At 34.0% G+C, this 288,358-nt stretch overlaps 1 pseudogene; it reads left to right on the forward strand.

Moving 5' to 3' along the window:
* Positions 1 to 117,765: 117,765 nt before the first annotated feature.
* On the forward strand, positions 117,766 to 118,611 carry LOC141552237 (small ribosomal subunit protein eS1 pseudogene; annotated as a pseudogene).
* The last annotated feature ends 169,747 nt before the right edge of the window (positions 118,612 to 288,358 follow it).

Raw genomic sequence — 288,358 nt, forward strand, 5'->3', positions numbered from 1 at the left:
ATGGCTATATGACCTTGAAACAATCATGACCTCTGTTTGTCCCAGTTTTTTTTTTGTATCTATAAAATAGGGGTAACATAGAATCTACCTCCTAGAATTGTTGTGAGGATCAAATGATAAAATAAGTATAAAGAGCTTTGCATAGTGCCTGGAACATAATAGGTACTACATAAATATTATTTATTACTCTTATGTATTACCTAGGGCCTCTGCCACCTCTCATCTCCCACCCTCTCAGCCTCAGTCAGGTATTTCCTGCATAGTATATAAGCTGCTCTGAATTCAGAATTTGGGGAAAGTGAACAGTTTGAATTAGTTTGCTTTTCCTCCTATGCATTCCCTAATGATAACTCTATAGAAACCTATGATTCTATTCATATCTTCATACTTCAGAAGTTGCAGAATATGAAGGTCATCTTTCTAGGATGATATTAATTAATAGTGGAAATGATGCCATATCCTTGTGTGGCAAGACAATGTCTCCTAAATTATGCTCAAAGGATGGTGCCCTCTATCATTTCCCCATAACAATTAAAACCTCTGATAGAAAAAAAAAACAAAAACAAAAACAAAAACCTCTGGCAGTAGTTCAGCTTTTGCTAAATAATGTATATAGTTCAATTAGAATTGACTTGAATTCAATGAGAGAAGCTTAGATGCTCTCTTACCACCTCCTAATATATCTACCCTTCTCACTCTATTTATCTACTCTTCTCAGAATAAATACACCACAGAACTAACCCTTTTCAATTGTGGTGTTGGAGAAGACTATTGAAAATCCCTTGGACAAAATGGAGATCAAATTAGTCAATGCTTAAAGAAATTAATTCAGGTCATTCACTGGAATATTAAATATAAACCTGACACTTACAAACTTTGGCCATATAATACTCAGAAAATACTCTGAAGCTAGAAAAGATTGAGGGCAAAAGGAAAAGGGAGATGGCAGAAAATGATAGATAGATGGTACAATGGAAATAGTGAATATGAAGTTGGGCAGATTTCTAGACATAGAAGAGGTAGAAGCCTGGAATGTTTTAGTCCAAGGAGTCAGCCAGGCACAAATGAACAATTGTTGATTATCATCCACAATTCAATATAAAGGTCATTTTCTTTGACAGAAAAAACAAACAAAATTAGAATCCAATAGTTTTCCTTTCTCTTCACTATACATATAGTCCTAGCTTTTCAGATTTTTCTTTGCTTACTACATAGTTAAAGAAAGTCTATTGTCCTTTTTTCCTGCTAAGGTGGCATGGATTGCCTCAGGAGACAATAAAAGGTACATATACATACATACACCTGTAGGAAAAATGAATGTGTGGTAATTTGAATTAAGAATATGGGGTATGTGGGAGAAACTATCACCTTGGATTGTAAGGAAAATTTCACAGAAAAGATAGCATTTCAACTAAGTTTTGATGGATGCTAGGAATACTTAAGAGCTGGACATGAGGGGTTACTATATTCCACTCCTGGGAGGATAGTCTATATAAAAGTACAAAAATAAAAGATAATAGTATCCTGGGAAGGGGACAACTAACAAGCAAGGATAACTTAACTACAATATAGTACAGAGAAGAGAGTAAAGTATAATTAATTTAGAAAGGTAGATTATCCTCAGATAGCTGAGGACTTCAGATTCCAACAGAGTATTTTATTTCATTCTAGAAGCAATAAGGAATTGCTAGATTTTCTTAAATGACATGGTCAGATTGGTACTTTAGGAATAACACTTGTGCAGATCATAATGTACAGCTGGGCAAAATGTTCTTAAGTTAGTTCAACAAAATATGTGCATATCTTGAAAAGGGACTACAGAAAGGCAGTGAGCTGGGTTGATTTCAGTAGGAGAAGAAAAAAAAATTTCACATTTCAGAAAATAAATGTCAAGTAAAGGAATTAATAGTCAGCAGAAAATAGGGAACCACTTGAAGAGTTCTGAACAGAGCAGTAGCATAACCTTACCTTTGAGTAAGACACATTATTCTGGAGGTGTTAGGAAGTAAAGAGTGAAGGAAAGGGAAGGGGGAGTGGAAGCTGTTTGAAGGGTAATAGAATCTATCACCCTTTGTAAATAGTTGGATATGAAAACAGAAGGAGAGAGGGCTAAATCCAAGAGAATTCTAAGGTCATTAATAGAAAAGACAGAAAATGACAGAAGCACCTGAACTAGAAGTATATGCAGGATATTTGAAATTGAGGTATTGATAGAATTATCCTGAAAGATATTTTCTGAAGGCAAGTGGAAAGACAGCCTTAAAGCTCAGAAAAAAAGTTGGAACTAGAGAAATAATGAGATTCAATTTAATTCAACACACATTTATTAAGTAATTACAATATGTCAGGCACACGAGCTTTAAAAATATAATAGATCCTCACAACAACCTTGAGAGTAAGAGATGCTATTATTATCCTTATTTTATAATTGAGGAAACTGAGGTAGGAATATCTTATGTAACATGCTGGTAGTCTAGATTTGAACTCGAGTCTATCTAGGGAGTCCTCATTTTTGGTATTGATAAATATGAGAGTGCAATTTACATTCCATCAGTGGAAACAAATGTACATAGAAAAATTAAGTACACTATACATCTAATGTAATCTTCAGGAAGATGATATCAATCTAGAATGAAAAATGATTTTGGTAAAAAAAAAATGGATATGCAAAAGAGCACAAGGAAATGGTATGGTAGAGTATGATAGAGATGAATGAGGAAGAAGTATACAATAGTAGGGAGTGATAGAAAGGTACCAGTGGTCCTCAAACTTTTTAAATAGGGGCCAGTTCACTGTCCCTCAGACTGCTGGAGGGCCGGACTATAGTAAAAACAAAAACTCACACTCTGTCTTTGCCCCTCAGCTCACTGACAAAGGCAGGCCACATAAACGTCCTTAGAAGGTGCATCTGACCCGTGGGCTGTAGTTTGAGAACCTCTGGAATCTTTAGCCTAGGCAATCTATGACTCCAAATCAGAGTTTCTAAAATCCTGAGTTGAATCATTGGGCAGGAGATGATCATATCCTTCATAGCAGTAATGATGAGGTTGATTTGATTAACAATCCTTAGGCTAAGCAATAGATAATGATTCCTTAGTTCTGCATGAAAGTTAAGGGAGTGATTGATGGAATGCTTAGTATTATCTAATTATAAAGAGATGTGTGTTTGAAGGTCTTACCCTCCCATTTTCCACCAAGTTAGTTCTACCCCCAAGGATCACTCAGATGTTGAATAGATTAACTTCCCCCGATAGGGTATTATTGGTTTTTGGAATGTAAGGGGTGGTAAGATAGATGAAGAAGTCATATATACCCTTTGATTTGTGAGTTATCTGCATACAGGGGCTGAGAAGAAACTAGAGAGAGAAGACTAGAAGGCAAAGAGTTCCTTGAGGAATATAGTCATTATGGGGTCTGAAAAAGGCAAAGAGCCAGTAAAAGAGACTAAGAAAGATTGATAAGAGAGATTAGGATAATGGGAAAGGTGAGTGTCTTTAAAGAAAAGAGAAGAGTGCTTAGTAAAAGGATGAAGATTGTCAATGGTGTCAAATGCTACAGAGAGATCCAGAATTACAGACTCAAAGTGTCAAAACCTACTTCTATACTAATTTTACTATATACTTCTAAATCCCATCTTTGATCTTTCTTGCCTTTCAATAAATGCAGAATGTGAAAAAAGATATAGACATATGTACACATAAATATTAAAGTTCCAGAGGAAGGATGTTCTTCTAGAGGCCAAAAGTGCATCTGTCCTGGGTCATTAGAAGGAGAGACAGGTATGTAGAACATTTATTAATATCAAAAGTAGGCTATGTTCCTTTACCCAAAAGCTCTCTAAATTGGAACAATTTATATATGATGATCAGATTGAAGAAAGGACCCCTTCTCAAGATTTTTTGGAAGGAGAAAATCTTCAACTCTGCCTCAGTGAGAGACCCCACCCAAGGGAAACAAGACAAAGAGTTTCATTTTGTTATCTAGGTAGGGTTGGTTTAGTCTTGAGCAAAACAATTCCAACCCTTTTGAATTAAAGAGACTCATTCAATTTTATTCAAATTCCAGCTCAAGCTGAAACCCAGCTTGTAGATGGGCCAACTTGGGACTCCACCCACAAGTCCCCTTCAGTTTGTAGCCAAAAATCCTCTTATAAAAGGGCTATCTAAAATCCTCTCTTTGCAGGGGTTCTAAATATGCCAGGCTATGCCACACTAGATTATGCCGTGCTATGCCAAGGAGGCCTCTATCCATTGGAATATTCTTTTCCAATGTTACCCTCTCTTTACTCTCACCTATTTCCCTTATAAGACTTTATGCCTCTCTGTCAGGATTTCTAACTATACTTCCCAATCCCTATAATAAACCTCTTTTATCAATCTAGGTTTTCCAGTCTGTAAATTCCTTTACAGAGAATCCCTGCATCTTCAGAAAGGGGTTCTCCAAACCTCCCTATCCTTGTGCTGAACCCCAGGGGAGTGTAGGGGAGCCAAACCTCTCCATTTGGTTCACTGAACTCCAAACCTGTCACTAGACTTTATCATTTAACTCCCTAACCACCAGAAACCTTAATCTCAATTTGGTTCCCTAAATCTAGACTTTATCATTTGGTTTTCTACTAAAGGGAACCCCCAAACCTATTGGAGAACCATGTATCCCCCATATGGGGAGCCCCCAAAACTAGACTTCACCTTATCAAGGTGATAATATAAAAAGAAATTACTTTGAAAAACTTCTGTATTCTGATGGAAGTGATGGGTGTTGAAGTCCCTTTAAAATTCCTTTTTGAATTCCAGTGATATCCGGGCTTTCCCTAACCCCCACTGGATCTGAGCTAATTTGAGTTTTCCCAATCTCCACAAACAGTTTCTTCCTTATCTGAAAACTCATTGAATTCTATTCAGTGCTGACCCTGGCTAAAAACTGGCCAGGAGTCTGGGACTCCACCCACCTTCAAGATCACCAAGAGCCCTCATTATAAAAGGGGCAACTTTGGAGTCCATGCTTTGCAGAAGTCCCAAGCATGGCATCCTTATGTCTGTCATGTCAAGAGTTTCTGCCCACTGGACCTATTCCAGTGCCCTTTTATCTCTACCCTCAACTTTACTAATTAAACTTTACTTCTAAACCCCTACAATAAACCTTTTTTTTTTTTTTTTTTTTTTTTTTTTAATCAATCTAGGCTTTCGGGCCTATAAATTCCTTTACAGGGGACTCTACGCCGTCATGGGACTATCCTTGTGCGGACCCAAAAGGGGTTACCTTTTTCTAACTCTCATCAGAAGCAGTGACCAGTTGTGACTTCAAAGTCTGATAATAAAACATACTTTCTATCTCATGGTGGAAAGGGGATAGAGTAAAAGTATAGAATGAGATATGCATTTCCATGGTTAAAGTGTTGATTTGTTGTACTTGATTATGATGAGGTGCTGGATAACTAGGTGGTGTTGGCAGAATAAGACTGAAATACTGATATGATTATAATACTCCCTGAATCAAAGAGGGAAGGGCACTTATGGGGATCAGCTCAACTTTACAATTCCATCTCTGTGGAGGTCTTAGGAAACCCCACCTTACTTGTAGTCAATCAGAAAGCCAAATCAGAAACCCTTGAGGTTAAATTTCCCCTATAAATCTGTCTATGGCCCAAGTCAACTTTGGTTAGCCACCATTGCATTTTGCTTATTAGTGTCTTTCTTCTTACCCCTTATCCATTCCTCATGATGTATTTTCTTTCACTCTCTTCCCTAAGACCCATGATGTCTTTTTACTTGCTATACCCAACTAGCTCTTTTAGGGTGATAAACTCCTCTATGAATTTAGCCTGCAGTTCATGGCATACTCCAATTCTCATGGTATATTCCCTTTCTCCTAATTCTTCTGGTTAATTCTAAGTTCCACTGGAGAACTTGTCTTTTCCATTATTAATTGTTAAAACCCCTTTCCTTGCTAATTATATGCTTTCCCAAATCTATTTCACATTTACCACTTCTGGTGTTTGTTTCACCTTTTCATTCTGTCAGTAACGTCTTTTCATAAATAAAGGTACTTTTTGATAAAGAGAAAGCCATTGTGAATTCTCCACATGTGAATTGTTCCCAAACCCCATCATTTTGTGCCAGACCCCAATCTCATCATTTATGTATATTTATTATAAAAGAAGGCTTTCTATAATTTTTTTGAGGGGGAGAACTAGTGAGATGTGTTAAGAAGTAGGCAGAAGCATAGGGGAGAATTAACATCAAATTTTTAAAAATTAGGTATATACTAAGAAAATGGAAAAGAAACTCACTTCCAGTTGATCAATGATGGACAGAGGTAGCTACACCCAGAGAAGAAACACTGGGAAGTGAATGTAAATTGTTAGCACTAATATCTGTCTGCCCAGGTTGCATGTACCTTCGGATTCTAATGTTTATTGTGCAACAAGAAAATGATATTCACACACATGTATTGTACCTAGACTATATTGTAACACATGTAAAATGTATGGGATTGCCTGTCATCGGGGGGAGGGAATAGAGGGAGGGGGGGATAATTTGGAAAAATGAATACAAGGGATAATATTATAAAAATATATATATAATAAAAAATTAAAAAAAAAAGAAAATGGAAAAGAGATGCAGTTTTCTTGCTACTTTTTAAAAATGCATGTATTTTAAAGAAATAATTCCATTTTAAAGAAACAGAATGATTGATAGCATTTTATACAATCATTTTTCCTTTCCTTCTAAGCACATTAAGTGCTTGTATTTTTTGATGATGTTTGAGTTCATATTTTAAACAGTCATACAATTCTGTCTCTAAATGATGCAAACCCTGCTTTTTAATGATTTTCCTTGCCCCTTGTCTCTGTGTCTTTTCCACACCCACTCCTTTACCTGAAAGAACAAAAGAGACTTAGAATTCAACAACTGAGGCATCTGAAACCCTACAGCTATTTGGTATTAGACAAATACAAATTACTAGGTTCTTAGTATAGTTTTGAGAAATGAAAATTTGAAAAGTGCTGTCTTCAAATTATGATAAGGTGTGTCAGAGAGGGACCTACCATCTCTCACCAGGAAGAGAAGTCTGAAAGAAAACAAAAAGCTAAAGTTATAGGTACTAACAACTTTAAAAGCTTCCTCCTATTTTTTCCTAAGAGCTTGGCACCTGGGACTAAGAAACCCCTGCTGAGGAGATGAGAGACCTCAGGGGCCAAGAACCTGGGGGAAAGAAAGCAGGGGAGGATTTTTGTTTTTGTTTTTTGTTTGTTTTGTTTTGCTTAATTCTCTGGCCACCCATGTTTCCTCAGTGTGCCTCTCTATAGGTGATCCTGCCTGTTTCTACTGTTCCTGCTGTGTGTACTCATGGGAGAATGTACCCTTGGCTTACCAGGAAAAAGATATTGCTAATTTTCTTTCTGTGCTATTTCATTCAATGTCTTTGTTTTGAACTAATTCTATCCTCTGTCTAATAAACAGATTTGCCATGGTGGAGACTTGTGAACCATTGAAACACATATTTGATTATAGGACTTTGGAGTTCTCATCCCTTGAGAGTTGGGACAGCCTCAGATGATACATGAGAATTCCTCTCTACAAAATTTAATAATTTCTTAAATGTAGCTATATAGTTTCTGCTTGAAATACTCATTGGGCAGTATAAGATATATATTATACAATTAAATTACCTCCTTATATAGCTGAATTTATGTTGGACACCATACCTTCAACACCTTCCCCTGCCTAATCTTCCCTTTTCTGTACCAATGGAATAGGAGGAAAGGCCAAGGAATAAGAGAGAAAGAAAGAGATAAGAGGGGAAGAATTAAATTTGTGAGATTAACCACTCCTTTTTATGTATCTCTCAGCCCCTACCAGTTTACCTCAGAAAAAGTCAGGTTTTATTTCATCTTCTTGATACTATTAAGGGTTAATTTAATCACCACAAGATAGATACTCATCAAATATATTCTGAAGAATTTCATATTTGGTATAACAAATGTCTTTCAGCAAAAATTTAAAGCCAATATATTCCAACCTGAAGACTATTTTTATTAAGTTTAGGGTTTCCATGAAGGAAGGGATAATTATCTGATGTTGACAGAGCATTCAATTTTCTGGATCTGAAGTTTACAAACAAAATTTAGCCTCTTTGTGAAGGTACATTAGCAAGTGAAACACCTTCTAAATCACTGTCTCTGTGAATGGTGTGTCTCTGCAATCAATCTTTCTTTTCTTTAAAACTGAATTTAGGAAAATTTGCATAATTGGCTCTGTCTGATAAAAATCTGATGTACAGTGTTGTCTTTAGACAAACTGCTACCTGGGAATCATCATGAAGTGTCAACATACACAATGAAAATATGAAATAAGCATTCACCAGGAGATCAACCTCACAAGTGGAGGAAGGAACGCCGAGGTGTTCCATGTGGTGTCGCACTTGGCTTGGTGACTTTGTGAAAAGAACCTTGAACTTGTGTTTTACTCAGAAATCTTTCATTAATGAATGATGTGACTTTGTCTGTTCACTTTTTCCCTCACCTGTAAAATGAAGAAATGAAGTGAGGCAAATTTGATCATCTCATGAGTCCCTCCCTTTCCTCGATGATACCCTGTTCTCACAGGAACACAGATCTAGAGCTGGAAGACATTATAGTGATCATATGCCCAGTCTCTTTATTTTGTGCTCTCAGAGTAATTTCCCAAGACCACAAAGGTTGTAGCTGGCAGAACCAGGATTGTCACTTAAATTTGTACTTGTGCTCTTTACACTGATCCTCTTTTTTCTTTCTTTCTTTCTTTTTTTTTTTTTTTAATACTAGTGTCATGTAACAAAGTTATATGTATTGATCATAATGAGGATGATAGTAATAACTAGCATTTGTTTAGTGCTTTAAGGCAATGATGTCTCTGCACCAATGACTATGTTTTCATTGTCATCCAACTCTTCATGATTCTTCATGGTTTTCTTGGTAAAGACACTGGAATGGTTTATCATTTCCTTCTCCAGATCATTTTACAGATGAGGAAACTGAGACAAACAGGTGAAGTGACTTGCTCAGGGAGAGTCAACTTGAAGGTATTTGAGTTTGGATTTAAACTCAGAAACATGAGTCTTCCTCTGGATCAGCACTCCATCCACTGTGCCACCCGGGTGCAGCCACAAATTAACATTATCTATATTTTTGTTTGGCAGCGAAGTAAAACAGTGAATAGAGTACCAAACCAGGAGTCAGAAAGACCTGAATTCAAATCTGGCCTCAGATACTAATTAGCTGTATGACCCTTGAGCAAGTCACTTAACCCTGGTTGCCTCAGTTTCTTCCTCTATAAAATGAGCTGGAGAAGAAAAAGACAAACCACTTTGGTATCTTTGACAAAAAAAATCCAAATGGAGTCACAAAGAGACTGAACTGGCTAACTCTACCCTTCTCTAACATTTTTGCATGTAGCCATTAATGGATAAGTAGATATCCCATTCCAAGCCATTCTTTCATGTGGCTAGAAATGATGAGCCTTCTGTGAGTCTGATGGTTTTTGCTAGGACAGTAATCTGTACCACTGAATGCTTATGGTCTCAATCCTAAATATTACCACATCAGCCCAAGGATAGTTCAGCACAAGATGATTGTGATACTTGTAGAAGTTGTGTATAAAATTCTGGGGGATCATAAATCATTACTGTGGAAATCATACTGGACAGGATGGATTTGAATGATAGTGAAATGTCCCAATCATAGTAGCACTACTGAAAAGTGATTCAGAACTCTAGCACTTCTCCATATTCTGTGAATGTTGGCAAGTTAGAGAAGGGTAGATTTTCAGTCTTTCTACTGGTAAAACGTGAAATTGTTTAAAAGGAAAGAGCTAAACTCACATGCCTAAGCAACAGCTCTTACTCTGCCTCCTGCCTTCTTATGAAATTTCATCTAGATTTCAAATTTATGCCTTTGGAATTGCTATAAACCTCAATACATTTACATAAACAAACAAAAGAAAGTCTATATTAAAAATCATGGCACTTCATCTATTGTTCTTGACACAACTAAACTTGAAAGTGTTATAATTAAAATCCAGGATTATTTTCCTTAGATTTCTGGAATGATTAGTATCATCAGACTTTTTGAAAGAAGATTGACAACTGTCTCTTCTCTAGAGAAGAAATGCTCCTAAATTTTGATACCAAAGCATATTTATTTGATTTAAGATTCATCCTGGTATGTAAAAAATTAAAATGAAGAACAAAAAATGTATGGGTTAAAAACTGACAGACATGTGGGTCATGTGATTATGAACAGGTTACTTCTCTTTTAGTTCTCTAAAACTGTAAGAGAAATACTAATTTATATTAGTGAAAGGAGTTCCACATGAGATTCTTTAAAATGGGAAATAGCAATTTTGAACCATTTCTCATCACTGTTACATATTTGGGATGGTGGGGAAGGAAATTCAAGTCTATTGTCATAAACATTCCTGGGAAGGGAAACAGTCTTGTAAATATGTTTATCCTCCTTTTATTCTTATTACCATTCCATTTTCCTTCCCTTTTATTATATTTATTTCTGTTAAATTTTATTAAAAATGTTATGTGTGTGTAAGTGTATGCATAGTTGTACGCTGCTTGTATATAATATACAACCTTATATCTATTATATAGATGTGACTGCAAAAGAGGAAGATTAGATAGTTTTCTATTTCTTCTGCTTTTTCTACTCCATCAGAAGACTTGGATACCTTCAAGGAAGGCAGTAAAAAGTTGGGATCATTAGTCTAGCCATTGTCCCCTCATTTAACCCAGAGGTGGTTTGTTTTATATCTATCACTCACATAAATATAGTTAATTTAGGGGAAATATTTTTTTTTAAGTTTCAAACTATGGTCATTATCACTTAATAAGGGAAAGAGTACGCCTAATCAATATATCCAAGTCTTGATCTATTTTCTACTAAATGTCAATAGCAAATAAACTTATTCAAGCTGATAGCAAAATCAGGAACAATAAAAGGCAAAGAAAAAACCTTGTGTCCTGGATTTAACTTATCTTTGTCCATTTTCCCTGTCTACTCTCTGCCTATGGGAGAAAATGAGTGACCTATCATTTGAGAATTAGGAAACATTGAAGCTCCAGAGTTGTTTAATAGTCAGAAGGTAAATCATCACTACTTGGTTTATACCCTACTCATGAACTTTTGGGAACTATGAGCCAGGGTGAGGACTTTTACTAAGAGTTCCAAGCCCCATATTATTAAGAGAAGTTGAAAGAAAACACAAAAACCTAAAAATGTGTTAGTTGGCTGGGAGAAAACATTCTTTATCATAAATCTACTTTTTATTCTTGATGTCTGGATCTTAAAATAGCCTATTGGGGAGATGATGAGCCAAAGAGCAAAGCCTTTGAGGCAAGAGAGGGGAGGTTTTCTGCTAGTTCTAGTGCTGGCATACTAGTAACCTACCTTTTCTGAAAGAACCAAAACAGCCAGATTTCCAAAAAAATTCCCTAGGAAAGACTTATGTGAACTGATACAAAGTGAAGTGAGTAGAAGCAGAACATTGTATTCAGTACAACAGGAATATTAAATGATGATCAAATGCAAATGACTTAGCTATTTTCAGCAATATATCCAAGAAATTCCAAAGGACTCATAAGGAAAAGAATGCTATTCATCTCCAGAGAAAGAACTGAAGAAGTTTGAATGCAGATTGAAGCATAACATATTTCACTTTCTGTATTCTTTTGTGGGTTTTTTTCCTTTAGGTCTGTGTCTTCTTTCACAAAATGACTAATGTGGTAATATGTTTTGCATGACTGAACACAAATAACCTATATCAAATTGCTTACTCTCTTAGAAAGGAACAAGATGAGGGAGGGAGAGAAAATTTGGAACTTAAAAATTTAAAAGAATGAATGTTTATATTTGCATATAACTGGGGGAAAAACCAATGAAAAATAAATAAAAGAACTAAAAACAACTCTTTGATTATAGATTTTAAGGCAAGGCAATATGCCAGCACATACTCAATGATACCTGGAATCCATTAGTTGAAGATAATGGGATCAAAGTTCAACAGAGAATTGAAATGTTCTACCAGGAGAGCCCTCAGTACCTGTTTAGTGGATCATTAGCTTACAGTTCCAGCAGAGGAACTTCTGGTAAAGATTGGGAAAATTGCATCAGATGAAGACTTTAAAATCAGTGAGAAGCAGCCCCATCCAGCAGACTATGAAGCTAGTGTCAACAGGGGCAGTATGATGACCCTACAAATTATTGACTATAGTTTCCCAGGTGTGAATGCTATCTCTCTGCATGAATCCTGATCACATGTATTATCTACATGTTTCTCTCTGTTACTCCTTCCATGCATTTACTCTTCCTACTGATTCTGCATGTATTTAGGGGACAGTAAATGCCAAGTTGATCAAAAGAAATGGTTTGTTGCTACTTTGCTTATTAAAACATTTCACAAATGCTTTTGCTTTTAATTAATTGTGTTCTTTTGTTGACCACTAAAGATAAATACATTAGTGAGAGCCAATGTTAGCTATAGTTTTAGAGGATATTGACCCACAGAGTATCTTAAACCTGGGATAATCATATTTTAGGACTACAACCCTGCAAGTTGTAGGGTTTTCTCAGGTGCTACATTTATGTATTATTACTAATGTAATGTATGGACTTTCTTTTTTGAAAAAAAATATTTAGTATTTTATTTTCCCCCAGTTAATGTACAAACAATTCTTAAAATTTGTTTTTAAAACTTTGAGTTCCATGTTCTTTCTCTTCCTCCCTCCCCAGGCCCCTTTATTGAGAATGCAAGCAATTCAATATAGGCTATACAGGTGCAGTCATACAAAACATTTTTCATAATAGTCATGTTATGAAAGAAAACAGAATCCCTCTGCCTCCCAAAAATTCCTCAAGAAAAATAATTTTTTAAAAAGTATTTTTCAATCTGCATTCAGAAACCATCATTTCCTTCTGCTGATATGGACAGCACTTTTCATCATTTGTCTCTCAGAGTCTTAGATTGCTGTAGTGTTTAGAATAGTTATGTAATTCATAATTGTATAATATTAAACATTGTACATTTTACTTTGCATCAACTCATGGCAGTCCTTCCAAGTTTTTCTGAGAACATATTGCTCACCATTTTTCACAACACGACAGTATTCCATCACAATTACATGTAACAATTTATTCAGACATTCCTCATTGATGGGCATCCCTTCAATTTCCAATATTTTTAGTAAAGCTTTTTAATTTTCAAAACATAGATAGACAATTTTCATCATTCATCCTGGTATAAAATTGTATTCCAAAATTTTCTCCTCCCTTTTACTCACCTCTTCCCCTAGCTGGCAAGTAATCAAATATATGTTAAATGTACAATTCTTCTATACATATTTCCACAATTGTACTGCACAAGAAAAATCAGATAAAAAAAAAGAAAGAAAATAAAATGCAAGCAAACGAGAATAAAAAGAGTGAAAATACTATGTTGTGATCCACACTTGGTCCCCATAGTCCTCTATCTGGATACAAATGGCTCTCTTTAACACAAGGCCATTGGAACTGGCCTGAATCACCTTGCTTTTGAAAAGAGCCACATCCATCAGAATTGATCACTGTATAATATTGAAGTTACCATGTACAACTATCTGGTTCTGCTCATTTCACTCAGCATCAGATCATGTAAGTTTCTCCAGGCCTTTCTGAAATCATCCTGCTGGTTATTTCTTACAGAACAATAATATTCCATAACATTCATATACCACAATTTACTCAGCCATTCTCCAATTGATGGGCATTCACTCAGTGTCTAGTTTCTAGCCACTACAAAAAGAGCTGCTACAAACATTTTTACCCATGTGGGTCCCTTTCCCTTTTCCATGATCTCTTTGGGGTATATACTCAGTAGGGACATAGTGTGTACATAGTTTGATAGATATTTTCTTTACTACTTTTAATGTATTTCTTTTACTAAGCTGTTGATTTGTTTTTCATGATTTACTTCCATCACTCTCAAGTCCCCTTCCATATTTTCCTCTACCTCTCTTTCTTGATTTAAAAATCTTTTTTGAATTCCCCCATGGTCTGAGACTTTTTTTTTCTGGAGACTTTGGATGTGGGACCTTTGACATCTTATGAGAATGTGTTTTGAGCTTCCTTGTCACCATAGTAACTTTTCATGGTCAGATTTTTTTTTTTTTTCTGTTGTTTGCTCATTTCCCTAGCCTTTACTTGACTTTTACCTCTTTATTAAAGTAGGGTTTGATTCCAGAGCAAAGGATGCACTGTCCCAAGCATGCTAGTGCTCCTCCTTACTTTGGGACTGCTGCCACCCAGCTCTGTGACCCAGACCCAAGTATTTATGAAGCAACAGGGCTGTATTCCTATCTTGGATAAACTATGCTCTACTCTCACAGAGGTGTGAGAAACCTTTCCTGTTACCTTCTAAATTGTCTTTGGTGTCTATTGGCTGAGAAGTCTGAAAACTCCCAGTGCTGTCACTGATTCAGTCATTCCAAGGCCTACTCCTAATTTGCTGGTTTTAGAACCATTTTGCCCAACTGGGCTCCAATCTCATTCTGGTACTGTAGACCCTTCTTGTCAATCTTTCAAGTTCTACGGTGGAAAATTATTTCATCCCACATTTTTGTGGGTTCTGATGGTCTAAAATTTATGTAGAGTTATTTAAAGGTATTGGAAAGTTTGGGGGAGAGCTTGGATAGATCCCTGCCTATGTTTGATAGGCCTCCCTATATGAGAGGGAGGATTGCCTCCTCCCTCTCTCCATAGACTTATTTTTAATGCAGAATTGATCTGAATGTGGTCATTAATGATATCTCTGCTCATAGGTTTTTTTTCTACCTCAAAAGAAAGGACTATTTATTTTTTTCATTTTTAATAGCTACTATAGAAAATCATATCTTCCATAAATAAGATATTCTGAGTGGTAGTAAAAATGTACAGTACTTTGATCAGAAAACTTTATTCACGTGTAATCATAAGACCAAAAATAGATTTTCAACTTAAAAAGCTTATTTTAACTTACTATCTTAAAAGAAATCCATTAACACCTTTATTCAGATGGAATCAATCTATCAGTCACTCAAAAAGCTTTTGTTAAGCATTCAGGCAAATAGCTTTTATTTTCTCAGAATATCTTGAGGTGAGGTCTTTAGCTAGAAGGATAGATGGAAGAAGTGGTATGAGAGAATTAAGAGAAGTTATTATATTTGTTCATGGCAAATGGAGTTTTTATCCATTCATATTTAGAACTATGTTGGTTTTTAAAATAGAAATTGTTTCTGGCAGGTGATTAATAAAAGTGTCTTTACTTTCTATTTGATTTAACAGGGAGATATTGTGTTTTAAAATGAGAAACAAAATGATAAAAATAACATTTTGTAAATACATTTTTCTCTGGAATGGGAAAATAAATGTTGTTTTGTTTTGTTTTGTTTTGTTTTGTTTTGTTTTGCTACAGTATAGAAATAATAATTTATTCTCATATTGTCACACAATTTTGCAAAGAAATTTCACTTTAATGGACTACTTTAAAATTTTTTATTGTTTTATTATAAACACAATCGTTAAAAAGAATGTTTCAAAAAAACTCAGAGGAAGGTGGTCTAAGTGTACCTGATCTAAAGCTATATTATATAGCAGCAGTCACCAAAACAATTTGGTATTGGCTACGAAATAGACCGGTAGATCAGTGGAACAGATTAGATACAAAGGACAAAAAAGGGTACATCTATAGCAATCTAATCTTTGACAAACCCAAAGATTCCAACATTAGGGATAAAAATTCATTATTCGGAAAAAACTGTTGGGAAAACTGGAAATTAGTATGGCAGAAATTAGATATGGATCCACACTTAACACCATATACCAAGATAAGATCAAAATGGGTCCATGATTTAGGCATAAAGAGGGAGATAATAAATAGATTAGAGGAACAGAGGATAATCTACCTCTCAGACTTGTGGAGGAGGAAGGAATTTATGACCAGAGGAGAACTAGAGATCATTATTGATCACAAAATAGAAGATTTTGATTACATCAAACTAAAAAGTTTCTGTACAAATAATACTAATGCAAACAAGATTAGAAGGGAAGTAACAAATTGGGAAAATATTTTTAAAAACAAAGGTTCTGACAAAGGTCTCATTTCCAAAATATATAGAGAACTGACCATAATTTATAAGAAACCGAACCATTCTCCAATTGATAAATGGTCAAAGGATATGAACAGACAATTCTCAGAGGAAGAAATTGAAACTATATCCACTCACATGAAAGAGTGTTCCAAATCACTACTGATCAGAGAAATGCAAATTAAGACCACTCTGAGATACCACTACACCTGTCAGATTGGCTAAGATGACAGGAACAAATAATGACAAATGTTGGAGGGGATGTGGGGAAATTGGGACACTAATACATTGCTGGTGGAGTTGTGAAAGAATCCAGCCATTCTGGAGAGCAATCTGGAATTATGCCCAAAAAGATATCAAACTGTGCATACCCTTTGACCCAGCAGCGCTACTACTGGGATTATATCCCAAAGAAATACTAAAGAGCGGAAAGAGACATATATGTGCCAAAATGTTTGTGGCAGCTCTTTTTGTTGTAGCTAGAAACTGGAAGATGAATGGATGTCCATCAGTTGGAGAATGGTTGGGTAAATTGTGGTATATGAAGGTTATGGAATATTATTGCTCGGTAAGAAATGACCAGCAGGAGGAATATAGAGAGGCTTGGAGAGACTTACATCAACTGATGCTGAGTGAAATGAGCAGAACCAGAAGATCACTGTACACTTCAACAACAATACTGTATGAGGATGTATTCTGATGGAAGTGGAAATCTTCAACATAAAGAAGATCCAACTCACTTCCAGTTGATCAATGATGGACAGAGGTAGCTACACCCAGAGAAGAAACACTGGGAGGGGAATGTAAATTGTTAGCACTAATATCTGTCTGCCCAGGTTGCATGTACCTTCGGATTCTAATGTTTATTGTGCAACAAGAAAATGATATTCGCACACATGTATTGTACCTAGACTATATTGTAACACATGTAAAATGTATGGTATTGCCTGTCGTCGGGGGGAGGGAATGGAGGGAGGGGGGGTAATTTGGAAAAATGAATACAAGGGATAATATTATAAAATATATATATATATATATATAATAAAAAAATATATTCAAAAAAAAAAAAGAATGTTTCCATGTATAAAGTAAAAGAAAAATGAAAATTTTATATGAAAATAGGAATCTTTAGTTATTCAACAATACCTGCCTTAAAAAATAGAATAAAATCAGCCTACTACCCTCAAAACTAATTTTTTTTTTTGTCTGTGATTCCTTCTGAACTTTTTTCTTTCTTTGTGCATTTCAAAATACTTTGATATTTCTCTTCATCTTCCTTTCTCCTCCTCTCCTCTTCCTCCCCCTCCTTCTCCTCTTCCTTTTTCTTTTTCTTCTTTGGCATCATTATCACTGACTCCCTCTTTCTTCACTCACTAGTAAAATCAGGAAAAAATGTGAATAAATAAACTTGGTCATATGGAATTGGTATCAAAGATGCATTATCATTGGTTTTATTTGGTGCCACACCACAGTGTCTTTCCATTTGACTGACTTGCATTTTACCACTTATATGTGTTGTCTACCCCAGTAAAATATAAGCTTCTTGACATCAGTGACTGTTTTTTTTTTCTTTTCATTTCTCAGTATTTAATAAATGATGAGTGATTAAAAATACTTTTTAAAAATACAGAATAGAGGAAGGTGGGGAAGGAAGCATTTATCTTGCACCTCATATATGGTAGGAATAGTAATAAATATATTTATAAATATTGCCCTATCTAATTTTCACAACAACCCTTGTTAGGTCCTGTTACTATCTTGTTTTACAGTTGAAGAAATGGAGATAGACAGATGCTAAGTGACTTGCCCAGGGTCACACAGCTAATAAGTATCTAACACTGGTTTTGAATTCAGGTATATTTAACTCAAGACTCAGAGCTCTATGCAATGAGCCACCTTACTTTTTTTTCATTTATTCATAATTTCTATTTTCAGGTTGTGAGTTATTAGGGCCAATCAGCACATGTATACTCCTTCTGTCAAAAAGAAAGGTTCACTTATCTGTCACCATCACTGGTTCATTCTTTTTAGAAAAAAAAAAAAAAAAGCTTGATTAAATGCTGAATTCTGTGATACAGTCAATAAGAGCTGAGAGTTCATAGCAAGGCATGCCAAAAAATATTGAATGGTTTCCCTTGGGAAACAGGGGAACTTTTAAAGTTCATGCACTCATTGGTTAGGAACCCCTATTTCAATGTTTTTCTTTTAAATCACATTTTAAAAATCACTTTTATTTACAAATGTGTTCTTCTCTGCTTTAATCAAGTGGTTCTTTAAAGATGGTATATGTGGGTGAAAGAAGGAAGGGCATTAGGAGTATGTGTGTGTGTGTATAGCATGATTGCAAATAGCAATTTACTATATGAGTAAATTGTATGTACTTCTGAAAAAAAAATGCCTAAAATTGGAGGCAAATGGGAAATCTGTTTAGCTATGGAAGAATACTCTTTGTCTTTTCTCTACTTCCTTGACTGGTATTCATTTTAAAATGAAGTTTTGAAGATTTCAGGTTAAAGAATAATTAAAGCTATTTAAAGGCTGATTAATTAGATCATCAACATTTCAAAATACTTCAGAGCTTCAGTGATTTTGTGATCTCATAGGTGTGGGTGCTTTAGGGTTTGTATAGGTCATGACTTATCCAGTTTTCTCATCTTGTGCAATTCTTGTCAGTGATCTCATATCATGTAAAATTCTCTATAGATGATCTAGCCAATGAAACAGTTTTCCTTTAGTCCAGAGGGCTAGATATTTTATTATGTTTTTGGTATTATGGACCTCTTTTTGACAGTTTGATAAAGTCTATGGACTTCTATGCTTTTAAATGCATAAAATAAAATACAAAGGAAATGGATTCCATTTAAATAGTTACCATTTTTAAAAGTTCATGAATCCATTGGACCTGTATTTTTTTTTTTTTTTTCCTTTTTCTGAGCCTGACTTGCCCAGGGTCACACAGTTAGGAAGTGTTAAGTGTCTGACACCAGATTAGAACTCAGGTCCTCCTGAATTCAAGGCTGGTGCTCTATCCACTGTGCCACTTAGCTGCCCCCTTATCATTATTATTTTATTCTCCAATGATGGGCATCCATTAAGTTTCCAGTTTCCTGGCATTACAAAAAGGGCTGCCATAAACATTCTTTTACATACAGGTCCCTTTCCCTCTTTGGGATATAAGCCCAGTAGAAACAGTGCTTGGACCTGTATTTCAATGTTTTTTTTTTCTTCTTTGAAATTGAAATCATTTTGATAAATTATGATGGATGTGGCTCTCTTCAACAATGAGATGAACGAAATCAGTTCCAATAGAGCAGTAATGAACTGAACCAGCTACACCCAGTGAAAGAAGTCTGGGAGATGACTATGAACCACTACATAGAATTCCCAGTCCCTCTGTTTTTGTCTGCCTACATTTCTGATTTCCTTCACAGGCTAATTGTACACTATTTCAAAGTCCAATTCTTTTTGAACAGCAAAATAACTTCTTGGACATGTACACATAAATTGTATTTAACTTATATTTTAACATATTTAACATGTATTGTTCAACCTGCCATCTGGGGGAGGGGGTGGGGGGAAGGAGGGGAAAAGTTGGAACAAAAGGTTTTGCAATTATCAATGCTGAAAAATTACCTATGCATATATCTTGTAAAGAAAAAGCTATAATTTAAAAAATGGGAAAAAAAGAAATTGAAATCATTTGATTTTAATAGCATTTATTTACAAACTTGTCTCTGCTTTCTCTAACATAATTTTAAACAAAATTAATCTTAAAAATTTGAAAAGGAAATTAAGCAAAACAAAATACCATTATTGATCAAGAATAACAATGAATGCAATATATTATATACTCAAAATCTTTCATTTTATAATTCTCCACGTCAGGGAGAAAGGTACATTTTCTTAGGTCTTTTCCAAGGTCTTTGGTCATTATAATTATATAAAGCTCAGTTTCAGTTTTTTTTCCCTTTTTACCTTGTTATAATTAATGTTTGTATAATTTTCCTATTTCTGTATATTCCACCATGTATCACTTTATATACATCTTCATCTATCTCATTGATTTTTTAATATTCATCACTTCTTATGATGTTTCTTACAGTCCATTATAGTTAAAGTACAATAATTTGCTTGACTATTACACAAATGGTGGAAACTTTATTTTAGGTTATTTGCCTTCATAAATAGTGCTATGAATACTTGTTATGTATAGGACCTTTCTTACTGTCTTTGACTTACATGGACTATCTGTCTATCTGAAGGTTCTCTAGATCGAGACATGGGATGTTCTTTTTACTAATTTACAAATAGCTTAGACCAGTTCACAGTTCCAACAGTGTTTCAGTGCAGTTCTCCTTCTGCAGCTCTCCAATATTGATTATTCTCATCTTTTTCATATTTACTAATTTTCTACAGGAGGTAAGAAATTAGAGTTGTTTTGATTTGCATATCTATATTGTTGCAATGGTTTTTTGACAATCACTGCTATCAATATTACTACTTTTCACAATAATATCAGTCCATTTCTTTTTCTGGTCATTCTTTTCCTTGATGAATGCATGAAAAAAATTATGAATTAAGTGATTGCTCTATGCAAAACATTAAGCTAAACACAGGAAGGCAAATTGAAACTCAATGTAATCTTGACTTCTAGGAGTTCACATTCTGTGACAAATTGCAAATGAGTCATCTTAGGCACTATATTATGGGCTATTTATAATTACCTGAGTGTCTCTACTGCCATTTTGGCTACCTCTAAATTTTATTCTTTAGGGACTGTGATGTTCTATGAATTATAGTCACAAAGCATTGATAAAATAATAATGTTCAAAAACTGAGTTGGAAAGTTCAAATGTTCCTCCTCTTCCTCCTTGACCTTCCTCTCTATTTCTTTATATACTTATTTTCCCTCTCTGTGGCTTTCTCCTATTATTCTTTGTATTTTTTTCTCTCTCTTTTTCTGCCTCTTCCTTTTTCTCCTTCTTCTGCCTTATTATTTTCCTTCTCTCTTTTTCTATCACTCTGCACTCAGTCAACAGATTTTATATTTGTTGAATAAAGTTTGATGTTCCTTATCCTTTAATCATTGATATAATATTTAGTTATCTTAATTTTCCTTTTCACTAATGGGAACACTCTATTTATTGGATAGGGCTTTGTATTCCAGTAGGTTTGAGCTTAAAAAAAAAAAAAAAGAAATTTAAAAAGAAACAATTTCTTTTCTTGTAAAGTTTACATTCTATCAGGAAAGTAACAAATATGTATGAAATAAAGATAAAATAGATGAAATCAAGGCAATATGGGGGAGAGGATACTAGGAGAGCCAATTAAGAAAAGATTAACTTAGGAGGACTTGGTTTATCTGTATCTTGAAGGAAGAGACATAGTCTTTGAAATAATGATGAGGAAGGAATACATTCCATGCATGGGGAAGATCCAGTACAAAGATACTGAGGAGGGATATGGAGTGTTATACATATTAATTATATAATGTTAAACAATCTTTTAGCTCTCTCTTTCCCCAATACCTCTTTGGGATTGTAAAATGCCAAAAAGTTACTGATCTGCATCAATGGAAGATGTTTTCCCACTCAATCAATCAGTGAGATCAGAGAATCAGGTTTGTTCCTTAAATAACTATATAAAAAAGACAAAAAAACCCAAAATTCATCCTTTGGCTTTAGAAAAGTTTCAGGGTGAAAGAGCCCAAGTTTGTCCACAAACACTATTATTGCCACATTCCATAAATGATAATGATGGATTTAGAATTGTGACAATTGTGTCTACATGAGTTTCAGTAATTGTGCGTTTATTGTAAGTTACAAGCAACAACAGATGACTTTTTTCTGAAAGATTTTTGCCCTTGGTTTTTAATACTAGTGAAAATTCCATCTTATATTCTTTACAGTATGAGATTTAATAAGAAGTATATTTACATACCTCCACGTATTACTAGAGAATCTATTTATCTTTATTGTATTAAGTACTTGATTAAGAGTGGAAAGAATTGTTTGAGATTTTAAAAGAAAATCTCTTTCCTTAGTAGTTAGGCAGTGAAAGTTTCACATATTTTAAAATATAAGAAACTGATCCAGAGAAATGAGCACTTTAACTAATCTTGATGTTAGTCAGAGTGAGTTGGCTGATTAGAACTCCTAGAAGAAAGATATTATCCTCTGAATTGGCACCACTAAATACTAACAGTTTTTAGCACATAAATGTGTGGGTGACCTAGATACCAAAATATTTGTAGCATATTTCATAGCAGTGAAAAACTAGAAATAAAATTGTTGTTTATCAGTTGTGGAGTGACTGAATGAATTCTGTGAAATGAATGTAATGCATACTATTGCACTGTAAGTAATAATGAACATGAGGAAATCAGAGAATCATTGAAGTAAGCAGAACTAGAAGAACAATAGTGGAATGACATATTAGAAAGTGTGTTAGATTTGGAGTCAGAGAATATGTGTTCAGATTTTCGGTCTTCTACTTAGTATCCTTGTGGCCTTTGAGAAATCCCAGTGTGTTAGTCCCAATTTCATTATCTCTAAAAAGGAGGGTTTTCATTAGAAGGTTCTTCATTTTTAAATAAAATAAATAATACTAAGAAGTAGTCTAATTGATCAGTTGTAATGACCAATGTAGGTCCTGGCAACTGCTGATGAAGCACATCTTTGCCATCTCAATGGGGTGGTGGGGGACCATAGGTATGACATACAGTATATACTGTCTGATAAATTTTAGTACTGCTTAGTTTAACTTAAAAGTTTTTCTTTGTTAAAAGAGGATGTTCATGAGGCTGCTAGATGGTCCTGACCTTAGCATTGGCCCAGGAGTTAGAGGACCTGAGTTCAAATCTAGTCTCAGACATTTAATACTTCCTAAGTGTTTTAAAAACACTTGCCCCTGGGTAAGTCACTTAACCCCAATTGCCTTTCTAAAAAACCAGGAAACAAATAAATGAAAAACAAAAGGGGGTTCATGTATGTATGTGCATATTTGTACATATATGCATTTGTGTGTGTGGATTAAGAAGAAATCACTGGGCGTTAAGAATAAAAGGTACCAGGAAAACTGAAAAAATGTGTAGGCAGTTAACTTCAATTCATTAGAAAGATCTATTCTACTTATGAAAGATTTAATATTTGTTAGGTTCACTCTAGTTAATATTGTTGAAGAGGGGACCCCGGAATTCTAAAAATCATTGAAGGAGAACATCTCCTTCAACTCTGTCTTAATAAGGGACCCTGCCACAAGTCCTTTTTCCCTTAAATGAATTTAAGTTTTGACTGCTTGAGTGGGGAATGAAGAGGGGACCCCAAAACTCTGAAAATCCTTAAAGGAGAAAATCTCTTTCAACTCTGCCTCAGCTAGGGACCCTGTCCCAAGGATATCTTTATTATCTGGGTGGGGTTGGCTCAATTCAAATTTCATCTCCAAGCTGAAACCCAGCTAAGAGCCAATTTGGGACTCCATTCACAAGCCCCCTTCAGCTTGTAGCCAAAGCCCCCTATTATAAAAGAGCCAAACTAAAATCCTCTCTTTGCAGAGGTTCCAAACATGCCAGCCCTATGCTAGGCATGCCAAGTGCCTCTACCCACTAGAATACTGTTTCCAGTACAATCTTCTCTTTACTCTCACCTATTTCTCACAAACCCCTCCATTTGATTCCCTAAACCCCAAAACTACCATTAGACCTACTTTAACTCTCTGACCACCAGAAACCGTAATTTCATTTGGGTTCCCCAAATCTAAACCTCATCATTATAGGGACTCCCTAATGTGAACACTGGCTCAACTTTGCACTGCAACCAAAATTCTTTTCTCTAGATACTTCCCTTTTGTGGGTTAGTGGAGGTAAGTGACACGTGATTTATTTTTAGTCTCTATAACAGGGGATGCAAATTTTAAAATATGAAATAATTTGCTCTTGGGAAGCTTGCATTCTAAGAGGATGCAAGAATACATAGACTAAATGTCATAAATACAGTAACACAAAAATTCAGTATTTCTACAAAAATAAATATAAAAAAGCCAATTATAAGAGAGGTTGAAAGAGAGGGCACTAGAAGTAGAGGGAAAAGATGAGAAAAAGTCTTCAAACAGAGAGCTATTTGAGCTGTCTCTTGAAAGAAAAAAGGGATTTTAGGAAGTGGCAGTGAGAAGAGAGTGTATTTCAGACATGGAAGAAAACTGATTCAAAGACACTGAGCTGGGTTTCATAGTTTCAGATGTAATAAGAAACAGGGAAAAAAAAACAATTATTATAGAGGATACAAAGGGCAAAAATTTCCTGTGAGAATGGAAAGATAGTTTAGGGACAGATTTTGAATGATATTAAAAACTAAATAGAGGGGTTTATATTTTGCAACTTGAGGTACTGGGGAACCATTGAAGTTTATTGAGTGAGCCATATGGTAAGATTTGTGTTTAAAGGAAAATAGTTAAATTATAGATTGAGGTGTGTGTGTGCAGCATAGTTACAAATGGAATGACAGATGGTTATGATCAGATAGAGAAATATCAGGGTTTTTGATTAAAAAAACTGTATTTGTAGTTTATGGTGAAATTCCTGTGACTGAAGTGAGAATGAAGGAGATTGAAGAATTAGGAGGTTAGAGAATTTGAAGTAGCCTCTACATTTATATTTTCTCGCATAAGAATGGTTATTGGGGAAGAGGAGAATACAGTGAGCCATTCACTAATTTCCTTGACTAAAAAAGGGATAATGACCTGGAAGTTAGTAGATAGAAACCACTATGAATCAATAGGGTGGAAACTGTTGATGCTGTGAACTTCAAAGGAGGAGAGGTGGTTTAGTGATAATGATAAGGAGATGATCTAGGAAAAAAATCAAGAAAATGTTTTTTCAAAGCTTCATATCTTTTCTCTTGATATAAACTCCTCCGGGGCAATATTGGCCACACGATGATTTTTTTTTAATGACATTTTACTCAGTCACATTAAAATCATCTCTGACAATTTACAGAGTAGGTATATCTTTCTGGCTCATTATTAGCTGGCAATTTAAAAAAAAAAATGTTTCCCTCATTATTCTTATCACTCACAATCATGTTAGGCCAGTGTGGGAATGCTGAATGTGCTTTTGCCTCTTTACCCATCAATTTTCTTCCTTTTTTCACCTGAATAATGTAAGTCAGATAACATTAGGATAGAAAAAGAAAAGTTGGAAACACAAGTTAGGACACATCAGTTGTCACCAAATAAAAGGGAAAAAGCAGCATTGTGAAAGAATATCAGTTTTGCTTAATAAAAGATGATCCTGGAGGAGCTAGAGATATTTCTCCTGTGACCAACTATTATGGTTGAAATAAAATGCATTGTTTTTTAAAAAAGAACCTCAATGATTTGAGTTTTTAAACAGCCTTTTGATAATACCAGGGAAGCTTCTTCCTGCAGCAACTAATCTGAAGGAACATTTTATCCTAAAATTAGTTGAGCTTTTGCATATATATCCAACCACAACATTGGGTAAAGTCCATAAAACCTCTCTCCCTTGCCACTAGATAAGCTTAATTGTCTTTAATTAATTTAATTTACAAAATCAATTAATTAATTAAATTTCAGAATAAATGCTTTTTAAAAGCACGTTTGGCATTTTCAAAATCTTGCTCTTTCTGATACTCCTTCACTCAGATTTTATTTTGTTTTCTTCCTAATCTTAACAATAATAGCTAACATTGGTATAGTGCCTAAAATGTGCTAAGGTTAGTGCAAAGTGCTTTATAAATTTCTTATTTTAGTTTCACATTATCTGTGGAGATAAGTGCTATTATTATCCCTATTTATATATGAGGAAATTGAAGCAAACAGATGTTAAGTGACTTGCCCAATGTCACACAGATGATTAGTGTGATTAGTAGTGATTAAAGCTGAATTTGAATTCAGGTCTTCCTGACATCAGACCTTACACTCTTTCTTCTGTACCCCCTACCTGCTGGAAGCATAAAAGTTCTTTTATCTATCTATCTATCTATCTATCTATCTATTTAATTTTACTTCCTAATTATCTTTTCTCCTCATTAGAAGCATCTCTATACTTATTTCTTGATTTTCAGAATAACTCATGTTTATATAGCACCTTCAGAATTTATGAAACCTTTCCATACAACTGTGCTGATAGCTATGGCAAATGTGATCATCATTTTATAGATGAGAAAAAAAGGGATGTTACACAACTCTCTAATAAACACAAAGTAAGGCTGCTTCAAATGCAGTGTTTCTGACTCAACTTTATTCAAAAGCCTCTTAGATCAATCTGAGAGTTTGCTCTATAACAGAATAGCTAAGTACCATAAGGTGTCAGACCTGGAGTCAGAAAGAGTCTTCCTGAGTTCAAATCCAGTCTCAAATTCTTATTAGCTGTGTGACCCTGAGCAAGTTACTTCATCCAGTTTCCTCATTTGTAAAATGAACAGGAGAAGGAAATGGTAAAGCACTCCTGTATTTTTGCCAAGAAAACCCCAAATGGGGTCATGAAAAGTCAGACATGATTAAAACAACTAGACAACAAATTGCTCCAAGAGACCTACTTCCTCCAGCAGGCAATGTGCTAAAGAGTATTTGTGATTAAATATTCAAAGCATTGAGGTTCTTTTAGAAAAGAATGTGTTTCATTTCAACCCTAAGAGATGGTCACAGAAGAAAAATCTCTAGCCTCCTCTAGGATCATCTTTTATTAAGCAAACTGATATTCTTTTACATTGCTTTTGTTTTCTTCTTTCATTTGCTGACAACAGATGTGTTGTAACTTATGTGTTTCCAACTTTTTCTCTCTTCACATTATCTGAAAAAGATGTTTTTAAGTTCATCCACCAAAACTTAAGGAAAAAGAAAAAGTAGAAACATACAGCTATCTCCTTAATTAGTTCCCCACCAAATATAATGTTGTTACTCATAGCTGGTTTTCTCATACAATTACTCCAAATTTCATTTGGAACCTGAGGTCCTAAGTTCATTTTTTTGGCTTTGTTATTGTGTAAACTTGGACACTTAGTCAACAGGCTTTTTAGCAAGTGTCTGTGCCATGCCCTCAGCACAAAATCAAAAGAACTCTTGCCTTTGAGGAGCATGCATTTTTTTTTTTTTTTTTTTTTTAATTATTTATTTATTTATTTATTTTTTGTCAGTATAGATATATATTTTTTTAATTTTATTTTATAATTATAACATTTTTTTGACAGTACATATGCATGGGTAATTTTTTACAACATTATCCCTTGCACTTACTTCTATTCAGATTTTTTCCCTTCCTCCCCCAACCCCCTCTCCCAGATGGCAAGCAGTCTTATATATGTTAAATATATTACAGTATATTCTAGATACAATATATGTGTGTAGAACTGAATTTTTTGTTGCACAGGAAGAATTGGATTCAGAAGGTAAAAATAACAGTTTACATTCATTTCCCAGTGTTCCTTTTCTGGATGTAGCTGGTTCTGTCCATCATTAATCAATTGGAATTGGATTAGCTCTTCTCTATGTTGAAGAAATCCACTTCCATTAGCATACAGACTCGTACAGTATCATTGTTGAAGTGTATAATGATCTTCTGGTTCTGCTCGTTTCACTCAGCATCAGTTGGTGTAAGTCTCTCCAAGCCTCTCTGTATTTCTCCTGTTGGTCATTTCTTATAGAACAATAATATTCCATAACATTCATATACCATAGTTTACCCAACCATTCTCCAATTGATGGACATCCATTCATCTTCCAGCTTCTAGCCACTATGAAAAGGGCTGCCACAAACATTTTGGCACATACAGGACCCTTTCCCTTCTTTAGTAGTTCCTTGGGGTATAAGCCCAGTAGTAGTATGTCTGGGTCAAAGGGTATGCACATTTTGATAATTTTTGGGGCATAATTCCAGATTGCTCTCCAGAATGGTTGGATTCTTTCACAACTCCACCAACAATGCATCAGTGTCCCAGTTTTCCCACAGCCCCTCCAACATTCATAGTTATTTGTTCCTGTCATCTTAGCCAATCTGACAGGTGTGTAGTGGTATCTCAGAGTTGTCTTAATTTGCATTTCTCTGATCAATAGTGATTTGGAACACTCTTTCATATGAGTGGAAATAGTTTTAATTTCATCATCTGAAAATTGTCTGTTCATATCCTTTGACCATTTATCAATTGGAGAATGGTTTGATTTCTTATAAATTAAAGTCAATTCTCTGTATATTTTGGAGATAAGGCCTTTATCAGAACCTTTAACTGTAAAAAATTTTTCCCAATTTGTTACTTCCCTTCTAATCTTGTTTGCATTAGTTTTGTTTGTGCGGAAACTTTTTAATTTGGTGTAATCAAAATGTTCTATTTTGTGATCAATAATGGTCTCTAGTTCTCCCTTGGACACAAACTCCTTCCTCCTCCACAAGTCTGAGAGGTAAACCATCCCATGTTCCTCCAATTTATTTATGATTTCGTTCTTTATGCCTAAATCTTGGACCCATTTTGATCTAATCTTAGTATGGGGTGTTAAATGTGGGTCCATGCCTAGTTTCTGCCATACTAATGTCCAGTTTTCCCAGCAGTTTTTGTCAAATAATGAATTCTTATCCCAAAATTTGGGATCTTTGGGTTTGTCAAAGATTAGATTGATATTTTTATTCACTATCTTGTCCTGTGAACCTAACCTATGCCACTGATCAACTAGTCTATTTCTTAGCCAATACCAAATGGTTTTGGTGATTGATGCTTTATAATATAGCTTTAAATCAGGTACACTTAGACCACCTTCCTCTGAGTTTTTTTTCATTAGTTCCCTTGCAATTCTCGACCTTTTATTCTTCCATATGAATTTTGTTGTTATTTTTTCTAGGTCATTGAAATAGTTTCTTGGGAGTCTGATTGGTATAGCACTAAATAAATAGATTAGTTTGGGGAGCATTGTCATCTTTATTATATTCGCTCGGCCTATCCAAGAACATTGAATGTCTTTCCAATTATTTAAATCTGACTTTATTTTTGTGGCAAGTGTTTTGTAATTTTGCTCATATAATTCCTGACTCTCTTTTGGTAGATATATTCCCAAATATTTTATACTATCGACTGTTATTTTGAATGGAATTTCTCTTTGTATCTCTTGCTGTTGGATTGTGTTGGTAATGTATAAAAATGCCGAGGATTTATGTGGATTTATTTTGTATCCTGTGACTTTGCTAAAATTCTGAATTATTTCTAATAGCTTTTTAGCAGAGTCTTTGGGGTTCTCTAAGTATACCATCATGTCATCTGCGAAAAGTGACAATTTGATTTCTTCATTTCCTACTCTAATTCCTTGGATCTCTTTCTCGGCTCTTATTGCCAAGGCTAGAGTTTCTAGTACTATATTGAATAGTAATGGTGATAGTGGGCAACCTTGTTTCACTCCTGATCTTACAGGGAAAGGTTCTAGTTTATCACCATTACATATGATGTTTACTGAAGGTTTTAAATATAGGAGCATGCATTTCTTAGGACAATTTAGTTCACCCCTTTGAGCTTTATTTTCATTTGTTACCTGATGACTTCTGATGTTAGGATTCTTACAAGGTGCTAAGTCACTGGAATGGATAGAGAAAATAATTATCTAATTTAGCATGGTTGATCTGATCCTACAAGGAGATGTTATGGACCAGAACTTGAAACAAGGTACTGAGTGGAATTGAGGAGACAATGGTTAAATTTAGTTTGGCATTGATTTAATCTTACAACAAATAATGGTTTCCTAGTGATGCAATGTTTGGTGTGTTTTCAGTGGGCAGCATATAAGCAAGAAGCTCTCAGAGCCAAGGAGGACTTCGGGAGATTCAGAATCAAGATTCATTCCAACTTCCACCTTTATGCTGGGTGGAGACATTGAGAGGATGAGAGGCTGAAGCTGGCTGGAGAGATTCAGAGGGAGCTCTTGGAACCAAGGAGAGAGATAGACCCCTATTAAAGCTAATTGGGCCCAGGATAAGATTCAGGACTTTGAAAGACACAATAAAGGATCTGGACTTTAACTCCTGGCTACAATTGGGATTATTGAACTGAACTGAAACTAAGGCTGCCTCCAGAAACTCCCCAAGAAACCTGCTCCAAGAGAATGATTACAGTTTAAAGAAGAGAACATCACATTCTGAGATCCCAAAAAGCTCTAAATCTGATCCTGTGATTCTTTACAGGCTATAATCAGGTTCTATGTTAAAATTCTGAGTCTGTTACCTACACTCTCTATTTCAATCTCACAGGAACAATTGACAAATTAAAGAAATTTAAATTTAAAAAATTTAAATATTATCATAGATTTTGAATAAATATATCATTCAGTTAGTGAATAAGCATTTATGAAGACTTAATATGTGCCAGATATTGTGCTAAACTTGGGATATAAATAGCCAGAACATTAATTAGTCCTTGAGGAATTTACATTCTAATGAGGAAACAACATGTATATGAATAGGCACATACAAGATACATAAAGTAGAAGTAGACTTAGAGGGCAATGAATCAGCAGCCGGAAGGATGGGGAGGGGAAAGTCTCCTGCAGAAGTCCTATGGAAGTTAGGAAACCAAGTGGCAGAGGCAGAGGGAATACATTCCATGTATGGAGGAAAATCAATGAAAAATCATGGAAACAGAAAAAGAAGATGTGTATGAGGAGTAGCAAGTAGGGAATTGATATTGCTGTCTTGTGGGCATGGGGTATTCAGGGAGGACTAATTTCTAATGTGAGGCGTGTCAAGCCCTTTTCAGGCTGCTTATCTACTTGTCACCCAACTCTCACCAGTGATTCTAACATACCATAGTAGGGGCAGATGGATTAAACCATTTGATAAAGATTAAGGATAACTGATGAGGAGCAAACCTGTCAGTGAGTTAGGGTGAAGTAATATCTATTCTAAACATGGGAAGACTTTTCCTGGTACAATGGTCAAAAAAAGAATAATTTGTTTCAAAGGCCATGAAGGTAGCTGAAGCAGGCTCTATGTAGTGTTTATAACTTGTTTAGACACGGAAGATGTCAAGGTAACCCACTACATCCTGAGCCATCGCTGGTCATCTTGACTTTTGCCCTATCACTGAATTTCGATATTTTTAGGAGAGAGAATGAGGCTGCCTTGTACAACTCTGCCTCAATTAAATCCAATTCACCCAGTGATATCCTTGATCTCCTTTGAAAAAAAGGACAAATAGCAAGTCTTATAGTTGTATAATCATTAGAATATAAGCTCCTGGAGCATAGGGACCAGTTTTTGCTTAGCACTTAGCAGTGACTGGCAGGTATCAAGTGACTAAAAATGCTTCTTGCCTGGCTGATGGACTTTCAGTGCCTCAGGTAAGACTTCAAGTTGCAGAAAAAGTGGAGCTCTTCATTGATAGACTTTCTTCCCTGGGACCTCTCTACATGGATGATATCACAGGTCTAAAACAATTAAAAATAATAAAGTAAGGCTAAATTAAAAGTGAGAAGCAGAAATAAGTAGTTGGAGCGAGACCCTCATTGAAAAGGGTCTATTTTGGCATTCAGTTTGCTTGCTCTACTAGTACTCTTTGGAAAGATGCATTCATCCTCTTGCCGCTAGTGTTTAGGATAATATTAAGGTGGTAAAACCAAAAATGAAAGTACTGTAATATTTATCATTTTGTAATCTCTTTACACTGATACAAGAACTTTGATCAGAAAGGCATCAAGTCTCATGCTCATGCTCATGCTCCACCTTCTCCACTGCCAAACCAAGACAACAAAACTAGACTCCAGTTGGATTTATGACAGGCATCTGCTATTCTACATTTATTGCAAACTCTTGCCATTTTAGAACACAATTCATTAGTTCATAAGATAATATACAGTGTGTAATGCCTGCATGTACTATAACTATTTTATGATGATTAGTTTTGGACTCATTTAGATAGGATTTATTTATCCACTTCTATAAAATCCCCATGGCAATGAATCTGCCAGCATCTGGTCTCTGTATGAGGCAATGGCATGTACTAAGCTAATCAGAACAGAAAGTGATTGGGGACTTTCCTCTTATTTGTTCTATGGGGCTTGAGGGTTTAAAGGGAAAGGTTTTAGAGAGAGAGAGAGAGACATATTCCCAATGGCAGGGCTTTGTCTGATGAACTCTAGTAGATAATATATCACAAGCCCTTTTTACTAATTACAGATCGAAATGAAGATACCAAGACAACCCAATAAATAAAGAACAGATAAGGGGAAAACAACCTTGTTAATGACCTCTATTCAGTGTACAAGTCCTATCAAATCAATGTGTGACTAAACTCTACAGGAAAACCCATTACAAAGCAGATTCCAATGCCATGGATCTGGTTATGCTGCCCGTCACAGCCCATCCCCAATGCCCTCAGTGATATATGGCAAGAAAATAAATATCCTTGTTCATGGACAATAGTGTCAAAATGATTTTTTTTTTTCCTGTGCAAAAAGGGCAGTTACTTGACCTGAGGTTACAAGTAAACTGTGAGGATTTAATTGACTTGGTATTTTCATTACTCTTTGATATTTTACCTGCAAGTAGTTTGTTAATAGTCTGTCCTTGTTGAATGGAGCTGCCTAAAATACAGCTGACGATTCTATTTTGCCCACATCTCTAGACGTCATGGGAGGAAAGAGTTCCTTTTCCCATGTGCAGCTTCATTGATGCCTGTTCTAAAAATATGCCCCATGTCTTCGGACAGGCTCAGCAGGGTGAAAATTCTTGATTAGCTCTCTCCAACCTCAGCAGGCTGGCCAGGGAAAAGGACCAAATGAAGATATATGTGAATGTGAACAAGAGGGACTGCATTTGGAGGAAATACTTAAAACATAAGCCTCAAACAGCTAAGAATTTCCAGGGGGGTGTTTTTCTCCTATATTTAACCAGTTAGGAACAGGAATGATGTGGAAGACTGTCCTAATTATGGATGGTATAATTGATCCACCAAATGCCTCCTGAACTTACAGATAAATTATATGTATTGTTTTCCTTGGCCCTTTATAATTTTCACAGAGGTTTGGATGGAAATGATATTTCACTTATTGACAGGGAATACTCCCTGCTTTATACAATTTACCTACCATACACATCTCACATCTGATTAAGAGATAACCTTTTAGTAGATCTATTGAAATCATCACACAATGAGGAATTCAGGATGATTAGAAAGGTGGCTATGATGGCTGTTTTTGTACTTATCTAAGAAATTATTATGTTTTCTGGAATCTGGCTTTAGAGGAAAATAAACTCCTAGTATTGCCAATTAGCAATGCAATTGGGGGGGGGGACTTGACTGCAGAAAGGTGATGTTGGTGAGGGTGGGTGGTGAGTGTTGTTCCATTTCTGCCTTAGTTAAAAAGACATGTACTGCATAAATCAGATTTGATCAGTCATGTCCAATCTTATTATAGAATATGTTTTCAAAAGTTTTCAGATTTTCTCCCCTGGTAACCCTTATATTTTCCCTTCAAAACTTCCATATAATTAATTACAGAATACACACACAGACAGAGATAGTTATTAATTTAATATTTGTGCTATAGATATGTTTACATATGTACTTGTTATCTCCCCCATTTGAATAAAAACTCCATTTTAGTAAGGATTATCTCTTTCTGTCCTACAACCCAAGATAGTACCTGGGACATCAGAAACACTTGATGAATAATTATTGGTTGTATTATTGTCATATGATTGGTTGATTAATTGACGAACATATAAGAAATCTCTCAAAAATATGATTCTCTTTGTTTTTTTCCCCATGCTATCTTGCCCGAATTATAGAAGATTCCCATTGGCTCTTGCAGAAATGAGAAAGGAGTTCATTACTAGTATATAGTGAGTCAAGTTTATCAGGAGAGGCTTGGAAAAAAGTTCCTTTTGCTCACTGAAGGCACATAGTAAAGTACTTCAGAGCAGAAACAAAGTTCTTTTCTTTATTCTCGAGAACCAGAAAATGGAAACATTTCCAATCAACCAGAATACTCAGTGTCCAATAGGCAGAGAACAGAAACAAAGTAAATTAGAGGACCTAGTTGGTAATCTTCTGCTAGTGAGTAACCATACCAAACTCAACTAGTACACAAAAACCTAAGTGAGTTTCAAGATCTTATAAAGAAAATAATTCATTGAATCTTTCTCTGAATACTGCTTGAAGAGGATAGATTGCCTACTAAGTGTTCTTATAACAGGAAACATATTCATCAGTATCCTTCCAAGCTCATCTTCTCTGTGAAGCTTTTCTTGAGCAACCCACTCCTACTTGATACACAGGGTGTCTCCATGCTTTAAATTCTTATAGCAATTGCTCTCTATGCCTCTGATTTAGCACTAGTAGCTAATTTCTCCATCCACTTTTCAGTTGTTATATTTCAGTCATTTTAGTCTTATCCAAATCTTTCTGAAGATACTAAAATGATTTGTCATTTCCTTCTTCAGTTCATTTTACAGATGAGGAAACTGAGGCAAATGGGGTTAAGAAACTTATCCAGTGACACAAAGCTAGAAGTATCCAGGGTAAGATTTGAATTCACATCCTTCCTGATTCCAAACCTGGCACTCTAGCCACTGCACCATCTAGCTTCCCTTTTCAATTGCATTTCCCAAATCCTTATCTCCAGCTGTTAGGACTCCCTATTCTTCCTTCCCTACCACCTAAACATTCTCTATATTTATTTCATATTATACTGTGTGTGTGTATATGTGTGTGTATGTGTGTGTGTGTATGTAATGAATGGGTTTTGTGTATGTTTGTGTGTTCTCTAGTTCTTGTTGAACTTACTTGCATGGTGCTTATTTCATCAATTCAACTTACAAACCTGCAGAAAAGGGACTTTGTCTTTGATTTTCATTTGGCTTAGCAAACATTGGTTAGTATGATAACTATTACTTCATACAAGGTCCTGTACTAGGTATTATGTCTTAAACTGATTTACCTCCTTCCTTACTCATTCATAGTCATAGGTTGTGTTCTTAGTAGAGAAATTGACAAGAGTACTTAATTTGGGATTTTTTACCTTGTTTGTTATAGTCTTTCATAATCTTCTGTATTTCGACAATGTCCATAGACTTAACTAGACTGATTAGCCCAAAAAAGTTTGAGACTGATTAGCATAAGTCCCTTATAAAAGATACATCTGGGGCCCAGATGTAAAGTCAATTCACCAAGGTCACTCAATGACATAACTAGTGGTAGTGTTAACCCTGACTCTTTTTGTTAGTCAAATAAGCCCTGGAGTGTGTCTAAGCCCTGGAGATGGTCTGCATTAAACTATTTGAGCTGAAAAGCTTAAGCCACCAATGTCAATTTCTCTAATAAGAACATAACCTATGACTATGAATAAATAAAATCTATCAACAAATATAATACGGCATATCCTATAAAAAGCACCATACTTAAGGAATACACAGAGAGACAGAAAAACAGAGTCAGAGATGGAGGAAGGGAAGGGGGGAAAGAGAGAGAGAGAAAGAGACATATAGACACAGAAAATGAGACAGAGACAGAGAACAGTGACAGGAACAGAGAGATAATGGCAGACACACAAGAAAGACACAAAGGGAGACTGATTTATAGATGAAAGACAGAAATAGAACTTAAAAAGACAAAGGTATTTATGAAAGCCGGTCATTGGAATTAAGCAAATAAGAGAACAGATTTAAATGATAAGTTAAACACTAAATATGCTGATTTGCATATATATGTAGCTCAGACCTTCAGATTCATAATATCATAGGATCAAATATTTGCTTAGAGTGAGAAAAGATAAGTCTTAGAAACCATCAACTATTTTATTTTTCAAAAGAAGAAATTGAAGTTGAGAGAGATTAAATGATGATAGGCCACATAACCAGCAAGCATCTGAGGCAGAATTTAAACCCAGAATCTCTTAAAATTAAGTCATGGATTCTATCGACTACACTATGAACTAAAGATTTATAGTAGATTTTGTCAGATGTTTAATGTTTCTTTTTTTTTATTAATTTTATAATTATACATTTTTTGACAGTATATACGCATGAGTAATTTTTTTTTTATAATATTATCCCTTGTATTCATTTTTCCAGATTTTCCCCTCCCTCCCTCTACTCCCTCCCCCCGATGACAGGCAATCCCATACATTTTACATGTGTTACAGTATAACCTAGATACAATATATGTGTGTAAATCCAATTTTCTTGTTGCACGTTAAGTATTGGATTCCGAAGGTATAAGTAACCTGGGTAGATAGACAGTAGTGCTAACAATTTACATTCGCTTCCCAGTGTTCCTTCTCTGGGTGTAGTTATTTCTGTCCATCATTGATCAGCTGGAAGTGAGTTGGATCTTCTTTATGTTGAAGATTTCCACTTCCATCAGAATACATCTTCATACAAGATGTTAATGTTTCAGTGAATCACTTTGGAGGGGTAATATTGGAGTGAATAATGGGAAGGTTATGATCTAAAGAGCAAAATCTTGGCTGTCCATTAAGAAGTGTCTACAGATAATGTTAGCAGCATATGTGGGCAGTACTTAGTTTTAGGGAATCTTGCATCTTTGGTTCACAGCCAGGTACAAATTTAGAATGGATATGAACATCTCTCTTCCCAATTTATACCAATTTCATTCATTGTTGATGTGGCCTACAAATAATTTCAAGAGGTCCAGATGTCAAGATTCATGCAGAATACCACTATTTGATTATTAACAAATACAAAAGAATAGTGTTCAACATTGTACAAAAATCATACAGGATTTTCTCTTAAGATAGATACATCGGCTATAAATCTATAGTTAGGGAATATGTATGAGGTATCTCAAAATGGGGGCAAACTATACTCACCATTGCAAGGTCACATTTTTCAGAACTGCTTAGAAATCTGCACATTCTCTTGTCTTATTTCACTTTTGATCAGTACTACATATATAATAAATGAGTGGATTGGTGATAATAGGTATAAATCTCCTGCCATGAAAACAAAATAAATTCCATATTCCTATTTGAACCCATTGTTATTATCATTGTATTTGAACTCCCTGAGCCGATTTTATCAGGAGGATAGAAACATTTTCTTGATTCTTGTAGGGATTATAAGGTGTTTATTTTCTTTTGAGTCTAGTCCCTTAGTTTACTAACATTTGAAGGAAGAATATACAAGAGGGAACACATAATTGTGTTAAAGATAAAGGTTAGCTGAGATAATGTTGAAACCTTTAAGAGTCAGCCGTTCTTAGATCTTCTTAGAAAGAGCTCCTAGAAGAAATCAGATCTCAGGAGCAGAGCACAAGTATCTGAACAGCTATGCTGATATCATAATACACTTAAGATGATTTTCCAAAGGAACAATTTGGGCGAACGCTTAGACTTCATGGGACTTACTCAGCACTTCCCCCAAACCACAAGCTGGAACAATGGTAAGATTAAAAAAAGAGGAGGCTATTCATTGAAGTAATAAGGCTAATGATGTGATAATTTGTAAAAGGGCATTTAAAATTTTTTTCAACTGTAGTTTGGGTTAAGTAAAAGGGTGTCCTAAGATTGGAGACATTTATTTCAACAAGAATAATGAGTTTCATTGTAGTTAAAATGAGCATAATTGTAAGTGCTGACACTTACTGTCACTTTGCAGATTTTTTTTTTTTCCCAAGGAAACTTTACAAAATGCCAGAAATGTCTCTTGCTATATTTCCCTCCAGGAGTAAAGGGCACCTCTCTCATTTCAGGATCAGTTGCCAGACCCTGAGATTAGCCCATAGAGCTGTGTCTGTCAAAGACCTGTTACTCTCTCCTCTTTTCCAAACTTTATTAAAACATATGACTTCTAGCCTTTTAGCTTTGAGCCAGATGCACTAAATTAAAAAGCATCAAATAAACCAAGATTGAATTCTTTAACAATGCTTACAAGAGGTCAATAGACTTCTATGATGAGAGCCTTCACAAATCAGTCATTCATATTCCTTCCCCAAATCATGAGAAGCAGATGATCATTCTCCTTTAATTTAACCCCTCAACTCATTCCATTCACTCACTATCCAGCTCAGCAAGTGTCTATAAAACAAAAATCCAACTGTCTAATGGTCAAAATATCAATTAGATTTCTTATATTTTTACTATTCTATAGGATTAATTATTATGTTTTTTCCTTATTAAATTGATTAATAGTTTTGTTACCATAAGATATAATCTAAGTCCATAAATAGAACCATAGCTAGATTTTTCTTGAATCTGGAGCAAGGACCACAAACTGTGCTCAGAGAAAGTAGTTCAAAATATGCCCTCAGTTTAGGAGGCTGGCCAGGATATCATTCTGTGGGTATATGCACAGGAAATGGAGACCCCAAGACACTGATATCATTCCACTGGTGAGTGAAGCAGCTTGATAGGGTTTAAAAAGAACCACTGAAGCTTATTGTAGCTAGTTTCCTAAGTTGGTTCATCATTATTACCAACCACATGCTATTTTTTTTTTTTTTTGTTTTGTTTTGTTTCTATTACTGAAGGATTGGAAATGAAATTGGTAACATCTAAATTAGGTGCCCTAGAATAAGGCCCTTATTGCCCCACATTAAATTTAGCTCTTTGTAAATATGAGTTGCTAAATTTGGTTTAAGTGCTTATGGTATGCAGAACACTGTGCTAGGAACTGGGTGAGATAAAATATAGTTTCCAACCTCACAGAGTTCATAGAGAATATGGCATGTGCTCAAATAACTATACTCTTCCAGTCCCTTGTTATTATTACTGATAATGTGATCTCTAAAGTTTTGTCAAATTTTCATGAGTGATGTAAAATTTGAAACAAGGAAAAAAAATTATCTTAAAAAGTTCATCTAAATGTTACATCCACCACAGATGAATAATAGTTTATTCATCTGTGATAAAGTTTATACACAAAAGCAAAAAGTTTATACAAAAAAAAGCCATAAAGTTTTTACATATATTGTTTCATGTAGCACTCACCACAACCTTTCTAATTAGGTAGAAGGTGCATTTTATTTTCATTTTATAGTTGAATAAACAAAATCTCAGAGTAGTTAAAAAATTTGGCCGAAGTCATATGACAAGCAGATGACATAATTGGTACTAGATGCATACTGTTAATCTAGTGATCATTTTGCCATATTATGCCATTGATTAATTGGTTTCTAAAGTTGACTTTTGTACCTATATTTATAAAACATATTTGTAAGTCAGAAAACCTGAAGTAGTTTATTGACTTTGGTTCCAATAATATCTTATTTATTCTTTTACTATACAGGTTCTATGGTGAAAGTAGATTCATTTTAAAATTGATTCATGGTTCTGCCTTTTTTTTAAAGTTGTTATATAAAATTGATTTATTTTATTAGACAAACCTGTATTTGAAAATGGATAAGAAGCCTAATAATAAGAAGAAACTAATTCTATAGAATAATGTTTTAAACTTACTATTAAATTACTGAAGGAAAGAATAAAATTGAAATGAGAGTATAACATAGATATATTGTGTGGTACTCAGATTTTACATCTTTCATTGTCTAGTTTTCTTCCACCTTTTATTGTGATTCATAGACAAAGTGTTTGTAGTTTATTTTTGAACATATCCAAATAATTTGCATGTCTTGTCAGTGGTGTTTCTAGTATCTCATAGTTCAGCATTATAAGAAATATATAATTGCTAGGATCTAAACTCAAAAATTGAAAATAAAGGTAATTCAGGGCAACTAGGTGGTGCAGTGGATAGAACAGCAGTCCTGAAGTCAGGAGGAAGAACTGCGTTCAAATCTGGCCTCAGACACTTAATGCTTTCTAGCTATATAACCTTGGGCAAGTCATTAACTCCAATTGCTTCATGGAAAAAAGTAATTCTGTTCTGATTTGAAAAGATTTCTTTACTTCATATTTATTAAAGCATAATATTTATTATATTATTATTATCATATTATAAGTATTATATTATTATTATATTAGAAATATTACTTCATATTTATTAAAGCAAATTGTTTTCAGTTTTCACAAGGACATGGAAAGCCATAAAGGCAATGTGTTAGAAACCTTTTCCTGATTCTCTATATTTTATAGATAACAATATAACATTTGACCCATGCCTCTGTCATTCTTCATTGTCTTCATTATCATTGAATGATCAAACAACTTTCTTGCTAATCTACATAGAAGTGATTATTGAAACTATGAAAATCAATGAGGAAGCCGTAAAGAACTAAAGGTCCTAAAGGAAGCCTTAGAGAACATAGTCATAAAAACTTGGGAGAATAATTATCAGCTACACTAGGAGAGAGGAGAGTGTGGGAGGTTAAGGAGTCAAAAAAAGAGAAAGGAGGAGATTTTGAGATGTAATCAATAAAGTTTGCTCACATCTTTGTAACAAGGGCAAAGTAAACATCTAGTAGGAGAGAATCACTATGAAATGTATATAGAGACTAAGAATGATGAATGCTGAAAACAATAAGACCAATGCGTTTGGTGATTAAAAGGTGATTAGTGACTTTTAAGAGAATAATTTCAGGACAGTGTGATCAGAAGCTAGAACTTAATAGGTTGAAGAGAGTAGGATATGGAAATGTGTTTATCAGATGTATTGAACTTTTTGAAGAAACTTAACAGTGAAGTTTATGTCTATACATATATAGGCATAAGTAATATATGCATATTTGCCTATGTTAATAGGTATATACATGTTATTTATAAATATGCATCTATCAAATAGAAACCATTATATATACATGTCTATCATCATGCATCTATCCATTTATCTCCATTCATTTGTCTGTCTATTTATTTATCTAGAGAGCTATGTGGAATCACGGGAAGGCATCTTTTTAAAAGAGGGCTGAGATATTTCAGGAACTCTTAGCGAGGTAGTGGTGTTTGAGGCAGAAATGAGGTAGAAATGTTGGAAGAGTACCAGATAGCCTGAAAGAGCCAAAGGAGGGTGAATATGTGCATTGGCCTTAGCATAGGTAAGTAATAACCATGCCTTTGAGATAGAAAGGAAAAAAAGAATGGATGATGCTTCTGAGAATTTTTGAGGAGTGGCAGAAGGGAACTGAGGGAACACTTGTCAGGGATGGCTTCATTCTTCGCAATGAATAGAAAGCTGTCATCTAGAAATTCAAGTAATAGGATGTGGTTGGTGGCTTGAGGAGAGGAAATACTTTGCAAATATGCTCTAATTTATCTCTCAAAGTGATATTAAGAATATTTAAAGCAACGAAAAATATTTCTTTTTAATTCCAAAAGTATTTATTGGGGACTTGAAAACATACACAAACACACATGCACATACGTATGTGTCTAATATTGAATATCTATCTAATAATGGCTTAAATATTCTATTTATAAAGAATTTCATTCATGGGGGAACTTGCATATGGGGAAACCATCTACTTGATAATTAGAAGTTAGTAATTTTTTTGTTGGTTTATCAGTTCATAATGATGATGATGATGACAATGATGTTAATAATAATAACAATAACAATAATTATAATTATAAAATGTTAGGTAATGCATATTCATTAAATGTCTACTATGTGCTAAACATTATGCTAAGCACTTGGAAAATGGAAAAAGGTTAAAACAAACACCTAATAATACTAATAGTTAACATTTATATAGCTCTTTAAAGTTTGTAAAGTATTTAACACACATATGTATATATCTATATATGTATTATGTGCATGTATTTAATGCAAATATATTCACACATGTGTATTGTGTGCATGTGCATTTTTACATACACATGTCTCACTGATAGTCTTAGGGACTACTCATATCTCTGAGAAAGTTAAATACCTTGCCTAGGATCCTATAGACAACATGTGGTGATTTCACTTTACAACATTGTTTCTCTATACCTACGTCAGCTTTATCTTTATCTCTGTCACCACCTTTATTGTCATCTCTGCCTATTTCTTTATTATCACATTTGTTACTGGATACCTGTAAGAACTAAATTATAAGTAATATAAGGAAGAGAATATTGCTGGAATAGATAGAAACCTAACTCTACCTCATGCTTCTAATACAAACTAACTGTGTAACTGTGGATAAATCACTTAACCACATTGTTCTCCTAGATAATTTTCTAAAAACTTTAAGTTACAGGTGACTTGATGATCTGCATCATTTAAGGCGGTTTCTACTTGGGGATTTATTTATCCTCATGGAATTATAAGCCCAAACCAAAAATGAAAATATTATAAGAAAAAGCTTACTAAAATCAGAATTCTACCAATGTGGTATTGAGAAGCTATCCCTTGCTCTGCAGATAGGCTTACAGAACTTCTTGAAGCATTGGAAAAATACTTCTCATGTAGTATTATTTGGCAAATATTCTTCCAGTCTGATTGTGTCTCTCTAGGTCAGTTCTCAGACAAGAATGACCATGTAAATAATACTGGATTCCAATTTTTTTTTTTTTTTTTTTAATCTCTGGAGACACACTTAGCTTTGGATTATTAAGGATTCATGCAAGATAATCATTGGCTGAACACCACTAAGCTATTATCCTTTAGGGCAGGGCAACACCTAATTAGTTCTTTCAAACATTATTTTTTGTTCATTTGTTGACACAATTCTTACCATGTTTGTTAGAATATCTGTTAAAGAACATCAACTGAGTGAATAGTCATGGCCGAGGGAGTTGAGAGGGAGAGAATAAAAATTCCCAAATGCACTGATTAAATTGGGAATTTCAATAGTATAAGCACAATAGCAGTAGAATGTATGTACTAGCATTTGAACATATTGTAGCCTATTTAATTTATCTCATGAGTGCAAACAATTAGTGTGGGAAGTATAATAGTATTGTGAAATAACAGCAAGAACCCATTTGAACTTGTATATAAAAATTTTATAGTGGATATAATCTGTACTGGAATGACTTTTTATTCAGTGGCATGCAGCAACTGGGACCCAGGAAGTGAGGGATTAAATGGTTAGATTTTTCTAGAGAAAAGTATTAGAAGGTAAGAAAAAGTAGAAAATAGTAGAGGTAAGAGATTTCTGAGAATGCAGCTAGTAACTCATTAAAATGGCAGACCATTAGGTTGAATGTGGTTATGGAGATTAATGAAGCCAAAGAGGATAATGAATTCAGAAAATAGGAAGGATTCAAGAGATAAAATGTGGCAAAGAGGGTAAAGAATCAATTTAGTGTCGATGAAAACTTGTGGAGTGGTAGAGGAATAAAAGATTGGTTTTAGAAAGTGCATTTTCAGAGTTTGGCATTCCAAGAATGGTAGAGTCTGATCTAATGTATGGTCATTCTGGGAGCTAAATTGGAGTGGAAAAGAATGTTATTATAGTTGAGTAGGCATAGGAATTGTTTGGTTCAAGTGTTAGAGATGCTGGTGTAAGTGTTAGTGTATTACATGAATTAATATGAATATCATTCCTAAGGATAGTAACAAAAGATGATTTGGAGGTAAAGACTGTAGACTATTTGCATAGATTACATCGCTCAAATCACAACAGAACAATGGAGAGACGATATAAATGAAACAGTAAGTACAATGGGAAAGAGAATTAAATTGGAAGTCAAAAAACTAGGTTTGATCTAGTTCCATCAAAGACTATTTGTTTGACTTTGGGCAGAGTTGTGTAACCTCAATTCTTCATCTGTTAAAGGAGAGGGGTTGGACAAGAGACCCTAGTCTCTTCTAACCCTGAATCTGAAATCCTGTAAATTCAATTTACCAAGTATTTACTTTGTTTTAGATGTGGGAGATACAAAGACAAAAGTAAAATAGTTCCTTCCCTCAAGGAGCTTCCATTCTACTATCAGGATACAATCTCCATACAGATAAATAAATGCATAACACTGTCCTGATGGAGAGAACATAAGTAAGTAAGAAGGGATGAAGATCAAAGTATATTTAATAGAGGTGAAACCTGGGCTGAGTCTTGGAGGAAGATAAGACTTCCAGGTATAGAGAATGTCAAATGAAGGGAAATAAGAGACAGAATATTATATTCAAGGACTAGCTAGGAGTCCAACTTGGCTGGAGTATAGACTATGTGAAAGTCGATTGGGTGAAATCAAGGTAGAAAGGGAGGGTAAAACCAGATGGAAAGGTTCCCTAGAAGTCAAAGTAGAGAAACAAACCAAAAGCAGAGGGGGTGGGGTAAGGATTGTGGCACCTGTACTCTCTTGCCAGAAATAGAATCATTCCATCTCATGGGTTTAGAGAGAAATAATGTGTTCTGGATCACCTCGGCTTTAGTTTAAACGAAGAGAGGGAAGTCATGTTGACAGAATATTTTGAGTCAACTTACTCATGTAAAAATCTTCACAGATTCTCTTTTTAGGAAACTGGAAATAACATGTTCATGATTAAAGAGGAGTTGAATTAATTATGGCATGTTACTGTAATGGTATATTGTGGTGCTGCACAAAAAATATGAAATATACAAAGAAATATGGGAAGACCCACATGAAGTGGTGCAAAGTAAAATTGGTAGGAGCAAAAATGTTTACATATTGATCATAATTTTATAAGTATACATGCCCACATATATACCCACATGTACACATACATGCATATATAATTCTATATGGATAGATAGATGGAATATCCCGAGAGTCTCAGTGCAGTTTAAAGTTATTGGAGAATATATATATGTGAGTTTGTATGTGTGTGTGTTTCTGTCCAAGCTCATTCCAAGCTGAACTTTAGCCATTAACTTTATCTTCCTTATTGACCTTTCTCTAAAACTTTGGGTCCTGCCCCTGGAACACTGGGTTGCATGGGTGATCTGCCTTGTTTTTATTGCAAAGAGGCCCCTTTGCATCCAATTCCTCTCCTCTGTCACCACACACTTCCCTTGTAACCCCTCTTATTGTGTCGTCTTCTCTAATTGAAAAGTAAGCTTCTTGAGGCCATAGGCTGTCTAATTTATATATTTTGTAATTCCACGTATTGAGAAAGTGTTTAATAAGCATGTTGGAGAATTGCTTAGTTAGTGTACTGAAGATGTTAACATCTAGGTTATTAAAAGAATTCATGTCAATACTGTGTTTTAGGATTATTTAAAAGAATTGGATAGGGAAGAAAACTGTGAGCCATATGCACTTATTATCTTGGTAAAGAGAGCAATAAAGATGGGGAATGAAGCACATACACATATGTATATATACACATTCACACATGTATGACGAAAGAAAAGTCAAAAGTAGTAGAACTTTAGACAGACCTAGAGAGAAACAAAAAAACTTTTCTTTGTTTTCAGGGCCATAACTTTGCTGAGCAAGTAGTATTAAAAGTGGGCTCAAATAATTGATATTTTAATTGAATATAAATTCAAGTTGAGTTGGAATTATCATTGTGGATACTCTACTAAGGAATTTCTGCTCTAAATTTTGGTATCTTGATAGGGGAGCTGGTAAAAATAGCCCTGCCTTATTTAAGTCTCCAATGAGTAGTTTATATAAGATTTCATTCTTTGGATTGATTGTCTGTTTGTTTTATTATTTGTTTTTGTTTTCTATTGTCAGGAATCTAGTCTTAGTCATAGGTTCAAGACATGTAAATTGGAACTAGGTACTAATTTGAATGGCAGTGTTGGTATATACAGAAATAATTCAACAATTTTCTTATTAAGTGCCTATTTTTATTGTGCATTTTTTTAGCACTTTTATTGTGCTAAGCAATGACTCTCAATTAGATTTCTAGAGACTTAAGAAGAATATGAACATATTTTCATTTCTGGGCTCTTCAAGTCTTCTAATAAACTCTGATACTCTACTCAAAATCCCTATATATAGAAGGCTTTGAATGTTACCTCTTTCTTGAAGGCATCGCTGATTCACACAACTAAAATTTCTTCTTTTTTCTGCACTTTTGTGACATTTCATACCACTCAAATTACCTCTGATAGATATGTTTTGTATGGAGTGATTCTCCATCATAACAGGTCCCCTGCTACCTGTGGTAGTGGGAGAACTAGACAGAATTCAAGAAGTGGTCTAAGTTAGGAATTGGATATTTGATTGGAATTGGCAACCTCTCTAAGATTTCTGTGTCATATCAAGCTTACACTGGATAAATGATGAATTCAGTGTATATGGTGGGAGTAGAGTAAGGTAGGGTGTTAAAGAAGGAAATTTGGTTGGTCCAGAGAGTTGGTAATGGAATTAGATCATGGATTTCATTTGTATTAGGTGCATGTATAATTCTACAGAGAATAATCTTAGTGTTAAAATCAGACAGAACTTGTCAACATTTTTCCTTTCTTGTTTTTGTTGATATCTATTTTTATACCTTCTTTGTTTCCTAATACATTCATATCTCTCTCTTTTCTTTCCCTCCCCAATGAGCCATTCCTTGTAGGTTAAGGTAAGAGATAGGTATATAAGGATAGTGATAATGATGAATCTTTGATTTCACTGGTATAAGTATTTCCTACATGAAAATATATATATATATTTTTTTTACCAAGTTAGCAACTTTTCCTGCAACTTATAGTCTGAAAGAATTGTCTATAGTACTGAAAAGTTAAGTGAGTTGCCCAGGGTTATATGGCTGTGTTGAAACAATGTCTAAAGTCAGACTGTCCTGAATTCAAGACCAATTGTCTTGCTATCACATGATGGTTTCCCTTATAGTCACAAAGATTAAAAAAATTCCACCCAAACTAACAAACCCATTGAATCTAACAATTGATTTAATATTCCATCTATGGTTTCCAACCTTTGTAAAAATATAGAGGGAAATGTCTTTTTTCATCTCATAAGCTTTACTATTATCATTTTACAGCATTCATTTTCATTTTTTTAAAAAAGAAACTTTGACATATATTATTGTAATCAAAGTACATATTGTTTTACTGGTTCTACTTACTTCATTCTGTATCAATTCATATGTATCCCCAAGTTTCTCTGAATTAATTTTCCTTATTTCTTACTGAGAAACACCATTTCATTAATATTTCATTACATCTATGTTCATTTGTTTAGCCATTCCCCACTGTTTTCTAGTTTTCTGCTATCACATACAAATATCTTGGTGTTTATGGAGCCTTTCATTCCATCTTTGATTTCCTTGTGGGAATGTGCTTAGCAGTAAGATGTCTAGGTTAAAAGGTATTTTGAGAATAGTTACAATTTACTTTCCAGGGTGTGAATCTGATAATGTCAACCAGATCTGCAGATAAAAGTCATTTTGTGTCACTCACCCACACTAAAAAGAAAAAAAAAAAGAAAGAAAAAAAAAAGAAAAAGAAAAGAAAGAAATTATGTGGAGGGACTTCTCCCATAAAGGAAAATATGCCTTTTATTCTTCCTTATTTGTTTACAACTGGTTCTCTCAGAAGGCTTTTATGATGTGCATTAAGGGACTTCTTTAAGAGTCAATAATATTTTCCAGCATGAGTCTTCCCCAGTGAATCATTTTTTTGCATATTGCCCAAATAATCAAGCCTGGCTCATGTTATCCCAGTGGGGAGGAGACAACAGATATCCCTCCCCCTTCAACAGTATAAGATATTAGAGCAGCTGAGGTTGTTCCGTCTTCATAATTTTTGCCCCATATATCTGCAGAGTCTGCTTAATCCTTAGAAAAAGATAATATAGTTTAAAGGAACATGGAAAATTTCACGATAAATACCACATTGAAAATCTTCCAGGAACAAGCTGAGAGTCCATTTTGCATAATACTATGACTTTCTGCATTTTTTTCCCCCCCAAACTAATTTAAACTATGGAACTTCTTTTTTGGCAGTCATTCTTTCTATTGATGAAGTTGGGCTGCTGTTCTCAGGAGAGCCCCATGTTATTAGAGCTCTTCACCCAGCACCGTGGTGGCTATCAATTATACACTTCATTTACACTGTGCAGGGCTGACGGCTCCATTGAAGTTCAAGAGTTTTTTTTTTTTTTTTTTTTTTAATGAGATGTTAATTGAGTACACCTGCATTTGGTAAAAATTTTCATGGACTATTAAGTGCAATCATTTCACTTCCAAAAAATTTCTGTTTTTTTGAGATTTCCCCCTCAAATCTATTGGAAGCAGTTGAAGAGGACACCTGTAAATGTTTGGGTATGGGCTAAGACAGGTTCCTATGTGCAGAATTATTATTAGAGAGATTTAGCAATGGCAACTTCATATCTTCTTGATGGTTCTTTAAAGTAGTTCTGAACCCATGAAGCTATATCAATGTAGTGTTAGCTAGCAGGTCAACCAACCAATCAATCAATTACTCAATAAGCACTTATTAAGCACTCAATATCATGCATTACTAAATGTCAGAATTAGATGGTGAAGAAACAAAGAAAGAAATGAAATAGTCTCTGCCCTCAATGATTTTACATTCTATTGAAAAGGGACACTTATGTATAATGATAAATATTTATATAATTTCAGTGAGGAGACACTAGTTGCAGGGGAGAGGGATCTAGAAAGATCTTATTTGGGAGATAAACTAAACTTTGGAGAAAGATAGGAACTAGCACGATGATAGGGTGGATGGTCTTGGAATCTTTAAAGCAGTGGTGAAATTCAAACAAACAGGTGTCAAACAAAGCATGTGTCAAACTCAAATTGGAACAGTTGCTTAAACTGTACATATGGATCTCTGAGGGTCACAAGTTAACTTAGACAATTTAAAACATTTACCCTTTTCTATGTTTAAAATTGTTTTGTGTTAATTTTGTTAAATATTTTCCATTTATATTTTTAGATGGTTCTAGATGTACTTGGAAGTGTGGATGATGATAGGCTTTGTATTTAAAATTTCTGGTTTAGAACTAGAAGGGAAGTCGAAAGTCAGAGACCATATAGTCTAAAGTGAAAATCCTAAAACTGTTTAGGAAAAACTAAAAATAACAATAATGCTATACGCATTAGATTTGAAAGCAAAAACCAATACAGAAGTAAATGGGGGAGATGCAACAGTAGTTCTGAATGGTTCAAGAGAGAACACACACACACACACACACACATTTCTCTTTACCAATAAATTTAACCATGCTTAATTGCAGCCTGCTTGGGAGAAATGGGGAAAGGAAAGGAGAAAAAAGAATAAGATAAAACATGCACAGCAAAGAACAAAAGAAAACATACAAAGAAGCAAAGAAAAAATGGACAGATATGAATATGGTGTTTATTATTATTATATATTCTTTCTTACAGTGGAAATTTGTTTTTAAATATTTTGAATCCTCCCCATATCTTTTGGGAATATGACAATTTTTTTGTTTTGTTTTGTTTTCCTGTTTTTCTTTCTCTATTTTGTCTCTTCTTATTTTGCATTTAACTTTGTAGATGTATAATAATGAATTTTTTGGCCATAACAACCCTCGAAGACTATTAACCTATAAAATAAAAACATGAAGTCACCAAAATAATTATGAAACAAATACAAATGATATCACAAAATCTTTATTGATATTATTGCTCTTAGGGTCATTATTATGGGTTTTGAGTTAGAAGGAAGTGCATATGACACCTAATCACATAAAACGGATTCACAGAGTGATAGAATCTTAGAGTTGGAAGAGAACTAAACAGCCATCTGGCCATATTTATGAAAGAATATACTTGGTATTTCATAATATGCTAGGTAAATAGTTATATGACCTCAATTAAAAAAATCTTCAAGGAAGAAACATGTTAGCCCACTTCTGGGTGGCTTTAATTATTGGGAAGTTTTCTCTGACATGGCACCTTAATTTTCCTCTGCTTTAATTTTCACTACATTGATATTATTTATACTTTCTGAAGATAAACATAACAAGTCTAATCTCTTGCACAAATTATGAATCTTCAAATCTTGGACAAAGCTATCAACTATCCCCTTGTCTTCTCTTTTCCAAGCTAAACATGCCAGTTACTTCAATCAGTTATCATAATGACACAGATTCAAGACTCTTTATTAAAGTAACTGACTTTCTCTAGATATTCTCCAATTAATCACTAAACTTTTCTGTCCTTTTAGCCAATCAAGTAGGCATGAAATAGTAACACAAATTTGTTTTAATTTGCCTTTCTCTAATTATTACTGATTTAGAGTTTTTTCACATTACTTATATATACATACATACATATATATATATATATATATATATTAGTTTTGATTTCTTCCTATGAAAAATGCCTATTCATAACTTTTGAATCTTTATCAATTGGGGAATAATTCTTATTCTCATAAATTTGGCTTCAGTTCCTTATAAATTTGTGAAATGAGAATTTTATATGAATAGCTCCAGTGTGTATCTTGGCAAATAGTCTCCTAAGTATTATTTACTATCTGTAGTTATTTTGAATTGATTTTCTTTCTGGGTTTGTTGGCAAAATACAGAAGTTAAAATGATTCATGTAAGCTTCTTTTTTTGTAATATATTGCAACTTTGCTGAAATTGCTAATTATTTCAATTATTTGTTAGCCAACTACCTTGGGTTCTGTAAAAACCACCATATCAATTTCAGTTTGTTTAAAAAAAAACCCTTACAATTTTTGTTTCTCCCTGATTTAAGTACTAGAACCATATTTTTATTATAAAAAAGAATTCAGAAAGACTTTTTTCTTTACCTGTATTGGAATTAACTGTTCTTTAAATGTTGGGCAGAGTTTACTTTTAAATCCATCAGGTCCTTCACCTTTGATTCTTAGAGATCTAATTTATAGTTTGTCCAATTTCTTTTTCTGAGACAGTATTATTTAAATATTCGATTTCTTTTTCTTTTAACTAAGGAAATTTATATTTTCTAGCTAGTCATTTATTTCACCTAGATTGTCAGTTTAGATTCACCTAGATTTGCCTGTTAGATGATAACCCCTACTAATTGTTTTTATTTCATCTTCACTAGTTGCAAATACAGCATTTTCATTTTTTAAACTGGTGATTTTGCTTTATTTTTTATTTTAAAAATCAAACTAGCCAATGGTTTGTCTATTTTATTGTTTTTTTTTTTAGTTTTATTTTTTTGCTCAATTAAAAATATGAATCTTTTGACTTTTAGAATTTTATATTTTTGTGTTTAATTGGGTTTTAAAATTTGTAAGTTTTTTTGTATTGTTATGCTTAATTCATTAAGTTGATCTTTTTCTTTTATATTGATGTTCTTAGAGATATGAAATTTCCACTCAGCACTGCTTTGGTTACACCCCCAAATTTTGATATGTTGTTTATTGGTATCACTATTTTTAATAAACTTATTGATTGTTTCTGTAATTTGTTTCTTTACTCATTCTTGAGGATTAAATTATTTAGTTTATGATTAATTATTAGTGTATTCTTTAAGTTGTTTCATTGAATGTAATTTTTATTGTATTATGGTCTGGAAAAGATGCACATGATATTTCTGCTTCTTCATTTCTGAGTTTTATTCTCTAACACATGATCAATTTATTGAAAATTACATGCACAAATGAGAAATTGCTAATTCCTTTTTATTCCCTTACATTTTTCTAGAGGTCTGTTTTATTTAACATCTAATATTCTATTCATATCCTTAACTTCTTTCTTGTTTATTTTATGCTTAAATTCATGTAGGTCTTAGAGTTAGAGATCAAGTTCCCCCATTGTTATAATTTTACTATTTCCTCTTGTAATTTTAAGTTTTTCCTAAAAATTTGAATGTCATTTGATGCATTATTATTAACAATAATTTTATAACAATATAATAATTTTATAACAAATAAATCATTTTACTAATGACATTTTGGTATTGGTATTAAGTCATTGTTTATTGTATCTTTTAGCAAAACATAACTTCCCTGATTACCTCTTTTAATTAGTTCTATTTTTGCTTTTGCTTTTTTTAAGACTATGATTGCTACCACACTTTAAATTTTTTTTTAACTACAACTGCAATATAAAAGATTACTTCTTTCTCTTATTTTAACTTTGTTTTTATCTTGCAATTTCAAGTGTATTTCATATAAGCTGTACAAATTATTGTTGCATTCTGATTTCTAAATCCCATTTTATATTCTTCAATTTATGGGTAATTCACAATTGTGAATGTTAAAGCAGTTTCCCCTTGTATTTTATTTTCTTATATTTTTCTTTCTTTCTTTCTTTCTTTCTTTCTTTCTTTCTTTCTTTCTTTCTTTCTTTCTTTCTTTCTTTCTTTCTTTCTTTCTTTCTTTCTTTCTTTCTTTCTTTCCATTTTTCATCATCCTTCAGAAGAGTATTGGATAATTGTAATGGTGAGAAATAGCAAAGCCATTCATAGCTGATCATGCCATAACATTGCTATTACTTTGTACAAAGTTCAGTTCAACTTACATGAGCTCATAGAAGACTTTCTGGGTTTTTCTGAGAGCATCCTGCACTTTTATTTTCTTGTAAAACATTTCTTAAAAAACTATAGTATTCCATCATAATCAAACACCACAATTTATTCGGCCATTCCCCAATTGATGGGCAACCCCTCAATTTCCAATTCTTTTCCCTGAGAAAAGAGCTACAATAAATATTTTTATACCCATAAATCTTTTTCCTTTTTTTTTTTTTTTTTTTTTTTTGTTTTAAAATCTTTTTTGGGATCCATGTGTAATAGTAGTATTGTTAGGTCAAGTATGTGTGTGATTTTTATAGTCCTTTGGACATAGTTCCAAACTACTCTATAGTATAGAGTAATATAGAATAGTAAAATTCCATGCATTAATGTCTCATTTTTTTTCCCTCACATTCCCTCTAACATTATGTTATCTCTTGATCTATATTCTGGGTCAGCTTTTTAAAAAAGAAATTTCACATTTTATTCTTTTTTCAGTATTTTGATGTCACATATAGTTATTTACTTTTACCTGGATAAATCAAATTTTAAAGATATACTGTCTTCAGTGAGATGTTGTACCTCTTTTAGCATTTGACCAATTTTAATTTTAAAGGAATTATTTTCTTTGTATTTTTTAACCTCTTTTACCAATATATTAATTCTCTTGCTTTATAAAATATTTTTTGGCAGTTTGATTGGTATGGCATTGAAGAAGTAGACAAATTTAGATAGAATTTTTCAGCTTACCCATGAGTAATTAATATTTTTCCAATTGTTTAGATCAGACTTTATTTATGTGAGAAGTGTTTTATAATTGTGTTCATATAATTCCTGGGTTTATCTTGGAGGTAGACACCCAAATATTTGTATTTGTGTATACACACACACACACACACACACACACACACACACACACACACACACATTTAAATGCTGAAGATTTGTGTGGGTTTATTTCTATATCCTACCATTTTGCTAAAGGTGTTAATAACTTCAAGTAGGTTTTTAGATGATTATTTAAATATATCCACATATCATCCACAAAGAGTGATAGTTTTATCTCCTCATAACCTATTCTAATTTCTTTAATTTATTTTTCTTTTCTTTTTGCTAAAGTCAATACTTCTAGTACTATATTGTATAATGATGATGATAATGGACATCCTTGTTTCATCCCTGATCTTATTGGGAATGTATCCAGGTTTTCTACATTGCAAATAATGTTTGCTGATAGTTTTAAATACATGCTGCTTATCATTTTAAGGAAAACTCCCTTTATCTCTATATTCTCTAGTGCTTTTAATAGGAATAGATGCTATCTTTTGTCAAAAGCTTTTTCTGCATCTATTGAGATTATTGTATGATTTCTGTTAATTTTGTAATTTCTATGAACAATTATGGCAATAGTTTTCCTGATATTGAATTAGTCTTGCATTCCTGGTATAAATCCCACTCAGCTCTTTAATCTGGCGTTCTTCACCCTGGCTCCCTAGCCTGGGTGGCCAAGCCAAGATGGGTAGCCAAAAGAGGGTGTGGTGTTACAGCAGGATAGCTACATTGAAGACCAAAAGTTGATGCTTAGTGAGAGGGCAATAACCCGGAGTTCCTCCAGACCCAACTCTCTAATTGAGCAAGAAAAGCAGAGGAGCCTAGAAAAGCAGCGACAGGATCTAGCCAATCTACAGAAGCAGCAGGCCCAGCACCTGGAGGAGAAACGCAGACGAGAGAAAGAATGGGAGGCCCGAGAGAAAGAACTATTGGAACGGGAAACACGACTAGTCCAGTGGGAGGAGAAAGTACACGGGGGGCAGCAAGACCTTGATAAGGATCGAGAAGAGCTTCAGCAAAGGAAAGCAGCGTATCAGTCTGACCTAGAACGGCTCCGAGCTGCCCAGAAGCAGCTTGAGAGGGAACAAGAACAAGTGAAAAGGGAGATGGAAAGGTTAACCCAAAGGCAGGCAGAGCATGATGCTAATCAGGTCTCACATCAACACAGTAAATTGATGCGGACCCATCCTTTTTCCCCAATCCCGAGGAACCCCCCAGCTACCAGCACCTTCCATATCGCAATCAGGATCTTTGGACTCAGAACTTTCAATATCCCCCAAAAGAAATAGCATCTCTTGGACTCACAAAGACAAAGGTCCTTTCCACTTACTCACTTCCACCAGCCAAGCAAGTAAGGTGTCAGAGGGGCAGAGCCAGATCCCGGTCTCCACCTCTACCTCCACACGCCTCTTTGGTTTAGCAAAGCCAAAGGAAAAGAAGGAGAAGAAGAAGAAGAGCAAGGGAGGCCGTTCTCAGCCGGGTGATGGTCATTCACCTGAAACACAGGCAGAGGGTGAAGAGATCTTCTGCTGATGGTTGGATTTTTTGTTCTACCAAGATAGAAATTATTGGAATCTGACACATCATCACCAGCTTTGCCTTCTCCACTGCTAGCACGTGGGCTTTACATGATGAGAACTTTCCTTATCGTTGTTGTTAAGAAACACATTGCAGTGCTCTCCTAGATCCTGGACTTGATGGAAATAAATGAGTATTGGGGCAGGGAAGAACCCAGTCTGCTTTGGCCATGACAAGTGAATACCAAGGACTTGAGAGTGGAGGGGGTAGGGGTACTTGGCACAGGGTGTAAACAGCCAGCATCAGCATCTTGGAGTGCAGGAGGGTTTACCAGGTCACAAATCCCTTCCTTGGATGTTAAAGATATGAAAGCAAAAAAAAAAAAAAATAAATCCCACTCAGCCACAGTGTATTGTCCTGCTGATAAGTTATTGTAATATTTTTGCTAATATTTTACTTTAAAATTTTGCATCAATATTCATTAGGGTGATCGGTCTATAATTTTCTTTCTCTATTTTGGTCCTTCCTGGTTTAGGTATCACTATCATATTTGTATCATAGAAGGAATTTGGCAGGACTCCTTCTTTGCCTATTTTTTCCAAATAGTTTACATTGTATTGTAATTAATTGTTTTTTAAATATATGGTAGAATTCACTTGTGAATCCATTTATTCCTGGATTTTTTTTTCTTAGGGAGTTTGTTGAAGGCTTGTTCAATTTCTTTTTCTAAAATGGGGCTATTTAAGTAATTTTTAATTTGGGCAATATTTATCCATTTCAGCTAGATTGTCAGATTAACTGGCAATACAGATGGGCAAAATAACCCTTAATTATTGCTTTAATTTCCTTTTCATTGGTCGTAAGTTTATTCTCTATCTTAAGGAGTTTATAGTCTAATTGAGGAGACAATATGAAAAAATAAATAGATACAAACAGGACATATTAAAGCCAAATTAAAGATGATCAAAGGAAGGAATGTACTAGCATTAAAGGCATTAGGTTATTAAGGTTGGTTTCTTATACAACAGATAATTTTAGCTAGGATATGAGTATGTACATGTAAATGTATATGTATATTTGTATGTGTGTATGTATTTACATATTCAAGTCTATGTTTATATCTACATCTCTCATCTCTATGTATACATTTCTATTCATATACAGATATAGTAAAATGCATATTTCTTTAAATCTATGTATATATATGCACATACATCTTTATAACATATATTTTCAGATTCAGGAGAAGAAAAATATCTGAAATGCTGTTTTTTATTTCAAGAAGAGATACCTTCCTGGAGTGGACAGCATTAGCCAAAGCAAACAAATGTCTGTTCAGTAAAATCTAAGATACATGGGAAGAATTTTTAAAGACTCCAACAAAAACTACTATTGGCAGAGTATGGCCTGAACCTCCATCTGTTTCTTTTTCAATAGCAACTCAGATAGCTCAAGCAATTTCTTTGTGTGTTCAACACATGTTGTTTGAAGAATCTTTTGATTTCAGTTTCTGTGGCTGCTAGAAGTCTGGTGATGTGTTTATTGTTACTGAATTCATGAAGGGGTAAAAAGAGGGTATGCTATAGATGGGCTACTCAAGACTAATTAGAAGCAGAAATAATGGGTGGTGATTGACTGGGCTCCAGGCTTACTTAATTACTTGACCTGTGAAACTCTGCCAGGATGAGTGCTGGAACAGCCTTCTTCCTAGGATAATGACTACATCCTCCCCCAGACTTCTTGTATGCTGTTAATGGGCCAAGACAGCTGTTTTACTAACAATGATTGTCTGAGGATTAAGATACTTAGAAACAAGGGTAGCCTATAGAGTTTCTGGGGGGCAGATACCTCCCTGAATGGAATGGATGGACCTAGGGAAGAATCAGTCCGTGATAAATATAAGAGAAGGAGGGAGATGGATAGTATTTTCTGACTTCCTGATCTAGCCAGATAAAATTTCAGTGTTCAATAAGTTGGCTTATAGTTTCAAGTCTGTGATTTCATTAACTTATAGATACTTTGGGTGGCATTTCCACAATTTCATGGTGGGGAGGCAAGTGCCCCTGGAATCTCTTCCCTAGCTCTCTTCCAATAGAGTGCCCTGGATTTCCTCCCCAGGTGTACAAAAGCTGAAGAGATTAAATTTTGTCCCCTGAAGAAAAGTGAAATAACTTTGTTTTTAATTATCCCTGGGACTTCCATCCAGGGCCCCATGGAAGCTTTTTTTTTTTTTTTTTTTTTTTTTTTTTTTCTGAGTCCTGCCTAGCAATCAGGATCATAAATCTTAGGTTTTAGAATGAAAATGGACCCTAGAGAACATGTAGTTTAAGCCCTCATTTCACAGATGAAGAAACTAAAGCTCAGAGGAGAGGTAAAGTCACTTGCCTATGGTCACTCATGTAGTAAGTGGCTAAAATAGAATTTTAATCCAGGTCCTCTGACCTCAAATCCACAAGTCTTTCCATTTTCCTCTGATTCCTGCGATCTGCTGGATTGAGTGCAGTTTGAGATGGAGTTCAATTGTGAAGGGAGTACACACAAGCTATTGAATACCATCCATAGTCACACAGCATAAATATCCTCAATCAAAAAAGAATTATTGAGAACCAAACCTATTCAATCCATTGTAAGCTCATCCCTATTCTTTTCTAATTCCTACCCTCCTCTGATATCTCTGTTCTCCATGGCCTCTGGAATATTCTAACATTACCAAATTCCTTATATTCCCAGATTTTTTTCAGTCATATCCTTCCCATCTTTTGGTCCTCACTGAAACCTAGCTTTTTCTTGAAGATAACACATCCCTTGCTACTATCTCCAAGTCTAGCTTCCCCTATCATAACTAATCACACACAGTCAAGGAATAGGAGCTCTCCAATTGCCATTATCTTACATAAAATACTTTTAATCCTTTACTTTTCACTACATTTGGTCTAGATCTTTGTTATTATCATCTCCAGTCACATTCTTTCCTTTCAAACAAGTTCAGCCCTTCTCTAAAAAATTTCCTCTCCTATAATTCTTTTACCTTCAAAAAAGGCCCTCACTTACCTCAGTGTACACAATCTGTTTCTGCTCTATTTCAACCAAATAGAGTTTCTATATTCCTCTATCTCAGCCCCAACTCAACCTAATGTTCCATAGATGCACAAATTCTAAGGTATGGCTTTAGTCCAAATTTACTTACAGATTCTCCCTTCAGTACATGGATTCCTTATAATTTTTTTTATTATTACACCTTTTTATTTAAAAGATATATGCATAGGTAATTTTTCAGCATTGACAATTACAAAACCTTTTGTTCCAACTTTTCCCCTCCTTCCCTCCACCCCTTCCCCCAGATGGCAGGTTGACCAATACATGTTAAATATGTTAAAGTATAAATTAAATACAATATATGTTTACATGTCCAAACAGTTGTTTTGCTGTACAAAAATAATTGGACTTTGAAATAGTATAAAATTAGCCTGTGAAGGAAATAAAAAATGCAGACGAACAAAAATAAGAGTATTGGGAATTCTATGTAGTGGTTCCTAGTCATCTCCCAGAGTTCTTTTGCTGGGTGTAGCTGGTTCAGTTCATTACTGCTCTATTGGAACTGATTTCGTTCATCTCATTGTTGAAGAGGGCCACGTCCATCAGAATTGCTCATCATATAGTATTGTTGTTGAAGTATTCCTTATAAAAAATTGCAATGAGTTTGAATTTAGTTGAATAATATTTATTGAGTACCTACTATATGTCCAGCATTATAAGGGGAATAAATATTGGCATAAAGAACACATGACTTAGAACCATGCAAAATCTTGGTTTCAATTTAATATTGAATACATTATAATTGTATTATCATGAACAAATCATTTAATTTTCCTGGGGTTCAGCTTCCTAATCTGTAGAAAATAATATCTGTATTATAGCACCTAGATCAAATGGCTATTATAAAGATATGTAATATATAATAATAATAGATAATATCTAGGAAAGCCCTTTGAAAAATTTAAGGGATATATAAATGTAACTTATAAACTGAGGATGATAATGATGATGATGATGATGATGATGATGATGATGATGATGATGATGACGATGACGACAATAATGATGACTCAAACCCATGCCATAGAAACTTAAATCCTGGTTCATGGGAACTCAGTTCAATATAACTTATATTTTTAATGCTTATACAAAAACTCACAGATATTTCCCAAGTATTATGGCAAGAGGAGGTTATTTACCAAGACTTCAAGAATATTGACTTGTCCATCTATATTAAAAAAAAGGGAATAGGGTGAATAGTGACAATCACAGAAGAGTTCTTTTCTTAATCACTGTTGATGAGATTTTCACCGGAGTTCTTCTTAATAGGCTTATCTTTAACCTTAGAGATAGTCATTCAGTTGAGAGCCAGTGTGGTTTTAGAAAGGATCAAGGAATAACTGTTATGATGTTTGCTGACAATTACAGAAGAAATGCCAGGAGTAGACCAGAGGTCTGTACCCAACTTTTGTTGATCTAAGGCCTTTAATGCTATCAATCATGAGTTCTTGTGGAATATAATGGCAAAATTTGACTACCTAGAAAAGTTCTCCAATTTTGCATGTCAATTTTGTGATGGCATACTTGTATGAATTCTGGATAAAGGATAATGCACTCATGTTTTCCCAATCACCACAAGAGTAAATCAGGAATATATACTAGCTGCCATACTTTTATCATAATGTTTTCATTGACACAGTTGGATGGCTTAAATGAGGACAGAAATGGCATCAAGCTCAGCTACTATACTGATAGTAAATTATTTAACTTGAAAAGGCCACAAGCATATAATCTTTTGTTGTTAGATGAGTGTGCATTCAATTCAGCCTCTGCAGCTAAGATCAGCAAAGTATGGGTCACTTCTCCATTGTTTGTGCTATTTTTCCCTTAACAATTAATACCAAGAAAATAGAGATTCTCCACCAGCCAGCACTACACCATCCATTTGTGGAACCATCAGTTACAGCAAATGGAGAAATTCTGAATGCTGGAAATAAGTTCACTTACCCTGGCAGTATGCTTTTCAGGGATGTACGTTTAAATTAAAAATTTGACAAATATATTGCCAGAGCAGATCAATGTTTAAGAGGCTCTGAAGGAAAGTATGGTAGAGAAGAGTCATTAGGCTTCCTTCTTAAATGAAGTTCTCCAGAGGCGGTGTGTTGATTTCATTATTTTATTCCTATAAAATCTAGGCAGTATACCAGCCCCATGTTAAGTGTCAAAAAGGTGAACTGCTTCCTTTTAAATTGTCTTAGGAAGATTCACCTGGCAATATAAGGTATGGGACACTGAGGACCTTTCTTAAGTTGAATTGCCAAGCCTTTAAATGCTATTGCAGAGAGTGCAGCTCTAAGGGACTGACCACACTGTTCAAATGCCAACCACACGTTGTCCTAGGCTTGTTTCATGGGAACTCACATAAGGTAAGTGCTCACATTGAGGTTGGAAGAAGCAATCCAAAAATACTCTCAAGATCTCTCTAGAGTTTCTTGTAATCAGTTGTGAAATATGGGAGATGACAAAAGACCACCTAAAATACTGGGCTCTCCTCAAAGAAGGTGCTGTGTTTTATGAGGAAAGAAAATTTACAGTAGCTCAAAAAAAGAGGGTTGGGGGTCAAAATAAAAATGGACTCATTTAAACTCTCTTCCAAACCCCTTCAGGTACCTTTAAATAATGACTAAATAAATTATAGGGCACCAGAAACCACAAAACAAATGGAAAAATTTTCAACATAAGACAATTTAGAAGGTGAGGAGGAAAAGTCTGTTGCACCAGGGTGAGAGAGGAAACAATTCAGTGCAGCCTACATTAGCATAGATGAGGTTAATGTTGGTTAGATCTCAGAAAACCAGGAGCAGGCCTCAGAGTGACTGAATCAGTGATAATACTGGTAGGCTCCAGAAAGAATTCAAAAAATTCAAAAATCGTATGAGAGACATTGATGAAAAACACAAGGAAAAAAAAAACCATCCAAGATTATGAAAAAAAAAAAGTTAACCAATTAGAAAAGGAGGTACAGAGTTTCAAAGATGAAAATAACTTTTTGAGTCATCAAACTGTGAATACCCTTTGATCCAGCAGTGCTACTACTGGGCTTATATCCCAAAGAAATACTAAAGAGGGGAAAGGGACCTGTATGTGCCAAAATGTTTGTGGCAGCCCTTTTTGTAGTGGCTAGAAACTGGAAGATGAATGGATGTCCATCAGTTGGAGAATGGTTGGGTAAATTGTGGTATAAGAAGGTTATGGAATATTATTGCTCTGTAAGAAATGACCAGCAGGAGGAATACAGAGAGGTTTGGAGAGACTTACTTACATCAACTGATGCTGAGTGAAACGAGCAGAACCAGGAGATCACTATACACTTCAACAACAATACTGTATGAAGAAGTATTCTGATGGAAGTGGACATCTTCAACATAAAGAAGATCCAACTCACTTCCAGTTGATCAATGATGGACAGAAACAACTACACCCAGAGAAGGAACACTGGGAAGTGAATGCAAAATATTAGCACTACTGTCTATCTACCCAGGTTACTTATACCTTCGGAATCCAATTCTTAATGTTCAACAAGAAAACTGGATTTCCACACATATATTGTATCTAGGTTATACTGTAACACATGTAAAATGTATGGGATTGTCTGTCATCTAGGGGAGGGAGTAGAGGGAGGGAGGGGAAAATTTGGAAAAATGAATACAAGGGATAATGTTATAAAAAAATTACTCATGCATATGTACTGTCAAAAATTTTTTTATAATTATAAAATTAATAAAAAAAAGGAAATAACTTTTTGAAAATTAGAATCAGGTAAGGGGAAGCCAGTGAAGCTATGAAAGAAAAAGAAATAACAAAACAGATTATAAAGAATGATAAAGTAGAACAGAATGTAAAATAGCTCACAAGAAAAATAACCAATAGAGAATAGAACAAGAAAACATAAGAATAATTGGAATGCCAAAAAGTTGTGAACAAATAAGAGAATCTTGACACAATAATACAAGAAATAATTCTAGAAAAATTTCCTGGAATTATAGAACATGAGGGCATAATAGAAATAGAAAAAAAAATCCACTGATCACCACCTCAAAGAGATCATTTGTGGAAAACACATCGGAATATTATTGCCAAATTTCAAAACCTCCAAACCAATGAGAAAATTTTGCAAGAAACAAGAAAAAAGAATTCAGAAATACTGGAGCTACAATTAGAATTGCACAAGACTTATCAGCAACTACAATAAAAGATCACAGGTTTTAGAATTATATCTATAGACAAGCAAAAGAACAGGGCCTGCAGCCAAAAATATCACATCCAACAAAATTATTAGTAATATTCAATGAGAAAAAAATGGACATTCAATATTCAAATTCAATTTTCAGGACTTTCTATCAAACAAACCCAAATTTAACACAATATTTAACATATAAAAGCCAATATTAAAGATCAATTTTAAGGAACTCAACATTGACAAATTGTTTTTGTTTTTTTAACATGGGAAATGTATGTTTAAGATTCACATAGACAATAGGGTAACTCAAAAGAAAGAGTGGCAGAATTAAGGTAAAAATAATAATCATATTATACAAATGAGGTCCACAGGAAGAATAGACACAAAAGTATTAGATGGGGGAGGAGGGCTCATAATTGAAAAATCTACTCACACCAGGAATAGGTTCAATAGGCAATACTACATATACACCATGAAGGTTGTAGCACCCTCCAAAATCTATAAAGAAATAAATAAGTGGGGAGGTATAGCTTAATGGGGAAACAAAAGGTGAGGGAAGAAGACAAGGGAGGGGTCCCTGGTAGGGAAATATTAAGTAATAGTATCTCAATAGACACAGAAAAAAATGACAAAATACAGCACCCCTTTCTATTAAAAATAGACAGCATAGGATTAAATGGAGTTTTCTTTAGCATGATAAGCAACTTCTATCTAAAATAATTCCAGATAAGATCAGGAATAAGTAAGAATGCCCATTATCACCACAATTATTCAATATTGCATTAGAAATGTTATATATAGAAATAAGAGAAGAAAAAGAAATGGAAGGAATTGGAGTAAGCAATGAGGAAACAAAACTATCAGTCTTTGCAGAAGATATGATGACATACTTAGAGAATCCTAGAGTACCAACTGAAACCTACTTGTAACAATTAACAGCTTTAGCAAAGTTGCAGAGTATGAAATAAATCCATACAAATCATCAGCTTTTCTATATAATGCTGACAAAGCCCAGTAGTAAGAGATAGAAAGAAAAATCCCACTTAAAATAACTGTAGAACATATTAAAAATTCTGAGTGTACCTTCCCAGAGAAACCAAGGAACCATATGAAGAAAATTACAAAACTCTTCACACAAATAAGGTCAGATCTAAAGAATTGGAAAAATAGTAATTGTTCATAAGTAGGCTGAGCTAATATGTTAAAATGACAATTCTACCTATATTAATTTATTTGTACAATGTCATACCAATCAAACTGCCAAAATATTGTATAGAGGTAGAAAAATAATAACAAAATTAATCTGGAAAAAAAAAGTCAACAACATCAAGGGGATTAATGAAAAAAATGCAAAGGATGGTTGTTTACCAGTACTAAGCCTAAAACAGGGCATTATAAAGGAACAATCTTTAAAACCTTTTGGAATTGGCTAAAAAATAGAGTGTTAGATCAGTAAAATAAGTTAAATAAACAAGATACAATAGTCAATAACTATAGTAATACTCTGTTTGGCAAAGACTTTAACTTCTGAGATAAGAACTTATTATTTGACAAAAATTGCTGGGAAAACTGGAAGACAATATGGCAGAAACTAGGCCGAGACCAACACCTCACATCATTTACCAATATAAGGTCAAATGGATATATAATTTTTGATAAAGGGCTAATTTCTAAAATATATAGAGAACTGATTCAACTTATGAAAATGCCTCATTACTCATTTGTAAATGTTCGAAGGATATGAATAGACAATTTTCAGATGAAAAAATTATAACTACTTTTAGTCATTTGAAAAAAATGCTCTAAATCATGTTGAATAGAGAAATACAAATTAAGACAAATCTGAGACATTATTTAATTGGCTAAGATGACAAGAAAAGATAATGGTAAATATGGATAGGATGTGGGAAACATTATGTATTGTTGGTGGAGCAGTGGAATGATTCAACCAATTTGGAGAGAGCAATTGGCACTATCCACAAAGAGCTATTAAACTGTGCATACTCTTTGATTCAGCAGTCCAATTTGGGTCTATATCTCAGAGGTCATAAAGGAGAGAAAAGGATCAATATGTGCAAAAATGTTTGTTGAATCTCTATATTGTTCATAATACATTGTGACTGGATGGATCCAGATTACTCCTGGATCCCAACAACATGACTTACTCAATATATCTCCATGATCTTTGTTTTCCTTCATGTCTACATTTGGAAATAACTTTTTCTCCTCACTTTTTCTTTGGTCTAGTGACAATTTCATCTCTCCTTTTGGATCTCCACCCGAAAACAATTTCTCTTTGAAGTATCATGGATCTTTAGGAAGTCAATTTTACATGGAACAAAGTCCATGCCTAATCATAGCATATCTGTCTCTGTTTCTCTTTCTTTTTATGTCTCTCTTTGTCTATGTCTTTCTCTGTCCCTGTCTCTGTCTCTCTGCCTCTGACTTTCTGTCTCTTTCTATCTCTCTCTGTCTCTGTTTCTGTCTGTCTCTGTGTGTGTTTGTCTATTTTCCATTCTTTGTAATAATGTGTTGCCCGATTTTTTTCTTTTTTTATAGCTTTATATTTACAAGACATATGCATAGATAATTTTTCAGCATTGACAATTGCAAAACCTTTTGTTCCAACTTTTCCCCTCCTTCCCCCAGATGGCAGGTTGACCATACAGTTAAATATGTTAAAGTATAAGTTAAATACAATGTATACATGTCCAAACAGTTATTTTGCTATACAAAAAAGACTCAGACTTTTAAATAGTGTACAATTAGCCTGTGAAGTAAATCGAAAATGTGTTGCCCAATTTTTAATATTAAAACCTAAGAGCTTAGTAGGAGATAAAATGACCCAACAACATGATCTGGGGTCATGTAGAAAAAGACAGATTAATTGGTTATTAATGGTCTTTACTACTCATCAGAAATGGTCTCCTATTGAAAACATCTTTGCCAAAAGAAATATGAAATTCAGAGTAACCCAATATGGTGGAGAGAGGTAATTGTGATGCAAATATGAGTTTTAGAAATGCTAATGTTTGTATTAAAGTAGAATTGTTTGATAGGCAGCCTATGCCAGAGACATACCAACTGAGAACAGATGTTTGAACTATATTGGGCAAGGATGAAAAGAAAAAGAATGATTTTAGACAAATGGGAAGATTAAAAAGGCAAAGATATCAAAGAGTAATAAGATCCATTTTAGAGTAAATGGGACTGAGAATATATTATATTCTTCAATATTTCATAGATTCACAGATTTTAAACTTGAAGAGACCCTAGAGATCATTTAATTTAACTTTTTAATTTTATAGATAAAGTGATTTAGGTCCAATAAAGATAAATGATTTGCTTAGGATAATATAGCTAGGAAGTATCTGAGGTGGGATTTGAACCCAGATTTTCCTGATTATAAATCTAGTGTCAAACCAGTATACCAGATTGGTATGTCAAATTTGTGACCGAATATTCAAAGTTATAGTGGTTGGTCATAATAAAAGGCATGAGAGAAAACAAAATCAGATGAACTGACTGGGTTTATAAATCTAGAAAAGGGAGCAATCCATTTATGGATATTCTTTTATTTGTAGGACAAATGAAATAATCTCACTGATTAAAAGTTCATGGAGTTTATTGGCTTAGCATGGTGCTTGGTAATAGCCAGTGCTTAATGAATGCATATTGAGTGAATGTTGAACCTGAGGATGCTAAGGAATCCAGACAGGAATGATTCTACTTGCTTAATGATTCAGAAGACTCATGGTGAAAATAGGTGTAGTTTGGGTTAAGAATAAAAGCTATGAAAAAACTGGAATGGTAAATAAAATAGATATGAGACATTAGAAGAAAAGGTATCTGACAGAAAAAATCCAGTGAAAGGTATAGCTTCTAATTTGGAGTCTAGTGGTATTTAAAGGGAGAATGATGATCTGCATCCTCCTGAGGTCTAGCATGAAAAATGTAAATAATTCTAAAATTTAGTTTTAATTTAGCCAGATACTCACCTACCTTATCACTTATCTAATGTGTTGTGTTGCCTAAATATTCTTCCTTTTTTAGCTTGAATTGGGGACAAATTCATTTCCCCCCTACAGCTTATAGATATGAAATTTAATGATGATTCTTTATTAAAAACATTAATTTCTATTAATAATGGTGATAGCTAAATTTATATAGTTGCTTTAAAATTTAAAAATATTTTACATGTAATCTCATTTGATCCTCATTATAACATTGAAAGATAGGTTAGTTATTATTCTCTATTTTTCAGATGAAAAAAGTGAGCCAAAGAGAGATTAAGAGATATGACCACAGTTAGTATCTAAAATAGAATTTTAGCTAAGGTCTCTCTGATTTAAAAATCTGAATTCTACAAATAGTGGCAATTAATTGATTGTTGTAATTCTTAAACAAAGCTGACTTCAGTGGACCCAGTTGCAACCCATCTACACCTTCTCATCTTTCAATATTTCCTCTAGATAAATTTTATGCTGAAGATGTGTATAATCCTGTCACCACATACAACTAATCCAACTCAATGAGATCCAAAACCACTTAAAAAGTTTAACCTAAAAACATGCATAAGAAAAAAAATAGATAATATCTACTATCTAGTCCATTGAGATGGTTGTCCATAACATATGTACCAGGAAAACAATGACAACAGCAACAACAGCAAGATTCCAGATGGAGAGTGAGCTGGTTTTAGAGTTAGTTGCATGAGACATAAATTAGTTCTTTTAGCATTTTCCTAGTTCTTTTAATAATTTGTGAATACTAAGCACCATTTGGGCTATCCATCTGTCACCTTAACTTTCACAGCATTTCTGGGCCATCTTCTTTTCTAATAATCCAGTGGTGCTTATGACAACTTTTGTGACTCAGTCATCACTGCTAAAACATTGTAGCGTGAGCATCACCACTATATGTCTTTTTATTGACATATATTACCTGAAAGTTTGTATTATTCTAAGTTTGTTCTAATTCATTATTTCCCTAGAGAAATAGTGAGTAAATATAGATGTTAGCAACACTAACAGCAATGACAATCATAAAGAAAATATTAGCGTAACTATACTTTAAAGTTTTTCTAATTTTTATGTTTATTTACTATTTTACTTTATAAGTTTGGAATGCAATTCAGAGGATAGAGAGAACTCCCACTGAAAGATGATATGGAAAATTTTTGGTTATCCTTCTTATTGCAAGAAGTCCAACATCATGGAAAAGCAAATTGTTCCCAATGAGAAAAATAAAAGGTTGTTTACAACTAATATTATCAACAATACAGCAGTTAGGTCAAAGCTGATATCTGAAATTATAAATGTTACACAATACTATAAAGCAGTTGACTTGGATAAGATTCATAGTTATTATTCAAAATGCTTCACAATGTTGGATGGATTTTGACAATGAATTTTACTAGCTTTCCCTCAGATACAAATTCTGATCCTACCTTTCTCATCAGGAAGCATTTCATACTTGTTACCAAAATAAATGAAGGCCAGCAATCCTTTCCAAAATAGGCTTATTATGTACTCATGTGGTTTATGAAAAACATTCACAGTTTCTATCATTTAGGGAAAAAAATCTATAAATATTTATAAAAAATCAGGATTGGCTAAGGAGCATTAAGGGTGTTCCAAAGATGTAATGAGTCACTTGTTGTCAGTTTAGTCACTGATGATTAAACTAACTGAAAATTCTTTAAGATATATATTCCGTTTGCTGATTATTTCAAAGCTTTTGACTCACTTTTTTTGATTCATTACAAATAAAATGGGTCAGAAATGGAGAAAGTCAAAGTGTCCATTACCTTAGCAAAAGAGTCAGCCTTGTGAATAACTGCTACATTCCTAGGTGAGAGGAAACCTATTGTAAACAAATAAAATATTTGGTGTCCTCCAGGCAAGACATATCAAGCATGAAGTTATCAAGGAGAAAACTATGGCTAAACATAGTGATTTTTTCGCATTCTGAAATTAAAACTCAATGGAAAGAACACATTTAAAGCAATTAATACCTATGTAGAACCATTTTTAATATATGCTTTGGGAATTAGACAATAAACCATAATAGACTTAGAAAAAAACCACATTAAAAAGTCATGCAATATTACTGAAACACAGACTCCATTACTCTAAAGTAGTTTTTTTTAGAAAAACTGATATTTGAAGGAGCAAGATGTATTCTTGGGAGTACATGACACACCAGTCAAAATCCTCGAAAAATGCTTCTGGAACAAATAGAAATCACTGATAAATAGGGAAGGCTTACATTCCCCTGGATTTATTTAATGGAATTAAAATACTCTTCACTTTGTTCTGATTTCAATTCACTCTCTGGACTTTTCAACCTTTTTTTTTTCAGCAGTCCTTCTACCTTGGAGATACTTCAATTCTTAGACCTATTCTGATAAGTAAATCTCTAGCCTGGGACAGCATTTCATGATGAATCTCAACTGTGCTCATTTCACTGTTATTCAACTCAGTTCCCATACTTATCTATCTCCTCTCTACTGACTTTCCATTCTCTTTCTTACTCCTGCACTCTAGTTCTTTTTTGCTGACCTTATTTCCCTATGGGCATGTAGGCACAGTGCCTGACACATTTTAAACATTTAAATGATCTATTTCTGGATCTATTTTTTTCTGTATCTTCCTCTTTCCATCTTCCTTTGTTATATTTTTTACTTTTTTGTCTCTGTCTTCTTGTCTCTGTCTCACTTCCCAAAATACAAACACACACAAAGATAACATCTGCAAGAAGTCAGGCAACAATATGTTGATAGGAAAACACCTACCAAATAATTGAGTAAATGAAAGAGTTCATGATGATAATTTGTGATTAGATCATTACTATCATAAATTACAGAAGGGTTATTATTAAGGAATTTGAACTTAATGAAATGGTAAAAACTATAACACAGAAATTTATCACTTGCAAAATAGTCAACAAGATATAGCCTAGTGTCTTGATTTATGTATCAAAACTCACTATCATTTATGGACGGACAGATGACAAAAATCTCCATACAAATATAGTTTTCAAAGTATTTTGAGATTTCAACCATTAAACTGTATTAACCTGTACAATTATTCTAGGCAGAACTGTTATACATAATCATGCAGATATAATACTGATCCATTATAATTTTGGGGCAATCTTTTAAAATAGAATACAAAATGGTCAAATTTCTAAGTTTCAAAGAATAAAAAGCCTTGAAAATATAGAGACTTAGTGGAAGAAATCAAATTCATTTGGGAATAGAATGAGGTGTATATTATTTTTATCATTCTCTTAGTTATTGGAGCTGTCCCAAAAATGCTTTCAGTGAGCCTACAGCAGATGAGTTTAGATCATAATACTTTCATTCAGTTATGAAAAAATATTATTTTACCCACTAGTCTGCAGAATGTTATATATAAAAAACATATGAGGGTAGCAATTTGTAATATCTGAACTCTATTGAACAAGATGAGACAAATGATTTTATGTTATCATTACTGTTAATGTTATTATCAGTAACAATAATGATAAACTGGTTAAAAATAAACAAAAAAAATCCTTCAGGAAAAAACACCATCTCCTCCCTGGCCAGATAAATAGTAAAGAATGACAATAGGTGCACAACAGTATAACTAAATATATAACCCAGACATCTCCATGTGGGACCTAAAAAATGGCTAAGATATTAGGTGAAATATAAAGGCCCATTGTGGGTGAGGTTCAGTAGAATATAACCAAGAATATGCTGATAAAGAATTATTGAACAAATATATGAGTAATTTGGAGATGTCGAAGGAAATGGGAAGGTGAAGTGCTACCAACCAAGTAACTAAGAGCAAAAACTATAGAAAGCTTAGCCTTATGGAACACAGATTTTTGTGTTTACTGCAGAAAATGCAAATAAATGGCAGAAACTGCATAACATCACCATAAACTATGAAAAGTGAAGACCTACTCAATACCTAGCAAGACATGACCAGATGGTCAGAATTGTTCCCTTCTTGAAGCAATTCTGATGAGAGTGAGATTCAAGTGTTGCTTGCTTCCCCCATTGTCTTCCCCTTCATTGTATAAATTCCTTGGATGCCTCATTTATATGAAAAAAAATTCCCCATTTTCTCTCTCCCCTTCCTCTCTCTTCTTTCTTACTCTTCCCTTCTTTTTTTTTATTAAAGTTTTTTTTATTTTCAAAACATATGCATAGATAATTTTCAACAATCACCCTTGAAAAACCTTGTGTTCCAATTTTTCCCTCCCTTCTAAATATATACTTAGACATACATATACAAGTATACACACACACACACACACACACACACACACACACATATATACAGATTGACATATACATATACAAGTATATACATATAGATTTATATTGACATATACATATGTAAGTATATATATACATGTGTGTGTGGTGTGTGTGTATATATATATAATTATTCTAGCCTATTTCTTGACTTTGGACTTTATGTTAGTTTTGGACTCTGGTCACTAGTGGTCAGGGCAATCTGGTATGAGTTTCTCTGTCTTTTTTGTCTTTCTGCTATTTTCACAACTCAGTGTAAGGTCTGTGAGCTTTCATCGCTTCCAAAATGCTGTGATGTGGGGAGGTCTGTCACTGACTTCCTGGTCTGTATATTCCTGAAATGATTTGGGTATATTCACTTGTGTGTGGTTGATTTTCTGTAGATTGCAACTGAATTTAGTTACACTGAGAAATTCTACAAGTTCACAGTCACTGAACTGCTGATTATTCCTTGGATTGCTCTGCTGAGCAGGCTTATTTTAAATCAGACTTATGTGTGTAACTAAAGGCTGGAACTGAATCCCCATCTGTTCTTTTGCTCTTTGCCACCCAGCCATGGTGTTAGAATTTGTCTTTGCTCCTTATACAAGTAGGGCCCATTTACCCTGATGATTGTGGCAGCTCTCCTCTGCCCTAGAACTGTGATCTGGAACAATAATGGACAACAGAGCTTCCTAATGGCATCTGATTTTGCATCTACTCTTAGTCTAGGGATTCCCTGGGATTTTTTTCTGACCAGGTGTGCTTGGCTGCCTCCTACCACTGCTTTTGCTGTAGTGCACTCCTGCTCAGCACTCACTCTAGCATTTCTGTCTTTCTCTTAAACTGCCCTGGGCTGGAAAAACACCTTTTATTGTATTTCTAAATCAAAATTAAGTCTGGTGGTTTTTTTTTTTTTTAATTAGTTATAATACTAAATGATGTGAATGAGCTAAGGCAAAACTGCTAGCTCTTTCTTTCTGCCCTATTCATTCCTTATCAATTTCTTTCTTAGCAGCTTCAAGTTAAGGTTTGCCAATAACAGAGGGTGGCCTTATGTTTGAAGAATGTGTAAGTCAATGAATCCTTATTGTTGCATTTAAAAAGAACATCTGACAAGGGGACACAATAGCTGCCTTCAAAATTTTTAGAGGCATTCATAGGGAAGAGAGAGTTAGACTTATTGTTTGGATTCAGGGACCAGAATGAGGAACAATGAGTAGAAATTATAGAGTAAGAAATGAGGTAGAACTGTTATTGCTGTTCAGTCATGTTCTACTTGACCTTTTTTTGGAGTTTTCTTGGCACAGATGCTGGTTTGCCATTTTCTTCTTCAGCTCATTTTACAAATGAGGAAAATGAGGCAAAGAGAGATAATTGACTTGCCCACAATCACATAGCTATTAAATGTTTAAAACTGGATTTAAACTCAGGTCATCCTGACTCCAGGCCCAGTAAACTATCCACTGTACCACTGAGCTTTCAACAATTAGAACCATTCAAAAGTACATTGGTCTATCCTGAGAGATTGTGAGTTCCTTATCTCTTAAAATATTTTTTAAAAAAGGCAGAATGATTGTATGAATATTCATTGGAGGAGTGTTGGGGGTAGAGGTGTGGGTTTGGGTTAGAATATAGTAGTTCTAAATCTCATATTCTGTGATTCTGTAACAACTGCCCTGGAAGCTTATGTGATTGAAATGGTAACAACTGAGAAATTACTCTTCAGAATTAAAAGTTTATAGATATTTAATATAAGGATCTAAAAAGTCACATATTTTAAAATAGAACTAGTTGCATCTCCCAGTAGTCTCAAACTAAAATTGTTTAAAACTAATAATACAGATTTATCTGTATCAAGACATCCCAAATCTGTATTTCTCTTTACAATGAATCTTATGAAATATTTTTCTAAATGAAGTGTTGAAGGACTTCCAGGCAGCTCAGTGCTTGAGATTCCTCATGTAATTTAGAGGAAGTATAGTGAAAGAATACTGGTCAAGAAGTCAGGAGACCAAGACTAGGCTACCAACTAGCTATGTAGACTTGAAGAAATCATTTGACCTCTCTAAGGAACTTCAGTTTCTTCTTCTTAAAAAAGTTTGCACTAGGTCCCTCCTTCTTCCAGTATTCTCTGACTCCAAGTGAATGATATTGATCTCTTGACAAGGCTCCTAATTCACAAAGGAACTGTGTATTCTACTCTGTGAGTCAAAGAAAGTGCTTAGAAGAGTTAATGGGACTAAAATGTTAGAGAGAGAAAAATGCACTTGCTGATTTTTTATTGACAGGCAAAACCCTTATTTTAAAAGCTTTTTGGTCTTAAACTTTTTTCCCCTCAGAAGTGTAGCTGGTAATTGACAAATAGTAGAAAAGCTGAAGGAAGGGGGAATCATCATTACAGGAATATATACACTTACACAAAGTCACATGTAACCTGTATTTTGGGAACTGACTGTTTGTCAGATAGGCTGTTTGGAGGGGCCATAGTCTTGAACTCTATAACTCTTAATAGCACAGGTGCCTAAATTGTAGGGTTGTGCCACTCAGTCCTAACCCTAGTATCTCTCCTTAGAGCTAGAGCATACACTTTCAAATTTGATGATTTTCTTTCTTCAGAGGAAGAGGATGGTGCTGTTTCTATAAGCTAGAAAAAAAAAAATGAGTTAATGAGCAAGCACAGGGGAAATAAAAGATTTCCCTTAAAATGATCTCATGGTTAGTGTGCCAGAGCTTCCGGAGATCCAGAATAATTTTCTTGTTCCATTCTCTTGATCAGGGTGGGTTTTCAGCAAAAGTGTGAAGTAGATACTACTTCTTCTCTTGTCCCTTCCTCTCCTTTTTCTTTTTCTCTTTTAATCTTTCAATTTTTTTCTTTCTCTTTCTCCTTTCCCCCTTCCCTCCTTCACTCCCTCCTTCCCTCTCTCTTTCTCTTCTTCCCTCCCTCCCTCCCCCCCCCCTCTCTCTCTTTCTCTCTCTCTCACACACACACACACACACACACACACAGACACACACACACACACACACACAGTGCTCATGTGTGTATTTAACTTTTGATTAGCTATTAAGACTAAGTTGACTTTGGAAGCATAGGTATTTTCCAAATCATATCATCTATTTTTTCTGCTTATTCAGAAGTCAGACAATGCTCAATGTTTCCTTGCATTTGGCCTTGCTTCCTCCCTCACCTACATTACCTCTCACTTCAGATTAGTCCAATGAACCGGGGGGGGGGGGGGGGGGGGGGAGTGGAGGAGCCAAGATGGCCTAGAGTAGAGAGATTTCAATTGGGCATGGGAAGACAACAGATTGCAAGTGCATTGCAGAGATCCAGAGTGGTGTGACATCCCTGTGCTGGAGAATTTACCAGGAGGCTCTTAGCCAAAATACAGTAGCACTGGATACTCTGGCCTGGTTACAAGCCAGTGAACCAACAGATTAGTTGTGAGACATGCACAGCAAATACAAAAGACAGTGAGCTTTGAACCTCAGAATAAAGCAAGACTTGGCTATGCCCACTCAGCACTGGAAGGAAGTCAGCAACACCAACCCAGGGCAGTTTAAAAGCACTGTTGTCTGTAGAGGTAGTTTGGGACAATCTCCCCTTTGCCCTAAGAGCAGACCTTAACCTTTAAAACAAATGAGCAAAAAAAGCAAAAAGAACTCTGACCAAGGAAAGCTTTTTAAGGAAAAAAAGCACAGACTTAAACTCTGATTATCTTAAAGGCAAATCATCTCCAGATAAAGGCCCAAAGAGTGGTATGGGTTGGTTCCCATCTCACAAGGCTCTCTTGAAAGAATTAAAAAAGAATTTCAAAAGAGAGTCAGAAGAAAAATGGGAAAAGGAAATGATATCTTTGCACGAGTTTGGAAAAGGAAACACAGAAATTATCTGAAGAAAACTCCCCAAAAATAGATTTAGTGAAATGGAAAAAAAAACAAATAACTCATTACAAAATAGATTTGATGAAATAGAAAAAGCATATAACCTCTTACAAAATAGATTTGAAGAAAAAAAAAACAATTTGTAAAAAAACACCATTATGAAAAAAATCCAATGATCAAAATATTCATTTAAAAGTTTAATTGGGCAAATGCAAAAGGAGATAACAACACTAACTGAAGAAAATAATTCACTAAAAATTGGAATTGAACAAATGGCAGTGAATGATTCAATGAGACTTCAAGAATTAGTCAAACAAAAACAAACAAAAAAAAAAAAGAAAGAAAGAAAGAAAAGCAAGTGTAAAATAACTCATTGGAAAAACATCTGACCTGGAAAATAGATAGAAGAAACTATCTAAGAATTATTGGAATTCCTGAAAACCATGATGACAAAAAGAGCCTAGACATCATCTTCCAGGAAATCATCAGGGAAAACTTCCTGGATGTCCTAGAATCAAAAGGTAAAATAGCCATTGAAAGAATTTGCAGATCATCTCCTGAAAGAGACGCTAAAATAAGAACTCCAAGGAACATTGTAGCTAAATTTCAGAATTATCAAATCAAGGAGAAAATATTGCAAGTAGCCAGAAGGAAACAATTCAAATATCGAGGAGCCTCAATCAGGATTATCCAAGACCTAGCAGCTTGCATTTAAAAAAATTAAAGGTTCTGGCTTCTGATATTCTGAAAGGCAAAGGCACTTGGATTGCAGCCAAGAATAAACTTTCTAGCAAAAGTGAGCATTATCTTTCAGGGAGAAAATATGGATATTCAATGAAACAGGTGAATTTCATTTATTTCTGATGGAAAGACCAGAGCTGAATAGAAAATCTGATCTTCAAAAAAGAACTCAAAAGAAGCAAAAAAGGAAAAAGGGATAGAAAAAAATAACTTTCTTTTAAAAATTAAAAAGCTTATATCCCTATATAGGAAAATGTTTTGTTTAACTCTTGAGATTTGTCTTTCTATTATGTATATACTTAGAAGGTGCAGGTATAATTTGATTTTATTGTGGTGACACAAAAAAGAAACTAGAGTGGGAAAGGGAATTCTACTGAAAGAAGAAGAAAATGGAGTTAAAATGGGGTAAATTACATCTCATGAAGAGGCAAGACATTTTACAATTGAATGAAAGAAGAGAGGGGAGAGAGCATTGTGTGAATCTTTCTCTCATCACATTTGGGTCAAAGAGAGAATAGCTTTACGGAGAAATTTGTCTCACCCTTTAAGGAGATAGGAGGGGAAGGGGCAAAGGAAGGGAGTAGGCTAATAAAAAGAAGAACAGAAGTAGAAAGGGAAAGGGGGAAGGATTGTAAAAGGGAAAGAATGTTTGAGAGAGGTAGCAGTCAGAAGCAAAATACTGGAGAGGAGGGAAGGGGGAAAAGAAAGAGAAAAGCATATCTTGGGGTAAATAAGATGGCACAAAATATAGAATTAGTCATTTTAACTGTGAATGTGAATGGAATGAACTCTCCCATAAAATAGAAGTGGATAGCACACTGGATTAAAAGCCAGAATCCTACAAAATGCTGTTTATAAGAAACATGTTTAAAGCACAGTGATACATAGAGAGTAAAGGTCAAAGGCTGGAGCAGAATCTATTATGCTTTAGTTGAAATTAAAAAAAAAAAAAAGCAGGGGTATCAATCCTGATCTCAGATCAAGCAAAGGCAAAAATAGATCTAATTAGAAGAAATAAGAAAGAAAATTACATCTTCTAAAGAGTACCATAGATAATGAATTAATATCAATTCTTAAACATATATGCACCAAGTGGTATAGAATCCAAATTCCTAGAAGAAAAGGTAAGAGAACTGCAAGAAGAATGAGACAGCAAAACTATACTAAGGGGGGTATCAGCTTTGCTTTCTCAGAACTCGTTAAGTTGAACCACAAAATAAATAAGAAAGATGTTAAGAAGGTAATTAGAAATCTAGAAAAATTAAATATGATAGACCTTTGGAGAAAGTTGAAAGGAATATACTTTTTACTCAGCAGTACATAGAGCCTACATAAAAATTGACCATGTATTAAGGCATAAACCCTCAAAATCAAATTCAGAAAGGCAGAAATAGTAAATGAATTTTTTTCAGATCATGACACAACAAAAATTACATGCAAAAAAGGGTCAGGGAAAAATTGACCAAAATTAATTGGAAACTAAAAAACCTAATCCAAAGAATGATTAGATGAAACAATAAATCATAAGTGCAATTGATAATTTCATCCAAAAGAATTTCAATGAGACAATATACCAAAATTTAAAGGATGCCACCAAAGCAATTCTTAGGGGAAGTTTTATATTTCTAGATACTTACTTGCATAAAACAGAGAAAGAGAAGATCAATGACTTGGGCATGTAACTCAAAAAATTAGAAAAAGAACAAATTAAAAACACCCAATTAAATACCAAATTGGAAATTATGAAAATAAAAGGAGAAATTAATAAAATTGAAAATAAGAAAACTATTGAATTAATAAACAAAACTAAAAGTTGGAATTATCAGCCAAATAAATAAACCTTTAGTTAATTTGATTAGAAAAAGGAAAGAAGAAAACCAAATTGCTAGTATCAAAATGAAAAGGGAACTTTCTACCAGTGAAGAAGAAATTAGAGCAATAATTAGGAGTTATTATGATCAACTATATGCCAATAAACCTGATAATCTAAGTCAAATGGAGTAATACTTTCAAAAATATAGATTTCCCAGATTAATCCAACAGGAAAAGCCATTTCTACATAGCTATTTGAAAAAAGTCTCTAAGATACCAGGCTACTGGATCTAGTTTACAAGAGAGAAAACCACAGTTGCTTACCACGCCCATAAAAATATCAGCAAATACTACAATAACAACAACAAATGGAAGTTATGATATTGATAAATAAATATATATATGTATATATATATATATCACATATGTATTGTATTTTTCAACTTGCAAAACTCCACTCAACCTTTTATCAAAAGCATATGGGATGCATGCTCATTTATGTGTCTATCTGCTTGACCTGGGTCTATATTTTCTTCATTGTGGGAAATTCCTAATATAATATCTAGTAGCAACACTGATACAGATGGCAGTGGATAAAATTCTGGACTTGGAGTCAATAAGATTTAGATTCAAAATCCACCTCTGTAGAATACTTAATCAAATATAACCTTTAAGTTTAGGGTTCTTCACCCATAAAATGAAGGGGATCAGAGTAGAATGCCTCTAAGTTCTCTTTTGTCTTGAACTCTATGCCCCATGAATTTGTCTGTACCTTCTAGTCTTAAGGAGTTGCCAGGTACACTAAGAAGTTAAATGATTTAGCCATGGTCACTTGAGTGGTATGTGGCAGAGGCACAATTATAACACAGGTCTTTCTATCTAAGGCTAGCCCCCTATTGTTTAAATATTATTATATCTGTCTATTGATTAAGGCAGCTAAATATCAGTGAAGATACACAGAGTTACACAGGTAGTAATACCAATCTATAGCCCTTTGATTTGCTTTTAAATTAGACAAATACCAAATCTTATCAGGAAAACAGTTTTGTGTATTGGCAAGAAAGAAGATTTAGAGGTAAACAATTTGGTTTATAGAACTGGTTTCTCTATCTCTGGAGACAAATTACTTCACCTCTATGACCTTCTGTTTGCTTATCTGTTAGATGGAAAAATAATTCTTGACTACGTTCTTACAAGGCTAAGGTGAGGGAAATATTTTATAAAACATTAAATGCTGTACACAATCAATCAATCATACATTAATCAGCAAGGATTTATTAAACTCTTTGTTGTGCATTGCCATTTGGGGAGATGTTGAGGATTAAAGTGAAAAGAGTAAGATAGTTCCTGTCCTCAATGTGTTACATACTAATGGTATGGGGAGAGGGTGGGTTTTATAGCACATATAGTAGAACATTGAGCAAAGAAGGAGGGTTTGGGTAGCCAATGACAGGGCAGGAGATTATCATTCTCTCTTCCAAAGCAATGGCAATATTAATTTGGTTTCTGTTTCCAAAGCAGGACCAGGAAATCATGGTTGGAAGAGATGAAAATCATGGATGGTACCAAACATAGTGGTAGGAAGGCACTACCTTTGTGTGTAGACCCTGGTGTCCTGATTGACATCTGAATATCAAATGAGCTAGTATACAATGATACATTTTGAAAACATAATCTCCCTAAATCTTAGTTTACCCATATGCAAAATGTGAGCTTGAACTAAATCCTTTCTAAAGACTCAACTCAAAGAAGAATTGCAGTAACTAAAAAGTAACATGAGATGTACAAACTTTTTAGACATTTTTATTCCAAATGTTTGTGTGCAAACTGATCTATGGTAGAGCCTTTCAAGTCTGTTTCCAAATGATTTCCCCACAATAGGACAAACTGTACCTAGACTCCAACACAATGATGTCATTTTGGTCTTCTTTGAGAATTAATAACAACAATCAAACAACAAAATCCATAATTCTATAAATCCAAACCAAGCTATGATAAAGATTTATAGAGTAAACTCTCAGATGAAGAAACATTTCTACCAATGCAGTTCAGCAAACTTTTCTTCAACCTATAATAGTCTCAGAGAGTTGTCCAGACTAATGTAGTCAAGAGTCAAGAGTTGCTTGCCCAGTATCAGAATTGAAACTTGAACACAGTTGTTTCTGGCTTTGAGATTGGTTCTTTGTTCACTGTATTAGGTTACTTCTCTAAATGTGACTATACAGTGATCAAATGAGTATTTTACATATGTATAGATGTTGCTCTGTATCAAACTAAGATTACTGCTTTAAAAAAAAATTTGCAAAGTCATTAAAAAAAATCAAATTAAATCAAGTGGAAGTAGTCAGTATTTGCATCCAGAATAAAAAGGGCAGCAAAAGAAGTTATATGAATGCTTAATAAAATAAGAATAATCAAAAACATTATTGCATGGATGTGGTGTAAAGGGAAATTTTCTCTACTTCAATTTGCTATAGAAACCCAACTCACTGAGAAATTCAAAGGGAAAGATGTGCTGTAGAAAAAAGAACCAAAGGAAAATTTGAAATGTATCTATTTATTCACTTACTATTGTAATTACTATTATATATAAAGCACCGCGAGAGAAAACAGTGGACAATAAGATTTGGTTCCTGCCCTCTAGAAGCTTAAGTTTACAATTTAGTAAAAAATGTAAAGCAAAAAGAAAAGACATATTTAAAAGAATATAGTTCAAGAATGTTTATGAAACATTTTTTCTTTGGGCAGGGAGTTATTTCATAGTAAATCTCTGAAAATGAGTTGGAGCAAAGTCAATTTCTTAAAAGCACATTGCTTTCATGTAGGATTAGTTTTTCTGTTCTTTTTTATATTTTGATATTACTTTATGATGGGGAGACTGATTAATGAAAGTCCAGGTATTAGACTATGTGTAATATCAGCTTACTGTAAATTCACATGGAAGCTTGGTAAGCCTGCTTCTGAAAGTCTGTAATAAAGTGGCCTTTCCCTCCCCTGCTTCAGACTATGTATAAAATACCTATGTGTACAGGTATTTTATATGGTGCATGTATGTGAACCCACTGCATAGTGACCTAAAACCTCTTAATAGTCTGTTAAAATAGGTTTGAGTTTGCATGCAAAAGAAACAAAGAGATGAAATCTCTCTTTCCTCTTAAAGATTTTCCAAAAGGAGGAAGAAATATTGTAAGCATCTTAGTGAAGGGGCATTTTTTCTACCAGGTTGACATGTGACCAAGGACACATACATTGTGCTGCTGATATTTTCTTTGTTGCGTTTCTTTTTTCCTGATTTTAAGTGAAGAAATATCGGAGATGGATTATATTATGACATTGTGAGTTTCAAAACACTGAGAGTCAGTAGGGTTGCAGCAACAGGAATAGTTAGCAAAATCTCCTGGAAGCCCAGTAGTTGAACCTGGTGATGAGACCATGCTGAGGAGCAATCTGCTTGATTCCAGCAGGAAAGCAACAGCAAAGGAGAGAATTGTCCATTAGCCATGTTCACAGAAGTGAACTTGATGGAGTGAATATTAGATAGTCATTATTTTAAGTTTGGATCCATTCTTCCCAGAGACTGAATCAGTTTCCTATATCAGAAGTTTGTTTTTGTTTTTGTGTTTTCTTGGATCATGCTATAACTTAGTAAATAACCATTCATAAAAGCTAATTAATCTTAGCTGGCTAATTTATATCAGGAGGAATCAACTAGTCAAAATGATATTAAAGCAATAATTGCTGGTTAGATAATATCAACTGATCTCTGAGCAAAAGTAGGAGCTATTGATACAAGAATCAGCAGCAAAGGAGTGGGTAATGACAAACCAAAAGGAGAAGCTTTGGAAGAATTTCTGGGACTAAACTTCTTTAATATAAAGGAAGAAATCACAGAACATTGTTGATTTCTGGAACAAGCTAATGTATTTGAAGACCAAGAAGAAGCTCAATCCCAGGAGTACTACGTAAATTTTAGGGGAAATTGGTTACTCTATATTAGAATTCGTGGTAGAAAAGAGGCATAATTTATCATGTGCCCTAGACTCCGTGAGAGCAGTTATCAGAGTTCAAAGAGAAGAGAAACAAAGATCCCACCCTAAAATTGTTCAAGGAATATTATCTTTGGAGGGATAGAAAGAACTAAATATGAAAATTTAAAGACACAGAAATTATTCTGAGGAAGAAGAAAAAAAGTAAAACTGTCAAAAGAGACAAATGTAGACATACAGGAAACTCATCAATCAACCTGGATTTAAAAACATATTTTTTTTACAAATATACTAAATAAAATTATCCTTACCTAAAAGTAGCTTACATTCTAAGGTGGGGATAATCAGATTATATGTGAATATACAAAATAAATGTGAAGAAAATACACACAAATATTAATAATAACAACAATAATACTAACATTTATATTGTGCTTTAAGGTTTGCAAGCATTTTTTATACTTATCTTATTTTGTCCCTACAACTCTGTGAGATAAATGTTGTAATTTTTAAAATAATAGCTTTTTCTTTTTTAAAAGTATAATTCAATACATTTATTATTTTTTCTTTATTATTAGCTTTTTATTTTTCAAAACATATGCAAAGACATTAACTTAGGGTTTCAAAAGACATATTGAAAAGGAAAGCAAAGAAAGGCAAAAAGATGAATAAACATCCCAGCTCTACAAGAATGGAGTAAAGACTGCTAAAATTCGCAATGTGCTAAAGTTGACAAAAAATATCAACTGGTACAGAGTGAAGTGAATAGAACCAGGAAAACAATTTGCACAATGATAATAGTATTGCAAAAGAAAACAATTCTAAAAGACTTCAGAACTCCTTCAATGGTCAATTATGGCACCATAAGATTGATAATGAAGCATCTTTTCTCTTCTTGTCAGAGAGACATTATGGGATTGAAGATATAGAAGAGATAAACATTTTCATGTACAACCATTGTGTAGGTTTTATCTCTTGGATTTATTTGTTTCAAGAGAAGGCTTTCATTTTGAGGGGCAGACAGAGTTGTGAGTGATGTAGAGAGATAGTGATTATGATGTTAAAAAAAGAAGAAGAAAAACAAGAAAAAAGCATTGATGAACTACTTAAAATGATACAGAAGATATGAAAAGAAAGATCAGTAAGGTACACCAATAAGCAAGACAGTGTTGGCTTGTAGTTGCATAGTCATTTCAGTCATGTCTAGTCCATGTTTGTGATACTATTTGGTGTTTTCATGGCAAAGATATTAGGGTGGTTCGCTATTTTATTCTTTTGTTCATTTAACCAATGAGCAAACTGAGACAAACAGTTTACTTGACTTGCCCACGTTCACCCAGCTAGTAAGTGTATGAAATCAGAGTTGAACTCATAAAGTTTTATACATGACCCTCAATTTTCTGTTTTCTTTGATATGGAAATGTCCATATTTGTTGATTTTTATATTCATAATAATTTTTTTTGTTTCATTTGTTTTTTTTGTGTGAAGCAATTAGGATTGAGTGATTTGCCCAGGATCACACAACTAAGAAGTGTTAAGTATCTGAGGTCAGATTTGAACTCAAGACTTTTTCTCCAGGGGCAATGCTCTATCTACTATACCATCTAGTTGCCCCTTAATAAAATATTTTAAAGCATTTAATTATAAAATGTTTGACTGTTTCTCTATACTTCCCCTTGTGGAAGTCCCATAGAACATAATGGTTCTGGATGATGGATCTGGAGACCTTGTACCTTGTATGACATTGGGAAGGTTACATTCTCTTTTCTGTAAAATAAGAAGATTGAATTGAATGATATCTGATGTTTCTTCTAGTCCTAAAATTCATGGTTCTCTTTAAAAGCATTTTTAAAGTACTATGCTATGTGAGACAAGAAGTAATATATTTAGAACTAAGATCAAATTTCCTGCTTTGACATATGTTGATCATGTGAGTGGTCAAGTAGGTTAACTTCTTTGTATTCTGGGTAACTCTCTGTCCTATAAGCAGGGATGGTATAGTGATTAGAGCACTGGTCCTGGGGCCAGGAAGATTGGAGTCTAAACTGGCCTTAGGTACTCACTAGTGTATGATGCTAGGCAAGTCACTTAACCTTTTCCTTGGTTTCCTTAACTGTAAAATGAGAATAACAACAATGACACACTTTTAAGTTCATTCTGTATTATTAATATTTTCTCAATTATTTTTTAAAGCCTAGATAATCAACAAAATAATAAATCATTTTCTGATTTGGAGCTTTCTTTTTTCTTTTTTTTTTTTCAATTTTGCATTTCTGAAGTATACATTTAATAAGTTTGAAATGGCTTTGGGATGCTGATCTTGTGCCATTCTGCTCCTCTCTCTCCTAATCGATAAACTTTAGTAACTCTCCCTCACCTCGAGGATCAAGTACAAAATACTTTATTTAGCATTCAAAGCTCTTTATAAGCTCAACCTTTCCCATTTTCCAGTCTTCTTATTCTTCATTCCTTTCCATATTTTCTGGTGATCCAGTGACACTGTTGTTTGTGATGTTTTTAAAACAAGACACTCCATCTCTGGGCTGTGGACATTTTCTCTGGCTTTCCCCTAATGCTTGGAATACTCCCTCTCCATATGTTTGCCCTATCTTCTGTGGCTTCTTTTAAATCTCCAAGTAAAGTCTCATCTTTTTCAGGTAGCAATTCAAAATTCTAGTGCCTTCCTTTTTTTAATTGTTTCTATTTTTCTTATACATAGCTTATTTGTATATATTTGTTTGCATGTGGTCTCTTCCATTAAAATTCTTTGAAGTTAGGAACTATTTTTGCCTTTTATCCCTTTGGTATTCCCCAATGCTTAAGATAGTTCCTGGTACATAGTAGGTGCTTAATAAATATTTATTGACTGACTCTCTGACTTTGGCTAATACCTAAAATTGTAGTACATAGGTGGGGCTTACTATGCAACCTGTATATCAGTCCAACTCTTATTAACACTTTGTGAAGTTTCTGTAGGATAGATTTAGTTGTAGTTAACTTTCATAATGACCTAAGGTTTGGAAAACCCTTTACATATTTCATTTCATTTGACTCTTCCAATAACCTATCCAAATAGGTACTATTATTATTATTATTATTCCAATTTTACAAATGAAATTGAGGATAAAGGAAATGAAGTGACCTGTATAGAGTCCCAAAGTTAATAATAGACTGAGATAGGATTTTAAATAATAATAGCAATAACATAACAATAATAATATTTAGCATTCATCTAGCTCATTAAGGTTTGAAAAACTGTTTAAAATATTATTTCACTTTATCCTCACAACAAAAGTATTATTATTATTCCCATTTTATAGATGAAGAAATAGAAGCAGAGGCTAAATAGCTTTCCCAGAGTCATTACTACTAATAATAACAAACTTCTACATAGCAATTACTGTGTGTCACACACTGTGCTAGTGACTTTACAGTATTTAACTCATTTGATCCTCAAAATAATCTGTGGGAGAAAAGTGTTATTATTATTCTCATTTTACAACTGAGGAAACTGAGGTAAACAGATGTTAAGTGAGTTGCCCAGATTTGCAAAGCAAGTAAATGTCTGAGGCCAGGTCTTCCTGACTATAGGTCTAGTTCTTTATCTATTATAATACCTTACTGCCTCCAGACAGGGATAATGATGTACCACAAAGGATAAATTCATGGGTAGTATTTTTAATGTAGATTCTCATGAGTATTTACCAGCACACTGGAATTTCTGAGCTTTGGTTTGTAGGATTCTCTAAGAGTCCATTTTCATTCATCATGTCCAAATTAATGGGCACTCAAAGCTTCTTAATGATGATCATCATAATGCTAATTGTCCATGTATGGGTCACAAGGTTTTTATGAGACAGAGATCTGAAGTGTATGAAATGTATGTTTTTGTTGGATGAGACCTGTGATTTCACTGATATATAGGGAACTCCTGGGAAGGAAATTTCCTCTACCAGTGCAGGTTAATAACTTATAGTCTTAGAGACTTGTCTGAAGCACTGAAAAATTAAAGAACTTCCCCAGTGTCATACAACCATTTTTTTTTCAGAGCCAGGCTTGAACTCAGGTTTTACAAACTTTGAGGCAAGCTCTCAATCCACTGTGGCATGGTGCCTATGTTGTGCATTACAATGAAAAATCTTACACAATGGCCAAGATTGCAACCCACTGTGCCTTCTGTAGGCTTTATTTTTTCTTTGGATTATAACTTGGGATCATATAAATTTTTCTTTCTGCAGTCAAAAAGAAAAGAAAATGGATGAAGTTGTGGGTGACCAATTCCCTCAGCAAGCTGCCGGACAATGCTGTGAACCTCACCCCATTTGGGGGCTAAATTTGTTATCAAGTTTCAAGAAGGATATTGTTCTTCTTTCTGATTTCCTTTTAGGGGAGTCTTTACAAAGGACTCTGAATGCTCCCATGTGTTTCTGTAAACTAAAGGTAATAGAACTACACTAACATCTTTCAAGGATGGCACTTATATTAAGAGGACAAACATCATAGTTCTGAGGGTGTGGAGATAAGTGGCCATCTTCTCTACTGCTATTCTGAGGGCTGTTTCTGCCAAGGGAAATTGTTTTCACCGCCAGCAGCCCTAGGTCATCCTTATTTCACAGATGCTAGGGCTGCTTGTTTCTGCAGACCACTACTTACTCTTTGGAACACTAAATCAATATTTCCTGGCAGAGCCATAGCTAACAAATTTGGGACTGAGGGTAAAAACTACCCCAAGGCTACCTGAGGAAAATAGTGCTAAACATATCCTCAAATCAACCATAGAATAGAGGGACACTTCAAACACCAGCCCTGTGGGAGGAAAAGACATGCCAGGATAGAACTCTGTGATGAGGAAACAGAGCTCTGCTATAATGAGATGTATATGTTTTCCTCCAAAGCACTAATTGTTCAATGTGGCATAGCTCAATAAAAAACCCAAAGCTTATAGGGAAAATGGAGTTGGGAGCATGAGTTTCAAAAACTTCAACTTTGATGTTATAGCAACTTAATAAAAATGGTAGCATAGTTTTATACATGTTAAAGGCTACAAATTACATAAATATTATAATAAATACTGTTATAAATGAGCCAGGTAAGCTGCCAGCTCAGGCAGAATCAGGAAGTTAGGCAAATCTTTAATCCAGATTTTGGATAAGGATGAGGGGCAGTTCAGACCTGCACTTCTTTGCTTTTTTGCTCTTTTTGCACTAAAAGAGATACAATAAATATGGCATTTTGCCTTAACAAAGAGTTGGAGTTTGATTGTGGAAGTGGGTGTCTAAAAGGTTGTAGCTTATGAGATATTCTAAAATGGTGCTGTTTTCTACATTTTCACTATTTTTTGGAAAAAAATCACTTCAAAAAAATTTGAAATTTTCTCTTTTTTAAATTAAAGCTTTTTATTTCAAAACAAATGCATAGATAATTCAATTTTGTTTTAAATGTTGTGTTCCAAATTTTTTCCCTTTCTTCCCCTCATTCCCTCCCCAAATGGCAAGTAATCTAATATATGTTAAATATGTGCATTTCTTCTGTAAATATTTTAATAATTATTAATAATTATATTAATAGTATATAATTATATATAATATATTGATAAAATATAATATATAAATATATAATAATATAATATATAAATAATAATAAATAATAATTATTAAAATAATTACCATGCTACACAAAAAAAAAAATCAGAACAAGAAGGAAAAAAATGAGAAAGAAAACAAAATGCAAACAAATAACAACAAAAAGAGGGAAAATACTATGTTGTGATCCACGCTGAGTCCCCACAGTCCTCTTTCGGAATGCAGATGACTCTCTCCATCACAAGATCATTGAACTGGCCTGAATCATCTAGGTGTTGAAAAGAACCACGACCATCAGAATTGAGCACTTGATGTTGCTGTGTACAATGTTCTCCTAGTTCTTCTCACTTCCCTCAAAATCAGTTCATGCAAGTCTTTCCAGGCCTCCCTGAAATCATCCTGCTGATCATTTCTTAAGGACCAATAATATTCCTTAACATTCATATACCATTACTTATTCAGCCATTTTCCAACTGATGGGCAACCACTCAATTTCTAGTTTCTTGACACTACAAAAAATGGCTGCCACAAATGTTTTTGCACATGTGGGTTTCTTTCCCTCCTTTATGATCTCTTTGGGATATAGATCTCTTTTCTCTTCCCTTTGCCTCCAATTTATTTCATTCCCAGTTCACAAGAAACACCTATGTCAGTAAAGGCTGCTTTGCAACTCCTTCAGATGTTATGATCCATAGCTGTGGAGGCTCTACGAGAATTGAGCTGCCCTTCACTTAGGTATGGTACTTAACAATTCCCCTTTTGTTATTTTATGGATATTTCACAGAATGGTCAGTAAGTTTGTGCATTTGCTGTTCTCTGAGTCTGCACACAGGAATGCAAGCAGCACTATCACCTCTGGATGGTTGTAGAGTGAAACACTATAGCAGGTGTTGATCTTGTGAGATGTCATGGAGGCAAACTTTCAAATGGAGAAGAGAATTATAGTCAGAAAAGACATTTAAATCTCTCATCAGTCTTCTGGCTCAGCCCTTTGATGTGTTAACCCATTTAATTACCCCAAGTAAAAAAGTCTTACCGGGCTCTTTTCCCTTTCCTTCCCTGAGGGTTACCAAAGGAAGTCTGGGAGGATCCTACTCACAAACAGCTCTTGAACACTGCTGCTTCTTCTTGTAACTATTATGCTTCTTATGCCCCATGTTGGGCGCCAAAATATAGTGTCCAGACTAGCTTTCTGGAGGATCTCTGGACAAGCTTTGGTCTTAGGTGGAGAAGTGATGAAAGCAGAAGAGCCACCATGAGGATGGTCAAGGATGGATCTGGAATCTGGAGTCTGTGCCTGAGTCTCTGAATCTGAGATCAAGCTCAAGCACACTCTCTTTTCTCTAGTTTTCTCAGCCCTTAAATACCTTAGTACAATTACATCACTACATCACACTGAGCATGTGCCAACTATATAACATTATCATATTACATTAAGTATATGCCAAATAGAGTGATTACATCATTACATCACACTTAGTATATGAGAACTAAAGAACCATTATCTCATCAATCATACCAAGTAAACACCCTGCTATAAGTATCCTTGCTTCATGTAGAACACAGGTGGTCACACCCTCCTTGACTTCTCAGGAAATGTGTGAAAACTAAGAGAAATGAGGAGCCAAATCAGATATTGTCAGTGGGTCCTCTGGACTGAAAGGTCTTACACTTATCCAGAGTTCCCCCACTAGAGTTCCCCCACTATCTGCAGCCCTCTACACTTAGCTAGCTAATAATTCTTGCTAACTATATTGCTAGAGAAATAAAAGTACTCTAAAAATAAGTATGTACACTTGTGTATAAAATATATTTTAAAACTATATTATCTCTGTAAACGATTATTTTGCCTTTTGTACCTTCTGAATTTTGATGCTCTGGTCATAGGTCTGCTTACTCCAATCTAGTTATATCTCTCTTAACCGTGTCCACAAATCCCCTAAGGTTTCTATACTGTTCAAAGAGGAACTGAAATTTCTTGGCATTAGCAGTGCAAGGGTCATGGAATCCTCAAAAATGGGTTTTTTTCAGAGCTAGTTTGCATGCTTTAATAAACCCTGAACTGGTCCAGATCTGAATTAAAGAGACTTAGCTTGGCAGCAATTTGTGTAAAAAGGACCTGGGGGGTTTATTTGACCACAACTTCCACATAAGTGCCTGCCAAAACAGATAAAACAAACTTGGAGTGAATTAGTGGAAACATAGTTTCCTGATCATTGGAGGTAATAAACTCACTCTATCTTGTTGGTTCTGTATTTGAAAATTACTGATACATGCCAAATTGATCAGGGTAAATGGATTTATTGTCGTTATCTTCTTGAGGATAACAATATTGCTAACCATTTTCCTAAAAAGTTTGCCTTTATTATCTGTATAAATTTGGACAAGTCACCCAAACTCTAAGGGCTTCATTGTCCTTTTGCTAAAATGAGGCATTTAATTTAGAGGGCCTCTCTGAGGTCCCGTCTGGCCCCAAATCTAAATTATGCTGCAGAAAAAGCACATTTCAGGTGCTGTGTTCAACTTGTGCAGACACTATGTTTCCAAAGGAATATTGGCAAAGTATGATTCAGTAAAAGCTATAATGAAAATAGTTGGAGGAAGTGGAAGCATTTACTCTGAAGAACATGAAACTAAATCATCTCTGAATATTTTTGGAATTGTAATGTGAAAGAAGGGTAGTAATGTGGCTTGAGTATGAAATTAGGAAATACAGGTAAATGTTAAAGGGAAGCAAAATCTTAACATAAAATACCTTTAAGGACAACTAGAGCTTCAAGAATAGAATATTCTGTTATAGTGGAAATGGTGGAAGGTGAATGAAGGATAGAGAATGGAGATAGAAAAATTGGCAGTCCAGTCTGCTGGAATACAGAGTGTGTGAAGAGTATTAGAGTCAAATATACTTGCCAAGGTAAACTAGAACTAGCAGTACAGCAGATTCCATGAAAGGCTAGGGCATCTACATGAAATAGAATCTGGTCTTTTAGAAGTATCTAGTTTGGACTTCTTTTGTCTCAGTGTTTACATACCCATAAAATGAGACCAAGGAAGACTAGAACCAGGCTGTGTATAAAATTTTAATTCCTAGGTAAATAGTTTGGGAGGCAGCATGGTAATAGTAAAGGGAAAAAAGCCAAAGGCTATAAATTCAGAAGACTTGAACTCAAATCTTATCATTGGTATGTACCTACATCTGGGATAAAGTACTTAGCATCCTAGAGACTCAGTTTCCTTATCTACATAAAATATACATATATATGTTTACATATACATATGTATCTATATAAATGAGGTAGATGGAATATATAAAGATTAATATCTCAGTTTATTTTTTATCCTCTAGGCAACAAGGGAGTCATGAAAAACTTCTGAATAGTATAATGATATGATCAGTCCTGTGATTTAAGAAAATTATTTTGGCAGATGAAGGGCAGATAGACATATAGAGAGAAGAAACACTGGAGATAGATAAGTCCATCTCAACAGTCCAGGTAACTGTGTGACCTTTAATAAGGACAAAACACTTAACCTCTGTTACAGTTTCCTCAACTGTAAAATGAGGATAATGATAGAACCTATTTTGAAGATCAAATGAGACAATAATTAGAAAGCACTTAGCACAGTGCACATAGTGGGCACTATATAAATATTTTGTTTCTTTCCCTTCCTTTGATAATGTCACCATCATAGAGTCTTTGGGAGAAGAGATACATTTAGGGGAGAAAATGGTGAGTTAAGTTCTGGGCATGTCTGAATTTGATAAACCGGAATATCATCATCATCATCATCATCACCATCACCATCAACACGACAGCAATAACAATATTTAGTTATATAGTACCTATCCCATACCAGGCACTGTTCTGAACATCCAGGTGGAGCTGTTCATTGGGCAGAAAAAAAAGTTGAATTAGACATCAAGGGAGAGATTGGGGCTGAGTAAGATATTTATTACCATGGGAACAAGTAAGTGAAATCACCTTTGAAAAGATCATAGAATAGAAAAGAGAGACAAGCCTATAAGAGACAGCAATTATTAAATTTTGGGGAGAAGAAAGAGAATAGTTGGAGAGAGAATAGGAAAAAAATTGAAGAAGACCAAGAAAAAGAAAAAGTCAGACTGACTGAGGGAGAAGCAGCAGAGAGCAGCACAATAGATTCCAAAAGAAGAGAGGACATTTATTCAGAAAGAATGTTAATAAATAGTGTCAAATCCTGCAAGAAGATTATGGAAGATGAAATTGATGGTCTATAAGATTCTTTCTACCCTTATATCCCTAAAATATCCCAGTCCTATTTTGTAACTTTGTGATATGAGGTCCAACAGAAAAAAATAAATGAAGGGGAAAAAAAGAGCACAGCAGAAAACAAGAATAACCTACAAGGAAGTCAAGAAAAGATGGAAACTCATGAATATAATTTATTTTACTATCATCTATTCTTTCTTGAACTAGAAATTCATTATTATATTATTCTCCATGATATTTTGCTGGGCACACGACAATGTTCTGCTTTGTTTTGTTTTTTTATTTACTGTTTTTCTGTTTTTTAGCAAATTAAAAAGTAATAAATAAATTTTAAGAAGACAAACAGAAAAAATTTGATGAAATTTGAGTCCAAAAAAACAATCTACGACTATATAAATCTTTTGCTGGGTCTTCCTCATTATCAGTAGCCTATGAAATGGAGTTTGGCCCTTTAGAAGTATCTGATTTAAACTTTTTTTTTTTGTCTGAACATTTCAGTGCCCATAAAATGAGACATCTTTGGTGAACTACAGGCCAAATGCATACTGCTGAATACTCTAGAGTCTGTTTTTTTCCCCTTGCCTTTCTGACACATTATAAAAAGCTTCCTTGTTAGGCACATCAAAGCATGTTCACGGACAGCAACACGAAGTGCTTGTTAGCCTTAGGAGACATCTGTGTGATGAAGACAGGAGGTGTCTTGGACCATCCTTTGACGTCCTGATGTGTTATCAGCCAGGAAAATATAAAGGTCAAGTTTTTGACAGCATGAAAGGAAGCTGGCAAAACAAACACGCCGAGGTCAAGGGAAAAAACAAATCAAAACAAAAACAGTCTATTTTGTGTAATCGCCAAGATGCACAGTTCTTTCCACCTACTGGGAGTGGCTGCTTAAAGCAGCTCCAAGTGGAGCCAAGCTGTGCAGAGACCCAAGGAAGGTGGCTCTTCCCTGCTTTGGCAGAAGTCATTCTAATGAAAGCATTCTCATACAGGAAGGAGTGAGCATCTGCAGCTGCTGTGGGCTCCAACCTGAACTATTAAAAATGTGTCATTTGAGAGGTTGCATGGCAACAAAAGTCTTTGTTTTTGACTTGTTGTAGTTAGGTCCTGAGATCTTGCTATTTATTATCACTTTGAAGATGACAGTATGTTCTGAAGGATTTAGTGAGATGCTTATTCCTTTAATAGCACTTCCCACCCTGTGGAGCCATATTTTCCTGTGAACTACAGAACTTTAATATATTTTTAAAATCTCTTAATTAGAGACTTCTAAGGATGAATTATTCTACAGTACTTTGTACATAGTCATATTCAATAAATATTTGTTGAATGAAATTCCTGAATTGAATTGGGATGGTCCAGAGAAGAACATTGAAGTATGGAGCTATTTAGAGATAAAACATGCATGACAAACATTCAGTTTTAATTCAATAATTCAACTTTAAAGTTTTCTAAATATTTGAACTTCAAGCTTAAATTTAAGCTTAAAAATTTAAAGCTTAAAGAATTTTAAGGTTACCATTGAAGTATAAAGGACAGGTCATGCTATTTTGTTGTTATTGATAGTCACTTGTTTCAGCACTGTCAGATTCCTTGTGAACCCATTTGGGGTTTTCTTGGCAAAGATATTTCAATGTTTTTCTTCTCCAGTTCATTTTACAGATGAAGAATATGAGGCAAAGAGGATAAGTGACTTGCCCAGCATCACACAGCTAGTAAGTTACTGAGGCTAGATTTGAACTCTTGAAATGGATTCTTCTTGATTCTAGACCCACTCAGCTGTCCTTATCCTATTTTAAACATGAAAACAGACTCCAAGTTGTGACTTGCTTGTGATCACATATGTGACTTAGCACATTCTAAATCCAGTGCTTTATCTACAACACTGAAAGAAATTTCTAAAACAATTACTAGTTGCTAACAAGGGACTAATCTTTGAAAGGTACTAAACAGTGGGGTGCTAGCTTGCCTAGTCCATTCTGTAATATTATGCAGAGGCAGGTAAGATGCATGGATTTAGAAGAGGAGGAAATTTAATTAATTTTGAAAATAGTCAAGTAGAAAAAAAAGTCATACAAACCTGGCTTTAGTGCTAGAGGAGGACCTGGGAGGCTACTTCATTTTGTAGCTGAGAAAAAGGAGGCCCAGAGAAGCTAAGAACACAGTGTCTGACATATAGTAGGTATTTGCTGATTAATTATCCAAGCCACTTGTCCAAGGTAACAAAAGTAGTGATGGCAGGATTTGAATCTAGATCCAATTCTAAATCATCAATGTTATTACACTCTCTCCTGAACAGAATGCTTAATATGGCAAACATGATAATCTCATTAGGAGAAAAAAAAAACCTGTGAGAAAAATGACATGCAGATGCTTTTGGAACACAAGGGAATATATTGCACCAAAAGTGAATCAACCCCTCCTTCTCATCCAAGATTTTTTCATTGCAGCAAAGACAGATGATTAAAAGCAATATATTGGTTATTAACTTTCACCTCCTTTGGGTACAGGTTGAAGTGACTTGTGTGTTCTTTATTTTCTTTTTTTTTAAAAATGAGTTTTAATTGATATTTTCCATTCCTTACATTGCCATAATTATCTTTCCCTCTCTCCTTTTCAGAGCACATGACAAATAGTATTTTTAGACAGGAAAAACTCCCCAGTATAACTAATTAATACATTGAAAATATCTGAACACATGTGAAATAGATGCACCTCTCATCCCTCTGAAGGGATAAGTTGAGAATATCTTCTTATATCTTTTCAAGTATGCTTGAGCTTTATAATTTTTTACATTTACTTTTAATTGGTATGCAATGGCTCTTTCCATTTACATTATCACAGTTGTTGTTTATATTATTTTCTTGGTTTTTCCTTCCTTATTTTGAATCGGTTCATATAGATCTTTTTATGCTTCTCTATATTCATCAAACCAACCTTTCTTCCAGCAATATAATATTCCACTACATTCATGTATCACACTTTAAGCCATTCCCCAATTGAAGAGCATCTATTTTATTTACAGTTCTCATCTCTCACAAAGAAATGCTGTTATAAATATGCCTTCTTTATTTTCAGTGAACTCATGTTTCTAGTTCTGATGATCTGGTCTTTTTAATTGTGGCCTGCTCATGTTGGTCAGTGTCACCATAACATGACAATTATTGGCCAATAAACCTTTTGAGGGAGACTGTATAATAATAGAAGACTAAAACAAATATTTGTGGGAGTGACCTAAAGATTTTTTAAAAATTGATTTAAATAGATAGAATCTGCTGTTATCATATCAAGTACCTAGAAATATGTCCAGGAAAAATAAGAAACAATGGGTCCTCAAATCAATTTAAGACTAATTCATTTGGGACTTGAGAGTAGACCAGACTTGGGAATATTAGATATTTTTAATAAGATTGGGAACTTGGAGGAAGAGTCAAGAATTCTACCCACAGGGTCACAGCAGAAATTCAAAAAAATGGGCAGAAACCCTGAGACTCCAAGAGACCTTTATTAAAGAGACTAGCCTTAGACAAGGGTGCTGGGTAGGACAAGCTGCATAGGATATAACCGTTCTGATGGGAAAGGGAAGATAGAAATATATAATCTGATAGCTTCTTGTTTAAGTTTTTTTCTTCTTGCTAATCAGTTGCTCAATCCAGTTGTTTCTGCCTGTAAAAAAATTGCTAGAATATTCTAAATTTCAGAACCTAGGGTAATACCCTAATTATAACTTAGCTAATAGGACATAACCAGGCGATGTAAAAATGTGGTGAATTCAATAAGGAAGACAGGATATGGGCTAATTGGAACACATGGTGACTAATGCAAATGCTTCTGTCTAAGAAGCCAGGAGCTCTTCTAGAATGGGTGGTACTGACTTCTATAACTTTTTCCCATTATATAAAAGCACAGGAAAACTCTTCAAGCCCAAGCCTAATTTTGGCAGCTCATATGTCATGTTTATGCTGCTGTAAAAATGTGAAAATTCAACTAGGCTATGTTATGGTTTTGTCTTCTAGGGTAAAGTTCAGTGACAAACAGATGTCTGACTCCTCTAAGGACAAACTGTTCCCTGTGGGATGGCGTGGAAAGAGAGCTGAGGGGGAGGATGTTGACAATAGTGCAAATAATAGAGAAATAGTATTCATCCCAACCTCACCAATTTGCGAATTGTGATCATTCAAATATAGATAGGGTGATTTTATACTGGCATTTGTATATGTAAGAAAAGTTTTCTAAATTAAAAAGCACAAAATCTTAGTTGGAATATTTCCATTTTTTTTAAAAAGTAGGATAATTACAAGCCAAATCTATATTAAACATTAGCACATGTTATGGTAGGTACTTGTGATAGAACTGTAGCTGTAAAAAACTCTTCCATTTGACTTCCCCTCTCTTAAACCTTACATTTCCCTTTAGTACAATTGAACAAGGTTTAATTTTGGGGTTTCTTCTATATAGTTTTGATTTGTTGACTCTTTCATTAAAATATGAGCTTCTGAGGGAAAAGACCATGGTTTTTTCTTTCCTTGTATCTCCAGCACTTAGCATGATGCTCGATACATGTAAGGACTTATAAGTGCTCCTTAGCCATCTAGGGTGATATAAGCCTATAAATTCCACAAGCCTGTAACAGGTTGATAGAGCTCACGAGCCAGAAAATGTGAACTAAGTTAGGACTGTATTAATTTATGGTCTATACTAAGTCAGACATCAAAATAAAAAAATACCCTGGCAGGAGGGGAGAAAGTACAGGGCTGTCAAAGGAGGGATAAACTAATCAAAGTCAGAAATAGTTTTAGTTTCCATGACAATCATCAGTAAGATCAGGTTTATGTGTAGCCCCTACACTTTTAATACTTTTGAGATCCTGACTCAAAAAAAAATGCTTGCTAATTGATTATCATTTAGTAGGGATTGTAGTTTTATTGAAGATAGAAATCTGCCTACTATAGATTGGCAATTCAGTAACTTTTAGAGTTAGAGTTGTTGGGGCCATTGACAAGTTGTCACTTGGTCACAGAGGCTAATATATGCCACAAGAGGGATTCTAGCCCAGCTTTTTCTGATCCTAAAATCAATAAATTCACTAGATGTCTCACCTCTTTGCCATTATAGTCTGTTCAAGGAAACATGTCCATTTGCTTGGAGTTTGTAAATGCATTAACCAACCTATCCCGAATATAGAGATTCTTTTGAACCATTCAAACCATTAGGTTTATTTATTCAGACTTCAGGTAAGCAGATTAAGCAACTCCTAGATAAAGTGGGGCATAGCAGCTATATTCTATAAATTCTATAAATCTTAATGCTTCTTAAGTCTTTTATAATAAGTTTCACAATTTTATTCATTGTCCTTATTACAGAAACTAGTTACTTTCAATTTGCAGACTTCTTTTAATGTGCATTGACCTTTGTTTTGAATGAGGACAGATATACTTTTGCACTACCTAATTGGGTCAAATCTGCCGCTGAGTAGCTTTTTTAAGGCCTGAAATGGAGTATTATTAAAGCCATATATATTATCATGGATCCAAGTCTCCAGGATTACATAACAGAAAATATATCTTCAAAGTTATGCTATGTCTAAAAAATAATAATTAAGTTTAATTAAACTTCAATTTAACAAACATTTATTAATTAATGCTCAGATGAGGCTATATCTTAATAGGAATATTTTTGAGTAACTATTAATGGATAGTTTGTGAATAGTACTATTCTTTAGTTATATTGTTAGTGTTGAGGTTATAGCATATAGACTCTTCCCATACCAGACTGCCAAAATGATAGGATTCAGCCATCAAATGATAGGGTATGAGGTGATACCCTAAATTTATATTGGGGTTATAGGCCAGTGTCACATTATTTCAAAAGAATTTGTAAACTTAGATATCCTTTAAATCAAGGGCCAAAGATTTTATCACACTACTAAGAACAAGCTAAATCCTTAAGAATTTTTAGTAAGAAAAGTTTTTTTTTTTTTGTTTTTTTTGTTTTTTTTTTTTAAGCAATTAATGAAAGGGGAGACAGGAAGTAACTAGGAACTATGCTTGCTATTGAAATCATAACCTGGCTTTCTGAATAAAAAAAAAAAAAGTGAAGTTTCACGGGAAACTGAATGGATGCCCATCAATTGGAGAATGGCTGAATAAATTACGGTGTAAGAATGTTTTGGAATATTATTGTTCTGTAAGAAACGACCAGCAGGATGATTTCAGAGAAGCCTGGAGAGACTTACATGAACTGATGCTAAGTGAAATGAGCAGAACCAGGAGATCATTATACACGGCAACAAGAAGACTATACGATGATCAATTCTGGTAGACGTGCCTCTCTTCAACAATGAGATGAACCAAATCAATTCCAACTGTTCAGTGATGAAGAGAGCCATCTTCACCCAGAGAGAAGACTGTGGAAACTGAGTGTATATCACAGTATAGTATTCTTACTCTCTTTGTTGTTGTTTGCCTGCATTTTGTTTTCTTTCTCAGTTTTTTTCTTCCTTCTTGATCTGAATTTTTTTGTGCAGCAAGATAACTGTATAAATATGTAAACATATATTGGATTTAGCATATATTTTAACATATTTAACATGTATTGGACTCCCTGCCATCTAGGGGAGGGGATGAGGAAGAGGGGGTAATTTGGAACAGAAAGCTTTTCAAGGGCTAATGTTGAAAAATTGCCCATGCATATGTTTTGTAAATAAAAAGCTTTAATAAAAAATAAAAAAAGAAAAGTGAAGTTTCAGAGTCCTTTACCTGAGGTAGGACTGTAACCAAAATTTATTTGGATAAAAGACCAACTTAAGGACAAAAGGCCTCTTTAAGGCTGAGATGATCTTATCACTGTTCTTTCCTGCTTGTCTCATGGAGTATTATACTCCTCTCTGTGCTTTCTTAGCTAATGTCCTGTTGTATACTCAGGAACACATCATTAGGAAGAGGACATTTAAATGACTAAAGAGGAAAATTCATAATTTGTGGATTAAAACTTTTTTATTTTAAAAAAGGTATTCTTTGTTGTTATTGTGATTTTCTTAGAATATAACTTCTTAAAATACCTATAGTATTTTATACTATAAATACAAGATGTCTTTAATCAGTATTTACCTAACTGAGTCAACTCTGTACATAATCTTAGGCTGAGAGGACTACAGGAACAGTGACCTTGACTCCCCAGACCTTCAGAGACCACTCTTTCTTCACACCGCCTCTAGGGAAATTAATTTATTCAGATTTGGCATTTTACCCTTGGGGTTAAATTAACCTGATTTGTGGTTGAATCTACTCTCACTCGAGTTATTATAGCCAGTTGGTTCTAGAATATATATTTCACATCTCATTTAGCTACCCACTAGGACTTTGGGGTATACCTAGTGTGAGTATCTTGCCATCTGCCTTGATGACCCATGCTATCATGTACCACCACAAGCCTGTGTCCTTTCCCTCTTTTCTCTCTACCTTACTCTTGCTTTGGGAACAATAACCAAATGAATAGCTGGAAAATGTGGATGGTAACCCTCTGCTCTGTGACTTCTCAGATCAAAATCCTATTCCTTGACCTCCTTATACTTCTTAAAAGGAAGAAGGAGGAAGACATTTCATTAGCAAGAAATCGAAAGTAACTTAGTAGGAAGATTTGCTAAATTAAGGAAGCTCAAATTGGGGCTTATCAGTGCATGTGCAATATTTTGTACAATGAAGAAAGTTCTAAATGTGAACTATACTCAAGGATTAAACCTAGTTTATGAGATCTTTATTCATTAATGAGATTTGACAGAGACAGAAACGTAGTTTATTTTATTTGAAAAGATATATGACTTTGTATCTGAAAAGTTACATATATGACTCGCAGAGCAACATGTGTCCTATGAGCCGCTGGTTGCAAAATCTTAGCCCATGGGCACATGGTATATTCTTTTCCAGAGAAGTGAATGACACCCCAGGGGCCCGGCGCTATTAAGTAGTTTACTCTCAAAGAGAAAGCAATTTAGGGATGACTTGTGTGGGATCAGTGGGAAATCATTATCACTTTGATCGGCTAGGGGTAACTGAATTGAAACTGGTAGGAGTCATTTAGTGATCCGAGTTTTCTACTTTGCTGCCTCAGGCCAGGTCAACAGAACACATGCTGGATAATAATTGTGTGTTCAAGTCACGGCACATTTGGTGGGCCTTTATTATTTGTATTTTTCTCAGTATACAAAATTGACATTATTGACTTAGTGTCAGAAGAACTCATGTTTTGATATGTTTTTATTTCTTTAATAAAAATGCTTTTTTTGGATACCTTTTGTTTTCAGTTTCATATGATCACAATTTTAGTAATGGGAGGGATTTTAATTGCTATCTAGTCCAGCCCCTAATTTTGTAAATGAGGAGACTGAGGCTGAGATAAATTAAGAGTGTGTCCAACATCACATTGTACAGCTGGATGTTTCAATGGATAGAGTGCTGAGCCTGGAATCAAGAATTCCCAAGTTCATATCTGGTCTCTGATACTTACTGTGTGACCTTGGGTAAGTCAGTTTTTTGTTTTTTTTTAATCTATAAAATGGGGGAAGAGTAGTTCCTACCTCTCATGATTGTTGTCAGGATCAAATAAGATAATAAATGTAAAGTGCTTCACACACAGTAGACACTATATGAATGTTAACTATTTATTATTATTATTATTATTATTATTATTAAATTACTCAAAGGTTGATTTTCTTTAAATATTCTTTTTCTTTATCATTGTGGTAGAGGGACATTTCAGATAAAATGTCAGATGTGGAGTTAGAAAGATTTATGTTCAACTCTTACTTCAGCTATTTATTTGATAGGTGATCCCAGGCAAATTACTTAACTTCTCTGAGCCTCAGTTTCTTCATCTGTAAAATGGGAATAATGATAGCCCTTGCCTCACAGGGGTTAAGTAATATACAATCCATATATCCATCCATTAATCAACAAGCATTTAAATTTCAATTAATTATTATTATTATTATATATGCCAATTAACATACTAATCAATGGGGATACAAAGATAAATGTGGAACAATCCCTCACCATACATTTTAATGGAGAGCATATACATGTAGATGCCTGTGCATGTATGTGTACACATATAGCACATGCAAAAGAAAATTCAGGGTAATGAGAGGCAAAGGCTAGATGAGAGACAGTCCATATATAAAGTGGCTTTTGAGCTGAGTCTTGAGGGAAACTAGGAATCCCAACAGAGAGAAAAAAGGAGGAAAAACATTTTAGGCAAGGGGACAGGCAGTTCAAATAAAATGTTTTGCCAAATTGGAAAGCTCTCCCTTCCCCTTCTCTGCTTTTCTTTCTGTCTCTGTCTGCCTCTGTCCTTCTCTGTCTCTGTCTATATCTGTCTGTCTATCTCTGTTCTCTCTGTCCATATACCATAGTTTGTCCGGCCATTCTTCAATTCATGTTCACTGATTTTGGTTTCTTTCTTGCTTTTGTTTGTCCAACATAAAAAATTGATGTTCCCCCTCAATGGTTGAAATGGGCTTAAGCTGTTCAATCCAATAATGTTTCTGAATGTTCTTGTGACCCATAGCACACTTCTTGAGATTCTGACTGGCCAAAGTTATGAATGTAGTCTGGATATAAGGAATAAAGCCTCTTTTAAAGAGATTTTTATAGGAACTGGGACTTTAGCCTAATTAACACCAAACTCCAAACAGCTGAGCTAACAGTATTTTGGTAGTGTGCACAGAATACAGAGACATTATTGGCATAGAGAACCAGTGAGAGGCTGACCAATTAGGTGCAGAGACCTTATGGCAAATTCCGTAATCCAGTCACTGAGATTCCATCGGCTTTTCAGTAACTTACACGATGCCCTTGGGCTTTCTTTGGGCAGTTATTGATGCCAACTGTGTCAGTGGGTTTGGGTGATGCACCAAGATCCATGAAAGAATTTTACCCTACGGTTTCTAATTCCCTATCATTACATTTTAATGAGCTATGGAGAGAAATGGAATTCAGCAAAGGAACTGCATAATTTCAGCAACCTCCTCTCATCATCACAGTGGGGTGTCAACGGCTAATAAGGCATATTTTGAGAAGGGAAGAAAAGCTTTGTGATGGCTGAGTTAGAAAAGGGTTATGGTCTGGTGTGCTCCAAGCTGACTGGGCTAAATTAGTCTTGGGCATTAACTGGAATTGTCAACTGCCTTTGGCAAATCTAATTTTATTTGTTCCATTCCTTCTTGCCTTCTTCGTTGCCTGTTTTGTATTAGAAAACAAAGACTTCCCCACTTTCTTGTTAAGTGTACATAAGCAAAATATTAAACACATACAAATAATGTATTAACAATATATTGTATTTAAATTTTAATTTATGAAATAAAATAAGCATTTCCATAAAATAGGAGAATAAAAGAGATTGCACAGCAAACTGCAAATCTATTATATACAACTTGCTATTCCTTTTAAATGTATAATGAAGTTATCATATAAGTTTCTTTTCCTCTCTTTCCCCCTTTACCTGCCCATCCTAGAGGTGGCTATCATTAAATACAAATATATATATATATATATATATATATATATATGTATATATGAGTGTATATAAATAAATGTTAACATATAATAAAAGGTATTAATGTATTATATGTTAATACATTTTATATGTATTATAGATAATATATGTAGGGATTTCTGTCTTTTCCTTCTTTTCTCTCTCTATGTAAGTATATAGATTATATTTGCATATATATGTATATATATATACACACACATATATATTACTAAATCTATGATTTTCTTGGTAGAGGAAATTACTGATGAGAAAATTGAGGAAATTTCTTTGGAGAATTACCTAGGATACTGACTTATCTTCTTAGTTCCTTAGGTAACCCTTTAAATAACACACATATCTTGTGTAAACAAATATATATATATACGTATATATATGCATATATGTGTATATGTTATGTACATATGCAAACAATTAGATCTAATAAAGAGGACTGCATCTAGAGATAGTAAATTTTAGAAATGGATTCTTCTTACTAGAATTCTTCAAGCGAAATCTAGATGTCCAGTTATCAGGCACAATATAAAGGGAATAGTTATTTAGGTAAGAGTTAAATTTCATAGGTTCTGAGACCTTTCCTAACTCAATGATAACCATGAGCTTTCATGACTTTGTAGGATGGACCTCTGTAAATAGTCACATAGTATGCATTTGCTGATCAATGTTCTGTTAAGCAGAAGCTTTTATAAAGCTAAATAAAGACAGGTTGTATTTCTTAGGAGTATACATCAACTTATATGTAAAAATGATTTGCAGATGATATTATGCTGATAGAGGGGGAAAAGTACTAGGATCAAAAAGACCTGGATTCAAATTCTACCTATATTTCTTTGAGTAAATTACTTAAACTCTCCATCTCAGTTTCTGCCTTTGTTAAATGGAAGGGTTGAAGTTGAGGATCTCCAAGATTCCTTTTAGCATTAAACTATACTGCAATGATTTTTGGCTCAGAGAGATATAGAATTCTATGGGCTCAGCCTGAATCGGTTTGCCTATGAAGATCTTATATTTAGAGCAAGAAAGGAGCCCCTCATCTTACAAATGAAATACAAATCATATGAAATAATTGACTTAGCCATAGTCAGTCACAGAGGTAGTAAATGATAGAGAAAAAAATTTGCTCTCAAGTTTTTTGACTCTAAATCCAGCACTTTTAACAATTAAATCATGCTATATGGTTATTTCATCACTTTCCTGGACCTCAGTTTCCATTTCTGTAAAATAAAAGGATTAGATTAGATGATTGCTAAGTTTTCTGCAAATTTTAGTTTCTATGACTGATTCTCAGTGTCCTTAGTGAAAGCTACTTCTTTTTATTTCTAAGACTGTTCTTTATTAGAAAAGTCTGAGTTGGATAAATAACAAGATATACTTCCATTGTACTCATAGATCATTTTGTGAATCTATTGTATTTTTTTTGGGGGGGAACCATATAAACAATATAATATTTGTTGGTTAGACTCTCAAGCCAGTCCACAGATATCTTTTAATTCATGCTAATGTTAAAATGTACTATTACCATAAGACTGTTTCAGCTACATTTAACCACATTCCATATTATAAATATGTTATCTCTCTTGGAATACATACTCTGAGGTCAGTTGATGATGGGGAGAACTGAGACCCATAGTTTTGAACTTTCACAGTTTATTAACTCTTTTCATTTTGGCAACAGAGAAATGATTTCTCTTAGCTTCTCCCGAAACAATCTATATTGGAAACAAAGAACAGATCCTCCCATAAGTTTCAAAGAGGGGTCTCTGGTTTTGTATGTTTGAAGCTCATATTTTGTAGAAGATGTGATCATGATAATAACAATATCAGTAATGGACATAATATTTAGGATATAGTAGAAAAACTTAAATGTCACATAGCCCAACTAAAGATAAGAAAGAAACATGTAGGAAGGAATTTGGAAAATAGAAGCATATTAGAAAGCCTAGATTACTTTAATCATCAAGGGAAAGAAAAAGTTGATTGGTTAAGATGATATGTCAAAGGAATACAAAGGATAACTTAAAAAGCAGAACATCAATTAACAACTTTATAACAGAGGCATGAGAAAGAAAAAAGTGTAGAAGTAAAAGACATCTTTCCAAACAGGAGGCTGTAGAAATGCTCTTGTTGCCTTTATATTACCAAGAAATTGAACACAATGAAAATGCAAGTGGTTTTAATGAACAATGGAATAATTACATAAAGGGAGGTAAGTGAAACTATTGTCTCTAAAACAGAGGAAAGTGATATCCAAAATTATTGACTGGAATGCTTTACAATGGCATATGAATGACTAGTATTGTATTTTCCCAGTTGTCTCTTAGACAGAAATCTAATGTCTCTTTACAAAAGGTACCATATAGTTGTTATCAAAGGGTGAGACCACCATAGTGATTTATTAGGCCAATTATTCATTTACATGTTACCAAAAGAAAAGATACTAAATAAACAAATTCCAAAATAAATTGTACACTCAACAGGAAAACAGTATATCACCTGGGAGTGGGGGGTAGGAGGTATATAAAAAGACCCAATGGCTTTAAGAACAACCATTTAAAATTATGATAATTTAAGAATATTTTAATAGCTGCCACCATGCCAAATTTCAAAATGGGATACCTAAGCCAATGAGATGAAAATCACATGGGAACTGGTACAAATCATTCTTATCATCCCAATTGCTACTGGAGTTGTATCAAGGATGCTTTCAATGAGTCATCAGTAGATGGGCTTAAATGAAAATACTTAATTCCAACTATCAAATCCCCCCCCCCCCAGTTATTTTATGCACTTATGCAGTAATTTATAAAACTTTGAGAATAAAGGAACAAAAGCATAATGACAACTTGTTGAAGGACTTTCTATTTAAATCTAATGAAAGAAATGAGAATGAGATAATTAATAATACCAAAAACAATGATAAAAAAATATTCGAGTAGAATAAATGGACAACATCTTTGTTAACCCAACCAACAGCAGAGTGAAAATAAATGTTTGAAAAAAATGTTTCTTATGCTGATTTGTTTATAGAAATAGTTATTTATGATGGCAATTTAGGACCAGGTTATTGTGACCCGGAATAATAGATTTGTTATCCTTGAGGAGCCCAGACTTATGGATCAATGCAGATTAAGCAAGGTAATTGCAGAAATTGCAACATAACATTGCAGGCTACAAAAATTTCACAATAAATAGCTAGAAAGACATGATCTGATGACTAGAACAAATATCAGTCGGTCTCTATAGTTTATAAACACAAATCCCTATAGTATAGTCATAAGATGACTTTGAAAATATGAACAATAAATTATCTTGGTAACTGAGCATTGTCATAGACAGATTGTTGTCTACAAATGCCTTAGATAAAACATTGATATGTAAAACCTTAAGAACAATGTTTTTTAATAGTGATTATTGCAAGGAAAGAAAGAAAGAATTTTCAAAATATAAAGACCTATGAGGGTAAATCAAAACATCATGGGAATTTCACTAGGTCCATATTATGCCCATCATCATGTTTGCTATATTACATTATCTCAAAAATGTTTTTAGTGCTTCTTATAGAAGATGAGCTTATGTCCCTAATATTTGTGTTCAGTTACAAAAAGCAGTTATCCAAATCCAGCTTTGCAATGGTCCACAGACCATTAAGTAAAAGAATACTAGCAAAGATAGCAATTTTGTTCTAGGATTGTTTTGAGACTTAAATAATGAGATACTAACAAATTGAGATAATGATAATAAAATCAAAGACAATGTGACTCTTAACAAATGCTTAAAAGTGTAAATTGGTGGAACTATGCCCAAAGAGCTGTAAAATTATACATATCCTTTGATCCAATAGTGGTTCTACTGGTCTGTATCCCAAAGAGATCATAAAAAAGAGAAAAGGACCAATGTTAGCAAAAATGTTTGTAGCAGTGGATCGTTTTGAGCAAATTGAGTGGATGCCCCTCAGTTGGAGAATGGCTGACTAAATTTTGGCATATGAATGTAATGAAATATTGTTTTACAAGAAATGATGAGTAGGCTGATTTCAAAAAGGCCTGGAAAGACTTAGATGAACTGATTTAAAATAAAGTGAGCAGAACTAAGAGAACATTGTACACAGTACAAGATTATATGGATTTGGCTCTTTTCAACAATGAGCTGATTCAAGACACTTCCAATAGAGTTTATTTATTTTTTTTTAAACACACATTGCTTTATGAATCATGTTGGGAGAGAACAATCAGACCAAAAGGGAAAAACCATGGGAGAAATATAAAAACAGAAAAAAGCAGTGAAAATAGCATATGTTGATTTACATTCAGTCTCCATATTCCATTTTTGGCATGGAGATGGCTTTTTCTGTCCAAAGTCCATTGGAATTACTTTCAATCATTGAACCATTGAGAAAAACCAAGTGTTTCATAGTTGATTATCCCACACCCTTGCTGTTAATGTGTACAATGTATTCCTGGTTCTACTTGTTTTGCTCAGCATTAGTTCATGTAAATCTTTCCAGGCCTTTCTATTATCAGCTTATTCATCATTTTTATAGAACAATAATATTTCTTTACCTTCATGTACCACAACTTGTTCAACCATTCCTCAAATGATGGACATCCACTCCTTTTCCAATTACTTCCTATCACAAAAAGAGCTGCTATAAACATTTATGATCTTTTTTATGATCTTCTTGGGATACAGACCCAGTAATGGCCCTGATAGGTCAAAGGGTATGCACAGCCCATTGGGTATAGTTCCAGATTGCTCTCCAGAATGATTGGGTCATTTTACAACTCCACCAAAAATGCATTAGTGTTCAAGTTTTCCCACATCCGCTCCAACATTTATCATTATTTTTTCCTATCATCTTAGCCAATGTAAGAGGTGTGAGGTGGTACATCAGAATTGTTTTAATTTGTATTTCTCTAATCAACAATGATTTATAGCCTTTTTCTCATAAAAACATTGATGTATTTAATTTGTTATCTGAAAATTGTCTGTTCATATCCTTCAACCATTTATGAATTGGGGAATAACTTGTATTCTTATAAATTTCACACAGTTTTCTATATATTTTAGAAATGAGAATTTTATCAGAAATACTGCTGAAAAGATTTTTTCCCCTCAGCTTTGTTCTTCCCTTTTAATCTTATTTCTGTTGGTTTTGTTTGTGAAAAATCTTTTTAAATTTAATGTAATCAAAGTTGTGCATTTTTTTTATAATGTTCTCTAGTTCTTCTTTGATCATAATTTCCTCCCTTCTCCAAAGTTTTAATAGGTAAGTTATCCCTTGTTCTCCTAATTTGTTAATGGTATCATCCTTTATGCCCAAATAATATATCCATTTTGACCTTATTTTGATATGGGCTATGAGATATAGGTAGGTCTATACCAAACTTCCAATAGACTTGTGATGGAAAATACAAAAAAGGCTAAAATGAGATAGTGCATATAAATTCTTTGTACACTTTAAAGCAGTATATAAAGTTTAGTTATTGTTATTATTATCCTTACTATTATTATCCTCTTTTTTGTACATGAAGCTAAGATGTAGGAAAACTCACACTTGTTCATTAGCATGTAAATATCTGTTAGGTTCTTACTAAGTGTTAATGAGATAATGAGATATTAGGTTCTTATTAAGTGCTAAGTTGGTACTTAACAATTCTCTAGTTCTGGCCTTTAAGGGGAGTTTTACCCCTTCGAACTCCTGGGGAGGAGCTTACATGTTTAAGAGGAGCAAGTTCTTTGGTTGAAGTATTTTTTTCCCAGAAGCCCCTGAGTTATTCCACGCTCATTCTCTGGGAGGATAAAAGAAGCCACATTGAGCAAGTTGAAGAGAGTCTCTACTCTAGGTCAGACTTGGCGGCCAAGAGATTGAGTTGAGACAGTAGATCTCCTCCCAGAGAGTGGATTGGCAGTTTCTGGAGACAACAGAACATTACAAATATCCACAATCACTATGGGTCAGAGGTGATTCAAAATCATATCTTTCTTGTTTCCAAGACTAACACTTTTTTTCTGTTATATTTTGTTGCTTATTTGAAAAAAAAATATGTTACTGACAACTCATATCAATATATTTTTGCATGCTAATAATTATTCATTTCTGTAATGCTTTTTTGGGTGGGGAAAGATAATCAGAATAAGTTGACTTGCTCAAGTCACACAGCTAGTAAGTATCTAAGGTCACATTTGAACTCAGGTCCTCCTGATTCCTGCGCCAGTGCTCTGTTTAGAAAGTATAGAGCACTATACTACAGTATCTAACTGCTCCTGTGTAGTGCTTTAAGATTTAAAAAAAAATACTTATAAAATCACTCGAGGTAGTTTCTGTAAATATTATTATTCTAGTTCATAGACCTATAAAACAGAGGCTTAAGGAGGTTAATTGAACTAATCAAGAATAAGTGTCAGAGTCAGAAATCGAATGCAGGTTTTTTTCTGTACTCAAATCTAGATTTCTTTCTACTAGTCAAGGAGGTAAGAAGTATGCATCAGGCATTGGTGCAATACTTAAAGGGCAGGACTTGAAGTCAGGAAGGTCCTTGAATTCTATTTCACTTAAGTATTTAACACTGGACAAATCATTTAATCTCTCTGCACTTTAATTTTCTCATGTGTAACATGAGGATTATGTTATCCCCTACTTCCCAGGGTTTTTCTTAGGATCAAATAAGAAAACATATATCACATTGTGCAAACCTTGTTTATTCTATTTCCTAAGTGCCTGCAATGTGTAAGACATTAGGCCAAGACTGTATACCAAGATAAGGTCAAAATGGGTTCATGATCTAGGCATAAAGAATGAGATTGTAAATAAATTAGAGGAACATAGGATTGTTTACTTCTCAGACCTGTGGAGGAGGAAGGAATTTGTGACCAAAGAAGAACTAGAGATCATAATTGATCACAAAATAGAAAATTTTGATTATATCAAAATAAAAAGCTTTTGTACAAACAAAACTAATGCAGACAAAATTAGAAGGGAAGCAATAAACTGGGAAAACATCTTTACAGTTAAAGGTTCTGATAAAGGCCTCATTTCCAAAATATATAGAGATTTGACTCTAATTTATATGAAATCAAGCCATTCTCCAATTGATAAATGGTCAAAGGATATGAACAGATAATTTTCAGATGAAGAAATTGAAACTATTTCTAGTCATGTGAAAAGATGCTCCAAATCATTATTAATCAGAGAAATGCAAATTAAGACAACTCTGAGATACCACTACACATCTCTCAGATTGGCTAGGACAGGGGTTCTCAAACTATGGCCCATGGGCCAGATGCCGCCCACTGAGGACATTTATGCAGCCTGCTGGTTATGGCAAATGGGCTGAGGGGCGGAGACAGAGTGTGAGTTTTTGTTTTTACTACAGTCCGGCCCTCCAACAGTCTGAGGGACAGTGAACTGGCCCCCATTTAAAAAGTTTGAGGACCACTGTGCTAGGATGACAGGAAAAGAATGTTGGAGGGGATGTGGGAAAACTGGGGTTGGTGGAATTGTGAATACATCCAACCATTCTGGAGAGCAATTTGGAACTATGCTCAAAAAGTTACCAAACTAAACATACTCTTTGATCCAGCAGTCTTACTACTGGGCTTATATCCCAAAGAGATCTTAAAGGAGAGAAAGGGACCCGCATGTGCAAAAATGTTTGTAGTAGCCCTTTTTGTAGTGGCTAGAAACTGGAAATTGAATGGATGCCCATAAATTGGAGAATGGCTGAATGAGTTGTGGTATATGAATGTTATGGAATATTATTGTTCTGTATGAAATGACCAGCAGGATGATTTCAGAAAAGCATGGAGAGACTTACATGAATTGATGCTAAGTGAAATGAGCAGGACCAGGAGATTGTTATATACTTCAACAACAATACTATATGATGATCAATTCTGATGGATATGGCTCTCTTAACAATGAGATGAACCAAATCAGTTCCATTTGTTCAATAATGAAGAGAACTAGCTACACCTAGCGAAAGAACTGTGGGAAATGAGTGTGAAGCACAACATAGCATTTCCACTCCCTTTGCTTTTGTCTGCTTGCAATTTTGATTTCCTTCTCAGGTTATTTTTACCTTATGTCTAAATCTGATTTTTCTTGTGCAACATAATAACTGTATGGATATGTATACATATATTGTATTTAACATATATTTTAATATATTTAACATGTATGGGACTACCTGCCATCTAGGAGAAGAGATGGAGGGAAGCAGGGGAAAAGTTGGAACAGAAAGTTTTGCAAGGGTCAATGCTGAAAAATTACCCATGCATATATCTTGTAAATAAAATGCTATATAAAAAAGACACTAGGCCAGGTACAATTTTTGTTATATTGGTGAGTTGGTGACTAGCTGTAAAGTCACAACCTAGGGCACAAAAACGAAGCCCCATTTGAGGGTGGGTGGCCATAATCCCACAAAAAAGAGCCACAGGATGCTTGTTTCTCAATGTTTTTGCAGGATGATAGGGGTAATGAGCATCTAGCTTTATGAACCACGCAAAAATAAGTTTTTTAAAATTCCATTTTAATGGAGTTTTTATTGGTGATGAAATTGCTTTGTGTTGATTGACAGCAACAACCTTCCTATTTGGGCTATTCCTTCATGGACAGTGAGGGCAGCACAGCATGAACAATTATTGCTCACAATAGTTGGTTTGGGGACTTGCATTATAAAAACACTTTTCTTCCACATCAGTTTTTCCCATATGGACCAAGCCTCTACATAAACACCTTTTGTATTTGTTATTAGCCTTCACTGAGATGGTTTAAAAAATGATTTCTTATAATTGACGCTCTTCTAAGGGCAAAAGACATTTTCTGTTCATCCCAAAGATTGAAACATACTATTCTATTACTTGTTGTTGTGGAGCCCAAAGTGTTATGATTGTTCTGGTCTGTGCTGCTTGCATCCCAGAGCAAGTGCTTGAATCAAGAGAAATGGAAATCTGTATAAGGCTTTAATTGGGTAATTAAAGAAAAAGATTAATCTATCCTTCACTTTAAAAACTATTGTAATAATTCTTGGAAGCCAAGTGGCAGAGAAAATAGAGAGCCAGGCCTAGAATAAAATTAAGCTTTAGATATTAAATGTGTAATCCTGAGTAAGTCACTTAACTTCTGTCTGCCTCAGTTTCCTCATCTACAAAATGAGGATAAAAATAGGACCTACCCTACAGTATGGTTGTGAGAATCTGATGAGATAATTTTTTGTAAATAAATTTTTAAAAGGCCTTGGTACTGTGTCTTGCACATAGGAGACACCATATAAATGTTTATCCCCTTCCTTTCATAGAGATAGTGAAATTCAGAAATCATAAAATCTAAGACTTACATTTTACATATGAGAAAACTGAGGCACATAGAACCCAAGTCCTTTGATTTCAGATCCAGCATCCTTTCCACTCTATCACATTCCCTCTCTGTATAAGTTGCTGATAGATTATTCCTTTTGATACTCATAGAAATAATGGCAAATAAACAATACTAGTCTTATCCCTAGTTTGAAAATGAGGGAAATTAAGACACAGAAAAGTTACTTAAGATCTTAGTATTCATATGTATCAGAAGCAGGATTTGAATCCAGGTCTTCTCATGCCAATGTGAGAATTCTTCTAGATCAGGAATGACTGTATACCCCCCCCCCCCCACACACAGACATACATATTTGTGTTTAATGGTATCCATATTTAGGATGGGGGGAGAAAAAGGGGGAAAAAGAGTTACATGATAATTTTATTATATATTTAAAATGAATACCAACTTGTACATATAATAGATTTCAGTTTTATTTGCAATCATGTTTTTCCCTTTTTCTACTGTTATGAAAATGCTTGTTTTATTTCTTAAATTCAAAATAAAATAAATTAAGTTTCAAGAAAGAATTCTGATCAATATAATGGTCATTTATAATTCCAGAGGATTAAGGATGATACAAGCAACTCACATCCTAACAGCAGAATGCAGAATAAGATATATATTTTTTGAACATAGACAATTAAAGAATTTATTTCTTACAAGGAATTTGTTGTTTTTTTCTTTCCATTTTTCTCAATGGGTTAGAAGATGGAAGTTTGAGAAAACCTATTTATGTGGATTATAAAAATAAAATTCATTTGTAAAAAAATACTTCTATAACCAACTATAGATGATGTTTCTGAAAAATATGTCTTGTAGTAAATTCAATACCTGAATTTTCCCAGTTAAAGAATAAGCTGGATGAAGGGGAAACATAAAAAACAAAAAAATACCTTCCCAAAATCAGAGAAACCAAAAAACAAAAACAGTTTGGTGCAGTGGTTAAAGCCCTGGTTTGTTCACAAATGGCCTGAGTTTGAATCCTGACTGACCAGCTATGCAAATTTGAAGAACTCAATGACCTGTAAGAGGCTTCTCTTTCCTCACCTGTATAATGAAGGGGTTGGTTGTAGAGATCTTTCAGCTCTACATCTGATATTAGAAAACAAGAGCCATAGACAAAGCTTAGAACAAAGGAACTCTGAAATCCCCAAATAGCTTGGCCAGCCCTTTAATCCATCCTATCAAACATTAACTGTTAATAGGTAATTACCTAACTTCACTGCCAGTGATTAACTCCAATTAGCTGGAAATTTCAAAGTGCATATAACAGAAATATAAGTATCACCATGAAAATCTTGTCGGCTGTGGAATTATCCTAAATCAGATTGATTTTTTTCCAGATATGGAACCCACAGAGAAGGTGTAAAACACATACACACACACACACACACACACACACACACACACACACACACACACACCATGAAGGCAGGTTATAGGAAATCTTTGTAATTGCAGATTGTCTCTTCCCTTTTGCATCATTATATGATTGGAGTACCTAGCATGAGAGCCAGAAGTGGAGGCTTCTAATCTGAGCTCTGCCATCTTGTCACAATTACCTGCCCTCTTTGGGCTTCTATTTTCTTCTCTATAAAATGAGGTCCTTATGCAAAATAATCTTTTTGCTATTCCTAGCTCTAATATTTTCTAATATTACTTTGAGCAAAATGCTCTATGGTGACCCATATTTTAAGGCTAGAAGGAACTGACTTGGACAGTATAAGAATACTTTTCTTTTTCAAAGAATCTACTTTCCCAAGGTACTTTGAAAAATAGTACAGTAGAAAGAACACAGAACAAATCTCACCTCAGAGAATGTGTTACTGTGGGCAAGTGACTTAACCTGCGTGGGCCTCATTTTCTCATTTATTAAATGAGGAAGTTGAATTAGAGAGGCCCAAGGGTTGTGATTTTACAATAATAATAACAATGATTTATGTGCCCATTCATTAGTGGCAGGATTTAATCTCAATTTTTCCTTGTTTTGGATCAAAGTTCTACAGAAGATTTTATTGAATTAATTAAGGCAACACAAACACTGAGCTTTTTCTCAATAAGTTTATAATTACTACTTTAAATTTTATATTATTACTACTATATGATAATAAAATTTGGCATTTATATTAGTCTTTAAAGTTTGCAAAAATGTTTTATATACATTATTTCCTCATAACAATCCTACAAAGTTAATATTACAATTTGTGGCTTCCCTTTAGGCATATCCTCTCAAATCATTCCAAGCAGGCTGTCACCCACTCTGCCTACACACAAGGCTATCCATGAGTTCAGAAAAAATATAGAACATTTTATATTACCCTGTAGTCATTTTAAAAATGAATGTCAAAAGTCTTGCCAATATGAGACTCCAAAGTTCATTGACTTCCATTCTGGTTTGCATCTCTTGGGCCTATTTAGCCATAGTTATAGAACGTTGGAATAGGAATCATCTCTAGGGATCATCTAGACCCTCTCATTTTATGGATGGAGAAATTGGGGAAGTGGCTTGATAAGGTCATAAAGCAAGGCCAGAACTCCTGACTCCTGGGCCAATGTTCTTTCTATTACTTCAGGCTGCACACAAAGAGTTTTGAAGGCAAATTTAATTATAGTGCTAACTAAAGGGACTCATTACTGTCACTCAAAAGCTGGATGAAGTTGAATTTCCTGTGTTCACAGAAATTTGGCTCTTCATAAACTTGTCCTTAGAAAAGTCTGCACTGTGAGCCTTCAGATCATGACTAATTTTAACAAAAAGTCACCAAGTTTTACCTCATAATGTACTAAGTTGAATTTCATCTGTCAGAAACAGTTTTGGTTGGGACTAGTATACCTGCAGTTTGTAAGAGCAAAAAGAGTCTCTGTTTAATGCTTCTTCCTGCTTGATGAGCCAAATGTCCCCAAGTTCAAGGTCTCTGTAACACAATCATCCACAGTTTTTCCAGCATCTGTTACTTTTATACCCTGGATCCTTATGCAACATGATTCTCCTGGTTTAATTAGTCTATGGTATGGTCAAAATATTATCCACATGTTGCCCAGGCTGGAAGAAATAAGAATCTGATGCATAAGGCCTAGTTGTACCTTCTCATTTTTTGTTGTTGAGTCTTTGTGATCCCATTTGGCATTTTCTTGGCAGAGATACTAGAATGGTTTTCCATTTCCTTTTCCAGCTTATTTTACAGATGTGGAAACTGAGTAAACAAGGGTTACAGTGACTTGTCTAGAGTAACACAGCTAGGAAGTATTTGGGGTCAGATTTGAACTCACAAAGATGACTCTTCCTGGTTCTGGGTCTGACACTCTATCCACTGTGCCACCTAGCTGCCTTCCCATCTTTAATTATCAATAATTAAGAATAGTCCTCTATCTTTCCTTTTATGGTTTCCAAAGTGCTTCTTTTACATTATCTCATTTGGTCCTAAAAATAGCCACATGAGAAAAATATTAAACAGTAAGAAAACCTTTATATATGAGGAAACAGAGATTTGGAAACTTTAAATGACTTATTCAGAGTTATAGAGAACCAATGGCAGAATTATGACTAGATCTCTGGTTTTCTGACTGTTAACCTCAGTCTCTATATACTAAACTCTCTTGCTTTTCCATTTAAAAATTCCTATTAAGTCATGTCTATTAGAAGGAGGATTTCTACCAAGAAAAGCATTTAGTTATAAATGTCAGGCCAAGATGATCAGATATCTTAGATACCAAAGATACCAACAAAAATATGGCTGAAATGGAGATGTATGCTAAAGGCAGAGTATGCAAGAGAAACTTTGCTTCCTTCTTGATATTGGTTAGCATCTGTTCTGGGACCAGCTGCCAAAAAATGGGTTCAAATGTAACACTAGGAACTTGAGTAAGCAATAAAATCTTGAAGGTAAAGACTCTGGGTCCCTCCAGGACATTTTAGACCTCTCATCATGCACGCTACACTTCAACAAAACTGGCCTTCCTGCTGTTCCTCACACATGGCATTCTATCTTTGGTCTCCATTCTTTTGCTTAAACTATTCCCAATGCCTAGTCTCATATTTCCACAGCTGGAAGGTATCTCAGAGGTTAGCACATTCAGCCCTCTGATTTTAAGGTAGAAGAAATTCAGGGCTGTGGACTTAAGATGATGACCCAATGATTGAAGGTGACGATTGTGGAGCTCTAACTCAAATCTTCTTACTGTAAACTCAGTTCTTTCCTGTGAAAAAACTCCAGCACTGAGAATTCTTAGCTGGTTTCATTTTAAACTCCAATGCAGTTTTTTACATGGTCTTCTTGGATCCTTTCTCATTATCCAGCTATAAGCAATTCATAGCTTTTACCTCCTTCACCCTTAGAAATTATCTTTTATTTATTTTCTATATATTTGGTATCAACTTCAGTGTCTAGCTGTTGTGTCCTCCTTCAGAAGAATGTAAGGTCCTTCAAAGAAGGAACTGTTTGGTAACCCCAGTATGTTCTACAGTGTCTGACCCATAGCAGATTTTTAATCAATGGGTTTGCTGACAAATTGATAATTTGATTACTCGACTGAGATCATTGTGGATGAGGATAAACTTGAGATAGGCTAGAAAAGAAAGAGAGAATTCAAGGAGAATAAGGTAGAATAATCTTTCTTATTGGTTTGTTGAAGGTGAGAACTTTAATATTTTCCTTAAAATATATTATTTATTTATTTTGCTGGGGCAATTGGGGTTAAGTGACTTGCCCAGGGTCATACAGCTAGAAAGTGTTAAGTGTCTGAGGCCAGATTTGAATTCAGGTCCTCCTAACTTCAGGACTGGTGCTCTATCCACTGTACCATCTTGCAGCCCTAAATAATTTATTAATTCATTTATGATTAATTATTAATTAAAATTAAAATAATTATATTGATATTATTAATTCAATAAATTATCCTTTGCTATAACAAATTTTTCATTAGTTCTGGTTAAAGTTTCTGGAGTAAGTCAGTGAGGGATTTATTTAGGAATAATATGTGAGTGACATTCATAGGATGGTTAGAGAGGACTAATGCTTCTGATGTGAGGTCTTGCCAAGAGTTCTTTTCAGAGCCACTTATCTACCCTTGATGTTCACCTGTCACCCACTCTCACCTGTGATTCCATTGCCACACTGTGGTAAAACCATCCCAGCAGATGGACTAAACCAGGTTGAGGATAATCAACAGGCCTCAAATTTATTAATAATAGTGAACTCTACCCCAAGTATGTGAAGACTTCCTCCCAGCAGAATGGATTGATGAGAACAATATGTTCCAATGGCCATGAAGGTGGCCGAAGCATGTGGTGGAATGCTTCAAGCTTGGCCAGAAAAGATGTTAAGATGATCCACTGCATTCTGGGGAATTGCCGGCTGTCCAGACTTTTATCTTCTCATTAGACATATCTGACTCTAGAAGAGAGAGTGAAGCTGACTTCAGTACAACTTTCCTTACTTAAATCCAGTTCATGTTTGAGTCATCTCACAACCTCCTGATGTCACTGATCCTCTAAGAAAACAAACAAGGGAATAGGAAAAGAGAGACAGTGTGTTGTAATATATAGAGAACTGAACTCAGAGTCAGGAAGATAAAGGTTTAGCTCTTATATCTTGATGGCTGTGAGACCCTGAATGAGTCAGTAATCTTCTGCCTAATGACCTTGGGAAACCTCTGAGCCTCTAGAAGACATAGAACTCATTTATCACATAGATGAAATCAAAGATCTGGGGGGGGGGGGAGAGCAGATGGTTATGGATGGATTTTACTGTCACTTAAACCAAGTTTGAGTGAACTTAACAGAACTTCTTTTATACTTGTTAGTTACCTAAAACAAAATAATTTTTAAACTTCTATAAATATTTAGAAAGTTCTTCCTTTACTGAGAACAGAAATTTAAAAACAAAAACAAATCACAGTAATCACAAGAATCCTTTTTGAATAATAAATCAAGAGCAATAAAGGACCTTAGAAACCAGATAAATTCATCCTTTTCATTTTAGCTGATGAAGAAACTGAGGTTAAGGGATGATAGTTGTAAGCATCAACAATAAGATGTAAACTTGTATTCTTTGACACCAGAATGAACAGTTTTCACTGGACCAAACTACTTTCTGTGGGCCTTTACAAAGACTAAATTTAAAAGAGAAAACTTTTGTGTTTTCAGAGGAATAGATTTTTTTAAGAGTCTAGTCTCTGTCTCTGTCTCTGTCTCTGTCTCTCTCTCTCTCTCTCTCTCTCTCTCTCTCTCTCTCTGTCAATTTCTCTCTGTCTCTGTCTTTCTCTCTCAGTCTCTCTCTGTCTCTGTCTTTTTCTTTCTCTCCATATACTTACATATGTTTGTATGTATATGCATCTATTTATGTTATGCATTTCCTCCCTAAACAAGGCACTGAAGAGAATTGTTATAGTTGTGTTTTGGTTTCACTTTTCCCTACCCCATTTATCTTCAGAAAGGCAATCTTTCACTATGGTGAAGATAAAATGTAGGCAGCTTTCCTAGAATGGCTTTGTTCAAGCCTGGCCAGGTACTAAGGACCAGCAAAGTGGGTCTTATGACCCTCTTCCCTTTCAATTCTTTTCCCTAAGCCCTTTCCCTTTCCCTCCCCCTTCACCTCTTGCCTTGCAACACACCTGGAGACAAAGGCAAGTTGGAAGCTATAAAAAACTGTCAGCCTTAATTATCTTTTAAATATTTCAAATCTCGGATCTTTGGCTCCATTTTGATTTTCTTGACTTTTGGACCTATTTTCCATTTCAGGTCTTTCTTATCTTTGTAGACCTTGGGTTCTCCAGTCTTTTCCTCTTTGTTTGATCTCATAGATAATGGAGTAAGGCCTCAACTTTGATTCTGTCTGGTCTCTGATCTATACTCATATCAGGTAAGTGTACTTTTCTTCTGCCTGTTTCATTTTGCCACATTAGCAAGAGTACTGATGATCTCAATTTTGGAACATTCTCTGGTCATAGATCAATCTCTAATCCCTAAATAGTAATACCAGAATAGGATCCTTTAGTATCAATTAACCTCTCCTGTACCAGAATCCTTTGGATCAAGAATTAATGAAACCTAGGATTTCTACATATGATAAATCCACCTCACTAATGTTTTTAAACTTTGTATTGGGAAGCAAGCAAACTTTTGTCACTTCTCTTAGGAGCCAAAGATGGTAGATTATTAAGATATGCTTCATTACCCAGCTAAGAAATAGAAGCTTACACTTTATTCTCAATAAAATTTCAAACTTCAGTCACAGAACAATGACCACAGATTCTTCAAGATCAAAAATAATTCTAATGGAGGGAGTAAAAGAGCAGTGTAAGCTTCTGAAACTTAACTGTTTAAGTACATAGTATGTTCCTGGGCAATGCCAGTCAGGGGTTGTTTAATTCAAGAAAAACTAAGAAGAGAAGGGATGGCAGAAATAAGTATGTTTTTTATATTGCAAAAAAGGAGGCAAAAAAAGAAAAAAAGAAGAAAGTTGTTGAACCATTTTCTAACAAAGATTGGTGTAATGCAAAAGCACCAGCTATGTTCAACATTCGCAATATTGGGAAGACACTGGTTATAAGGACTCAAAGAACAAAAATTGCCTCTACTGTCTCAAGGGTCAAGTATTTGAAGTGAGCTTTGCTGCTTTGCAGAACAATGAGGTTGCTTTTCGTAAGGTCGAGTTAATTACTGAAGACATTCAGGATAAAAATTGTTTGACCAATTTCCATGGAATGGATCTTACCTAGGACAAGATGTACTCTATGATAAAAAAAGGGGGGCAGACATGAATGAAGCCCATGTTGATATCAAAACCACTAATGGCTACTTGCTCTGCCTCTTTTGTGTTGGTTTTATCAAAAAGTGCAACAATCAGATCCATAACACCTTTCATGCCCAGCACCAATAGGTTCACCAGATTTCTAAGAAAATGATGGAAATCATGAAAATAACTTGAAAGAATCTGTCAATAAGTTAATTTCAAACAGCAATTGAAAAGTCACAGAAAAGGCTTGCCAATCCATTTATCCTCTCCATGATGTATTGGTTTGAAAAGTCAAGATGCTCAAGAAGCCCAAATTTGAATTGTGAAAACTAATGGAACTTCATGGTGAAGGTGGTGGCTCTGGAAAATCTTGAGGAAATGAAACAGGCACAAAAGTTGAAAGGATTGATGGCTATGAACCACCAGTTCAAGAAACTGTCTAAAATAAGAACTTTTAAAGTTTAAAAAATAAAAATAATTGTGGAAAAATGCATTGAAGCATTAGCCAATAAAACATTGAAAGTCAAATGAATTTGAGAATGTTTGGGAAAATGAGACTTTCAATGTCTTTCTAGTAGTTCTAGAAAACATAGCCTCTAACTGAAATGAAAGTTATACATATGTAGCTTTACAACAGTCAATGTATTGTGTAATAACAAGAAATTAAAGGAATCTAGGATTCTTATTGAGCAAAAGATTTGAAAAATCAACAAATCAAGGGATAGAATTCTAAAAAGCAATTGTAACTGCTATTATAGAATAAAGAAAAGCCTTCATAGTTGTTCAGGCTGAAAAAGACCATGGATTGTGCATTGATAATTCATCCACCTTAAACAGACAGTCCATAATTCCCAAGAACAGAAATATTGATGTCTATGAAGGTCAGCAAAATCTGTACAGAGAATTATCTCCTCCTAAAAATAGACATTGTGACAAATAAACTTTTTTTAAAAATCATTTTGGAATTGATCTGGCATATACAGTTCATGCTACCAATAAATGTAATGCTTCTGAAATCACAAACTTTTACATCATTTTGAGGGATGTTTCAGAACTATCCAAAAATAGAATGGGTTCCATTTCATTGGAGGTTTTCAAACATAATCTGAATAACTACTCACCTGATAAATTACACTAAATGGTGCTGAGGCATAATCCAACTTAAATTCTGTGTTTCTGTGACTGTGATTATTTTGTGATTTGACTTGACCAAAGTCACACTGATCTACTTAATGAATCAGAACTTAGGATACTGGAGAAAACTTCATCAACACACTGAAAATTTAATTCAAATTTACGATTGCCTGCTACCATGCAAAACACATGAGGAAAATAGTTCGTTCCCATTCCTCATTTAGTCTTTTATCTTTGGTCATGAGAATCACTAGTTGCCCAACAAGAAGAAAACATGGTACCTCAGAGAATGCTTTCAGTTTATTAAGGCTTAAGGTAAACTATAATTCTGGCATGAATAGTACTGGTTGATCACTCATACTTAACAATATGGCTGTACTTACTTTCCCAAATTTTTTTTATAGTTCTCCCCTTGGCAAACTCTGCTAAGCCAAAATGGATGATTGGCCATTTCTTCATCTTGTTTTGTACTCTCCCTACACCAGGCATGTATAGAATGTACACACATTAGATTTTAGCTTGTGAAAATATCCATCTCTTTCTCCAAGGCTGAGCACAGGCACTACATTCTATATAAAGACTTAATCCTCCTTCAAAAAAATTTAAGGCAATTTGTCTAAATAAGTCATTTGCCCTGTGTACATTTTTACTTATATCTTGTGTAGTAGAATGAGACCTGGGTTTAAATTCTGCCTCTGACATTTATCAGCTATATGACTATTAGAAAACCACTTAAACTCTCAGAACCTCAATTTCCTTGTCCATAAAATGGAGATAATAATGCCTATTTACCTACTTCACTAGAGTGTTACAAGGATCAAATAAGATACAGTGTTTTGTATATCTTAAAGTGCTATAAAAATGTCAAGAATTATTATTATATATATGTGTGTACAGCTTATCCCCTACATTAGTTTGTAAGCTCCTTGAGTGCTGGGACTGAGTTATTTTTTATTTTGGTATCCCCAGAGTCTAACATAGTGCCTTGCTCATAATAAGTACTTTAAAAATGCCTGTTAAATTGAATGAAATATATGTAGGACTTTTAAATTGGAGAATAGCTGTATTTGGTTAACTAAAGAACTCCCAATGCCTGCCTATGCTTAATGTAACAGAGAGTTTATGATATACCCAACCCTGCATAGTAATCAAGCACATTATAAGAAGATTGTAGTGCATTTTGAGTTCTTTTTACTCATGTCTTGCAATTCAGCACTTTACAAGTGGTTTCCTCCTTTTAAGAGATTATAGTCTATAACCACTCCACCAAACATCCCATAATCTGAAATGGACCTCTTCTCAAAAGCAAGAGGTAACTGTGTCCTTAGTAGTCAGCCACTTGCTATTCATTTAGAGCTGAGATTTCTGCTGGAGCTACCCACCTCTCCAAATAGAAGCAGTGATCTATTGTTAAACTACTGAGAAATGAAGTATGGTGGCTTGCCGTTAATCATAGGGCTCAGAGCCAATTTCCACATCAGTTTGATGAATTGTGTATACTAGCTTCTGATGAGTATTACTGCCTTTTATTCCCTAAGTGTATTTGAATCCTCAGGATAGCCTCCAGACTGACAACCCCAGAGTCTGAATTCTGTTCAGCAGTTAAAACTCCAAAAGAAATCCGGGAAATCAGTTTCCCCTCTCTGTTCTCTACTTTCAGGATAAATTTTCTCCTCTCTTGAAGTCTCCTCTTTATCAAGATTTAATTCAAGTAGATGACATCGTGAGAAAGGACCCACATAATGCTGCTAATAATTTCCATGTTTGAAATAAATTGCAAATTCAATCTAAGTACTACCTAGTACTTGAAATCTAATTACAGAAATTCACTTGAGAGAGGTGAGTTCCTTTGCCACTTGAGTGAGGAAAATGAAAAACTAGAAATGACCTGTTTTTGCTTACAATAGGTACTCTGGTTCCATTCATTATCCAGATCCATAAAGCAAAGCCAAGTTGACATTGGAGTAGTGCTTTAGACTAATGTATTCCTTAGTGTTTTATTTTATTAAGCTTTTATCTAATTGAAATTTAGGTAAATAAAGTTATTTTTACTATTGTGTCACAAACTTGAATTTCAACTAATACATGAAGTATAGAAAAATAATTAGCAAAATTAAGACTCTACATACACTTTTAAAGGGTAATTATTTATTAACCAACATAACCTAGATCTCAATTATATGTACATAACCTAGATCTCAAATATATGTACAATTATACCCTATGAAATTTGAGTACTTCACAAATGTGAAATTCACATACTTTGTTAAATTCAATACTTTTATTATTCATAGTCATCAATAACTTTAATAAAGGTAGAATATTACATATAACACAAGTAGATCACTAATCTTGTCAATAAAAATATAAATAGGACATCAGTTGTTAAATTTGCTACTCATTCTTCCTCACTATGGACATTAACTGCAAATGGAATTCATGCCATAAAATGCATAAATATTTAGGTGATGTAGATTCTTTTCCCTTATGATCTTAGACTCTAGTTTTTTCAAGCCAAAACACTAACCCCTTTTCATGATTTGAAAGAAACTTTATTGGGTTTGGTTTTGAATGGGATAAGAACTTTATTTGCTGATATTCTAATCTTATGAAAGAACAGTGACTTGTTTTCTTAGGTGACTGATTTATACTGAAAAGAATGTAGCTTATTACCCATCAGCTGTTGCTAGGATTAAGGATTCTAAGTAAAAGACAAGGGATAACTGATGAGTCAATGGGAAGCACCTATTAGAGGTGCCAGATTTCCTTGGGAAACAAGTAAACAGAAGTTTTTATTAAGTTCTGAGCTCTCTGATTCCAGGCATAAAGCTAAAGAATTTCAAAATTAATTCTACAAAAGAGGAGAATTAAATTTAACTTTAAGGATTTGAACCTTTTTATTTTTTTTAAATTTTTTTGAGTTCCAAAATCTTTCCTTCCCTTGTACCCCTTTTCTACTCAATGAGAAGGGAAGTAATATGATTCTCATTACATATGTGAAGGAGTGAAAAAAAAATTTTCTCCCCTCACTATTTACTTATTCATTCATGCATTTATTTACTTGTTTAATTTATTTTGAACTTGAACCTTATTAAAATAATTAAACTTAAAAAAAAAATTAAAATAATTGAAATAAATAAAATAATAAAATAATTAAAAATTAAAATTAAAATAATTAAAATTAAAATAAACTAATTAAAATAAGAATATTAAAATAAAATGCAATAAAAATATTAAAATAAATTTAAAATAAAATTTAAAAAATAAAATTAAAATAATTTAAAAATAAAATAATTTTAAGGACTGAACAGTACAGCATCAAGATAATTGTCACAATTTGAATTATTATTTTAAATCACACTACCACTTGAGTTACAATTTCATGCCTAGTCTAAGTTCTCATGACCACTGACAAGGATTTCTGCAATAGTCTTCTAATTGGTTTCCCTGATTCTAGCCCTTCCTTCCTTCAATCCATTCTTCAGCTGCTAAAACTATATTCATTTAGTTCAGTTTCAATCATGTCATTCTTTTCCCATGAAGCTCCATTGTTTTTCCAATGACTTTAGGGTCAAATACAAAATACTTTGTTTGGTATTTAAAACACTTTCTGATTTAGATGTACTATTTGATATCATACATGTAACTCCAGCCACATTTGTTGTTTCTTATATATAGTCTCCCTTCTCTGAACTTAAGTGCATATTTCTTTTATTATATGACCTATTTATTTTATATGTGATATTATACATGATTTAAAGGTGCATTTATGTAATTAGCTGAAAAAAGACTTGTACAAATGCTAAGCCATTTTGGAATCCTTATAAATCATATAATATTAAAATAGAAATGTACTTAAAATGATGATCTAATTTTATTCTATCATATACTAGATGAGAACATGGAGAGTCACAAAGGAAATGACTTCCCCAAAATCACATAGTCAATAAATGGAAGAGTCATTCTTTAAACACAGAATCCTGGATATCAAATCCTATTTTCTTTCTCTTATTAGTATTTGACTCCCCATCTATACCAAGCTACATTGAAATTTCTATAGAGGGATTTGTGGTAGATGAGATCATTTATTTCTTCTTAGAAGTGGAGAATAATAATTCAGTGATTTATAAAGGAAAAATATAGTATATACAGATAATAGACTCATTTTCCACATCTGTATGTATGCACATATGTATGCATATGTGTGTGTATATATACATCCTCATATACATATATGTGTGTGTATATATGTCTATGTATATATATTGGTGTGAGGGGAAACCAATTGTTGAAGAGAGCTATGAAATGAATTCTTTCTTGATTTTGAATGAAGAGCTCTGTCTGGGTGCTAACATGTTCCCTTAGCTACATTATAAATGAAGATTTCCTCTCTCAAAATTATATTATCTAAGAAGCTAGGCCAAGTCAAGCATTTATTAAATACTCTAATGATCCAGGCACTGTGATAAAGTGCTGGGGATACAAAGAAAATAAAAACAAACAAACAAAACAAAACAACAACAAAACCAGAAGCTTTGTTCTCAGGGACTGCTGTGTGGGTACAAAGAATTTTGGTTCTTCTAAGCAAATGAATCTGAAAGAGCAAAAATGGTAAGTCCAAATGATAGCCAGTTAACATTATAATTAGGAAGCAGCAAACAAACACTTAAGTAAATGTGATATACAGTGTAAACAGTAGGTGAGATAAAAAGGAATGCATTAGCAGTGGAAGGGAGTGGTAAATGTCTCTGATAGAAGTGAGATTTTGTATTTTGTCCAAATAAATCTCTTCCCCTTATCATTTTTGTAAAACTTTGAAGGGACATTCCTTTCCACATATCACTAGGTGTTTTTTGTTTGTTTGTTTATTTTTTTATTTTTATTTTTTATTTTTTTGTAAACGAAGGGAAAAATATGTGGACATTCCATTAACTTAAATTGTAAGTTAAAGCAAAGTAGCTTCATTTCTCTGGGCCTCAATTTCTTATTCTGTAAAATTAGAATGTTGAACTAGTGGATTCAAAAGTCCCTTTCAGCTATGATATTTTATAGTTGTACCTGTTGATGGATATAATTGAAATATTATGTGCCCTGTATTTGCTATTTATTTCTGAAAAGAGATGATTCATGCATATTTTATTCCAGAGACAATGAAAATAATACTTCAATTAGTGTGTTGGGAATGCACAGGTTGATTGTAAATGAAATCTAAATGGGAACTGAGCTCTGAACCATAATTGCCTTAAGTCTTCAGAATAGAAATTACTTTATAAAAGTTGATGTGATTTAGAGAGAAGGGTTTGCTAATGTTTCTTGGAATGAAGACTGTTATTTTATTGCTTTTTAATAGACTTTATTACAAATGTATATCACATGATCCATCATGTTATAATACTATAGCAACTTGTTTCATTGGTTTTGCAATATATAACATTTCTGGAATCAGTGTTTCCATTATAGGTTTAAATAAGAGACGAAACTAAAAAGAAATTGCCCTACTTATTGATCAAAGTGATTTTATATAGATTTAAAACACACCTGAAAGTTTTGCTTATTGATAAAAAAAAAAGAAAAATTGAGTGTGTTAATTAAAAATCAGAAATAACATAATAATGACATTATTGTCTTTGATCCAAATCTTAGAATGATGTAGTATTTTATAACTTTTTAGTATTCTTTTCTTTTATGAGATGGTTAAGTTCCTTGAGGGAAGGAATTTGGCTTGTTTAAATTTTCTTTCTCTAGAGCCTAACACAGTGCTCTATGTCCAATAGGTGCTTAATGAGTGCTGTATTGTATTGTGCTATATCAGAAAATAATAATAATAATAATAATTATTATTATTATTATTATTGTTAATTCTTCCCTCTGCTACTTGCTCCCCACCATGGCATTCATTTCTCTATTGAATCAATTGTTTCCAGTGGAGCTACAGGGAGGTTACACTGTCCTATTCTAAATTGCATACCATTATAGGTTCAGAGATTTAGAGCTATAAGAGAGGTTTGAGACCATTTTATAGAAAAAAGAAACTGAGGTACAGAGAGTTTAAAAGATTTATCTAGGTAGGACTTGAACCTTGATCTTTTTATGTCTTTTTTAATACTTTCTCACCCCAAAAACCAACCATCACAGAATGAAATTATTTCATATACCCCTTCACATACTCTACATTGGATTTTATCTTACTTCTTCACATGCATAATAACGCCAACCTAGCAGTTAATTGCTACATGAAAAAAGTGGAAGCCATCTTGTCATTAACTTATAAACTAAAACAAAAATTGCCAAAGACAATTAGTTGACTAGATGACTCTCTCCCTTCCTCCCTCGCCCCACATATAATAAACAGATTGATTCTGTGTCTTTTTTCTAATTGATCTTAGTTATGATTAACTAATTTCTTCTGATTACTGCCAAAGTCATAGCAATTTTTACTGCCAAAGATAAAAGTCTTTATCTCGCAACTTAGTTCAGAAATTCAGCTAATCTGTAATAAGTTAAGTTTGGAAATCAAGATTTCCTACCAATCACTGTACTATTCTTGTCTCAAGGAAATCTATTATCTTTGAAAGATGCTGAAGAACACCAGGGGAAAAAAACAGTATTCTTTATATCATCAAGCTTTCCTTCAAGGACATCGGGTTTGCTATCCAAAGAAATCTGGCCTACTATCTCTAACTTTGAACGTGGACTCAAACAATTAACATTTCTTAGTCACTGGATGTAAAGAGGGGGTAATAATTGATCATTATCAAATTTCCAAATTTCCAAATAATCATATTGTTCTCTATGTTTTAGTTATGTAAACAATCATATTGATTTCACCATTCATAATGTCAAGCTATTCTAATGAATTGTAGCTTCTTCCCATATATGAAGTCATGTTCTTTGTTTTTTGCTCCTCAAAACTGTAAAAGAAAGCTGCCCCCCCTTATTTGGGGTTATTTTTGCTGAGCAAGACAAGATCCTATTTATTGGTAAATTTATGCTTTACTAATAAATTGATCATGCTGGGAACTTTTTACTTCAAGCTACCTTAATTTTAAGTCTACCTTAATTTTAACTGATGCAACTATATCTATCTATTTGCATATTATACTTTATTTTATAATATAGTTATATAATTAATAGATTGCACATGCAAAATACCAATACTTACTAGTCTACATATAAACTACACGTGTGTTCCTAATTATCATTACCAATGTAAAAGTTCTATACTTACCCTCCAAGAAAATCAGGTAGTGGAAATATCAATCCTTTCCTGATAATTCAAATAATCAGCCTAGTTTAAATCTTCTTGGCATCCTGCAGACCCAATTTCAGAAAAGTCTGCAAAAATTTAGGTCTCTACTATGCCTGGCAATTAGTGATCAAATGATTCGTGGTTAAGAAAAATTTGAGGTAGGGGGCAATTAAATGGTACAGTGGATAGAGCACCAACCTTGAGGTAAGAAGGACCTGAATTTAAATATGGCCTAAGAAATTTAACACTTCCTAGCTGTGTGACTCTGGGCAAATCACTTAATCCCAATTGTGAAAGAAAGAAGAAAGAAAAAGAAAGAAAGAAAGAAAGAAAGAAAGAAAGAAAGAAAGAAAGAAAGAAAGAAAGAAAGAAAGAAAGAAAGAAAGAAAGAAAGAAAGAAAGAAAGTAAGAAAGAAAGAAAGAAAGAAAGAAAGAAAGAAAGAAAGAAAGAAAGAAAGAAAGAAAGAAAGAAAGAAAGAAAGAAAGAAAGAATTAGGGTAATAAGGGAAATTCCAAGGGTTAACATTTAGAGAGAATCATTTGCTTTAAAAATTTTAGTTAGGACCTAGAAAAACTTCCAAACCTCTTACTTTTCAGCATTATTCCATGCATAGATAGCAACAGCAAGATATAATTCCTAGAAGAGTGATAATGTGTGAAAACCAAGTTAGCACCTTGGATACCTTAGAATCAGCCTGAGGCAGGATAAGCAAAAGTCCTTGGTCTTTATTCTTGGACTTTAGGAGTAGAAGTGAAGGGAATGAACACAGGATGTCCATGATCTCTCCATTCTTCCTCTACTGCCAAAAAGTGACTCTGGCTAGTCTTACTCCACCCCCTAATCCCTCCTACAATTCTCTGTATACACCAATTATTGAGCCAGCACAGAATAGTGGGAAAGGCTATTTTCCAAGTATAAGCTAATAAAGTATTGTCCAATCGGTAATTAGCCGTAAGTGCTCCGTTGTCCTACCCCAGTGCATCAACTCAAAGAGTTTCAGCCCTTAACAATAATGTTTAAGGTGCTAGTGTAGTTAAAGTATAGTACTGGAGGGTTGTAAGTATTTCAAGTGCATAAGAACATTTTGAGGGTTAAAGTTAGTGAGAGCAAAAGTTCAGTCAATCCACCATGACAACTTTGAATTTTATTTCTGTGTTTTAAACTCTCTGTGTATGACAGGAAAAAATAATTTTTAAAGAGTCTATTTTTAATTCCTTTAGTGGATCCACTCACTAAAATAGAATCAAGGCCAGGAAATATTTCAATTTTGTATCTATGTTTGATTGCCTGTGTCACAATTTTTTCTACTTATCATCATTTCCAGAACTATATCTAATAATTTCTTCATCTAAAGCATGTGATGGTGAGGATAAGGGAATAGTTTAGCTTCAGTTTTCCAGTTTTCAAAAAATTGTTTACTTGCTCTTTCTTGCTGAAAATGTGGCATGAGTTAGTTCATTGTGGAAAGATTTTAGCAAGATTCATTCTTACTGTTCTAATGTAGTGATATCTAAAATACTTCATTTTTATTATGTTCAAATACTATCAAACTGTGCATACTCTTGGATCCAGCAGTGTCTCTATTGTATCCCAAAGAGATCATGAAAAAGGGAAAGAGATCCACATGTGCAAAAATGTTTGTGGCAGACCTCTTTGTACTGGCAAGGAACTGGAAACTGAGTGGATGCTCATCAATTGGAGAATGGGTGAATAAGTTATGATATATTAATGTTTATAATATTATTGTTCTATAAGAAATGATCAGCAGGATGATTTCAGAGAGGCTTAGAAAGACTTACATGAACTGATGCTGAGTGAAATGAGCAGGACCAGGAGATCATTGCACATGACAACAACAAGATTATGTAGTGATCAACTGATGGATGAATCTCTTTTTAAAAAGTGAGATGATTCAATGATTCAGGCCAATTCCAATAGACTTGTAATGGAGAGAGCCATCTGCACCCAGACAGAGGACTGTGGGAATGGAGTGTGGATCACAACATAGTGTTTTCACCTTTTTGGTGTTGTTTGCTTCCTTTTTTTGTTTTCTTTCTCATTTTTTTTTCCTTTTTGATCTGATTTTTCTTGTGCTGCATGATAATTGTGGAAATATGTATAGAAAATTACTCATGTTTAACATAGATTATTTGCTATATAGGGGAGATGGTAGCAGCAAGGGAGGGAGAAAAATTTTGAAACACAAGTTTTTGCAAGGGTGAATGCTTAAAATTATCATTGCATATATTTTTAAACAAAAAAAAAGCTATTATTTAAAAAAAATCACAGAACTTTGCAAAAAAAATTTAGAATTCTATCTTTAAGAAAGATACCTCAATTCCTTCCTTTTAAATGGGTTTTCCTGATCTTCCCTGAAGTTTTTTTTCTTCTCAAGATTAATTTATATATTTTATATGTATATACATATGTATTTATGTATACACACATATATACATGCAAATATATATATATATACACAAATCAATAGGTAGGTAAGTAGGTTAGTATGTAAACAGATAGATAAAAAATCACTTACATAACTTTGTTGCTTTTAGTGTTTGAATAAAAACATTCTTTGAGGGCAAAGCTTGTATTTTGGTTTTATATTTACCACCCCTAAATGCAATGTTTGGTAGATATTAGAGAATTTAATAAAATTTTGTCAATTGGTTATAAAAATATTCCACTTAAAATATATATTTTATTTTTAATTAATGGAATAAAACAAGCTTCTCTACAAATGTATTAAAATGATTGCAGATGAAATTGCAAGTCTATTGTATACAATTTGCTATTTCTTTTAAATATATAATAAAATTGTTGTGCAAATTTCTTTTTCTCCCTTTTTTCTTCCCCTTTCCTCACCCTTAGCACCCTACAAATGGCTATCATTGCACACACACACACACACACACACACACACACACACACACACACACACATGAACACATTCATTTTCTGGTCACCATATTTTGGGAGAGACATTGAGTTACTGGAAAACTTCAAGTGCAAGGCAGACAGGATAGTAAAGGGCCTTGGCTTCATGCCATATAAGTATCATTTAAAAGAATTGGTAATGTTTAGACTGTAGAAGGAAAAACTTATGACATATATGGTCTTTTAGTAACTGAAGGGTTGTCATATGGAAGGGAGATTTGACTTTTCTGTTTGGCTGCAAAGGTAAAAACTACAATCTGTACATGAAATTTATAAAAATATTAATTTAGGTTTCACATAAGGAAAGCAATTAAAACTATCCCTAAGTGGAATTGACTATCTTAAAGTGGTGAGGATTGGGCTCCCCCTTACTATAAATGAGGAAACAACAATCAAATGACCATTTTGACAGGATGTTATAGGTGAAATCCTTGTTTAGGTACAGATTAAGAGTAGATGGCTTCTGAGTTTCCCTTCAACTCTGAAATTCTATGATTATTTGATGTTAGATCCTTAATTCACACTGCTCAGTTAAAAGTGATTTTCATAGATGGACTATACTGATGAAAATAGCAGTACTGTTCTTGTCAATTGGCAGATGGAGCATTTCACTGACTATACAAGTTTCTTGAAAGGAGAGTAAAGGAAAAGAGAGAGAGAGATAGTCTCATATCCCAAGGCAGTAATTCCTGTAAGAAGCAGCTTTCTACCATGAACAGTATTTATTTTTAAATTAGGCTAATGTGCATTTAATGTTTATCATAATAACATTTTTGGTAGGGGCTGGGAGCAGGATATCCATTAGACTAAAGAGAATATTTCTAGCATCTGTTTTTCCTTTTGATATAATAATGAAAAATGAATGCAACAAGCCTGTCTCTTAGGCAGTACAGTTGAGTGAATAAGTCTTCTAACTTTGTACAGGTAAACTTGGGTAAAGGGTTTAGATACTGGAATGATCTTGATATTTTCCTATATCAGTATTTGTTCATAATTTTTTTTTAACCACAGAGGCCCTAGAGATCATCAAATTCATTTTCTTTAAAAATTTTTAGTTCAACCTCCTTAAAAAAGTTTTATTGATAACTATTTTTCATTTCACATTCTTTTCTATGTGCAGTACCCCCTTTGTCTCTTTTCTATTAGTTCCTCCATGTTAAGAAAGAAGAAATAATGAGTCAAAACCCAAGGATAGAGTGATCATATCTTCCAATATATGCAACAATTTACACCTATAGTTCCCAATCTTTCTCCTGAAAGGAGGGAGATATATTTCATTATCTATTTTCTGGGTTATTACAATAATGCAAAATTTGGTTTCTTTTAAGTGTTCTTTTCATTTGCATTGTTATACAAATTGTATTATATATTGTTTTCTTGACTTGGGAATGATTCTTTCACTTTTTATTTTTAATTAAGAGAAGACAAAAAATAGGGAAAGAAATTAGACTGTTGAAAGAAAATCATAAAAAAAAATGATTGTTGTGTTGTGAACTAACAGAAAATGATTCAGCTCTGCTAAAAAGGTTTGGGCACATCTCCTTAGTGACTCAAAGTAACTGTGAGGTATGAGTTTTATATAATTACTATTGTTCCCCCTACTTTTATTCAAATTATTGACCCAGAGAGGAAAGACTCTATGATCTCATTATAATTCTCTTGAACTCTTTACTTTATTTTTCATGTCAAAATGACATTGGATTAAATAGCACTAAGCCTGAATTGGCAACACAACAGTCAGGAGGTCTCCTAAGGTCCTCAGCTGGAAACAAACCATAGATTTTAAGCAAAAGTACAGGTTGGTTAACCACTTCAAGCTCAATGATTCAAAGAGCCACAGGTGTTTCAGAATGGTGCAGGTGGGGCTGGAGTTTTGCCATAATGGAAAGCCTTGGAAGGCATCAATAATTCATGATTTCTTAGGTGCTAACTAATTTAGTGCTAACATCAAATAATCATAGAATTTTAGAGTGAAGGGAAACTCAGAAGCCATTTACTCTAACCTGTACCTAAACAAGGATTTCACCTATAACATCCTGTCAAAATGGTCATCTATTTTTGCTTCCTCACTTACACTGAGAGGGAGCTAATCCTCACCATTTTAAGGCAGTCAATTCCACTTAGGGATAGTTTTGATTGCTTTCCTTATGTGAAACCTAAATTAATATTTTTGAAATTTTCATGTATTGATTCTAGTTTTTATCTCTGGAGCTAAACAGGAAAGTCAAATCCTTCCATATAACAACTCTTCAATTACTAAAAGACAACTACTATATATGACACAACTTTTTTCTTCTACAATCTAAACATTATCAATTCTTTAAAATGATACTTATATAGCATGAAATCAAGGCCCTCTACCTTATTATATGCCTTCTATTTGAAGTTTTCTAAGTGTCTCTCCAAAATATGGTGACTAGAAATGGATGTGTTCATGTGTGTGTGTGTGTGTGTGTGTGTGTGTGTGTGTGTGTGTGTAATGATAGCCATTTGTAGGGTACTAAGAGTAAGGAAAGGGGAAGAAAAAAGGGGAAGAAAGTTACACAACAAATTTATTATATATTTAAAAGAAACAGCAAATTGTACACAATAGACTTGCAATTTCATCTGCAATCATTTTTAGTAGTATTATAGAAAAGCTTGTTAAAAAATTAAATTATTTATTAACTAACAACATTAAAATGTCACACTCATCAGAATTGGTTGAAAGAAGAAATAGCATATATGGTCCATTAAATATCTTAGCAATAGGGAAGTAGGAGGGGAAAGAAATCAGAGAATTGGGTTATTATAATAAAAAGGAGGGCAGATTAAGGGAAGCAGTGATTAAAAGCAAAGCAGATTTTTGAGGAAGCCCGGAATAAAAATAATAAAGAAGATTAAACACAAGAATATAAGATGAGGAAAAATATATTTGGTAATCATAAAAATAAAATAAATAAAATCATAAAAAATGATTCACATTACCCTGAAGAGTACCTGAGTTCAAATCTAGCCTCAGTCACTTAACACTTCCTAGTTGTGTGACTCTGAGCAAGTCGCTTAACCCCAATTGCCTCAGGAAAAAAAAAAAAAGAAAGAAAGAAAAAGATTTGTATGATACACATTATTTGCAAATGGATTCACTTATGCATAAAACAGGAAGTAGATAACAGTAAATAGCAGATTGGATTAGAAACAAGAACTTACATCAGAGGTGGAGCCAATATGGCTGAGTAAAAGCAGGCACTTGCCCAACCTCTCCCCGAAACTTGTCCAAATTCCTTTAATTACTCTAAGCAAATTTAAAAACATCAGAATATCCAAAAAGATGGAGTAGAATATTTTCCAGCTGAAGACAACTCAGAAACTCAATAGAAAAGTCTATAACACCAGTGTGGGAATTCCATGTCGACACCCCATGCTGGGTTCTTGGTGCAGTCCCAGACCCAACCATAACCCTGGCCAGGGTTGACCTTTAAAATCAGTGATAGTATTGGTGGCTTCCAGATCTCTCAGCCCAGAGACACCAAAGAGGGCTTGAAAAATCAACAGAAAAGGTCTTGGAATCAGAGTGGGAGCCCAGTGCAGAAGCTCATGCAGGCTCAGGCTGGGTACAGCTCCCACCCAGATTCCAGTGTCACTGAGGTGGACCTCTGAATCATCAGCACTGCTGAAGGCTTCTGGACCTCTCAGCCTAGGGACCAGAGAGGACTTAGAAGGTCAGTGGAGATGGTCTCTGGAAATGAAATGGGAGTCTGGTATGCAAATCCAGGACAATCTAGGTCAGTAGAACTCCAGCCCAGGTCAGCACAACCAGATATTACAGGTACAGTGGGACCGGGACATAGCTAACAGCTCCAGAGCAAAAAAGATAGTTTGTGTCAGATTCCTAGAAGGAATTCTGAAAACAGCTGCACAAAACCCATGAAGCTTGGGACAATGTACCCTCCATTCTGAAAACAGAGTCCTACTTTAATAAAGAGTTCAAAGCTGAGTAATAGGCTAGGAAAGTGAGCAGACAAAAAAAAAAGTTTCTGACCACTGAAAGTTATTATGGTGACAAGGAAGATCAAAACACATACTCAAAAGATTATAAACTCAAAGCTCCTACATCCAAAGCTTCCAAGAAAAATAAGAATTGGGCTCAGCCCATAGAAGAGCTCAAAAGGGACTTTGAAAATCAGTAAGAGGACAGATTAGGAAAAGAATTGAGAGAGATACAAAAGGAAATACAAAAATCTAATGAGGAGAAAATTAATTAAAAAGCAAAATTGGCCAATTGTGAAAGGAGATTCAAAAGGTCACTGAGGAAAATAATTCCTTAAAAAATAGATTTAAGCTAATGGAAGCTATTGACTTCATGAGAAATCATAACTAAACTAAACTAAAACTAAATGCAAAAACTTTGCATTACCTGAAAATCATGATTAAAAAAAATACCCTGGACATTATCTTTCCAGAAATTATCGAGGAAAACTGTCCTGATACTCTAGAACCAGAAGCAAAAAGAGAAATTGAAAGAATCTCATTAATAATCTCCTGAAGGAGATACCAAAATAAAAATTCCCAGGAATATTATAGCCAAAATCTGGAACTCCTAGATCAAGGAGAAAATATTGCAGGCACCCAGAAAGAAACAAATCAAGTATAGTGGAGCCACAGTCAGCATAGGATAAGATTTAGCAGCTTTTACATTAAAGGACAAGAGGGCTTGTAATATGATATTTCATACAGCAGTAGAGCTAGGATTGCAACCAAAAACCCCAGAAAAACTGAGTATAATCCTTCAGAGGAAAAGGTGGTCATTCAAGGAAATAGAGAATTTTCAACCATTCATGATGACACTTGACTTTTATGGAAATCTTTTCCATAACTTCACATGTGGTTTCTTAATTGTGGGTAGGGATAAGAGAGAGAGCCTAGAACTCATAAATCTTAAAAATAAATGTAAAAAAATTGTTTTGTATTTAACTGGGTGAAAATATTAAATTAATTAATTAATTAAAAAAAAGAAGCAAGAACTTTACAATATTTTGTTAACAAGAAACACACTTAAAGGAGAAAGACACACAAAAATATCAGGGACTAGAGAAGAATCTCTTATGCTTCATCTGAGGTTAAAAGGCAGACAAAGAAATTGTGATCTCAGACCAATCAAAAGTTAAAATATAGTTAATTAAAATAATTTATTAAGGAAACTACCTTTTGTTAAATGGCAAGATAGACAATGAAGTTATATCAATGCTAAACATATATGCACAAATATCAGAGCATTAAGTTTTTAAAGAAAAATTAAATGAGTTATAGTAGGAAATACAGTAGTACTATATTAGCAGATGACCTCAATTGCCCCCTAACTGAACTAAACAAATCTAACCATAAAATAAATAACAAGGAAAGTAAGAATTGAATAATATTTCTGAAAATTTATATGTTAAAGACTTCTAGAGAAAGGAATATACCTTTGTCTCAGCTGTACTTTGCACCTTCACAAAAATTGAGCAAGTGTTAGAACAAAAAACCTCACAAACAAATGCAGAAAATTAGGAATAAGTGCATTCTTTTCAGACCATAATGCAATACAATTATACTCACTAAAAGGACATGAAAACATAGAATAGGAATTAATTGGAAACTAAACAATCTGATCCTATTGAATGAATGAGTCAAAGACCAAAATATAGAAACAATCATTTCACCAAAAAGAATGACAAATAGTGAGCTAACATACTAAAATTCATAGGAAGCAACCTAAATAGTAGTAGAATAAAATTTTATATCTCTAAATGCTTTTATCAATATAGTGAAGAGTAAATCAATGAATTGGTCATGCAATTAAAAAAAAAAGTAGAGAAGCAATTAGGTGGCACAGTGAATAGAGCACTGCCACTGGAATCAAGAAAATCTGTGTTCAAATCTAATCTTAGACACTTCAGGTATGAATTATACCTCTTATTTCCTGTTATTTCTCATAACAAACAAAACAAAGTACTGTCATGTGCCCAGTAGAGCTGGAGAATAATGTCAAATACTTACTGGGAAAATCTATAGACCTGGAAAATAGATCTAGGAGAGATAATCTGCGGATCATTGGACTTCCCGAAAACTATGACCAAAAAAAGAGCCTAGATTCTATTTTACAGGAAATTATCAAAGAGAACTGTCTAGAGATAATAGAAACAGAGGGGAAAGTAGATGTTGAAAGAATTCATCGAACTCCTTCTGAAATAGACCCTAAAAAAAGAACACCACGGAATATTGTGGCTAAACTGCAGAATTACCACACAAAGGAGAAAATCCTGCAAGCAGCTAGGAAAAAATAATTTAAATACCATGGTGCCACAATAAGGGTCACACAAGATCTGGCTGCCTCCACATTAAAAGATAGAAGGGCCTGGAACCTGATATTCCGAAAGGCAAAAAGATCAAGGATTGCAACCAAGAATAAACTACCCAGCTAAGTTTAGCATCTTTTTCCATGGAAGAAGATGGTCATTCAATGAAATAGAGGAATTCCATATGTTTCTAAGAAAAAAACCAGACTTAAACAAAAAATTTGATCTACATCCACAAGACTGAAGAGAAACAGAAAAAGGTACACAGAACCCTTGAGAACTATATCTCTGTTGTGGGTATATAGAAAGTACGCATGGATAATTTGATTTTACTGATATAAAAGAAAAAAAAGGAGGGGGTGTTGTAAAGGGAAGGGGGTAGTATCAGAAAAAGGGGAGGGAGTGATAAAAAGAGGGAAACTACATCCCAGGAAGAGGCATAGAAAATACACCATATCTGAGGGAATTTAGAGAGGGGGAGAATCATTGTGTAAATCTTACTCTCATCAGAAGAGGCTCAAAAAGTAAAAAATTGTCATATTTGTTTTTCAGAGAATTCTCTCTCACCTCATTAAAAGGGGGAAGAGGAAAAGGGAAAAGGAAAAGGAGAATAAGGGAAGGGACATGGAGGGAGGGGGGAGGGATACTAAAAAAAAAGGGAGGGCTGCACGTCACAAGGGGGGTCTATAAATTAAATATTGGGGAAGGGGTTCAGGGGGGTCAAGGGAAAAAGCATAATCTGGGGATAATATGATGGCAGGAAATGCAGAATTAGTAATTTTAACTGTAAATGTGAATGGGATGAATGCTCCCATCAAATGGAGACGGATAGCAGACTGGATCAAAAATCAGAACCCTACAATATGTTGTTTACAGGAAACACACTTAAAGCAGGGAGATACATATAGAGTAAAGGTAAAAGGTTGGAGCAGAATCTATTATGCTTCAGGTAAAGCCAAAAAAGCAGGGGTAGCTATCCTTATCTCAGATCAAGCAAAAGCAGAAGTTGATCTAATTAAAAGAGATAAGGAAGGAAACCATATCCTGCTGAAAGGTAGCATAAATAATGAAGCCATATCGATACTAAACATATATGCACCAAGTGGTATAGCATCTAACTTTCTAAAGGAAAAGTTAATAGAGTTGCAAGAAGAAATAGACAGTAAAACTATAATAGTGGGAGATCTCAACCTTGCACTCTCAGAATTAGACAAATCAAACCACAAAACAAACAAGAAAGAAATTTAAAAAGTAAATGGAACATTAGAAAAACTAGGTATGATAGACCTTTGGAGAAAACTGAATGGCAATAGAAAGGAATATACTTTCTTCTCAGCAGTTCATGGATCCTATACAAAAATTGACCATATATTAGGACATAAAGATCTCAAAATTAAATGTAGGAAGGCAGAAATAATAAATACCTTCTTCTCAGACCACGATGCAATAAAAGCTACATTCAGTAAAAAGTTAGGGATAAATAGACCAAAAAGTAATTGGAAACTGAATAATCTCATCTTAAAGAATGACTGGGTGAAAGAGCAAATTATAGAAACAATTAATAATTTCACCCAAGATAATGACAATGATGAGACATCATACCAAAATCTGTGGGATGCAGCTAAAGCAGTAATAAGGGGAAATTTTATATCTTTAGAGGCTTATTTGAAGAAAATAGAGAAAGAGAAGATTAACAAATTGGGCTTGCAACTTAAAAGGCTAGAAAAAGACCAAATTAAAAACCCCCAACCAAAAATTAAACTTGAAATACAAAAATTAAAAGGAGAAATCAATAATATTGAAAGTAAAAAAAAACTATTGAATTAATAAATAAAACCAAGAGTTGGTTTTATGAAAAAGCCAATAAAATAGATAAACCTTTGGTAAATCTGATCAGAAAAAAGAAAGAGGAAAATCAAATTGTTAGTCTTATAAATGAAAAGGGGGATCTTTCCACCAATGAAGAGGAAATTAGAGAAATAATAAGGAGTTACTTTGCCCAACTTTATGCCAATAAATTTGATAACTTAAGTGAAATGGGTGGCTTCCTCCAAAAATATAGGCTTCCTAGATTAACAGAGGAGGAGATAAATTGCTTAAATAGTCCCATTTCAGAAAAAGAAATAGAGCAAGCTATTAATCAACTCCCCAGGAAAAAATCCCCAGGACCAGATGGATTTACATGTGAATTCTACCAAAGATTTAAAGAACAATTAGCCCCAATGCTATATAAACTATTTGAAAAACTAGGGAATGAAGGAGTCCTACCAAACTCCTTTTATGACACAGACATGGTACTGATACCTAAACCAGGTCGATTGAAAACTGAGAAAGAAAATTATAGACCAATTTCCTTAATGAATATTGATGCTAAAATCTTAAATAAGATATTATCAAAAAGACTTCAGAAATATCAATATCAATATCTCTAGGATAAAATTGGGGCCAGCAGGAAAGAGAATTTGGAACTCAAAATTTAAAAAAATAAATGTTAAAAAAAATTTTACAGGTTATAGAGAAAAAAGAAATATATACAAACATACTGAAATTTTTCCTATTCTATAATTCTTAGGTTTCAGATTGTGGGACCAACTTAAATAGGATGTGCCCTTACGGCAATTATTTTAGTAACTTAGACTTGAGCCAAAATTGAACACAAATTCTGGTGGCAGACCAGAGATAGTTCTGGGACTACCATCCACTGTTTTCCCACTCCATCCCCCCTCCTCCAAGTAGGGTTATATTTATTGCATAATAAAAAAAAAATCTCTATCCAAATTTCTACCAACTCCAGAAGTCAAAATGAGATGAAAACCTAAATATAATCTAAACCTATCTTGCTTCAACTCAAATCAATTTCCTTTGATTTTTCTCTCAAGTGTCACTGCAGTCAGTTTGCTCTTTATTAGTTATGTTTCAGATGTAGTAGTACTGAAAGTTTATTATCAGGTCCATCTCAGCTTTTTCTTTTCCTCTCACCTAACTGATGCCAAGTCTTTAAACTTTCCTATTTAGCCTTTATGTCTTAGAATATTCTCCTATATAGTCTGGGTTACAAACATCACCAGAATGATGTTAGTATTGCCATCTTCTCATTCTTCTTCAGAAGGAAAAGACTGGGGCTATGCTCATCAGAATAGACAACAAAGACAGACATTCTAAATGAAAGCTTTTTGTGGTTGTCACCTGGGACCACAAGAAGAGGGGCTGATGGAAAATTTTTATGTTATGCTTCATTCATTACAGCATTCCAAATGTGGTTTTCAGGAAGAGAATCCAGAGTGATTGACAACTTATTAGATTTCCAAGAGTGTTTGTTTGCAAATAGAGGTTCCCCCTCCAAACATTAACTCCATGTTTCCATAATAATGCTCAATGTACAACCTGTTGAATAGAAGAAGAAACCAGAGGAGTCATTAACATTGCAAATACGTTAGACAGAGCATGGCTCCTTGGTAGATAAAAAAGATTTTCTTCCATTCTATATAACATATATAGGAGTCATGGAAATCCATGGACTTTCCAAGAAAAAAAAGAAGAAATTCTCTTTTTCTTCATGCTTCTCCTCCTATCTTTCTATCTGTCTCCTTCCTATCTTTCTTCCTTTCTCTTTTTGCTCATTTGAACTCTTACTCTACCTCTTCCCATGTTTGTTGCTTTTTCTCCATTTTTCTCTTACTTCACCTCTTTTTTCTAGTTTATCTCTTTTGCTCTCTTTGTTTATGTCTCCCTTCCTCTGTTCCTTCAAATATCTGAAACTGTCTTTTTTTTCTCTGACTTTGTCACTGCCTCTTTCTTATCTTTTGAAAAGTAATTAATTAATTTGGTTATGCAAGTTTTTATTTTTTAAACATATGTCCTTATAAATCATTTTGGGAGAGAAAAATCAGAACAAAAGGGAAAAAACACAAAAGAAAAATTAAACAAGAAAAAAAAATTGAACAAAGCATTTGTTGATTTACATTAAATCTTCATAATTCTCTCACATGATGCAGATGGCCTTTTCTATCCACAGTTTATTGGGATTGCTTTGGATGACTCAACAGCTGAGAAGAACTAATTGATCATCTCGCAATCTTGCTGTTACTGTGTACAATATATCCCTAGTTCTGTTTGCTTCACTTTGCATCAGTTCATGTAAATAATTTCAGGCCTTTCTAAAATCAGCTTTTTCATCATTTTTATGATGATGTAAAATATTTTACAGAGCAATAATACTTTCACAAATCATAACTTATTCAGCCCTTCTATTTGATGGGCATTTACTTATTTTCTATTCTTTGCCACTACAAAAGAACTGCTGCAAACATTTTTGCACATATAGGTCCTTTTTCCTCATATATGAGTTATTTGCAATAGAGTCATTGCTAGTTCAAAGGGTATGGACTGTTTTATTGCCATTTGTTCATAGTTCCAAATTGCTCTCCAGAATTGCATCATTTTGCAACTCCACCAACAATGCATTAGTGTCCCAATTTTCCCACATCCCTTCCAACATTTATCATTCATTATCTTTTCTTGTCATCTTAGCCAATCTGTGAAGTGTGACCACAGAGTTGTTTCAATTTGCACTTCTCTAATCAATAGTGATTTGGAGCATTTTTATATGACTTTATATATATATATATATATATATATATATATATATATATATATATATATACATATATATATACATACATATATATATACATATATATATATATATACATACATATATATATATATATATATCTTTAATTTCTTCATCTGAAAATTGTATGATCATATCTTTTGAACCTTTATAAATTAGGGAATGATTTATATTCTTAAAAATATGACACAGTTCTTTCTATATTTTAGAAATGAGGTCTTTATCAGAAACACTGATTGTAAAATTTTTCCCCAATTTGTGCTTCCCTTTTAAACTTGGCTATGTTGGCTTTGTGCAAAACCTTTTTTAATTCAATGCAATCAAAATTATCCACTTTGCATTTCATAATGTCCTTTAGTTCTTCTTTGGTCATAAATTTCTCCCTTCACCAAAGATCTGAGAAGTAAACTATCCTTGCTTTCCTAATTTGCTTAGAGTATCACCCTTTATGCATAAATGTTATACCTATTTTGACTTTATTTTGGTATGGAGTGTAATTTCTATGCTGAACTTCTGATATATTATTTTCCAATTTTCCAAGCAATTTTTGTGAAATTTAGTGAAATTTAGTGAATTGTTAACCCAGAAGCTGGAGTTTTGGGGTTTATCAAATAATAGAGTACTTTAATCATTGCTTATTGTGTCATGTGTATCTAACTAATACTGATCCACCACTCTATTTCTTAACCAATACCATATATTTTTGATGTCTACTGTTTTAATAATAAAGTTTTAGATCTGATAATGCTAGGCCACCATCCTTTGTAATTTTTCCCATTAATTCCCTTTATATTCTTGATCTTTTGTTCCATTTTCTTGTTCATTTATCAATGAGAAAACAACAGATAAGGAAAACGCCTATGCCAAAGCAACTATTCTACAATGTATAATCTTAAGAGAGTTGCCTGGGGCAGTGAGTGGATAAGTGATTTGCTCTGGTTGACAGAGAAAGAAGAGATCAGAAGTGGAACTTCAGACCAAGAGGTAGACAAGTTTGGAAAACTGATCAATTTTCCAAATCAATCCAAGAACCCAAGTGATGCAGGGAATGACCAAAGCAGGGTCACCTAAAAGTAGTATAAGGGGAAGGAGTCTGGTGTCAGCCCAAATTTCAATTCAGGAATTAAAAGATGAAGAGTTAGTTAAATTGAATGAAACATGAACCAATGTAGAAAAAAAATTGGTTTTCTTAAAAAGAAGGAATCATTCCACAACAAGGGTAGAAACACAAAGGACCAAAAATTAGTTTCCCACAAGAACTATCTAAATATACAGAAAAATACATTATAATGGAGAGAAGAAACAAGTGTCCCTTTAGAACCTGAATACATCTTCTAAAGATATTGAGATAGTTAATTTTAAATTAGTAAATTAGGTACAATGTCCTCCCTTGGATCTTTCAATTCTGAGGGTTCAAGAAGGGAACATGAAAGGAGGAAAAAAGGAAGAACACATTAATGGAGTGAAGAGGAAGAAAAATGTGATACTTCTTATTTCTTATAATTGGGATATGTTAGAAGAAGAGTATCTAAAAACAAATGGAAAAAGGTGTAGGGATAAAAGTCATCTAACAGATGTCACTCTTATCTCATATGGATAAAGCATGGTTGAATACATTAACAATTTGGGGTAGAAACTCATCAATCTCAATAGGAAAAAAATAGATATCAGGAGGGTGTATGGGTAGGAGAGAAAATAATAACCTAGAGGAAATAATCAAAAGCAAAATGAATTTTCAGATCTGAGGTTAAAAGTTAAGGAAAAAGAAAGATAAAAAATTAGAACATGACAGTTCCTGAGAATTCCTTTTAGAAAATTGGAAAATGAATGAACAAATTGTGGAATATGAATGTATTGGAATATTATTGTGCTGTAAGAAATGAAGGAAGAGATTTCAAAGAATCCCAAACAGTATGTATTGATGCAGGATAAATTGAAAAGAACCAGGAGAAAAATTCATACAAGCACAGCAACATTTTTTAAAAATAGCTTTAAAAAAATTAAGAATTTTGATCAATGTAATGATCAAGTATCTCTTCTGGGAACCTATGAGGAAGCATGTTAACTGCCTCTTTATAGAGAGATGATAGACACAAGGTGAGAAAATAAAATATTTTTGAAATGGTCTACTTTATAGATTTGTTTTTCCTTCCTTATAATTATTTGTTCTTCTTCCTTTTGTTATTAATTGATGGAAGGGAAGTGCATAGGTAAGGGGAGGTTAGCAATAGAGATGCCAAAAAATAAGGAAAGGACATTGAATTATATATACACCCATAAGAACTGAAAGAAATCCAGAAAGAGACAGATAAATAGGATAGTTTTGAAGGTAACATGTAAAATATATTTATGTATGTGTATACACATACACATATATGTGTATGTGTACACACATACATATATACACAAATGAATAAATGTATGTAGAACACACATATATTCAAGTGTTATAAAATGTAATTTTTTGTGTGTTCTGTTGTGAGTATAGATTTCTGTGTGTATGTTATGGACGTGTTTAACTTCAGAATGGAGAGAGAGAGAGAGAGAGAGAGAGAGAGAGAGAGAGAGAGAGACAGAGAGACACAGAGAGAGACACAGAGAGACACAGAGAGACAGAGAGAGAGAGAGACAGAGAGAGAGAGAAAGACAGAGAGACACAGAGAGAGAGAGAGAGACAGAGACAGAGAGAGACAAGAGAGAGAGAGAGAGAGAGAGAGAGAGAGAGAGAGAGAGAGAAAGAGAGAGAGAGAGAGAGAGGTACGAGAGACAGAGAGAGATAGAGAAGGGGGGAAGAGACGGAGAGACAAAACAGCAAAAAGAACCTTAGAATCAAGATAAGGGCATAAATTTCCAGAATTCTTTTCTCCCTGCTCCCTCATCTCAAAAAAATTTTAATGTCATATTCTCCTCTTCCTCTCTACCTCTTCCAGTCTGTCACTGTTATCATCCAACTCATCCTAACATTTATGTCTCTTTTTTTTTGGGGGGGGGACAGCAAACTTTGTTTTACATAATTGCTTAACACTAGAGTGACCAATTGACACAAAAATATAATTTTACTTTGGAACAAAATAATTCATCCTACTATCTTTTTGCTTTCTGGATTAAAAAAAATGTGTTTAAACATAAATAGGTGTTGTTCCTTCAAATTTTTCTTAATTTTGGGACCTTTTAGTTTTTAAATAAGGAAGATGAAGGGTGGAGTGAGATAAAGAATTGAATATTCCAGTGCTGCATTAGCAATCTTTGTCTTAATGTTAAAAAAACTGAGGATTTAAAATAGCTCCTTGAACTGATGAAATAAAGCATCATGGGGAAAAAAGAGAAAATTCTAAGACCACTATTTCTTCAAAGACAAAATGTCTAAATAATTGAAATGGCTTTCTAGAAAATAGGATCCAAACAATTGGTAACCAATTAAAGATAAGGATAATTCATGTCCTTCCTTCCTTTTTTGTTCTTGTTTTTGTTTTAATGGCAGTTTGGAAGCTGAATTATTTGTGAGAAATTACCCAAATATCCATTCCAGTTGACCTCTGGTGTTATAATTTAGGAAGCCATCTGTAATTAGAAGCAAAGTGCTATTAGATTCAGGTTTCCTATATTATTAAACTACCTAACCATAGGATAATTCATAGTGCTATAGAATATTTGACCTGGAATACAACTTGGTAACCAGTGTCTTCACTTTATAGATAAAAAAACAAAACAAAACAAAACAAAAATCTAGAGAAATAAAATGAATTATTTAAGGTCACACATTGCACAGTAACATAAGTGAAGTGCAGATGCAACCCTCATTGAAAATGCTGCATCTTTGCATTTTAGCAATTCAATCCTTGAAAAATACTTTTTAAGAAAGTAGAAAAGAAGCTGAGTTCAAATCTGTTTGCGGACACTTACTATCTATGCAACTCTTAATCTCTGCTTGTCTGCTTGTATCTTTGCCAAGAAAACTCCATGAACAGTATGGCCCATTGAGTCATGAAGAGTCAGACACAACCCAATAACAATAACAGTACTTAGCACTGTCCTAGGAGCTGAGAAAGCAAAGACAAAAATGAAAAGTCCTTGCCATTGTGGAGCTTATATTTGCTAGGAACTTAATACAACACACATGTAAGTAAACCCAAGATATACTCAAAATAAATGCAGAGAAATTTGAAAGAGTGTGCCAGGGGTAGGGTGGGAGTAACAGTTGTAAGGATCATGAAGCAGGTGGCACTTGAATTGACCTTAAGAGGAAACTGGGAATCCTAAGAAGCAGAGGTAAGGAGGGAGTGCATTCCAATCATGGTACACTTGGGTCAAAAGCACAAGTATGGAAATGGAATGCCACAAGTGAGGGAGAACATGCTGGTCACTTTGACTTGACTATATGATACATATGTAATAAGTTTGGAAATGTAATGAGTTTGGGGAAGCCAGATTTAAATGCCAAATAGTATAATTTATATTTGATTTTAGAGATATAAGTGAGCTACTAGAGTTTCTTGAGCAGGAGGGGAAAAGTGGTCAGAAATGAGTTTTATACCAATTTAGCAACATTGCAGATTGTACTTTAGAACTATGAAAGGCAAAACATAGCCTTCAGGCCAGATTCTGCCTGAAACCTGATTTGGTAGAATTATTTTTACTATATATAATTTATCATTTAAAACTTATGTTTTCCATTTATATGATGGATTTAACTTGCAGTCTATATAAAAATAGGAATCTGACAGGAATAGGGTCATAGGTTGTTGTTTTCCCATCCTTGGAAAGGAGAATGAAAGGGTTGAAAGCATTGGTGATTAGTTATGAGTACTGAAAAAGTACTTTAAAGGGTTAAATAGTTAAATGTGGGAGTGTAATGAAAAGTGAAATGTAAAATAAAGATTCTATTTCTTAGATCAAGCTTCCTGTAATTCCTGTTTTTCCTCTTTTTTAGCACAAGGAGATTGTCAAGACTATTCATTCTTTTCTTTTGTGAAACCAGAGGCTCCATCAAATCCCCATTCAACCTCATGGTTGTGTTTATTAGCAATATAACTTGTTGGTCCCATTTTCACTTTTTGGCAGGTTTTAATAGTTTTAGAATATAATTTCAGAGAAGTCATGTAGTCAAATACATTGTTCCTTATTGTTTTCAAAACTGGCATATCTTGTTTTCAAAACTGGCAATTTCAAGGCAGCAGCATGGTGTCAGTTTGAGCCCTGTAGTTTTTTGTCATTTTTTTCCTTTCTCAGATGTGAGGAGAAGCATATCATACCCTCCTCAGTGTACAATAAAATCAACACTATATCCAGTAAGTTCATATTTGATATCTTGTAAAATGCAGTGAAATAAACATGCCCCAATAAACATACTTTCCTAACAACAAGAACATAAATCCAAGACTGACATGATTCATTCTGTTCTTCAAGGGATGGTTTTGTTTCAAAAGGGGTATGAAAGGGGTATGACAGGAGACACTGCCCCAGCAAATAACATAAAGTATTTCTTCTAAGGATTGTTTTATCTATGAGTAGGGCTTGTGGTGGCCTATTTAGCTGGATTTGAGAGTCACTAAGAAGGAGCTGTCCTTTCTCCCAAACTTGCTATCTCTTGTGTGTTAACTGCCACCTTTATCCATTGGGTCTTTTTTTAAGATGATAGTACCCTCCCAGGAAAAAAGTATTTTGAAGCCTCAATTGTCTTATGAAGAATGACTTTTCATTAAGTTTTTTTTTCCCAAAATCGAGGAAAATAAGGCAAAATGAGGTCTCTAGACATCTGGTTGGAAGAAAGGGAAAGAAGATAGAAACCATTTCTCACTTTTATCCTCCTTTCCCCAACAAAAGCAAACTTTTAAGGTTTTCAATTTTTGTCAGCCTTTGTTCTTATTGGAATGGGAGATAGAAAAGGTGAACATGTTGATCCCATGTCATGTCGTTCAATTCCATAAATATGGTTAAGCAACTGATTCATGTTTTTACATATAAAGATTCATGTTTAAGATATAAAGACAATGCAAGTAGAGAATGAAGAGGCAAAGAGACATCTGGACAAAAGAGTCTAGGAAAATTTCAAGATGGAGATTGTTTTTTGGGTAGGGATAGAGATGGAGAATAACTCATCAAGAAGGCAAGAGCTGAATTGAATTTTGAAGGAAGAACAGAAATGAGGAAGAAATGCATTCTAAGTTGTTAATGAAGATACTGGAGAGAACAGGGGAGGGAAAAAAGGAAAAGGAAGGTAAGGGAATAAACAAAGAAACAAAGTAAAAAACATGTTCAGATCTGTATTCAGATAAAATCAATTCTTTCTCTGGAGATGGATAGCATTTTTCATCAAGAGTCCTTTGGGATTGTCTTAGATCACTGTACTGATGATAATAGTCAAGTCATACAGTTTTTCATCATGCAGTATTGCTGTTAATAAGTACAAAGTTCTGGTTGTGCTCACTTTACTTTGTATCAGTTCATGTAAGTCTTTCCAGATTTTTTGAAATCGTTCTGCTTGTCATTTCTTATACACAATAATAATGTTGTATTAATAATAATACTATTAATAACATTGTAATATTTTATTACAATCATATCCCACAATTTGTTCAGCTTTTCCTCAATTAATATACATCTCCTCAATTCCAATTCTTGGCCACTACAGAAAGAGTTGCTATAAATATTTTGTACAATTAAGTTCATTTCTTTTCTAAAAATATCTTCAGAATATAGACCCAACATTATTGCAGATTCAGTTTTCTAACTCTTTGAGCCTAGTTACAAATTGCTTTCCAGAATGGTTGGATCAGTTCACCAACAGAGTACCTCACGTTCTTCTTTTAAAATTTTATAGCTTTTTATTTACAAAACATATGCATGGGTAATTTTTCAACATTGACCACTACAAAACCTTCTGTTCCAATTTTCCCCCTTCTTGTCCCCTCCCCTTCCCCTAGATGGCAGGTAGTAGAATACATGTTAAATATGTTAAAGTATATGTTAAATAGAAAAACAAAAATGCAAGCAAACAGTAACAGAGTGAAAATGCTATGTTGTGGTCCACGCTCAGCTCCCACAGTCCTCTCTTTGGGTATATATGTTTTTCTTCATCACTGAACAATTGGAACTAGTTTGAATCATCTCCATCAGAATTGAACATCATATAGGTTTGTTGCAGTGTATAATGATCTCTTGGCTCTGCTTGTTTCACTTGGCGTTAATTCATGTAGGTCTCTCTAGGCCTCTCTGAAATCATCCTGTTGGTCATTTCTTACAGAATAATAATACATTCACATACCACAATTTATTCTCCAATTGATGGACATTCATTCAATTTCCAGTTTCTAGCCACTACAAAAGCACCTCACCTTCTTAATGAAACTGGAAAGAAGGTCATTCAGGAGATCATTCATAGTTGACCGTTTTATTCTAAAATGTCAAGTCCTGTGCCACCACAAGTCCAGAAGAAGCTTTTGTATCCCACAAAAGCTGGAGTATTCAGGAACTTCTGTGCACAGTTTTTTACCTTAGAGGAAATAGGGAGCCACTGAAGTTTTTTGAGGCATAGGATGATAATACAAGAATATGATTGTTTTTGGTTTGCACTACAAGGCTTCAATTCCAGACATTTAGATGGAAATTCCCACCCCTGCTCATTTGATGAAATTTGGGAAAAGCTTTGATTAAAATGCAAATAGAGCAGCTTCAACTGTTCCCTGATTAAATGGAAGGCTGGTTACTTAGCACTCATTGAAGTCAAATGTAATCAAGATAGAATTGATTTTATATTCAATTCATGTAAACACTGCTCACTCTCACTCTTAAAAATCCATAAAGTAGGAGAAAAAAAATCACAAGTTTAATTTTTCAGAAGAATGTACCATAAAAGTACAAAACTACTAATTTAGTTTTTATGTGTGTGATAGAAATTATGCATAAATGAAGAGTGCAGTTCTTCCCTATTATAACTTTGAATTCAAAATTTCAGTTGTAAATGTTAACCCAGAAACTTCCCTATTGCCTCTTCTCTTCAAATGAAGGGTTTTACAGGGGAAAAGAAGGCTCTTATTCCTCACCTGCAAAGTTCCCTTCTGTTCACTGGAAACAACTATTCTAAAACTGTGTTTTATAACAGATGAATGAAGTCACTCTTTCCTGCATTACTTCATTTGCTCAGTTTTATTTCTTCTCTTCTTTATTCCTCTGCTAAAGCCCTCTTTTTTTTTCTCAAAGAAATGCCTTGTGATAGATTTTCTATGATTTAGAAGAGATAAATAGGGCTTTTAAAAAACATATCATTTTAGCTGGACACGATAGCACAGATTTTTTATGTTAGGTACCAGAGAGGATGAAGCTAATGGATCTTTTGAATTCAAGAGTTCTGAGTTATATTAGGTTATGCACATCAAGTGTTAGATTAATTTTAATATTAATGTGGTAGGTCTCCAACATTTGGGGGCCATTGGATTGCTTAAGGATTTGTTGGAAAGATGCCAAGATGGGAACAGAGCAAGTCACAACTCACACACTGATTAATATTGGGATTAAGCCCTTGAGTAGCTCCTACTTATCTAGTCTAGAAGAGATGTGGAAACTCAGTCATTTAAAAATAAATAAATAAAGATACCATTGTAGATTACAGAAAAATCACAGATACTAGATATTAGCATTGGGACATTAGAAAATATCTAGTTAACTTCCTACTCCTATTCCAATGCCACAAATTTATAACTGAGGAAGCAGTCACAAAAGAGCTGAGATGGCTAATAAACATACTCCTTTTCAGAAATTTTCTTGTATTAAAAAACTGATATCTTAAATTTAACACTGTTAATAGACATATCCAATAATGAACTCATAAATAGGATAGGAGGATTTGCTAAGATTTCAATTAATAAAAAAATAAAATGGATTTTTGTCCAGCATCAAATAATTGAATGTAATACTTGAGGAACTGAATCATATCAATTTTGACATTCTTAGTATTAATGAAATACAAACGGAACTTAGAGCATAAAAGGAAGTATGACTCAAGGATCTTCTTAGAGAGATATATGTGGTTATATCACATGTGCAGGAAACAGATAGAGTAAGCAAATTGTCAAATCTAATTGAATCTATTTTAAAATGGAAAAAAAAAGCAGTAAGTGGATAAAAGAATGACTACTCATTTTTTAAAGAAAGTTTAGTTGATATGAGTCATTTACCATCATTAAGAGATCAAAAAAAAAAAAACAACAAACAAACAACAATAGCAAACTCAAGCCTAGGAACAGCTTTACCTAGTTAACATTATATCTCCTTGTCCCATTGAGTGATAATAAAGATCTTTTAATAAATTTGCATTTAAGACCTTATTGAGCAGGAAGGTAGAATATTAGTTGTAATATGTACTCAGAAAACAGTGAGAAACAGTCGAAGTAAAAACAGACTTACAAAAAACTTAGAAACCCAAGTAGATAAAATCATCTTTAGGATATTTAATTAATTAATCCATCAACAAGTTTTTATTAAATTTCTCCTTCTATGCAGGTATTATACTAGATGCTGTAGATATAAATACAAAGGTACCAATTGGAGTTGGAAGTAAGATAACAAATGATTAGGACTGTGATCTCTTTATAATTGGCAGAGTCCAAAATGAGAAATCTATGAATAGTTCAGTTCATTGTCATAGTATTTTAAAATCTTGATATCCTTTCATTAGCATGAAGAAGGAAATAACAAACCACTGCAATATCTTCCTAAGAAAATCTCATTTACAGTATGGTCCACAGAGTCACAAAGAGTTGGATATGACTGAATAAGTGAATAGTAACATCAAATTTCCTTAAATACATCTTAGAGATACTTATTCCCCTTGTATTTCAAGTATCTTGCCTAAGAAATACTTGGAACTCTAGGAGTTCTATTAGATTCTCACTGGCATCAGTCACTGTTCCTTTATAAGATCTCTGTTTCTTTATCTGAAAAAGGGATTATATTTATTTCATTTATAGCAAAAGTGATGGGCATTGGAATTTGACAAAAGAGGATTCACTCTTTATACACTTTGTTTCAGTATGGAGCAAGATCAATTTATTGAGAAGGAGCTCTCTTACTGGCAGCCATATGGAGCAATGGCTCATTTAGCTGAGATCTCCACTAGTAAGATTTTTTTTTTCCATGGGGTGTGCAAATCATTTATTTAAAGTGGTGTAGATTGTTAACCATGTGCTAAATAGCATTTGAAGCAACAGCTTTGTTTTTGATTCTCTTGTAAATGTTTCCAAGAAAAATCTGTATCTCTGAGAGCTCACAAGATATATGCCAGAATTAAAGACAGTTCATTGAATAAATTAGCACAGGATTTGGGGAGTGTTAGATTTCATATTATCACCTAGTACTTAGGATAATACATAAGGACTATAAATACTACTCAGTTCCATTCAGGTTTTTTCCCTTGGGAAAAAAAAATATAAAAAGACTGAATCAGTGAGAAAATTTTGCTTTTTGACCCCCGAACTTTACCCACAGGGCTCCAAAATAGGGAAGCTGAATTATAAGGAATTAGCTGTCAACTAGTATTGGGGGGGAGGCTGATGTCCTATCTTTAGCTAGATGTGGGGAAATCTAGTCCCTTGCATTCTTTCTATCTTTTTTGGAGGCAGGAATATGAGAATTATGTTTTGGAGCCATATGAACACAAGTGAATCTCATTTTCCTTTTCCCCACTCATAAATGTCTTTTCTTCCTTCAAAACTACATTCTAAACTTGTCACATTCGAGAAGCATTTTTAAAAAATACTCAGTTATGAACAATTCATATCCCTATGTCATGAAGAATGAGATGTGGATCTAGATAGAGATTACCTATTCCAACCCCCTCAGTAAACTGAATTATAGGGAGATTGAGACTTGCTTAAAGGCATCTATAGTCAGGGTGTGCTGGGAAATATTTAAAAACTGATTGCCTGAAAGAAAAAGTACACATAACATTCTTTTAAATTTAATTTGCAGTACTAACATTTTCGCCATCACTTTCTTACGTTTAGACAATCAACAACAATAAAAAAAACCAAGTCCATCTTTGTAGCATTTGCCAATTTCTAAGGTGTAAATGCTCACATTAAAAATTTAATAATTGGTTATCACTGGTTTGTAGGAACTGGCCTCAGCAAAACCTTTCTTGACATGTTATAGTTAAAAGGAGAGGTAGAACTTTATCCCATGTGCTGTGATACAAAATTCAGTTTTCAGTTCACTATGTCAGAGTATTGATACATAGTTCATTTGTCAGTTCAGTATACCAGAGTAGATAGTTAAAGGGAGAGATAGGATTTTATCCCAGGTATAGTAAAATACAATACAATACAATACAACACAAAATTCAGTTTTCAGTTCACTATATCAGAGTCAGTTCAGTATATTAGAGTATCAAATATGTAGACCTTAGGCTTCTACTCGCTTGAGTGGAGCTACCAAATTAAAATATAATTAGAAAATCTCTACCAAATAATTAAAAATAGCAACACAATATAAATAATGTTAATATGTAGTTTTCTAAATCAGTATGTGTTCCAAAAGGATACTTTTGCATAGTTTACTTATACTATTTCTTTTTTTATTTTAATTTAGAATTTTTTTATTTTCAATTTAATATTTTCTCTTTCATTCCACTTCCCTACTCATTGAAAAGGCAAGAAATATAATATTCATTATACAAATGAAGTAATGCAAATTATATTTCTGTATAAAGCATATTGCAAATGGGGAAGAAAAAAAAGAAGAAAAAGAAGAGGAAGAAGAAGAAAAGGAGGAGGAGGAGGAGAAATAAAAGAGACAGATGAAACTTACAATCCATCAATTGTCTTTTTGCAGATGGATAGCATTTTTCATCATGAATACTTTGAGCCTGACATAGATCATTTGTTGATCAAAGTTTTCATGTCTTTCACAGCTCATTAGTATTATAATATTGCATGTTATATGCATATTATTCTGGTCTGCTCACTTCATTTTGCATTGGTTCATATAAGTCTATACAGATTTTTAGGAAACCACCCTTTTCATCATTTCCTATAATACAATGGTATTCCATCACAATCATATCCTATAACTTGCTTAGTTATTACCCAATTCATGAGTATACCCTGTTTATAATTCTTTGCTTCCTCAAAAGGAGCTGCTATAAATAATTTTGTACATATGTATCTTTTTCTTTTCCTCTGGTCTCTTTGGCTAATTGCCCCAGTCATGGTCTGGATTAAAGGCTATAGAGTTTTATAGCCGTAAAGGCATAGTTCTAAATGTTCTCCAGAATATATTCACAGGGGCAGCTAGGTGGTGCAGTGGTTAGAGCACCAGCCTTGAAGTCAGGAGGACCTAAGTTCAGTCTGACCTCAGACATTTAACACTTCCTAGCTGTGTGACCCTGGGCAAGTCACTTAACCCCAATTGCCTCAGAAAAAAAGAGAGAGAGAGAGAGAGAGAGAGAGAGAGAGAGAGAAAGAGAGAGAGAGAGAGAGACAGACAGACAGACAGACAGACAGAGACAGACAGAGAGAGACAGAGAGAGAGGGAGAGAGAGAGAGAGAGAGAGAGAGAGAGAGAGAGAGAGAGAGAGAGAGAGAGAGAGAGAGAGAGAGAGAGATTCCATTCTTTCTGTATTATTGCCACTGGATGAATACATGATTACATGATTCTGAGCTAATTATTTGAAATTTATTTAAAATTCATAGAAAAAGACTTTTCTGGCCAGGGCAGAGTTATGGATTTAAAGGTGGGTGAGATCTTAGAAGTCATAAAGTCTAACATCCTCATTTTATAGATGAATAAAGTGAAGCTCTGAAACATCATAGAATCATAGTAGTGTTGGAAAAGACTTGGACAATCATCTAATTTCCTCCCTCTCCCCTAATTTTATAGAAAAAACTAAAGCTCAAAGATGCTAAGTTATTTTCCCAATGTTACTCATGACATAAGAGGTCCATGATTTGAAATTAAATCTTCTGACTTCAAATTCAGTATTACACCCCTTCTCTACCATTGAACCACAAGGAACAAACAGAAACAGAGATGATAGTCACTGTGATATTTATTTTTAACAATTGCAATATGATCTAGATAGTCTACTTCCCTATCCAGAATTCTTATCTTTAAGCTATTCAGTTTTTCTTCTCCCAGATATCTCCTCAATGTCTAGCCCAGAACTGGGCAAAAATCAAGCATCTCACCAATGTCTACTGAATTGAATTAGACAAGCTTAGTTTGACATTTCCCTTTGTAATATTTGTCCAAATTAAACAATTTGCTTCTCTTGGTCCTTTGGAATCAATGATAGAGGCAAGTTTGCAGTATTAATGCAAGGCCTTGATAGCATATTAATAATCTCCATCTTTCTGCAAATCCATATAAATGACATCTTGCACCTACATGACAAAACTGGCTGAATACTAGATAGCCCCAGAAGCTCCTAACTCACATACATGAATTTGAGGCCAAATAAGTTTTGATTCCAGAGATCCCCAGGGATGAATGAACCTCTAGTGACTTTCTAAGCTCTCTAGACACCCGAAGAAATTCTAACTGTCCTTCTGGCTAAATGGGATTTCAGTTTATCTCTTATTAGAAATAACCTTGCATTACAGGTAACCCCAATTGCACTGGAGATAGAAATAGGCAATGAATCCTAGTTATTTTATAGGCTGAGGAGAGGGACTCAAAGAAATCATTTCAGAGATGGAAGAAAAATGCAATTTTCCTCCACTGTTTAATTTAGCCCAAGGATGTGGCCCAGGCACAGCAGCAGAGTTATAGAAAGTACTGGCTATTTATGCTGATAGTTTGAGGCAGCTATGAACAGCCTTGGGTTCATCCTCTAGGAAAAAAAAAAGATCAATTTGTATTGAAATTTCCTCCTCAATATATAAATCCCATGAATTTTCCTAGATCTGCTTAGGAATGGGCCATGTGAGATATGCAAATTGATTTTCTATGTAAAACTGGATGTATCCATTATTATACACATTGAATTGGTTGGATCTAGATATTGAAAAAGTTATTAAAATTTACATTACTCTTGGCTTTGATTTCAAATAAGCAGGCTAAACTAGCCTATAAAAAACTAGATCTGGTATTATCTTTTGCCTTCCTAATTTGTCCAAGTCCAGTTATCTAAGCTAGGATGCGTCTCAATTTTTTTATGAGTTTTATTATATCTAAAAATGAAAAACAATAGCAGTAGCAGCAGCTTCAAGTTATGGAAAAATAGGCAGAAGATCAGATTTGACAAGAGGGTCAAAACTCTGGAGAAGTATACTTAAAACAAGGTATTAACTCAGTGGAATTGATGAGATGATGATTCTCTAGTTTACAAGCATACTTAGTACTTAGTATGGTGATGGAATGGTTCTCTAGTTCACACATACTCAGTATATTGTAATGATGCAATTGTAATAGGATATTTAAAGTGGGGACAAAGTCAGACTCAGATGGAGAATGAGACTGGCAGACTGCTGGGAGAGCCTGGCTCAGACTGAGACTGTGTCATACTATGACAGAAAGCTAGCTTGAACATTATATTTTGATGCCCAATGTGGGGTTCCATATGTTGTAATATAGGAGCCACCTGACAATGCTAGTGGAGATCCAGTCCAGACCTGCAGAACCAATAATTCCTACTTTGCAGCTCCTTCATCAGAGAAATTAGGTTCAACAATTCAGACAGTTTTTTGGTTTCAAAAGCATGAAAGTCACAACATGAAGTTCTGCAGAGTTTTTTCTTTTGTGATACACACTGTTTAGCATACCAGCATGGCTGATAGAAAGGCAGGGAAACTATGTTCAAATGAAGCAGAACTATGTCCTTGTATAATATCTTTTTATACTATTTCTAAGTAAACTTCTTTTTATTAATTGTTAAATTGAGTAACAATATAAATTCTTACAATGAGTGTTTCATTTTATTTAAATCTTGAATCTAAAACAACTAGATTGTAATGAGTCAGTCTTGGCCTTTTACAATATGACCTTTTCATTTTTGTATTTTTATCTCTGGCTCCTATGCAATGCTAGGAATATAGTAAATGATCAATAAGTTCTTCTTTGTAATTAATTATAGAGCACTTTCTCTTCTCTTCTCTCTCTCTCTCTCTCTCTCTCTCTCTCTCTCTCTCTCTCACTCTCTCTTTCTTTCTCTCTCTCTCTCAAACAAATCCAAATTTAACTATAGAACCATTAACTTCTTTGTTGTATTTATTTTCACTTACATCATTATAAGCTTTGTATATATCATTTACCTAGTTTGTCTTACTTTATGATGCATTATTTACAAGAATTTTCTATATACTATATTTTTTAAATTCATCATTTCTTATGACATAGTAATATTGCATTATATCCATATTTTGCAATTTAGTTAGCCATTCTCCTAATGAAAATCTACTGTTTCCAGTACTTTACTTTTTAATTAAGATTTTCAAAATTATGCATAGATAATTTTCAACATTCATCCTTGCAAAAACTCGTGTTCCAAATTTTTTCCTTACCTCCCTTCTAGCCCCTCCTGTGTATGTTAAATATGTGCAAATCTTTTAAACATATTTCCACAATTATCATGCTTCACAAGAAAAATCAGATCAAAGAGAAAAAAGTGAGAAAAAATGCAAGCAAACAACAACAAAAAGAGTGAAAATGCTATGTTATGATCCACACTCAGTCCTTACAGTCCTCTCTCTGGGTGCAAATGGCTCTCTTCATCACAAGACCACTGGAATTGATCTGTATCAACTCATTATTGAAAAGAGACACATTTATCAGAATTGATCATTGTATAATCTTGTTGCTGTGTACAATGATCTCCTGGTTCTGCTCACTTCACTTAGTATCAGTTCATGTAAGTCTCTCCAGGCCTTTCTAAAATCATCCTGATCATTTCTTACAGAACAATAGTATTCTATAGCATTCATATATCATAACTTATTCATCCATTCCCCAACTGATGGGCATCCACTCAGTTTCCAGTTTCTTGCTATTACAAAAGGGCTGCGACAAACATTTTTGCATGTGGGGGTCCCTTTCCCTGCTTTATGATCTCTTTGGGATATAGGCCCAGTGGAGACACTGCTGGATCAAAGGGTATGCACAATTGATAGCCCTTTGGGCATAGTTACAAATTACTTTCCAGAATGGTTGAATCAGTTCACAACTCCACCAACAATATATTAGTGTCCAAGTTTTCCCCCATACTCTCCAAAATTCATCATTATCTTTTTCTGTCATCTTAGCCTATCTGAGAGGTGTGTAGTAGTATCCTAGAGTTGTCTTAATTTGTATTTATTTGATCAATAGTGACTTAGAGAATCTTTTCACATGACTAAACATGGTTTTAGTTTCTTCATCTCAAAATTGTCTGTTCATATCATTTGACTATTAATCAAATGCCTTGAATTTTTATAAATTTGAGTCAATTCTCTATATATTTTAGAAATGAGGTTTTTATCAGAACCTTTGAATGTAAATTTTCCCCCAGTTTATTGCTTCCTTTCTAATCTTGTCTGAATTGGTTTTGTTTGTACAAAAACTTTTTAACTTAATACAATCAAAATTATTCATTTCACATTCCATAATATGCTCCAGTTCTTCTTTGGCCACAAATTCATTCCTTCTCCAGAGATATTAGAGGTAGAGCATATTTTTTTATTCTAATTTGTTTTTAATATCACTCTTTATGTCTAAATCATGAACCCATTTCAACCTTATCTTAGCCTATGGTGTTAGGTGTGTGTCAATGCCTAGTTTCTGCTAAACTAATTTCCAATTTTCCAAGTAATTTTTATCAAATAGTGAGTTCTTATCCCAGAAGCTGGGGTATTTGGGATTACCAAACACTAGATTACTATAGTCATTGACTATTGTGTCTTAAGAAACTAATCTATTCCACTTATCAACTACTCTATTTCTTAGTTGCTACCAAATAGTTTTTTGTGGTGACCATGTTAGCACCCTGGGTACCTTAGAATCAGCTAGAGTCAGGAAAAGCAAAAGTCTTTATTCTTGGTTTTTAACAGTAGAAGTGAAGAGAGTGGATGCATAGGATCTCTGCAACTTCACCTTTTTGTCTCTCTTGCAGAAGTGACCCTGGCTAGTCTCACTGCACCTCCTAGTCCCTTCCACAATTTTCTGTATACACCAACGATTGGATAGTGAGAAGGGCCATTTCCAAGCATATTCCTATAGAGTATTGTCCAATCAGTAATTAGCCTCAAGTGCTCGATTGTCCAACCCCAGTGCATTGACTCAAGAGTTTCAGCCCTTTACAGTTTTTGATGATCCCTGCTTTATAATATAGTTTTAGATCTGGTACAGTTAGGCCATCTTCATTTGTATTTTTTCATTAATTTCCTTGAAATTCTTGAGCTTTGTTTCCTCCAAATGAAGTATGTTATTATTATTTTTTTCTAGCTCTATAAAATAATTCTTTGGAAGTTTGACTGGTATGATATTGAATAAGTAGATTAATTTAAGTAGTATTGTCATTTTTATTATGTTAGTTTGGCTTACTCATGAGTACTTGACATTTTTCAAATTGATTAAATCTGACTTTATTTGTGTGGAAGGCATTTTATAATTGTGATTACTTCCTGACTTTGCCTTGGCAGGTAGACTCCCAAATAGTTTATATTATCTACAAATATTTTAAATGGAATTTCTCTTTGTATCTCTTGATGCTGGACTTTGTTGGTAATACATAAAAATATATGTGGATTTACCAATTCTTATCATGCAACAAGAAATTTGGTTTTACACATATATATTGTATCTAGGATATACTGTAACACATTTACCATGTATGGGATTGCCTGTCATGTAGGGGAGGAGGTAGAGGGAGGGAGGGGAAAATTTGGAAAAGAAGTGAATACAAGGGATAATGTAAAAAAATTACCCATGCATATGTACTGTCAAAAATTATAATTATAAAATTAATAAAAAAGATATATGTGGATTTATTTTGTATACTGCAACTTTGCTAAAGTTGTGAATTGTTTCTAATAGTTTTTTAATTCTCTAAGTATACCATCATATAATCTACAAAGAGTGATAATTTGGTTTCCTCATTAATTTCTTTTTCTTCCCTTATTGCCAAACCTAACATTTCTAATACAATATTGAATAGTAATGGCAATAGTGGGCAACCTTGTTTCACCCCTGAACTTAATGGGAATGGTTCTAGTTTATCCCTACTGCATTTAATGCTTGCTGATAGTTTTAAATAGATGCTTTTGATCATTTTAAGGAAGACTCCATTTATTTCTGTACTCTCTACTTTTTTGTTTTTGTTTTTAATAGGAATGGGTGTTGGATTTTGTCAAATGATTTTTCTGCATCTATTGAGATAATCATATGATTTTTTGTTTGGTTATTGATAGAGTCAATCATGGTAATAGTTTTCCTAATATTACAGTTCCTTAGTTCTAAAAATATTTCAATGCATATGAAACCTTGTTATGTAGAAGATAAGAAGAGTAATACTTGAGCTCTTTGGAACATATGCCAAGCAGGGGCATCTTATAAATCAAATGGTATAGATGCTTCAGACATTTTGATTGTCATTTCAAATTGTTTTCTACAATGGTTATGCTAATACAAAACTACACTGATAGTAAACTACTGAACCCAATTTTTTCCAACTTCTCCAATATTGACTATTTATCATTCTTTGTTAATTTTTGCCAATTTTTTGGGTATTAAGTGAAATTTCAGAGATGTTTGATTTTTATTTCTTTTATTATTAGTGATCTGGAATAATATTTTATATATTTCTGGTTTATAATTCTTTTGAGAACCATCTCTTCAAATTTTCATGTCAAATTAAATAGTATTTATTAAATGCTTAGCACAGTGCCTGGCAAATACTAGCTATTATTTAATGTTAGCTATTATTATTATTTTCATCATCTTTGTTGTCATTCATATATATATATATATATATATATATATATCCTTATCCTTTGGGAAATGGTTCTTGACTTAATACATTTGTATTAATTCCCTATATATCAGGAGCCTGTAAGAAAATACTTTTCACAAAGATTTTTTTCCAGTCAGCAATTTTTTCTATTGTTGCTAAATTGATTTTATTAATGAAAAAGTTTCAGTGTCACATCACTGACATTACAAATGTAGCTAACATAATAAAAATACTAATTGCAAGCCTTTATATAATACTTTAAGATTTGGAAAACTCTTTAAATATGTTTTCTCATTCAATCTTCATAATAACTTTATGAGTGAGATGCTACCATTATTCCCATTTTATCGAAGGGGCGAAAAATTGAGACTGAGAGATGTTAAGTGATTTGCTCATAATCACAATGCTAGTAAGTCTGAAAGACAAGATTTGAATTCAGGTTTTCATGACTCCCAAAGCAACTTTTAGTGTTTTATTTTTTGTATCATTTAGTCGATAATAAATGGATATTATATACCTTTTCTTTTTGTGATCATCTCTACAGTTTATTTAAGAATTTTTTCTTAATTATAGATGTGATATACCTGATTTGATGATACCTTTTAATTTTTAAAAATTATGTGACCTAATATTTAGGTTCTTACCTTTTTCTCATATGTGGTATTAAATGTTGGTCTAAACCTGGTTTCTGCAAACTTTACCTACTAGTCTTTAATTATACCCCTTTAAAGCTTGATATTTCTTTTTATTTTAAAATTTATAATTTTTGTTTTAACATCAACTTTATTTCCAACTATATCCTCCTTCTTTCCTTGATCAGCAAGCCATTAGAGTAAGAGGACTCTAAATCCGGCACTCAAAATCTGTCTATTTATGTGTATATGAATTTAACTAGAATATTTCTGCAGGCCTAGACTTATGAATGTTGCTGTATTTCAAGATATTGCTGCAAGTCACAGCTTGCCTTATGCAGATGGAAAAATCCAACAACAATAGCAACAATGTGGTACTGACAATTTGTTCCACTCTGAATACAACCAAAATCTGTCCCTTGATTGGCATCTTTCATCACTATCCAAAGATTTAGTCTTTTACACTCTCTGTTAGCAATGAAAATATAACTCCATCCCTAATTGCTCCCCTAAGGGCTGACCTATTGGGTGCAGCTGTTTACCAGAATATCTATAGCTGTGATGCATGATTTGGAGCTGGGCTTTAGTGAATCCCTGAAGTCATTTTTTTGTCCTTTCTCCACAAAACTCTAATCCTTGTGCTACCAAAAAATATAAAGTGGACAGATTTTCCATGTCAGCTGGTCAAAACAGTAATGGCTTCAGTAATAATAGATGTACTTTACATGTTAAATTTTATAAAGTACTTAACATATCATTTAATACTCAAAACAACTCTTAGAGGTAGTAGAGCCTCATTTTATAGATAAGGAATTTAGACTGAGAAAGATTATGATTTGCTCAAGGTCACACATCTAATTAATGTGTGAGGTGGGATTTCATCCCAGATTCTTTGGAATATGGCCTTCTTTTTATTAAATCATACAGCATATAGCAACTGAAAAAGAGAAACAGAATTTCAGATCTGGAAGGATTTTTAAAGATCATTTAATCTAACCTTCCTTTCCTCCATATTGTTGATGAAGAAAATGAAGCTGAGAGACTGTCCTTAATCACACAGCTGGTTAGTGGTGAGACTGAGACTAGAAGTCAGATTTCTTGACTCTCAATTCAATAATCTTTTTATTATGTCCTATTGTCTCATCATCCCATTCTTTTGGGTCCTTTCCTTCTTGCAAGGAATGCTAATGGGTTAATTAGATAAACCAATCCTCATTAATGCTAGTATATTACATCTAAGAAATAATGCAGGATTCTTTGCAGACATAAAATTAGACATAAAACAACAATAAAATACAGTCACAATCATAACAACAATAAAAACTCCTCATTTGGAAGAAGAAGGAACAGAGGTCCAGAGAGAATTTATAGTAGGCAGGATCTATACAAATCAGTTCAAATCAACTAAAAACAGCTATCTTCAGAGCCTATTGTTAAATACTTAATGTATGCAACTATATCTTGTAAAGGATGAAAACTAAAAAAAAAAATCAGTATTTGGTTTATTGTTTTATTGCCTAGAATTAAGAAAGCAATGGGGAATTATTTTTCCCTGAGGCAACTAGGATTAAGTGACTTGCTCAGGGTCCACAGCTAGGACATGTTGGATGTCTGAGGCTAGATTTGAACTCAGATCCTTCTGACTTCAGGGCTGGTGATCTATCCACCACACCACCTAGATGCCCCCTGGAAAACATATTATCAAAGAAGATTTACCTTTAAAAGTATGTATTATGTTCATGTTACCTCACTCCTATCCAATCCACTCTGAAGACACAGCTTTTAAGCATTTACCAGCACAACCAAGCCAAGGCAAAAATTTATGAAAGTGAATTTTAGTACTCAGCTTTTCCACTTGAGTTTTTAGTTCCCATGGTCAGTGATATGTTCATTTATTTTTTTTTCTTTCCAGTTTCCAAAACCCAGTTATATAGTTTAAATGCAATTCAGTCTTCAGAAACTTTCAACAATAATTAGATTTCCAGGAGCCAAAATGGGGGAATAAGAGGTAAATTGTGGTAACTCCCATATTCAATTTTAAACAACCATAAACTAGCATCCAAAAGCAAATCTTAGAACAGTAGAAGCAGCAAAAAGATAAGTGATACAATCCTTGAACCCAAGAAAGTTGGAAGACTGACAGAAAAGTTCTCTCACTTAGGCAAAAGGAAAGCTCAGTGCAGGAAAGGAAAGATCATAGCAAGCCAGCAGCAAGGTACACTTCAGTAAACTAGTGGGAGATCCTGAGCACTAGTGCAATGGAACAGGCAAAGACTAACAATAGAAACTGCCACATGTCCTACCATAGCCAGGGAACCAGACAACACCTATCAGCCTCAGCATAATCTAAACACCCAGCACTAGGACTCCCTTTCAGCACCAGGTAACCTGTCAGACTCTATGACTTCCAAGAACACCAGCCAGCTCCACCTCCCCCCAACCATCTCCTCAATACAGCACCAGACAAGAGGGGAGTCTATGGATCTCAGGAGAACATCAGCACATCACCAGGTAAATATCCAGGGCCTAGTTTCTGACACAAGAAGCCTGAGACAGTACCACTCACCAAAGAATAAAGTTCAAATTTAAATGAAAGGAAACATGTCCCAAAAGATGAGCCTAAAACAACAACAAAAGAATTTGACCATGGAAAGTTATGGTGACAGAGAAGATCAAGATATAAACTTAGAAGAGGACAACAAATTAATTTTGATTAGAGAAAAGCAAATTTAGATTCTCTGAAGTATCACTTTCCACATGTCAGATTGGCTAATATGACAAATAGACAAAAATAATAAATGTTGGAGAGAATGTGGGGAAAACTGGGACACCAATCCATTGCTGGTAGAGTTGTGAATTGATCCCTACCATTCTGGAGAACAATTTGGAAATATTCCCAAAGGGCAAACAAACTGTATGTACCTTTTAATTCAGCAATACTCATTACTAGGTCTGTATTCCAAAGAAATCATAAAAATGGAGAAAGGACCTACACGTGCAAAAATATAATAGCCCTTGTGGAAAAATACTGGAAATTGAGGGGATGCCTATCATTTGGGGAATGGCTACACAAGTTGTGGTATATGAAAGCAATGGAATATTATTGTGCAATAAGAAATAATGAATAGGCAGATATCAGAAAAACCTGGGAAGACTTGCATGAACTGATGCAAAGTGAAATGAGCAGAACCAGAAAATCATTGTTCACATTATCAGCATGTGTGATAATCAACTATGGATGACTCAGTTCTTTTCATCCAACTAATGATCAAAACAAGTGCAAAGGACTCATGAATGAAAATTCTATGGACACTCAGAGAAAGAACTAATGGACTCTGAATACAGATCAAAGCATTTTTTTCACTAACTTTGTTTTTTCATATTTTTCCCTTTTGACCTGATAACATACATATAATCTATGTCAAATTGCCTCTCAATTTAGGAAAAGAGGATAGGAAGTAAATAGGAAGGGTAAAAAAATGGAACTCAAAATCTTGTAAAAATGAATGTGAAAAATTCTTTTTACATATATTAGGGAGAATAAAATATTATTTAAAAAGAAACTGTCTTTTCCTCTTTTTATTAAAGCTTTTTATTTTTAAAATCTATGTATGGATAATTTTTTAACATTGACCCTTGCAAAACCTTGTGTTCCAAATTTTTTCCCTTAATCCCACCCTCCTCCTCTAGCTGGCAAGTAATCCAATATATATTAAACATGTTAAAATATATATTAAATACAATATATGTATACATATTTATACAGTTATCTTGCTGCATAAGAAAAATCAGATCAAAAAGGAAAAAAAATGAGAAAGAAAACAAAAAGCAAGCAAACAACAAAAAGAATGAAAATACTATGTTGTAATCTACACTCAGTTCCCCCAGTCCTGGGTGTAGGTGGCTCTCTTCATCACAAGATCATTGGAACTGGCCTTAATCTCATTGTTGAAAAGATCCATGTCTAATAGAGTTGATTATTGTATAATCTTATTGTTGCTGTGTACAATGATCTCCTGATCGTCTCATTTCATTTAGCATCAGTTCATGTAAGATTCTCCAGGCCTCTCTGAAATCTGCTGATTGTTTCTTATAACATTCATATAACATAATTTATTCAGCCATTCCCCAGCTGATGGGCATTCATTCAGTTTCCAGTTTCTCCACACTACAAAAAGGGCTGCCACAAACATTTTTGCACATTGGTCCCTTTCCCTCCTTTAAGATCTCTTTGGGATACAAGCCCAGTAGAAACACTGATAACTAGGCATATTTTGATATATCCCTTTGGACATAGTTCCAAATTGCTCTCCAGAATGGCTGGATCTCTTCACAGTTCCACCAACAATGTATCAGTGTCCCAGTTTTCTTGCATCCCCACAAATATTCATCATTATCTTTTCCTATCATCTTAACCAATCTGACAGGTGTGTAGTGGTACTTCAGAGTTGCCTTAATTTGCATTTATCTAATCAATAGTGATTTAGAGCACCTTTTCATATGGCTAGAAGTGGTTTCCATTTCTTCATCAGAAAATTGTCTGTTCATATCTTTTGATCATTTACCAAATGGAGAATGACTTGAATGAAAAAGAAAAGAAAAGAAAAGATACCTGCATTCTATTCTTGAGCATTGAGGAAAGTCTTTGTTGAGTCATATCTTACTTCAAAAAATATTCATTTTTGATTAATAGATTGATTGAACTTAACTCTCTTAAATGTTAGAGCTGGGACTCAAGCTCTCACAATAATATATATTTCTTTTCCTACTAGACTCCACTACTTTCAGGCCAACATCTATGATTTATAGATATTATATGCTATAGTTAGGTCCTTTTTGGCTCCTGTAATAAGGAAATTTTCAATATGGTAAATTTAAAGAGAAATAAGATCTTACCCTTTTAAAAATCTTCTTTACTTTATCTACCATTGTTACTTAAAATTCTATCATTAAAGTTTCAATCATTTGAATTAAGACTATGTCTTGATTTTAAATAAAGATACTCCTGGGAAAGGTAAATGTGTTAAAGATCATCTATCATTTATATATTAATGTGAATTATTTTATCAAATCTTTTCCCAGACAGTTACTAAGAGAGAACAAGTTTTAAAAGGAGTGAGGAGAAAGTAAATTAGACCACTGAGCATTTGAAGGTAAATGGGTAGAATAGACTCCATGGTAATACATGAAGAAGTGGGAGACCATGAAATAAAGTATCATTTCCTAATTTTGCTAAGGTCTAACTCATCAGTGGTTATTGCTCTCATGTCCAAAATGCAAACCAGCAGTGCAACAATGGAAAGAATGTTGTACTATGAGCTAGAAGAATTAAGTTCACATCTTAATTTTGCTGCTGGTCACTTATAATATTCTTGGCAATTCATTGCGCCTCAATGTACCCCAGTTTTCTAATTAGTAAAATGAAGTGCTTAGACTGTATGACTGCCGTGGGCTTTCCACTTCTAACTCTGTGATTCTATGATCTACATTTTACCTTTCCCCCCATCTCCTTAACCTTAACACTCAATTCTCATATGGGCTAGTTTTCCAGTTAAGGGAAGTTTTTTTCTCCCTCCTCCTAGTTGCTTTGACAAAAGCATTTCATTGGGCTATATGTTTTCCTTTAAACAAAACCTTCCTTCTCTGTCTAATTGACTACTAGACAGGAAGTGATAGTGAAGTACTGAGTGACTTGGGTAACAGTACTGTCAAGTAGACTCAATAGCATTTAATAGAATATCTAATTTCCATTTTCAAAAAGCAGTAACCTTTGAAATCCATTTTAAAAAGTGAAATTTAGGATGCCATTGACACAAAATCTGATTAACTCTGATAATAACTAATGAAATAGGAAGTAGAGTGGTTAGGTTTAAATTGGGAGAAAAAATACATACATACATACATATACATATTTATACATATATATACATACACACACACACACATATATATATATATATATATATATATATATATATATATATATGAAGGAAAATGGGAGAAAATGGGAGGGAATGGGAATGCTCATTCTATATGCTGATGATATTTTTACTTTCTAATCTGGGCATTCAAGCACAAAAAATCCCAGAACAATCTATTAGAACTATCTTTGACTTCTAATGTGCTCATTAACTAAGCAGCCTTTCCAGAATGTGTATCTAGATTAAAAATAACATTATTCAGGAGTAGAAAAATAACCATTTCTAATAAATAATATCTTATCTTTGTGTTTTACTCTCTTACTTCAAAGTTCTTTCACAGTTATGACCTTATTCTTTCCTTAACATGACAAGGAAATTGAGATTCATAAAAGGAAAGATATTCACCTAGAATGCATAGCAAACTACTATCAAGGTCAAAATTGGTACTCTGATCTTTCAGCCATACCTTCTTCCCATGAAGTGACTGGAATCTGTTCTTTGAACTTTGGATTGCAATTTATCTTCAAGCACTTCTTTAGTGTAACCAGGGGGCCTAGTATTCATTGGAAATAAGAAACATGTCTTTGTTGTAAGGAGAACCTTGGTTCAAATTCTATCTTAGGCATATGCTTTGTGATTCTGGGCATGTTAAAACTATGAGACTTTAAGACTATTTGCTTAGCAGGTACTATTTACATTGGAAAGAGTTCTCTTAAGGGGATTCCCCTATAATAACAAAATCAAAGCTCGTCTAAAAACAATAAAAAGAGAATGTCAATTCTCTTGCTGGAATATTGCTGAAATACATTTTCCTGAAATAATTTAAGTGGTAAGATTGATTTTTTTTATTGAATTGTTCATCTATTCATCTTAATTGTTAGGCCAAATGTGCCCATAGACCCAGATGGATAGCTTCTATTTTCTTGTTGTTGTTGTTGTTGTTTTAAGTGAAGTTATGTCCCTGGAATCTTGCCTAAGGCAGATATTTGGTGGGATAAAATTCATCCTCAAAGCCTTTAGTTCTCCACTTCATTAAGGTACTTGCCCAATTCCCACCCACTTCAAAAACTTCTCTTTTGTCATCTACTCTTTTGCTTCTTAGACATTCAGTTTGGCTGCCTGAGGAACCTTATTCTGTTTCTTGCTTGAATCTGTCATTCCTGGGCAATATCTCATGGTCCAGACTTTTCTTTTTCTCTGATCCTCTTACCCCATCTTCTTTCTGCCAAATAACTTCTTGTTTCAATTTTTCCCCCATGCAACTGCCAACGTGTCAAAAAAGTCTGAGAGACAGATGCAATGTAGTGAAATTCAGGAAGAATAGGGAACTTCTCCCACTCTCACACATAAAATTTTTTCCACCAGATTTGGAGAAGCACAAAACTAAATTGTGATTGAGAAATCCAAGAAGTAGTTTCAGGGAATTATTTTTGCAGGTCATATTGACATATAAAGATAAACAGAGGTCTGTAAATAATGGGCTCTGGATTTGGCCAGGAGGACACCTTAAAAAACATTCCAGGACCTGGGGACTGAAAGAGATCTGAGGCTGTATGTTGGGATGAGATGAAGTCTCAGAGCATCCCATGGCACTATGACTTCATGAAGAATGTGAGAACAGATATCAACAAAGCCACTGCTTTGTCACTTTCTATATAGCTCCAGGTCAGAAATGTAGGACTGACTGAGAAGAGTACCTGAACTAAGGAATGACTTTGTGAGGAAAAGAGTGGTTACAGGATTTAGTCCGTGTATTTAGCAAGGAACAAAGTAAAAAGAAAGCAACATCTTTGTGGTTCTGATCCTAGGAACAGAAGCAGTTCCAATCTCCAAGCCAGTCTAACATTTATAGAGGGATATTCAGAGCAGGAATTATAGACCAAAAGTAGTTCTATCACCCTGAATTATCACTTAAACTTTTTCATATCCCTTATAGAAGCTAAGTCCTGAAGTAGTTCTCTGAAAGTTCCAAAGGAAGCAACCTTGGAAACCCATTGTTCAGACAAAATCCCAGGTTTTGGAACTTGCAAAATTCAGTCCAAGAAATCAGTGATCATACTTACTCTGGATCAGAATTACTTGGGGATTACTGAAAACTTGCAAATCTCTATCAGTTCTGTGCCTGAGCTCCTGGAATGCTACTTAGAGATTTTCGAAACCTTGCAAATCTCCATCAATTTAGTGTCTGAGCTTTCAAAATACTCAAAGAACAACGCTAAATATCTCCAAGAAAGCAACAATGGGATCGATCAGTTCACTTTCCTTGAAGAAATGTGGAAAATCTAGCCCTAAAGTCAGGAAGTAGCATGAGAAAAGGAGCAAACAACAGCAAAAAAACAAAAAATTACATCATAAAAAGTGATTATGATAATACTACAATACAGTGAGAGAAATTATGACTTCTCACATATGTTAATAACCAATTTTGAATTAGGACTAGGATTATTTACCTCTCTATTTCCTAATTCAGGAACCAGTCCCTTATAGTTATTCATTCAGCATCTGAAGAATAGTGCTGATGAGATTTAATTAACTTTCATCTCAATGTTCTTCATACTTAACTCAAAATGGAGAAGCCCATTGTGTTTTACTCAGCTCAGATGGGGAGGGTATGGATCCTTTGCCTAAATTTGTTTTAGACATGACCAGCATAGAATTTTTTTTGTGATTATGCAGGTTTATAAAGGAGTTTTTTTTTTTTTTTTTCTTTCTGAGTGAAGAAAATGGAAGAAAGAAAAGGATTTTGCTGATTGGGAAAAATATTGATTTTTTTTAAAAAGATAAGTCTTACCACGTTACCCCTTCAATAAGCTCAATTGGCTCTTTTATGACCCTATTTCAATAAAAAAAACATAAAATCCTTTAATTGTTATGTGAAACTCTTCTTAACCTCACTTCTTCATAACCTCAATTTTTTATCTTTTTAAACTTATTTCATCTAACTTCCCTCTGAACTCTATGACTTAGAAATACTGGCTTCCTTGCAGTTCTCAAATCAGACATTCTATTTCTTTCTTTTTTTTTTTTTTTTTTTTTTTTTTAACCATTAGTCACTGGCTGTTTTCTTTGAGAATAGGGACTGAATTTGAGATAACACTGGTGTAAGGGACTTTTAGGTGAGGAAATTAATGCGAGTCAGAAACTTCTCCTATGACTTATAATCTTGATGTTAGAGGGTTGAACATCACATAATCAGAATGTATTAGAGGAATGACTTTGAATCCAGGTCTTGACTTTGAGACTAGCTTTCTCTTTATTACACTACACTGCCTATGTACTTCAGAGAAATATAAGAAGAAATAAGAAAAGAATAAGGATACTGTTGAAGGTTGCAGAGAAGCTTCAGAAGTGTATGGAAAAAAAGTAAAAAGGACAGGCCATGAACTAGCAGGGAAAAAGTACTAGTTTTTGGGATAGTAGAGTCTCAAAATCATGAGAAGCAGAGGGAGGAACTGCTGCAAAAAAATATCTCCAAAGGAGGTGAATAGATTTTCTAAGAAGGAGGGCAAATTTTGTCATTTGTGGTATATCTGAATCACAATTTGGAGCCTCGGGTATTCTTTGCCTGAGTGAAGATGAGGTGTGAAGGTGTCCCTTAAGCAGAGGCAGAGAAAGAATGTTAATATGATGGGCTCTGGGAGAAGCAGCCATTTTTCATTAATCATAGAGTAGCTTTAATAGGAATTGCTTTGTAAAGTCGTCAAGGTTCTTATATTTTCCTTCACTCCCAGTCATATCAGGAGCTACCTTCCTCTAAGCCTCATTTTCATCCACTGGGGATTCCCATATTCATTGCTTGTTTTCTCATTTGTCCAGATTATATTTATTAAGCATCAACTATGTGCAAAGTATTGTGCTAGATCCTGAGGAAGGAATTTCTATTTTATTTTATTTTTTCTATTTTTCTCTCTGGGCATAGAATATCAGGGAATTTTTTCTTGATAATTTCTTGAAACACAATAAGAATTTAAAGCCCTGTATTGCCATTTATTAATTATATGATCAATGGCAAGCCTTCTTATAATTCTCATTTGTTGGTTGATTGATTTCTTCTCCAAGATGATCAAAAACAAAATCACTATATTAGTTAGGTTACAGTGTGTCCAATAGTGGCTGAACAGATCAAAATGAGCTCAGAATACTCTGTTGTAGGTCAGACACAAATAGTCCCTATGAATGTTTGGAGTAGATTCTCTACTTTTGCATTTCACATTACTTTTGAATTAATTCCATTCTGCTTTACTTATAGAAAATAGCACTTTCTCTGATAAGGACTTGCCATGTTAAGTGGAAATAACAGGGACAGCTATATGGTGAAGTGGATAAAGCTCCAGCTCTGCAAGGAGCACGTGAGTTCAAATTTGATCTCAGAAATTTAGTAATTACTAGCTGTGTAACTCTGGTTGTCACTTAATCCCAATTGCCTCACAAAAGAAAAGAAATTTGAAATAATTATATAGGTACCTATGTCCAAATAAACAAAATTATATTGAAATTTGTTTGTTTTCTTAATTTTTATACTGAAAAGTTTAAAAAAAACAAAAAAGATGAAAGAGGAGTTAAGTAATAGTTAGAATTCTGGTCTTATGATATTTTTCTTTTTTGACTATGGGTATGTGAAGTGAGAAAGGAGTAAAGAATAGCTCTGAGAGTGCAAACAGAGAGCACTAGAAAGTTGGTGTTGCCCTTGCCTACAATAGGGAAGTTAAGAAAGGTGTAGGTTTGGTAGGAAAAATGATGAATTCTGGTTCATAAATGCCGAGTTTGAGATATTCAAAAATTTCACTGCTGCCACTTATTGCCACAAATCAACAATAACCAACAGGTATGTATCAATCACTTATACTATAGAATGCATTGAACTAAGACAAAAGTGAGCTAAATGATCAAATATGGACTAAGGAAAATAGATTTAAAAAGGATGGAATTTTTAAACTTAACCATTTGGAGTTTGGAGGCAATCTGTGAATTCTTTATTGCAAATTTCACATTCTATCTTGAGAAGTCCTAAGCAGCTCCTTATTATTTTCTTCATTATTGTAAGTTTTTCTGTCCTGAAATGTTCTTTTTCTTTTCTTTGGATAAACATTTAAAATTTGTTTTAAATTTAAATACTAAATGAGAAAAGAAAAACAAAACAATTTCATATACACAGCAGAACATAAGATAAGATTCAATATAAAACAATAAATTTCCATTTCAAGAAAGCCTATATGATAAATAATATACATTATATTAAGCTGCCCAGCATTTCTTTCTTGTCAGTTTTCTTTTAGTATCTGCTATGCACTTTTTACTTTAATTTTTCCCCTTCCCTTTTTCCTTCTATAAATACACTTATATTACATACATATACACTTATATACATATATGTAAGAACTATCATACCTATTTCCCCTTATCATGTTTCTCTGAATGTTGATAGCATTCCTTCATAAGTCCAAGCCTTTCCATGTTTTGCTAAATCTATCAGCTCATCATTTGCTACACCACAGCAATATTCCAAGCCAATCATGTTATGAGTAAGTTTTTTCCAAATCTCTTGTATTCCTTCTATTCTTGGTTGTATAACTTTTTTTTTATTTATACAAGAAAATTGTAATTTAAAGTAAACAAAATTATCCATTTTATACTTCAACAATGCTCCCACTCGTTAATATAGTTGTAGAGTCTGATGCTACTCAATCCATTTCCTTTATATAGTTTCCCCCTGATTTCTTTGAAGTTGCTAATTTTTATTTTTCCAAATGAATTTTGTTATTTTTTTCTGAAAAAAAATTTTGTAATTTAATCTATATGATATTAAACAGTTTAGTGAGGCATAGTTGTCTATTTTTTATCTTAATTTTACCTACCCATGAACAATAAACATTAATTCAATGATTCAGATCTGACTTTATTTGTATAAAAAAATTTTATTTATGTATAAAATTTTTATTTTCAAATATTTATATGTTTTGTCAGGTACTCTCAGTTATTTTATCCCACCTAGTTATTTTAAATAGTATAAAGCAATATTTAATAAAATTGCTGATAGAACAGTTTCCCTATTTTTTTTCTTTTTTGATTAAATTTATTTAACATTTAACTTGGTCTGAGATCATTTTTACTACCATTACTTTTTTTACATAATACATTCTTCCCCTGACATTTTATCTTTTTATGTATGTCTCATTTTTATAACATTTTTTCAAAGCAACATATATTGAATTCAATTTTTTCATCTGTTTTCAGTTATCATTTTATGGATAAATTCATTCCATTCCCCTTTTAAGCTCTAATTACTTCTTGTGTATTTTTCACTGTCTTATTTTTCCTCCCTATCCTTTTCACCCTATTCCTATTTCTCTTCACTCTTTTACTCTATTTCTACTGGTTACCTTATGCTCTTATTCCTTAATCTATCCATCTATCCAAGAGTCTCTCCTCTTATCCTTTTCTTCTCCTCCCCTTTTTCATGTCCTTGTCCTCTTATTTCTTCCTGACTTTAGGAGACTTTTACACTCTTTTATGTATATATATATATATATATATATATATATATATATATATCTTTTCCTTTTTTAACCCCTTCCCAAAGTAAGTTTCCAGCATGCCTGTCCTCTCCTCTTCTAGTTTTTTCTGTTATCAATTTTTCCTTTTATGGCTCATTTATATGACATAATTACTCCTTTTTATCTCTCCCTGCAAAGTTTTACATTTTTAGAATGACCCCATCATACTCAGCTTAGCACTATCTTTTCATTCAAACTACCTAAATAATGACAGTCATACAATTTTCAGATGATGAAATTGTAACTATTTCCACTCATATGAAAAAGGTGTTACAAATCATTATTGATGAGAGAAATGCAAATTAAGACAACTCTGAGATACCACTACACACCTCTCAGATTGTCTAAGATGATAGGAAAAGATACTGATGAATGTTAGAGGGGATGTGGGGAAACTGGGACACTGATGCATTGTTAGTGGAGTTGTGAACGGATCCAACCATTCTGGAGAGAAGTTTGGAACTATGCTCAAAAAGTTGTCAAACTGTGCAAACCATTTGATCCAGCAGTGTTACTACTGGCTTATATCCCAAAGAAATACTAAAAAAAGGAAAGGAACCTCTATGTGCCAAAATGTTTGTGGCAACGCTTTTTGTAGCATCCAGAAACTGGAAACGGAGTGGATGCCCATCAATTGGAGAATGGCTGAATAAATTGTGGCACATGAATATTATGGAATATTATTGTTCTGTAAGAAATGACCAGCAGGATGAATACAGAGAGACTTGGAGAGACTTACATGAACTGATGCTGAGTGAAATGAGCAGAACCAGGATATCATACATTTCAACAACAATTCTGTATGAGGATGTATTCTAATGGATGTGACTCTCTTCAACAATGAAAGGATCCAAATCAGTTCCAATTAAACAGTAATGAACAGAATCAGCTACACCCAGTGAAAGAATACTGGGAAATGAATGTGGACCACAACATATCTTTAGACTCTGTTATTATTTGCTTGCATTTTTGTTTTTCTTCTTAGGTTATTTTTATCTTCTTTCTAAATCCGATTTTTCTTGTGTAGCAAGACAACTGTATAAATATGTATACATATATTGTATTTAACATATACTTCAACATATTTAACACGTATGGACTATCTTCCATTTAGGGGAGGAGGTGGAGGGAAGGAGGAGAAAAGTTGGAACAGAAATTTTTGCAAGGGCCAATGTTGAAAAAATATCCATGCATAAGTTTTATCAATAAAAAGCTATAATTAAAAATAATGACAGTCATAAAAGTGCTGATATTTTTACATGTAAAAATTAAACAATTTGATTTTATTGAGTCCCTTCCAATTTGTTCTTATTGTTTACCTTATATGTCTACTGGCTGTTATATTTCTTTCAGTTTGTTAAGTTTTTTTGTTTTATTTTTCTACTGGAGGATTATACTTTGCTTGATAATACAAACAAATACTTTTGCTCTATGTATTACAAGACTTATGGTTCTTCAAAATAGTACTTACTAAGTGTTAAGCAATTATTTTTGTAGCTCCATAATATTACTTTTTTTTTTCTTGTTGCTTCCAACAGTTTTTCCTGTACCTGGAAACTTTGAAACTTGGTTATGATATTTTGGTAAGTTTTCTTCCTGGGATCTCCTTTAGGTGATGATTAGTGGATTTTTTCCATATCTTCTTTGCTTTCCTATTCTAGAACTTCAGGGTAATTTTCCTTAATAATGTATTTTTCTTTCTCTTTTAAATTTAATTAATTAATTTTAGATGCCCATTGCATTTTGAATCATATTGGGAGAGAAAATTCAGAACAAAAGGGAAAAAAACAACTATTGGGAGAGAAAAAAAACAGAAAAAAAGAAATGAACATAGCACGTTTTGATTTATTTTGAATCTATATAGTTCTTTTTGGATATAGATGGCATTTTCTATGGAAAGTCTATTAGAATTGTCTTGGATCACTGAATTACTGAGAAGAACAAAGTCTTTCATAGTCCTGGTTCTGCTTGTTTTACTCAGAATCAGTTTGTGTAATTATTTCCAGGTCTTTCTAAAATCAGCTTGTTCTTTGCTTTTACAGAACAATAACATTTCATTACCTTCATATACAGCAACTTATTCAACAATCTCCTAATTGATGGCACTGCTGGGTCAAAGGTATGCACAATTTTATAGCCCTTTGAGCATAGTTCTAGATTGCTCTCCAGAATGGTTGTATCATTTCATAATTCCACCAACAATGCATTAATGTCCCAGTTTTCCCACATCCCCTCCAACATTTATCATTATCTTTCCTGTTATGTTGGCCAATCTGAGAGGTATGACATGGTATATCAGAGCTGTTTTAATTTGCATTTCTCTGACCAATAATTATTTAGAGCATCTTTTCATATGACTATAGATAGCTTTAATTTCATCATCTGAAAATTTTCTGTTCATATCTTTTGATCATTTATTAATTGGGGAATAACTTATATTCTTCTAAATTTGCCCCAATTCTTTATATATTTTAGAAATAAGACCTTTATCAGAAACACTGGCTGTACTTTTTTTGTACTTCGTGCTTCTCTTTTAATCTTTTTTGTGTTGGTTTTGTTTGTGTAAAAACATTTTAATTTAACATAATCATAGTTGTCTATTTTACCTGTCAAAATGTTTTCTAGTTCTTCTTTGGTCTTAAATTCCTCCCTTCTCCAAAAAATCTGATAGGTAAATTATCCCTTGCTCTCCTAATTTACTTATGGTATCACCCTTTATACACAAATCATGAACCCTATTTTGACATTATTTTGCTATGTAGTGTGAGATTCAGGTGTATGCTGAGTTTCTGACATATTATTTTCCAGTTTTCCCAGAAATTTTTGTCAATTAGATAGTTCTTATCCCAAAAGTTGGAGTTTGGGGTATATTAAATACTAGGTTACTATAGTCAATGATTATTGTGTCACATGTCTCTAATCTATTCCACTGATCTACCACTTTATTTCTTAACTAGTACTAAATTATTTTGCTGACTGTTGCTTTATAATATGGTTTTAAATATGCTATGTTAAGCCACCATACTTTGTATTTTTTTCATTAATTCCCTTGATATTCTTGACCTTTTGTTCATCCAGATAAATTTTGTTATTATTTTTTTCTAGTTCTATAAATTTTTTTGGCAGTTTTGCCACTGAACAAGTAGACCAATTATGCAGAATTGTCATTTTTATTATATTAGCTCAACCCAGCCATGAACAATTGATAGTTTTCCAGTTGTTTAGATCTGAATTTATTTCTGTGAGAAGTATTTTGTAATTGTATTTATATAGTTTCCTTGATAATTTGTTATAATAATCTATGAAGATTCTTTTTTTTAATCATAATTTTCAGGTGATCTGACTATTCTTATATTATGTTTCCTTGATTTTGTTCTCTTTATCAATTTTTTTCTTATGAGATGTTTCACATTATTTTCTATTTTTTCTTTTGATTTTATTTTATTATTTCTTGGAGTTTTAGAATGTTGGTTAGAACCCCTTTAGCCAATTTTAGTTTTCAAGGAATTATTTTCTTCTATAATTTTTTGATACTATATTTCAAGTTGGATGACTTTATTTTCATAATTTTCTTGGAAAGCTTTTAGTTTCTAATTGTTCTTCCAGCTCTATTTGATTTTTGAAGTTCTTTTAAAAGTTCTTCCAAAGTGGATATCTTCAACATTAAGAAGATCCAATTCACTTCCCGTTGATCAATGATGGACAGAGACAACTACACTCAGAGAAGGAACACTGGGAAGTGAATGTAAACTGTTAGAATTACTGTCTATCTATCCAGGTTACTTATACCTTCGGAATCCAATACTTAACGTGCAACAAGAAAATTGGATTTACACACATATATTGTATCTAGATTATACTGTAACACATGTAAAATGTATGGGATTGCCTGTCATCTAGGGGAGGGAGTAGAGGGAGGAAGGGGAAAATTTGGAAAAATGAATACAAGGGATAATGTTATAAAAAATTACTCATGCATATATAATGTCAAAAAAATTTATAAATAAAAAAATAAAAGTTCTTCCAACAACTCTTTTTTAGACTTGGTATCATTTGACATTTGTTATTTTAAAATAATATTTTTTAGTTCCTTTAGCTTCCTCTGAATACGAACCCAGGTCTCTCTATCCACTTTGTTACTATCCATTCTTGTTTTTTTTCCTCCTTTTTTCTCCTTATTTTGTTTTTATCAGCTAGTATTATAATCAAGTTTTAGGTCCAAGGTAAGAGGAATGATGTCACAATCCTTAGTCTACTTTAATTTTCTAGAGCTTGTCCTAGGGTTCAGCCTTAGGCTCTCCATTCCTAAGTTTAGCTAGGGTCCCAGCACACTGTCCTGAAAGTAATCTTGCTTCTTGTGGTCACTCCAGTGACTGCTAAGTACTGTTGTTGTCCTTTCTGCCCTAGAACTGAAACCAGGAATTCGACTGTCCTGAATGTGTCCAGCAAGCAGTGTCCCCACTCTGCGATACTGCACTTACCAGGTGTATGCTAGCTTCTTTGTTTTCTTCTTTGGTAGCCCAGCCCCGATGCATCTGGCCAGAACAACTGGGCAAGGTTTCCTTTAACAATGGAAAGTGGGAATCTCCTACTCAGCTATCAACCCCACACTGTTGGTAAGAGGAAAGTGTTTAAGATTGAGGCTGCCTCCCAGCCCAGCTAACCTCAGGACTTATTTCTTCTTTATGAACTTGGCCAACAAGATGAGGGTCTTTTCTGGTGTCTTCTTAAGTTGTCTTAGAACTACTTTATCCTGACTTTTGTCTATTTCTGATGCTCTACATTCCCTCTGAGATGATGTTTTGTCTTTTTTGTGAAGGAAATGTGGAAAACCAAAAGTTTTCAATCTATATGCCATCTTTCTAGAATCTTCTCCCATTTGCCATGTTCTTCTGGGAGACATATGATCCTTAGGTTGTCTATACATCCTGTCTTTGAGTTCAGAAGGTTTTGCTTGTATAATGAGCATATTTTCTTTTAATATTCTTGGTTTTTGCTTCTCTTCTTCTAGGCAGGATTTTATTTCTATATATTAGCATGCATTTCACATCTTTTGATCCCTCTTTTGTTTTTTTGCCATTACAGATTCGAGTTTTTTTATTCTGTTCATATCTGTTCATAATTTTTGCTGTGCAGGACATAAATTTTGCTCTCATAATTCTCATTTTTCTTTTAAACCACTCAGAAACTGTATTGTGATTCCATTTTCTTCTCAAATTCCACAGGGTCCTCTAACTCATCAAGAGTTGAATCATTTTCCTTCATTTTTCAGTATTTATTCTTAGAAACCTGAACCAATTTACTAGATCCGGGGGCCATTTTCTTCTGTTGTTACTGTTTTTTTCTATTGATTTATCTGTTTATGTCCATTTTTAAAAAAATTTCTTCTTTTTGAAAAGTTTCAGAAAGTCTCTCCTCAACCCTCATTTACTTTCTGAATCACTTTTCTCTGATTGCAGTTTCCTGAGGAGAGGAAGGAGGTGGTCACATCTCAAAGCATTTCAGTTTCCTTTGACACTGAGAAATTTATAGCGTCTCCCTGCTTTAGCTGATTCTTGGATGGTCAGAACAAGCCTCATCTGGACATTGAATTTCTTCCCTCAGCCCTAATGGAGTGCTGTATTTCTCCCCACATGTACCATGTCCTGTCATAGTGACCTATCTCACTCTATTTGTCAGTTCTCTGGCCCAGCATCAGCAGTTCAGAGTCTGCTTTTTTTGGCACTGGCAGTTCAAAACTTTCTGCAACTTCCAAGTTGCTCCCCTCATCCTATTCTCCACAGTAGGTTTTGGCTCATGAAGTATTGTAGTCAAACCAGTGGTAGAATCATAAGCAAGCTTTAATAGCACAGAACTAGGGTCTCTATGGTACTAGAAAGAGGGAAGAGGGAGACAAAAATGCAGAGATGGGTTTTGATGGAAGCCTGTGTTGTGTCCTTAGGTTTCTTAGAGCAGAGTTCAACATTTGCTACTAACTTGGAAAGTGGAAGGTGGAGGATATGTACTGACTTAGAGTCAGTGAGTATTAATTCATGCATTTTTGTTTGTTTTGAGGAAGGGTTCCTTCTTTTGGACAATGGATGTTCTAGACCATGGATTCAGCTAAAATTGCTTTATCTTTCATGCCTGATATCTGATTTGGAGAATCAATTTTGTCATTTTGAGAGGCAATGGGGATCAGAGAAAATGTCTGGACTTCCATCTTGTTGCTCCAATATAGTTTATAGGGATGATCTTTTTGTTCTTATGTATTCAACATTCCAGTCACCTGTTGATTCTCACACATGATAACGTCTTCTCCCATTTCTATGACTTTACATTTTTCCTGACTATGATGCATTCCCACTTAATTTCTGTTTCTTGTAATCTCTGGCTTCCCTCAAATCATTTTCCTGACTTCTTTTCCATTTCTCACCTTTGGCCGCTAGTATATTCCTCTCTAATGTTATTGTGTATCTCTGTAATATCCGGGATAGCTTTCTCAAAGATCTTTGGACAGGCCTTAGTCTGGAGAGTCACCATGAGGATGGTCAGCGATAGTGTCTGGAGCCTGGAGTCTGGAGTCTGGAGTCTGAAGTTTAGTGTCTGAGCTCAAGTACATTCTCTCACTCCCACTCTCAAGTCTGCTTACTTCAAGTCCTCTCAGCCCTTAAATACCTTAGTACAATTACATCACTACAGCACACTGAGCATGTACCAAATGTAGAACCATTACATCACCATACTAAGTACACGTGAACTAGAGAACCATTATCTCATCAATCACTTTGAGCAAACGCTTTGTTATAAGTATCTTTGCTTCAAGTATACTTTTCCAGAGTTCCCCAATATCTGTGGTCCTCTACATATCTCCTTTGCATGTATCTTGCCCATACTATGTATGTATATGATATACCATACATTAGAATGTAAACCTCTTGATAACAGAGACTATTTTTGATTTTACTTTTTATTCTTAGTGCTCAGCATAGTGTCAGCAAGCTTTTGATATCTATTTGTTTATCTGTTCATTAAATACTGTTATACACACATGCCCCTTGTCACAAAGAGAGAAGGGAAAAATCTGTTTCATATCATCCTTTACTTTGGTATTTAGGAGGGAGCTCCTATTTTGCTTCATCAATGTATTTTGAAACCTATCCAGGCTTTCCTTTCTTGTGGAATTAATAAATGTTTTTACATAAATCCTCAGTAGAAGATTATGCCATCTATCCCATCATATCCCTCCAAACTGGAGATTTTCATTTAGTTTTCTTGACGTGGTATGGATAATTATAACATATATGGGCTATCTGTCAGTTAACATTTGCTCTTGGAGTATGATATTTATTCCTCTATTAGAATCATAGTTAAAATGAATGGCTTCTGAACAACAGGACACTAATGTCACTTTTACTTTCACCACCAGCATCTCAGAGGGAAATGTCATTTGGGACCATACAGTAACCAAAATGTAATGACTTTGCAAGATTTCTTGATGTTGAATTTTATTCTTTAATGTTTGGGAAGGTGCCTAAGAATCATGAAATCTATAATTTCATATCAGAGCTACAAGGAACCTTAGAAGTCTTAGCTGACCCCTTCATTTTTGAAAGAAATAGTCCCAGAAGAGAGATCATGATATTCAAGATCATTTTGTCAATCAAAAAATCAAAATAATATAATTACCAAATAAAAAAAATATTAACAATCAATGCTTTTGTTTTTAAAATGTTTTATTGAAGTTTTTTATTTCAAAACACATACAAGATTAAATTTTCAACACTGATCCTTGAAAAATCTTATATTCTAATCCCCCTTCCACTTACTCTTAAATAGCATGTTATCAAATATATGTAAAATATGGCAAAAATATATGTTAAATCCAATACAGACATAGATATTTATACAATTATCTTGTTGCACAATAAAAAATCAAATCAAAAAGTAAAAAAAAAAATGAGAAAGAAAATGAAATTCAAGCAAACCACAGCAAAAAGAGTGAAAAAGCTGTGTTGTGATCCACCTTCAGTTCCCAGTCTTTTCTCAAGTGTAAATGGCTCTCATCATCACAAAATCATTGGAATTGGCCTGAATCATCTCATTGTTGAAGTCACATCCATCAGAACTGATTATAATATAATTTTGTTTTGCCGTGTACAATGATCTACTGGTCCTACTCATGACACTTAGCATCTATTCATATAAGTTTCTCCAGGCCTCTCTGAAATCATCCTGCTGATCATTTCTTATAGAACCACAATATCCCATGCCATTCATATGCAAAACCTATTCAGCCATTCTCCTCTAAGTGGGCATCCACTGTATCTTGTTGAGATACAGACCCAGTAGAAACACTGCTGGATCAAAGTCTATGCACAGGTTGATAACCTTTGGACATAATTTCAAATTGCTCTCCAGAATGGTTAGATCTATTCACAATTCCAGCAACAATGTATTAGTATCTCAATTTTCTCACATCCCTCCAAAATTTGTCATTATTTTTTCCTGATATTTTAGTCAATCTGAGAGGTTTGTAATGGTACCTCAGAGTTATCTTGATTTTTATTTCTCTGATCAATAGTGATTTAGAGCACCTTTTCGTCTGACTAAAAATGTTTTCAATATCTTCATCTGAAAATCGTCTCTTCATATCCTTTGACCATTTATCAGTTGGAGAATGAATGGCTTGAATTCTTATAAATTTAAGTCAATTTTATGTATATATTTTAGAAATGAGGCCTTTATCAGAACCCTTGAATGTAAAAATGTTTTCCCAGTTTATTGTTCCCCTTCTATTCTTGTCTGCATTAATTTTGTTTGTACAATTTTTTTACCTTAATATAATCAAAATTATCTCTTTTTATTTAGTAATATACTCCAGTTCTTCTTTGGTCACAACTTTCTTCCTTTTCCACAGATCTGAGAGGTAAACATAGGATACTATGTTCTGTTAATTTGCTTATAATATCACTCTCTATATCTAAATCATGAACACATTTTGACCTTATCTTGGTATATGGTGTTAGGTGTGGGTCAATGCCTATTTTCTGCCATATTAGTTTCCAATTTTCCCAGCAGTTTTTGACAAATAATGAGTTCTTATCCCCAAATCTGGGATCTTTGTGTTTGTCAAACAATAGATTACTATAGTCATTGACTATTTTGTCTTGTGAACCTAACATTCCACTGATACTCTATTTCTTAGCCAGTAACAAATAGTTCTAATGACTGCTGCTTTATAATATAGTTTTAGGTCTGGCACAGATAGGCCTTCACTGGCATTTTTTTTCATTAATTCCCTTGAATTTCTTGACTTTTTATTCTTCCAGATGAACTTTGTTATTATTTTTTCTAGATCTGTAAAATAATTTCTTTGGAATTTGATTGGTATAGCACTAAATAAATAGATTAATTTGGGTAGTATTGTCAATTTTATTATATTTTCTCGGCCTACCTATGAGCACTTGATATTTTTCCAATTGTTTAGATCTGATTTTATGTGTGTAAAACATGTTTTGTAGTTGTGTTCATATAGTTCCTGACTTTCTCTTGGCAGGTAGACTTCCAAATATTTTATATTACCAACAGTTATTTTAAATGGAATTTATCTTTGTATCTCTTGCTTCCTGTTCTCTCTAGTGTTCTTGATAGGAATAAGTGTTGGATTTTATCTATAGAGATATTCTGTTAGGATTCTTACAAGGTGCTAAATCAGTAGAATGGATATAATTATCTAATTTAGCATAGTACTTAACAATTCTCTAGTTCAGAGTTTACACCTTTAAAGGAGTTCGTTCATTGGTCCTTTAAGGAGATCCCACAAGCCCAGTGAGTACCCACAAGCCCATTCTCTGGGAGGATAAAAGGAGCCAAGATTCAGTGGGAACAATCAGTCTGGATTGGGCAAGGAGAGGACTTCCCAGGAGAACTTCAGGGAACCTTGAGGAGATTCAGAGCCATAATTCAGTGGATTTGCAAGTCCAGCAGATTCACAAGTCTAAAGGAAAAGCCTACTCATAGACTTCCGGGAGATTCACAACTAGGATTGAATTCTGGGAAACCCACAATTCCACAGTCTTGGAGGCAGAGTCTGATTCATTCCCATGTCTACCTTCATGCTGGCTGGAGGCTTTGGATTCAGAGGGAGCTAGAGACAGAAGCTGGCTGGAGACATTCTGACAAAAGTTCATCGGGGAACCAAGGAGAAAGATAGGCCTCAACTAAAGCCAACCAGACCCCAGGAAAAGAATTAGGATTTTGAAGGACACAATAGAGTGTCTGGACTTTAACTCCTGGCTGCATTTTGAGGTGATTATTGAACTGAACTGAAACTAAAGCCAAGGCTGTCTCCAGAAGGTCCCCAAGAAATCTGCTCCCCAGAGAATGATTATGATTTAGAGAAACAGAATATTATAATATTCATATGACTTTTGTTAGTTTGGTTATTGTCAAATATGCTAATATTGAACCAATTCTGCATTCCTGGTACAAATCCTACTTGATCATGGGGTATTATCCTTGGGATGACTTTCTGTAATCTCTTTGCTAATATTCTATTTAAGATTTTTGCATCAATATCCATTAGGGAAATTGGTCTATAATTTTTTTTTTCCTCTATTTTCATCTTACCTGGTTTCAGTATCAGCACCACATCTGTGTCATAAAAGGAATTTGTTAGAACTCCTTTTCCTATGTTTTTCAAATAGCTTGCATAATATTGTCATTAATTGTTCTTTAAATGTTTGATTGAATTCCTATGTAAATGCATCTGGCCCTAGGGATTATTTTCTTAGGGAGTTCATTAATAGCTTGTTCAATTTCTTTTTCTAAAAAGGGACATTCAAATAATTTATTTCCTATACTGCTACTCTAGGCAATCTATATCTTTATTGGTAATCCTCCATTTCACTTAGATTATCAAATTCATTGACATATAGTTGGGCAAAATAACACCTAATTATTGTTCTAATTTCCTTTTCATTGATGGAAAGTTCTCCCTTTTAATTTTTGAGACTAATAATTTGATTTTCTTCTTTCCTTTTTCTAATCAAATGAACAAGGTGCATCTATTTTGTTTTTTGTTTTTTATAAAACCAACTCAGTTTTATTTACTAATTCAATAGTTTTCTTACTTTCAATTTTATTAATCTCCTTTATTTTCAGAATTTCAAATTTGGAATTTAATTCAGGATTTTAAAATTGTTCTTTTTCTAGTTTTTTTTTTTAGTTGCATGCCTAATTCATTGATCTTCCCTTTCTCTCTTTTATACAAATAAGGATCTAGAAAAAATAAAATTTTTCCTAATAACTGCTTTGGCTGCATCCCACAAATGTTGGCATATTGTCTTATTGTTATCATTCTTTTGGATGATATTATTTATTTAATTTTCTTCTTTTTCCAGTACAATCCCCTTTCCATCTTTAGTTTCTTTTTCATATTATCACAATAAAATCAAATTATACCCATATTCTCTAAGTATACCCATAGCAGAGATATAGGAGTTCTTTCCTTTTTACATTTTTATGCTTCTCTTGAGTTCTGTATTTGAATATCAAATTTTTTGTTCATCTCTGGTCTTTTCATCATAAATAAATTAAATTCACCTGTATCCTTGATTGTCCATTTTCTTCCCTGAAAGATAATGCTCAATTTAGCTAGCAGGTTGATTCTTGGCTGAAATCTAAATTAATCAGAATGCAGTTTGAATCAGAATGTAATCAGAATATTAGATTCCAGGCTCTTCAATCCTTTAAGATGGAAGCTGCTAGGTTCTGGGTAATCCTGATTGTGGCTCCTCGATATTAGAATTGTTTCTTTCTGGCTACTCGCAGTATTTTTGCTTAATCTGATCATTCTGAAATTTAGCTACAATATTCCTCAATGTATTCTTTCAATGGTTATTTTACTTTCTGGTTCTAGTATATCAGGGCAGTTTTCCTTGATAATTTCCTGAAATTTGATGTTTAGGTTCTTTTTTTTTTTCTCATTATGGTTTTCAGAAAGTCTAATAATTTTTAGATTTTCTCTCTTAGGTCTATTTTCCAGGTCAGTTGTTTGTCCAATGAGGTATTTTACATTTTCTTCAATTTTTTTTTCTTTTTTTGGTTTTGTTTGACTGATTCTTGATGTCTCATTGAGTTATTCATTTCCATTTGTTCAATTTTAATTCTTAGTGAATTATTTTCTTCAGTTATCTTTTTTAGCTCTTTTTTCATTTGGCCAATTGATTTTCAAAATGAGTTGTTTTGTTCAATGCATTTTTTTTTCCATTTCACAAATTCTGTTTTTCAATGAATTGGTTTCTTTTTCATATCTGTTTTGTAAGGAGTTACATATTTTTTCCATTTCATCAAATCTATTTTGTGGGGAGTTATCTGTTTTCCCTATTCCATCATTTAAGGAGTTTTCTTCAGATTATTTCTGTTTTTCCTTTTTCCTACCCTCTTGCAAAGGTCTCATTTCCTTTCCCCATTTTTCTTCTCTCTTTTAAGATCCTTTTTGGACTTCTTCCAAGAGAACCTTGTAAAATGGGGATCAAACTCATATCACCTTTTAGGGCTTCCTCTGGAGTTATTTGCCTTTAGGAATCTCAGGGTTTGAGGTTTGTTCTCTCCATAAAAGCTGTCTACTATCAGAGTTCTTTTTTGGATTTTTGCTCATTCTTTTGACAGTTGAGGTCTACTCTTAAGGCAAAGGGTGGAAGTTGCTTTTGTTTGCCCTGGGGCCAATATTTCTGACTGATTTCTGGTGCTCGGTAGGCCTGGATAAACCCCATGTTTTGGGGTTTAGGGGTCACAATTTGCTTTTTGTATTTTCTTTGTGTGTCTCACAACAAATCTGCTGAACTACTGGGTTATAACCAGAACAGAGTAGCCAAAGAGCCTCACAGTAGTTTTCTTGGTCTGTGGATGCTGCAACACCCTGGCTCCCCACCCCAATTTTTTGTCCTGAGCTCCCTGGACTGTGTTCTGGGCTTGGGATCCTCTTTCCCTGATCGATTGAAACAGACCTATTATGAAATTCTTCCAAAGTATCTTCTTCTGAAAATTTGTTGTATGCCAAATATTTGTGTATTCTGTCACTCTAAAACCAGTTCAGAGCCTTAACCTACTGTTGATTTCAGGGAAGCTCAGATAAGCTCATATAGAAATACATCTACTCTCTGCCCTCTTGGTTCTTTCTCCAATCAAAGCTTTTCTTATGAAGCTCTGAAGACTTCTTTCAAGTATTTGAGAATAGAACAAATTCTGAAATCCCCTTTTAGCATTTAGTTGAACAAAGATACAAAGTTAGTCTGACTATTATAAGAAAACTCTCTCTAGAGTGTGGTATCATCTTGTACCTTGAAGGCCTATTCCATCCTTATTTCTATTGTAGCAATCAGGCAACCAGTCCTGACTGGAGACTAAGATAATGGGAGGAGGGAAAAAAGAATGCAATTATGAAATATAAATGCAGTATCCTTTTCCCTTCCCTGTTTTATGTATCCCTCTTTTGTGAATATCTGTAGAATCTTGAGGCAACATTGTTCAAAGGAAAGAGTTTTGTCTCTAGTGTTAGAAGCTGTAGTTTCATATTCTGTCTCTAAAAATCTCTTTTGTAATGTAAGAGAAATCACTTCAAATTCCTGGATCTCAGTTTCCCCATCTGTAAGCCCCAAAAGGTGAAATGAGTTGGTAGGGTTGGATTAGGTGTCATTTGAGGTCATCCCACCTACCTCTAATGCTATGACAATGATTGTTACTATGACTTGGTCTTCATGTTTTTAAAAATATATGTCCCTTTCAAAATTCTGTTATAACCCATTCCTTATTGTAAAAAGTGAAGACACACAGAGAGAGTGAGAAAAAAAGGAAGAATAAAGAAGAAAGAGGGACAGAGAGAGACAAACAGAGTCAGAGAGACAGATTCAGACATTGACAGAGAGACAGAGAGAGACACAAAAATAGAAAGAAGAAGGGAGGAAGGAAAAGAGACAAAGAGAACAACAAAACCAATCAGCTGCATCATTTGGTTTGGCAGCACAGGTAACATTCACACCCACCATTCTCTACCTAAGCAAAGAAGGAAGAGAGGAACATTTTCTCACATTGTTTCATCTCTTCTTAGTAGTCCTCTTCTTTTCAAGTTAATGGCATTAGGCAGACTCTTGCCTTTCCTTTTATCACATGATTTTCCAATTTCTTTACCCACTGCTACTTTTGATGACCATTTTAAACAGATTTTTGCTGCATCAAAATATTGGGGTAAGGGAAAAGGATCTGTCTTTGTCCATTATCTCTCTTAGAAGAGCTTTGTATGTTGTCTTTCCCTATTTCAGTAAGAAAGGCAATTGCTGAATGAATGGATGACTGTGTAAGAAAAAAGATTGACATTGCATACCTAAGGGAATCATATTGAATAATTGTCTCAACTTATCAAGGAGAAAGAATCTTATCACAGAAGAATGAACATGGAATATTGTTTTTATCACCTTTCTCCAAGTATCTTTCCCCTCTGCACAATCATCCTAATATGAAGTATACCTTGGTCCCAGAGGGTCTTGAACAATTTCTCCTGAAATCCATATGAAATTCCTATTATCAATGAAGATTCTTATATCCTTCTCCTTTCCTTCTCCCTTTCTCTCCAGTTATATTGTTTTTTTTTTTTTATCATATGCTTTATATCTTCTTCAAAAACTCTCAGAATCATGCCTTTGTGTCAAGATGAAAGCTCTTGTTCCATTAAGGATTGTTCCAATATAATTTTATGCCATTTTATGGAGCTTCAATTAGGGAACAGAGTTTTTTAAGAAGCAAAAATGGTCTGACACTCGTACAGAATTCTCTCAACATCCATTGACTGAAAAGAGTCCAATAATTAAAAATGTCTATAGATACAGAAAAATACACTCTCCCAGACTCTCCTAGTGCATGTTTTTCTTTATAAATTCTAGTATGTGTCCCTCAGTAATGGAAAGGTTTGATTTTTGTGTAATGGATAATGCGTTTTACACATGGATTAGCACAGTAGAGGTAGATAAGAGGTTAAGTTTGAAAAGTTGTACATGACTTCACACTAAGGAAAGCCCATTTTAAAGTCTCAACTTTTTTTTTTTTTTTGACTGAGGTGCAGAGATCTGTGAAGTTTGAGGCCACACAGGGGGGAAAACCTCAAACAAACAGAATGTGATGGGAGTGGAGATCATTACCTGTCAACAGCTAGGGATAGTAGAATACAGAGTCAGAAACCACACATTTTGAACAACTATAGCTATCTTACATTTTGTCTGTGCTTCCAAAGCAAGAGATAATAGCAAAGCTTTACTTCATTAGAGGAGTTCTTAAGCTTTTATCAATTTTTAAATTACTATATAGGACAAAAATATTCCCAACCACTTATTCCATCTGGCTGTTTTTGACATTGCTAGACTTTATAATAAATAGGATGAGCAGTTCTGCTTTTTTTTAAATATAAAATTTATTTTGCATATGGGTTCTCTATTTCATTTAAAATTTTTTTACATGTCAAAATACTTTATTTTTAATTTTTAATTTTAATAGTATTTTATTTTCCCCAATTAATGTTGACAATTTTTAGCATTCATTGCTATAAAATGTTCAGTTCCAATTTTCTCTCTCTTTCTCTCTCTACTCTCTTCCAAAAATGTTAGGCAGTTTGATAAAGGTTATACATTGCTATCATATACAGCATATTTCTATATTAATCACGGTAGTAAAAGAAGAATCAGATAAAAAGGAAAAGAAAGTATGAAAAAGAATAAAGTCATTCAGAGTCCATCAATTCTTTATCTGAGTATCTATAGCATTTTCCTTCATGAGTCCTTTGTACTTGTCTTGAATCAATTTTTTGTTGAGAAGAGCTGAGTCATTCAAAGCTGATCATCATTCAATGTTCCTGATATTGTATACATTTATGCCTAGTTCTTTTCATTTTACTTTGCCCCATTGTATGTATCTTCCCAGATTTTTCTAAAGTCTGCTTGTTCATCATGTCTTATTGCACAAAGTATTCCATTATATACATATACCACAGTTTATTCAACCATTCCCCAATTGATGGGCATCTCCTCGATTTTTTTATATTTTGCCACCAAGAAAAGGCTGTTATCCATATTTTTGCACACATACATCCTTTCCTCATTGTCATCATCTTTTTGGGCTATAGACCAAGTGTTAGATTCTTACTAAGTGCTAATGAGATAATGAGATATTAGGTTCTTACTAAGTGCTAAGTTGGTACTTGGCAATTCTTTAGTTCCGGCTTTTACTGGGAGTTTTTACTTGTGAATTCCTGGGGAAGAGCTTGCATGCTTAGGAGGAGCAAGTTCATTGGTTGAAGTAATTTTTCCCAGAAGCCCTTGCATTATCCCATGCCCATTCTCTGGGAGGATAAAAGAGGAAAGTCACTACTCTGGACCAGAGTTAATGGCAACTGTCTGGAGACAATGGTTCTCTACAGGAAGAAAAATCTGTCTGAGAGATTTGAGTTGACACAGCAGATCTCCTCCCAGAGAGCAATCGGCAGCTTTTGGAGACAACAGCACATTACAAATTGGAGTCCACAATGTGGGGCAAGGACTTTGGCTTATCCTGACAAGGACTTATTCTGAGCCCTTCATAGGAGCTAGACTGGACTATTGCAATTTGGCGCCCAAACAGGGACAGGCATGATCCTGATTCCAGTGGAAAAGCCTCCGATCTGGCTCTCTGACCCAGAACTGTGAGTAACAAGGAAACTTTGTTAAAGATTAAGTGAGTGTTCTAATAGATAAATAAGGAACTTAACTTGTTAAGGGCTAAACCAGCAATCTCTTATAGTGAAATGGGGCAAATACCTTCTGTTCAAGGAAAATGTTTAGAGAGCATCATCAAGGTTATGAAAAGCCAAGGATTGATTATAATTTTGGAAGAGATTACTGAATTTTTAAAAATTGTGAAGGTCATATGTCCTTGTTTTTCTCTGGAAGAAGAATTGGATCTAGATGAATGGGAATTAGTAGGAAAGTAATTAGATGAACACTACAATTACAGACAAAACCCCACGTTAGGTGCCAATTTGTAATGTGCTGTTGTCTCCAGAAGCTAACGATCGCTCTTTGGGAGGAGATCTGCTGTGTCAACTCAAATCTATCAGACAGATTCTTCTTCCTGTAGAGAGCCGACTTCCCTTCCTGCAGAGAGCAGCCTCGTCTCGTCCAGACAAAACTCCCTCTTTCCTCCAGAGCTGCTCTCTTTTATCCTCCCAGAGAATGGGCATGGGATAATGCAAGGGCTTCTGGGAAAAATTACATCAACCAATGAATTTGCTCCTCCTAAGCATGCAAGCTCTTCCCTAGGAATTCACAAGTAAAAACTCCCAGTAAAGGCTGGAACTAGAGAATTGTCAAGTACCAATCTAGCACTTAGTAAGAACCTAATATCTCATTATCTCATTAGCACTTAGTAAGAACCTAACAACCAAGTAGTAGTATTGCTGGATCAGAGGGTAGTCACAGTTTGATTGCCCTAAGGACATAATTCTATGTAGCTCTTCAGAATGGTTGGATCAGTTCACAACTTCACCAAGAATGCAATTTTCCCACATTTTCTCCAAAATTTATAATTTTCCTTTGTTGAAAGGACAAACATTATTAGCCATTCTGATAGGTGTGAGATGGCAATTTGGGGTCATTTTAATTTGCAATTCTCTGATCCAAAATGATTTAAAGGACTTTTTCATATGCTTACAGATAGCTTTGATTTCTTCATCTGAAAACTGCCTGTTTATTATTATTATTATTATTTTATTATTTAATTTAATATTATTTAATATTATTATTATTATTAATAATATGTTTATATTATTATTATTTCCTTTGGCCAACTTATCAACTGAGAAATGCTTGGATTCCTATACATTTGATTCAGTTGTATATATATTTGAGAAATGAAGCCTTTATGTTACACACTTGCTATAAAGATTATTTCTCAATTTTCTGCTTTTCTTCTGATCTTGGTTGCATTGATTTTGTTTGTGGAAAACCTTTTAATTTAACATAATCAAAATGATCTGTTTTACATTTCATAATATTCTCAATTTCTTGTTTAATCATGATTTTTTCCTTCCTCATAAATTTGTCAGATATATTATTTCTTCCTCTTCTAATTTTATTACATTGTCATCTTTCTGTCTAAATCATGTATCCATTTTGAGCTTTATATATATATATATATATATATATATATATATATATATATATATATATATATATATATATATATATATATATATATATATATATATATATATGGTGAGATATTGATCTGTATTTAATTTGTGTTTTACTGTTTTCCAGGTTTCCCAGCAGCTTTTGTCAATAGTGAGTTATTATCTGTAAAGTGAGAATATATGGGTTTATCAAGTACTAGATTACTATAGTCATTGATTTTTGTGTTTTATGTACCAAATCTACTATGGATGTAGCACTTTATTTCTTAGCCAGTACCTTATAGTTTTGATGATTTCTTTTTTATAATACAGTTTGAGATCTAGTATTGCCAGGATACTTTTCTTGTATTTTTTCATTAATTCTCTGTTTATTCTTTACCTTTGGTTCTTCCAGATGAATTTTGTTATTTTTTTCTAGCTCTATTGGATTTTTGGATAATTTGTAAGTAAATGAATTCAGGTGGAATTTTTATTATATTGGCTTGACATTTTTTTCCAATTGTTTAAATCTGACTTTATTAGTAAAAAAAAAAAAAAAAAAAGTTTTATAATTCCTGCATTTGTCTTATCAGGTAGATTCCCAAATATTTTATATTGTTTAAAGTTATTTTAAGTGGAATTTCTCTTTTTATCTTTTGCTTCTGGGCTTTGTTGATAATATAAAAAAATCCTGATGATTTATGTGAGTTTATGCTATATCCTCTAGTTTATGCTAAAGTTGTTATCTTTCTAGGGAATCTAGTTGATTCTCTAGAGTTCTCTAAGCATATCATCAAATTATCTGCAGAGTGATACTTTTGTTTCCTAATTGCCTATTTGAATTACTTCAATTCCATTTTCTTTTATTGCAATAGTTAACATTTCTAGTACTACATTGGATAATCATTGTAATGATGGACATTGCTTCGTCCCTGATTTTATTGAGAAGGTTTCTAGCTTGTCATAAATCCAGGTAGTGTTTGCTGACAGTATTTTCTTCAAATTTATTGCATCAGTATTCAATAGGGAAATTGGATTATAAATTTTTTTTCTATTTTAGCTTTTCCTGGTTTAGATATCAGTACCATATTTGTGTCATAAAAGGAGTTTGCTAGAAATTCTTCTTCACTTATTTTCCCAAATAGTTTATGTAGTATTGGAAGCAATCTTTAAATATTTAGTGTAATTAACTCATGAATCCATCTGGCCCCGGAAATTTTTTCTTACAGATGTCATTAATAGCTTGTTCAACTTCTTTTTTTGCAATAGGATTATTTAGGTATTCTATTTCCTGACCTGTTAATCTAGGTAATTTATACTTTAATTAATATTCATCAATTTCCCTGAAGTTATCAGCTTTATTAGCATGTAATTGTGCAAAATATTTCCTAATGATTTCTTTATTTCTTCATTGCTGGTAATTTTACTCTTTTCATTTTCAATATTGGATACTTCTTTCTTAGTCAAATTAACCAATGCCTTTTTTTTTTTAAATAAAACAAAATCCCTAACTTTTGTGTGACTGTGTGTTTATGTTTTTTTCATTCTTATTAATGTCACCATTGACTTTAAAATTTCTAATTTGGTGCTCAATTGGGGATTATTGTATTTTGTTTTGTTTTGCTTTTTTTGAGTACAATTCATTGATCTGTTCTTTTTCCATTTTCTGGATATAAGAATATAGAGAAATAAAATTTCTCCTGAGTACTGCTTTGGTTATAATCCATAAATTTTGATATATTGTCTCATTGTTGTTATTCTCTTTAATGAAATTATAGAATTGTTCATATGATTTGTTCTTTAACTGAATTATTCATTAGGCTTAGATTATTTAAATTTCCAATTAATTTTATTCTATCTTTCCACTGTCCTTTGCTGAAAAAATACATTGAATATTTTTGCCTTTCTACATTTGATCTTGAAGTTTTTAGTTTTTAGTTTGTGGTTTTTTTTTTGTTGTTGTTGTTCTTTTTGGTTTTTTATAGGTGCCATGTGCTGCTAAGCTGATAGCATATTACTTTCTCTGTCCATTCAGTTTTCTCCATGTCTAATTTTTTTTTAATATTCTATTTACCGTCTCATTTTCTTTCTTGTTTATTTTGGTTGGATTTATTGAGTTCTGAGAGGGGACAGTTGAGGCCCCCCCACTAATATTATTTTGTTGTCTATTTCTTAACTTTTCCTTTAAGAATTTGGAAGCTTTATCACTTTATCACTTGGAAGCTTTATCAGCTTTATCATATATCATATATATGTTTTTGTTAATATTATTTTATTGTCTATGGTGCCTTTTAGCAAGATATAGTTTCCTTCATTATCTCTATTAATTATGGCTATTTTTTTCTTTTACTTTGTCTCAGATACAGACTACTACCTCTGCTTTTTTTTTTTTTTTTTTTTTAGCTGAAGCATAACAGATTCTGCTTGAGTTCCTTACCCTTATTCTCTGTGTGCCTGTCTGCTTCAAGTGGGTTTCTTGTAAACAATATATTGTAGCATTCTGGTTTTTGATCTACTCTGATATCAGTTACCATTTTATTGGGAGAGTTCATCCTTTTCACAGCTATGATTAATACCTGTGAATTTCCCTCTATCCTATTTTTCCTCCTGTTTGTCTTCTGTCTGATTTAATTCTTTTTCTGTTCATCATTGTTTTGTTTCTTTCTACCACATCCTTCAGTTTTTTTTTTTAATCAGTTCCCATCTCACCCCTTTTACTTTATCTCCTTCTTCCCTACTTCCCTGTTAGATAAGGTAGATTTCTATGTTCAACTGATTTATGCACATTATTACTTCTTTGAGCCAATACTGATTAGAATAAAGTTTAAATGATGCTCATTGGTCCCCCTTTTCCCTCCCCTATAATAGGGAAATGTAATTTCATGCCTCCTCATATGAAATAATTCATACCATTCTACTTCTCTCTTTGTTCTGCACCCAATGTGCTGTTTCTTAATTAATTTTTGTGTCACTCCCTCAAATTCCTATATACTATTGTATATATGGTATGGTATAGTATATCTATATCTATATCTATATTCGTAGTAGCTTTGTGCTACTAATGGTACAATTTTTAGAATTTCATGCATTATCTTTCTTTGTAGAGATGTAAATAATAAAGCTCCATCGATTCCCTTATGTTTTTTTCTCCCCTTTCACTTGTTTATGTTTCTCTTGGGTCTTGATATTAGATTGCACATTTTTGGCTTAATTCTGGTCTTTTAATGAAAGTTTGGAATCCCTCTATTTCACAGAATGACCATTTTTCCCCTTGATGCATTATGCTTGCTTTTTCCAGATAAGCGATTCGTCATTGTAGTTCTAGCTTCTTTTTCTTCCAAAATATCATGTTCCATGACCTCTGATCTTTTAATTTTGCAGCTTCCGAGTCCTATGTAATCCTTACTGTAGCTCCCTGATATTTGAATTGTTTCTTTCTGGCCACTTGTAATATTTTTCCTTGAACTGATAGTTCTGAAATTTGATTGAAGAGTTACTTGGAATTTTTGTTTTGTAATCTCTTTTCTGAGATGATCAATAGATTCTTTCAATGTCTCTTTTGCCCCAAAGTTCCAGGATATCAGGGCAGTTTCCTTTGATAATTTCTTGAAACCTGTTGATTATGGTTTTCAGGTACTTCTGATGTCTCCTGCATCTATCTTCCAGGCCAGTTGTTTCTCCCGTAAGATATTTTATGTTTTCTTCTATATTTTTCAATTTTTGATTGTCTCTTGATATATCATAGAATCATTAACTTTCACTTGCCCAATTCTAACTTTTATGAGTCATTACCCTCAAATTGATTTTGTATCTTATTTTCTATTTAGCCAAATGTACTATTTAAGGAGATATTTTTCCCCCAATGAATTTTTTAAATCACCTTTTCCATTTAGCCAATTATACTTTTGAAGCAGTTGTTTTCTTTTTCCTAGCTGCTGGTCCTCTCCTTCTCCCTTTCCCTCTCCTTCCCTTTTCCCCTCCCTCCTTCCCTCTATTCCTTCCTTCTTTTCCTTCTCTCTCTCTCTCTCTTTAATAACTCTTTTGCATAAGTCTCATTTCTTTTTCCATTTTTTTTTCTATCTGTTTTGTATGATTTTAAGCTCCTTTTTGAGCTCTTCCATGAATTTTTCTGGTCTTAAGACTACTTCCCATTTTTCTTTGAGGTTTTGTCCATAGGTGTTTTGGCACTGTTGCCCTCTTCTGAGTTTATGTCTTGATCTTCCCTGTCAGCATAATAACTTTCTATGATCAGATTCTTTTGTTGTTATTTTTTGTTCATCTTTTTTGACCTTTTCCCTTTCTTTTAAATTTGAGCTCATTCCTGGAGTGTAAAAGTTCTTGTCTCAGGCTTCTTATGCTAGGTCTTCAGATGTTAGCTATTTACCTGGTGCTGCATTGATTTTGCTCTGAAGCCCATGGAGCACCCTCATGTCTTTTACTACACCCATGGAAGTGGTGGTAGATTACTGGCAGTGCTGAATGTGTAGGAATATGGAAGTTTACTGGTGCAGAGTCAGAGTCTTAGTGGGAGTGTTTGATATGTGCTGAAGCCAGTGGGATGTTTCTGTATTTTTCTGCAACTACATAGAAGCACATGGTAGTTTGGCTACTGGCTGCTTGTTTGTCCAGGATTATACTGAAACTTGTGGCTGAGGCCTATGCTACCTGCTTGCTTAGATACCTGTATCTAAGGATTGGCTCTTACCTGTTCACTCAGGGGTCTCACTGAAGCAGGCAGTGATCTGGCCATTAGAGTGTTTTTGCTTGCCTTGGGCTGTGCTGTAGCACTTCCTTATGCTTAAGTACTCAGAGCTATAGTCGCTTCACTTCCTTGGCTATATTAAGGCATGTGGAATAAAACTGGGGGGTTAGGGACTTGGAGATAGGAGTGGGGGTCCCACTGCTGGTATTTGTCACCTCACTGTGACTCAGAAACTACTGCTGATTTGTTGACATGGGACTTGCTGGTGGCTTTTTGGGATGCTTCCTATCTCAGGCTGTCCTCTTTTTTTACCTAAGACAGACCTTTTCTACCAATCTTCCAAGTTTCTTTGGTTCAAAGTGTTTCATCTACAATTTTTGCTGGTTCAATTGTTCTCTGATTTGTTTTGGGGAGTTTGGAAATGAACATAGGGGAGTTTGTGATGATTTACTGATTGGTTTACAATATTGGCTCCTGGAAGTTGTAATTTGTATTTCATAAAAAAAGGAGTTTCAGTTTTACCACCCTCTCTCCTCCATTAAGAAAGCAAACAATATAATACCCATTATACAAATGAAGTCATGTAAAACATTTCTATATTAGCCTTGATGCAAATTAAAAAAAAAAACTGGAAAGTAAATTTTTTTTTCAATTTGCACTCCAGAGTTCATCAGTTCAAGATGGTGGATATCATACTTCCTCATAAGTCTGTTGACATTGTCATGGATCATTGTATTAGATCCAAGTATCTATCTTTCATAGTTGATTACTGTTACAATATTGCTATGCTATGTACAATGTTCTTTTGATGCTACTTATTAGTGTTCTGCTTTTGATAATACTACTATTACTACTACTAGCTATGGATGTGCTAGATATGCAACTACTTTTAAATTTAATCTGGATCACTAACACTCTTAAATATTGATAATCAACAATTACAACAAAATTAAGTAAACCCTAATTTGTAGCTGATTGCTGCTATTTGAAATATAAATGCTCACACTAAAAATTTAACAATTGGCTCTTACAAACCAGTTAGAGCTGATTTTAGCATAAACTTGGCAACAGTTCATATTCACAAATCATTTCACAGTTTATACAAATCTAAAAATATAATATTTAGTATGCAATAAATGAATTATATTAATCTAGCTCATTCATAAATTCCCAACTTCTTCAGGTTTTATTAAAGATTCTTTGATGAAACTTTGAGAACTATTTTCTGTGAAGAAACTGAAGAACTAAGCTTATTCACATCAGGAAATTCTCATTCTCAAAATGCACAGTAGAGACAACTCTCTATTTACTTAGTGCTCCCCCAAACCCTTCCTTTTGCATGGAAAATTCATTTTGCCAACCATCTGAAGGACTGTTAGATTTGACAAGGTTTGCTATTGAAGCTGATCTCTAGCTACAAGATATTTAAAAATTGTTATTATAGTGTTGTTTCTGTGTTGTCATTTTTGTTGCTATTCCTTTATTGGGGGCAGTAGAATGACAGATTTTGAGTCAGGAAGTCCTGATTTCAAATCTAGCCTCACCCACCTACTCTCTGGGCAAGTCCCTTCACTTCTGTTTGCCTTAGTTTTCTCATCTGCAAAATGATGAAAAAAATAGTAAATAGTTCCAAGAGTTGTAAATAGGATCAAATAAGGTAATTATTGTGAAGCATTTAGTACAGTGCCTGGAACATTATAAGTATGTAAATGTGTGTGCATTTTAGTTTTCATCTTTTTTCCAAGGGAGTTTGGATAGAAGTAGTTTTGTGACAAATTACTATATAAGTTGTTTACTTAATTCTGAGTTAAGTGGATGGAAAAATTGATTTTTGAAGTTTGGTCAAAGTTTTGGGGTTTGATTTCATCTTTGAGTTCATTCAAAACATCTATGAGACAAATATAATAGCAAATAACATGATGTGGATGATATGCATATCATTTTATTCCCACATGATTTTAACTTCTTCTGGTAGGCCTATGTTCAAAAAAATAGAACTTTTTGTTCCACTTAACTTGGAGATTGAAAATATTTAACTTTGCAATTATTTAAAATTGTAATTTTTTACATCAATACTAGGTCAGGGTGACATTTCTATCTGTGAGAATAGTTTAACTATACCCTTTCTGTTGAATTCTCCAGGATACTTTGTCATCAGTATTATAGTGTGGCTCAGCTAATGAAAGACAGAAAGCTTCTTTTGTATAATTCTAGCTACCTGATCATGCCTAACTAGTTATTAAGTGTATTGTTCAGTTATTTTCAGACCTGTCCAATTCTTCATGATCCCATTTGGGATTTTCTTGGAAAAAATACTGGAGTGGTTTCTCCAGCTCATTTTATAGATGAGGAAACAGAGTCAAACAGATTTAAGTGACTTGCTCACAGTCACACAACTAGTAGGTGTGGTAAAGCCAGATTTGAATTCAGAAAAATGAATCTTCTTTACTCCCGGTCAGGTATTGTATCTACAATGCCACCTATCTGCCCAGGTATTAAGCAGGTATTAAATTTTCACAAACTGTAGTAAACAGTTTTATAGTTCTACCATTATCTTATTTCTATTGATTAATGAGTATAGGCTGCTTAAGGATTGCCTATTTATAATTTCTGGTAATATTAACCTAGTTCTGAATTGCTATTTCACAAAGCCTTTAATTTCTACAAATAAATTCTCAAAAATCACCCATTTGTTTTGGGATTCCTTGACAACATAATATTGATTGCTTTCATGTGTATTGTTGCTGTTATTTTCATCTTTTCCAGTAGAATTCATTTAGAATTAGTTTTGGGATGGGTTAGTATACTTATATTATTTTGTATTTAATTTTTATAGGCTATTATACAAACTGATACAATTATTTTTGTAATTGAAAAAATATATATTAGAACATAAAATTATCTTCAATAGACTCACCGCATCTTCTGAACTAGTACAGCATGGATGATATATACCCCAATCTGTTTCCACATGAGTGTAATTTCTTCTTCTATATCTATATATTTGAAAAACTTCAACTCCAGGTTGTTTGGTAACTATGAAAATTTGGAATGACACAATACAACAACAGTAGCAATATACTCAAATGATATCATACCAAATATTCATAATCTCCAACCTACATGGAATGAAAAACTTTGGAAAAATATTTTCCCCCACTATTCACAAAATTACAGCAGTATAGAGAAGCTCACAAAATTCTATTCATATGTCTTATTTTCTCATGATGGTTTTGAAATGTTAAGCCAGTAGGTGTTAAGTTCAGGCAGGTTCTATATGGTAGAAAGAGTTTCCTGATTTTTTTTAAAATCTCAGTAACCCAGGAAATAGAAATAAAATATGGGCTTTAGGTTGATGTGCCCCTTTCTCTCATGGACAGTAACAGTAGCAGAATAAACAGTAGGGGAAAAAGAACAGCTTTGTAAGAATCAGATAATTTTCAGACCATTAATACATTTTAATTTAGCTATTAGTATCCTAAATATAAGAATCTTGTCCAGTGGTTAGTGAGAAGATATATTGCTGAAAGAGCTGAATGACATTAATCTTGGCATTCTTGTTATAAGTAAAAGTAGAAAGAAATAGGAAATTGTAGTTTACTGGAAGGATAGCTCAGAGGTTCTTCTTGGAAACAGAAAATGAGGAGTTTTTGATGAAGTGGACTTTCTCATAGAACCAAAAACTTTAAGACATTATTTCATGAGCTTTGTGTTAATCATGTATAGCACAGTTGGTTGATGAGAAATAAGAGATAGAAAAATTCTATAAAAATCTTGACAAATTAAATCAACATGTCCCCTGGTACACGAAGTGTTAACTTTTAATTGAAGATGGGAAAAACTGAGGAAGGGGACAAATATACAGGAAACCATGGTTCAGGAAATGGGAGAGACCAAATTTTTAAGATTATCCAAAAGCATCATGCTTCTGTATCATGAACACTTTCTTGGGAAAAAAAGACTCTTGATATGAGAAGCACCAAATAATACCACAAAGAATGAAATAGACTTTGAAGAACTAGGATGGCAAAGTAAACATTAAATTGTTGTAACTCTTCCATATTCTCATGCATAGAACCATAAAATAGTGCCTCAAAACAAATGCTGGAACAGTAGAATAGAACAGCAAAAAGATAATCTCCTAGCCCAGAAAACTTGAAAGATTAGCAAGAAAGGTCTCTCTCATTCAGGTAAAAGAGAAAAGCAATCTAGGACAGGAATCTTTCAAGCAAACCACCAGCAAACCCCACCTCAGGAAACCAGTGGAAAACCCTGTGCCCCAGTGTGGTAAAATAGGCTAACCTCAAGCAGCAGGATTTCCATCTGTTTCAATGTGGCTCCAGGGAAATTCAAAAGGACTCTATCACACTCAAATTTTTGGGACATCAACATTAGGATCCTGGTCCAATGCTAGATAATCTGCCCATATAGGAAGAGTTCCAGTGGACTTCAGGGCAACATCAGTGTAGCTCCAGATAAATAGCCAGGGCCAGCAGCCCCTTGCAGAAAAAAGGCTGAAATAGAACCCCTTCCATTCCTGAAGCAAATCTGTGAAGAAGAAATAAATTTGTAGCTAAAGAAGTAGAATACATTACTGAATACAAAAGAGATAATTTTGATTATATTAACTTAATTTTTTTTTGTACAAACAAAACTAATGCAGGCAATATTAGATAGGAAAAATTAACTAGGAAAACTTTTTTACATTCAAGATTTCTGGTAAAGTTCTAATTTCTAAAATATATAAAGAGTTGACTCAAATTTATAAGAATTCAAGCCATTCATCCATATATAACATCATTGACACCAAGATAAGATCAAAATGGGTTCATGATTTAGGCATGAACAAGATGACAAATAAATTAGAGTAAAATAGGACAGTTTACATCTCAAACTTATGGAGGAGAAAGGAATTTGTGACCAAAGGAGAACCAGAGATCATTATTGATCACAAAATAGAAAAAATTTGATTATATCAAATTAAAAAAACTTTTGTACAAACAAAACTAATGCAAACAAGATTAGAAGGAGCAATAAATTGGGAAAACATTTTTATAGTTAAAGGTTCTGATAAAGGCCTCATTTCCAAAATACATAGAGAATTAACTCTAATTTATAAGAAATCAAGCCATTCTCCAGTTGATAAATGGTCAAAGGATATGAACAGATAATTTTCAGATGATGAAATTGAAACTATTTCTACTCATATGAAAGAGTGTTCCAAATCATTATTGATCAGAGAAATGCAAATTAAGACAACTCTGAGATACCACTACACACCTGTCAGATTGGCTAAGATGACAGGAAAATATAGTGACAAATGTTGGAGAGGATGCAGGAAAATTGAGATACTGATGCATTGTTGGTGGAGTTGTGAATGAATCCAACAATTCTGGAGAGCAATCTAGAATTATGCTCAAAAAGTTATCAAACTGTGCATATCCTTTGATGCAGCAGTGTTACTACTGGGCTTATATCCCAAAGAGATATTAAAGAAGGGAAAAGATGTGCAAAAATGTATGTGGCAGCCCTTTTTTAGTGGCCAGAAACTGGAAAATGAATGGATGCCCATCAAGAGAATGGTTGGGTAAATTGTGGTATATGAATGTTATGGAATATTATTGTTCTGTAAGAAATGACCAGCAGGATAAATACAGAGAGGCTTGCAGAGACTTACATGAACTGATGCTAAGTGAAATGAGCAGAACCAGGAGATCATTATACACTTCAACAACAATACTTTATGAGGATGTATTCTGATGAAAGTGTATATCTTCAACAAAGAGAAGATCCAATTAAGTTCCAATTGATAATGATGGACAGAATCAGCTATGCCCTGAGAAGAAACACTGGGAAATGAATGTGGACTACTTGCATTTTTGTTTTTCTTCTCAGGTTATTTTTACCTTCTGAATCCAATTATTCTTGTGCAACAGATCTGCATACATATATTGTATCTAAAATATACTATAACATATTTAACATGTATGGGACTGCCTGCCATATAGGGGAGGGAGTGGAGGGAGGAAAGGGAAATGTTGGAACAGAAGAGAGTGTAAGGGACAATCTTGTAAAAATTATCCATGCATATGTTCTGTCAAAATGCTATAATAAAAAAAAAATAATTCAAGCCATTCTCCAGCTCATAAATGGTTAACTGATATGAACAATTTTCAGAAATTGAAGAAATTGAAACCATTTCTAGTCTTATGAAGAAATGCTTTAAATTACTATTCATCAGAGAAATGCAGATTAAGACGACTCTGAGATACCATTACATACATCTCAGATTGGCCAAAATGATAGGAAAAGTTACTAATGAGTGTTGGAGGGAATGTGGGAAAACTGGGACACTGATACATTGTTGGTGGATGATTCAGTCATTTTGGAGAGCTATATGAAACTATGCCCAAAGGGCTATCAAACTGTTCCTTTAATGCAGCAATGTTTCTACTGGGCTTGTATCCCAAAGACATCGTAAAGGAGGGAAAGGGACTCACATGTGCAAAAATATTTGTGGCAGTCCTTTTTATATTGGCAAGAAACTAAAAACTCAGTGGATGTCCATCAGTTGCAGAATAGCTGAATCAGTTATGGTATATGAATGTTATGGGATATTATTCTTCTATAAGAAATGATCAGCAGGATGATTTCAGAGAGGCCTGGAGAGACTTACATGAACTGAACATGAGTGAAATGAGCAGAACTAGGAGATCATTGTACATGGTAACAACAAGATTATATGATGCTCAATTCTGATGGACATGACTCTTTTCAACAATAAAATGATTCGGGCTAGTTCCAATGGCCTTTTTATGAAGAGAGCCATCTGTACCTCGAGAGAGGACTGTGGGAATTAAGTATGGATCACAACATTGGATTTTCACATTTTTTTTTTTTTTTACTATTGCTTACTTGAATATTGTTTTCTTTCTTATTTTTTTGTCCTTTTTGATCTGATTTTGCTTGTACAGCACAGTGATTGTGAAAATATTTATAGAAAAATTACACATGTTTAACATATATTGGATTATTTATCATCTAGGTGAGGGGGTGGTGGAAGCGAGGGAATAAATTTGGAACACAAGGTTTTGCAAGAGTGAATGTTGAAAATTATCCATGTTTTGAAAATAAAAGACTTTAATAAAAATAGAAGCTAAAAACCCTATGAAACATGAGGAATCAAAACATTAAAAAGAATGAAAAATAGTAGAAAATATAAAATACTAAATTGAAAAACAATTGACCTGAAAAATAGTTCCAGGAGAGAGTATATCAGTATCATTGGACAGCCTGGAAGCCATAATCAAAAGGAGGACCTAGAGTGTATCTTTCAAGAAATTATCAAAAAAAATTGCCTATTTTAGTTTGAGAAAAACATAAATGTCTGCTATCTTAGACCACCAGGCGATCTTCAGAATTCTTTCTAAGACAATTAAAATGGAAGGTATTTAGTTTCTTGGCATAGTGTTGTTATATTGTCCAAGTTTCACAGGCATGTGACAATAAGGTCAGCACAATGGCTGTGTAAACTTTCAGCTTTGTTGGAAAAAATGTTAAAAAGCTAGGACACAACACACTGTTGGTGGAGTTGTGAACTGACCCAACCATTCTGGAGAACAATTTAGTATTTTGCTCAAAGGGCTATAAAACTGCATCCAGCATTTCCTGATATATGCAGAAGTATTTATAATGGTCCTTTTAATGCTGGTAAAATATTGGAAATTGAGGGGTAATCAATTTTGGAATGAATATATAAGCTCTGGTATATGAACGTAATGAAATACTATTGTGCATTAAGAAATGATGAACAGTTAAGATTGCAGAAAAACTTGAAAATGCTTATATGAACTGATGCAAAATGAAATGAACAAAACCAGGAAACCATAGTATATAGTATCAGCAACACTGTATATTGATCACCTATGAATGACTCAGCTCTTAGCAACACAGTGATCCAAAACAAATGCAGTATTCTAATGAAGGAAAATTCTATCCACATCTGATGGCCTCCAAACACACATTGAAACATTTTTTCACTTATTTTATTTCTTTTTATGTTTTTTTTCCTCCTTTGTTTTTTTCTCCTTTTACAGTAGTGACTGGACCTTCACAAGTGACTAACATGGAAATATGCTTAATATGATATCACCTATATCAAATTCCTTAACTTTTTAGGAAGAAGGGAGAACATTCTGGAGTTCAAAATCTTGTAAAAATGAATGCTAAAAACTGTCTTGACATGTAATTGGAAAAAATACTCTTTATAAAAAAGAAAAAGGATGAAATAAATTGCACTTTTTGCAGTTGGGGAAAAGATTTGTTATTCTCATAGGAGTCATCAGGAGTGTTAACTATCTATCTGTATTTAATCAGATTGTCAACTCATTAGAGATCAGGTTGGAATAAGTATGAAACAAAAAGAATAACAATGAGAAAAAAGAATTGACATACAAGTGAAACAGCTTAACCCTAACCTACTTAAATAAGTGAAAACATCAGATTAATTGGGTTCTTGTTTAATAGAACATATTTACAGCCAATTTATTTTGTCCTGTAACTAAATCATGGTTTTTTTGTTTCTGAACCTAGTGCAGAAATTTAGAGAGCTATAAGTGATCTTTAGAAATCCACTTTGTCTATTAATTACTATCCTATTCTTATCTCAAGGAAATATGTTTTCCTTGAAGGATGCAAGTGGACACCAGGGAGTTTGATCTATTATCTTTAAACCACCAAGCTATCCTTTAATGATGTCTGATTTGTTTTACACAAAACTCTGGTCTAGTGGGGTGGAGTTAAGATGGTGGAGTAAAGACTGGGACTTGCCCAAACTCTCCCCCAAATTGCTCCAAATTCCTTTTAACAATGACTCTAAAATGTTTAGAACATCAGAACATCTCAAAAGATAGAGTGGAACATTTTCCAACAGAAAGCAACTTAGAAGCACAGCAGAGTCAGTGACATGGGGGTGAGAATCCAGTCTACAGTCCAGGTGCAGAGAGCACTGGTGAAGCTCTGGACCCAGCCCCAGTTGGTCCAGTCTGATCCCTGAATTAGTAGCAGTACTGGTATTTTACAGACCTTTCAGCCCAGAGACACTAAAGATGACCTGGAAGGTCAGTAGAAAAGTTCTGTGAAACCAGAATGCGACCCAATACGCAATCCAAATGCAAACCTGGCTCTGACCCCAGCATCATGGAGGTGGGACATCTGAATCAGCAGCAGCGCTGGAGGCTTCTGGACTTCTGAGCCACAGCGGATTCAGAACATCAGGGGAGAGGGTCTATGGCAATGAGGTGAAAATCTGGTGTGCAGCCCCAGCCAGTGGAGCCCCAATCCAGGCCAGCACACTAGATTTTAGTAGGACAGGTATATAGCTAAAAGCTCCAGGGCAGAAAAGAATGCTTGTGATCAGATTCCTAGAAGGATTGCTGAAAACAGCTGCACAAAATGCGTAAAGCTTGGGACAATGCACCCTCCATTCTGGAAACAGATTCCTACTTTAACAAAGAGTTAAAAGCAGAGTAATAGGCTAGGAAAATGAACAGAACAGAAAAGAAGTTTCTGACCATTGAAAGTTATTATGTTGACAAGGAAGATCAAACACACACTTAGAAGATGATAACAAAGTCAAAGCTCCTACATCCAAAGCCTCCAAGAAAAATAAGAATTGGGCTCAGGTCATGGAAGAGCTCAAAAGGGACTTTGAAAATCAAGTTCTTTCTTGGTGTGCCTAGGTGACTCAGTGGATAGAGCACCAGCCTTGGAGTCAGAAGAACCTGGGTTCAAATCTGGCCTCAGGCATTTAACACTTCCTAGCTGTGTGATCCCTGGGTATGTGACTTTTCACTCCAATTGCCTCAGCAAAAAAAAAAAAAAAAAAAAAAAAAAAAAAATTAAGGAAAGAATTGAGAGAGGTACAAAAAGATGAACACAAAAATAGCTAATGAGGAGAAAAATGCCTTATACAGCAAAATTGGCCAAATGGGAAAGGAGGTACAAAAGCTTACTGAAGAAATAATTCTTTAAAAAAATAGAATTGAGCAAATGGAAGGTAATGATTTTATGAGAAATCAAGATAAAATAAAGGAAAATCAAAAAAAGTAAAAAAAAAATAGAAAAATGTGAAATATTTGATTGGAAAATAGATCAAGGAAAGATAATTTAAAAATTATTTGTCTACTTGAAAGTCATTATAAAAAAGAACCTGGACATCATCTTTCAAGAAATTATCAAGGAAAACTATCTTGATATTCTAGAACCAGAGGGTAAAAAAAGAAATTGAAAGAATTCACCAATCATCTCCTGAAAGAGATCCCACAATAAAAAAACCCGCAGGAATGTTATAGCCAAATTCTGGAACTCCCAGGTCAAGGAGAAAATATTGCAAACATCCAGAAAAATAACAATTCAAGTAGAGTGGAACCCCAGTCAAGATAACACAAGATTTAGCAACTTCTGCATAAAAGAACAAGAGTGCTTAGAATATGATATTTGGGAGAGCAATGGAGCTATTGCAACCAAGAATCACCTACCCAGCAAAACTGGATATAATCCTTCAGAAAAAAAAGTGTCTATTCAATGAAACAGAAGATTTTAAAGAATTTGTGATGAAAAGACAAGAACTGAATGGAAAATCTGATTTTCAAATGCATAACTCTGGAGAAGCATAAGGAGATAATTAGCAAAGTGTTATTAGAAAGGACACTAAAAAGGTGTATCAGTTTACATTCCTACATGGAAGGATGATATTTGTAACTCATTAGAATATTCTTATTATTATGGTATTAGGAGTATATATAGACAGAGGACATGGATGTGAATTGAATATGAATGGATAATATCTTTTTAAAAAGATGATGAAATTAAAGGGTGACAGAGCAATATACAGGGAGAAAGGGAAAGAGAGATGTGGAATGGTGCAAATTATATGCCATAAAAAAAGAGACAAGAAAAACTTTTACAGTGGAGGGGAATAGGGGGAACAGAGAGTGAGTGAGTGAATCTTACTCTCATCAGAATTATCTGAAATACTCAATAGGGGCATAGAAATTTCTTTTACATTGCATAAAAATAAGAGAAGAATGTATATGAGAAGGGGGGAGTAATACAAGAGAGGGCATATTGGGAGAGGGAGTGGTCATTAACAATACAATTTTGAGGAGGGACACGGTTAAAGGAGAGAGATAATAAAAGAGAATATAGGGAGGAAATAAAATTAATATTAGTAATAGTAAAAACTAATGTTTTTCAAAGCAAGTTTTCTGTGATGCAATATTATTGTTTTCTGGCAAATGATTAACAGGATGCTCTCAGGAAAAAAAACAACCTAAAAAGTACTCTATGAATAAAATGAAATGCACCATATATAAAATATCAGCAATATTTTGGGATGACCAGTTCTAAATGACTGGTATTCTCAGAGGTACAATGATCAACAACTACTTGATTTCCTAACCATACCCAAAAAAATAACTGATTGTGTCTGAATTTAGATCAAAGCATTCTGTTTCTTTCTCTATCTTGTTTGACTTTTTAAACTTAATTTTTCTTGAGAATTTTTATTTTCATTAGGATAGGATACACACACACACACACACACACACACACACACACACACACAATCTGGTCTATAACCTTTCAGGTAGACTCAAACATTAAACATTTCTAAGTCACAGAAAAAGAAGAAGAGGTTAGCTAGTCTGTTACGCCTAATTTCCAACCAAATATATTCTCCCCAATACCAAAACTCTGTAACTAATCATATTGATTTTGCCATGTATAATGTTGAGCTCTTTTAACCAATGATAACCACCTTCAAAGTCCTGTTCTTTGTTCTATAGTCCCCAAAACTTTAGAATATAGATGTCCTCTCATTCAGGGCCTTAGTTTTGCTGAGGAAGCTGAGATCCTGTTTATTGACAAATTTGTGTTTTACAATAAATTAATTATGCTCAGAACTTCGTGCCTCAGTTTGCTTTAATTTTAATTATTAAATAAATAATAATTAAAGTTAACAACTAGATAGGAATAGCAATAATAATAGCTAGCATTTATACAACACTTTAAGCATTTCAAAGTGTGAAGCAGAACTTAGCACAATGCCTGGCAAATAATTGATGCTTAATACATATTTATTTGATTTGATTGAAGGAAACAATTGGATTGAAGAAACAATATTTTTTTGTTCTCAAAAAGGACTAAAATGTTATTACCATGCTAGAGTCAGACCAATAGGAGCTTGGCATTTTTTACACAGGTCAGGACAAATAGTCTATGTGAACATCTGAGATGGATTCTCTAAATTTCCACATCTCACATTTCTTTTGGGCTTTGAATTCTGCTTTGCTCACAGAACACAGCACTTTCTCTGATAAGGCATGCTGGGCAGTACTATGTCTCCCATGTCATACAATCAATCCTAAAGTTTTTCAGAGAGAGAAGCAATGTTGTAGTTATTTAAAGGAGGGTAAAATAAAAAGTGCATAGAAAAAAAGGCTTAGACTTTATCAGTATGGAAAAATTGACCCAATAACTGAGAAAACATCAATTACTGAGTAATATATGGCTTCCTCAATCTATACAAAATTTTTCTGAGTGTCATCTAAATATGTTTCAAGGACATCATTGATGAGGGTGTAATTAGGCAATAGACTTTCTCAAGTGACATACTTTCTATTTCACAATTTTAAGAAATAGAAAATATAAGATTTCATGATGTTTAAGGTATGTTGACTATGAAAAAAAGGATTTTGATTTGCTAGAACAAAATATTGTTTTATAATCTCTTTCAATGTCTTATATTCATATAAGAACATCATTAAAAGTCCCTTAAAAATAGAGCAATAGAAATAACCCCTTTGATAATAAATATCAAATGAAGTATGAAATAAAGATGTATCCTGAATAAAAATATTCTACAATAATAGAGACTTAGTGTGGAGTTCAAATTGAGAAGACATTCCTTGTGGATGGTGGGATCCTCCAGTTTTTCCTTTTTTCTTGTTTGGAGATTACATTGTACTGATTGTATCAAGCTACACAGAGAATGTTGCAGAGATTCCTAAAAGAGAAGTGTAATCACTCATGGGAATTTGGCCTGACCCATGTAAGAACAAATGGATGAAGATTGCTTATTGCCTGGATTTCAGTGTATGTTGAGATCATCACACTCCAGAGCTCATTCATCTTTATGTATTTCGGAGAGACACAGTAGAGATGGAGAATGAGTTGACAAGAGCTGTATTACTTTGAGGAAACTCCAAAGGTGTTTTAGCCACCTAAGGTTTCCATCCATGAAACCAAAGGATTTCCCTAGTGCTACCAAAAAAAAAAAAAAACAAAAAAACAAAAAAAAAACGAGACATGAAATGCCACTATATCCAAAGACTTGAAATTAAGTATCACATAATGCAAAGGTCCATGACAGATGTGAGCAGGCTGAAAAAAATAACCAATGAGAAACTCTGAAAATGGAAGTAAATGATGTTATCAAGGAACTACATAGGAGGAAGAAAAGATGGCCTGCTTCTATAGTGAGAGCAATGGATGACAGATGGATAGCCAGTGTGCTCTACTTATCTCCTCTCAGTATCAAGAGAAAGCAAGGAAGGCCTCCAGCAGGTTGGACAAACCCCAGTCATTAATTTACAGATAAATATGGACAATAATTATGCAGGATGGGCAGGCAAGAATAGATTATAATCACCTGCTTTGAATGGAATCCCCATTCTATTAAATCAGTCATTTGGGAATTTGCTGATGAGGATGGTGAAGATGCTGCATGTAAGGCACTCCTAGCTACTTGTTCTCCAGAACAAGACAGTGGAATTAATTTTTTTTAGTACCATAGGTGTGCACTATTTGAAAGATTCTTGCAAAACCTACATAATTCTGTTAACATATAAACTGCATGTTATTTTTTTTAATCAGACCCATTTATTTCATTGGCACAAAAAATCCATATACCAATGCAGACTGATATCTGCTCAAAAAATTACAGTTTTAGCGTTACCTTGAGCACTGAGAGGTTAAGTAACTGGTCAAGAAACACCAAGCCAGTAATTACAGGCTATGTTTGAACCAGTCTCCCAATCTAAGATTGGCTCTCTGCTTAGTGTGTCATGCTCTCTCCCACATGTGCAGTATGTTTTAATTAATTAATTTTTTAAAGTTTTTTTTTATCATTTTCAAAACATTTGCATGGATAAATTTTCAACATTAACTCTCGCAAAACCTTGTGTTCCAATTTAACCCTTTTCCCTAAATCCCTCCTCTAAATGGCAAGTAATCCAATATATGTTAAACTTGATATACATATATATATATATATATATATGTTAAATCCAATCTATATAAATATACTGTACACACTATACACACTGCACACGAAAAATCAAAAGAAAAAGGAAAAAATGAGAAAGAAAATAAAATGCAAGCTAACAACAACAAAAAGTGAAAACAGCTATGTTGTGATCTACACTCAATTCCCACAGTCCTCTCTGGTCTGGATTATCTCATTTTTGAAAAGAGCTATCTATGTTCATCATAATTGATCATCACATAGTCTTGTTGTTGCCGTGTATAGTGTTCTCCTGGCTCTGCTTATTTCACTTAGCATCAGTTCATGTAAGTCTTTCCAGGCTTCTTTGAAATCATCCTGCTGGTTGTTTCTTACAGAACAATAATATTCCACAACATTCATGTACCATAACTTACTCAATCATTCTCCAACTGATGGAAATCCACTCAGTTTTTAGTTTCTTGCCACTACAAAAAGGGCTGCCACAAACATTTGCACACATGTGGTTCCCTTTCGCTTCTTTAAGATCTCTTTGGGATATAGGCCCAGTAGAGACACTGCAGGATCATACTGTGGGTATGCCCAGATTGATAGCTCATTGGGCCTACTTCCAAATTGTTCTCCAGAATGGTTAGATCAATTCATATCTCCACCAAAAATGTATCAGTGTCCCAGTTTTCCTGCATCTCCTCCTACATTCGTCAATATCTTTTCCTGTAATATTAGCCAATCTCACAGGTGTATAGTGGTACCTCAGAGCTGCTTAATTTGCATTTCTCTGATCAATAGTGATTTGGAGCACTTTTTCATATGATTAAAATTGGTTTCAGTTTCTTCATCTGAAAATTGTCTGTTCATATCCTTTGACCATTTATCAATTGGAGAATGGCTTGATTATTTTATAAATTTGAGTCAGTCTCCAAATATTTTAGAAATGAGGTCTTTATCAGAACCTTTGAGTGTAAAATGTTTTCCAAATTTACTGCTTCCCTTATAATCTTGTATGCATTAGTTTTGTTTGTACAAAAACTTAAAAAAAATAAAAATGATCTATTTTGCATTCAATAATGAACTCCAATTCTTCTTTGGCCACAAATTCCTTTCTTCTCCACAGATCTGAAAGGTAATAATCCTTTGTTCTTCTAATTTGCTTATAATAATACTTTTTTTTTGTCTCCCTTTTGACCTTATCTTGAAATATGGTGTTAGGTGTAGGTCAATGCCTATTTTCTGCCATGCATTCCAATTTTCCCAGCAGTTTTTGCCATATAGTGAGTTTTTATCCCAAAAGCTAGGGTCTTTGAGTTTGTCAAACACTAGATTACTATAGTCTATTCCACCTAACTATTCCACCGACTGACTACTCTATTTTTTAGCCAGTACCAAATGGTTTTGATGACCACTGCTTTGTAATACAGTTTCAGGTCTGGCACAGCATCTTGATTATGCAGTATATTTTAACGAATTATGTTTATATTTAACTTGCACAATCCTTTATTTCCAATCATAAAAGTCTATTATCCTTAGCAAGAAGCTTTTTAAAAACAATTATCACTACCTTAAAGATCCAAGTCCTGATGGAATTATCATGAAGATAACTAGAATCTTCTAAGTCCAAGTGTCTCTGGGTTCTAAGTAATCCCATAATTCTGTTCTGTTTATGTGTACATTGTCACTTCTTGTCTTGACCATTCCAGCTTTTCTGTAGAATTGATGGCTTCCTCCAAACAGGTTGTGTCTTCAAAAGCAGCATCTTACTTTCCCTGTTTCATTTCTGTGAGTAAACTAGTAATGACTTTCCCAAAATTAGTACTGAACTTAACAGCATCAAGAAGAATAACTTTTTTTATAAGAAATTAAAGTCACTAACAGAGATCACTGTTGAATTAAAAATAGATGTTAAAATAACAATAGGATGTAGGAATAAAAAGCTACCCAGATCCATTACCACAGTTGTAGTGGGCCAAGTAAAGAATAATGTAATCAATATAGTAACACTGCTACAGAAGCTTACTATGCCCCTAAATTGTATAAAAATAAGTGTTGACAGAACCAGTGGTTTTCATTAGTGAGAGTTATGAAATGAGACAACCACAAAAATACCTCTGTGCAGAGAATGCTGTCAATTTTGATGCATCTGTCTAGCACCATTCTCCTAGGCTTTGTATAATCATGAAGTGCAGGAGCTAAATGACAACCAATCTTAACCTTGAGAGATATGATAAATGGGAGGGGGTAGAGCTCCTTAACCCCCCCAAAAATGGTAAGTACAGATTGTTTATATTTGAGTAAAGTTAAGATTACAGTATATAAAACCAAATGTAAAAGAAAAATCCAGCACAAAAAGTTCTATAAAACAACAAACCTTACTGTAAACAGGAATTATTTCATCTAGGATAAATGGATCATGAGAGAGGAAGAAGCAGAGAGATAGAGTTGGACAAGTAGGAACAGCAGTAGGAGAGAGGACATTATAAAGAGTTTCAGTCATTTTGAAAGGAAAGGAGGCCCAATATAACAAAAATCTGGCCTTTATCCCACTAAGGTTAAGAGTAGGAATTTTAGGGAGGTTGAACCTTGGGAAAAATCAATTTAAAAGACCCTGGAAATAACAGCCTAAGGGCAAATGATCAAACTGTTGAACCTTGCCAGATGAGTGGGACACTAGAAAATGTGGGGATATCATGGTGGTATCTTTCATCATGGAGAGAAAGCTCTGTCCCCCAATAGAGATGTTGGTACCAAGGGCAAGTCTCAATGGAATGCCATTAACAAACACAGCATTAGACCTAATTGTCCTAATAGTCTCCTAAATATAAGAATTTTTCTTCCATCTTTTATAAACCTGCATTTGAAAAAAAGTTTCTATATTCTTAAACTTCCCTATTGAATTGAATCTGAAAATGTCTAAGTCTCATTGGGCTCAGTTTATTTATTTATTTCTGAGATTCCTCTATGTTGATTATTTGTGAATTAAAAACACTTTTCCTGACTCAGTAGAATAAATGGAGCTTTAAAGTCCTCAAAGTGTCTGCATACCAAATGTGAAAATCATACAAGATTTTATAACATTCTTACATGAAGCTTTCTTCTTAAATGTTATCAAAATCTTTTGTCTTTGTATCATAGTGCATTCTGAAAACATCACCCTTCAATTTCAATCCAGAGGGAATCCTTTGTTATAATGAAACAAAGCTAAAAATTAAGCAAAAATGGCCTATACAGAGACTGTCTGAAAATGCATATAATATTATGTCCTAATGTTCCATTTCCTTTCTGAGAAGAGGATGGAGACCAGAAAATTATATAGAAAGAGATAAAAAATTTTCTTAAAGATCATTTTGTCCAACCCTTTCAGACTGAAAAAAAACTTAGGCCCAGGAAACTTCAGTAATGATGGACAAATTCAAAGAATTGAAATGTTTCCAGAAGCTGAATATGACCTTAGATGCTATTTCTCTAGAACCCTATTTTATCCATTTACTTCTATTATTTATTCATTGGGATCATTATTGATTTTTTATTTACTTGCATTCATTTTCCTTTTAGAGATTTTTAAAAATTTACATTGACCTAAATACCTTTCTAAATTCAAATTTGGTTTTAGAGACTTAGTAGCTGTATGATCCTGGGCAAGTCATGTAACTCTGCTAGCTTCAGTTCCTCTTCTGAAATAATGAAATAGAGAAGGAAATAGCAGACAACTCCAGAATCTTTGTCAAGAAAACCCCATATGTGATCAGCACTCAAAAATGACTGAACAAGTCATTGCCTAAATGGTTTCAATACTTCCTGGTAAATCAGATGCTAAAATCATTGAGAATTTTGAGTTTTGTGTATGCACTCTGCATTCAATTCAGTGCAGATAGACTTCTTCATAGGTATAAGTGGCTGATGAACATTGCATATAAAAGTACAGTTTCCTTCCACTTCATGACTCTTCCCATTGTAGTTTAGATATATTGTGGTTCACATGTGGTTATATGCAAGTGGAAATTTTGTGGGAGTTCTTGTAGAAATCCCAAGTGACACATGAAGCCTAGCAAAAGGAACAGGAAAAGATTAGAAATTCAAAAATGCATAAAATAAAGGTATAATGTTATATAATATCAACATATTTTATCTTTTAATACCATAACAGCTAGGCCTTTTTATGGTATGGAAGGCTAAAACATTTTATGTGGATTTCCTAGATTGTCAGGATGCCATGCCCCTAACTTGTATGGTGGAAAGTATAACTATGCAGAAAAAACAGTTATTATGAAGATCAAAATGATTTTGTTAGGGAATTGTTTAGTGAGGTAGGGAGTACCCTTTTGAAGCAGGTGCTATAGTTACTAAAAAAATTGAGGATGACTCAGATTGGTGAATGAATATTTTAAAAAAATGGAAGGGACTGGTATAAATGGATTTACCTTCAGTTTTAAAGAGAGAGGTTACTGAAGGGGAAGGTAGAAGAACAGTGATGAGGCTGAAGGGTAACTTCTTCTCCTGGTACTATGCACTGCGGTATCAATCTAGGATCATAGATTAGAAATGGAATAGGCCTTTAGAGAACAAGTAAGTCCACTCCCATCATTGTATAGATGAGGAAATTAAGTACCAGGTAGATAAAGACATTTGCCAAGAATTATGAAGTCAATAAGGATGTAAGACAGAATTTAAACCAGGGTCCTTCTGACTTAAAATCTAGCCCTCTACTCTCTACTCCTCTAATAAGTTTTTAAAGAAAAAGGTTATTGAGATATGGTCTTAGACAAGAGCCGTGTTTTATTTCAATCTGAGAGGATGAATGAATGTTGGTTAGGATTAGGGGTTCCTGAAGACACAGTAAAATGGGTTGAAAGAAAGGTAACAGGTCAAAATAGACTTAGGAGAAAAATAGAATTGGAGGTTATTGGAGTATGAGACTGGCATTTAAGAATGAAAGAAGACTTTTAGTGTTGGAAAAAGGCAAATGACAACAATTTTTAAAAAAAAATTGGAAGGATTGTCCAATGAATTATTTTTGGCAATATTTTAAAATATATTAGTAAAGGGATGGCTTGGAAATATCTGGAAAAGGAAGAGGTGTCACTGAATGCCAAAATAGTTTCATCAAGAGCAGGTTATGCTAACCTAACCTAATTTCTTTTTTTTCAAAGGATCAACAAATTTGTAGATCGGGAAAATGATATAGATGCAATTTTTTTAGGTATTAAAAAAATCGTTAAGGACAGAAGTTAAGTGGTTCACACATGTTCTCATAGGTATTTATACATTAGCACTTTCATTTTCACTTAAAGTCCCTTTTTGCTATCTCTGTGAAAAAGATGAAGAAAAGTTAAATAAATTAGAATATAATTAAATGGAGTGATGACTAGTAGAATATCAAAAAATAGGGTTAATTAAGAGTTAAATATCAACATTGAAATCATATCTCTAGTGTAGATTCTCAAAGATCTGACCTTGACTCTTTAACCTCTTTATTCAGCGCCCTAAAGGGAGGAATTTTTGTCACATTCTAAAAAGTATAGATATCCTCACTCTGGTGGGAGTGATTAAGTTTCATTGCTAATTGTTGGAACCTTAGAGCAACTCCATTAAGATGAAAATTAATAAAGATATGTAATATATATATATATATATATATATGTATATCCTTAAAATAAAAATCCTGTTTTATACCTTCAAGATGACAGTTTGGAAAGGAACTTAATTTGATTGAAAACTCAGTATGAGCCATTGGAATAATAGGGTAGCCAGCAAAAGTTCATAAAATTGCTAAATTGCTTAAGAAGAGCATAGTTTTTATTCCCAAAGGGCTATCAAACTGTGTATATCCTTTGATTCAGAATTATCTCTATTGGGCTTCTATCCCAAAGAGATCATTAAAAAAGGGAAAATGAACCACATGTGCAAAAATGTTTGTGTCAGCCCTTTTTGTAGTAGCAGGGAACTAGAAACTGAGTGGATGCCTATCAGTTGGAGAATGGCTGAATAACTTATAGTATATGAATGTTATGGAATATTATTGTTCTGTAAGAAATGATCAGGAGAAAGATTTCAGAAAGGCCTGGAGAGACTTACATGAACTGATGCTGAGTGAAATGAGCAAAACCAGGAGAATATTGTACATGGCAACAACGATATTATACAATGATCAATTCTGGTAGTTCTTTTCAACAACGAGGTGATTCAGGACAATTCCAGTGATCTTGTGATGGAGAGAGTCATCTGCACCAGAGAGAGGACTGTGGAAACTCAGTATGGATCATAATATAGTATTTTCACTTTTTTGTTGTTGTTTGCTTGTATTTTGTTTTTTTTTTTTTTCATTTTCTTTCCTTTTTGATCTGATTTTTCTTGTGCAGCATGATAATTATGGAAATATGTAGGGAATAGTTGTACATGTTTAATCTATATTGGATTACTTGCTGTTTAAAGGAGGAAATGAGGGAAAGGGAGGGAGAAAAAATTTTGGAACACAAGGTTTTTGCAAGAGTGAATGTTGAAAATTATCTATGCATATGTTTTGAAAATAAAAAGCTTTAATTAAAAATAAAGTTATAAAAGAGTACTATAAAAATGAAAACATAGTTCTCTCTGCCCATATATTCTATATGCCATGTGCTCTGTCCTAGACAGGCCTCAATGTGCTCTGAAACATTAAGGACACTGAATGGACTAGATTCTAGATCTTTTGGTGAGTATGTTTAGAAACTCAGGATGTTTAACTTAGAAAAGAGAAGACTTTACAAATATCGTATTGGCTAAAATGAAGAAAAGGAAAATGATAAATCTTGAGGGAAAATTAGAACATTAATGCACTGCTGGTGGAGTTGTGAACTGACCCAACCATTCTGGAGAACAATTTGTAACTATGCCCAAAGGGCAGCCAAGTTGTGTGTAATCTTTTATCCAGCAATGCCACTACTATGTCTGTAGTCCAAAGAGATCATAAAAAATGGGAAAAGGAATTATATGTACAAAAATGTACATAAAACCTTTTTGTGGTGGCAAAATATTGAAAATTGAAGGGTTATGCATCAGTTAAGGAATGACTGAACAAACTGTGGTACATGAATGTATTGGAATACTATTGTGCAATAAGAAATTATGAATGGGCAAATTTCAGAAAAACCTGGAGAGATTTATATGACAACCAGGAAAAGATTGTACATAGTATTAACAATATTGTATGATGATCAAGTATGAATGATTTAGCTCTTCTCAGCAATACAAAGTACAAAAGACAGACTTTTGTACTTTGTGTTGCTGAGAAGAGCTAAAGGAAAATGCTATCTATATCCAGATAAAGAACTGATGGACTCTGAAAGCAGATTGCAGTATATTTTTTCACTTATCTTATTCTTTCTCATGTTTTTTCCCTTTTGATCTGTTTCTTCTTTCACAACTGTAACCAATGTGGAAAATATGTTCCACTTGATATCACATGTAAAAACTATATCAAACTGCCTACCACCTTCAGAAGAGAGGAGAGAGAGAGAAAAATTGGGAATTCAAAATCTTTTAAAAATCAATGCTAAAAATGTCCTTAATATGTAACTGAGAAAAAAAAAACATACTATTTAATAATGAGAGAAAGGAAGGAAGGAATGAAAAAAGAAAGAATGAAGGAAGGAAGGGAAAAAGGAAGGAAGGAAAAAAGGAAGGAAGAAGGGAAGGAAGGAAGGAAGAGAGAGAGAGTTAGGGAAGGGAGAGAGGGAGGGAAAGAAAGAAAGGAAGGGAAGGAATTGGAAGGAGGGAGGGAAGGAAAACAAAAGAGAAAACTTAATGGGGACCTGATAGATTTCTACAAGTATTTGGAAAAACATCATGGAGTGATAGGATTAGGTATTTCCTACTTGGTCCCAAAAGGTAAACATGAAAGATACTAGGGATAAAATAGGCATATTAATGCACTGTTAAATAGGACTGAACACTGATCCAGTCATTCTGGAAAGCAATTTGGAATTAATCCCCTAAAGTCTCTCAGTTGTACATGGTCTTTGATCCTGAGGCTTCTGAAGCCATCAGATCATTCTCAAAGAAGGAGATGGAAGTTGCAGTGACAGATTTAGAAGCGATATTTGTAAAAACTTCAAGTAATCTCAGTTATTTCTTAAATATAATGTACTGCTTCAGGAAGTGGTGGGCACACCCTCACTAGAGATTTTCAAATGAAGAGTGAATATAAGGAATGATATAAAGAAGATTCCTGTTTATATATGATATGGACTCTGGGAGTTCTTCTAAATTTGATTTATGCGGTTTCATTCTTTATTAGTTATGTGAATCATATAATGATAATACAATAACAATAGCTGGCATCTAGATACACAACACTTTACACATATTAACTCATTTAATCACAATCTCACTGAAATTCAATTTCATTATTTGTAAAATATGAATAATATTTGCATTAGGTAGTTTACCTGTTCATTATGGAGAAGAATTTTTTAAGCCATAAAGCACCATATAAATGAGGTATATAAAGTACCACATAAATCTTAGTGCTAACCTCCTTAAGCAAGGGGATTTTTTTTTGTATCCCTTTCAGTGTATGCCACAAGACCTTGCATATGGTATATATTCAATGATTACTAAATCAATTAATTAAGATAAGAATTCAAGAGATGTTATAAGGCAATACATGATTAATTGTCAGATATGTAAAATAGATTAGTTATTTCCAAAGCAGAGACTCAGGCACTCTGTGGAATTTGGGGTAGGTGAGACATTAAAGTAGAAAGAGAATGGGTAGCATTGGATTGATTCTAAGAAATATGTAATCAACCAATTATATAGTGGAAGATGCGTTGTATTTTATCCTCATGAAAGACAATCATGGAGCTTGTCTCCATCATTATTCATCTACAATTCCCCAACAATTCTGTCCCTTACACACTTCGTTGCTATATAGGACTCCAATCGTCTCCCTTGGAAGGAAGCAGTAGGTAATGTTTGGAAAATTTTGCCTTTCCTCCTTATCTCAAAGTTCACCACACAGCAGTTGAAGATGACCTCAGAGGGTGGTACTCAGGGACAGTAACTTGAGAATAAAAATCATTTTTCTTCCATTTTTATTTTATGTTGTTATAGTTAATTATATAGCCTGAAAATCATAATGCTTTCCGATTTGGTTCATAATCTATTTACATCATCTTTTCCTTGAAACTCAACTCTGATGGATCAGCCTATAAATGCCTACAGAGAAGAGAGAGAGAGAGAGAGAGAGAGAGAGAGAGAGAGAGAGAGAGAGAGAGAGAGAGAGAGAGACAGAAAGAGTGAGAGAAACAGAGACAGAGAAGGAGAAAGGAGAAATAAAGAAGATGAAGAAGATGATGAAAATGATGATGACAACAATAAAGAAGACAATAAAGAGAAGGAGGAGGAGAAGGAGGAGGAGGAAGAGGAGAAAGAGAAGGAGGAAGAGGAGGAGGGAGAAAAAGCGATAAACAGAGAAATAGACAGAATGAACTAGATTTATTCATCTCTAATTGCTCTTCTGCCTAGGTACACTTCTCTAGCTTATTTCTCTCTAAATTTTCTCCTTCCTTTTTTCCAGTTTTTCTTTCCTCTTCTCTTAAACCCCCTCTCCTTTCCTTTCCATTTTCAGCATGAAATCCGTATGTGTGTGTGTGTGTATGTATTTCTATTTCCCAATTAACAGACTCTATGTAGCAGAAACAGCCAGAAGCTGTTACTAAAAGACTTGTCACTAGCATCAAGAAGCTTATAATCTTTCTAAGTTGATTCATTACAACAATCAGCTTAGAAACAACAGCAGGTAAATGAGAGTGAGTCTAAGTCTCAAATCTGGGATATCTTGAGTCACAGATTCAGTGTAGCAAGAAATTGTGGGAAAACTTGAGAACATCAAGAGCCTACCCTCTTTTCTTGATAAGTGGATCACAAAATTTGAGCTTATTAGTATTAAAATTGAGGAGGGGAAAGGAATTGTCAGTACTCTAATGATAATTTGAATTTATTTAATATTTGCAAAAAGTTTACATATGCTCTCTTGTTTTTCATAAGTACCCTATGAAGGAAGTACTATTGTTATTTCCATCTTACAGATGAGGAAACTGAAGATCAGAGAAACTAAATGACTTGCTGAGGATTAAATAGCCTGTAAGAATCTGAGGAGACAATTTGAACTTAGGTTTTCCTGGTTCCAACTTCAGAATTTCTATGTATTATAACACATTATTTTTAGTCAACAGGGATTTTTTCAAAAATTCTGATCACCATTAAAAAGTAATAGCTTTTTATTTCAAAATATATACAAAGATAATTTTCAACATTCAACCTTGGAAAGTCTTGTGTTCCAAAATTTTCTCCCTCTTTTCCCATTACCCCTTTCCTTAAATAGTAAGTAAACCAATATAGATTAAACATGTGCACTTATTCTATACATATTTCCACATCTATCATGCTACACAAGAAAAATCAGATCAAAAAGGAAAAAAAAATTAGAAAAAAAGAAAAAAGCAAACGACAACAAAATAGGTGAAAATAGTATAGTGTGATCCACATTCAGTCCCCATAAACCCCTTTCTTGATGCAGATGGATCTCTACATCCCAATTCTACTGGAAATGGCTTGAATCACCTCATTATTGAAAAGAACCATGTCTCATGGCTATTTTATAAAAGAGAATTTAGGACTGAGTAACTTAAGAAGGATATTTGTATTTTTGTTTTTTCAAACATATCAAATATATTCTTTCTACTTCCTCTCCTAAAAGATATCTTCTCCTATATGAATTTTTCCAGACACTTGTTCCTCTCCACTCCATGCCCGCTATTACCACTCTTTTTCCTCAAGAACTTACATTGTTTTTTTGTTTGTTTGGTTGTGTTTTTTTTTTTTTTTTTGGTTTTGTTTTGTTTTGTTTTGTTATATATTTTAAATTGCCTTGATTGTGCATTTAGGTGGCTTGGAAGACAGACCTAAGATCAAATCCTTGACTAAATGTGGGACTCTGATTAAATAATTTATTCTATTTCAATCTCAGTTTTCCCATCTGTAAACTAAGGATTATAAAAGTACCTGTCTCATATGGTTGTTAAGAGGATCAAATGAGACAACAAATATAAAGTGTTTTGCAAACGATAAAGATCTGTATGAATAATAGCAAGCTATTACAGGTAATTTTCAATAGAAAGTGGTGTTTGAAATAGGATATTTGTTCTTTTCTTTGCTTGCCCAGTGCTTATTATAATGTCTTAAATATTATGGACATTCTGTGTTTATTGAAATTAAGTGAAGTGAAGTTAAATGAGAAATGAAGTGAAGTGATACAAAGTCAAACATAGTGAGTTGAAATGAAGAGACATGAAATAAAATATAGTGAAGAAAAATGAAGTGAAATGAAGAGAGGGGAAGTGAAATTATGTGAAGTGAGATGAATTGAAGATAAATAAAGTACGATAAGGTGAATTGAAGTGAGGGGAAGTGAAGAGAGATGAATTGAAATGAAATGAAGTAAAGTGAAGTGAAGGGGTGTGAAATGAAGGCCTCCATCCTCACAGTTATCTGTGGGGGACAGGATTAGAATTTCTGTTATATTTTAGAAATCCCTCCCCTAGAGTTTCCCCTAAGGGCCTTGCCTATCAATCACTCCTATGAGCCCGATATTCAATGTCCTAAACTTCAAATATTGTGTCAGAGAAGAGCAATAATACTATGATTATCAGTCAGTAACTGCTGACAAGCTGAGCAGCTTTTGGCAACTAGTCACTGCCCAGCCTTCCCTTCCTAGGCATTGATGTGACTCTCTCAAGCTAATTCAAGAACTGCCAGCACCTCTCTATTACTTAATGTCAAACCCATTAGTCTAGAATTCTCAACTATCTACACATCTAGATTCCCCTCTCCTTGTTCTTTACTCATCAAAATGAATAGCTTTTATTTGACTCCCCCAAACCTCCATATTTTGCTTGTGATTTTGATCAGACATTGTGTTATCTCTGGAATGTCCATCCTCTCCCTCTTCTCCCACTACAATTTCCCACCTAGCCTAGTAAGCCAAATTCCAAATGTCACCTCTTTCATGATCATCTTCTGATGGTTCCTGTCACTAAAGACATTTATTTCCCTTGGACTCCATATAGGTCTTTGTTTTGAAGTTCTATAATGCACTTACTATGTGATTCTGAGTATTAAAATTGTGTATTTACATCTTATAGTGTAAGCTTCTTGAGAAAAGAGATCTTATTAAAACTTTGCATCCCCCCCTCAACTTAATAAGGTGTTTTGTTCATAGTAGGAGCTTAATAATGTTTATCAAATTTTAATCTGAACACTATATATCTGGCTATAAAGGAAATACAAAGATTAATATATTCCATTGCTTTTCTTCCAGGATTGTACAACCTATCCATCACCTCATTTGTTTTTTTTTTCAGGGATTGGGACTCAAGTATATATGAGACAAGTTTTAATAGTACAAAGGCATGAAGAGAAACATTACAAAATGGGACACGAGTGGACAGGAGAGTTGAACTCCTGCTTCTAGCACTGTGGAGAGAGGGGAAGATATGTGCAGCAGGAAGAAGGAGATCAAAAAGGAGATTTAATCACTCCCAAATAAACTTTATTCATCTCACAATCTGGCTAGAGTTGATGCTGACAGTGTATACAGTGAAGAAAAAATCCTAAGGAATATAATATTTGATCCTCTGTCTATGAGATATTTCTGATTTTCAAAGTTTTGGAAAATTTTTCTGAGTAATAGAGAGATCCCAAGTCAGAGGACAGGGCCATCAATGTTTTAAACAGGAAAGGAGGATCTATTGGTCTGAGTGTTCATTTTCTGCACACAAGAAAATGCTAGAAAAACTAATCAAAGAATCATTTGCAATACAGCTAGAGGGAAGAAAGTAGAGTAAAAGAACTTGCATATGACTTCTAATCCTTGCTTCAAGCATGTCTAGCAAAGCATCATTGTCAACCTGAGGGTACACTTCATAAGGTATCCTTCAGAAAGTTGGCAATAAAGTTGTTAAGCTGGCATTTGGATGTCTGAGAAAAGCCCAGGCTTAATCTTCTTTGGAAGATCTTAAACAAAGGTTGGAGTTACACCCACAGAGTAAGGGTTAGGTGTAATAGCATTTTTTTTTTGGCAGCAGAGAGATGATTCAAATGACCTGAGAGCCTCACTTTTGACAATATAGTTTTATGACTCATGGGCCAACTCTCAAGGATGGCAAATAGACTGAGATTGCTCAGTCACAGTGACTGGAAAAATGGAAGACAGGCTCATCCAGCCTTTCTATCAAAAGCAAGTGATGTTGGTATAGCTTTTCTTGCTTAGAACAAATGACTACTTTGTGATACAGGTTTCCCTAGTAACCTTTCACGCTAGATATGTGTGGGATGGAATCCTAATGGAGTGTATCCAGGAAAGGGTCTTTATAAGAAAAAAATACCAGAAGTTAATGAGGCAGTTTGTTTTCCTGGACAGCAGGGTGTAAAGAACTTTGACAAGGGAGAGCACTTTTTCCCCCCAGGAAAATAAAATAAAAAAAAAATTTCCTATGTGATAACTAAAAAGAACTTGCTGGTAGCTATTTTAAGTATGATAGACTCTCTTTCTTTCTACTGACTTTCTACTTTCCACTTTCTCTTCCCCCCTCTGCTCCCTCCTTCTACCATTCTGCCCCAGGTAAATTGTACAGTAATTGAAGCTCTGTTTTTGGCACCTTCCTGTCTCCTTTTTCAATATCTTCCTAAAGGTCTTACCTTGTAACAAACTTCATCCTTAAGCTCCTTTTATCTTCATGTCTGATTCCTGGCTACCTAGGAATCTCTCCCCAAACCTCCACAGATTCAGCCTTGCTCTTTCTGCCAACATTACACATTGTTGATTGCCCAATTACTTTTTCCATAGATAGCTTCTCTGAATCATTGGAACAGGTGTGCAGTGATGCTAAGATCTTAAAAACCTATTATAATAGCTCATTGGAATATCCTCATGAAGGGCATTTATATCTTAACCTAAAGGAATAAAGCTCTATTGATATAATTTAAGATAATAGGGACAGACCAATGGTGAAAAATTTTAGGAAGAGGACTTTCTGGTTTTCCTTAAATCATATTCTTATGACAATAATGAATATGTGAACCACCATGTGACAGAGGGATGATACACTTAGGGTGTAGAAAAAGTTAAATCTATATATCTATACCTATAACCACATGTATGTTTATGTCTAGCTCTATGTTTGTCTCTACAGCTATCTCTATGTCAATCTCTCTCTCTATATATCTTTATTTTTATCTATAGCTATAGCGATATCTATGCTTATATTTATGTGCACATTCATATCCATATCTACATCTATATCTATATCTAAAACCTCTATGCATATCTGTATTTATCATTTATATAGCTTCTCTATTTCTTGTTTATTTCTACTGGATATATCTACTATGGGCATTTGTGAGTACTGTGGCTATCTATGCATATCTGTTATATTTTTTCTTATTAATTTTTTTAAAAATTCCTTATAATATTTTCATTATTAATTATAACCAGCAGGGAGTTACTCATTCTACCTATAGACCACACTTCTCTTCCATTTTTGTCCCTTTCCAACTTGCTTGATATGTAGCTCTGTTCTCATGAAGTTGGTGTGCCTATCAGTACAAAGTTGATTTAAGTCTCTGAAGGCAGAGAGAAGAGGAGGGAGATAAAAGTAGATATCTCTCATCATTCTATAAGAAAATAATATCTAAGCAGGCTAATAAACTCACTATTGCTCAAGCAGATTCCTACATCCCCAATTCTATAATTTGATTCATGCATTCCCTGACCATAAGTCTATCTTCCAATTTTAGATTCTCTGCACTTTTCTCTGCAAGTTTAGATTCAAAGATCAATATAAATTTATACTATCTTATGCTTGCCTTGGCATGGGAAGACCTGGGTTCAAATCCTGTCTCTGACAAATACTGGCTGTGTAGCCCTGGGTACATCCTTTGATTTTCCATTTTCATATGGGACTTTCTAAGAACTATGAAGTGTGACCTGCATTGGTAGAGAGAGTTTCATTAGTTAGAATTTCCTATACCAATGAAATCTAGGCTTAGACCTTATCCTACCTCAGTTAGACTCTCAATGCTATATAATATTTAATATTCTGCTCTGATTGAGTCTATCTCCCTCCCTATAGTAGCTATTCCAAAGTTCCTTTTCTTTTCTCAGAGAGCACATTGTCCCCTATTTATATAAGAAAATAGAGGCCATTAGTAATGAATTCAATCTCCTCCTCCTCAAAACCCTAATATATTAGTTCTTAGTTTTTCCTCTTCTTGGTTCAGTTACTTAGGAAGAAGAGACCCTCCTTTTTGATAAGGCTCTTCTTATTTTTGCCTTTAATCCCATCCTTTTCTCTCTCTCACAGGAACTTATCATTTCTACTATCCCTTTTACCTCATTATGAATCCTTCCTCATCTACTAGATTTTTCAAAATTACTTAGAAACATATCCTGGACTCCCAAAATAAACAAACTTATATTTGAGTCTCCACTCCCTATAAGTTATCATTTTATAGCTCTCTTTCATTTCATGGTTAAACTCTTCTCCTTCACTTCCTGTTTATTGTTTAACCCTCTACAGTATGACTTTCAACTTTACTACTTAACTAAAACTGTTCTCTCCAACATTACCAAAGATTCTTAATTGTTAAATTCAATGTCTTTTTTTCTGTTCTGTTTTCTTGACTCAGTGATGTTTTTTTTTTTTTTAAACATGAATGACCATGCCCCTTTCCTGGATATTATCATCCCCTCAATTGTCTTCACCCTGTTCTTTCTTAGTTATATTTGCCTGGCTCCTTCTTCTCAGTCCCCCCCTTTTTTTGTATCTTGCTCCTTAACTGTAGGTGTTCCTGAAGTATTAATTCTGGGCTGATATCTCTCTGTACATTTTCTATTATAACCTCTGTGAAACTGATTCCCACATAATCTATATCTCTCCTACCAATATCCTTAAATCCACAACAGCCTTACAAATTTATCCAAACTTAACATGTCCTAACCAAAACTCATCATCATCCAATCTTCTGCTTTTCTAGATTTCCTTCTTTAATTATTTTTAATTTTTGGAGGCAATTGGGGTTAAGTGATTTGCTCATGGTCCTACAGCTAGTAAGTGTCTAAGATCAAATTTGAAATCAGGTCTTTCTGACTCAGGTTCATGCTCTATTCACTGTACCACCCCTACCTGTCCCCAAACTTCCCTGTTTTAGACAAAGTCATCACCAAACTTCTAGTCAAATAGATTCACATCCTTAGTCATCTTTAATTTCTTCCTCTAGTTCAACATCTATATACTATATTACTAAGTCTGATCAATTCTTTCTCCACAACAATTCTCCCATAAGATCCCTTCTTCTTATTCATTCAGCTACCAGTATCATTCAGGTCCTCATCCTTTTTTTTTTTTTTTTTTTTTTTTTTTTTTTTTTTTTTTTTTTTGTCTGAACTACTTATATAGCTTCCATTTTTTTCTCCCAAAGACTTTTTTTTTTCTGTTTGCAATACCAAAATTATCTTACTAAAAGATAAAAAGCCCCTAAAAGGGCTTCTTTAATCTTGCCATTTCTCTGCTCAAGAATCCTTAGTGACTCCTATTTGCTTTTGGAATAAAAATAATAGTCAAACAAATAAGCTCTTTCATTTGAAATTTAAAAAAAAAATCTTTCATAATTTACCTCCAATCTACCTTTCCACATTTGTTTCATTCTACTTCCTTATGCACATTCTGTGCTCTAGACAAAATGGCTTATTTACTGTTCTATGGGATTGAAATTCTATTTTCCTTCATATCTTTGCACAAATTGTCCTTACATTCCTATAATATGCTCCTACAAGATAAATCAATCAATAAACATTTATTAAGCACCTCATATATGCCAAGCACCCAAAGGATCTCTGCCCTCAAACACTTGAAGATAAGGCAATTAGTCATCAAATATTCATTAAATGCTTATTGCTTTCTTCTGTTTCTCTTTCTATCTATCTGATAAGTGGAGGATGGAGTTCTGGGTCTAGAATCAGGAAGGTCTCTTACATTCCTATTTCTGTACTCTACTTTCTTTTACCTACTCCATGATTTAGCTATATTAGTCTACTTGCAGCTCTTTGAACTCAACATCTGCTATCACTGAAGCTTGTTGCCTATGCCTGAGACAGCTGCATTATCTTCTCAATAAATTATAAAATGTTTAAGTATAGAATTCCTGTCATATATTACTTTGATGCACCAGAGAATTTAGCATATAATCTTTCACATAGTTGCAAATGATACAAAATTTGTAAGGATGACTAACATGGTAGATGATAGAATCAAGATCCCAGAAGACAATGATAAAACTAGAATTCTATGCTGAGTTTAATAAGATAAAATTTGTTAGGGACAAACTTACATTAAAAAATATCACAAGAATCAAATGAACAAAGTTCAGTGGCAGATTTTTTTTTAATTGGTGAGTTTTAGTGGTTTGCTACATCAAATTGATGCCAAGACACAAAATATAAAAGCCAAGAAAGTTAATACCGTTTTAGTTTGCATTAAGAAAGCAATCATGTCCAGAATGAATAAAGCAATCATTCTGATTCAAAAAGATCAACTGAGAGTTGCTGAGCACCTTTTGGTCATAGCTATAGGAGATTCTGACTTAGGTAGATTAGAATAGGAAGCCTTTGAAGCTATTTCTAGTTCTGAGATGCTGTGACTCAAATATACATGTGTTTGTGCTTTACAGTTAAAAAGTAGGTATTAACAATCCAACTCCTCTCATGCATGAGAGTAGTTAGAGATATGGGTGATCAACTTTTTTTTTTTTTTTTCTTCTCTGCTTAGACTTAGAATCATTGGATTATAGATTTAGAGCTCAGAGATCATTTATTCCAATTTCTCCATTGTTACTTTTTGCAAGATTTATTGCTTGCATGAAGTCCCACAGATTACTATTTTTGTATGCAAATGAAATGTTTGGACTTGAAATCAAGTCCTCTGCTTTCAAATTCAGAATTCTTCCCACTGTAACCTGTTGATTCTTCTAAACACTTATGCATTATGTTAAAGCTAAATGAGGACAGTTCATTTTGCTTCTCCAATAGAGACATGGAATGTCAGGATTTCATGAGCATTTTCAGAACAAATGCACAAAATCAGAGTTTCTGGTTCCTATCCTTTTCAGCCACTATCTGCCTTCCATCACCCTAGGCTTAAATAATAAAAACACATCCACAACAAAAACAAAAGTTCTGAACATTTTTTTAATTTTGGAATGAAAATATTTTCTCCCTAACTTCAAATCAATAGTCCTTCATCCAGGAGGTAGAATATGTTAAAAATAAAGACATGTTGGGATCCTCTTTTCTGACATCACCACTTTAGATCTTCATTAATGAAAAAGCAAATCAAAGGCCTTTCTTAAATTCATTTTTCTCATTCTCTGTAAAAAAAAAAGGCCATATATTTGGGATCTTCTGACTGTAGAACAGATGCAGTCAGTTTGGGACAAGAGAAATCTATTAGAAAAGTGGGGCAGCTTTGAAAACAATGTATACTATTTATTATATGTTTTCTTGAAATGGAAATTCACTGTTTTATATTGAATCCTTCTTGTGATCTCCTATATATTTTTTCTTTTCTCATTTTGCATTTAAGTTTAAAATATAAAAATTTACAAAAAATAGAGAAAATCTATTGCTGTGGTTATGTTGTCTGAAGAGATGACAGTGATTTATGTGGGGTGGGTATGTATAGAAAGTTGGCAGAAACTAATTAATTCTCTACATAATGAAGCTGACACTGTGTGCTATGGAGTTAAGTAAAGCATGAGGCTCAGGTAATGGGCTTGGGGAACAATGAATTACTCTGATGATTAGAGGTTTAGGCCTGCTAAGAAGAGGCACTCTCGCAGAATGTGCATTAAGGAAAAAATAGGATGTAACTAGCACAGTGGGCACAGAATACACTTTTCTTTATAGGGTGGTCTATTTCCTTTGTGATCACTCTTTCCACAACTTATATTTTTCTGGGGGAAGGTGAGGCAATTTTTGTCAGGACTATCGACCATGGACCAGATCCTATTCATTTTTCTCTCTCTTTCTCTCTCTCTCTCTCTCTCTCTCTCTCTCTCTCTCTCTCTCTCTCTCTCTCTCTCTCTCTCTCTCTCTCTCTCTCTCTCTTCTCTCTCTCTCTCTCTTCTCTTTTTCTCTCTGTCTCTGTCTATCTGTCTGTCTGTCTGCATCTTCATTTCTGCCTCTCTCTCAGTATACTTGAATCTATAATTTGTTTTTTCTTTGGTTGGATGAACTGTAGAATTTTAAAATATTTCTGAAAAGTGCTAAGAGAAATAGGAATTTGTGAAAATATTTTTCTTGATATTTGTAAATGGTATGAGATATTAGTCTATACCAAGTTTTTGCTATACTGTTTTCCAGTTTTCTCAATAATTTTAGCAAATAATGAATTCTTGCCCCAAATCTTAATCTTTGCATTTGTCAAAATACAAGGTTATTAAGTTGATTTGATACTGTAAATTTGTATGTCTACTCTGTTCCATTGACCTAACCTTTCTATTTCTTAGCCAGTGTCAGATAGTTTTGATAACTGCCTTATATTAAAGTTTAAGATATGATACTGTCGACCCTCCTTTCTTTATACTTTTTTCACTTTATTTCACTATATTTCACTAGATATTTGTGCACTTATTTCACTTATTAAACTAAAAATTCCTCAAAGGCAGGTATTTGTTTTTATTCATTTAAAAAAATTTTGCTTAAGGTCTTGCACATTATTCAGTACCATGTTTAGAATGTTTATTGAATTGAATTAAGAAGACAGTAATGAAGGAAAAATATAATTTTGCAGCATTCCAGGATGACCATGGGATTGTTAATAATCCTAATAACTTTCCTCTTTAGGAATTGATTATTTTGTATTAGTTATGACTTGTGAATTTACCATTGTAGGGGACTCTTCATAAAATTCCTTCCAGATTAGAGACAGGAATTCAAAATTCAAGAGGTAAAGACTCTTAGTTGCTGAGACTGATGGTTATTGTGAGTCCTGTTGGGATAGGGAATTGGAAAGGTTGAATTACAAAAGCCAAGGGTTTAAAGTACATATACACACTAAGAAATGATTAGGCAAATGAGAATATGTGTTGTCTTGGTAGGGGAGCTTTTATTATATAAATTTTCTATCTTTCTTGTGCTATCTTTCCCTATTAGATTGTGAGATCTTTGAGAAACTGTCTTAGAACATTTCCTTGTGTCTCCATAGCTAAGTACAGTACCTGGAATATAGTAGGTAATTAATAAAAGTTTATTGGCATTTAATTACATCCTTTTTCAATTTCATTTGTATACACATAAATATGTGATCAGGGCCTGGTAATTTTCTGAATCTATGAATATAGCAGTCAGTGAACTGACTGGGCAGGGTTATGTTAGGTAAATGGCAGATTTCATATATTAACATTGTGAAAAAGAGTCCATTTTATTCTCTAATATTAATTCAGACCCAGCAAATGAGGTCAAACTGAAGTATTTTGGATGATTGCTAAGGTTAAGATTTTAGCAGCTGGGGAACCATCTAAGTGTCTACAAGCTGAGCACCCTGTAGGCAAATAGAGATATTGAAACTTCTTAAAGAGAATACTACTTTTGGCCTGAGTTGACTAAGGTGGCTGCACAAGTGGGACTCCACTTGGTGGGAAATTCATTTATTACACCTCCTTGATAAATATTGTTGCTTGTCCTTTGTTTTCAGAGAGGACCAGTTAGATATCATGAGGGTGATGTGTTGTCTTGAATGCGATTTAAGGGAGGAAGAGTTACAACAGCCTCACTTCCTTCCTGAGTCATTGAAGTCAATTGGCAAGACAAAAGCCAATATGGTTAGGGATGCAATGGATGACCTTGGTGACTTTGATTTCCAACCAAGCTTTAAGCTCTCTACAATATCACAAATGATTTAGGCATCTTTATAACCATTGGAACAAATTGGTTTTTTCTACCCATTACTCTGGGGAAAGGCTTCACAATGCTGGGGGTTGATATCCCATTAACTCATCAATAGGTTTTAGGCCTGTTGGTTACATGCAATCTGATTTAGCCCAACGAGATGGTTTTTACTAGGATGTGGTCATTACACATGCTGCAGATCTTCGGAACCACAAGTGAGACTTGTGTGACAGGTAGTCCCCAAAGGTAGTTGACCAGCCCTGAAAAGGCTCAGGAAGCTCTTATCCCATAAGTGCTAGATTTCTTTGAAGACCACACACATTCCATCATTGCTAAGGCACCAAGTTACATAGTTCTGTGTAAGGGAGCACTGAAGCCAGCCAACCAATAACACAAAAAGCAATACTGTAAATTGTTATCATTTATAGATAAATGTGAATGAATGATTTGAAAGCAGAGAGTTAAGTGAAAATAACATCCATGTACTAGGAGCCTGACATTGGGGAAAAATGAGATCTAAGGATGGGGCAATTGTGGGGACACCAATGACAAACTTTACCTACCAAAATTTTTGTGAAGAGATACTGCCTTGGGTTTGGATGATCATCACAAAGCATGGGTTTGATTAGATTCTTGAACACTATCAGGATCGTCTTAGATACACATTTGAACATGTACCTTTCCTCCAACATTAACCACCTTCCATTAAAGGTCCTTAAGTCCCTGTAGCACAGGGAATGGCTTATACAAGAAGATTCAGGGCTTTCTAAAATCGAAAGATAAATATATTTACAAATGTGGTCAAACACCAAGTTCCAAATTCTTCTCACTATAAATCTAGTTTTTTTCTTTATTTGATACACAAAGTTGAAATTATGAAAGCACTTTGCAAACCTATAAGCTTTCTCGAATACAAAGCTATTATTTATTTGGGTTACAAATGAGTAGATTTTGTTTGGGTGAGAATAAATATAAAACCTACATATCTGAGAACATCATCCCATCCACTGTGAATATATCAGAGTCCTTTAAGAACTATCATATCCAATCAGATCCCACTTTTCAGTTCTTCCTCCCACATTTTGGAAGCTGAAAAAAAACATCAAAATACTTAAGGGAAAAAAGTCCAGATACTTGATTTATAGCTTCCAAAGGATATTTTTAAGTTAGTGAGATAACAACACACCAGTGACCTGAGGAAATTTCCATTATCCTGCAGTGAAAAGGATAGTGGAACAAAGTTAAGGGAATGCCTTAAAGGAGTAGAAATGTACATAACAAAATATTGTAATGAAAATTTCACTAGACTGTATAATTTTCAATTCAACATAATATTAAGACTTGCCAGGAGCTCTGTTCATAGGCTTGAGCATTAATTAATTGCAGGTCAGGTTTGGTGACAAGGAATCCAAACTACATTAGTTGTAGCCATTGGCATAACTTAGGGGGAGATCTGTGCTGTATTAAGCCTTCCAAAGTTTTGCTTTTTGAAATCAGTGGGTAGGACAGATTGGATTCAGTTACTGAAGCTTTTTTTTTTTCTTTTGGAAAAGAATTTCCTTATTTGTTAGACACTTAAGATAATGGTCCTTCTGAATGGATTGTATTTCTGTATCCACTTCTTAGTGCAATACATGCTTGCACATAGTAATGCACAATCACAGGCTAGCATTTGTAACTGATACTAAGGAATTTAGAAAATTAAGTTTATTGAACAGCCCTAAAATTCCCAGCTTGGATATAGCATACCGAAGTTTCTCTTGATGTATAGTGGAATGGGTACTTTGGAATCAGAGAACTTGAATTCAAATGCCAGCTCATCTTCTTATGACCCGTGTAACCTTGGACAAATCATTTAACTATAATTATGTCACCTATAAAATGAGAGAATTGTTCTTGTGTTATGTCTGCTTCTTTATGAAACCATTTAGAGGTTGTTTGATGTTGTTGTTGTTGCTGTTTTGGCAAAGATACTGAAATAATTTGCTGTTTCCATCTCCAGTTCATTTTACAAATGAGAAAACTGAGGTAAACAGGGTTAACTGACTTGCCTAGGATCATATAATTAGTTATTAAGTGTCTGAGGTAAGATTCAACTCAGAAAGATGAGTCTTCCTAATTCAGAGTCTAAAACTCTAGCCACAAATCCATCTATCTGCCTCAAAACGAGAGCTAACTTACAATATAATTCATCCAGTATTCATAAATTTCCTTTCACATAGCAGACAGTCGACTGTGTGCTAGGGATATAAAAGCAAAATGACAACAATCTAAGCCTTCAAAGACTCCCCATTCTCCTGGAGGGACCACCTAAGGTCTCTTTCCACTCTAAATCTAATATCTGTCTTTTGTGGGGCCAACTATACTATGAGGCAATTCATAATATCCTAACTCCTTGGGCTGACATTCAAGGCTTTTCTTTGTCTGATATAACAGATTGTTCTTATTTTTTCCACCTTACATAAAGCTTCTGTTCTAATTAGCCTGGCCTTTTCACTGTACTCCAAACATACCATGCTCACTGATATGCATTTGCAGCAACGATATGATACAGACAACTTTAACTACCTTGTAAAAGCAAATTGTCAATTTTTTTAGCATGAGCTTTTATACTAAGTTAATTAACAAATGCTACAAATCAGGGCTTGATTTATTGTTTTATTGTGTATACATAAGAAAGTAATGAAGAAAATGTAAATAATGATGATTATTCTTAAAAATGTGTCATTGGTACATTCTCATCCCCAGAGAGGCAGTTGCTACCATCATCCAATGTTATTCCCACTCAGAACATACTGCTCTTTGCTGCTCTGAAGCCCTTCTCCTAGTCCCCAAATCCTGGTCACCATTTATGGTATGATAGTTTCTGAAGACAAAATACTTCAAATATCTAGATATTTGAAATATTTAGATATTTGAATGATATTTGCAATGATTTCCCAAACCAAATACTTTGCCTTTCACAGAGAAGGAATAAAGAAAAATGTGCGCCTCTTTCAGTTCAAGACATCAGGAAAGAACTAGATCAAGTCAGAATGAGAACGAATTAATTAACTGCAGTGCTTGATGTCACCTATTCTCTCAAAAGAAACAAAGACAGTAGCAGGAATACGAGGAGGTGAGGAAAAGGAATCTGGCAAGTCAGTCTTGGCAGGAAGAGGTTCCATTCAGTTCCACTTCCTCAGGGAATCCTAATCTGGTTTCCATGATGGTGAGTGTGAGTAACAGAGCTATAAGACCTTGTGGGAAAGATACCCTGGCCAGGAGTCTGGTTGGTTGAGCCTCCAGGCCCCAAAACTGAGCAAGCTCCTTGCTGCTAGTACAATATGCTAAACAAAGTTTAGTGTGAGACTCAAAGGATGTGCCAGAATTCAGTAAATAGTACTCTGGAATGAAGGCTTAGAATACTGAAATCTGCCCTGACGTCTTGGAGAAAGTCAAAATAGTGCTTTAAAAACAAGAACTGTGCTCTTCATCTTCAGAGCAACAGCCATGGCAAAATGATAGTGTCAGAGAGCTCTGACTAGATTCATGTCTGAATACTGACCCTTCAGGTTTAAGAGACCTTGGAGAAAGTCATCTACCTTCTCTGTATGCCAGTTCCCTCTATAAAGTGAGTAATTTGGAATACATGACCTCTCAGTTTCCTTTTGGCCTTAACCTTAAAAGATCATCCTATGATCTTTTCAATGATCTCTACTCTTTTTAAAATTAAAAAAAAGTTATCATTTATTTTCTGAAGCATCAAGAAACAGTGGATAGAGGAACTGACCTTAAAGTTAGAGAAATCTGGGTCCAAATCATGTTTCTTATGCATACTGCCAGGCAAATTATCTTCACTTCAACATCTCACTTCCCCAGACAATTCTTTAAGACTGTAAGTGGCAGAATATTTGCTGACCTGTCTTGGTGGAAAAGATTTTCTATTTCAGTGAAATTACAGATTTCTTAATACTAAAGAAGGGAAAGGGACCTGTATGTGCCAAAATGTTTGTGGCAGCCCTTTTTGTAGTGACTAGAAACTGGAAGATGAATGGATGTCCATCAATTGGAGAATGGTTGGGTAAATTATGGTATATGAATGTTATGGAATATTATTGTTCTGTAAGAAATGACCAACAGGAGGAATACAGAGAGGCTTGGAGAGACTTACATCAACTGATGCTGAGTGAAATGAGCAGAACCAGGAGATCATTATACACTTCAACAATGATACTATATGAGGATGTATTCTGATGAAAGTGGATATCTTCAACATAGAGAAAAGCTAATCCAATTCCAATTGATTAATGATGGACAGAATCAGCTACATCCAGAAAAGGAACACTGGGATATGAGTATAAACTGTGAGCATTTTTTTTTGTTTTTCTTCCCAGATTATTTTTAGCTTCCGAATACAATTCTTCCTTTGCAACAACAACAACAACAAAATTCAGTTTTGCACATATATATTGTACCTAGGATATACTATAAGATATTTAATATGGATGGGAATGCCTGCCATCTAGGGGAGGGGGTGGAGGGAAGGAGGGGAAAATTCGGAACAGAAGGGAGTACAAGGGATGATGTTGTAAAAAAAATTACCCATGCATATGTACTGTTAAAAAAAGTTATAGTTATAAAATTAATTAAAAAAAAGAAATTACATATTCCTTGCCCCACCAAAATTTGTTTTAACACCCTCCTTTATGCTTTGAATAAAATATTCCCCATTCTATACATATTGAATCATTCTTTTAAAAAATAAAATAAAGGGGCAGCTAGATGGCTCAGTGGATAGAACACTGGCACAGAAGTCAGGAGGACCTGAGTTCAAACTGGCCTTCAGACACTTAACAGTTACTAGCTATGTGATCTACAAATTTAATTAAGTTCACAACTTAGATAATATCTTGAGGCTTTCTGATAATCTGTATACCATGTTATGTGGGGATTTGTTAAAGAATAATTTATCTTTGATTCCACTTACTTGATACCTAGCCATAATCACTGAATGGGTGCAGGCTCGGTCAGAGTGAGACCATCTCCAGTCATTTAGATCTGTATTTGGTCACTGGACCTAGATGTCTCTGGAGGGGAAAGTGCGTTGGTGACCTTGCACAGCCCTCCCTCACTCAAATCCAATTCATTTGTCATCTCCATGATGTCAAAGTCCTTCTCAAGAATGAAAGACAAACAATAAGAACAACTAGTTATGTGACCATGGACAAGTCACTTACCTTGCAAAAAAGAGAGAGAGAAAAAAAGAAAAGAGACCTTTTTCTAATTTTTGTAATCAGTAAACTTACAAATAGTTATTAGATATCTACATTTTTTGAGGCATAGTAGGGTAGTAAACTGGTCTCCTAGGCTTTATATACTAAGTATCTGTTATTCACTATGGGGTTACATGAAAGATATACAACATACTCTGCTGATTAGGGGGATTATAATTGAGCATACTTACATTTTCATTTGGGGGAACTCTAAGCATGTTTTAAGTTAATGCTAGAAAGGCGAGGTGAGAAAGAAAGCAGTACCACTCACTGTGAGGAATAATTGCAGAATGAGGGGATTTGTGGTTGAATTATGCTGCATGATACAGCAATTTAGCAAGACCCTGGTATGCATAAAAATTCATGATTTATGCAGCAACAATAAAAAAATAAAATACTTAGCTCCTCCTGAAAAATGTCTCCAGAGATAATTAATACTGGGGAAGAAATCAATGTGAAAATTGAGGAAGTGAGGAATATAATGAACAGACTCAGTTCTGCTCACTGGTAAATGCAGGTTACTAATGCAGAAGCCAGAAGGTTTGCCAAAGAAAGAATTAAGTCCATTATTTGTCTATCACTTAGACTCAAAGCTCTTTTATTCCTTGGGATTTTGTGCTGGACATTTATGCCCTCATGCTGTGCTTGTGGCCCTAGGAGGACAGTTATGTGCTTTCCTGCCAGCTGCAGGAGATTTGGCGACAACACAGCTTTTTCTTGCTATTGTCTACCCTCAGATGTTGCCCTGAGATGTCAGAATCCTTGCTGTGCACACAGAATGATGAGTAAACCTATCTGTGCACTTCTCTTATCAATACAATATTCCTGGTTGCTGAGCAAATGCTGAGAGATTTCATGGCCTGCATTCATAGGTAAGAAAAGAAAACCAAGACCCATCACAGTCCCTAATTTATAATCTGGTAGAATCTGGGTTTCTGTGAAGTATATTTTACCATTATAACCTTGATCCCACAAAACTACTGGACAACTCCTAACTCTCTCAGTTGGCCAGCATCCAGGTTAATTATGGTAACTTTGGTGTTGTATTTCAAATTATTGTTTACAAAAGTCAGTGTTAGTGTAGTAGAAAAAGGCATTCAACCATAAGTTGTAAAACTTGGGTTCAACTCAATTTTCTTACTAGCCTTATATCCATATTTTAATCACTTAGTCTCTCAAAGTCATCCTGGGTAAACTGAGGATAAGAATAACACTTGTAATAATTCACAAAGATGGGGTAAACAAAGTGTTATATCATTGTCATTTTATTTTTCAGCAGAACATTTTGATGGATATTGTTTATTTCTTACCATCATTTATTTTTTAAAATAGAATTTTATGAATCTGTAGAGTTATATGACCTAGATTTCCCTCCTTTTCTTATCTCAGAGGGCCATCCTTTATAACAAAATATTTTTTAAAAGGAAAAAATAAAAAGAGGAACAATGAGAAAAAAAATTTAGTCAAATAATGCAAAGAAAAATATCTGATAGTATGTGTAATGTTCCACATGTGTGTATTATGTTTTTCCTGAAAGGAGTAAAAGAGGTATAATCTTCATTCCTGAATATATCCTTACTCGGTTCCCTATCTGGAGAATTATTATTTTAAATGATTGTCTTTCAGGCTGGAAAATGATACTGGCTTACTATATTTCCATACTGGGGATGGATTTATGGGTATTAATTTTCTCTTGGAAATTAAAGGTACACGGTTCACAAAGGTTAGAAGATATCCTTTGTAATAAAGGAGCAGAATGAAGTCACATGAGTGAATTGGGGAATGAATCAATGATCTTACTCTAAGATTCAGTCAATCTGAGTCTTGAAAAAGCCAATTTGATGCAATTTAACCAATTCCTACTTTCGAAAAGCACTCTATGTGTTGCTGGAGATGCAAAGAAAAAACAAAACAAAGCAAAAAAGTCTCCTACCAGCAAGAAATGTACTTCCTCCAGGAAGGATACAACCTGTAAAAAGAAGAATATGCAAGATAATTTGGAGGGAGGGGGGGTCAGAAAACTAATAATGAGGGAGGAATTAAGAAAAACAGCACAGAAGGAGGCTCATGCCTTCAAAGAATCTAGGGCTTCTAGGAGGCAGAGGTGAGGAGGAAGTATGATTATAGACCTCAGGAGCTCTGAAGAAGACTTTTCATGGTACAGTTTCTGAACTTGCTTTCCTTTCCTTTCTCCTTCTCCTTTTCCTTTCTCCTTCTCCTTTCTCCTTCTCCTTTCTCCTCCTTCTCCTTTCTCCTTCTCCTTCTCCTTTCTTTTCCTTTCCTTTCCTTGCTCCTTTCCTTTCCTTGCTCCTTCTCTTCTCCTTTCCTTTCTCCTTCTCCTTTCTTTTTTTTCCCCCTCCTTGTACCATAAAAGCCGAAGCTTGCTGTGTACCAAAGGAAATTTAGTGTATTGATTGGATTTCTTTATAATGGGATCAATATAGTCTGATTCATGAGTGGGAGATAACTAACATCAGTAATATCTCTTCTGGCTATTTTGTTTCTTCTTTTTTGCTTTCTTTTCCTCACTGTTATTATCAGTGCAAAGGAAGTATCCAGGATGGAATATTGATGCTATAGATTCCTATTATTATGAATATAAAACTTCTTCTATGTCCCTAAAAAAGTGTCTTAGGACAGAACAATACAGCTGCTCAGAGAATATTGGCTTTACAGGAACCTTAGACATGCCTGGAACTCTGCCTTTATCTGATACTGAAGTTGATTAGGATTTCTAAATCAACACAGAAATTTCTGGACCAACACCTTGCAAGGCATTGTTGTCACTTATTCTTTGTTCTTGAAGAGGACCAGGATATCAGAAAGGTGATGCCATGACATGCAAGTATTTGGGATCTAAGTGAGGGAGGGCTGGGCAAAGTCACCTGCCATACTTTCCCTTCCAGAGCCATCTGGATCCAGTGGTAAGATCTAGATCAGGATATTGGGGATAGTTTTACATGCAGTGGGAAGATTTTGGTCATTTTAATTTAAGATCTTTCCCAAGTCTCAGGTTAACTGAGGCAATACCCACTCAGTGATAAAGGCTAGGTAAGAACTGAGCCAAAAAAATAGTTTATTTTACCTAGTCATAAAACAAAACAAAACAAAACAAAAATCCAATATGGAAGGGGAAGATCTTAGGGTATTTCTTGCCAAGACAGAAACTGTTAGGATTACAAGGTGAGAACTCAGGTTGTCTGGGCAATTCTCTAGCTCAGAAATTCAGTCCTTTAGTTCCAGCCTTCAGGGGGAATTTACAGCTTTGAACTTCTGAAAAGGAGTTTACACAATCTTTAAAAGGAGCAAATTCATTGGTTGAAGTAATTTTCCCACAAGCCCCTGAGTTCTCACACACCTGTTCTCTGGGAGGATAAAAGAGGCAGCATTGAGCCTGGAGGAGAGTGCAGCCTGAGACAGAGTTGGGAAGGCAGACTGGAAGGATAACCTAGAGATGACAGGACCTTTACAATTTGGCCCACAACGTGGGGCAAGGACTTTTACTTATCCTGACAAGGACTTATTCTGAGCCCTTCAGAGGAGCTAGCCCAGACCTTTGCATTTAAGGACTTATTCTGAGCCCTTCAGAGGAGCTAGACGGGAACAGTTCTAGCAAGAAACAATTGCTATTTATATTTACTCGGAGTCAATCACATCCAAACAACTGGATTTGGCCTGGGATCTATTGTGTATCAATCAGTGAGAGCCGGAGTGATTTAGGTTTAAGACATGGTCCTTAAAAAAGAACCTTAGAATGGCAGAAACTAGGCATGGACCCACATTTAACACCACATACTAAGATTAGATCAAAATGGGTCCAAGATTTAGGCATAAAGAACGATATCATAAATAAATTAGAGGAACATAGGATAGTTTGCCTCTCAGACTTGTGGAGGAGGAAGGAGTTTGTGTCCAAGGGAGAACTAGAGATCATTATTGATCACAAAATAGAAAATTTTGATTACACCAAATTAAAAAGTTTCTGCACAAACAAAACTAATGCAAACAAGATTAGAAGGCAAGTAACAAATTGGGAAAACATTTTTACAGTTAAAGGTTCTGATAAAGGCCTCATCTCCAAAATATACAGAGAATTGACTTTAATTTATAAGAAATCAAGCCACTCTCCAATTGATAAATGGTCAAAGGATATAAACAGACAATTTTCAGATGATGAAATTAAAACTATTTCCACTCATATGAAAGAGTGTTCCAAATTACTATTGATCAGAGAAATGCAAATTAAGACAACTCTGAGATACCACTACACACCTGTCAGATTGGCCAAGATGACAGGAAAAAATAACGATGAATGTTGGAGGGGATGTGGGAAAACTGGGACACTGATACATTGTTGTTGGAGTTGTGAAAGAATCCAACCATTCTGGAGAGCAATCTGGAATTATGCCCAAAAAGTTATCAAAATGTGCATACCCTTTGACCCAGCCATACTACTACTGGGCTTATACCCCAAGGAACTACTAGAGAAGGGAAAGGGACCTGTATGTGCCAAAATGTTTGTGGCAGCCCTTTTCATAGTGGCTAGAAGCTGGAAGATGAATGGATGTCCATCAATTGGAGAATGGTTGGGTAAATTATGGTATATGAATGTTATGGAATATTATTGTTCTGTAAGAAATGACCAACAGGAGACATACAGAGAGGCTTGGAGAGACTTACATCAATTGATGCTGAGTGAAACGAGCAGAACTAGGGGATCATTATACACTTCAACAATGATACTGTACGAGGATGTATTCTGATGGAAGTGGATATCTTCAACATAGAGAAGAGCTAATCCAATTCCAATTGATCAATGATGGACAGAATCAGCTACACCCAGAAAAGGAACACTGGGAAATGAGTGTGAATTGTGAGCATTGCTTTTTGTTTGTTTGTTTGTTTTGTTTTGTTTTGTTTTGTTTCTCTTCCTAGATTATTTTTAGCTTCCCAATACAATCCTTCCTTTGCAACAACAACAACAACAAAATTCAGTTCTGCACATATATATTGTACCTAGGATATACTATAAGATATTTAATATGTATGGGAATGCCTGCCATCTAGGGGAGGGGGTGGAGGGAAGGAGGGGAAAATCTCAGAACAGAGGGGAGTACAAGGGATAATGTTGTTAAAAAAATTACTTATGCTTATATACTGTTAAAGAAAATGTTATAATTATAAAAATTAATAAAAAATTAAAAATTAAAAAAAATTTAAAAAAAGAACCTTAGATAGTAAGACCATTATTACTTAAGCTATAGTACATCTATAAAAGACCAATCCCATCCCCTGCTTCAATCTTGTTGATAGTATTAGATCAGGAAGTCAGTTAAAGTTCCTCTTATTAAAACCCTTTAATGAGGTAGCTGAGTAAAAAAGGGTTAACAATTGTTAAATCCAGGTCTTTCTGGCTCCATTAATAAGGGATTTGCTTCAGGTTTTATTATGAGTTAGTGATAATAGTAGGACAAGAATCCACCCCTTCTAATTCCCAAGTCTAGTGATTTTGCTGTTCTCTCTCCCACATCCCTGGCTTTTTAAGGCATCATATGGATTTTTTCTTCTCTTGTGTACATTCAGAACAAGGTTAAAGATTTTTGTCATTTGTGGTTGTCAGCTTTGTCGGAGTACTCCATTTTTCTATCACAAACCATTTAAGATATAACTACTTTCCAACTATTTTACATTGTTTACATAACTAATAAATCAACCAACAAACATTTAATGAATATCTATCATATGACTAAAGCTCACTGGGAAATATGGAGAAGCTTAGAGCTAGGAAAGGTCTCTGAGCCGATCTACTCAATTTCCTCATTTTACAGATGAGGAAGCTGAAGCACAAGGAATAAAAATTTGCCAAGTCACAAAACTAGCAAGTCAAATTCAGTACACTTGCTATTGAGCAACCTTGTCTTCTCATTAAGAAATGAGACAAGTTGGGGGCAGCTAGGTGGCGCAGTGGATAGAGCACCAGCCCTGAATTCAGGAGGACCCAAGTTCAAATCTGGTCTCAGACACTTAACACTTCCTAGCTGTGTGACCCTGGGCAAGTCACTTAACCCCAGCCTCAGGGAAAAAAAAAAAATGAGACAAGTTGAGTTTGAAGAAGCTCAGTTGTGCATCTGAGGCTTCTGGAGCCTCAGTAGCAACTGCTTATTATTCTCCTTTGAGCTATTAAGGAAAAATCAAGACTTGTCCTTGGTGCTAGAGGAGGTTAGGATATGAACTTGAGGTCTTGGGAGTATATCATAAGGAATTTTGGCACTAGCTAGGGATTTGTGATAGTTGAGTATTAGAAAGATTGAGTCAATGTAAAGTCATAAGGAAAAACAAATATTGTGATTATTCAGTTTGATGTGTGAGAATTAGGAGGCTTCTCTATGTGCATTTTGAGTAGAGGAAGTGAGCCTGTTCACAAGCAAAATTGAATGAAAATTTTTAGTATCTGAGATAGTTCTCTGGGAAGGGAGAGTGGAGCAGTATAGGAAATTCAGATGACAAGAAACCCAAAAGATATCAAAGAAGTGTTTTGTTTTGTTTTGTTTTTAAAGAAAAGATGAATTAAAAAGAAAAAAAAAACACATGTATTAAGCACTCTGTTAAGCTCTGAGGCTATAAACTCAAAAACCAAAATGATTCCTGCCCTCAAAGAGTTCATATGTAGAGAGACAGAAAGACAGTTAGAGACAGAAACTCAGAGAGTCTAGAGGACCTGAGATTAAGTCCCATCTCTGGAAATTATTAGTTGCCTAGGATCACACAACTAGTAAGTGGGATTTGAATTCCAATATTCCCTGTTCCAAGTCCAGTGTCCTATCCACAATACAACTAATATATAAATATGTGAACATTTACAGTGTACAAATATTTTAATGATTGGCATGTAGTATGTTAGATTTGTCCTATATATACTTAGAGGACAGTATTTGGAGCAAAGATTAAGAACTCATTGATTTCTATCCATCTTACTTAATGTAACTTCTAAAAATATTTATTTTTCCCAATAACATGTAAAAATAATTTTCAACGTTCATTTTAAAAACCGAGTTCCAAATTCTTTCCCTTCCTCCATATTCCCTTCTTTGAGAAGGCAAGCATTTTGATATAGGTAATACATGTTTAGTCCTGCAAAACATATTTCTATATTTCATCATTTTGTAGGAGAAAACATAGACCAAAATAACCCCCCCCAAAAAAAGTATGCTTCAATCTATGTTCAGAATCCAGTGAAAGTTCTGAAGCAGAGACTGAAAGACCATATACTTGAGGCATTATAAGGAAAATTCTTCATCAGGTTTAAATTGCTTCTAATGTCCCTTTCAATTCAAAGAGACTAATATTACTTCAACTAGAGCCATGTCTTTATGGAATAAATTAATGATATCAGTTGGGTATTATTGTAGTCTTTTCTCTTGACTACATGCTAACTTTACAGGTTAAGCACATTGACAAAACATAAAAGGACATATTATCTACCTCCAAGTGATGTGTTTGATTCATAAAATCCATCTTCTTCCCTGAATGAATAATAGATCTTCAATATCACCAGATGACAAAGGCATTTAGATCTCAAGGATCCCAAAATTCTATTCAGGAAAAAATTTAAGAACTTCATTGTCTGGAAAAAAGAAAAAGAAAAAAAAGAAAGAAAAGATGATGTTTTAATTAGTTCACATATTCTTGGCAAGATTCATACTTGTCTGATAATAGGGGGGAACAATCAATTTCTTAGCATTATTTCATAGCATTTCTGACAACAGAAAGGTCAGAGCCGTGAAGCTTTGTAAGGGTCCAGATTACACACTAGAGGATAAAGTAGGACATCTGGGCTTGGGCTAAGGAGTTCTCAGCGGTGCTGATTCTGGAAACCAGCCAAAGGGTGTTCTGCTGTGACAGCTCAGATTTGATAAGCAGATTCATAATCCGTGCATTGCTTCTTTCTTTTTGCTGAAACAACTATATTTCCAATCTAATTTCAGAGCCTGGCCCATTACTGAAACAACCAAGCCACTATTACTTACACTTCTCTAAACAATTTAATTCTGTGGCTACTGTTGTCAAAGCCTTTTTCCCTAAATCCCTAGTGGAGTACTGTGAAAGGACAAGGGAGGTAGAGGTTGTGCATATATGCCTAATTGGGGAAAGCCTCCTCCTTATAACTACAATTTTACCATATTTTTTCTCCTCACTGATAGCTAAGGAAAGAATGAATTAGAAAGAAACAACTTTCTTTGTTTTCTCATTTCATATGAAGGGTATATGGATACATTTCATGTAAATAAAAAAAAATCAATAAACACTTATTTTGTGTTTGCACTGTACTACCCAGTAGGACTACAAAGAGGAAAAAAAATTCATTCTTGTCCTTGAGGAGGTTACATGCTACTGGGGGAAAAGGGGGAATGTTTACAGAAAAATACACACAAGTAAATTATACAAAGCTATCCAAAGTTTCAAAAGGGAGGAAATACTAACAACTAGAGAGGTCAGGTAGTGGGGAGCCCCTGAGCAGCATATTTGATTAAAGATGGGGTTTTAACAACTGATTGGACATGTATACATATATTGTATTTAATTTATACTCTAACATATTTAACATGGATTGGTCCACCTGCCATGGGTGGGCGGGGGGGAAGAAGGGGAAAAATTGGAACAAAATGGCTTGGCAATTGTCAATGTTGTAAAATTGCCCTGCAAATATCTGGTAAATAAAAACTATTAAAAGAAAAAAAAACCTGGGGTTTCAAGAGACAGAGATTGCAACTTGGAGGGCATGTCAGGTATTGCCACATATAGGCTAGTTTTTCCAGACTTGAAAGAGGCTAAAAAAGATCAGGATATCTAGCCACTCAGCCAGAGAATGTTAAGGTGCTCTCATTCAACTTCTCTTTAGGTTATGGAAAGACTTCACTTCTCTTCCCAGAAATTTCTACAGCCAATCAGAAGTTACAAAGTCAAGGTGAACCATGGAGGGTTTTAGGCTGAAAAGTTTGGGGAAAAACAAACAAACAAAAAAACCAATGGTGTTTTTTTTTTTGTTTGTTTGTTTTTTAATCATAGACTCCTTATAAGGAGTTCTAAGATTTTTGAATAGGGGAAGGGTAAGTTGATAAGATATATATTTCAAGTAATGATCTATCAATATAAGAGTAAAAATTTTATGAAAATATGTTTGTGAAGTGTGCCAAGGCCTGTGCCATGTATAGATGACATTGTATATGCACCAGGGATACAAATACAAAAGAAAAGGCAATTCCTATATTCAAGAAGTTTACATTCTAACTGGGAGAGATAGCTCATGTAGGAGAGTGTTGGCCAGTGAGGAATATTTTAGTTTTTTGTTTTCTCAAGAATATTTTATTTTTCCAGTTGCAAGTAAAGATAGTTTTCAACATTCATTTTTGTATGATTTTGAGTTCCAAATTTTTTTGCTCCCACCCTTCTCTCCCCTCTCCCCAAGAACCAAGCAATATCATAGAAGTTATACATGTACAATCATTTAAAATATGTTTTCCTATTAGGTTGTGAAAGAAAAAATCAGAACAAAAGGGAAAACCCATAAGAACAAAAAAGCAAACAAAAAGGATAAAAAATAGTATGCTTCAATATGTAATACTTTAGTTTGAAAAATTACAAAGATGATGCAATTGACCATACTCCCAAGTAGACTTGCTTTTATTATAGTTCTAGACCTAGAAGGGATATTGGGGAAATATAGAGCTTCCAAAGAAGCTACAGCAATAGTGGCTTTTGAGGAGACATTGAGGGAGGAGAATGAAGTGAAGGATAGCTATAACTTAAATGTACTAAGCTATTTAGTTTATATCAATGTCTACTGCAGTAGACATTACTCTGGGCAATATCAATTTGGTGAACATGTGGAAGAAAGCTAGAAGAATAAAGAGACTTAAGGAGAGCTGCAGATTAGAAGATGAATCAGAGAAAGAGCTTGGAATAATGTAGAGGCTGTGTGAGTGAAAAGGAGGAAAAGGAGGTGTAATGGAGATAAGGTACATACTATACCTCTTCCCAGTTGCTGCTAGTAACTTAAAACTGATTTTATTAAATTAGTTTAAAGAGCCAATAAGAGAGCTCCAACTTAGAAGAACAAAGTGGTTATGCTTTTAAAATTTTATATTAATTAAATTAGATGACACTACCCATATCAAGTTTGCTCCAACTCATTACTTCTCTTATCATTTGGAATTGCATGTTGCTAAAAGATCATTTTTGTGTGCTGTTTATTTTTGTAATCTGGACAGAGTACTGCAATTATATAGGATTTTTAGAAATCTAAAATAAATACACTTTTCCACAAAGGATCCCATTATCTATTCTAATTAGATCTGTCTGATTTGATACCAAGAAGTTATTAGTTAATAACCCTTGAACTAGTGAGTACCCATAAACAATCACACTGCTTTTTATTTCTGGTAAATGAAACATAACTTTCTAGATTTTTTTCCTTCTTTTTTTGAAGGGTTATGATGTGGAGTTGGGGAAGAATCTTAACCTTAAAGTTCTGAGTGTATATAATTTGATAGGTCACAGAGAAAAAGGAACAAAATTTAGTGCTGATAAATCTTGCTTTCAGGTGTTCTTTGTTTACAACACCAGACTAGAAAAGAATCAGTGCTCTATCAAATAGCATTTAAAGGGGCTTTCAGTGCCCAGTGAAGAACAATAAATAAGCTAGAAACTTGCTACAAAAGGAGAGATATCATTTTGTTTTTTATTCTCATAAAGCAAATATTCCTCTTAATAGTGGTTTGGATAGAAACTTTTGTGCTTAACTTTTAAAAACTGACCAAGGAGAAAGAAGGATATTTATTCAGTACAAATAGGGTGTAGTTAGAGGAAAATGTATAGGTTTGGGGGCTTTGCTTGTCAGAATGGGATGATAATAAGTAGTTCAAAAAACCACTGAAACGCTCTTATAAAATTTCTAGACAGATGGGAGAAAAACCATCTAAAATTTCTTTTTGACAATGAATAATAATAACAGGAAGAGCATTAGTGCTGCTATAATTAAAGGGCTGTATATATATATATATATATATATATATATATATATATATATATATATATATATATATATATATATATACACACACACATACATATGCTATAATTAAAATACCAAGAGTTTCAAGGAATCATAGGGAATTTATTACCACTTAGATTTTGCTACATACAAATTCCTCAAGTCCCCATCTTTCAGAAATAATAGGCTTTCTTACAGGCCATGTGGGTGTGGTCTCAGCAGATTTTCAACTGCTCACATCATGCCTAAACTGTAAATTTCAAATATAAAACTCGACAGGCACACTAACTGATGCTTCTACCTGGGATAAATTTGCTGGTGTTATATGCTATACAAGCAGTGACTGCACCTGGATTTTGTACATTAAGGTCAATGTGCATGACACAGAAGGACAATAGTCATCAACTGCAGACAAGAACCAGTTTGGGGGCACTGTCCTTTTTCACATAAGTCTCTGCAGCTTTGCTCTAGTTGTCATTCCTTTAGAGCATCCCATGTTTTCCTCTCCTCTTACCCACATTTTCCATGCCCTTCAAGGCTAATTCTTTCCTATCTCTCGCACTGGTTTCCTCAACTCTTGCAATATGGCATAGCTTTTATGATTCATTTAATACTTAACTATATACTATTGCCTTAAATTTCTATTTAACCTAAAAAGTATCTTTTAAATTCCCTAACTAGATGGTGAACTTCTTAAAAAGAGGAAGTGTGAGTTATATTAGATATCTCAAAAGTCTTATAAAATTATGTTTTAAGTTATTAAAAGAAAAAAAAAACTTTATTCCTTCAAAGGAGCTAGCACAAGTAAGACCACTCCCATCCCCAATTCAACTTCTAGTCTCATTGAACTTTTCTTAAGATTTCTCCTTTTCAGAAGACAGTCAGATATCTCATTTTCTCCAGGGCAAGTGTTTCTCATGATCTTTGGACCGTCTTCCTTTTAAATAATATTTTAAATTTTACATTTCATTTCCCCCCAATTCTATGTAAAAACAATTTTAGCATTCTATTTTTTTGTTGTTGTTTTAAATTTTGAGTTTCAAATGTTTTCCCTCCCAGAGTGAGGTAGGTGACCTTGCACAATCCTTCCTCACTTAAATCCAATTCATTTGCATGTCATGACATCACCTCCCAGATGTCATGGTCCTCTTTGAGAACAAAGGAGGATACTCTATCATTGAGAAGGCAAGCAATTTAACAAAGTCTACACAAGTGTAGTCGTGCAAAACACATTTCTATGTAGGTCATGATGTCAAAGAAAACGCAGACTCCCGAAAGAAAGAAAGAAAAAGAGGGAGAGAGAGAGGAAGGAAGGAAGGAAGGAAGGAAGGAAGGAAGGAAGGAAGGAAGGAAGGAAGGAAGGAAGGAAGGAAGGAAGGAAGGAAGGAAGGAAGGAAGGAAGGAAGGAAGGAAGGAAAAGAAAAACAAAGTAATCAAAATATATGCTTCAATCGGCATAAAGTCTCCACCAGTTCTCTGGAGATGGACAGCAACTTTCATCATAAGTTTGAATTGTCTTCTACTACTAGCTCCTAACCTTAGCCCTCACCATCATTCAAATTATTTAAAAATATTCTTAATAATAGCTTTTAAGATTATCTAGTTCACATGCTTCATAGACAAAAAAAGAGAGTGCACAAATGTTTATATGTACAACTGACCGACTGAATGAATAAATGAATGGTTATATCAGAATAATTGTAATGAAACACATCTGTATTTTAAACAGTAGGCTCCCAGTGAACACAAACTGTGTTATTTGTTTAAAATTCAAAAAATCAAATGTAGAAATCAATCTGATGCAATATGACATATGTAAGAGAAACACTCTGCTTGGGGGTCTGTAAAGATTTACAGCAATACTAATTGTTAACCTGACCTTCAAGCCTTGCATCTGCTGTAACAGCATGGTGTTATTTTTTTTCAAACACCCCATATTTGTCTAATGCCAAAGTAGATGTGCAATTTGCATCGACTTGGAAAAGATTTAACTTGAACTCAGACAATTGGATATAAATTAATGTTTGCAAAGATAATCAAAATTTCTTTATTAAAGATGGGATCATTCAGATGGATCCCATAAACTTGTTTTCTTTTAAAAAATATGACTATATTTCAATATGCAGTGTAGCTGGATGGCACAGTGGATGAAGTATCAGTCCTAAAGTCAGAAAGAATCATCTTTCTGAGTTCAAATCTAGCCTCAGAACACTGACTTTGTTTGTGACCTTGGGCAAATCACTTAAACCCTGTTTGCTTAGTTTTGTAAAAGGAGCAGAAGAAGGAAATGACAAAAGCATATTTGCCAAGAAAACCAAAAATGTAGTTACAAAGACTTGAACCTTACTGAAAAAGACTGGATAATAATATGAATGATATTTCAGTGCAACTGGTTTCCTTTGTAATTCTATATCTGTTATTTTCTATAATTAAAATATCACTCTGAGTGGAATTTTAGCTTCCCCAGCCTTCCAAAAGGGTCTGTGATACAGACATGGTTAAGAATCTCTGCCCAACATGTCAGGTTCTTTATCTTCTCTGAACTGTGTTCATTATTCTAGCCGAGTGGCCATCTATATTCCCCCTAAGGGAGAAGTGACCGAGTGGAAAACTCAAGGTTTTAGCCAGAGAATTAGGGCATCAGATACAAACATACAAACCTTTTTCTTTGTCCAAATCTCCTGGTTACTTATCTTTATTTCCTATTTATTTCTTGGTGGAGAGGTGATGAGTATGACTACCTTGATGAATGATTGAAACAGTCAAATCAATTCATCAAGGATTTATCAAGTGACTGCTACAAACTAAGTATGGTGCTAGGATCTTGGGATACAATGACAAAACAAAATAATCCCTGGCTCCAGGAGCTCACATTCAAAGAGAGTTGGGATAGGAAATGAATTCATGTACAAGTAAGTAAATATAAAATATATACAAAGCATAAACCAAATGACATTTTAGTGGGGAGAGGAAGAGCATTAATAATGAGAGATCAGAAAAGATTTCACCAGCTCCCTCCATGCCACACTATTTATACTCATCCTCATTTTATTCCTACTTGCATCTTGAACTTCCTCCCTGAGTAACCCAGTTCTGCTATTAGGAAAGACATGTTTTTGCTTTATCCTGCCAGAAAGCAGGCATCCATGACAGTCCCTGTACAAATGCCCTTCCCACTTCCTTTTTATTTACTACCTTTCCTGAATAAAATATAGTCTTTAAAGGCAGAGATTGTTGCTTGCTTACATTTGTATCCTGACACTTGTACAGCGCCTAACACCTAACAAATGCTTTTAAAAATGTTTTAGTTAGCTGTCTAGCTAGGCTCTTGAATTTTGCATTGAAAGGAATAAGAGATTTTTAAGCCTAGTTCATAGAAAAAAAGTTTCTAAACTACATGTCCCTTAAATACATATAAAAACTCAGTATATCCAGTTTAAAAGACAGTCAGTCAGTCAATAAACTTTTATTCAGTACTTACTATGCATAGGCAATGTACTAAGTCCTGTGGATATCAGGAAAGGACTTAAAAAAAAAAAAAAAAAAAAGATTCCCTGTCCTGAAGGAGTGTACTTTCTATTAAAGGAGGCACCATGTAAACAGTAAATTAGAGGAGGCACTAATGCACAATTTTACACAAATGTAAATAAAGGGAAGAGGAGGAAGCATCGGCAACTAAGGCATAGTACAGAAGGACAAACAAAAAACATTTTGGAGAAGCTGCAATTTGGGCTGTCTTGAAAGAAACCAAAAGGCAGATGTGAGAAAAGAGAGAATTCCCAGGCATGGGGGACAGTTGATACAGAGACATAAAGATGGGAGATGATATTGTCCTGTTGGAGAAACTTCCAGTATGCCATTAGTTGCTGATCTTGTTTTCCTGATAGGGAGTAAAGTAAAAAAAAAAAGGATATTAAAGAATGGAAGGGGTCAAGTTAGGAAGAGGAGTTTTCTATTATTAAACAGTTTATATTTGATCGTGAAGGTGGTAGAGAATCATTTGATTCCACTGAGAAGAGGGTAACAGGTAAACTGGCACTTTAGAAAAATAAACTTGCTAGATGAGTGAAGAATGGATGGAGAAAGGAGAAACTTGAAGCAGAGCAAGTATTTTTTTTCCCAATTATTTATTTATTTATTTATTTATTTATTTTAAGACATATTCCTTTATGAATCATGTTGGCAGAGAAAAATCAGAACAAAAGGGTAAAACCATGGGAGAGGGAAAAAAAAACAGAAAAAAAGATGTGAACATATTATGTGTTGATTTGCATTCAGTTTCTTTAGTTCTTCCTCTGGATACAGATGACATTTTCTGTCTAAAATCTATTGGGGTTGCTTTGGATCACTGAACCATTGAGAAGAACCAAGTTTTCATAGCTGACTATCGCATATTCTTGCTGTTATTGTGTAAAATAAATTCCTTGTTCTACTAGTTTCACTTAGCCTGTAAATCTTTCCAGGCCTTTTTATAATCAGTTTGTTCATCATTTTTTATAGAACAATAATACATCATTATCTTCATGAATACAACTTGTTCAGCTATACTCCAATTGATGGGCTCATTTTCCAATTCTTCGTTATCACAAAAGAGCTGCTACAAACATTTTTACACATGTGGGTCCTTTTACCTACTTTATTATTTCGCAATGATCGCACTACTGGCTCAAAGGGTATAGTTCCAGATTGCTCTCCAGAAGGATTGGATCATGTCACAACTCCACCAATCAGTGTCCCAGTTTTCCCAATCCCCTCAACAATTTATCATTATCTTTTCCTATCATCTTAGCTAATCTGAAAGATATGAAGTGGTACCTCAGAGTTATTTTAATTTGTATTTCTCTAATCAATAGTGATTTGGAGCATTTTTTCATATGACTATAGATGGCTTTAATTTCATCATATGAAAATTGTGTTTTCATATCCTTTGACCATTTATCAATTGGAAAATGCCTAGTATTCTTATGAATTTGACATAAATAAGACTTTTATCAGAAACATTGTCTGTAAAAATATTTTTTTCCAGATTTGTACTTTCCTTTTAATCTTGTTTCTGTTGTTTTTGTTTGTACAAAAACTTTTAATTTAATGTAACCAAAGTTGTACTTTTTGCCTTTTATTATGTGCTCTAATTCTTCTTTGGTCATAAATTCCTCCCCTCTCTAAAGATCTGATAGGTAAATTATCCCTTGCTCTCCTAATTTGTTTATAGTATCATCCTTTATGAACAAATCATTTACCCATTTTGATCTTATTTTGGTATGAGATGTGAGATGTAGATCTATGCTCATTTTTTGACATATTATTTTCCAGTTTTTTCAGCAATTTTTGTCAAATAGTGAGTTCTTATATCAGAAGCTGGAGTTTGGAGGATATCAAATGCTAGATTACTTTAGAACTTGATTATTGTGTCTAATCTATTCTATTGATTCACTATTCTATTTCTCAGTCAGTACCAAGTGATTTTTATGACTACTGCTTTAAAATATAGTTTTTTAGGTGTGGTACTTTAACCATTCTTAGTCACCATTCTTAGTATTTTTTTTTTTTCATCAATCCCCTTGATATTCTTGATCTTTTGTTCTTCCAGATGAATTTTATTATTATTTTTTCTGGTTCTATAAAATAATCTTTTGGGAGTTTGATTGATAGGGCACTGAACAAGTAGACCAATTTAGGCAGGATTGTTATTTTTATTATATTATCTTAGCCTTCCCATAAGCAATGATTTTTTTCCAGTTATTTAGATTTGACCTTACTTTTATGAAGACTGTTTTATGATTGTATTTATCTACTTCTTGGGTTTGTCTTGGTAGGTAGTAACCCAAATATTTTATTTTGTCTATAGTTATTTTAAATGAAATTTCTCTTTCTAATTCTTGCTGATGAGTAATATATAGAAATGCTGCTGATTTGTGTGGGTTTATTTTACATCCTGCAATTTTGCTAAAGATGTTAATTATTTCGAGTAGGTGTTTGCATGATTTTCTAGGGTTCCCTATATCATCATATCATCTGGAAAGAGTGATAGTTTTATTTTCTCATTGCCTGTTCTAATTTTTTAAATTTATTTTTTCTTATAATTGAAGCCAACATTTCTAGTACAATGTTGAATAATAGTGATGATAATGGGCATTTTTGTTTCACTCTTGATCTTATTGGGAATGCATTCAGCTCCTTTCTATTACAAATACTGCTTGTTATTGTTTTTAGATAGATGCTGCTTACTATTTTAAGGAAAGCTCCCTTCACCCCTATGTTCTTTAGTGTTTTTAATAGAAATGGGTGTCAAAAGCTTTTTCTGAATCTATTCAAATTATTATATGATTTCTGTTGGTTTTGTTATTGAAACCAATTATGGCAATGGTTTTCCTGATATGGAACTAGGTCTGCATTCCTGGCATAAATCCCAGTTGGTTATATTGTAATCTTGATGATAAATTGCTATAATCTCTTTGTTAATATTTTATTTTGCATTAATATCCATTAGGGAGATTAGTCTGTAATTTTCTTTCTCTGTTTTAGCTCTTCCTGGTTTAGGTATATTTGTGTCATAGAAGGAATTTGGCAGGATTTCTTCTTTACCTATTTTTCCAAATAGTTTACAAAGTACTGGAATTAATTGTTCTTTAAATATTTGGTAGAATTCAAGATTTTTTCTTGGGGAGTTCATTAATGGTTTTTTAAATTTCTTTTTTTTTTTCTAAAATGGGGTTAAGTAATTTATTTCCTCTTTTTATCTGGACAATTAATATTTTTGTAAATATTCATCAATTTCAGTTAGATTGTCAGATTTTCTGCCATATAGTTGGACACAATAGTTTCTAATTATTGCTTTAATTTCTTTTTCATTGGCAGTAAATTTACCCTTTTGCTAGTGATTTGGATTTTTTCTTTCCATTTTCTAATCAAATTAAACAAAGATTTATCTATTTTGTTGGGTTTTTCATAAAACCAACTCTTAGTTTTATTAATTAGTTTCTTAGTATCAATTTTATTTATTTCTCCTTTGAGTTTCAGAATTTTTAATTTTATATTAAATTGGGGAGTTTTAATGTCTTCTTTTTCCTAGCTTTTTTAGTTGCATACCCAATTTATTGATCTCCTCTTTCTTAATTTTTTTCACATATCTAGTTAGGGATATAAAACTTCCCCTAAGAACTGCTTTGGCTGCATCCCATAGATTCCGGTATGTTGTCTCATTATTGTCATTGTTTTGGATGAAATTATGAATTGTTTCTGTGATTTGTTGTTGGACCTACTCATTTTTTAGAATTAGAGGGTTTTTAGTCTGTCTTTCTCTGATTCTTTATTGACTATGTTTATTGCATTGTTGTCTGAACAGGAAGCATTTACTGTGTTTGCCTTTTGCATTTTATTGTGAGGTTTATGCCCTAATATATGATCAATTTTTTGATTTTCTGTGTCTTCCTACTTGGTCAGGTTCCTCCTTCATAGAACCAGGTGCCCCTCTGTTCTTAGCTCTCACCACATTAACATTAAATTTAGTTTAGATGCCTGCATTCCTTAGCCTACTGCAGCTCAGAACTCAATTTCCCCCATAACAGACATTATAGATATAAATCACTATGTCCAGCAATGGGGCTTTCAGAACTAAGTAAAAGGGAAACTTGAAATAAGAAAACATGTTTTGGGGAAAGATAATAATTTCTGCTTGGTTTATCTTGAGTTGAAGAGGCCTATAGGATATCAAAGTTAAGATAATCTGAAAGGCAATTGGTTTTGTGCTTTTGGAATTCAGAAAAAAAAGAATTAGAAGCAACTATATCAATGTTGTAATCATCTTCATAGAAATGATGATCCAACCCATGGTAGCTGATGAAATGAAAGTACAGAATAAAAAGAAGAGAAAAGGACAATGCCTTAAATGATGCTCATGATTAATGACTATGATATGGGTGAAAACCAAAAAAGCAGACTAAGAAAGAATTGTTAAATATATAGAAGTAGAACCAGTGTCATGAAAATCCAAAGAGGAGAGAATGTCCAAGAAATGATAAATGACAATACAAAATTCAGCAGAAAGGTCAAGAAAGTGGAGGATTGAGTAAAGGTTGTTAAATATGGGACTCAGGAGATTATTGGTAACTTTGGAGAGAGCATTTCAGTTAAATGATGAGATTAAAAACCTGATTTCAGAGGATTTAGAACAGAGTGATTGGAGAAGAAATGAATGCACTTAGTGTAGTCATTTGTTTCAAGGGGTTTAGAGGAGAAAGGAGAGATGGAGGATAATAACTAGATGATTAAGTAAGTTGTTTTCATTTCTGGAGTTAAGGTTTTGCTTGTTTTTTGGTTGGGTGAGATCCTCCTTGTAGGTAAGAAAAGAGACAATAAAGAGAGAAATTGAAGATGAGAATAGGAATAAGAGTGGAGGAAATGTGTTAGAGAAGACAGAAGGGGATAAGATCATCGGTGCATGTGGAGGAGTTAACCCTACTAAGGAGAAGAATCACCTCATTAAAAGCTAAAATGAAGGAGGTATTAGTGCAAGACGATGTCTTAATAATATGAAATAAGGTGGAGTGGAGAAGGGGAAATTTTAGCAGACAATCTTTATTTTCATTAAAGTAAATGATTGAAGCATTTCAGTAGGGAGAAAGAAGCTCTTAAAATGGATATGGGAACTGGGAGTGGGATTGGCATTGCTTAGGTCACATTGGTGATACTGCTAATGATACTGTTACCCATTCCTTCCTAAGGAATCCTAAAGATATCATTGGTCCTAATGACTGTCCTCTAAGGTCAACTGAATCCAGTGGTAAGACATAAGTTAGGGACAACTGGAGATGACACCAGATGCAAAGGTAGACTTTGGTCTTTTTAAGCTAAGGTCTTTCCCGGATCTCAGTTTGTTGGAGGCAACACCAATAACAATCATTTTGAGAAGGAAGCATGTGTGATCCAAAGCTGACCTGGTGCTTTATTTCACTGAGATGGGGGAAAAGTATTGAAGTATTCAGTGAGGAGAGATTCTTTAGCCCCCAACTTTGTCTTTTTCTAGGTGCTCCATTCAATTCGATATTCTAAGGAGTGTGATTAATAGACTTATAATCACTTAGAATATCTCTGAGTCTTCATCTCCTGGTAAATGTACCTCATCTCTGACTTTGCTGTTATTTCACTTAATCATGTGACCCTGCCATAATATAAAAAGAAAGATATGCTTAGATATTGCATAATTTTTCTTTTACTCCACAATCTAAAATGAAATAAAAGCAATAATCTGGAACATAGTAAAATATCCACTATGTGTGTTTTCATAGCTTGTCTAAGACTCACAAAGCTCAATAGTTTTGTTGTTCGATCATTTTCAATCATATCCAATTTTTTGTGGTTCCACTTGGGCTTTTCTTGGCAAAGATACTGGAGTGGTATGCCATTTCCTTTTCCAGTTCATTTTACAGATGACGAAACTGACACAAACAGGGTTTAAGCGACTTGACCCGGGTCCCATAGCTGGTATCTGAGGACAGATTTAAACTCAGGAAGATGTTTTTTTTTTTTTTATTCCAGACCTGCCACACTATCCTTTTCATGACCTAGCTGCCCTGATGTATCATAAATAATAGCTTTTCTGAACCCAGGAGTTATAAGGAAGACACAATTGCTTTATTTAATTTGTTTAGTTCCCTCAGTGTTTCTTCATAAAAATGAGCAAGAGACTATAAGAAACAGTTCTGACTAATACTTAAACTCATTCTTCCAGTCGGGTCTGCCTTTTTATATAGACTCAAGGACTTTTGTCAAATATCTTAGAGCCTCCTCCTGGCCTGAGGACATAGACTTGAAATTGAGTACAGAAAAAGGCTTCTATGGTTGGTGCTTTTCCTATTGCTGGTAGAGACCTCTGGCTGTTTCTTGCTGCTGGTAGTTCAGAACATATGGAAATGGAGGAGACAGAAAAAACAATAAATATAAGAAAGGAAAAATTTATCACCACCATATTATCCCAGTATTACTCAATAATTTCATTATCTCTCTCTGGCTGACTCCACTTATCACTTCCATTAGAACACTTCCCTTCTCACTCCCCATCAAATAGCAGAAAAATGGCTGTTCTTTATAGAGAGGAAGAGAACAATGATCCATCTAGACTCATTTATGCCTAGGGCTGGACTCCTCTGAGAATATTTTATCTATTGGAAAGTTTCAAACAACGTGACACTTCTGAGAAACTAATATATATCGCCCAGGAGTGGCAAGGCTGCCTTCCAATGTTCCTCTTCTCACTGGGTGGAGCTCAACTGGATTCTTAGGGCCAGAGGAAGTCCCAAGAAATCACTGGAAGGCTTTCAGTATTCAGAATACTACCAGCAAGTATGGGGAAATTGGGCATGCATATTAAGAGAGCAACAGAAATTTTCAGAAATTAGTCCAGCAGCCATCTGGGTTGCTTAATGCTTCACCAAGTCCCATAGATATTTTAGACTTGGCATTGAGGTTCTGTGCTTCACTGACTCTGGATTAGAGTTATATTCTTTGCAATGACAGGCAGTTATCCAGTTTGGAGAAGAAAAGTTAAATTAGAAAAAAATAGGGTGTTCACATTTTAGCAATGGTATTATATGTGGCACAGTTGTTAGAGACAGCTTTTCTTTTTATCATTGTTTTGGAAAAATAATAACATAAAACAAAAACAATTGTTCATAATCTGTCCCTATTTTTTTCTGCCTTGCTGCCAGCAGAGAGTAATGTTTATTTCATTATGCAGAAAACACCCTGGAAGGAAAACTAAGGAGGGGAAGAGATAATATGCCTTCTTTCTCTTGGTATAGAGGTGGAGGACTATGGGGAGAGAATGTTGTATACCCTGCCATATAAAGTCATTTTATCATTTAGATTATCATAGACTTAAATCGGGAAAGAACTGAGAAGCCATCCATTATGACCCTTTTATTTTAAAACAAGAAACTAAGGCTTAGAGAGATCTTATTCACAAATTTTCTTTATCATAAAGGAAGAATCTATATAGATTAGCATGTTGGAAAAGGCTTCTAGTGTTTTTATACTGGAGATGAAAAAAAAGAAAATTAGGGAGAAAATGTAGCCCACAGTTCCCTAGAATCCCCTAACAATACATTTGTGATTTTTAGTTTATGTCCTTTCTCATCATAACACAATGGGTGATAATATGTTTAATTTTATTTCCAAAATTTTAATTAAGTGGGATATATTAATATATATTAATATTAGGACCATATTATTATTATATGAACATAATGCAGTGGGCATATAGAGGGAACAAAAGGAAGGACTGATATCTGAAAAGATAGAGGTTTTGAGATATAGAATAAAATGTTAAAACAAATTACTTTAATGTTATTTTTATTAACCTCTCAGTGAGTTAGGGAACTTTCCACTCGAACTATGTGAGGCCTTACCCTGGTAGACTACTTAGAACTTGATTAGAAATCAAAGACACCAAGGTCATCCATTATATCTAGCACCAGGCATTCTGATTTTCATCTTGCAACTGGACTTTGATGACTGGAAGAGTCATCAAAGTAATGCAGATGACTTTGTATAATTCTGCCTCTTTTAAATCTTATTTATGCATAAGTCAAGACATTACCCCATGATGTCATTGGTCCTCTTTGAAAATGAAGGATAAATAACAAATTTCTAATTAAAGTAGAAGGTGATATCATCTTTCAAGGTGGGTTAAACTTTGGGGACTTGATTAGAGAAGAGTTCTGTTTGCCATAAATGCATGATTTTATGTAAAAAACCTAAAATTCTCTTTAACAAACATGGATCATATGCTGAATATAAATGTGCTTTGATATAGATATATGTACACATATATTTTTATTTTTTTACATAGATCACAAATAAGACACCAGATTTGTTTAAATACTGTCAACAAATTCCTTAGTTTGATTAGGACAATGAGGTATACCATCTCTGTGCCTTGAAATTTCCAGATCAGAGTTGCAGACATGAGAAACTACCCAATTTAAAGCCTTTACCATAAAAAGTCAAATGCTATCAGCAAATAGAGCTTGGGATATAAGGTCATAAACATAAAAGGTAACCTTTTTCCCTGGTAATCAATCAGTCTTCTAGCAATCATTTATTAATTACCTATTATGTGCTCTGCACTGTGCAAAAAAGAATCAATCCAGTACAACTTAAAACAATCATTAAATCTCAGAGTTAACCTACAAATTCCAAATGTCTTATATGAAAATACAAGAAACCTGGTAGAGGAAAATGCTTTTTGAAAACGAATCAATTGTAATCATAACCAGTCAAACTTTTATAGGTAGCAAAGTGGATAGAGCATTGGACCTGGAATTAGGGACCTGGGTTCAAATCCAAACTCAGATACCTACTCGTTATATGTCCCAGGATAAGCCATTAAACATGTATATAATTTTCTTCATCTATAAATTTGTGATAATAATAGCAACTACTACTTTCTAGGGTTGTCGTGAGGAGAATTGAAACAGTTATAAAAATATTTTTAAAGCTTAAAGCACCATATAAATCCTGGTTGTTATTGCTATTATTAAAGAATTTCTGTTATGATATATATTACCAACAAGACAAACTTTACACATTAATTAAGTAGGCAGGCCTGACTTGACATGGCTACTTTTGCTTTTGCAACTTCCGTTAGTCTTTTTTTTTCCTTTAACTTTTTAAGAGTGAAGTAGTATATTACCTACCAGGCTAACATACTTTATAATAGACCATTGAACTTTTGTTAAGAGATTTGGGTTCTAGTCCTAGTTCTGCTATAAATTAGCTACTTGTTATTCCCACATCTGTCAGATTAGCTAAAATGACAGGAAATAAAATGATAAATGTTGAAAGGAATGTGGGAAAACTGGGACACTAATGAATTCTTGATGGAGTTGTGAAATGATCCAATCATTTTGGACAGCACTTTGAAAGTATGTCCAAAGGACTATAAAATATTGCATATTTTGCTACTAGGTCTGTAGTTCAAAGAGATCATAAAAAAGGAGAAAGGAACCACATGGGCTAAAATATTTGTAGCAGCTCTTTTTGTGGTGGCAAGGAATTGGAAAATGAGTAGATGTCCATCAATTGGGGAATAGCAGAATAAATTATGGTATATGAATGTAATGGAATACTGTTCTATAAGAAATGATGACCTAGCCGATTTCAGAAAAGCTTGGAAAGACTTTTAGGAACTGATACTGAGTGAAAGAATCAAAATTAGAAAAACATTGTACACAACAACAGCCAGATTGTGTGATGATCAACTATGACAGACTTAGCTCTTTTCAGCAATTCAGTGATCTAAGGCAATTACAATTAACTTTGGATGGGAAAACAACAGCTCATCTCCAGAGAGAGAAGTATGAAGGCTGAATGAAGATTGAAGTGTGCTATTTTCACCTTTTTTTCCTTTTTGCTGTTTTTTTTTTCTTTCTCATGGTTTTTTTCTTTTTTGTTCTGATTTTTCTTTCCCAACAGGACTCATATAAAAATATGTGAAAATAGCATGGGGAGGGGGAAAGAAAAAGAAAGAAGGAGGAAAAGAGAAAACATTTACAAAAAGGAATATTGAAAACTATCTTTACATGTAATTGGAAAAATAATATACTATTAAAACTTTAAAAAAGAAAGAAAAAACAAATTAGCTGTTTTGAGACCTTTTTATCTTTTTATCTCTACAGCAAGAGTTTTTAAACTGGAGTCTGGTAATAGAGAACAATTTCTATTTTTAAGGTCACAATCTAATGGAATAGAACATGCAAACAATTGTAACAAGATATGTGTGTGTGTGTGTGTGTGTGTGTATGTGTGTGTGTGTGTGATAAATTGAAGATTATCTCAAAGAGAAGGATATTAAGATTAAAGAGAAGTGGAAGAGACTTCCTGACAAAAATGGGATTCTAACTGAGATACATTGGGAAGAAGCCAGAACAGCTAGAAGAAAGGAATGAGGAAAAAGAAAGTTCCAAACCTGGAGAATTGTTGATACAATATCTGAATAGGGAGATAGAATATCTTGCTCAAGGATCTGCAGAGACTATTATCTTTGTATCACAAAGTATGTGAAAAAATAAAGTGGAATAGGTGCAAAAGGCTTCAAAAACCAAACAATATCTTAAATTTGATTCTAGAGGTAATAGGGAATCACTGGAATTTATTGATCAGAGGAGTTAACATGGTCATACTTGCTCTTTAGGAAGACTATTTTGGCAGTGGAGTAAAGGTTGGATTGAAGTGGGGGGAATAAATTGAGGCATGGAGACCAATAAGAAAGTTGTTGCAATAGCCCAAGGGTGAGATATTGAAGACCTACTAGGGTGGTGACAATGTAAAAGGAAAGAAAGACACATATGTGAGAGATGTTATCAAAGTGGAAATGACAAAAATTAGCAAAAGATTAGATACAGAGTGAGAGAATTAGTAATAAGGAAGTTAGAAAGGTTTTAGGGAGATAGGTTTTGAGTTTAAAATGCCTCTGACACATCCAATTTGAATGCTCAATGATCTGCTAGTGATTAAGACAGGAAATTAGGAGAAAAATTAAAACCAATTTGCTTGATATTAATTGAAATATTGCAAAGTTTCTGATGTATTCGGTGGAAATTTAGTATTAATGGGATCCCAAAAATAATTCTTGAGAAAATAAAAAGTAACTTGTAGGAGGATTGGGAAACTTCCAGTTGAGAAGGCAAAGGTCCCAAGTTGACCAATGTGTCAATGTGTTTATAACCTTGAGTAAAGATGAAAATGGATTCCTCAGTTCATATACTAGCACATAACTCTTTAACTCTGTTAATATGTTCACACTGAAGCCCTTTTGAACACCATGGCTTCCCAGTTCATCATCTGATCTTCATCTCTAATATACCTTAGCATTCTTTAGTTTTCATTAGTTTTCATTAGTTTTCACATTAGTTTTCACATCAGTCCAAATTGTGTAACTTCAAAGGTTTGGAATTCTAAAATTCCCCTCCATTCAAATATCTTGCTTTTCTTTCTCCCCATCCATTCACTCTTCAAAGCCTGATCTTTACCCTTATTGTGAACCCTCAATTTTTCTGTAGTCTTCCAGCCATTCATCTCTGCTTAAGTCTCACTTACTTCACTTCACTCTACAGTTAATTCAACAAGACATGGTGATCCACAAATGAATCCCCTGTCCTTTTACCCTTCCATATTCTGCCAATCTTCAGCTTCTTATCATCCTTTTCTTGCTCCTTGCATTAGTGAATCTTCCCATAGGAAGTCTCATAATCACACCACTTGGGTCCACTATAAATTCATGTCATCTAGTATTAACTACACACTCTCACTGCTAACTAGCAATCCTTTCATTCATTTCTATTTAACTCTATATCATACTTCAAAAGATTTGTAAGTTTAAAAAGAGCATGCTTTTTTTAAGTTAAAAGTAAAGTTAAAAAAAAAAAGTATGCTTCAAAAATTTGTATTCCATGGTATGAAGAGAGCATAGAAGGATAAACATGGGGATTCTATCCTATGGATTCGCTGGTCAGCTCTGATGTTTTTAAGTACATATTCACTTCTCCTTTTGGGGGAAGGAACTCAGTATGACCGACTTAATCATCATGGTTAAAAGACCATGAAAACATGTCCCCATCAGCTTCCTCAAAAAGAAAGCAGGGAGTAGAAGCTTCTGTGGGGTTGATATTATAGTTAACAGTACTAGAAATAGTGCCATCATATACTTAGTAGACAGTCATTGAATAGTATTGAAATATTTCATTGTTGTAGAAAGATAAAGAACAGAGAAGTTTTAATTCTTTAAAGAACTCTCTTGTTGAATAAGGAAGTGGAAGGGAGGTAAATTAATTAATTGCCTTCTCATTTTGAGTAGAGACATGTGTCAAATGGTGTTTTCCATGGCCCATGTGTAAGAGGTAGTGAAGTGGAAAGGTTGGTTCCTTAAATATGTGTTTCACCAATACTGACCTTTCTGGATCCTGTCCATTTTTTTTTTATATAATTACAGGCTTTGATTTTAAGCCAACTGGCAAACATTTGTTTGATGAAGGCTTTCTATTCATTAGCAAAATGAGAAAAAATGATTCTGTAATAGCTCATAACTGCCCCATTAAACAGCATTAGCTATCCATTTGAGAGCTAATAATGTAAAACATAATTTTCAGACCACCAGATGTTGATGAATAAATTGGTACTATGTCTGTGGCAATAAAGCAATAAACAGGTCAGAGGTCAATGAGCTCCACCAGAAAGAAGCAAGACACCAGGGGACAGAGAATCAACAAGCTGATTGATGCTTGCAGGGGGACTATCCAATATCTTATTCAGAGCACACCACATACAGAGAAACCACTTCCCTCACACCAAAACCCCATTTGACTTTGGGGATAGAATGATTTTTATGCTTGTTAGCAATTTTCTTCAACAGGGCTAAGGAGGACCCTGCTTCTTTAAAAGGTTAGCATTTTTTCTCTTGGTGTAGGTTCTTTAGAGGAAATGCCTTTTCATTGAAACTGACACTGGCTACTCATTCTGAACTGCCAGGATTTTACTTTAATTTAACACATTTTTATTGCATGATACCCTCAAAAAATTTATGGAGTACCTGTTTTATATACATATATAAAAACATACATACATGTACATATACATATATATTATGCCTTACACATGAGATGTGTTTAATAAATGTTTGTTAAAAAGGTTCTGTGCAAGGATAAGGATAAGGCCAGATACTTTGTGCCCTCAGTTTTCATCTTTAATAAAGGTATATGGATTATTACTTTGAAGTGAAGTTGAATTGAGCAAATTTATAAAAACAAAACAAAACAAAAATAAAATTATACTGTGCAAGCATTGCAATAGATCCTGAAGGAGATGCAGAGAGGACAGTAGTATTTTATGTATATTTGAAGTCTCTCTCCTTCCTTTCTATTAAGTTCTTTTTCTTATCCAATCCCTATGGATGGGAAAGGGGTCTAAGGAATATTTATTCTTAAATATACAACATGCAATTGATATTCCTAAAGCATGAGACTTAGGATATTACTCACATACTTAAGAAGCATCAGTGGTTTTTAACTGACTCTCGGATCAAATTCTCTGCTTGACACCTAAAACCTTTCACAATCTGCTTCTTAATCTATTTTGTCCAGAATGATTTTACATTACTTCCCCTCTGCTACTCTATATTGCAGTGACAATGACCTATTTTGTGATTTTAGCTCTATGACATTCCATCTCTGTAGATCTATGTCTGAAATATTTTCCCTAATCACCTTCTTCTCTTAGAACACCTTTCTTTCTTCAATAGTCCCTGCTATATAAGATCCTATCAAGTTTTGGGCAACTATGCAATTCAATAGTTAGAGTTTTGGTTCTGGAGTTCAAATCCTATCTTAGATACTTACTGATTATGTGACTCTAAGCAAGTCCCTTGATCTCTGTCTGCCTCAGTTTTTTCAACTCTAAAATGAATATAAGAACATTCCCAAAATAGTAGTAAAAATCTTTTTTTTTTTTTAATAATTTTTTATTTTATTTTATAATTATAACATTTTTTGACAGTACATATGCATGGGTAATTTTTTACAACATTATCCCTTGCACTTACTTCTATTCAGATTTTTTCCCTTCCTCCCCCAACCCCCTCCCCCAGATGGCAAGCAGTCTTATATATGTTAAATATATTACAGTATAATTTAGATACAATATATGTGTGTAGAACTGAATTTTTTTGTTGCACAGGAAGAATTGGATTCAGAAGGTAAAAATAACAGTTTACATTCATTTCCCAGTGTTCCTTTTCTGGATGTAGCTGGTTCTGTCCATCATTAATCAATTGGATTTGGATTAGCTCTTCTCTATGTTGAAGAAATCCACTTCCATCAGCATACATCCTCGTACAGTATCATTGTTGAAGTGTATAATGATCTTCTGGTTCTGCTCGTTTCACTCAGCATCAGTTGATGTAAGTCTCTCCAAGCCTCTCTGTATTTCTCCTGTTGGTCATTTCTTATAGAACAATAATATTCCATAACATTCATATACCATAGTTTACCCAACCATTCTCCAATTGATGGACATCCATTCATCTTCCAGCTTCTAGCCACTATGAAAAGGGCTGCCACAAACATTTTGGCACATACAGGACCCTTTCCCTTCTTTAGTAGTTCCTTGGGGTATAAGCCCAGTAGTAGTATGGCTGGGTCAAAGGGTATGCACATTTTGATAACTTTTTGGGCATAATTCCAGATTGCTCTCCAGAATGGTTGGATTCTTTCACAACTCCACCAACAATGCATCAGTGTCCCAGTTTTCCCACAGCCCCTCCAACATTCATCGTTATTTGTTCCTGTCATCTTAGCCAATCTGACTGGTGTGTAATGATACCTCAGAGTTGTCTTCATTTGCATTTCTCTGATCAATAGTGATTTGGAACACTCTTTCATATGAGTGGAAATAGTTTTAATTTCATCATCTGAAAATTGTCTGTTCATATCCTTTGACCATTTATCAATTGGAGAATGGCTTGATTTCTTATAAATTAAAGTCAATTCTCTGTATATTTTGGAGATGAGGCCTTTATCAGAACCTTTAACTGTAAAAATTTTTTCCCAATTTGTTACTTCCCTTCTAATCTTGTTTGCATTAGTTTTGTTTGTGCAGAAACTTTTTAATTTGGTGTAATCAAAATGTTCTATTTTGTGATCAATAATGGTCTCTAGTTCTCCCTTGGACACAAACTCCTTCCTCCTCCACAAGTCTGAGAGGTAAACCATCCCATGTTCCTCCAATTTTTTTATGATTTCGTTCTTTATGCCTAAATCTTGGACCCATTTTGATCTAATCTTAGTATGTGGTGTTAAATGTGGGTCCATGCCTAGTTTCTGCCATACTAATTTCCAGTTTTCCCAGCAGTTTTTGTCAAATAATGAATTCTTATCCCAAAATTTGGGATCTTTGGGTTTGTCAAAGATTAGATTGCTATTTTTATTCACTATCTTGTCCTGTGAACCTAACCTATGCCACTGATCAACTAATCTATTTCTTAGCCAATACCAAATGGTTTTGGTGACTGTTGCTTTATAATATAGCTTTAAATCAGGTACACTTAGACCACCTTCCTCTGACTTTTTTTTCATTAGTTCCCTTGCAATTCTCGACCTTTTATTCTTCCATATGAATTTTGTTGTATTTTATCTAGATCATTAAAATAGTTTCTTGGGAGTCTGATTGGTATAGCACTAAATAAATAGATTAGTTTGGGGAGTATTGTCATCTTTATTATATTCGCTCGGCCTATCCAAGAACATTGAATGTCTTTCCAATTATTTAAATCTGACTTTATTTTTGTGGCAAGTGTTTTGTAATTTTGCTCATATAATTCCTGACTCTCCTTTGGTAGATATATTCCCAAATATTTGATACTATCGACTGTTATTTTGAATGGAATTTCTCTTTGTATCTCTTGCTGTTGGATTGTGTTGGTAATGTATAAAAATCCTGAGGATTTATGTGGATTTATTTTGTATCCTGCGACTTTGCTAAAATTCTGAATTATTTCTAATAGCTTTTTAGCAGAGTCTTTGGGGTTCTCTAAGTATACCATCATGTCATCTGCGAAAAGTGACAATTTGATTTCTTCATTTCCTACTCTAATTCCTTGGATCTCTTTCTCGGCTCTTATTGCCAAGGCTAGAGTTTCTAGTACTATATTGAATAGTAATGGTGATAGTGGGCAACCTTGTTTCACTCCTGATCTTACAGGGAAAGGTTCTAGTTTATCACCATTACATATGATGTTTACTGAAGGTTTTAAATATATGCTCCTTATTATTTTAAGGAATAGTCCATTTATTCCTATACTCTCAAGCGTTTTTAGTAGGAATGGATGTTGGATTTTATCAAATGCCTTTTCTGCATCTATTGAGATGATCATATGGTTTTTATTAATTTGATTATTAATATGGTCAATTATACTAATAGTTTTCCTAATATTAAACCAGCCCTGCATTCCTGGTATAAATCCCACTTGGTCATAGTGTATTATCCTGGGGATGATTTTCTGAAGTCTATTTGCTAATATCTTATTTAATATTTTAGCATCAATATTCATTAAGGAAATTGGTCTATAGTTTTCTTTCTCAGTTTTCGATCTACCTGGTTTAGGTATCAGTACCATGTCTGTGTCATAGAAGGAATTTGGTAGGACTCCTTCAATCCCTATTTTTTCAAATAGTTTACATAGCATTGGAGTTAGTTGTTCTTTAAATGTTTGGTAGAATTCACCTGTAAATCCATCTGGTCCTGGGGACTTTTTCTTAGGAAGTTGGTTAATAGCTTGGTCTATTTCTTTTTCTGAGATGGGACTATTTAGACTACTTACTTCTTCCTCTGTTAATCTGGGCAAGCTATATTTTTGAAGGTATTCTTCCATTTCATTTAAGTTATCGAATTTATCGGCATAAAGTTGAGCAAAGTAGCTCCTAACTATTGTTCTAATTTCCTCTTCATTAGTAGTGAGTTCACCCTTTTCATTTTCAAGACTATCAATTTGCTTTTTCTCTTTCCTTTTTTTAATCAGGTTTACTAAGGGTTTGTCTATTTTGTTGGTTTTTTCATAAAACCAACTCTTAGTTTTATTAATTAATTCAATAGTTTTTTTACTTTCAATTTTATTAATCTCACCTTTTAATTTTTGAATTTCAAGTTTTGTGTTTGTCTGGGGGTTTTTAATTTGTTCCTTTTCTAGCAATTTTAGTTGTAAACCCAATTCGTTGGCCCTCTCTTTCTCTATTTTATGCAAGTAGGCCTGTAGAGATATAAAACTTCCCCTAATTACTGCTTTGGCTGTATCCCACACATTTTGGTATGATGTCTCATTATTGTCATTTTCTTGGGTGAAGTTATTAATTGTGTCTATGATTTGCTGTTTTACCCAATCATTCTTTAGTATAAAATTATTTAGTTTCCAATTATTTTTTGGTCTATTTTCCCCTGGCTTTTTATTAAATGTTATTTTGATTGCATTATGGTCTGAAAAGGATGCATTTACTATTTCTGCCTTACTGCATTTGATTTTGAGGTTTTTATGCCCTAGTATATGATCAATTTTTGTATAGGTTCCATGAACTGCTGAGAAGAAAGTATATTCCTTTCTGTCTCCATTTAGCTTTCGCCAAAGATCTATCATATCAAACTTTTCTAGTATTCTATTTACCTCTTTGACTTCTTTCTTATTTATTTTGTGGTTTGATTTATCTAATTCTGATAGCGCAAGGTTGAGATCTCCCGCTATTATAGTTTTGCTATCTATTTCCTCTTGCAGCTCTCTTAATTTCTCTTTTAAGAATTTAGATGCTGCACCACTTGGTGCATACATGTTTAATATTGATACTGCTTCACTATTGATGCTTCCCTTTAGCAGGATATAATGCCCTTCCTTATCTCTTTTAATTAGATCAATTTTTGTTTTTGCTTGATCTGAGATGAGGATGGCTACTCCTGCTTTTTTGGTTTTGCCTGAAGCATAATAGATTCTGCTCCACCCTTTTACTTTTAGTTTGAATGTCTCATCCTGTTTCAGGTGTGTTTCCTGTAAACAACATATAGTAGGATTCTGACTTTTAATCCAGTCTGCTAACTGCTTCCTCTTTATGAGGCAGTTTGCCCCATTCACATTTATGGTTAGAAGGACTAATTCTATATTGCTTGCCATCCTATTAACCCCTGCTTATGCTTTTCCCCTTTCCTTCCCTTTTACCCTCCTATCCAGTATTAAACTGGTAAACACCACTTGCTTTTCACAGCCCTCCCTTTTTAGGATCCCTCCCCCACCTTAAAGATCCTCCCCTTATTTTACCCCTTTTCCTCGAAATTACTGTATTCCCTTCCCCTTAGCTTACTCCTTCCCTTTCACTTTTCAATGAAGTGGAAGAAGTTTCACCATAAATCGAATATGTCTATTGATACATGCTATGTTCATCTCCCTCCTTTCTTTCTCTCAGATATAATAGGTTACCTTTGCCTCTTCATGAGATGTAGTACCACCACTTTATACTTTTTTATGATATAATCTCTTTTCCACCTCTAGTTTCTAAGACAAATTGTACATATGTTCTTTACATATTTTTTTGACAGAAGTATAGTTCTCAAGATTTCTTTTTACCTTTTTTAGAAGTCTCTTGAGTTCTGTATTTGAAGATCAAACCTTTTATGTAGGTCTGGTTTTTTCATCAAAAATAGATGGAATTCATTTATTTCGTTAAATGTCCATCTTCTTCCCTGGAAAACGATGCTCATTCTTGCTGGGTAAGTTATTCTTGGCTGCATACCAAGTTCCTTAGCCTTTCGGAATATCATGTTCCAGGCCCTGCGTTCTTTTAATGTGGACGCTGCTAGATCCTGTGTTATCCTTATTGTGGATCCTCCATATCTGAATTGTTTTTTTCTAGCAGCTTCCAATATCTTTTCCTTTGTCTGATGGTTCTTGAACTTGGCCACTATATTTCTTGGCGTTTTGATTTTAGGGTCCCTTTCAGTAGGTGATCGATGAATTTTCTCAATGTCTATTTTACCCTCTGTTTCCAGGATGTCTGGGCAGTTCTCTTTGATAATTTCCTCGAAAATGGCGTCCAAGCTCTTTTTTTCCTCCCATTTTTCAGGGAGTCCGATTATTCTCAAATTGTCTCTCCTGGATCTGTTTTCCAGGTCTGTTGTCTTTCTGGTAAGATACTTGACAGTCTTTTCAATTGTTTCATTTCTCTGGTTTTGCTTGACTCCCTCTTGGTTTCTCCTTGAGTCATTCATTTCTACTTGTTCCAGTCTAATTTTCAATGATGTATTTTCTTCACTCACTTTTTTTATATCTCTTTGTAATTGTCCAATTGAGTTTTTATCTTCTATGGAATTTTTTTCCATTTTATCCATTTTATTTTTTAGAGAGCTGATTTCTTTTTCCAGCTCTCTAATCCTGTTTTCCTTGGAGTTGTTTACCTTTTCCAGCTCATTAATCTTGTTTCTCAATGATTTGATTTCTTTATCCATTCTGTCTTTGAATGCATGGGATGACTTCTCCAGGCTCTCTTGCCAAGCTTCCCTTTCCTTTTCCCATTTCTCTTCCAGCTCTCTTGTGAGAGCCTTTTTGATTTCCTCTATGAGGTTCTTTTGTATTGAGGAGCAGCTTATATCCCTCCCAGGGGATACATCTGGGGACAGTCTGTTCCTAGTCTCCTCAGCATTTGAAGTCTGCTCCCTCTCCACACAGAAGCTGTCAATGGTTAGAGCCCTTTTGAATTTTTTGTTCATTTTGTCAGAGTAGGAATCAAAGAAAACAAACTGACAAGAGAAACAATTGGTCTGTTTTGCGGGGGATGGGGCTGGATGTTATTAATGGGCTTCCTCTACAGACTGGGGGTAGGGCAGCAGAGAGCCACTAACAGAACAGCAATGACTGTACTGAGTCTGCGCTCTGAGGCTCTGAGAACGCACCGAGTCAGTCCAGGTGGGGGTTGGGGGTGGCCGGGCTCTGAGAGACGCTGGCTTTCTGGGGTTTTAATCTTCACCTCCGGTGTTTACACCCTCTCCACCGCTCCTGGCTTGCTGCCAAGACCGAGCATCCACACTAGGGCAAAAGCCCTTTCACAGAAACTGCAGAGATCACAACCCTCCCCCTCCGGTCTGAGCTGTGTGAGCTGCCTGTCTTGCTCTGGCTGTCTGCCCTCAGTCTGCGCCCAGTCTGATTGACCCTCCCCCGAGCAAACACAGACCTTTTCTGGCGACTTTCAAGGATGTCTTCTCTTGGTGATAATTTGTGGATTTCTTTCTGGGTCAAGCATTAAGTCAGAGCCTTGTCATGAAGTAAGTTCTGAGAGAAAACGAGGAGCTCAAGCAGCTGTCTGCCTCCACGCCGCCATCTTGGCCGGAAGTGTCATAGTAGTAAAAATCTAATGAAATAATATATTTAAAGCATTTTGCAGGATGCAAATAAATGATGAAGTTGGTGCTTAATAAATATTTGTCTTCTTTGTCCTTTCCAATTTTTTTTATTTTGTGCTTTTTTTTTTAATTTTAAAGATTGCCACAACCAAATAAAACTAAACCAAAAACAAGTAAAAAAAGAATACCTATTGTCCAAAGACCTGTGAAACTTTATGAGTGTGGCCCAAACCAGATTAAAATAAAGTTAGCAAATACTTAATAAAATAGATAAAAATAAAATAGGTCATAGATAAAGCTAATGCCATTTTAATAAGTCAGTATGTGGCTCTTAGAAATTTCTATTTATGGTTCATTTTAATTTGAGTTTGTCAGCACTGATTCAGACAATTCTGGACCAATTGATGTCTACTCTATAGAACTTGTCCATCAACACATGTTGATGTATATGTATACATGCTCACACACACAAACACAGATGCATATATATATGAAGTATAGTATACACATCACATATTATATATTGTGAAACATAATTATGTGTACCCTGTGTGTTTATGCATATTCACACGTGCACATATACACACAAGAATTACTTGTATCCATAATTAAACGAAAATAGACTGCATTGCCTTTAAAAAAAACTGTAGTTATTTAATGACTTAAACATCTATTTGAAATAAACACTTATCTTTTTGATAACAATATTATCCTGGCTTCAAGACATGCAACACTACATTCTCTAAAGAATTTACATTAAGTATTTCTCAAAGGGCAACAGAGGACTTGAGTTACCTCACATTGTAATAAAGGAATTGTGTAGTCAGTTAATAAGCATTTGTTAAGCACCTTCTATGAGCCTAGCACCTTGCTAAATGCTGGAAATATAAAGAAAAGCAAAAGTTAGAACTTGCTTTTGGGGATCTTACAATATGAAAGAGGACACAAATAGCTTTACATCAAATTAAGTAGAGGTTAAACACAGTTGTAAAATACTCTACTTATATACTTACTATGCTATACTATACATATACTTATAAGATATTATGTTTACAGAATCATAGGAAATAATGAATAAAAGAAGGTATTAGCATTAAGAAGGATTGTGAAAGAGTTTTGGTAGAAGATGAGATTTTAGCTGAGACTTAAAGGAAGAACATAAAAAGGCCATCTAAAAATTTATAATTGAATTAATCAGTCCACCAGTAAACAAGCATTTATTCTCCATAATTTTACATTCCAATAACCATGCCAGATGTGAGGGATAAATACAAAACAAAAAATGACAATACCTATCTTCAAGGAGGTTACATTTTTGATGGGGAATTCAATTTATACACATACACATACACAAAGATACAAAATAAATACAAATAAAAAACAAGGCAATTTTGGGTGGCACTTGGCAATGAGTACATTTCTTTATCAAAGAGATAATATCTGTGCTGAGCTATTCAGGAAGTCATAAATTCTAATAAGTGGAGATGAACAGGGAGTACATTTAATTCATAAGATACAGATGTTACAAAGGCATGGAGATAGGAAGTGGATTGTAGTGTATGAGACCCAGAAAAAAGACTGGGAAAAATTTGTCTTGAATTCAAGGCTTTCTTCTCCATTGAGATCCTGGTGGTTTCCAGAAAGCATAAGGAAAGGACCTTAACAAGTTTGACACATTCTAAAGTCAACCAGGGCAGACAATCTCCAATGATGGAGAGAATATTGAACTTGAAGGAAAAACCAGATCCACTGGAGTACTGAAACATTAGCATATGCTTTGTGTTTATTGAATTATGTGCATGTGAATGCATCCTGCCTGGAGAATGGAGGCTTCCTGATGGCATAGAATAGTTTTACTTTTGTCTTTATATTCACCAATACATTCTACCTTGAACTATCTTGCCTCCTTGAACATGCTTGTTGAATTAAGAATAATGGAATATGGCCAATATATTTGCTTTCCAAAGGGAAAGAAATTAGATTTGGCAGTATGGGAATTGGATTAGAAGACCCTGAACATTTCTTCCAACTCTGAATCTAGGTTTCACTATCAGCCAAGTGTTTAGCATGACTTTGACATTTCATTTGTTGATAATGAGTAGAGAAGTCAAGCTATGTTAATATATTTTCAGTCCCTTGACTCAGCTGGGGTACACTCAATAGAAAAAGTGATTTTTAAAATACTGTATATTCCTAAAAAGAGGAAGAGTAGAGTAAAAACTGGACACATCCTTAATTGACTGGATTCAGCATGGGAATCTAGGAAAAGGCCAATGTTTCAAGGGCCTTTCTTTTCTAAATCATTGCTAAGCTTCTGATCATTCATTTTAATTCAGTTCATACCTCCCAGACCCAATTCTAAATGGAAAGCTCTATTCTACAATGGATATCTGACACCAGGAATAAAGACTTCACCAGAAAGAAATAGATATTTGTCACCACTAGCTCCACCAGTAATATTCAATCAAAACAGCCTCTCAGGATCCCAATTAGCCTTTAAAATATGTGGGTAAACAGAAGTGAGGTAATGGATATCAGTTGTAATTATGATTAACTCAGATATTCTCTGCATTTAATTTTTTTAATTTTTTAGATTTCATTTTTTATTAAAGCTTTTTGTTTACAAAGCATATGCATGGGTAATTTTTCCAACACTGATCCTAGCAAAACCTTTTGTTCCAAATGTTTCCCTCTTTCCTCCCACCTCCTCCCCTAGCTGGAAGATAGCCCAATACATGTTAAATATGTTGCAATGCATGTTAGACCTAATATATGTATACATATTTGTACAGTTATCTTGTTGCACAAGAAAAATCAGATCAAGAAGGAAGGAAAAGAAAAACTGAGAAGAAAACAAAATGCAAGCAAATAACGAGAGAAAGTGAGAATGCTATGTTGTGTTCTACACTCTGTTCCCACGATTCTCTCTCTGGGTGTAGATGGTTTTCTTTATCACTGAACAAGTGGAACTAGTTTGAATCATGTCATTGTTGAAGAGAGTCACATCCATCAGAATTGATCACTGTATAATCTTCTTGTTGCTGTGTATAATAATGTCCTGATTCTGCTCATTGAAAATAAATTTAAGTAATAGCAAAGCAAATTTAGATGTTATAACCATTCCTTCTTAATGTTTGATAGGATAAAGGTCTTATATCTTAGACCTTAGGCTATACTTATTCCCTCTTAATGTTTGATGGAATATTATCCATTTTAGACATCATTAGAATATCAGGAGCCTCTCCAGTATCTCTCTTCATCATGTTATCCTAGGTGCCTCCCCACATTAGGTCATTCCCATCCAGGTACCTCCCCCATTATGTTCTTGTTAACCTATAAAAAATTCTGTATCCGATATTCAGTGCTGGATTCTTTAAGATGATAGTCTCCTTCAGCCCTGGGACCATTGGTCCCAGAAAATCTTTCCATTTAATAAATTCTGTATTGAATACTCTCTAATCTGTGTCTTGCTCAGTTTCTCTGGCATTACAATTTGAAAAGCTCAAAGTAAGGATCCCATTGCACTCTGGACAACTCTAATTACTAAGAAAAGTTTTTTGATAATTTCAAGTTGTTTCATTACAATTTCAACCCTCTGTTACTGACTCTCTCCTCTGAGAGAGTTATTCATTCTCTCTCTTTCCTCAAAGTTAATCATTCTCAATTCTTTTAACCATTCCTAACTTGGCAGGGACTCAAGGTCCTCTTAATGTCCTCTGGACACTTTCCAGCTTATCAATGTTCTTCTTAAACTATAGTATTCAGATGTGAATACAGTATTCCAGATTTGATGAGGGCAGAGCACAGTTGAATTGCCAACTTCTTATTCTTAGAAGCTGTGTCCCATTTAATGTACTACAAGATTGCTTAAACTATTTTGACTGCTACAAAAGAGTACTGAGTCACATTGAGTTTTTAATAGACTAAATATCCTATTTTTTTTCTTTTCATATCTACTACTAACTATACTTCCTTATCTAATACTGATGGGTTTTTTTTTTAATTCAAGAGAAATATTCTATATTTATCTTTATCAAATTGTTTCCTATTAGATTCAGTCCAATGTCAGCCTGTCAAGATTCTTTTGGATCCTCATTGTCATCCAGCATGTTAGCTATTCCTCCCAATTCTGCACCTGATGGAAATTTTATAAACAAGCCATCTAGCCTTTTTCCAAGGCATTGATAGGATATTGAAATGTAAAGATTACCTGGAATCTTCCACTGGAGACCACTTGACATTTTGATACTGCACCATTAACAACTATTTTTTTTTTGAGTCTAGCCATCCAATCAGTTTTTAATCTTTTTGATTGCATTATCTTCTAATCCACATCTCTCCATCTCCTTAAGAATAGTATGTGACATTTTATCAAAAACTTAACTAGAATCTAAGGAAACTAAATTCAGAGCATTCCCCTCACCTATAGATTTAGCAATCCTATATATATTAAAAAAAAAAAAAAAAGCAAATTAGGTTAGTCTGCCATGACCTATTAATGAAACCATGCTGGCTAATTTCAATTACTGCTGCTTTTCTAAATGATTTCAAATCATCTTTTTAATGACCCATTGCAAAATTTTCTTAGGAATCAAAGTTCATCTACTTGATCTATAGTTTTGAGTATGTTCTTTTCTCTTTTTTGAAAATGAGAACATTTGTTCTCCCTTATTCTTATAGTACTTCAATTTTCTACAATCTTTCAAATATTAGCCAGTGGTTAGTAAAATCATATCTGCCTATATTTTAGGAACTAAGGATGTAGTTCATTTGGGTCAGGCAATTTGGATAAATCACAACAAGCTATGCATTTTCTTACCATCTCCTTATTCATATTGGGTACCATATTTATGTTATTAATTTTTATTGTTTTGTTTTTATTATTGTTTTCCATTTATATTGTTGAAATATGCCATTGTGTATATTCCGTCTACATGTATTTACTTCACTTTGCATCAGTTCATATAAGTGTTTCTATGCTTTTCTGTATTTTTCCAAGTTTTGATAGTTTAGTAATATTTTATTTTATTAATTTGTCACATTTTTAGTCATTCTTTATCAATTATTATGTTCTTTGTTTCTAGTTCTTTGCTACTATAAAAAGTGCAATTGTTAAATATTTTGGTGTATATGGGGCCTTTCTATGCTTGACTTACTGAGGTACAGATTTAATATTAAGATCTTTGTACAGTTTCAGCGTATAAGTCTGTTGAATAAATTTCAGCTTTATTTGCAAGGTAAGAAAACCATACATGAATCTCATAGAATCTCAAGTTTGGAAGGGCTCCTAAAGGCTATTTTTTCCAATCCACAACTGAAAAAGAATTGAGAATTGAAGAGACATATCAATGTCTCAGTAGCCTTCAGTAAAGGAAATCTCACTACTTCCTTTTGTAATCCTTCCCACATGTTGAATAACTGTTGCTATTAGATTTTTGTTGTATTAAACTTAAATTTCCTTCCTTGTAACTTTAGCCTTCAGCTTGCAGACCTGCTTTTTGGTGCCAAATAGAATGTTCTAATCCATTTTCTTTGAACATCAAATGTAAAAATCCAGATATCATAATCTCTGTCCTTCATTTTAATTTTTCCAAGCAAAATATCCTTTACTCCATTAACTCAAGCTAACAGATAATGAATTCATTAACTTTTATTTTCCTAGTCAGTTCTGTAGTGCTCTTTAGTTTATTAGTATCCTTTATAAAACACTGCAACCTAAGCTGAACAGAGTGCTCTAAGTATGGCCTGATCCCAACAGAGTACAGTATGACTTTTACTTCCCTAAGCCTGGACTCTATGCATCTTTCAATGTTTATCCAAATCCAAAGCTTATATTAGTTTCCTTGAATCACATATCACAGTGTTGATTTATATTAAGATTACAGTTCACTGAAACCCAAAGATATTTTGCAAGTGAATTACAATTTAACCATGCTATGATAATCTTGTACTGAAGAAGCTGATTTTTTTAACCCAAATATAAGACTTTCCATTCTTATTAGATTCAGTCCAGCATTCTAACCTGTGATCTATCTCTCTAAATATTGACTTTATTATTTCAAGTATTAATTATTCCTTCTAGTTTTATGTCTTGCATATTTTAAAAGCATATTATCTATGACATTTTTCCAATTCATTAATAAAAATGTTAAAAGTCACAAATGGGGCCAGGCACAGATCTATGATAATTCACTGATGATCTTCCAAATAAACATTGGATGGTTAATGATAACTCTTTGTTGCAAGTCATTCAATTAATTCTAACTCTAGCTAACTATATTATCAATCTCTAAGTCATAAAACTCCTTATTTTCTATAATATTATATGGAATTATCCTGATCTACCAATATAGTTAGTATTCTTGCTCCCACTCACATAAAAAAAGAAAATTAACTTATTCTGGTATGATGTGTTTTTATCATAATAATATATATGTATGTATATATATGTATATATATGTGTGTGTACATATATACATATGTATGTATATATCAATGTCCATGTGTGTATGTGTATGGTAGGGTGTGTACAGTATGTTCAAGGAAAATTAGTACTTCTGGCATAAGGACTACCAAACACTTTTCAGGGCTGTTTTCCATCTTTGGTGTCTACCTGATCCTCCTAACTCTCACCTGTGGCTACAAGAATCTATAATATGCACAGCAGCCACGCCCTGGTAAATCATTTTGGTAGACAGGATAATCCAGGTATTTTCTTCTTCTATTATTATATATACTTTCTTTTTCATTTTTTCCAATTTGTTAATTTATACTAAATATACATTGCTTTATGAATCATATTGGGAGAGAAAAAATCAGAACAAAAAGGAAAAATGCAGAATTTATATTAAATTTATATTTATAATATATACATATATATGATTTATATTAAATCTCCATAGTTTTTTTTTTTTTTTTTCAGGATGCAGATGACATTTTCTATCCAAAGTCTATTAGGATTATCTTATATCACTGAACCATTGAGAAGAATCAAGTCTTTCATAGTTGATTGTTGGACATTTTTGCTGTGTATTCCTAGTTCTGCCTATTTCATTCAGCATCAATTCCTACAAATCTTCCCAGGTCTTTCTAAAAAATAAGTTTGTTCATCAATTTTTATAAAACAGTAATAATCCTTTATCTTCCTATACCACAATTTGTTCAGCTAGTCCCCAATTGATGGACAACTATTCATTTTTCAATTCTTTGTTACCACAAAAAAGAGCTACTACAAACATTTTTGCACATTTGGGTCCTTTCCTCTACTTTATTATTTCCTTGAGACAGAGATCCAGTAATGGCACTGCACAGTTTTGTAGAACTTTAGGGATAGTTCCAAATTGATCTCCAGAATGGTTGGATCATTTCACAACTCCACCAAAATATATATTTGTGTCCCTATTTTCCCACAACCTCTCCAACATTTATTATTGTCTTTTCCTGTCATCTTAGCTAATCTGAGAGGTGTGAGGTGGTAGCTTAGAATTGCTTTAATTTGTATTTCTCTAATCAATAGTGATTTAGAGTATTTTTATGTGACTATAGATGGCTTTAATCTCATCATCTGAAAATTGTTCATATCATTTGACAATTTCTCAATTGTGAAATGATTTTTATTTTCATAAATTTGGCATAGTTCTTTATATATTTTAGAAATGAGATCTTTATCAGAAATTATGACTGTAAAATGTTTTCCCAATTTTGTACTCCCCTTTTATCTTGTTTCTATTACATTATTTTGTACAAAACATTTTTAAATTTGTTATCAGAGTTGTCCATTTTGCTTTTTACAATGTTCTCTAATTTTTCTTTGGTCATAAATTATTCTCTTCTCCAATGATCTGATAAGTAAACTATTCTTTGCTCTTCTAATTTGATTATGGCATTACCCTTTATGCCCAAATCATGTACCCATTTTAACCTTATTTTAGTATGGAGTGTGAGATGTAGGTCTATATCAAGTTTTTGACATATTATTTTCCAGTTTTCCCAGCAATTTTTGACAAATAGTGAGTTCTTATCCCAGAAGCTGGAGTTTGGGGATTTATCAAATACTAGATTACTCTAGGTCTTGATTATTGTGTCATGTGTGACTAATCTTTTTTAAAATAATTTTCATTATATATTTTTTATAATATTATCCCTTGTATTCATTTTTCCAAATTATCCCCCTCTCCTTCTACTCCCTCCCCCCGATGACAGGCAATCCCATACATTTTACATGTGTTACAATATAACCTAGATACAATACATGTGTGTAAATACCATTTTCTTGTTGCACAATAAGCATTAGATTCTGAAGGTACAAGTAACCTGGGCAGACAGATATTAGTGCTAACAATTTACATTCACTTCTCAGTGTTTCTTCTCTGGGTGTAGCTACCTCTGTCCATCATTGATCAACTGGAAGTGAGTTGGCTCTTCTTTATGTTGAAGATTTCCACTTCCATCAGAATACATCCTCATAAAGTATTGTTGTTGAAGTGTACAGTGATCTTCTGGTTCTGCTCATTTCACTCAGCATCAGTTGATGTAAGTCTCTCCAGGCCTCTCTGTATTCCTCCTGCTGGTCATTTCTTACAGAGCAATAATATTCCATAACCTTCATATACCATAATTTACCCAACCATTCTCCAACTGATGGACATCCATTCATCTTCCAGTTTCTAGCTACAACAAAAAGAGCTGCCACAAACATTTTGGCACATATAGGTCTCTTTCCGCTCTTTAGTATTTCTTTGGGATATAAGCCCAGTAGTAGCACTGCTGGGTCAAAGGGTATGCATGTGTGCCTAATCTATTCCACTAATCTGTCACTCTATTTTTTAGCCAGGACCAAATGGTTTTGATCTGATGCTTTATAACTAGTTCTGGTACTGCTAAGCCACCATCCTCTGTATTTTTTTCATTAATTCCCTTCATATTCTTTACCTTTTGCTCTCCCAGGTGAATTTTGTTATTATTTTTGCTAGTTTTGTAAAATAATTTTTGGCAGCTTGATTGATATAGCAATGAATAAGTAGACTAATTTAGACAGAATGTACATTTTTATTATATTAGTTTAGCTTACCCATAAGCAATTGATATTTTTCTAATTGTTTAGGTCTGACTTTATTTGTGTGTCAAGTGTTTTGTAATTGTATTCATAGAGTTTTTAGGTTTGTCTTGGCAGGTAAAAACCCAAATATTTTACTTTGTCTACAGTTATTTTAAATAGAATTTCTCTTTCTATTTCTTGCTGATTGGCTTTTTCAGTAATATATAGAAATGCTAATGATTTGTGTAGGTTTATTTTATATCCTGCAACTTTGCTAAAGATGTTAATTGTTTTGAGTAGGTTTTTAGATAATTTTCTAGGATTCTCTAAGTATATCATCATATCTTCTGCAAAGAATGATAGTTTTATTTCCTCATTACTTATTCTAATTCCTTTAATTTCTTTTTCTTTTCTTATTATTAAAGCCAACATTTCTAGTTTGATGTTGAACAATAGTGGTGATAATGGGCATCCAGAGAATACATTCAGTTTCCAGTACAAATAATTCTTGTTCCATTCCCCAATTGATAAATGATCAAAGGATATGAATAGACAATTTTCAGATGAAGAAATTAAAACCACTTATAGTCATATGAAAGAATGCTGTAAATCATCATTTATCAGAAATGCAAATTAAGACAATTCTGAGATACAATTACACACCTCTCAGATTACCTAGATGACAGGAAAAGATAATTTTGAATGTTGGAGGGGATGCAGGAAAACTGGGACACTGAGACATTGTTGGTGGAGTTGTGAACTGAGCCACCCATTCTGGAGAGCAATTTGGAACTATGCCCAAAGAGTTATCTGCATGCCCTTTCATCCAGCAGTGTCTCCACTGGGCCTGTATTCCAAAGAAATCATTAAAAAAAGCAAAAAAGAACCTATGCATGCAACAAATGTTTGTAGCAGCCCTTTTTGTAGTGACAAGAAACTGGAAACTGATTAATTAAGACATGCTGTCTTACAAAGTTGTTAGCTTCCCATTTGGCCTGTTATAGTTTTTAATGTGTGATTTCCTTCAGCTATCTTTTGTATCTTTTTTCCATTTGGTTTATTCTATTGTTTAAGCAGTTATTTTCTTCAGGCAAGTTTTTTCCTTCATTTTTCAAATTGTTGACTCTCGTGTATATCTTTCATTTCCTTTTTCATTTTTTCCTTTGCCTCTTTTATTTGTCTTTTACAGTCTTTTATGAGCATTTCCAAGAAGCTTTCTTGGACTTCAGACCAATTTATATCACTCCTTGAGATTTCTTTTGTAGACATTCTGCCCTCCTCTGAGTTTGTGTTTTGGTCTGCCCTGTCACCATAGAAACTTTCTATGATTAAGGTTCTTTTCCATTTCTTCTCATTTTCTTTCCTTTTCTTTTTGCATTTCCTCTTTTATCACTTTTAAGGCGGAGCTGTGCTCCTGAGATAAAGATGGCATTGTGTCAGGCTTCCAGTGCCACTCTGAGCCTTGGCTTTGAACACAGAGTCCCCTTGTGTTTGCTGTGTAGCTGTGCCTACTGTTTTCAGGAAACTCTCTGGTTTCCCAGAGTTTGCCTTTTGAGCTAGAACTGGAGGCAGCCCCCTGCCGTGCTCCTACACTGAGTCAGGACTGAGCGTCTTATTTGCTGATTTGATGTTATTAAAATCCTCTTATTGGCTTTCCCAGTCAGTCTGACCTGGTCTGAACACCCTTTTCATTCTTTGCACAGGTGAGATGGACTTTTTTTCTTTCTTTCTTTTCTTTTCTTTTCTTTTCTTTTCTTTTCTTTTCTTTTCTTTTCTTTTCTTTTCTTTTCTTTTCTTTTCTTTTAGTTTATTTTTAATACACATTGTTTATGAATTATGTTGGGGGAGAAAAATCAAAACAATCGGGAAAAACTAAAGGACAGATTTTTTTTTTAAATGGAAAAAAGAAGTGAACATAGCATTTGTTGATTTACATTCAATCTCCTCAGTTCTTTCTCTGGTTGCAGATAGCATTTTTGTCCAAAATCTATTGGGATTCCTTTGGATCACTTACTGAAAAGAACCAAGCCTTTCATAGTTGATCATTAGTGTCCCAGTTTTCCCATACCCCCTCCAACATTTATCATTATCCTTTCCTGTCATCTTAGTCAATTTGAGAAGTGTGAGGTGGTATCTCAGAGATGTTTTATTTTATATTTCTCTAATCAATAGTGATTTACAGCATTTTTTCATATAATTATAAATGGCTTTAATTTCATCATCTGAAGATTGTTCATATCCTTTGACTATTTATCAATTGGGGAATGCCTTGTATTTTTATAAATTTGACACTGTTCTTTACCTATTTTAGAAATGAGACCTTTATCAAAAACACTGTCTGTAAAGATTTTTCCCAGCTTTGTACTTCCCTTTTAATCCTGTTTCTTTTGGTTTTTGTTTGTTCTTGACTCTGTTGAGTCATTGACAGTAATGGAAAGAGAGAGTGAGGGCAAGGAGTTTTTTTCAACTCTGTCTCACTTTAGACATGAATGAGAGCTATCACCCATACCATCTATTTCAAAGTTCTACAACAGCAGTTGTAGATACAATGGTAGCTGTAGTCACAACCTTGCAAACAAGTCTCCCAGACAATAGAGTTGTCTTGTCACTGGAAGCAGCAGTAGTCCCCCTTGGTATCTGAGCATCATTTTAAGGTTTACACGACTCATCTCCTAGTGTGAGAAAGGGGCTAGAAAAGGTGGCCTAAAATTTTCTGCTTACCCACCCTAGCCTGATTACATGGCATATAGGTTAAAATGCACACAAAAAAGGTGCAGAAACTTCTGCAAAGATGATTTAATTCATCATTGATACAAGGAATGTACAACACAAGATTTAGCAGACCCGAAAGATGAATGGCTCTTGTGAGAAATCAGAAGGTATCACATCCAAATGGCAGCCCTCAGTGAAACAAGACTGGCAAATGAAAACTAGCTCACTGAAGTCAGAGCTGGATACATGTTTTTCTGGAGTAACCTCAGTGAAAGGGAAAACTATGAAACTGGTGTTGGTTTTGCAATCAAAATTAATCTAGTTAAAAAGGTCATAGCTATACAAAAGGAGTGAATGATGGGCTTATGACAATGTGATTGCCACTTGCTGTAAAATGTTACATCACCATCATTGGTGCTATGCTCCTATCATGATGAACCCTGACGAGATCAAAGAAAACATTTATCATCAATATCCCAAAAAAGATCAAACATAATTCTGAGTGACTTCAATGCTAAAGTAGGCTTATCCTACTAGACATGTCAGGGAGTTCTTTTTTTTTTTTTTTTTTTTTTTTATTATATATATATATATATATATATATATTTTATAATATTATCCCTTGTATTCATTTTTCCAAATTACCCCCCCCCTTCCTCTATTCCCTCCCCCCGACGACAGGCAATACCATACATTTTACATGTGTTACAATATAGTCTAGGTACAATACATGTGTGTGAATATCATTTTCTTGTTGCACAATAAACATTAGAATCCAAAGGTACATGCAACCTGGGCAGACAGATATTAGTGCTAACAATTTACATTCCCCTCCCAGTGTTTCTTCTCTGGGTGTAGCTACCTCTGTCCATCATTGATCAACTGGAAGTGAGTTGGATCTTCTTTATGTTGAAGATTTCCACTTCCATCAGAATACATCCTCATACAGTATTGTTGTTGAAGTGTACAGTGATCTTCTGGTTCTGCTCATTTCACTCAGCATCAGTTGATTTAAGTCTCTCCAGGCCTCTCTATATTCCTCCTGCTGGTCATTTCTTACCGAGCAATAATATTCCATAACCTTCATATACCACAATTTACCCAACCATTCTCCAACTGATGGACATCCATTCATCTTCCAGTTTCTAGCTACAACAAAAAGAGCTGCCACAAACATTTTGGCACATATAGGTCTCTTTCCGCTCTTTAGTATTTCTTTGGGATATAATCCCAGTAGTAGCGCTGCTGGGTCAAAGGGTATGCACAGTTTGATAACTTTTTGGGCATAATTCCAGATTGCTCTCCAGAATGGCTGGATTCTTTCACAACTCCACCAGCAATGTATTAGTGTCCCAATTTCCCCACATCCCCTCCAACATTTGTCATTATTTGTTCCTGTCATCTTAGCCAATCTGACAGGTGTATAGTGGTATCTCAGAGTGGTCTTAATTTGCATTTCTCTGATCAGTAGTGATTTGGAACACTCTTTCATGTGAGTGGATATAGTTTCAATTTCTTCCTCTGAGAATTGTCTGTTCATATCCTTTGACCATTTATCAATTGGAGAATGGTTCGGTTTCTTATAAATTATGGTCAGTTCTCTATATATTTTGGAAATGAGACCTTTGTCAGAACCTTTGTTTTTAAAAATATTTTCCCAATTTGTTACTTCCCTTCTAATCTTGTTTGCATTAGTATTATTTGTACAGAAACTTTTTAGTTTGATGTAATCAAAATCTTCTATTTTGTGATCAATAATGATCTCTAGTTCTCCTCTGGTCATAAATTCCTTCCTCCTCCACAAGTCTGAGAGGTAGATTATCCTCTGTTCCTCTAATCTATTTATTATCTCCCTCTTTATGCCTAAATCATGGACCCATTTTGATCTTATCTTGGTATATGGTGTTAAGTGTGGATCCATATCTAATTTCTGCCATACTAATTTCCAGTTTTCCCAACAGTTTTTTCCGAATAATGAATTTTTATCCCTAATGTTGGAATCTTTGGGTTTGTCAAAGATTAGATTGCTATAGATGTACCCTTTTTTGTCCTTTGTATCTAATCTGTTCCACTGATCTACCGGTCTATTTCTTAGCCAATACCAAATGGTTTTGGTGACTGCTGCTATATAATACAGCTTTAGATCAGGTACACTCAGACCACCTTCCTCTGAGTTTTTTTTCATTAGTTCCCTTGCAATTCTTGACCTTTTATTCTTCCATATGAATTTTGTTGTTATTTTTTCTAGGTCATTAAAATAGTTTCTTGGGAGTCTGATTGGTATAGCACTAAATAAATAGATTAGTTTGGGGAGTATTGTCATCTTTATTATATTCGCTCGGCCTATCCAAGAGCACTGAATGTCTTTCCAATTATTTAAATCTGATTTTATTTTTGTGGCAAGTGTTTTGTAATTTTTCTCATATAATTCCTGACTTTTCTTTGGTAGATGGATTCCCAAATATTTTATACTCTCAACATTTGTTTGGAATGGAATTTCTCTTTGTATCTCTTGCTGTTGCATTTTGTTAGTGATATATAAAAATGCCGAGGATTTATGTGGATTTATTTTGTATCCTGCCACTTTGCTGAAATTTTGAATTATTTCTAGTAGCTTTTTAGCAGAGTCTTTGGGGTTCTCTAAGTATACCATCATGTCATCTGCAAAAAGTGATAGTTTAATTTCCTCATTTCCTACTCTAATTCCTTGAATCTCTTTCTCGGCTCTTATTGCCGAGGCTAGCGTTTCTAGTACTATATTGAATAGTAATGGTGATAGTGGGCAACCTTGTTTCACTCCTGATCTTACTGGGAAAGGTTGCAGTTTATTTCTATTGCATATTATGCTTACTGATGGTCTTAAATATATACTCCTGATTATTCTAAGGAATAATCCATTTATTCCTATACTCTCAAGAGTTTTTAGTAGGAATGGATGTTGGATTTTGTCAAATGCTTTTTCTGCATCTATTGAGATGATCATATGGTTCTTATTAATTTGATTATTAATATGGTCAATTATATTAATAGTTTTCCTAATATTAAACCAGCCCTGCATTCCTGGAATAAATCCTACTTGATCATAGTGTATTATCTTGGAGATGATTTTCTGAAGTCTTTTTGCTAATATCTTATTTAAGATTTTAGCATCAATATTCATTAAGGAGATTGGTCTATAATTTTCTTTCTCAGTTTTCGATCTACCAGGTATAGGTATCAGTACCATGTCTGTGTCATAAAAGGAGTTTGGTAGGACTCCTTCATCCCCTATTTTTTCAAATAATTTATATAACATTGGGGCCAATTGTTCTTTAAATGTTTGGTAGAATTCACATGTGAATCCATCTGGCCCTGGGGATTTTTTCCTGGGGAGTTGATTAATAGCTTGTTCTATTTCTTTTTCTGAAATGGGACTATTTAAGCAATTTATCTCCTCCTCTGTTAATCTAGGGAGCCTATATTTTTGGAGAAAGTCATCCATTTCACTTAAGTTATCAAATTTATTGGCATAAAGTTGGGCAAAGTAACTCCTTATTATTTCTCTAATTTCCTCTTCATTGGTGGAAAGATCCCCCTTTTCATTTGTAAGACTATCAATTTGATTTTCCTCTTTCTTTTTTTTTGATCAAATTTACCAAAGGTTTATCTATTTTATTGGCTTTTTCATAAAACCAACTCTTGGTTTTATTTATTAATTCAATAGTTTTTTTACTTTCAATTTTATTGATTTCTCCTTTTAATTTTTGTATTTCGAGTTTAATTTTTGGTTGGGGGTTTATAATTTGGTCTTTTTCTAGCCTTTTAAGTTGTAAGCCCAATTCGTTAATCTTCTCTTTCTCAATTTTCTTCAAATAAGCCTCTAAAGATATAAAATTTCCCCTTATTACTGCTTTAGCTGCATCCCAAAGATTTTGATATGATGTCTCATCATTATCATTATCTTGGGTGAAATTGTTAATTGTTTCTATAATTTGCTCTTTCACCCAGTCATTCTTTAAGATGAGATTATTCAGTTTCCAATTACTTTTTGGTCTATTTACCCCTAACTTTTTACTGAATGTAGCTTTTATTGCATTGTGATCTGAGAAGAAGGCATTTATTATTTCTGCCTTCCTACATTTAATTTTGAGATCTTTATGTCCTAGTATATGGTCAATTTTTGTATAGGATCCATGAACTGCTGAGAAGAAAGTATATTCCTTCCTATTGCCATTCAGTTTTCTCCAAAGGTCTATCATACCTAGTTTTTCTAATGTTCTATTTACTTTTTTAATTTCTTTCTTGTTTGTTTTGTGGTTTGATTTGTCTAAATCTGAGAATGCAAGGTTGAGATCTCCCACTATTATAGTTTTACTGTCTATTTCTTCTTGCAGTTCTCCTAACTTTTCCTTTAGAAAGTTAGATGCTATACCACTTGGTGCATATATGTTTAGTATTGATATGGCTTCATTATTTATGCTACCTTTCAGCAGGATATAGTTTCCTTCCTTATCTTTTTTAACAAGATCTACTTCTGCTTTTGCTTGATCTGAGATAAGGATAGCTACCCCTGCTTTTTTGGCTTTACCTGAAGCATAATAGGCTCTGTTCCAACCTTTTACCTTTACTCTGTATGTATCTCCCTGCTTTAAGTGTTTTTCCTGTAGGCAACATATTGTAGGGTTCTGCTTTTTGATCCAATCTGCTATCCGTCTCCGTTTGATGGGATCGTTCATCCCATTTACATTTACAGTTAAAATTACCATGTCAGGGAGTTCTTGGGAAGAATGAAGTAGAAAATAGAAACAGCTATAATCACTTATAGTTACTACTGAAGACCTGTGCATCTCATGATCTCATAACTAATATCATATGTAATTTACCTAAACACAATAAAGCTTCATCCTTTTTTGCACTCTTACAGTAAACATTGGAAATTAATAGACTATATGATTGTAAGAAGAGACAGCCATAATGTGAGAGTGATAAAGGCAATATTTGGTAAAGAGTACTGGACTGATGGTATACCTATCTACAAACTAAATAACAAGTTTTTTATTCAAACTAAAAAACATTCAACAAAAGCAGTAGCCCCAAGGCAAAAAAGATTATCAGAAGACTTAGAGTGCTGCTCTGAGAAAGAACAGTTTGTGGCTCACTTGGAGGAAAAGTTGAGCAAATACATGATTGCCAACAATCAAGCAGGAAAGGAGTGGACAACTTTTAAGTGATTTGGTGTACAGCATTGCAGTCAGACACAATGTAACACAGTGCTGTCATTTTGGTCCTCTTTGAGAGCAAACAACAATAAAATATGTGTGTGTGTGTGTGTGTGTGTGTGTGTGTGTGTGTGTATGTAGACATTTACTATAGGTACAATTAGATATATATAAATAATAGGTATAGATATAGATATCACAGTGAATAGAGTGCAGATCTGGAAGTAAGAAGACTCTAGTTAAAATCCAGGTTCAAACCCTTGGTGGCTATGTGAATAGGTCGTTTAATCTTTCTTAGACCTTTTTTCTTATATGTAAAAGAAGGGTAATAATATAATCTATCTCCGGGATTGTCGTGAAGATAAAATTATACAATATTTGTAAAGTACTGTGTAAATGCTATTTATGTGTATATCTTAATTAAAAAAAGCACAATCCACAAATATTTCAATACACAAAGAACAGGAAAGAGGATTGTATAACAAACTTTCGATCTTTATCATCTTTAGTTTGTGAGTTTTTCAGAATGTACTACACTTAACCAGGGAGTAACAGAATGCTTT

Source organism: Sminthopsis crassicaudata, chromosome 1 (genome assembly GCF_048593235.1).
Source record: "Sminthopsis crassicaudata isolate SCR6 chromosome 1, ASM4859323v1, whole genome shotgun sequence".
Classification (NCBI taxonomy): domain Eukaryota; kingdom Metazoa; phylum Chordata; class Mammalia; order Dasyuromorphia; family Dasyuridae; genus Sminthopsis; species Sminthopsis crassicaudata.